This window comes from Gorilla gorilla, chromosome 1 (assembly GCF_029281585.2).
Source record: "Gorilla gorilla gorilla isolate KB3781 chromosome 1, NHGRI_mGorGor1-v2.1_pri, whole genome shotgun sequence".
Lineage (NCBI taxonomy): Eukaryota > Metazoa > Chordata > Mammalia > Primates > Hominidae > Gorilla > Gorilla gorilla.
In genome coordinates this window covers 234,118,533-234,362,325 of record NC_073224.2, presented here as the reverse complement: position 1 = coordinate 234,362,325, position 243,793 = coordinate 234,118,533, and the positions used below count along the sequence as shown (strand labels likewise).

The 243,793-nt window shown below is 55.9% G+C and overlaps 5 protein-coding genes and 1 long non-coding RNA gene across 30 annotated transcripts; 2 read left to right on the top strand and 4 right to left on the bottom strand.

The window, feature by feature from the left end:
- Window positions 1–371: 371 nt before the first annotated feature.
- ACOT7 (acyl-CoA thioesterase 7) lies at window positions 372–134,648 on the bottom strand. 3 transcript variants are annotated; one of them, XM_031016091.3, is made up of 9 exons: window positions 133,514–134,648; window positions 90,023–90,140; window positions 75,196–75,352; window positions 69,253–69,344; window positions 63,083–63,197; window positions 54,297–54,383; window positions 31,140–31,256; window positions 17,137–17,321; window positions 372–795 (listed from the first exon to the last, which is right to left on the bottom strand). In XM_031016091.3, the coding sequence occupies exons 1-9, from the start codon at window positions 133,654–133,656 to the stop codon at window positions 697–699; spliced, it is 1,113 nt and encodes a 370-aa protein (XP_030871951.1). In that variant the 5' UTR covers window positions 133,657–134,648; the 3' UTR covers window positions 372–696. The 3 variants fall into 3 exon arrangements, with proteins under 3 accessions (XP_030871951.1, XP_030871954.1, XP_055239275.1); XM_031016094.3 differs by lacking the exon at window positions 133,514–134,648 and adding an exon at window positions 100,862–101,007; XM_055383300.2 differs by lacking the exon at window positions 133,514–134,648 and adding an exon at window positions 99,098–99,665.
- On the top strand, window positions 125,581–132,718 carry LOC129532689 (uncharacterized). Its single transcript, XR_008678535.2, has 3 exons — window positions 125,581–125,939; window positions 131,915–132,044; window positions 132,245–132,718. It is a non-coding gene; the product is annotated as an uncharacterized lncRNA (long non-coding RNA).
- Window positions 134,649–156,636: 21,988 nt separating the features above from the next.
- HES2 (hes family bHLH transcription factor 2) lies at window positions 156,637–161,367 on the bottom strand. The gene is made up of 4 exons (XM_019010410.4): window positions 161,177–161,367; window positions 161,008–161,103; window positions 160,642–160,741; window positions 156,637–160,554 (listed from the first exon to the last, which is right to left on the bottom strand). Exons 1-4 carry the CDS (start codon window positions 161,219–161,221, stop codon window positions 160,274–160,276), a joined length of 522 nt encoding a protein of 173 aa, XP_018865955.3. The 5' UTR covers window positions 161,222–161,367; the 3' UTR covers window positions 156,637–160,273.
- A 4,827-nt stretch (window positions 161,368–166,194) lies between these two features.
- Window positions 166,195–201,682, top strand: ESPN (espin). 9 transcript variants are annotated; one of them, XM_031011724.3, is made up of 15 exons: window positions 166,195–166,668; window positions 169,637–169,830; window positions 181,570–181,756; window positions 181,943–182,125; window positions 182,251–182,382; window positions 185,792–185,993; window positions 186,981–187,252; window positions 189,980–190,141; window positions 190,232–190,430; window positions 191,728–191,754; window positions 192,873–193,018; window positions 193,103–193,366; window positions 198,448–198,527; window positions 198,625–198,636; window positions 201,269–201,682. In XM_031011724.3, exons 1-15 carry the CDS (start codon window positions 166,375–166,377, stop codon window positions 201,414–201,416), a joined length of 2,502 nt encoding a protein of 833 aa, XP_030867584.2. In that variant the 5' UTR covers window positions 166,195–166,374; the 3' UTR covers window positions 201,417–201,682. The 9 variants fall into 9 exon arrangements, with proteins under 9 accessions (XP_030867584.2, XP_030867587.2, XP_030867580.2 ...); XM_031011727.3 differs by lacking the exon at window positions 191,728–191,754; XM_055383082.2 differs by having other exon boundaries at window positions 166,209–166,668; window positions 189,980–190,430.
- A 739-nt stretch (window positions 201,683–202,421) lies between these two features.
- Window positions 202,422–208,268, bottom strand: TNFRSF25 (TNF receptor superfamily member 25). 4 transcript variants are annotated; one of them, XM_019010429.4, is made up of 10 exons: window positions 207,345–208,268; window positions 206,716–206,836; window positions 206,364–206,498; window positions 205,828–205,995; window positions 205,651–205,729; window positions 204,337–204,419; window positions 204,137–204,244; window positions 203,903–203,940; window positions 203,268–203,448; window positions 202,422–203,036 (listed from the first exon to the last, which is right to left on the bottom strand). In XM_019010429.4, exons 1-10 carry the CDS (start codon window positions 207,381–207,383, stop codon window positions 202,708–202,710), a joined length of 1,281 nt encoding a protein of 426 aa, XP_018865974.1. In that variant the 5' UTR covers window positions 207,384–208,268; the 3' UTR covers window positions 202,422–202,707. The 4 variants fall into 4 exon arrangements, with proteins under 4 accessions (XP_018865974.1, XP_018865971.1, XP_018865964.1 ...); XM_019010426.4 differs by having other exon boundaries at window positions 204,344–204,399; XM_019010419.4 differs by having other exon boundaries at window positions 204,137–204,399.
- Window positions 208,269–208,414: 146 nt separating this feature from the next.
- Window positions 208,415–238,840, bottom strand: PLEKHG5 (pleckstrin homology and RhoGEF domain containing G5). 12 transcript variants are annotated; one of them, XM_031011733.3, is made up of 22 exons: window positions 238,651–238,840; window positions 237,824–237,900; window positions 218,825–218,954; window positions 217,224–217,332; window positions 216,755–216,815; window positions 216,339–216,430; window positions 215,745–215,881; window positions 215,307–215,497; window positions 214,545–214,748; window positions 214,280–214,468; window positions 213,819–213,914; window positions 213,050–213,100; window positions 212,780–212,929; window positions 212,282–212,392; window positions 212,026–212,175; window positions 211,797–211,934; window positions 211,527–211,646; window positions 210,834–210,966; window positions 210,625–210,740; window positions 210,335–210,531; window positions 209,118–209,879; window positions 208,415–208,865 (listed from the first exon to the last, which is right to left on the bottom strand). In XM_031011733.3, exons 1-22 carry the CDS (start codon window positions 238,652–238,654, stop codon window positions 208,856–208,858), a joined length of 3,228 nt encoding a protein of 1,075 aa, XP_030867593.3. In that variant the 5' UTR covers window positions 238,655–238,840; the 3' UTR covers window positions 208,415–208,855. The 12 variants fall into 12 exon arrangements, with proteins under 12 accessions (XP_030867593.3, XP_055239114.2, XP_055239134.2 ...); XM_055383139.2 differs by having other exon boundaries at window positions 215,307–215,452; window positions 238,651–238,835; XM_055383159.2 differs by lacking the exon at window positions 238,651–238,840 and adding an exon at window positions 238,285–238,395.
- Window positions 238,841–243,793: the final 4,953 nt, after the last annotated feature.

Genomic DNA, 243,793 nt, shown 5'->3' with positions numbered 1-243,793 from the left:
TTCATAGGAAAGCCACACAGGCTTAGAGCCGGCATCCTCTGCAAGCCAGACAGGGGGGTTGTGGGGTGCTGGCACTCCCACCAGGCAGCGTGGCCCTGAGCCCACATCCTCCCAGCGTCTGGGCTGCCTATGAGGTCCAGGGAGCCAGGGTGTCTGGGGCCAGGACACCAAACCAGAGACCCACGGGAAATGGGCATTCATAGCCAGCAAGTCACCAGCCGGACACGAATCGGTGTGGCTGTGCCTGAGGTTCTAGGGTACACGCAGGTGCTGGTGCTGGGAGGGCTGAGACTGTCCACGGGAGCCCCAACGTCCCACACCCCCTGGGAAAGCAGCCCCCCCAAGACAAATGACCACCCAGGACACGTGGGTCCAGCCAAGCAGCAGCTTTATTAGTGGTGCTGGGTTCTTCCCATACCCTACAGCGTGCTTGGAAGCATTCCCGAGGGTTTCTGCCCAACGCCTCCCGGTGCTCGGGACAACACTGTGTAGCATTGATACTGGAATGATATAAATAAAGCTTTGGTGTGTAGGTTTGCAGGAGAGAGTACAGGTTAACACTGTGATACGAAAACTTCAGACAACACCAGCTCTCAATGTGAATTGGGTTTTTGGCCAAGGGGGGAACTTCTAAGTGACTGGACACTGGGCCCGTTGCCGTGGCTACTCGAGGCACCAGTGGCAGGAGGAGGGAGTCTAGGGCTGAGGCTCCGCGTGGCCCTGTCGCTTCGCCTTCATCTGCAGGTACCGCCCTTTGCCTTCCTCAAAGCGCTTCTTCTCGTCCTCGGTCTCGGGCTGTGGACCACACACAGAGACAGGCAGGTTAGGGTCACTGCAGAACCACTGCTGTGGCCTTGTGACCTGGCCTGGGGCCCTGCCCCCCACCCGTGGGATCTGCCCCACCCCTGGTGCATGCTGAGTACCACGCCTCGGCCCTGCTGGCCTCCCACGACTGCCGGGTAGCAGGCATGGGGCTCATGTCCCACCTCGCTGATGGGCCCATTGACTGGGCTGAGTATGTTCAGCCAAGATGCTTTGAGGGGCCGCAGGAGCCACAGGTGGCAGAGCTCCATAGAGGGGACACTAAGGGCGTGGTGGGTCAGAAGCAGTGAAGTGCTGAGCCCTGTGACACCCTCTCACCACCTTTCACAGCAGGTGACCTCCAAGCCCAGGGCCTGTTTGCTACTGGACTTCGGTGGAAAATGCACTTGATAATGAAACATGGGAGCTGAACGGAAGTGGAAAGGAAGAGGGACCCTGCATTCGCTGCACTCCCAGGAAAGCTGCACACAGTCACCGCCCCGCAGAGAAGTGGGGAAAGCCAGCTGCACACGGCCACCGCCCCGGAGAGAAGTGAGGAAAGCCAGCTGCACACGGCCACTGCCCCAGCGAGAAGTGGGCAGATGCTGTGCTGCCTGTGGCCTTGAGAAGGCCCCGCCCCGTACTGGGAGCAATAGGCCTGCTTTGTTGGGAGGGAGCCCTGTCACCACGCTCTGGACCGTACACTCAGGAGGCGGCACCTTGGACCCCAGGGACCCCATCTCATTGGTCTGGGGGCAGAGCCAACTGAACAGGTGGGATTTGACCAAAGACGGGGTTCTGCCCAGGATGGTCCTGGTTCATGCCTGTTGACGGGCTGCGATTATGAACGGCACCCCCTTTCACTCTAAGTCTTGTGGCCCCTGGGCAGGTGCCACCCCTGGAGTATTAGATGGTCACTTCTGAGGTCCCATCTGTCCCAACGCCATGTTCTGACTGGCCCCACCCTGGCTGGGAATTCAGGTTTAATGAGCTGTGCTAATTCCTCTGGGACATTTCATCGCAACATTTTGAGGGTGTCTGAAAGCCAAAGAGATGGGGCAGTTGCCCTTCATTTCATCCACAATGACACCAAACTGTACAGCTATTTTTGGGCCTAAGTGTTTTATAGACAACTGGTATATTGGCAAGAGGGAGCGCAGTCAGCCAGAGGATGTAATGTCAAGTTATACCAAATGCCTCCTCCCCTCAGCTCTCTCCAAAATCGGTCTCTAAATGTCACCAGGTGTAAACTGTCAAAACTTCGCCGGCCTGGAGCCAATGGAATCTTCGGGTATTTAAAGAAATAGGTGGCGCTCCTTGCAGCGGTCCGGGTCCCCCTTTGAAGAGTCTTCGGTGTACACAGGAAAACTGCTTTTCCAAGACACTTTATTGAAGAAGTCCCTCCCGCTGCTACGGTTTGATCTCTGGCTGACTTTTAAAAATAAAATTTGAGGCTATGCAATTTGACCTGAAACAGTCCAGGGAAAATGAAATGTTCTTTCTCAGTTCCAGCAGCACTTCTCAGTGGGCAAGACCCCTGAGCTTCCTGGGCTTGGAGGGCACAGAGCCCAGCCCCTGCAGATGACAAGCTCCCCTGAAGACATACATGGCTACATCCTGCTGGGCACAGCTGAAGACCTTTGTGCACACTGAGGCAGAATGTGCTAGATCAGGGCTTCTCGAACTTTTAAGTGCATCTGAGTCATCTGCCAGTCTTGTAAATGCAGATTCTGATCCAGTGGGTCTGGGAGCTGAGACTCACTTCTAACAGGATCCCAGGTGACACAACGCTGTGGCCCGCAGACCACACCTGTGTAGCAGGGCCCTGCCCCCTTTCCATCTGCCGCTGCCCCAAATGGGGCACATCTGAAGTGGCCAAGAATGCAAGGTCAAAGCCACCAGGATGGGATATAGGGGCCTTGTCCTCCCCTTCCCCTGTGGAATTGCTTGGTGATGTGGAGGGAAGCTGCAGCTTCTTGTCCGCCTGCAGCGGCAAGGCCGAGGCTCAGCAGAGGAGCGGCCGCCCACAGCCTGGCTTCCTGCATACCTTGAAGACCCTGTAGCAGGCAGAGCAAGAGCTGTAGGGTGGGCGTGGGGTCCCAGAGCTGGGCGACGAGGCAACAGGGCCTGGTGGGGTTGGTACTGGGTTCTGCTGGCTTTGGAGTGGCTGTGGCGGCCCTGGGAGACATCGGGGTTGGGAGCAGGAGAGCTGGGGACGGGCAGGCTGGATCGCACTCAGGCGCCTCCCAGTCTGAAAGCCTGGCCCCTCGGCTCAGGTCCTCCCTCTAGCTGGTGGAGTATCTGCCCTCCACAGAGAGGAAAGACGGCAAGGAGCTTGGAAAGAAAAAGAATCCTTGAAAGCAGGAGAGAGTGAGCCTGGCCCAGGAAAGGCAGCTGGAGTGAGAAGGGACACAGCTGAAGCCCCCGCCCAGCCCACAGGAGCCAGGTCTGGCCTGAGGAGAGGGAACTTCCTGGGAACGTGCGGATGTGGGAGACTGGCGAGAAACTTGGTCCCCAAGTGCCTGAGTCCCCAGTCACATGCTCTCAGGTACCAGAGGACCAAGAGGGGCCAAGAGAGGTGGCAAATGGCTCTGCAGAGCCAATGCCACCAGCTTAGGAGCTGTTACCATGGGTGTCCTGGGGGGCTGGTGGGAATGGCCCGTCCAAGGCCAGGGCCCTGGAGAGGGGCTGAGGAAGGGCTGCCAGGTCAGGAGATGCCAGGCTGCCAGGTCAGGAGATGCCTGCCTGCCTGCCTGTCTGTGTCTGCAGATCCTCTGGGCTCCCTCCCCAACTCCACTGGGAGATGAAGCCTCTCTGATGGTCTGTGCCAGGGAGGTTTGGGGATCTATGCACTAAATGGCCTCTTACAATAAACAATGCACACTGGGATGAAGGTTCTGAAACGTCTCAAATCTGTTTAACTTTCGCCTTTCTCAAACTGAGCTGGCCAGGGATCCCTTTCATAAGGAACCAAGCTCTGCCCCGCCTCTGGGATGGGCTGCTTCGGGCAGAGGCTTGCCCACCTTGGGACCCGACCATGCTGGATGGTCTCTTCATTCCGCCTGGAAACCAGCCCAGCATCTTCAACCCTGGAGCCGGGTGTGAATCCTGATTCACCACTGACTCACATCGACTCCTCTTTTGTAAAATGGGCCAATGTCCACCTCACAGCAGGGTTGTGGGGACCAAATTTCTCCCTGCAGCCCATGTTCAACCAGGCATTAAAAACAACACAGTGAAAGAAGCCGGTCACAGGATCTGCCTATCACCCATTTACATGAGATGTCCAGGAGAGATATATATACACAGAGGCAGAAAGTGGATTTGCGGTTGCCTGGGGCTGGGGGACCAGTGGTGGCTAAGGGGTGGTGCTTCTTTTTGGTGAGATAATAGGTTTTGAAATAGACTGTGGCGGGGGATGTCCACCTCTGTGAATAGAAGAAAACCTGCTGAATCGTATCCTGGAAGTGGGTGAACAGAACGGCATGTAATTACATCTCAGTAAAGCTGTTAAAAGAGAAAACCTCCACAGGTGAGAGCTCTCTGTGGTGGGGGAGTAGTCAGGGCTGTCAACGCATAAGACTGGCCCTAAGCTAATAACTACACAGGAATTCTTTCTTCTCTTTACTTTTGCATATATTTGACCTTTTCTATAATTAAAAAGCTAGAAAAGCAAAAAACTAACTAGACCTAGCTAGATCTAGGAAAACCAGCCCCTCCTTTCTTCCCTAGGCACCAATGATCTCCAGGCCCCAAAGAGACGGGGACTTGGCTTTACAAGCGGTGGGCTGCGGGCAGAGCTGAGGGAGCCGTCTGGGCTGTGCACAGGCGCGATTTTCCCCACTCCCCGCCAAGAGGCGCTAAGAGCTAACTCAGGACCATGCTCCTTCTGGTCCAGTTCATAGGTGTGTGATGGGCCCCAGGCCCCACGCATGCGGCACGGCCCAAACGGCAGGGAGATCTCCGCCCAAGAGCGAGAAAACCTCCAGGGCTTCATACAGCCCGGTCCTCACCTCTGCCAGCCACACGCAGCAGTGGAGCGGAGCCCTTGAGTCCCCTAACGATCTGGCCTCCATGACCTCCTGGGAGTGGAATAGGAGTAACTTCCCACAGCTCTCGGCATCTTTACCAGAGATGTGACCACAGCCCTCCAGCCGCCGAGGGCGTAGGAGGACCACCCAACTCTGGGTCTGCAGAAGGCATTGCAGACGAGAGCCCTCCCACCCCTTTGCCCCCACATGGGCTGTGCACGTGGGGCAGGGACTACAGCGATAAGGGGATATTCCCTGCACAACCCATGCTTAGGGCGCGGCAGGCTGTGCACATCAGGGTCTTCCCAGCAACCCCACCAAGCAGCACAGAAATGATTGTCCACTTTTACCAATGAGGAAGTAAAGCACAGAGAGGCTGAGTAACTTGCCCAAAGCAACACAGCGGGTAAGGGGAGAGCCTCCATTTAAACCTGGGCATGGGGGCTGCCCTCCAGGTCGTCCTATGCTGAGGGGCTTTTAGGGGTGGGACTCGTCCATGGGAAGTAAGGAAGGCGATGGACCTGCAGCGTGTCCACGATGAACCAGGGTCAGGGGCTTCCCTGCCTCCCCTCACCTCACCCCGGCCCTCAGCACAGCCTAGGAGCACTTGCTGAGCTTGGCCTCCCCCAGGCGGGGGCCCTGCCCTGCCCTCAGCCATATTATCCCAAACCACTGCAGCTGCTCCCACCCCAGCGGCCATCGAGCATTCCCAATGCCACAGGCCGAGGGCTGTGACTGCTTCTCTCGAGGTCAGTTAATACGCAGCCTGAGGCGGGCACGAGCCCAGGTGCAGGTCATTCTCAGGGTCGGCTCCAGGCTGAGGGAGAATCCGGTGCCCAGCAACGGGACCCAAGGCGGCTCTGATGTGGCCCTGCTCTTTAATATTTGCAGCAAACTCATCAGCCAGGCTCTGCCCTCAGACAAAGCAAATGCTGTCTGATGATGGATGGATGTGTGGGAGCCTGAGAGCCTGTGAGGGCCCCACTGCTCTTCCCGTCTCCCGGGATGGTGGTATCTGCTGGATGTTCCAGGCTCTGAGACAGAGTCCAGACCAGCCCAGGAGCCTCAACGTCACTGCGTGGAGTGCCCGCCTATAAGCGCTGCCCTCCCAAGGTGTGGGCGGCCTTCCTCCCTGAGTGCCCAGGGGCGTCCTTCCAGGGTGAAAGTTTATGAAGATGGCAGTCAAGGGCAGGGATGTCCCAGGTGCCTGAGGACCCAGGCTCACCACCCAGGGGGAGATGGAACAAAGGGCCGCAGGGCGGTGTCTGTCCCATGGTAGGTTACTGGCTCACTGCTGGTGGGCAGCCAGCCTCCCCAGGCCATGACTCTGCTAAATAGTTCTCCTACCCAAGTGACAAAGGGGCCACCTTGTCCCGCTGGGTGAGAAGCTGACAGAGCAAGACAGATGTCTCCAGCACAAGGCCCCACCCACGGCCCGGCTGCTGCCTCCTCGCAGCCATCTCCCTCCACCCAGCAAAGTAAATAAATGCATACGCTGTTGGCTGTTGCTGTTTTTAATGGAGGGTTGGGGGTGGGTGGAGGACGAAAGAACGCTCTGCTGGAAGGCAGATGTCTCTCTCAAGTCCCCGAGGCTGCTGGTGGGGGAAGGACTGGAGCCTCTGGGGCACTGGCCAGTGGTGCCAGCTGCCGGGCACCCACTTGTGGCCTCAGGCAGGCTCCTCTGAGCCTCTGGGGCTCCCCAAGAATATGCCAGAGAGAAAAGAGGAGGTGGCAAAGGGCAGCTCAGGGCACATGACCCCCATGTATCCCGGGCACCTGCCTGATGGAAGGGATGGGGCAGCATGGCCAGGAGCAGGACTCTGAGTCCCATGGGCCCAGCTGTGTGGCCCAGGGCCAGGTTTGTTCACCTGGAAACAGGAACTCAACAAAGTGACATGGCAAAGTGCTTCCTGTGGTGCCGGTGCACGTGAGCTCCTACGTGTGTGTGCACATGTGTCTGCGGTCCCTGGTGCATGTGTGTGTGTCTGTGTGGTGGTCCTGCTGTCCTCAGAAATACCTGAGGCCAAGTGCAGCCTGGGAACTGCTCCAAGGACTGTCCTGCTGGTGTGTAGCTGCCCCAAAGGAGGGCCAGATGGCCCGGGGTCACCTTAACGCAGCGGGCCCTTTAGGGTGTCACGCCCACCCACGGGGACGCAGGGGTGGGGAGGGTCCCAGGGTAGCAGGTTGACAGTACGCCCCCTCCCTGGTGCTCAGGGAGCACCGCCTGGCACTCAGCACCAAGCCCCTGGCTCCCCTGCAGCCTGGTGGCTGCCTGGGCCTGGGGTCTGCATCTTTTTCCTCCCTCCACTTAGTGCTTCCTGCCGACTGCTGTCTTCTGGGCTCTCTTCCACTGGAGGGGAAGCCTGTGGCTTTCAGAGCCGAGTGCTGCAAACCAAATGTTTTCCACTTTGCATTTTCTGTGCTTGGAGAACACACATTTGGAACATGGTATGGAGGACGAGTGACTAAGTTCCACCCTCGGTAAAATCAATAGCTTGTCCTTTTTGTAATTAATGAATGGTGTAAAAAGGGTTTCCAGTGGTGATATAACAACTTCCTGTAAGCCTGAGGGACACAGACCTTCTTAATTAGGAAGCCACGTAGCATGCCCTCTCCCTGTTATAACAGGAGACAAGAGGGGTCTTGGGATAATCACAAAAGCAATGAAAACATCTCATTATTGAGGACACTCAGCACGGCCGGGCGAGGGGCCTTGTGCATGGAGAAGCCAGCAATGATGAGCTTAGCACCAGGACCACCAGCCTCACAAGCACCTGTGCCCCCAGGGTCTTGCTCCACCTGAGGACCTTGCCTTAGTGGAGCCTGTCCGCCATCCACTATGGCCTCTCCGCCATCCGCTGTGGCCTCTCCCAGCAGCTGCAGGCCTGGGTTAATTACCTCCTCCTCCACACCCACCCAGGACTGCACCAGCCTCCAGCAGAAAGCAGCCGGAAGTCTCAAATAATGAGATCATTGTGGAGAGTCATAAACACCCTCACCAGGGGCTCCCCTCACCCAGCAGCACTGGCTCAGATTCGGAAAGAACTGCCCCCAAGTGGGGCCAAGAAAGGAGGCGTAAAGGCCAACGGGAGGCTGCTGGCAGAGGCAGGGAGATCGTCACCACAAAGGGGAGAAGAGGCATTGGGACTTGGGCCTGGGTGGTGGCCTCTCAGGAGCCCCTCCTGCAGGCATGGAGTGCCGTGGTCCCGGCACGCTCGGCTCACAGCTCCTGCGCCGGGAGTGTGGACATGGCGGTCCCCACCCTACAACACCAATAATGATCATAGCTGCCACCTGCTGAGTGCCCACTGTGGGCTAGGCCTGGGCCAGAAGCCGCGTGCTCATGGCACACCTCTGCTCTGCATGTGCCCACTCTATGCTATGCCCTGTGGAGCCCTTCCTGTCCTGCTGGAGGCCAGCACCGTGCCTGGACATAGCAGGGGCACAGGAGGTGTTAGCTGGATGGATGGATGGATGGATGGATGGATGAATGAATGAATGAATGAATGATCAAACAAATGAAGATCAAAAAGCCTTAATTCTAAATAGGGATGGTCTTTATGTTAACAATTCAAAACCAGTACTTCTGCTCAATGAACACTGGCATCATCTGTCCCCAGTCAATTCCAGGGGGCTCAGACCATGGAGGGTCTGAACAGGAGCCTGCAACAGTGACAAAGATGAGATGAGAGTGTCCAGCACACCTAGGCTTGGCCATCCCCCTGGAGATGGGCCAGCTCTGTGGCCATGCTGGGGACTTGCTTCTGATCCTGCACACACAGGTGGGGAGGCCTCTGCATCCTTTCTACTACCGTGTGGGGCACAGGGCCTGTTTCTTCCTGCAGCTTTGCTCACAGGGCTCAAGACGTGTGTCTGGCCGCAAAGGGCCTTTGCCAGGACACTCCACACCCCTTGCTGAGAGCGCCAAGCCAAGTGGGCGGCCTCCAGCCCCAGGATACTCCAGGCATGAACTCGCCCTGCTGAAAAACTCCAAGTCCCATGGCCAGGACCTCACGTGGGCCCAACAACCTTTCCAGGCCTCCCTGACAGGCCTCTCGCTCACCTTCCGCAGCGCCCTGGGTCTAGCCGGGATGCTCCCTCGATTCACTGAACCCTCTGGAAATCCCACCCACGGGCCTCTCCTGGTACAGCCCCCCTCCTGGCAGTGCTCACTCTGTCCATGTCACAAATCTGACAGCAGTGGGGACAGAGAGGCCCCAAGGCTCCATCCCACACTCTGTTGTATGCCCCCCAGGCCTGGCTCTGAGCAGAGCCTTCTGTAAACCTCCAGGGGGAGAACATGAGCAGCTCACTGTGCCCAGGTGGGTTTTTAAGCCCCTGCAGCCGGTTAGGCCACAGTGGCATCAGAAGAGCCACCTACCAGTGCCGCTCAGAAGGGCCAGTGTGTGGCTGTCTGGACACAGTGGATCTTTCAGAGATATGTGCAGAGCGGAAACATGAAAGGTGGCTGGAGAAAGAGTCTGGGCTCAGGCAGAGGGAAGGCGAGAGCCAGGCTGGAGGGGAGGGCTACATGCTCTCATCTGCGCCAACCTCCTTCTCAGCACCCATGCTCGGGTTCTAGGCACATGGGACTCACTGGCCACCGGATGTTCCTAAGCGCTAACCAATGAGGTGACAGGGGCAGCTTCAGGATGCAGGTATTTTCCCATCACAAGACTGACTCCCGCTAAATGCAGGCAAAAGGAACAGAGAGCACGACACTGGATTCTGAGCCTCATGAATATTCCAGTCCATGACTCACGCCTGTGGGCTGGCAGCAAGGTGGGGGTGGGAGGGGGGCAGGGCTTCCCTCACTAATGGCCAAACGCGGCAGGCGGCTCACCAAGCCCTTCCAGGAACACACCGTCAACCTTCTGCACTCCAGTAACAGCTGAATTTCCTAAATTAGTCAACAATTAAAAAATTATTCCAAAAGTCCAATCTTGGCCAAACAAACAAAGGAAGCCAGTGTAAGAGCCCGCACACTGGCGCAGCGGTGCCCATCCCAGGGTGAGTGCAGAGGCTGCGCGCGGCCACCACACAGTGCTTCCGCCCACTCTTTTGCTAGTGAAATTCTCTGGGAGTAGGTGCGGCCCCTCCCTGCCGGCAGGAGCCTGTGGCAACGGGGTGTCTAGGATGTTGAGGCAGCAGAGACCCTAGGGCCCTGCCCCATGACAAAGGCCCCACGTGGGGACCTCTCTCTCTGTCCTACATCCTGGGACCGGACCTCTCTTCTTGTCCTGGCCCGGCCTGGACACGGTCAGGAATGGCCACCTCTGCTCCTGAGGCTTCTTCGAGAGGAACGGGGCCCATACGAGGACCCCAGGCCCCTCTGCACACCATGCCTGGGGGTCAGGCAGGTCCTGGGGGTGGGGAGCAGCGGCCACCATCATGGAAAGCCTTGCCCCATGCTTCCTCCTAAGTGCAAAGGGGCGAGGGACCTTCCAGTTACAGCATCACTGAGAAGGCACGGAGAGGGAACTTGGGGCAACAGCCTGGCGACGGCTCAAGACAGCCACAGCCAAGAGGCATATCCAGCCTGCTCTGTCTGCAGCCCCCACATCAGTGCGTCACAAAGCTGTGGCCCTCAGCACTGCATGGCAGACAACTTCCAGAAGGCTGCAGAGGGCCTTTCAGCTGACTTCAGCCCTGGGGCCCATCCCGCCCCTCCAGCTGAACAGCAGGTCAAACAGTGCCCTCCTTCCGGACGCTCCGGCCCATGCCATGCTGTCCTCTCGGCTGGCGCGGGGCTTACCCGGCCCCTGCACTCATGCAGGTGAATCAGCTGAGGCCAGGAGAAGGAGGTCATAGGGCAGCAGCAGAAGCGAGGTGGGCACCATGTTCCAGAGCCTTCTGAAAGTTGTGTGGGTCTGTGCTGAGGCCACGCCTCACATAAGGCCCCAGCAGAGGCAAAAGAATCAAACTGGAGCGGAAAACTTTCCACTAAAATGTGCCCCAACCCCCACACTCCACAGTGGCCTGCGGAGGTTCAGTCACCTGCCCAGCACTGGTCCTGAGATCATCTGGGGCTGAAGCAAAGGCCCTGGGCTGAGTGCGGTGTGGGTGGGCGGCGCAGTGCAGCTGGGCAGCGCGTTGGGACTCCCAGGGTTTAGGTGCTCGCACAGAAGGATTCTCAGGCAGGGCTCCTCCCAGGACCCCACAGTAGGGCCTGGCTGGGAGAAAGCACAGTGGCATCGATGACAGCAGTGAGCGGCCCCCTTTCCCAGTCAGTGAAGTCACAGATGGGCCTGCTGGCCGTGCGACCCCTGGCGAGTGACTCCCTGCCTGGTGCCCGCCTCCTGTCTGGGGATGGGAAGCATCTGTGAGCAGACACACCAGCTTGCAGAGGGGTTGGCGTTCCCTGAAGGCTCCGGCTTCAATGACCTGTACCCAGGCACCACCCAAGAGGAAGCCTCCCCTGCCCCTCCAGTCCCTTGCCCACCCAGGAGACAGGCAGCAGCCTCCGCATCCAGCTGCCCTGGCTTCCTAACCGGAAAACAACCCTGCTGAGAATGCCCCCGGCCTGGTAGGGCTCCCTCAACCTGAAGGAGCCCAAGGGTCTCAGGGCCTCTTCTAGGTCGGGGCACGTCAGAGTGGACAAAGCTCAACAGGGTGCATTTTCCCTGAGTTCTTGGAACTCCCCTGGCTATGCATGAGGCAGCTCTAAAAGGCAAGGTAAAGATGGCCACAGCTAGGCCAGGCGCGGTAGCTCACGCCTGTAATCCCAGCACTTTGGGAGGCCGAGGCAGGTGGATCACGAGACCAGCCTGGCCAACATGGTGAAACCCCATTTCTACTAAAAATACAAAAATTAATAAGGAATGGTGGCATGCGCCTGTAATCCCAGCTACTCGGAAGGCTGAGGCAGGAGAATTGTTTGAACCCGGGAGGCAGCGGTTGCAGTGAGCCGAGATCGAGCCACTGCACTCCAGGTTGGGCGACAGAGTGAGGCTCCGTCTCAAAAAAAAAAAAAAAAAAAAAAAAAAAGATGGCCGCACCTGCCTTCGTTACTGCCTCCCACTTCCATCCAGAAAACATTTCGGTGGCTAAAGACTGAAGCTCGGACTCCTGGGCTGGCCACCTCGGGAGATGTGTGTTCATGAGCACCAGAGAGACCCTCTGGGATGGGCTCCCTCCAGTTTGGAAGCCTGCTTTGCAAAGACCCTGCCCTGCATAATGTGGCTGCACAGTTGGAGCCTCGGCTAATCTGGGGACACATCCCCTCCCCAGTGTGCCCAGGAAGCAGTGGGGTCACGGCGCTCACTCAGCCCTGACAGCCATGGAGCGGGCTACAGGCTTCTCCCTGGTCAGGGGCCTGGGCGAGCCCCTCACCCCGCCCTGTCTACACCTCCTCCTCAGGCCCAGGCTGGGACCCACAAGTTCTCAGCCCCAACTCCCTGGGCCTGTAGAGGCTACAATGCCCACGCCTGCAAGAATCAGAGGCAAGTACAGCCCCCACCTGAGGTGCCAGGGGCGTCCTCCGCTTCAGCAGACATACGGCTCTGACCCTCCTGCAGGCTGAAAAGCCTTCCCACATCTGTCTGCTGCCGCCTGCCTCCTGCTGTCCCTCCCCACAAGCCACTTCTCCAGCCCCCTTCGGCCCAAGGTCAGAGGGCACTGCCACGGGGAGGCCTGCCTCTACGCGCTGAGTTGGCCTCTTCTAATACGACACCGGGAAGTGCTGGCAGCTGCCCGGAGCGGGTGCGGCAGCCCCCAGCATAAAATATTCATGGAGATGCAACTCCAAGCAGAGAGGCTACATCGGTGTCAGCCAGGCCCTGGGGAAGGGAGCTAAAAATAGACAGGAGGCTGAAGAAAACTGACGTGGGGATGAGGGAGGCGACTGGGAGTAGGAGGAGGGGCCGCCAGGGCACATCTGGAGGGACAGAACGCACATGCAGGTTCACCGCACGGAGCACACACGTGCTCCCAGCCCAGAACTCGTGCTTATGTGGGCAGTCCCCAAGTGAGAGCTGAAAATCCCTCTCCGGGCAGCCTGCCCCGCCAGCGGCTATTTCTATCAACATCAACATTGACATCCATGGGCCCCAGGATACCTCAGTGAAGAATCAAAGACCATCTTTAATGAGTGAGAAATAACAGCGTGGATCAACATGACGCGGCCACACCCAGGGGATGGGCTGCCATTCCCTCCATTCGAGCTGGCGCCCTTCCCTGCCCCTCTGCAGCCCCTTCCCCCAGGGCTGGCCCTCCTCCAGCACTCTGACCCCCACCAGGGTATGGAGTTCTGGAAGGGGCGGCCCCAGGACTGCTCCCCAGCTGGCTCTGGGAAGGTCACAGGCCCGGCCCCAAAAGCCTCCGTGACCGCAGGCTGTTATCCACACGAGGGTGGACCCCCTCGGGTTGGACTCTATAGGGGAGTGGGGAACATGAGGCACAGAGGTCCCCTCCCTGAGAGCCCACGGATCGCTGGCCCCTCGTGGTCACTGCACTGGTCTCCCTGAACCAGCTGAGTGCTGGGGTAGGTGCCGTGGTCCTGACCCCACAACCAGTGTGCACAGCCCAGCTGGGGGCAGCCGGGAGAGGGAACCATCATTGGTGGGCAAACACCAACCACGCCTGCAGCCGCTGCCAACCTGGGAGGATGCCCCCCACTATCAGCTTTGAGGGGCTGCTATTGGGAGACGCCCCAGGGCACCCCATCAACCTGTACTGAAGCCTGTTCAAAGCACAGGTCACCCAGATCCTCCTCTACTTTACGCCCATATGCGTGAGCCCCATAGACTCCCACCAGCCTTCTCTCCCCAGCCCTGCCCCGTCCTAGCCGGGTGGCCTCGGGTGTGTCACTGTCCCCAAGCTCCCCCGTTACAGACAGTGGCTCTGCGCCTTTGGCCCTCGCCGTTCCCTTCACCTGAACGGTCCCCACAAGACAGCTCCTGCCCTTCCTCCCTGACTCCAGGCCTCCGCTGAGGCTTTCCTTGGGAAGGAACATATTTAAAATTGTACCTGTCCCCCTGGCACACTCCGATCCCCTCATTCCCTGCTGTCTTCTTCGTGACCCTGGACACCATTCAACTTCCTCTATCTTCACTGTTTGTTTACTCCTCCCTCTGAGAGGGTGCGAGGCCCCAGGGAGAGCAGGTGAACAGCAGCAGACGACGAAGGTCCCCCATCTTCACCCACCCCACGTTGGTGGGCACCGTGTCCATCACCACCGTACAGATGAGGAAACCGAGGCACATAGAAAGTGCGTACCTAAGGCCACACAGCTAGTAAGTTTAGAGCTCTGGCTGACCCGGGCAGCCAGGCGCCTGCTCCTGGATATGTGAGCCTGACAGTCCACGCAGCGTCTGCAGTGGGGGGTGTTGGGAGGGGGTCTGGGGTGGCGGAGGCGACGCTTCTCTAGAGCGGTTGTGGGTGCCCTTCTAAGGAAAAAACGTCTGAGAAGTGCTGTAGCTCCAGGAGGCTCTGGGGAGGGTGGTCCAGATGGGAGCAGCAGGTGCACAGGCGCCGGGCGGGAGTGAGCTTGCTGCACCCACACCCAGGGCACGGAGGAGCCACCGTGCATTTCGGTGGGAGAGGGAGCAACTCGGATTTTGATGACCAGTTTCCTGGGCTGCAGGGAAGGGTCACATTGAGAGCACCAGGAACAGAGGAAGGAGCAGCTGAGGACTGAGCAGGGGTCCCATGGGGACAGGGCAGTAAGAGCTGTTCGGGAGAGAAGTGGAGCGGCACTGGGTGGGCGTGGGCATGGGGGGAGTAGGGAGGAGCCAGCTGGGTTCCCAGACTTCCAGAGCAGCACAGAGGCGAAGAGGGATTTTTTTGCGGGGGGTATAATGAGTTCCATTCAAGACAAACTGTATTTGAGATGCTTTTGGGAACCCTGTTGAGGGGCAGCACTGGCCAAGTCAATTTGGGAGTCAATACGACACACAGGCGATGCTCGAGGCACAGACCATAGATCTGACCACCCCAGGAGAGAAGGGCCACAGGTTAGGACGTGTCAAAGCCAAGGGTTAGGGGACCATGTGGTGGCCGGGGAGGCTGGAGTATCCCTACAGACACTACAGGGTCCCCCGTCCAGGGAGCGCAGGCTTCACTGAGGGCCTGGTCAGCTGTGCTACAGACAGGGAGCGGACAGCAGACAGGGCGTGTCCTTGCGTCTGTCCATGCTGCCCGCAGAGGGAAGACAGAACTGGGAAAGTCTGTCCAGGAGGCAGGAAGAGGTAGGGGGCGGGGAAGGAGAGAGCTTCGGAAATGTGCCTGGGTCAGGTGGGGGATTCAGCATCAGGACAGATAGCAGCCACGCTGAAAAGTGTCATGGGAGGGGCGTCGGGTCCATGGGGAGAGACCAGAGCGGGCCCAGGTGGGAGTGGAGCCCATACTTCATGGCCGAGAAAAGCAGGCAAGTTTGGAGAAGGCGTGTCCAAGGTGAAAGGAGAACCAGACACAGGGCTGAAGGTCAAGGACAGAGGAGGCTGGAGCCTCATAGCAGGGTCAGGGGCTGAGGAACGACTGCGGACCAGCCCAGGCGACGTGGAGGGAGGACACCATCCTGCCAAGGGCTGATGGGTGGCACGGTGGGCCAGGGCAAGGCAGGTAGGCTTACAAGTAAATGGGGAGGGGTGGGGGCAGATGAGGGAGGAAGGAGCAGGCAGCAGAGCCAGCCCTGATGGGGCAGGAGGGTGGCAGCCTAGGGTACTTTGCCACAGAAGAGGCTGTGGGGCTGGAGGCATGGAGCAGTCCTCCCACCAGAAGGGGAGCATGCCTCGTAAGCCCCAAGTCAAAGACGGGCCTGGTCATGAGAGTCATGCAAGGGTGGGTCACAGGCACTGTGTTAGTGCCGTGCTGGGGGCACCCACCACTCCTCATCCATCAAGTCCAGGTTCACCATCAGCTCCTCTACTCAGCCCACCCGACCTGGGAGAGGCCGGCACCCAACTCCAGCAAAGAGCTGGCCTGGAGTTGGCAGCGGAGGGTACTCGCTGGGCCTGACAGCTCACACACCGCACCTGGCGCTGCCACCACGGGCCCTGGTGAGGCATGAGCTCCTCCACTCCAGGAAGGGGCAGGGCTGGGAGAGGGGCTTGGAGGGGCCTCAGCCTCGATTGGGAAACAAAGCAGCTGGGGCGACTGGGCGGCCCTCCTCAGTCATGTGGGGAAGCGACAGGCCATGCTCCAGGCTCTGAGAGGAATGGGTTTTCAATGCGTGTTCGCCCCAGAGATTTCAGTGCACGCTCCTCTCCGGGAGGCTGAGCAGCAAATGCTTGCGGATCTGCGTGGGGAGCAGACGCCGCGGGGGCAGGGGCCTCGAGAACCTCTGGAATCAGGGGTCAGCCTCGCAGGGCCGTGGTGCCTGCCTGGCCACTTCCATGAGAGCGCCAGCTCCCAAGAGGCCTGCAGGCACCCGCCTGCTCCCAGCTGCTCTGTTCCCGCATCCTCGCTCCCCGGAGGGGCAGGAAGCTCCTACAGCTCTGCTTTCCTCTTGCTCCCCTCAGTGACAGACACAAGAGCTGGTTCAAAGAGAAATCAGGACCAGCCCAAAGGCTGCAGAGCCCCTGGGTTCAGCCAGGATGGGGAACCTCTGTTCTTATGACAGAGACAGGGAAGCTGCCTCTTTGGGCCGCGCGAACCCTGTCGATGTCTGTGACCCTACAGAGTCCATGCCAGGCGGAGAACTACCAGCTCTCAAACGTGGCAGAGCTCAGGGGATGTGGACACCTGCGGGCAGCAGCCCCCGTGAACGAGTGCGTGTGGCCTGCACACGCCCACCCCACTTGCCCCGCATGAGGAGGAGAAAGGCCAAGGGGCTGGGACCCTTAGCCCAGAGCCCACCAGCCTGGCTTGGTCTCATCAGGCAGGACCTGCAGGCCAGGGCCACCTGGAGGGAGCCCACCCCTCTGGCTTCCCAGCAGGCCCTTCAGCAGGGGATGGGGGACCCAGGGCGCGGTCCTCATCCCCCTCCAGCATTCTTACACAATGCCAGGGAACACCAAGGCGCCACACTCAGAGGCGACCTAGACACCCAGGCAGCAGCCATGCTAAGGCGCTCTTAAAGGGGTCTGTCTCTCTTGTCCTGTCTGCCCAGCCCCACCCCACGGGCCCTGGGAGTACAGCCCAAAGGCCTACCCGCTGGTTATGAAGCGTTCCTTCTCAAGGCCTCACCGGATCAGCCCCGCAGCCCGAGGTCACCAGTCAAGGCAGTGGCCAGGCCCAGCCCTACTCTGACCCCTACTGACAGGACAGGACTCATGCAGGCACAGATTCCCCCTGGAGGCCCAAGCACAGGGACCCTAGGGCTGCCTGGCAGGGAGGGGCCGCCGTTCCAAGGATGCGCACTCACCACCAGCTGGGGCACAGGCAGCGACCTGCCTTCCTGGCTCAGCGACACGTAGGTGAAGAAGGCACTGGCGGCCCGGTAGCGCTTCTGAGAGCTGTCCACAACAGGGTCGGCGTCCACCAACACCTCGATCTCCATGGACTTATTGCTCGTGAAGGTCATGCGTCCCGAGATGGTGATGACGCAGCCTGTGGAGAAGGGAGGGCGGGGGTCAGGGCGGCCTCCACCCCACGGCTGGGCGGGGGACACTGGCGTTTCTGTGGTCAGCAGGCAGACACTTGGTTAGGGGAAGCAGTGGCTTGGCTGACTACCAGATGTTCAAATAACAGAATATTAGAATGTGTCGTTAGTTGCCCATGAATGTTTATCTTTCTAGTGAGCAGGTTTGTCTACGCTAAAATTCGGCACTGAAGGATTTTGGTGGCCATGAGTTCGAGCCCCCGCCCAGGTGGGCTCTCTCCTGGCCGGGAGTGGCAGCACCTGCTGAAAGGCTTCAGAGCCACTGTGCCCCCACGGGGGAGGCCGCAGACTGCCTTCCAGGAGCTGTGGGTGTCGGCTGGCTCTGCCCTTCCTTAGGTCAGGGCCAAATCTGCAAACTGCACTGTCCATTCATTGGCCTTGCTGGTGCCCACCGGAGCCACAGCTGCCCCACTACACTGCTCCAAGCACCAAGACAGAACCTTGTATCACCTTCCACAGCCACTCCCACTCTCGGGCTCCAGTGACACAGGGCAGCTGCCCGTGCCCCTTGGTGGGATTGAATCATATGTGACTGCATGCCAAGCCTCCCTTCTGGCCCCACTGGTCTCGCCCACGGGACCAAAGCTTCCTCCTCTGGGCTGCTGGATGCCACACCCCTTGGCCAGAGTCCTCCATGCTCAAAGCGCCAGCCCCATTTCTCTGTGAATCATGACAAAGTCCAAAGTCACCAGTTCCCATATATTGTTCCTATGTCCCTCTCTCCCCCTCAACCCTAACCAACCTCTCTGTACGCCCCACGCTCCCCAGGGCACAACAGTCCATCCTGGCAGAAGCTTCCTGACCCAGAGCTGCTCTTCTGCCCCCGCCACCCTCCCCGGCATGGGCTCCGTCCTCCCACCTGGCCTCAACATAATCCCTTAATCTCAGGGAGCTCAGCTCTTCCCTATAGGCAGGCATGAGACACCCTGCCTGGGGGATAGCTACGGGATGGAAGGACTCAAGCCAAGAGCTGACCTGGGGCCCCGGGAAGCTGTCACCATTGATGTCACTGGCCACCGGGCTGCAGAAACCCCCGGGGACTTCCGGGGCAAGTGCTGCCCTGCGGTCAGAATGCCCTCCCAGGCGGACCAGCATGGCCTCTATTCTGGGCCAGGCTCAAGGAAATCCCTGCCCGACTCTGGCTGCTGGGACTTGCTCCCCAGGAAATATATCTGGCTTCGGGGACCTTTTAACGTGGCCTCTGGAACCCCCAGTGTCCTAGCTGCACCGAGACCAGCTCACAAGGCAGGTTTAGAGACCCAGAGTGAGAAAGCGGCCAGGTGGTGGCTGTTGGAGGGTGGTTAGCAGGCCAGAGGCAAGAGCGGTTATTCCATGTTAAAAAGTATCAGAACGATCCATGCTACATTCAACTTCATACTTACAGGGAGCGCTTCGTGCCAGTGCTGGGAGAGGAGGAAGGAGCTGTGTGGTCAGCGCCAGCAGGCATTACGTGAGCTGTAAGGTATAGAGTCCCATGCAAAGCGCCCGCAGTCACAAGACGCACCCCAGGAGGAGGGCAGGCCATGGGTCAGGCCCTAGCTAAGGAGCTAGAAGTTTCAACGGGTCAGACCTGAGGGTCTCCCAGCATCTCTGCCTCCTTCCTCACATGCCCAGCCCACATCCCTCACCAACAATTGTGTATAACACTTGGGAGTCACAGGCCAAAAAGCAGGAACAAGCCCTTTCCATGAGCAGAAACCAACAAGAACTTCCCTGTGGCCATGGTGTCACACACGGGGGCCACCCATGAGCGTGGTGCCTGGAGGAGGGCAGGTTCCAGGGGTCTTTGAACACTGGCTCTTAGTTTTGAGCAGCAACAGAAAACGTGTTTTTGTTTTTGAGATGGAGTCTCACTCTATTGCCCAGGCTGGAGGGCAGTGGTGCCATCATGGCTCACTGCAACCTCTGTCTCCCAGGTTTAAGCGACTGTCACACCTGTCACTTAAATAGCTGGGATTACAGGCGTGCACCACCATGCATGGCTGATTTTTGTATCTTTTGTAGAGATGAGCTTTTGTCTTGTTGACCAGGCTGGTCTAGAACTCCTGGCCTCAAGTGATCCAACTGCCTCGGCCTCCCAAATTGCTGGGATTATAATTAGGTGTGAGCCACTCTGCCCAGGCTCCAAAAACATGCTCTTGGTGTTGCCCATGAAGGCCCCCCTTGGCCACCGCTGCCACGGCCAGATCCTGGCTGCTCATGGCTTAATTGCTGTGTTAGAAATCTGAAGAAACTCCTAACAGCAATCAACAATGACTTTAAACAACTAAGTAGGTTGATTATAAAAGCATTAGATGTAACAACAAAAAGAAGAGAATGCTGTCTGGGAGAGCCTCTTGTGGTCCATAATACAATTAACACTTCATAAATGTCAGGAAAATTTTCAATTACAACCAAAATCTGAGACTTTTCACCCTTCAGAGAGCAACATCATTATTCTAAACAAGACACAGGCTATAAGATTGGCTATCAGGACAAAGTAAGATACTTTAAAACTGGAAACCTAACTGGATATAGTGGCACACGCCTGTGGTCCCAGCTACTCGGGAGGCTCAGGTGGGAGCATCGTTTGAGCCCAGGAGGTTGAGGTTGCAGTCAGCTGAGATCGCACCACTGCACTCTAGCCTGGGTGACACAGCAAGACCCTGTCTCAGAAAAAAAGAAAAAAACTGGAAACCTGATGTGGTCACTGGCTGGGACTTAATTTGAAACCTAGGGTTGACAGATGAATCACAAGTCCCAGTCACCAAGAGAGAGCCCAGTTTCCAGGGGCCCTGGCTTAGGGTATCCCATCTCCTAGACCCTGGGCTCAGAAGGCTCATCCCACACATGACACCAAGGTCTCACAGGCAGCCTCTGGGAAGGGACTGTCCCAGGGGACCTCGGGGGGACCAGCTCCCACCCCCAGGGCTCTGTTCCTGCTCTAGCCCTTCCTGAAGAATTCCAGCTACAGACCAGGCGCAGTGGCTCATACCTGTAATCCCAGCACTCTGGGAGGCCGAGGCGGGCTCATCACTTGAGGTCAGGAATTTGAGACCAGCCTGACCAACATGGTGAAACCCTGTCTCTATTAAAAATACAAAATTAGCCGGGCATGGTGGCACATGCCTGTAATCCCAGCTACTTGGGAGGCTGAGGCAACAGAATCGCCTGAACCCGGGAGGCGCAGGTTGCAGTGAGCTGAGATCATGCCATTGCACTCCAGCCTGGGCGACAAGAGCGAAACTCCATCTCAAAAAAAAAAAAAAGAATTCCAGCATTCCAGCTACAGGCACTTTGTCAACCCCAGGATGGCGGCTGAGGCGCACACCAAATCCTCTCCGCCTCCTCCAGGTCACATAGAGGCCCCCCTGCAGCATCGAGGCCTCCCTGGGGACGGAGGTCCATCCAGGTGGGGTTGGGGTGATGAGCAACTGGCCTCAGCCTCTACAAGGGCCCCTAGCCTGCCCCCTGCTTTCCACACCCCACCAGAGTGGCCTTCTGTGAGCTCCCTGAAGCTCCTGGCCCCCGTGGTCTCTCCCTAGAAAAGCCCTCCTCCTACCCCCATCTGGTTCATCCTCTGAACCTCGGCTCAAGCATCCCTTCTCCAGAGAGCTGCCCAGGGCGGCTCACCCCCTCCACCACACCCCCTCTAGAACTGTCCTCCGCTCCTGCAGAGCCAACGACCCCATTTGCATTGGCACACTTGTTGGCTTGTCTATTTCACTGTTGTCTGTCTGTCTCCATCTAGCCTGGAAGTCCCACGAGGGCAGGGCTGGGCCCAGGGGGCCCAAAGCAGGTATCCAGTTGACAGGCTGGACCCCTCTGGGGACCGACGAGGGCTGGGGTGTGGGTCACATGTGGACACCAGGTCACCACAGACTCAAGCTGGCCAGAGCCCCATTAGAGCCCCAGGTTTGCATCCTCCTGAAGTGGATGCTGAGCAGCCCAGGATCAGGAGCGCCCAGGAGCATGGCCAGCAGCCCCTTCCAAGCCCTGCTGGCCGGTACTTCCTTCCAGTCTCAACTTCAGTGCCACTCCTGGAAGCAGCCTGCCCTGGAGCCCCACACTTGTCCACCTCCCTTCCTCCCTGCAAAAGGGTGGAGAGCCTGGGGGCAGTCACGTGCTGGCCGTCACCTGCCCACGGGGCAGCCCAGACTGATTCCGCCCTTCCTGCTAATTCCTCCATGGCGCAGCCATGTGCTGTCATTCCTCCCACTGGGTCAGAGCCTGGACCATCCAGGCTGCCGGCCAAATCATGACCATGCTCACAGGTCCCTCCACCAAACGTGGAGGCGGGTGAGGCTGGACATGCATCAGAGAGCTGAAGACAGCGTGTCCAGGTGGCTCTTGGGAGCACTGAACCTGACAGGAAAGGCAGAGGCAGGGCCCGACAAGCACTGCCTGCAGACCTGGCATGTCACACGGAGGTCAGGACGCTTCAGGATCTCCCAGCAATGAGGGCAGCTCAGGCCTCCTTCCCACAAAGATTGCCTTGATTCAGCCCTCCCGCCAGGCATGAGAAGGGCAGGAAGGGGGGTCCACACCTGCCTTGTATACCAGTAGTGTCTGTCTGTATCCTGTGGTGAACCTGGCACTAGGCAAAGTTGGGACATTGCGGGGCCCATCCGAGGAAGGGGAGAGAACCTCAAATCCACTTCCACGCACCTGTCTCAGAAACCAGCAAAGCAAACACAACCCCAAGCAGTGCCAGTCCCTGCCATAACAAGGCAGCCAAGACTCGGAGGGCTCTGTGGGGGCAAAAAGACCTCTTGGTCCTGACAATCAGCCCACAAGCGGAGGCGCTGCCTTGGGATGGCTCCACCACACCACCCGTCCAAATGTACCTGCAGTCAAGGTGGCTGGGGTTTATTTAAAAGATGGGTGGGACCAGCTTGAGGTGAAAAATGGATTAACCAAGAACAGCATCTCCCACTGAGCGGGGGGATCAGTGCCCACCTAGGACAGGTGTGGATGCTTGTTTAGTTCTGGGGAAGGCGGCCAGAAGGGGAGCGCCTGGTCCTCTCTGAGCCTCTGTAGCAGGAACAGCAGCCAGGGCCCTGATGAAGCCAGACATTCATGACAAAGTGTCTCATCAGGAAAGGCAGGGCTCTTCGAGGCCCTGGAGCAAATACCTGTCAAGGCCAGTCTTCGGAGGCTACGAAGCCATGCGGGAGGAGCCCTGAGTTCCATGGCTTTGGAGTCAGATGGGCCTGGATTTAAATCCAGGCTTGGCCACTGAGCAGGGACAAGCCAGGAGACTGCACTGTGCCTCAGTTTCCTCATCTGCAAATGCTTTCCCCATGCACCCAGCTTCAGAGAATGCAGGGGAGCAGCAGACCCAGCCACAACCCACGCACAGTGGCTCTCCTTCATCAGGGGCTCCACAGGCCACCTGGGCATTTTGGGGGTAACTTCCTCCACATTTTTAAAGGAGACACATCAACCCATGTGGTTCTATCCTTGCTCTGAGGCTATACTGATGTCAACTGCCCGCATTCATTATGTCACATGACAGGCCCAGGACAGTAATTTGGGGTGGGGCCTGAGTGTGCCCCAGGGGCACCGCTGGAGAGGCTTGCAGGGGGTAAAAGCAATCATACCACAAAGTAACAAGAAGCTAATTTTTTGTATTTTTAGTAGAGACGGGGTTTCAGCATGTTAGCCAGGATGGTCTCGATCTCCTGACCTCATGATCTGCCTGCCTCGGCCTCCCAAAGTGCTGGGATTACAGGCGTGAGCCACCGCGCCCAGCTTAACGATGCATTTTCAAGCTGCCTGAGAGCCAGGAGTTCTGGCACAAGTGCACGGGGACCAGCTGCAGTCACTCCGCAGTCCAGGGCAGGCCTCAAAGGTGGCTGTAGCCGCGTGTGATCAATGAGGGTCGAGCTTCATCACTCACACTCGATGCCCTGACGGGGCAGATGCCAGGTGGTGTTTAGGCCAGGTTGTTGGGGACACCAAAGCATGGGCTCAGAGCTCTGGTCCCAGAGATCAGCTGCTGGGCCTGCCCTCCCAGCCCCACCTGGAACCAGCTCCATGGCTGTGAACAGCTTCCTTAACCCCTCGGAATTGCAGCTTCCAAATGGGAAAAACAAACAGAGATAGCGACAGTCCCTGTCTCACTGGGCTGTGTGAGAAGTAAATGGTATGAAGCAGGTGGCACAATGCCTGGCATCAAGTGTGTCATATTAGGTACAGTTAAACGTATTGGTGCCTGTAGTGGGCTGAATTGTGAATTACAGCCGCTTTCTGTTTTGAAGTAGTTGTTGAGCCTGCCTGGAGTGGCACAGCCCGTGAGCGCTGGCAGGTACCCCAGCCTGACTCCCCCAGCAGACGGGCGTCTCTCCAGGGGCGGCAGCAGCCAGATTTCAGCAGTATGCCAGGGATTTGGAAAATAAAACAAAATAAAAAAAAAATAGCTGTTAGCAAGACTGAGAGGTTGCCAAGTGTTTCAGAGTTTAGGAAAAGCTCAGCGTTTATGCTCCAAAAAGAGCTGTGGCTGTTAACTTTCATAAGAAAAGCCTGGAAACAGTGAACTGACTTCGTATTTCTTACATAACACACCCCAAGGCCTTTTCTAGAAGACTCCTTATTTTTCACCCTAATAGTGGAGATCGTTTCTCCCCAAGAAAACGTCAACTTTAGGTTTTCTCACCAAGTGCTTCCAAAACTATTACACTGAAGGCAACGATATAACTTTTTCACACCAGCTACCTCTGGACATTTTAATGTCTCAACTGAAAAAACAAAAATCCACACAGCAAGTGACCCCACAGCTCCCATTAGGGGCTCCACTGCTTGCCTGGGGGGCAGAGGCTCTCCCACTCTGTGGGTGCTAGCGGGCTCCACGTGCCTTCCCCTATGCTGGTCCCCTGGGTGCAGGCTCTGGCCTGTTGTGGCCCTCGCGTCCACAGCGCCAACTCTGTTGCTGGCCTGGGAACTCCACGCGCCTTTGGTGGGTGGGCACTTCCCATTTCCCGTGAGATCCAGTCGTACAGATGAAGCGGTCCTTCCTTCACCCCAACTGCCTGGTGAGAGTTTAACTTGCCACACACCTGCTAAGGACCCCGTAGGTGCTTGGCCGGGCTAGTTGGCGCAAAGGTGTCAGGGGACAGCTATGACAAGTGGCAGCCTGTCCTAGCAGACCTGAAGTGCCAGCTGGAGGGGCTCGAGCTGAATGTGGCATGTCACGGGCAGCCATGGAGGCTGTGAGCAGAGGAACAGCAGGTCCCTGGCGTCAAAAGGCTGTGACAATGGAGGTGGTACTGGGTTGGGCTGGTGAGGGGTGAGGGTAACAGAGGTGGCCCTCTGCGGTCTAGGCAAGTGTGGGGCATCCTGGAAGAGTCTGGTTCGTAAATGCCAAATTTGCAGCCAACAGAGCTGGGCCCACGGCAGGGTGGCAGTGGCCTCCGTGGCCGCAGGTGAGGCCTCTCCCAGCCACGACAAGTGCCCCAAGTTCGTAAGTTCCTCCTAGACACACACCCTTCATGGCTGAAACTCAAAGTTATCTTCTGAACCCCTGGGCCAATGTCTGGATGAAGCAAAGCTGTCTGTGTAACTTCCTGACAGACACCCCACCCAAGCGAGGGCAAGCCACAGCCACGGGGCCTGGCACTTGGCCAATATCGCATAAAAGATCACTCTCCCAAGGAGGCAGTTTTACGGGAGGCTGAAGGAGAGAAAGCAAAGCACTTCCTGCCTTAAATCTGGAGAAGCCACCCCACAGGTCCGGCGTCTCCATTCCGCATTCCCACTGTTTTCTGGTTATTTTATTTTATTTTTTTTGAGACGGAGTCTCGCTCTGTCGCCCAGGCTGGAGTGCAGTGACACGATCTCGGCTCACTGCAACATCTGCCTCTCAGGTTCAAGCGATTCTCCTACCTCAGCCCCCCGAGTAGCTGGGATTACAGTTGCCTGCCCCCACGCCTGGCTAATTTTTGTATTTTTAGTAGAGACAGGGTTTCACCATGTTGGCCAGGCTGGTCTCGAACTCCTGACCTCAGGTGATCAGACTGCCTCGGCCTCCCAAAGTGCTGGGATTACAGGCGTGAGCCACCACGCCCAGCCTGTTTTTGTTTTTTAAATTGAGACAAGGTCTCACTCTGTCACCCAGGCTGAGTGCGGCGGCACAATCACGGCTCACACTGCAGCCTCTGCCTCCTGTGCTCATGTGATCCTCCTCCCTTAGCTTCCTGAGTAGCCCAGATAATTTTTAAATTTTTGTAGAGATGGGGTCTCACCATGTTGCCCAGGCTGGTCTCAAACTCCAGGGCTCAAGTGATCTTCCTGCCTCAGCCTCACAAAGTGTTGGAATTACAAGCATGAGCCACTGTGACCAGCCTGCTTCTTTTTTTGTTTTTTGTTTTGTTTGGTTTTGTTTTTAAAGAAACAGGGGTCTCACTGTGTTGCCTAGGCTGGTCGCAAACTCCTGGCTTAAGCAATCCTCCTACTTTAGCATCCTAAGTAGCCAAAACTACAGGCTTGAGCCATCGTGCCCAGGCCCAGCTATTTTTCTAATAAAATATGCTGAAATGGGCACATCAGAAAACCCCCTTCCACCTGCTAAGACAGAATAATGTGCTCCCAAAAGATGCCCACACCCGAATCCACTGAACCTGTGACCTCACGTGGCAAAGGGGACTCTGCAGACATTGACTAAGTGACAGCCCTGGAGATGGGAAGATTGTTCTGGGGTACCCGGGTGGGCCTGATAGAATCACAGGGGTCCTATGAGAGGGAGGCAGGAGTGTCAGCACGAGGGGGGGAATGGGATGATGTTAGGAGAGGCTGGAGCATGGCCGGGACCATGAGCCGAGGAATGTGGGTGGCCTCAGAAGCTGGGAAAGGCGAGACATGGATTCTTCCCTCCAGCCTCCTGGTAGGATGCAGCCTGTAGACCTGCCTTAGACTTCTGACCTCCAAAATTACAGGAGAGTGAGTGCAGGCTATTTTAAGCTACTGTGTATGGAAATGTTACAGCAGCCCCAGGAAACTCACGGAGGCCACATGACTGGCAACGGGTCTCAACTCCTGGGCTTTTCCCCACTGTGGCAGATCTGCCTGTGGGAGGTAGGGGGTTTCCTCCCAGGAGGACCAGTGGCCTCTCAGGGCTGCTCACATGAGGGGCACGGGCTGTGACCGGCTGCCATGGCCCTGCCATGCCCTCAGGCTCCAACCGCCTGGATGTGCCCAGTCTACCTGCAGGCACCTTTTCCATAAACATATGATTTTAAAAGTAATCCTTATGTGGATTAAATTTATACTTGACTTAAGGTTAATACTAATACAATGCCCCAACACAAAGAACTGCAACACTCGGTCTATGCGACTATTTCTTGTTATTACAAAACCACTGCCTTCTGGGGCTTATGGAGGAGACGTCACATCCGTTCTCACTTCTGACACGGACCCCGACTCCCTGCCATTTAGAGGAAAGGCCCCAGTCCTTCATCAGTAGCCCCTAGGCCTGCTAACTGTAGAGACTCTCATTTGGCTCTAGTGGGGCTGCTCTCTGGAGTCAGGGTCTGGAGCCAGCCCCCTGCCCAGCTGTATGACTGCTCTTCTCAAAAGTGGGGGGCCCCTGGGGTCACTCTCCCTGCATTCCTTAGAGTGGCCCCTTCTCCAGGCTGACGTCAATTTCACTGCTGGCTCTCACAAGGGCAGGTCCCACATCCACAGAGACAGAGGCAGCTTGGGGCTGGTGAATCCCAGAGGGGATTTTATCAAGTTCATGATTTTATAAAAGTGGAAGTGAGCTAGTATCTACATGAGTTGAGCTTTAAGGAGACGAAGCATTTCTAGTGGGTTCCCAAATGATACATCTACTCACAACTTCAGAGTGGGGCCTTATTGGAATAAAGGTCTTAGCAGGTATAATTAAGCAAAAGATCTTGAGATGAGATCACCCCGGATTCTCCAGGTGTGTCCTAAATCCTATGACAAGTGTCCTTATAAGAGACAGAAGAGGAGAGACACACAGAGGAGGAGGCCTTGTGACCACAGAGACAGACCAGAGTGACGCAGCCACAAGCCAAGAAACATCAAGGAACAGCTGCTGCTCCCAGAAGCTGGAAGGGGCGGGGACGGATCCTCCCCTGACTTCAGAGGGACCTTGGCCCTGCTGACGCCTTGATTTCAGAATTCTGGCCTCTAGAACTGGGGGCGAACAGACGTCTGTTGTTCTGAGCCCACCAGAAAGCAACACCCATTCTCTACAGTACAAAGCTCTGCCAGGTGCCACGTGCAACCCGAGGTGAGGTTTCTGTGCCTGCCAGCTCTTGACACCGACTGGGATAGTCCACAATAATGTGTGCCCCCGCCCGGCAGGGCAGCAGGGTCTGGCCCTCGAGACCTCCTTCATGGTATGGTCGAAGTGAGAGGCAGGTGTGGGGCTCGAGGGTGTACAGCGGCCCCAGCAGAGTCCATGAGAAAGTCACGCCGGAACCGTGAGGCCAGCCCCCCGCGGTTTCTCACACACCCACCCAGTGTCACCCAGAACCCACAGCCAGCAGGGGCCGTGCCTCCCCGCACGGCCTCGCTCTGTTTCCCTACCAAGGGGCAAGCGTGGGAGGCAGCGAGCTGATCTAAGGTGCAGTATCCTAGGGGCAAGCATAATGACCCTGCTCTGACAACCCTGGCCCCACTTGGCCAGCACAGCCCTCACCTCCCTGCAAAGCACCTAGCAGGTGTGACAGTCCTCTGGAAAACAACACACGAGTGTGACAGCATTCAATGGCCCCCGGATGTGACAGCATCCAGCGGGCCCTGGAGGATGCTGGCATAGAAACAGGCCAGACTCCATGGCTGCTATTTCAGTTTGGTCCAAATTCCTCTATACACAAAACAAGATGTCATCTAAGAAAACAACATTCTGTTTCTGGTAAGGGGCCCAGTGTTTTACCCAGGAGGCCCCGGCCACAGCCGAGACGAGGTGGGGGCCTGGGTGGCCCACTCTCAGGCCCCGGGTGTGGCTCAGGACAGCGGGAATCAGGCGAGCCCACCCAGCCTGCCCTCACTGCGTGAAGGAAACCAATCCAAGTGAATGTCTTGCCAGAAATTGTGGCTTCTGAAAATTAAGTCCCCCCGTTAGCCTTGTGGGAAGCCTTTGGCAAAGCAGCTCCTCGTCCGAGTTGCCCCAGATGTCTTCTAGGTTGCTAAGTTAATTCCTGGAAAAAGCATTTGACCCAGACTGCAGTTCCTGGTTTTCCCTCAAAATTAATGATTCCTATTGACCAAGAACCACAACACACCTCCTAGCACTCTCCCTTAAAAATTAATTCTGGTTGTACAAGGAGTTAAGGGTAGGGACTTGGTTTTGTTTTTTGTTTCTTTGGTTTTTTTTTTTTTTTTTTGCGACAGAGTCTTGCTCTGTTGCCCAGGCTGGAGTGTGGTGGTATAATCTCGGCTCGCTGCAACCTCCACCTCCTGGCTTCAAGCGATTCTCATGCCTCATCCTCCCAAGTAGCTGGGTTTACAGGTGCCTGCCACCAGCCTGGCTAATTTTTGTGTTTTTAGTAGAGACAGAGTTTCACCATGTTGGCCAGGCTGGTCTCAAACCCCTGAGCTCAAATGATCCACCCACTTTGGCCTCTGAAAGTGCTAAGATTACAGGTGTGAGACACTGTGCCTGGCCGAGCTGGGGACTTTGGAGGGGAGGATCCCCCTTGAACGGTGTCCTCATTTCTAACAAAGCTTGCCTTTTCATTCTTTGGATGCTTCGCTGGGCTTTGTGCATAGAACATCTGATGACTAGGCTGACATTTAGGAAACAGAGTGACCATCTTGGAAAGTCTATTTCTTTTTCTTTTTTTTTTTTTTGAGACGGAGTCTCGCTCTGTCGCCCAGCCTGGAGTGCAGTGGCGCGATCTCGGCTCACTGCAAGCTCCACCTCCCAGGTTCACGCCATTCTCCTACCTCAGCCTCCCGAGTAGCTGGGACTACAGGCACCCGCCACCATGCCTGGCTAATTTTTTGTATTTTTAGTAGAGACGGGTTTTCACCATGTTAACCAGGATGATCTCGATCTCCTGACCTCATGATCCGCCCGCCTCGGCCTCCCAAAGTGCTGGGATTACAGGTGTGAGCCACCGCGCCCAGCCAGAAAGTCTATTTCTTTCCTGATGGTTCTCCAAGGACACTCAGGGACAACTGAGCACGGCAAGTCCTATGGAATGCGCGTTTCCCACTATGGGCTGTGCATCCGTCTTTCACAAGGTCACCCTAATCGTGATTTACCCAGGCAGGAGTCCTAGAAAAAATAGCATGGAATACGATGCCACAGATTCTCCTGCAGAGTCACGCACCACCACGCACTGCGCAGGCCTGTGGGGGACGAGCTAAAACACACAGGACCCATTTGTTTTGGGCAGATTCTAAAACGACATTGTGGTCTATGTTTGTGGCAAACATCTATTGGTCAAGAAAAGATTCTGAGTGAGCCGCTGTCTCTACAAAAAATACAAAATACAAAAATTAGCTGGTTGTGGTGGTGCATGTCTGTAGTCCCGGCTACCTGGGAGGCTGAGGTGAGAGGATCGCTTGAGCACGGAAGTGCAAGGCTACAGTGAGCAGGGATTGCACCACTGTACTCCGGCCTGGGTGACAGAATAAGATCGTGTTGTGGAAAAAAGAAAAGGATTCTGCAAAGTGGAAGAAAGCAACGCCAGAGACCTTCCTTCTCACCACAAAGCATCCAAAATCCAGCATGTGCGAGCCTAGCCTTCTCTCAGTAATTCCAGGGAGGGAGGCAGCCCTCCACCATTCCAATCTTAGGTGCTTCTGCCCCAGACCAGGGTCTCCCATTGCCAGGTGTGTTCTGCAGTAGCAGCTGCCGGAGACAGCACCAAGGCTGGGCTACCCGGGGCCTGGGAGTCTGCCCCTGCTCAGGCTCTGGTGGGCAGGAGCTGTGGCAAGGAGAGCCAAGCTTGCACTTCTTCCACTCTCGCTTCCCACGACAAGGGGCTGGTCTCAGCCAACAGCTCCTCCAACGAGCCGCTTTAATGAGGTGGTGTCCTCAGAATCAGCACCAGGCCCTGACGATGCTGACACCACCCTCCCTCCGCCTGTGAGGCAGTGCTGCTGCAGGGGGTGCACGGCCTCATCTCAGCAGACGTCACACTGACAAAAATCACCACGTGTTGGGTGCACTTCACTGTACTTCTGCAGAGAGCAGTCACGTAAGACAAGCATGGTGACCTCTGCTCATACAAACTGCAGAGGCCTGGCCTGTCAAGCTGGCACACATACCCCAGGGACAGCTGACACCATTTCCAGGCAGGGGCCAGGTGGCTGGGGTTGGATTTTTGTGGTGGAGAAAAACCACCCAATGCCAGTGCTGCCCTGGGTGGCGTGGGCAGGGCTGGCCGAGGAGGGGCTCCTGCGGGCTTTTCTGTACTGACCCTGCCACTGCCTAAATCATGAATCATTAATTCCGCTCCCAAAATGAAATGTGCTGCCATGAGGTTTGGTGTCCAGGGTCGTGGCAGCTGCAGGCACAGGACCTTCCCAGAGCTCTGTCTGTGGAGCGTTTTCAGAGGGTGAGTTTAGGCAGGTCTTTAGGAGGATAATGGCTCTGTCATATCTGAGTCAAGGATTTTACCAGATTGAAACATCAAGTCAATAAACAGCAAGGACAAAGAAAGAAACCTCAGCTTCCTGTTGCCTGCGGCAGATGGGCACACACCAAGGCCCACATGACCCTGGGTGTGAACAGAAAACAAACTGGTGCAGGGACCCAAGCAGCCGAGGGCCACGGCCTCCCTCGTCTTTGCCAGAAGAGTGGTTACCTTTTCTGATCTTGTCATGAAAATTAATGGCGTCCACGGAAGCTGTGACGATGTTGGTCTTGCAGTGGCGTGCAGCCACGATCCCGGCGACCTCATCCATGAGCTTCATGGTCACACCTGCGGAGAAAGGGACATGTGGCAGATGAGACACAGAGGCAGAGGAGATTATTTCACATCCTGGAAACAAGTTACAACTCAAGCCCTCCCCTCCCACTAGCCACCAGCAAGGGCCGCAGCCAGCAGGGGTGCAGGGTGCTCGGCCGCATGTGCTGTGGCTCACGCGCTACATGGGGCTTCCTCAGATTTTAAAAAAACGACCATGGCTGATATGCCAGGCCACTAACAAAACAGCCCTTTTCCTGTCCTCTACAGATATCTCACCCTGCTGGGCAAGTTTTGTTACAATATCAACTGGGATGGCTGCAATCCTAAAGTCACAGAACAGCACGTGCTGGCGAGGATGTGGGGGAAACTGGAACCCTCCTCCACTGCCAGTGGGAGCCAAAGGTGCAGGTACTTTGGAAACAGTTTGAAGTTTCGCAAGAGGATAAACACAGAGGGACCGTATAACCTAGCAATTCCACTCCTAGGCAGATACCCAGGAGAAATACATGTTCAACAGAAACTTGTACAGAGCTTTCACAGCAGCATGTACACATAGCAGCCAAAAAGCGGAAACAACTCAAAGATCCACACAGGATGAATGGAGAAACAAAATGTGGCCTGTCCGTACAACAGAACAATAGACGCTGACTAGGAATGAAGCTTGAAAACGCTGTGCAAGCAAAACGAGCCAGACACCAAAGACCACACACTGTATGCTGCCATTGACAGGAAAAACCCAGAATAGGCAAGTCCATGGGGACAGAGGGTAGATTAGGGGCTCCCTAGGGATAAGGGATTAGGGGGATATGGGAATGACCACTAATGGGTACAGGGTCTCTTTGTAGGAGTAATGATAATGGTCTCAAATTGACGGCAATAGTAGTTGCACAACTCTGTGAAAATACAAAAAAAAAAAAAATCAACAACTTGTACACTTTATTTTTGTTTTTGAGACAGGGTCTCACTTTGTCACCCAGGCTGGAGTACAGTGATGTGATCTTAGCTCATCGCAGCCTCAACCTCCCCCGGCTCAGGTGATCCTCCTACTTCAGCCTCCAAAGTAGCTGGGATGACAGGCACATGTTACCACACCTGGCTAATATTGTTGTAGATGGGGTCTCGCTTGTTGTTTTTTTTGCAGATGGGGTCTCGCTATGTTGCCCAGGCTGGCCTCGAACTCCTGGACTGAAACGATCTGCCCACCTCACCTCCCAAAGTGCTGGGATTACAGTCGTGCTACTGAGCCAGGCCAGTACACTTTAAATAGGTGAAATGTGTGGTATGTGGATCATCTTCAGTACAGCTGTTATATCAAACAAACAAAGACTCACTGAAAGAATACTGGAGAATACTCGGGCTGCAGATGTCCGCTTTTACTCAGTCTCTCTTATTTGATGGGCCACCACTGTGCACGTGCTGGTCCCCCACCCCCAGTTCTCATCCCCGGCACAACACATATATTACAATTATTTCAATTTTTAAATTTTTTTTCTTTTTTTTGAGACGGAGTCTCGCACTGTCGCCCAGGCTGGAGTGCACTGGCGCGATCTCCGCTCACCGCAACCTCCGCCTCCCAGGTTCAAGCAATTCTCCTGCCTCAGCCTCCCGAGTAGCTGGAACTACAGGCACATGCCACTATGCCCAGCTAATTTTTTGTATTTTTAGTAGAGACGGGGTTTCACTATGTTGTCCAGACTGGTCTTGAACTCCTGACCTCATGATCCGCCCACTTCAGCCTCCCAAAATGCTGGGATTACAGGCATGAGCCACCGCACCTGGCCATAACTTTTAAATTTATTTTTTATTTTCTTGCAGAGATGGGGTCTTGCTATATTGCCCAGGCTGTTATCAAACTCTTGAGCTCAAGTGATCCTCCTGCTTCAGCCTCCCAAAGTGCGGGGATTACAAGAGTAAAGTAGGCCACCGCTCCTGGCTCTTATTTCACTTAAAAATTTAAAATGTACCTTTACTTAGGTTGAACTACATGAAATTGCCAATAGTCAACAATATTTGACTTACAAAAGCAGCAAAGTGATATTAACCAACTTAACACCTATTAGAAATTTTAGAAAGTTATGTACATTCACCCTACGACACAGAATGATTTTTTTTTTTTTGACACGGAGTCTCGCTCTGTCACCAAGATTGGAGTGCAGTGGCGCAATCTCAGCTCCCTGCAACCTCCGCCTCCCAGGTTCAAGCTATTCTCCTGCCTCCGCCTCCTACTAGCTGGGATTACAGATGCGTACCACCACACCCAACTAATTTTTGTATTTTTAGTAGAGACGGGGTTTTGCCATGTTGTCCAGGCTGGTCCCAAACTCCTGACCTCAGGTTATCTGCCTACCTCGGCCTCCCAAAGTGCTGGGATTACAGGTGTGAGCCACTGCACCCGGCCAAGGACACAGAATGATTCCTAATAAACCCAGAGAGAGGCAGAAAACCAGACTCCATCCCACAAGCGAAAACCAGACTTGTACAGTCACGTTTAGGGTGGGAATCAAATGCCCATAGCATCCAGCAGGTGAAGCTGGAAAGAGCAGAATTAGTGGGGGCCCCGAGCAGAGGCCAGCCAGGGCCCCCTGCTGCTCAGCTCCTACCTAGTGCCCCCCATGGGGACCCCATTCTTCAAGAAACACATCCACCTAATGAGAGGCATGTATCTTGTGGGCATCCGGACTCTACCAACTGGAGAAAAAGATGAGCACCTGGGGAGATGTGAACACTGATTGGGTATTTGACGATACAAAGGACTTATAAGTGTGTTTGGGAGGACGTGATAGCGCTATTGTGGGTGTTCAAGGTAGGAAGTTATCTTTTAGATACAATATCTGGGATCTGCTTCAAAATACCGCAGTGGGAAAGAGGTGAGGCAGGAACGGGCAGGTGTTGCCCATTGCTGGTTCTGGGAGACGAATACCCAGGGGCTTGGGATGCTCTACACTCTGCTTTTGTGTATATCTGAGCATTCCCAAAATAAAAAGCTAAAACAGAGACATGGGTGTTATTGATTAAAGCATTATGTTTTTATTACCATGACTTTTCCCACAGGAGCTAAAAGAAGATGCTGCTAAATGAGGTAGGACAGGTGAGGGGAGGAGGGACCAGGTTCACGTTCACTGCACTTTCGCCTGTCCTTTCAAACACCTGGTGCATCTGTTCGGCTCAACCTGTGCTGGGGGCATCAGCATCCCCGTCTTTCTTTTTCTTTTTGAGAAAGAGTCTCTCTCTGTCACCCAGGCTGGAGTGCAGTGGTGCAACCTCGGCTCACTGCAACCTCTGCCTCCCGGGTTCAAGCGATTCTCCTGTGTCAGCCTCCTAAGTAGCTGGGATTACAGGAGCCCGTCACCATGCCCAGCTAATTTTTGTATTGTTAGTGGAGTCGGGGTTTCGCCATGTTGACCAGGCTGGTCTCAAACTCCTGACTTCAAGTGATCCACCTGCCTTGGTCTCCCAAAGTGCTGGGATTACAGGTGTGAGCTACTGCACCCAGCTGCATCTCCATTTTTCAATCAGCATCCCCATTTTCAAATGAACAACGGAGGCCCTAAGTCACATGGAGGTCCGATTCTGAAGAAAGAGTGCAGGTGAAATACTGGGAAAACAGCTGTTTGGCAAGGGAAAGAATCCTAGGCACCGGATTTTCTCCCCCAAGCAAATAAGATGCCACTCCGGGTGCCAGGCAGGGCAGGGCACCTCTGGGCTTCAGGCGGCTTGGCTCTCACAGTTCTGCAAGGTGGTTTTATGTTGTTATTGGAAATAGAAGGTGCAGCTTGGCCAAGCCACCACCAGGCTCTCCTGGTCTCTCTCCCATGAAAAGGGGCCTCCATGAAGGCCCAGCAAGCCCAGCCCTCACAGGGTAGAGGACAGTTGGGCCAGGTCCCTAGACCAGGACGGCAAGGAAGTGAAAACACAAAACAGAATAGGATCATCCATGTGTCAATATCGAGGGCTTCCTTGGAGGGGGCAGCCTCAGCTTCTGAATTAACCACACCCACCTGTGAGTGTGCCCCTACCACAGTGTGGTTCAGGAGCAGAGTCTGGAATGAGGCCTGGTGCGAATCCCCCGGCCCCATCGCCCATGCCTGGAGGGGCTTGAGTCCCTCTGTCCCCGTCTAGAGTGTGAGAGTCACTGCCACAGCCTGGCTGGGAGTGAGTCCCCATCACCTCCGCCACTGCCAGCTGGGTGACCTTGGGCAGGCAGGTTGCCCTCCCTGAGCCGTGGGCTCAGTGTCTGTCAGGCAGAGGAGGTGACGGCGCCCACAGGCAAGGTGACTGAGGAGCAAATGGGATGGCCATGTGGCTGCCAGCAATGGCAGCTGCTATCATGGGATGTGGGGATTTGGTGGACATCTGTTGAGCTGAACACTAATTTAATTTAGGGCTTTGGAGACAGATCTGAGGTTTGGAGGCTAAACAGAAAAGGAAAGAAAAATGAAATAACTCAGAACACCAGGTAACATGCTGGCTGAGAACCCCACACACTTGGCTCAGGTGGGCAAAGGAGGGATCCAGAGGACAGTCGGCCTCCCCTTACCAGGCACCACACACAGAGGGCACAGAGGACAGTCGGCCTCCCCTTACCAGGCACCACACACAGAGGGCACAGAGGACAGTCGGCCTCCCCTTACCAGGCACCACACACAGAGGGCACAGAGGACAGTCGGCCTCCCCTTACCAGGCGCCACACACAGAGGGCACAGAGGACAGTCGGCCTCCCCTTACCAGGCGCCACACACAGAGGGCACAGAGGACAGTCGGCCTCCCCTTACCAGGCGCCACACACAGAGGGCACAGAGGACAGTCGGCCTCCCCTTACCAGGCGCCACACACAGAGGGCACAGAGGACAGTCGGCCTCCCCTTACCAGGCGCCACACACAGAGGGCACAGAGGACAGTCGGCCTCCCCTTACCAGGCGCCACACACAGAGGGCACAGAGGACAGTCGGCCTCCCCTTACCAGGCGCCACACACAGAGGGCACAGAGGACAGTCGGCCTCCCCTTACCAGGCGCCACACACAGAGGGCACAGAGGACAGTCGGCCTCCCCTTACCAGGCGCCACACACAGAGGGCACAGAGGACAGTCGGCCTCCCCTTACCAGGCGCCACACACAGAGGGCACAGAGGACAGTCGGCCTCCCCTTACCAGGCGCCACACACAGAGGGCACAGAGGACAGTTGGCCTCCCCTTACCAGGCGCTACACACAGAGGGCACAGAGGACAGTCGGCCTCCCCTTACCAGGCGCCACACACAGAGGGCACAGAGGACAGTCGGCCTCCCCTTACCGGATGCCACACACAGAGGGCAGAGAGGCCCACGCGGCCACCTCCTGACTAGGTACTAGATCATGGCTTCAGAGAGAGAGAGAGAGAGAGAGAGCAAGTGTGTGTGTGTGTGTGTGGCATGTGTGTGCGTGTGTTTAAGGGGCTTAGTAGCGGCAGAGCTGGAGCCCACAGACTGAGTTCTTCTAGGTTGATATGCCTCATAAAGAAACTGACTTGTGACCACAACAGCTGGACTAGTGGCCCCACTCACACACACAGCCAGCACAGGTGTGCCACGGAATTCCATGGCATTTCCCACAGACCAACTCTAAATACTGCCCTGGGCAGCCAACAGAAGCTCTGTCAGCCTCCAATGGGGGCCAGGACCAGCTGCATTTGCCATGAAACGCTGACCATTTATATTCAGAAAATGGCAACCTGGTGATGAAGTGACAACAGCTGAGCACAGGAATGATGATGAGCCAGCAGGATTCCAGCAGGACCGTGTGTGCTGGGGAGACACATTGTTAACTGGAGTATGTGAGAAGTTTATCACCAAATGCGCACTATATGTGGCCTTCCTCAGGGGGAGATATGTCACCATCCAGCAGCTAGTCAGGGTCCTCCTAGGAACAAATGAGCCAGGGACAAGCAGGAGTTTTAAGGAAGGGACACCAAAGCCTAGCATCAGGAGCCAGGACAGCACATGGACACAGGGTCCTGATGCTGCTGGGGGCCGTGAGCTGGATGCCAAGGGCAGCTGCTGGCATTGCCGGGGAAGCTGGTGCCAGGCATGGCCCAGCATGTCACATAGAGGAACTCGGCTGCAAGGTCAGTGCCATGAGCCGTGAACTTTGTCTGTTCACTGAGGCAGCCTGAGTCCATGACTCACAGCTGGCCCGTCCCCTCTCCACAAACACGGAATCTCACCGGACCCCACCCGATCCTGACACGTGGCCGGCCCCTCTCCACAAACACGGAATCTCACCGGACTCCACCCGATCCTGACGCGTGGCCGGCCCCTCTCCACAAACACGGAATCTCACCGGACGCCACCCGATCCTGACGCATGGCGGGCTCCTCTCCACAAACACGGAATCTCACCGGACCCCACCCGATCCTGACGCGTGGCCGGCCCCTCTCCACAAACACGGAATCTCACCGGACCCCACCCGATCCTGATGCGCAGCCAGCCCCTCCCCTCTCCACAAACACGGAATCTCACCGGACAGCACCCTATCCTGATGCGTGGCCGGCCCCTCCCCTCTCCACAAACACGGAATCTCACCGGACAGCATCCTATCCTGATGCGCGGCTGGCCCCTCTCCACAAACACAGAATGACCAACACCGGGTCTCACCGGACAACACCCGATGAGGCAGCAGCCTCCCTGTCTCCATTCTACAAGTCAGGAACCAGACACATGGAGAGTCACGCTTCCAAAGTCACACCACTAGGGGTAGGATGGGACCTGACCTGACCTTGGGCCACCAGAGGCAATGCCATGTTGCCTCCCCATCCTGTCCTGTGACATCGAGTCCAGAGTGGAATTCTTCCCAAGATGATTGCAGGAAGGAGCGTTCAAAGTCACAGACCCAGAGTGCCCAGTGCTGGCCACCAGCTGGTGTCATCAACTCAGGGTGGTTTAGCTGTGGGGGAAGGAGGAGGGAAAGGAAGGGTTCGTGTTGGATTTAATGTTCGGAACTTAGGAGGTGCCTACAATTAACCCCTTGTTCGTCCATCCTGAAAAGCAGAATGAGAGAATAAATGGAAGGAGTTGTAATCAGCTCCTTCAAACCGGGGTTTGCCCCATTTATCCAAAAGGCTACCTTGTTGGTATGAGACTCCACAAGGGACCTCATGTTACTGAAAACCTCGCAGGATCCAAAGCACATGACAGTCAACCCCGAGGGGAAGATGTGAGCGGCTGCTGAGTGCCTGGTGTGCGAATACCCTCTTCACCACCCCCATGCTCCTGCAGGCTCCACACGGCACCCCCAGACCACACTGCATGATGTGACAAGGACACCTGCACTGGGTGAGGACCTGCCTCGTTGTCCCTGTGTCCCTGACCCAACACGGAGCTGGCATCTGGTGCTCAGGAAATGGTTGCTGAATGAATGAATAAATCAATGAATGAATGCAGGTTGACTAACAGGTCACAACCAGCCCAAGCAAGCTGCCCCAGCCACAAAGTATGTGGCTCCTTCAGGCAACAATTTGCGTCAAGAATTAGTCACAGATGAGGGCAGGAAAAGCTCATCCAGTCCCAGAAACCCCAAAGCCAGCTGAGCTTGATGACCGGCCAAAAAACCAAGCCCACACTCAAAATGATCTTGCTGTGTGAGCTGGACGGTGACATTTACAGGGACAGCCTCCTCCAGCCCCAGCAGCCAGCACACACGCACCGGCCTGGGAAACCATGCAGAGTTTAGATCAGCGGCAGACCTGCTATGAAACAACAACCTTATACCAACGATGCAAAAGGCCAAGACTGGTGGATGGAGTCAGTGCTATTCTGGGGCCCAGGCCAGGGGGGCTGTCATAATCCCACCACGTGTGTCTATTATCAGATTATACCCCACACCTGGAGTTTTATTCTAAGGACCCGGAACAGTGACTCACGAGCAGTGGGAAATCAGGACGGTGTAGCATCCTGACTCTGGCAGACAAGGAGGTCTTTCAAGACCTGGGCTGGCCTCATGGACACTGGCCAGGGCAGCAGGCAGGAGGGCTCTGAGCTCCCAAAGGATCTCATCTGGAAGGATCTTTGTCCACTTCAGGTCATCTGCACCTCCCAGAGAAGTCATAGTAGGATCCTGGGCCAACTCAAGGCCAACTTTACGACTCAGGAGATAACCTTTCTCGGGGAAACACTTAGAACGGTCCAAAAACCAAGCGTTTGGCCTTGCGACAGCGAAGGCTCCCAGTCCCTGCAGGTGTTGAGGCAGCAGGATCAGAGGCGGGAGCAGAAACCCACCCGAGAAGATGGACCTGGCGAAAAACCAGTGCCTCAGCCTCCACCCACCCCAGTCTGTGTTTTCACAAACGCACTTTTTAGTGTCGATCCAGTGGGCTTGAGAAAAACATAGAAAAACCATGGTCTGTGTGTCAGCTGAACTCTGCCGGCTACTTAGAGGGAAGGAAAGTGATCTCATAAAAACTGAGATTTTAATCAACCACTGTTGATCACAAGCCCTCTCCTACTGGCGAGACACAACCCTGGGCATCCTGTTGTAGGGCCTGGTGCCAAGCCTGCTGGTTACCTGCCACCGAGAGAGAGCAATGAGGTCAGATGGTCCCTGCAGAAGTGAGATCATTAGAAAGCCACGTGCCCATCGTGGCCTGCGTGTAAAGACCGCTACCACACAATGCCTGTGTCTATGACGGCACACACAAGACACTATAATCAATGTGTTAACTGAGAAAACTAAATTTTAAGAAAACAACCCAGAAAAACATAGTGCCTTCCTCACAACTGCCTTTCTTGCCACCACTGCCCACCTGGGCCCCTGCCTTGCCAGAGGGAGCTGCCCCCCCTCTGACGCTGGAAGTCACTGTCTCCCTTTCACTTTCTTCCACTGTATTTAAAATATCGAGTGCCTAAGTTTTTTCCAAGATGCTTCTTTCCAGCTTCCTACTGAAAAGCCTCATCAATTTCCCCCACCGCAGGCGCAACGGGTGCTGCCAACGTTGGAAAATAACTTTGGCACATTACAGTCCACCGCAGGCAGTCCTCATCTCCCAAGATCTGTAATTTAAAAGATGACAACAAAATTGTAGGACGCGCCGTCCTTGGAGCTGCATTTATTTCAAGAATTACGGGGGAAAAAAAAGACTTTCTTGGCCACTAATGCATACACGTTAGGTACCAAAGGTATTTTTAATTGTAACATTTAACTGCTTACAGGTTTTTGTTTTGTGTTTTTTTGTTTTTAAGTATTGATCTGTCAACTGGCTTAAAAATAAGGCTTCATTTTCTTCTCCCAAGGCCTGGCTCGTGACTGGGTCAGGCTTGCCTGCAAACCCAAGGCGGCAGTTCACAGCTCGGAGCCCGTGTGCCGCTGTCTGTTCTGTGGGCGGCAATCTGAGATGCCCCCATTTCTATATTTAATCCCAACTGATGGAGCGTGGGCGCCAGCCTCCTATATTAAGAAAATGATAGTAACTTCATCTTGTTTTAAACACCCCACCCGTTAGTAATTACAAGAGTTCTGAAAAGATCCGGTTGAGTGAGAGCCTGCGAGACAGCCCCGGCCTCTCCCTCCCGGGCTCTGCGGCTGGGAGTTGAGTGAGAGCCTGCGAGACAGCCCCCGCCTCTCCCTCCAGGGCTCTGTGGCTGGGACCATGGACAGACAAATGTTCACTAAGTGGTTCCCGGACGTCTGGGAGCATCATAGACCTGGGGAGAAGGGCCAAGAGCTGCCCACGCCCATTGATTCCTCACCTTCTATAGAGTCTGAAGCAGGGAAGGGGGGAGGTCTTGACTGCTTCCTGATGTTTGAGTATCCATGCTTCACTTTCAAAATAAGGAAGCAGAGAAAGGGTAGATGGATTTTGCATCCCAACTGCCATGGAGGCCCAAGCAAGAGGAGGCTGCAGCTACACACGAGCCCCCAGGCCCACCCCTAAGAAGGACAGGCCAGTGAGAGGCTGCGGCCTCAGCCTGAAGGCTACCAAAGCAAGGTCGCTTCCTGGAAGGCCCAGAAATTTTGGTGGGGTGTCAGTTTCCTTCCAAGAGTCCAGGGGACGCTCCTTTTGAAGAGTTTGTGTTCATCACTTGGAACAGGGAAATGTTGTCAGTGGGTATCTGCCACGCATGCCCCTGGCGACCACAGCTAAAGAGAGAAGCACAGGCTGGACAATGTGGCACCAAAGAAAAAAAAGAAAAGAAAAACACCCCCACCCGACCCGTACACAGGTAGAAAAGGACGTTCTTACGGTTCATGGCAAGACCTCAACCAAATACTCCATATTTCTGGAAAGGGGTCAGTGCCCCATGATTTGAGAGGGATGACGTGCTGGCCACCAGGGACCCGGCTGAGAGGAGGACCCAGTGTGGGCAGGACAAAGTGAGTTCCTGGGACAGGTGCCTGTAGGATGCCTGGACTGGAGCGATATGAACCCCACGCCCAGGCTTTCAGGGTTGACACCATCTCGGGGTTCAAGGTTCAAGTTCACCAGTCCCCATGTCCCGCTCCCCCGCTGAAGCATCAGGATGGACGTGAAGCTGTTCTTCAGAACAGAAGAACGTGGAGAACGATGTTTTCAAACACCAAGATCCTAGAAGGCGAGTACTAGAAGGAATTTAACTGCAGCCTGTGCCACTCAGCTTCACGAGGAAGAAAGCGGCGTCCCAAAGCGTTTGTTTGTTCACCTCTTGACCCCCCTAGACCAGAAGTTCCTCAAGAGTAGGGAACAGCTCTTCGTCCACCTTTTTCCTTCCTTGCCCCAACGCTGAGGGTCTGGTGTGTTGTGTCCCACGCAGCAGTGGGGGCTCCAGCCAAACAAGGTCACGGAATTGGAAAAGAGCAACTGTGCCCTCTTTTGCATTTTTCAGTGAAAGTCAACTCCTCCTGCAGGTGCAAAAGGTTGTTTTTTCACAACTGCCCCAAGAAGACCAAGTGAACAAGAGCGTCTTGGTGGAGGCCTCACTTGCGTCCCCTCCCATGTTTTCTCTGCCTTCCCTTTCCTCTGCCTCCTCCTATAGTCTCAGGCTAAGCTGTGCTGTCCCCTGGCCTCAAGACCCCCAGCAGCGTTGTTTGGCTCCCCAGCAGCTAGACACCTGCATGGATGTTTGTCACAGAAGGTTTGACTCCCAACCGACCAGCAGGGCTGTGTCTTGTTCACAGTGTCCCTGGTGGAGCACGGAGGGGCTCGGCACACAGGAGGTGCCTGGTCACTGGTTCTCGAGTTAGAGAGTGGTCATTACGTATTTCTCACGTGCAGCGCACGTGCAGCCTGGCACAATCCTCTGGGTGGGGCTGACTGCGCGGCGCCAGCACAGTCCGCAGTCCTTCCCACGCAGGACCTTCATTTTTCCCAGTCCAGTCATTCAGCTACTGAGTGCTGACTCCATGCCAGGCCCTGCGCTAAGTGGGAACGCAGCAGTGAACAGACAGACAGAGGTCATAGCAAAGTGTGTCAGGAGTGATGGTGCCTTGGAATAAAAAGTAAGCGGAGGCAGTCTAATTTATACAGAGTGCTCATGAGAGGTCTCTTTCCTTTTCTTCAGAGACCTGGAGAAAAACACAAGCAGCCTTGCAGTTGTCTGGGTAACCCAGGTAGAGAGAAAGAACCAAGACCCTGGCAGAAGGAACAGCAACAGGCGGAGGGAACAGCAACCAGGCAGAGGGAACAGTAACAGGAGGAGGGAACCACAACAGGCGGAGGGAACCACAACAGGAGGAGGGAACCACGACCAGGCGGAGGAAACTGCAACCAGGCGGAGGGAACTACAACCAGGCAGAGGGAACCGCAACAGGCAGAAGGAACAGCCACAGGTGGAGGGAACTGTGACCGGGCAGAGGGAACTACAACAGGGCAGAGGGAACAGCAACAGGCAGAGGGACCCACAACCAGACAGGGAACTACAACTGGGCAGAGGGAACCACAACAGGCAGAAGGAACAGCAACAGGCGGAGGAAACTGCAACCAGGCAGAGGGAACCACAACCAGGCAGAGGGAACTACAACCAGGCAGAGGGAACCGCAACAGGCAGAAGGAACAGCCACAGGCAGGGGGAACAGTGACCAGAGGGAACTACAACCGGGCAGAGGGAACCACAACAGGCAGAAGGAACAGCCACAGGCGGAGGGAACAGCGACCAGAGGGAACTACAACCGGGCAGAGGGAACTACAACAGGCAGAAGGAACAGCAACAGGCAGAGGGAACCACGACCAGGCAGAGAGAACTACGACCAGGTGGAGAGAACTGCAACCAGGTGAAGGGAACAGCGACTGGATGGAAAGAAAAGCGACCGGGCGGAGGGGAAAGCGACCGGGCGGAGGGAAAAGCGACCGGACAGAGGGCTCCCAGCACAGCCAGTACATCTCCCCAGACCCTCCTAGACTGTCATAGCTGGCGCAGTCAGTGGCTCTTTACTGATAAACTTATTTGTAGACTGAAGATAGCACAGAATAGAAAACCACTACGTCCTGGCCACTATTTTCTGCCATGACAGCACTCCCTGCCAAGGCCAATCAAGTCATGTTCGCCCTGTCGGCTTTCATTTACTCCCTTGACCCAGGTGTGCACACTGTGACTTGGGGCTGGCAGAGCACGCAAAACAGACGTGGTCTCCAGCCTCGGCAGCAGAGGCCGAGTCATCCCAGTTAAGGGGCTCAGTCATGACCTCACACCCACATTCTGCAAACCAGGTGCCAGGGCAGTGCCCAGTAGGCTGCAACTAGAGGGTGCTTGGACTTGGATGGGACAGCGGAACAAGCTCTGATGGCCCAAACTTTACAGGTTCTGTGTTGGTAAAGACTTGGATTTGGGGGATTGCAGTAGGGGGCTGGGAGGACAGCTCCAAGATATGGGGAGAAGAGGGACCCAGAGTCCCACATAGAGACATAAAGTCGGCCTGCTCCTGCCCTGAGTCTTTCCGCCTCCTTCCTGTGGGTGGATTTTGTTATTTTTTTTTTTCCAGTTCCAACACTTAGGTATTTTTTATTTTTCCTTTTAAGTAATAAGCTCAAAGTTTGTCACTTTTACTCCGAAAACATCTTTAGCTATCTCCCCCTGATTTTGATAGGAAGTATTCAGTTTTCATTATCTTCTACATAATCATAAGTCCAGATGTTACTTTTTCTTTGGCCGGCAGTTATTTGCAGGAGTGTTCCATTTCCAGGGGCTATGTTCTCGTTAAGGAGGCTTAGGCTTAATGGGTCTCACTTTAGGGAACTTATAATTAAAACGCTCTTTGTGGTCAAGTGCGTGATCCTATTTTGTAAACGCTCCCCTGGATATGAGAAAAAAGCTTGAGTTCTCCATGGAGCAGAACATTCTCTATGTCTGTAATAATAAAACTAATAAAGTAAATGTAATAAAAGTTATGAAAGTAACTGATCTTTCTTAAATGCCTCCCATGTGCCGCCTTCCCTGTGTTATCTCGTTTATTTGTAATCCCTGCATTATCTCACTGGTGGGGCGGAGAGAAAGGCCCAGAGAGTTTAGGTTAGGTGAGGGCTGCCACAGGCCGCAGCCTCAGGGCACCGTTCACACGTCACCTTCAGAAGTTAGGAGGAGGACAGCAAGTGGGGAATCCAGAGGAAGAGCAGCTCCAAGGTGAAGCTGCCACAGGCTGCCAGAGCTTGGTAGTAACGACCGAGCTGGATATTAGAAAATCTGTCAGTTGCCACTTGGAGGCGGGAGCTGAGGCCATGGGGTCAGGTGAGCTCACGGGAGAAAAGGTGGGAAGAGGGTGAGGGCAGACCTCAGGGGCACACCCACACTCAGGGGCAGGTGAAAGAGGAGGAGGCAGAGCCTCCAAAGAGCCCCAGGGTCCTCACCCTGATGTGGGCAGAACCACTCGGGGTACAATCAACATTCAGACACCCAGGCCCATTCCCCAGCCACCCTGGTGCCCACCAGTGTGGGAGGATGAAGGCCTTGGAAAGCATAATGTCCTGAAATCCTGTGAGGGGACCTCAGGGTGGCCAGGTCAGTGGTGTCCAGTGCTCTGGAGAGGTCCAGGGACATGGGTGGGAGATTGCTGGACATGGGGACACGGTTGCTGGATTCATTGAGACAAACCTACAGTCTAGCTGTGGGTTTCTGAGGCCCCTGAATCATCAGAGCCACCCAGGGCACTTGTTGCTAAAAATACAGGTTTCTGGGCCCCAGCCCAGCCCTGCTGCAGCAAAACCTCCATGAGAAGGGCTGGGGAATCTGTTTGTTTGTTTTGTTGTTGTTGTTGTTGCTTTTTGAGACAGAGTCTTGTTCTGTCGCCCAGGCTGGATGGAGTGCAGTGGTGTGATCTTGGCTCACTGTAACCTCCACCTCCCAGGTTCAAGTGATTATCCTGCCTCAGCCTCCCAAGTAGCTGGGATTACAGGTACCTGCCACTACACCTGGCTAATTTTTGTATTTTTAGTAGAGACGAGATTTCCTCATGATGGCCAGGCTGGTCTTGAACTCCTGACCTCAAGTTATCCACCTGCCTTGGCCTCCCAAAGTGCTGGGATTACAGGTGTGAGCCACCACGTCCAGCCGGAATCTGCATTTTTAACGAGCACAAAGATGGTTTCTAAGGCTCAGATGAGTTTAGGAAACTCTATTGTGGCCCCTCTTCCCTGCCACATGCTCCATCCTGTGCTTCCCAGTACCATGGGAGCTGAGCAAGCCCTCCCGCTGAGGATACCCACCTTGACTTCTGTTTCAGAGCAGAGTTAGTTTTTACTCAGAGCCAATGTGATCAATAAACGTTGAGGTTCTTTTCTAAGCCAGAGAACAACCCATGCCCTCCCTCCATTCCCCTCACACTCTAAAGACCCTGATACAGGAACCGGAGAAGCAACCAGAACAACCCGGATCATCCCATGTACGAGGGCCCCATGAGGGCCCCATCTAGGCTGAAATGAGAGAGACAGGCTGATGTACCACAAAGGTGCGGTGTTGGGGGTGCCAGCCGGGCCAGTTCCCCCAACAAAACCGGTCCAGGGCAGGGCTGGAGCTGCTGCTGTCCGCAAGGCTCAATCTGCCCCTCAAGGTATCTCAACTCCCTCCGTCCCCAGCTGTTGGGGTCTCTTGTGGTATAATTCAGGGAGGATCACAGTAACTAACTGTAGGAATGAGGTTCTGCTTCCGGCTTCTCAAAATAGCTCAAAATGGGTACTAGGCTGCTCACTTAAGGGTACCCAGGAAGATGACAAGACGGATTTCAGAACTGGGAAACTTGCTGAGAAGAAGGGAAACACACTCGTGGACACACGAGTCCAGGAGCGCCCCTTTCTCACAGCCGTTTCTCTTTCCCAGGGTAGGACGTTTGCCGCGGCAGTGCTGCCCCAGCCTGTCCCCGAGAATTCCCTGGGGAGCTTGGGACACTACAGCTCCTGGACACCCCTCGCCCCCACTCCCAGGGTCTGGGTCACCTGTCGGGTGGGGTCTGCGTGTGTGGTTTTAAGAGTTCCCCAAGTGACCTGAATAGGCAGCAGAGACGAGGCCACAGATCCAACCTCTCAGGGGAGGGGCCAACATCATCACCTCAAGTGGAGGAGACATACAGACCGGATCTGACGGAGAAGCGAGAAGAGGGCAGGATGGAGAGGAAGGGCTGGCTCTAAGCAAAAGGAGGCTGCGTCTCCCTCGGTAGAGCTGGTGGCCTAGGAAGGAGCCTGAGACAGAGGGGAAGGCTCCAAAGCTAACCACAGGTTGGGCAGTTAGCAGGGGCCAGGGGAGATGGTTAAGGGGTATTACAAAATTGAAAGAATGAATAAGCCCTACTATTCAACAGCATAGCAGGGTGACCACAGTCAATAATAACTTAACTGTACATTTCAAAATAACTAAAAGAGTGTAAGTGGATTGTTTGTAACACAAAAGATAAATGCTTGAGGAAATGGATACCCCATTCCCCATGATGTGCTTTCTTTCTTTCCCTCCCTCCCTCCCTCCCCCTCTCTCTATCTCTCCCTTTCTTTCTTTATTTCTTTATTTCCAGGCAGAGTCTCGCTCTGTCACCCAGGCTGGCTGGATTGGAGTGGCGTGATCTTGGCTCACTGTAACCCCTCCCTCCTGGGAACAAGTGATTCTCCTGCCTCTGCCTCCCAAGCAGCTGGGATTACAGGCACCCGCCATCACACCCAACTAATTTTTGTATTTTTATTAGAGACAGGGTTTTACCATGTTGGCCAGGCTGGTCTCAAACTCCTGACCTCAAGTGATCCGCCCACCTTGGCTTCCCAAAGTGCTGGGATTACAGGCGTGAGCCACCCCACCTGGCCGATATACTAATTTCATATTGTGTGCCTGTATCAAACCATCTCATGTACCCCATAAATATATATACCTACTATGTACCCAAAAAAATTTTTAAAAAGCTGTCCACAGATGAAATTAAAACTTTTTAATTATATGAGGTGAGCCCACCTGCCAAAACTGCCTGGGAAGGGTGGCCTAGAGTGCAGAGATTGAGAGAGATGTGACACGGCCCGGTGGGGACTCCAGACCAGTAGCCTCAGCATTGCAAGGAGCAAGGGGGTAGTGCAAGTTCTTGGGCCCCTTCCTACTTACCAAACACCTGGGGTGACCCCAGTGAGCCAGAACCATGGCTCTCAACGTGAGTGCACAGCACAATCGCCTGCGGCTGCTAAGCTGGTGGTGTCTGGGGGACAGGAGTGGAGAAGGATGTCACTTCACTTGGAAGAAACACCCAGAAACTGCAAACCACGTGATTTGCTATCCAGATAAATGGGTTAGTAATAAAAAGTCCCTGGAAGATCAAGGATAGGCCAACGGCTGAAGGCTGGAATGGGGAGGGAAGATCAGGCCAGCAGACAGGCAGAGGTTGCGGCCAGAAAGTGGAGGGAAAATCTACAGTCCCTGAATTTCCCAGCAAAAACCTCAGAAGCCAGAAGACATGGAACAAACGCTTCCAAGCCCTGTAAGGAACACTTCTTCCAGAACACCCTGCTCAGCCAGAAGTCGTTTCAGATGCGCAAAGCTCAGGAAGATGACCCTCTAGGCCCCATGACAGAGACTATCTCTTCCTTCATCAGTCACTCCAATGTCTAACAGACGTGTCTGACCAGCGGCACTCACCCACCCACAGATGTGGCCACATGAGGACATTGTGGCCAAAAGGGGAGGGTGCAGTTTCCAACATGCCCTCCACCCCTTTGGGGCTGGACGCTGATGAAGAGACAGGCAACATGTGGCTTACCAAGAGGGCACCCCCGGGCTGGTGGAGCCACAGGGCAGCAGAAGCCTGGGTCCCCAGCACCACGGGGCTGCCTATCGGCTGTGGATCGCTCACAGCTGCATTGTTAGTTCAAAAAAAGAAAAGAAAAAGTCCTCTCTCTTGTTGAAGCCAAGCTGTCTGGGTGGCAGCTGAGCCTTCAGTCCAGTTAATATATTGCCTTTCTTGGGGAGCCACTGGAAGACATGTTCCACCAAAACCAGCAAAGAGAAAAATTGAAGATCCATGAATCCTGGCATCCAACCCAGGAGAGTGCAAAGGCCGTCCCAGGAGAGCAGTTTAGAGCAGGCACAGAATGAGCAACGTGGAGGAAGACTGAAGGCGGACCCCTCTAGGGAACATGGCAGGGAACAGTTCCGTGGCAGGCAGACTGTACTGAGCATCTTACAGAGCTGCTGGAGGGCACAGAGCAACCGTTGGCTTTCGTAGTAACACCGTTTCGAGGGAAAGTAATCACAGTACCCCAGTGATGAACAGTGATGGGGCTCATGCATCTGAAACTTACGCATCAAGGGACAGCAACAGAGCCTCATACTTAGGAAGCAGAGTCCTGAATCAGAAACAGCAGCCACCCCTGCAGGAGCGATGGGAGGAAGACAGACCCACAAGCCCTCTGGATCGTTTCCACATAATACTTAAGTATAAAATAATTAATTTAAAAATAAAAAATAAAGTACAAGGAAAAAGCTAAGATGGCCAAAAGTTGAGAAGTGAAGAAGGCATGCTCAAGACTCCTCTAAGGTCTGCCTTGAACAGGGCTACCGGCTGACCCCCAAGAACTTCTCTCTCCCAAGGTCTGGACCCCCACAGGTATCTGCTAGGTCACCCCTTCAGTCTGTACAAGCAAACGTGGGGGTAGTGGAGGGGAGAACAGGGGGTAACTGGTCTTTTCTGGGCCGACCCTGAGCACTCTATGCAGGAGGGTGGGGGACCATGAAGTGACTCACTCAGGACTCAAGGGAAGACAGAAACCAAAAGCCCAGTTTGCCCTCTTCACATGCCCTTCCACCCAGAACTGCACACACACCACCAACCCTCCTCCCGCACGGGACGATGACGGTCCTCCACACCCTCCACGAGCCCTTCAACCAAGAACAGCAGAGACCCCGCCAACCCTCCTCCCGCACGGGACGATGACGGTCCTCCACACCCTCCACGAGCCCTTCAACCCACAACTGCACACGTACCACCAACCCTCCTCCCGCATAGGACGATGACGGTCCTCCACACCCTCCACGAGCCCTTCAACCCACAACTGCACACGCACCACCAACCCTCCTCCCGCACGGGACGATGGCGGTCCTCCACACCCTCCACGAGCCCTTCAACCCACAACCGCACACACACCACCAACCCTCCTCCCGCACGGGACGATGATGGTCCTCCACACCCTCCACGAGCCCTTCAACCAAGAACAGCAGAGACCCCACCAACCCTCCTCCCGCACAGGACGATGACGGTCCTCCACACCCTCCACGAGCCCTTCAACCCACAACTGCACACGCACCACCAACCCTCCTCCCGCACGGGACGATGGCGGTCCTCCACACCCTCCACGAGCCCTTCAACCAAGAACAGCAGAGACCCCGCCAACCCTCCTCCCGCACGGGACGATGACGGTCCTCCACACCCTCCACGAGCCCTTCAACCCACAACTGCACACGCACCACCAACCCTCCTCCCGCACGGGACGATGACGGTCCTCCACACCCTCCACGAGCCCTTCAACCCACAACTGCACACGCACCACCAACCCTCCTCCCGCACGGGACGATGACGGTCCTCCACACCCTCCACGAGCCCTTCAACCCACAACCGCACACACACCACCAACCCTCCTCCCGCACGGGACGATGATGGTCCTCCACACCCTCCACGAGCCCTTCAACCCACAACTGCACACGCACCACCAACCCTCCTCCCGCACGGGACGATGACGGTCCTCCACACCCTCCACGAGCCCTTCAACCCACAACCGCACACGCACCACCAACCCTCCTCCCGCACGGGACGATGATGGTCCTCCACACCCTCCACGAGCCCTTCAACCCAGAACAGCAGAGACCCCACCAACCCTCCTCCCGCACGGGACGATGACGGTCCTCCACACCCTCCACGAGCCCTTCAACCCAGAACAGCAGAGACCCCGCCAACCCTCCTCCCGCATGGGACGATGACGGTCCTCCACACCCTCCACGAGCCCTTCAACCCACAACTGCACACGCACCACCAACCCTCCTCCCGCACGGGACGATGACGGTCCTCCACACCCTCCACGAGCCCTTCAACCCACAACCGCACACGCACCACCAACCCTCCTCCCGCACGGGACGATGACCCTCCACACCCTCGGGCTCACTCCCCAGATCTTTTCTATTCCCCTAACTAAAGACAGGAGGTTCTGTCCGTGCAACCAGGAAAGCAGCAGTGAGCTAGTGCCTGGTGGGAGCACTACGTTCTCCCTGTGATTCCAGGCAGAAGAGCTCCTCCCTTTCCAAGACACCCTTCATGAGTTTATCACCACCCAGACCTGTGTGGAAAGTCCTCAAGACCAAGCCTAGCCAGCGTGTGGAACTCACAGAAAATGGGACTCGGGCGCAGCTTTGCGCAGTCTAGAATTACAGAATAAAGGCTAAATTGGCATCCATTTCACCATTTTCTTCTGCAACTGGCATCTAGTGAATTACAGTTTAGTGAAGATTTTGATTCAAATGATTTTAGATGCCATTCTTGCCAACAGTACTTTACAGGAAAATACGATAAAATCACAGTTCGCGTTTTCAATGCGGTGTTTATTTTATTCATTCACTCGTGGTGAGTTACCAGGCCCTATAAGAGAAGGTTAAGGCTGGGCACGGTGGCTCATGCCTGTAATCCCAGCACTTTGGGAGGCTGAGGCGGGCAGATCACAGGGTCAGGAGATCGAGACCATCCTGGCTAACATGCTGAAAACCCGTCTCTACTAAAAATACAAAAAATTATCTGGGCATGGTGGCGGGCACCTGTAGTCCCAGTTACTTGGGAGGCTGAGGCAGGAGAATGGTGTGAACCCGGGAGGCAGAGCTTGCAGTGAGCCGAGATCGCGCCACTACACTCCAGCCTGGGTGGGCGACAGAGTGAGACTCTGTCTCAAAAAAAAAAGAAAAAAAAAGAGAGAAGGTTAAGCTTGGTAAAATTATTAGACAGATTTTTTACAAATTGTGGGCAGAAAATCCCTACTAAAATAGGCATTATTGTAAAGCCATTGTTCCTAATACACATCTTAACATGTGCCTGTATCAGTGAAGCAGCTTAGACACCGTAAATGAACATGACATGCTGCAGACTTCCAAGGGGCTTCTCCAGTGACTTCTCCCACTCCTGGCATCTCACTGATGCCTCTCAGCACATAAAGAAAGACTGGGCTTAAGGGTGTGGACTTTTCAGCAAGTAGACAGCGACGACGGAAATGCCCCATTTAGTGAAGAACGTCTAATATGTCGACAAAGTAAGCAGAACTCATAGCCCAGAGTTTCACAAATTCCAGGCAGAATGGAGCTGTATGAGTCTCAAACACAATACTCGGAAGAGGCAGAAGCCTGGGCTTGGGATGGCCAGGCTCGGAAGAGGGAGCTGAGCCCACCCTGGAATTCGAGGGAGGACAGAGACATGGGGGCAGTAAGGAAGGGGAAACAGGGAATGCCTCTGAGGCAACAGCTGTTCTGCGGGCAGCAAGATACTCAGATTGTCATAGTGCTCGTGGGCCTGGAAGTGCTGTTATAAAGCACAGCTTCCCTTGGCAAGACCATAGTTAATCAGATTTACGAGCAGTGCAGCCACCACTGAGTGGGAAGACGAAAACAATCATGAAGTAGGAAAAAGAAAAAGAAACAAACTTTGGAAACATATCTCACATCAGGGCCGGGCGCGGTGGCTCGTGCCCGTGATCCCAGCACTTTGGGAGGCCAAGGTGGGCAGATCTCTTGAGGTCAGGAGTTTGAGACCAGCCTGGCCAACATAGTAAAACCCCGTCTCTACTTAAAATGCAAAAATTAGCCGAGTGTGGTGGCACGTGCCTGTAATCCCAGCTACTTGGGAAGCTGAAGCGGGAGAATCTCTTGAACCCAGGAGGCGGAGGATACAGTGAGACAAGATCAGATCATGCCACTGCACTCTAGCCTGGGCAACAGAGCGAGACTCCATCTCATAGGCCCAGAGCCAATGTCCCAAACCTGAAAGTGATTGGTGCCTCTCACTCATGGAGTAAGTATCTGCAAGGTGCCCCTTTGACTCTCTGTGGGTGCTGGAGCCAACACAAAGAATATGATCCAGTCCCTGCTCCTGAGGTGTCCCTGGTAGAAATATAAATGTAAGCCAGCACAGAGTGGTGTCGTTTGAGCTGGGTTTTGAAGGATAAATAGGAGTTTTCTGAGTGGAGAAGAAAACAGAACTTGGTGTTCCAGGCAGTTAGAAATGACAGCATTGTGCAAAAGTGCCTGTTATGCCTGGGACAGATGAATAGCTCAGTACACCAAGAACAGCTGCGCCCAGCCTTCATTAACCACACAGCACCTTCACAACTTCTGCTCTCACTGATACCACTTCACTATGATCTTATCTCCTTGATGCTTTTCTTCAACCAACTTGTTTTTAAAAGCTTACTTTGGTCTTCTTCAAAATTACAGTAGCCATGAAATTACAGGTTTGATATGCTATCTACATTTTCTTTAAATCATGAAAAATAATTACACATTATTAAAGTAAAAAGTGTCCATCTGTGAACCTAGAGCTAAATCTTCTTGTGTTCCAGCTATGTTTCCCAAACTCTGGGAAGCCAAGCTACGAACTTTAAGGCCTGTGTTGTTTGAGAAGAGATCTGTACTTACTGGGAAAAAATAAATGCAAACATTAAAGGAAAAACATTATTAACGAGTCACTGCCGGTGAGTCACGATGCTAGTCTTTGGGGCCATCGGTGCCCTGCAAGGCCCTGCCCTGACCCTTGGCAGGCATTAAAGATCTCACAGCTATCAGATCCCGGGGCTGCATGTGAGCCTCCCCAGGGATGCAGTCATCTGTTTAATTTTTATCACCAATTTGAAAAATGGGTGACAGAGTCTTTCTTTTTTTTTTTTTTTTTCTTGAGACGGAGTCTCACTCTGTCGCCCAGGCTGGAGTGCAGTGACACGATCTCAGCTCACTGCAACCTCCGCCTCCCAGGTTCAAGTGATTCTCTTGCCTCAGCCTCCCGAGTAGCTGGGACTACAGGCGCCCGCCACCACACCTGGCTAATTTTTGTATTTCTAGTAAAGATGGGGTTTTGCCATGTTGGCCAGGCCGGTCTTGAACTCCTGACCTCAGGTGATCCACCCACCTCAGCCTCCCAAAGTGCTGGGATTACAGGCGTGACCTATGGCGCCCAGCCCGCCAGCATATTTCTGTGATTTATTGTTCAACCTTTTTTTTTGAGATAGGGTCTCGTTCTGTTGCCCAGGCTGAAGTGTAGTGGCACGATCATGGCTCACTGCAACTTCGACCTTCTGGGCTCAAGCGATCCTCCCACCTCAGCCTCCCAGTAGCTGGGATCACAGGCGCAGGCCACCATGCCCAGCTTATTATTTATTTTTTTGTAGAGACAGGGGTCTCCCTATGTCGCCCAGGCTGGTCTTGAACTCCTAAGCTCAGGCAATCCTCCCGCCTCCATCTCCCAAAGTGCTGGGATTACAGGCATGTGCCACTGCGCCTGGCCTATTGTACAACTTCTTGGAAGTTTATACTTCACCAAACACAAGAGCCTCAAGTGTGTCAGACAGCAGCACGGCTCCCAGAGAAGCAACAATGAGCCAAGGGACAGGAATGGAGTGGCCAGGGCGCTTCCTTCTTACCTCCATGCACAAAGCCGTGCAGGGTGCAGTCTGAAGGCCCCACCAGGTGGATCAAGCTGGACTGACTGTAGCTGACAGTGTTCGGCTCTGGAATTGCAAAGGAGAGAGATTAGTTATGGGGTAGACTGATTCCCACAGCTGAATGGTCTGGCAATGCCGAAACCACCCTGAGGTCTGCACAGTCAACGAAGGCGTCCAAAGCCGGGTTCAGCTATGATTTCTCTAAGGAAAACTATGGTTTCCAAACAGGTTACAGTTGGTGAAGGAGAGGTTTTCAAGGATTCATGACCCATTCTGTTAGTGGGCCATGACGAGACTCTCTGGGGCCATCAGTGCCCTGCAAGGCCCTGCCCAGGGGTAGCCATGAAACACCTCAAAGCTGTGAGTCCCGGGGCTGCGTGTGACCCTCCACCAGGCTCTAGTTAACCATCTGACTTGCATTTCCAATTTTACAAGAAGTGCCACAGTGTTTCTGTAATTTACTCCACAGCCTGAGAACGTACAGCTCCACAGGGAGCAAGCTGTTCCCTCTGGCCAGCCCCTGACCCCATTCACTGCTCTATCACCTCACTCTTGCAAGAGCCCCAAATATCTTGGAGGAGCTTCAGTCACCCAACACTGCACTGCTCCTGAAATATCTTTAAGAGGCTGCACTTAAGAAAAAAAGCCGATGACATATAACGTCCAGTCTCTAGAAGGTAGACCTTTCTTTTTTTCTTGAGACAAAGCCTCACTCTATTACCCAGGCTGAAGTGCAGTGGCACAATCTCAGCTCACTGCAGCCTCCGCCTCCTGGGTCCAAGCAATTCTTGTGCCTCAGCCTCCCGAGTAGCTGGGATTACAGGCATCTGCCACCACACCTGGCTAATTTTTGTGTTTTTAGTAGAGACAGGGTTTCACCATATTGGCCAGGCCGGTCTTGAACTCCTGACCTCAAGTGATCCACCCGCCTCAGCCTCCCAAAGTGTTAGGATTACAGGCGTGAACCACCTTGCCCAGCCCAATATATAATTTTTGAAAAGGCAGTTATCCTTATTGTTTTCTCTGTCTGACAAGAGAAAATGGAATTACCGTGAGCTCTTCGGATTCATAGCTGTCAGCCGTCCAGCTTTGACCATGTAGGGACTATGTGGCCATATGGCTGTCCATTTTTAGGGTTTATGACAAAATTAGCCCTGCCTCAGACAAGTTCGAGCGCCTGCCTCATCCCTGGCCCTTGGGTTGAAAACAGTGTTCACTTTCAAGCCTGGTCCAGCCCTTCCAGTGCAGATGGGGTCCTGGCAGGTCACCTAGCCCCGGCTCCTGGGTTGGGATCTGCCTTTCTGGGGTCAGGCAGTGCTCTGGCCAAGCCCCAGGAAGATCCACCCTGAGCCATCCACGAGGGTGTGAGGGCTGGTGAACATGGCCAGGCCAGGGGCTTGGCCCTGGGTCTGAAGCGCCTCCCACTCAATGTCTCTGGCCCTCTGGCCAGGCCCATAGTCCTGCTCCCGTAAGCAGTAGTTTGGGGGCTGAGGGCATGGGGGAAGCAAGAGAGGATAGGGGAGGAAGGGAGGTTCTGGAGTTGGACTGCCTGGGTTTGAATCCCAGCTCTGCTGCCTTCATGGGAACTTAACCTCCCTTTGCCTCAGTTTCCTCAGCTGGAACCAGAGATGGTGAAAGCAAAACTATCGGGTTATGAAGATGACGTAAACACCTAGCACACACGAAGCCCTGTAAATAGCTTGTCACATAGGATGGGATCCGAAAAGGAGAGTTTTGTGTTTATGGCTGTGTAAACCTCGCCCACTGCTATCCTGGGGGCCTGGTTCAGGCTCCTCACATCATTTTGAAACTGCAGGTTCACAGATTAGGCACTGTGTCAGTCAAGATCGTAGTCACTGCTGCAGCAGATAAACCCTGAAACCCTAGTGGGTCACACAGTGAGGCTGATTTCCTGCTTAGGTAAAGTCCAAATCAGGCTTTCCTAGTGGGGTAGATTTCCTCCAAATGGTGGAGATGTGGGGATTCAGGCCCCTTTGGTCCCGTAGCTCCATTACTTTTAATGGGTAGCTTTGAAGGTTACCTTGGAAAGGGACAGAGTGGGGGGAGGCTCACACACCTGAGGTTTTGATGGGTCAGGCCTGGAAGCAGCATTTCACTCTGCTCACACTCTAGACATGGTATTTTCACACCCGCTGCAGGGGAGGCAGGGCAGCATGGCCCTGCTATGTGTGGAGACAGGCTTGGTCATCTCTGTCTGGTTCTACCCCTCCAGTCACGAGATCCCTGTTGTATTCTTTGCACACGTGGAGCACCTCACCCTCAAGGACGACCACCTGAAACCCTATCCGGCCTCTGCGCTGACCTCAGAGCGTGGCAGCTGGTCACATGCATGCAGTCTTCTCCATCGTGTTTACACGCAATTCTTCATGTTCCTGCAGCCAATGAACTAAGATGAGTTACCTACACTTGCACCCTTTATACAGCAGCGCAAGAGGGAACAGAAGAGCACACTCATTCAGGAAAGAACACAGGAGCTACCCAGGAGCCCCTGGCCCAAGCAGAGATGACTCCCGCCAGGGTCTGAGCTATGGCCATGGGGAAGGGTCTTTGGTTAGACTCTGATTCCACTCTTGGGGAGGAACTACATGGTCCTTGGCTCAGCCTCCTGGAAGGTTCTTCCCTGTTGGTTATCCACCATGGCCTCATCCAAGCGGGCACTGGGAAATAGGGGCCCACGGCCCACCTCCTGCTTGTCTAGGTTTGGGGAGGTTACTTTAAAGTTTGAACAGTCAAAAGCTTTTTTTCAGTCCAGGCAAATTCAGTTTCCTCGTAAACTTAGTAGGCATCTGATCTGTCTGCCTCCAGTCAGTTCCATGTGACAGGAACCACACCCAACGTTCTTTCCAAGTGTCACGCTCAAGCCTGGTGTATTTTTTTTGCTCTTCCATCCCACTCCACTCCACTCCCTTTCTCACTCTCTCAAGACACATGTGGGTGTGTAAACCACACTTTAATCTGATTTTTGACACAAGGCTGAGTCTTTTTCTTTTTTGAGACGGAGTCTCGCTCTGTCACCCAGGATGGAGTGCAGTGATGTGATCTCGGCTCACTGCAAGCTCTGCCTCCCGGGTTCACGCCATTCTCCTGCCTCAGCCTCCTGAGTAGCTGCGACTACAGGCGCCCGCCACTGCGCCCAGCTAATTTTTTGTATTTTTAGTAGAGACGGGGTTTCACCGTGGTCTGAATCTCCTGACCTCGTGATCCACCCACCTCAGCCTCCCAAAGTGCTGGGATGACAGGCGTAAGCCACCGGGCCCAGCCAAGGCTGAGTCTTAATGGGCTTTTGATTTCAGTCTCCTTCCGTTCCCAGGTCAATAAACAATAGGCTTTTCCAATCTTTTCATGCCGCCAATTTCTGGCCTTCTCTCAGAGCCCCACTCCTCGTGGTACTGTGGGTTTCAGGGTGGACTAAATTCCCCTGAGGCCCAAGGTGCCCTCGGCAATTGCAGGCTGATTCTGGACACCCCCAGACCCTGGCAGGCCTACGCTGAAGCAGCAGGTGGGAGAGCAGGCATCCCCTCCCTTGGGCCAAGCCACAGGTCGTGCGAACTGGCTGCGATGCAGGATGTCGGGGCCCCCAGGGGCTCCTTCCCAAAAGCCTTGGCGCTTGGAGGGGTCTGTTGGTTGGCTTTGAGATCGCGACCCTGCACGCCAGCTCCCAGAGGGGCCCAGATGCAAGGACCTCTTGACGCATATTCAGGAAGGTAGGCTGGGTGGGGAGGCCCCCAGAATGTGGCTTTTTGGGAGGAGCTCCTCTACTCTGCTTCTGACTCCATGACATGATACTTCTCCCACACACCCTGGCATGAGGGCAAGCCCAGGGCAGGAATGAGGAAACTCACATGGCAGCTAACAGTGACCAGGAGAGAAGGGAGGGGAGGCGGTTTGAAATTCTGTGTGTGGAGTGTACCCGTGTGCTGGGGCCGCTGTAACAAGAGTGCCCACCAAAGGCTGGCGCCTTAAGCGGCAGAAATTCGTCTCACAGCCCTGGAGGCTGGAAGTCCCAGGTCAAGGTATCAGCAGCTGGCTCTTCCTGAGGCCTCTCTGCTGGGCTTGTAGATGCCGCCTTCCCCTGTGTCCTCACAGGGTTGTTCCTCTGTGTGTGTCTGTCCTAACCTCCTCTTCTTGTAAAGACACCAGCCCACCCTAATGACCTCATTTTAACTTAATTACCTCTTTAAAGACTCTTTCTTTACATTCAGTGACATTCTGAGGGACTCAGGGTCAGGACCTCAACATATGATTTGTGGTGACACAATTTAGCAACCATGACCCAGAGGCACATCAAAGCCTCAGAAATGACACTGGGGCCGGGCGCAGTGGCTCATGCCTGTAATCCTAGCACTTTGGGAGGCTGAGGCAGGTGGATCACCTGAGGTCAGGAGTTCGAGACCAACCTGGCCAACATGGTGAAACCCCTCTCTACTAAAAATACAAAAATTAGCCAGGCGTGGTGGCGGGTGCCTGTAATCTCAGCTACTTGGGAGGCTAAGGCAGGAGAATCACTTGAACCAGGGAGACGAAGTTTGCAGTGAGCTGAGATCATGCTGTTGCACTCCAACCTGGGCAACAAGAGCAAAACGCCATCTCAAAAAAAAAAGAAAAACAAAGCAATGAAATCGGACACTTAGGAGACCCCAGGTATCAACTTCTGGGTCAGGACCACCCTTCATCCCACCAGCTTTTTCGGCTACTGAGAAACATTACTTGCCTAAGGCCAGACCTAGAAAGGACCTGTCTTCACCTGAAATGAGTCCCAGTCATTTCGTGGCCCAGTGGGCTGGCATGTTCAACAGCTTGGGGCTTGTCAGTTAGGAATGAGCTACCCTTTCTGAGTGCCAGCTGTCCTGGGCAGGGAACAGATGAGGTCTAGTCCCTGACCAGGTCTGCCTTCTGGCCAGGTATGGTGGCTTACGCCTGTAATCCCAACACTTTGGGAGGCTGAGGCGGGCAGATCGCCTGAGGTCAGGAGTTCGAGACCAGCTTGGCCAACATGGCGAAACCCTGTCTCTACAAAAAATACAAAAATTAGCTGGGTGTGGTGGCACATGCCTGTAATCCCAGCTACTCAGGAGGCTGAGGCACCAGAATCGCTTGAACCCGGGAGGTGGAGGTTGCAGTGAGCCGAGATCGCACCATTGCACTCCAGCCTGGTCAACAGAGTGAGACTTGTCGCAAAAAAAAAAAAAAAATATATATATATATATAGACAAGTTATAGCTGTATATATTGGACAAAGGGCTTTTAAGGAACTCTCAGACTCTGAGGTACCTGAAAGACGAGGCCACCCCTGTGGAGGTTGCTAGGCAACAGTCTGAACTCTTGCTCTAGGATGAGGTCTGGGATGTGGGATGGACAGGGGCTGGGAGCAGGCAAGTCAAAGGCCAAGATGGCCTCTCCAGGGCAGAGACGGAGGGTCCTCCCATGGGATGGGATAGCATGTGTCACACCTGTTAGAAAGACCCCAGTGCCAAGCACATACGCACACTCTTCTCCCAGAGCTGCTGTTCCCCATTGACCCAGACGCCCCTGCCAAACCCAACTCAGGCTAAGCCACCATACAGGAGACCAGGCTGGTCTCAGATGAGCCCACCCCTGGGCTCCTGAGGGCACCGGGAAGCCCTGCCACTGAGATACCAGCTCTACCAGGAAACTGGAGTCAAAGATGCAGACGTTCAGAAATGCTCAAGAAAGAATGGACACGGGACTTCCTAAGAAATATTTAAAAGCCGAGTCTCTAATCCAATCATCTGAGGAAGATACATTTTTATAAAACAAAAAAGTAAAAATAAAAGCACATACAATCAGGAAATCGAGATTTAGGAGGCCAACTCTGACTGACAGTGAATAACACATTCTGAAAAATATCGCGTGTAGATTTAGTCAGTCGGAGGCTGGCAAACAGAAGAGAATCCCACGAGTAAAGGAATTTAAACTGATTGAAAACCTTGAGTAATTTTAGTGTCCCTGAGGATCAGTTAAAGGCAGAAGCTAGGATCTAATCCATGCTTCTCAAAGCCAGAGTCAGCCCAGCAGTGCTGCCCACTCCCCCCGGGGTCTGGCACCTACCCCAAGCTCTCTCCAGAAACTGCTCATGAAAAGGTAGGTCCAGGCAGCCCCCATGTTCCATCCAACCCTCTCCTCCAGGACCCCTTTGTGTTAGGCTAGACATAGCCTCTTCTTGTCTCTTGCAAGGGCACTGATCACTGGATTTGGGGCCCACCTGCATAACCCAGAAGATCTCAAGATCCTTAATTTAACCACATCTGCAAAGACCCATTTTCCATATAAGGTCCCATTCACAGGCTCTAGGGATTTGAATGTGGACATATTGTCTGGCCCTGAGCGCTGTGTTGGTGCCTTTCCTAAGACACCTCCCCTTGCTCCCATCCCATCCCATTCCTTAGGGCCTGTGTCTGACCTGACTGCTGGGCTGCCCTCCCAAAAGCACAGCCTGGGCACTGCCTGCCCCAGCATGTGCCTCCAGGCCTGTCTGGTGTATTGCTGTGTTGATAAACTGGCTGTTTAAATTTTATTTTTAAAAGATATCTCAGCCGGGCGCGGTGGCTCACGTCTGTAATCCCAGCTCTTTGGGAGGCCAAGGTGGGCAGATCACGAGGTCAGGAGATCCAGACCATCCTGGCTAATATGGTGAAACCCCATCTCTACTAAAAATACAAAAAATAAGTGGGGCATGGTGGCGGGCGCCTGTAGTCCCAGCTACTGGGGAGGCTGAGGCAGGAGAATGGCGTGAACCCGGGAGGCAGAGCTTGCAGTGAGCCGAGATCGCGCCACTGCACTCCAGCCAGGAGGATAGAGCGAGACTCTGCCTCAAATTAAAAAAAAAAAAAAAAGATATCTCTTTACTGGGGTTTCATCAAAGCAGCACCATTCTTTCTATTAATACTGACACATTCATTTTCTTTCTTTCTTTTTTTGGTATTTGTTAAAAAGCAGACATGAAAAGAGAGGAAACCTACAGTGGTTTCCCCAACAGTAAAGAAACCGACCTACCCAGTCCCACTGGCCTAAGGTGACAACCAGTCCGCTTTTGGCAAGTTGAGGCTGGAGCACAGACTGAGTCAGAGACACACATGTGAGACCAAATACACACAAACTCCTGTTCAAGCCTCAAGTTGACCTGCCCAGAAAACAAGCACACTCCTGCTGCACGCCAGCAGCCAAGCCCAGAAAGCCATGCTCTCATCTGTGCGCCCACTGGGTTTTCACCAGTCCCCTTTGGTGCTTATGTGGACTAAGCAAGGGAGGTGAGCGGCCATAACAATGCCCCGAGTCCAGGTTAGCAGGGGCCAGGGCGCCTCTCGGCAGGGCTAGGAGCAGGTGGACCCCAGAGTGGAGCCCACATCACAGGCACATCCAAGGGGGAAAGGGATTACTTGAGGCAGGTCCTCCACCACTGCTGAGGGTGGAGGCAAAACAGAGAAAGCTGAGTAAGAAACTCAAACAGCCACCATGGCCAGGGTCTCCCAAGGCATGGTGGGGGGCAGCAAATCCTTCTCAGGCTGCTGTCCCGCATGAGGTACCCTATGGAACCCAGCACAGAGCACGAATGTGCCACGAGCCCAGGCCATCGCAGGGAGGCAGAGAAGCACACAGTGCGTCCTGGAGGGAGTTCTCCTGCCACTATGACAACATGACCACCATGTGTGCAGTAGGGAGAGGGGTAATGCTCGTTGCCTGCCCCCGAGGGCTCACCCTTTTCCTAGGGGGACAGATGCTCCCCAGGGCCCCCTGCCCTGAATTGTTTCTAGGAACGCGGGGAGTTCTCTGGGTAGAAAGTCCTTGCTTGAGGCAAAACATCTCATCGTGCCTTCGTTTAGATTTTGAGTGAACATTTTGTTAAAGCCAGAGCACCCTGACATGAGAGCAAGAGGACGGACGGCAGAAGGGACCAACACCACAGGGAAACTGGGCATGCTACAGAGCCCAGTGCCTACTGGCAGAGCCCCTCCTCCAATCAATGTCTGAACAGTGGGGCCGGGAAGAAGTGGCGCTTGAACAGGGGCTGCCGTTTTTTTCTTTTTTGGATGAGTTGGAAATCCCATCAAGAACAAGCCACTTGGCCAGGTGTGGTGGTTCACACCTGTAATCTCAGCACTTTGGGAGGCCAAGGCAGGCTCATCACTTGAGGTCAGGAGTTAGAGACCAGCCTGGCCAATATGGTGAAACCCCATCTCTACTAAAAATACAAAAATTAGCCGGGCATGGTGGCACATGCCTGTAATTGTAATACCAGCTACTCGGGAGGCTGAGTCAGGAGAATCACTTGAACCCAGGAGGCAGAGGCTGCAGTGAGCCAAGATTGTGCCAGTGCACTCCAGCTTGTGTGACATAGCAAGACTCCAACTCAAAAAAAAAAAAAAAAAGAAAAGAAAAGAACAAGCCACTGAGCGAACACAAGGAAAAGATACAACAAAAACAAATTCCTTGTGAACAAGTGCACACCACCTGCCTGGCAATGGAGGCCCCACGCACAGTGCCCTCCTGGGACTCGCTGAGTCACGCAGGTCGCCTTCCAGGTGTGTGACTGGAGGGGTCTACACGGCTCAGGGCGGGGCTGGGGGACAGCCCTCCCTGGGGACCCCAGGGAAACTGGTTTCCGGAGAGCATGCTCAGCACCTGGGGAACCTTAAGCATGAGGCTCACGTAGGCCCGGCCTGCTCCTGCCTCCTATGCGTCCCCGGTGAGGAGCAGCACCTGCTGCTGGTGTCCGCAGCTCTTACCTGGGTTGAGGACTGGCTGGACGATGTCCCCGTTCCTCCACTTGGTCTCCATGCGCTCCAGCTTCTGGGCTTCATACCGCTTCCGGCCCTCCTCCTCCTGCTCCTGCCGGGAATACTGCAGGAAACCAAAGACAGGTCAGGCCCAGGCAGGACACGGCCTCCTCCCCTCGCTGGGCGGCCACGACCCCAGGCCCTTATAGCCTTGTGTAACTGGGACTATTTTTTCTTCTGTTCATGTGTGTTTAATATAAGTAATAAGAATACAGAAACAGTGAAATCCCATGTGGCTCCACTCCCCAGAGAGATAACCTGGGTCAAGTGTTTGGTTTAGATCCTTCCTGGAATTGCTTTAATGCCTACAAATATATAAAAAGCTCTATGGTGCTGTATGTGGAGCTTAAAAGCAACCGTGTATCTATTTAACGTAATTTTTGTAACTATGTGGGCACTTAGCTTGTTCCCAATTTTTCTTTACTTTTCTTTTCTTTTTTTTTTGAGATGGAGTCTCGCTCTGTCCCAGGCTGAAGTGCAGTGGCGTGATCTCGGCTCACAGCAACCTCTGCCTCCCGGGTTCAAGTGATTTTCCTGCCTCAGCCTCCCCGGTAGCTGGGACGACAGGTGCCCGCCACCATGCCCGGCTAATTTTTGTATTTTTAGTAGAGACGGGGTTTCACGATGTTGGCCAGGCTCATCTTGATCTCTTGACCTTGGGATCTGCCCGCCTCAGCCTCCCAAAGTGCTGGGATTACAGGCGTGAGCCACCGTGCCCGGCCCCCGCTTTTTCACTATTAAAACCATACTAATCCTAGGTTACTTAAAATCATTTTGCACTGTCCCATTCCTTCCTAGGATTCATTACAGAATAAAGGGATCCTCAAAAAGGCCCCACCCACTCTCCCAAGTCCATGACAGAGCAGGAACCCTGTGTGTCCCTGCTGACCCTTGGCCAATCAAACAGGTTATATATTGGTAGAGAATGGGCAGTCAAAGATGGAACCGTCCTCCCGCAGCTCTCCAAATGAATCACAGGGGTTTTGACTCCAGAAGTTAAAAATAAATGTGACTATAAGACTTAGCACAGGCCGGGCATGGTGGCTCGCGCCTGTAATCCCAGCAATTTGGGAGGCTGAGACGGGTGGATCACTTGAGGTCAGGAGTTCGAGACTAGCCTGGCCAACATGGTGAAACCCCTGGCCAACATGGTGAAACCCCGCCTCTACTAAAAATACCAAAATTAGCCAGGGGTGGTGGTGGGCACCTGTAGTCTTAGCCACTTGGGACGCTGAGGCAAGGGAATCGCTTGAATCCGGGAGATGGAGGTTGCAGTGAGCCAAGATTGCGCCACTGCACTCCAGCCTGGGCGACAGAGCGAGACTCCATCTAAAAAAATAAATAAATAAATAAAAAACACCAACAACTCAGCACAAAACCAAAGCTCCTGAGTCCCGGGACACAGCAGGGGGATACTGCATTTCTTGGACGTAACAGACGGTTCACTCACTGCCCTGCTGTGCACACTGGAGGGGATGCACCACACTCGGATGGGACCCTCGGAGGGGCCCTCGGGGCCTGTGTGCTGGCCGCAGGCTGGTTCCAGACCCTCTGCCTGCTCCATCCCCCACGACCTTCTCCCTCCCCCTTGGCCTGGCCAGGGGCCGACTACCACCTGGCTGTTCTGATTAGCCTCCACTTCTGCTCTCACATTCACTCAACCAACCATTCCAGCTGAGCTTGTGGGGAAGCCACGGAACTCAGGGCCCCTCTGGGCCCCTCGGCCGCCTGTTGAAGCCCCTCTGACCTAAGCAAGTTCACTTCAGACGGCTGTGTTAGGCCTTCTTTCAAAAGCCAGTTTTAAACATCTCGATAATTCCTGCTCATGGCTCAGCTCCAAAATTGTGCAGGGTCTCAGCACCATTCACCGTTCCTCGGCGTAACTACCCATCATCTTCAGTTGAGAACCCATCTTCAAAAGAGGCTGAGAAGGGAGCTAAAGCATTTGTTCAAAAGAAGCAAACTGTGGGGAGTGTTTTAAGTTGCAGTGGATAATTCAACCTTTTCCTCCATAAATAAACCACGTCCTAATGTTCCACCGGCCAAGTAACGACTGTGAGAAGAGAGTCTGTGCTGTGTATCTACCTAGGAACATTGGTGGGTGAACTTCAGCATCCTCAAGAGATGCCTTTTAAAGGGATTTTTTTTTTTAAAGGAGCCAGCCCCCGGTCTAATAAATCCTTGTGGTATCCAGTACATTTGTCTGGGCTTGGCGGGCGCACAGGGAAATGATGGCGCCCGGTCCTGGACACAAGCCATGAGGAGAAGCCCAGCCTCCTCCCCGATGCTGCCTTTCCATCTGGGAACAAAACCGCTGGAACATTTTAATGATGGCTGGCACTTAACTCTCACCCCCGAGAGCTCATCAAACCCAACTGATCTGAAGCAGCAGACAGCGTGGCCCAAATATCTGAGAGACAGGCTGTGAACCTCTTCGCTTGAGCACACATTCAGACATTTGAAAAAAACCAAAGCATCCACCCCCGACGACCACTCAGCCTGTCCAGGGCTGCGGCTGCCCCTCTGGTCATCCTGGGGCCCCTCGGGCCCATCACAGGCCCACTGAGGTTCCCTGCTCACTGGGAAAGCTGCAGGCAGGCTGGGGAGGAAGGTGGAGCAAAGAAAAGACGTCCTGCGCTAGACGACTGTGCACATGGCCGGCAGCTGGGTTCCTCCAGGGAGATGCACACATCCAGGAAACCAGTGTGTGTGTGTGGTGTGTGTGTGTGTGTGTGCATGCGTGTTCAAGATATCTACATGCATACGTATGTGACATCTCTATTTGTATGTGTATATATATCTGTATATCTATACATACAGGGATGTACATTTTCCTAAATCGGGGATGGCTGTCTGTAGAAAGGTCAGCGGGAGCATGCTCATGGAATATAAGACAGCCCTGTGGCCAGGCCACCAGCAGATGGGCACAAATGCCCACCGGAGCCAGGGAAGGAAGCTGTACTTTCTGGGATTCCTAAGCAGGCCTCTGGCCGGGCCCACCAGTGAAAAAACCAGAGACCTAGATTCCAAATCAGCGGGAGGTTTATACTACGTGGGCCTAGCGTGTGTTGGGGGGAAGATGGTGCAAAGAGCTCTGAACAACAGCTGCAGCTGAGAACCGTGCAGCCTCTCCCATCTGCGGCTCCGGCTGCCTCGGCGCCATGGAATGGTTTCAACAACTCCTCGACAAGGCCAAGTTGGTATTTATGTCTCATCAAACCCACTCTACAAAGGAAATGAAAAAGCAACTGGGAGCTACTCCAGGATGTGGGAGGGAGGGAGCTAATTACTGGGCAAGGAGAGGCGAGGCTAAGAGGGGCCACGCTGAAAGCACCCTGTCCCTGCAGCGAGGGGATGGGAGCCAGGGGAGTCAGAAGCTACCCGTCCCCTCCACTGGCCAAAAACCCAACAGCTCTTGGCGCATCGATCCTAAGCGACAAGGCGGCAAAAGTGACTGTGTTCAGGTCCAGACCCGCCCCTCGGTATCATCCGCCTGAGATGTACCATCAGATGCTGAAGCCAGGCATGGGGCCTGGGAAAGATTTCAGAACTGGGTAGCATCTGAAAATTAAATCCGTTAAATGCTCTGTCTCAATATTTACATGTGATGTGGCTCACTGAACGCCAAGGGCTTAGAGAAAAGAATAAACGTGGGGTGGGTGCGCTTGCAATTCTGCGGAGAACAGCCAGGAGCCCCCACCTGACCCCTGCTCCTTAGGTCTTCAATCACCCCCAAGTTAGCACTGCTGAAAATGACCACAACTTCCATCTCAGCCAAGAAGCAGGGAGAGAACATTCCCACGAAGAACAAGAGACGGGAGAGGGTGTTGAACCGAGGGCTGGTGCAGTGGGTTGAACAGCATCCCTCAAAATGTATATCCACCTGAAACCTCAAAATGCAAATGCTTCCAAAAACCAGGTCTTTGTAGTTGTAAATAGTTAGAATGAGGTCACAGCAGAATGGGACGGGCCCTGAGCCCAGTGACCCGTGCTCCCGTAAGCAGGCCGTGCGAAGATGGAGGCAGAAGCTTCAGTGACGCAGCCTCAGCCAAGGGACTCCTGGAGCCACCCGGCGCTGGAGACGCCAGGAGGGATCCTAGCCTGGGGCCAGTGGAGGGCGCGGGGCCTTGCCCATACCTTTGCACTTCTGGCCTCCAGAACTGTGACAGAATCAACTTCTATTGTTTGAGAGCTACCCAGTCAGTGGCACTTTGTCACAGCAGCCCCGGGAGACTGTCAGGTGGGAGTGTGAGACCTCGGACTCCACACCCCGACCCTGAGCCCCCGCCCACTGGCCAGATTCTGGCATGCTGCCATCCTGCTCTCATAAAACCAAAGCTGCAGCCACCAGCCTGCCCTTCCCATTAAATATGGACAGGGCTCCCCTGTCACCAAGATTAAAAAAAAACAAAATCTAGGCCAAACAGCAGCTGGACCCGGCAGCCAGCCACACCCACCTGGGGAGACACCCCACCCAGACCTTCACTGCCCTCTGAGGAGACCCTGGCAGGGTGCCTGGTCAGACACGGAGCTGGGGACAGAAGAGACGGCAGGAAGCAGGTCTCAAGGAGCACCTCCCCAGTCTCACATGGGCAGTGGCAGCAGGGACTGAGGCCCCATCAGCCCTGGTGACCGGGGGGCCACGGGAAGACGGAGAGCCAGGCCTCCTACAGGCGGGAAGTGGCCTGCACCCGGCAAACGCTGGGGAGGGAACCAGGGCTTCCGGCAGCGGCAAGAGCACCCAGCGTCTCTATTGGGTCTGGAAGCAAAAAGAGCAGGCACCAATTCCTGACAATCTGGTTCTCAGTTTTATTATTTCTAAAAATGTATTCTATATATATATCTCAGCCGGAGGAAAAGCTCCCTGCCGGGGCCCACACTGCAGAGACTCAGAATCCTGGTTCCTTCCCTCTAAGAAGAGCTCTTCCTGGGGGCTGAGGCCTGTGGACCGCAGGGTCAGGCTGCGGGAGGAGCTGGTCACATCTGTCCTTGGACTTGCCAATGAACTTGGGGCATAGGAGAAGGAGGCGAGGGAGTACTTTTAGGGAATGAATTAAATTTCTTTATTCCCAATGTCTCCCCTCCAGGAGTCTGTATGTGTGGCTTCCACAGGCTTCGCCCACAGGCCCGCCCATGGCAGGACCCCTCTGACAACATAATGAACTGGTATTATGAAAGGTGCTTCCGCCGGGCGCAGTGGTTCACACCTGTAACCCCAGCACTTTGGGAGGCCGAGGTGGGTGGATCATGAGGTCAGGAGATCAAGACCATCCTGGCTAACATGGAGAAATCCCATCTCTACTAAAAAATATATATAAAATAATTAGCTGGGCGTGGTGGCGGGCGCCTGTAGTCCCAGCTACTCAGGAGGCTGAGGCAGGAGAATGGCGTGAACGTGGGAGGCGGAGCTTGCAGTGAGCCGAGATCGCGCCACTACACTCCAGCCTGGGCAACAGAGCAAGATTCCTTCTCAAAAAAACAAAAAAAAACAAAAAGAAAGAAAGAAAGAAAGATGCTTCCAACCACAGCGAAGCCAGAAATGAGAGAAACCCAGAGAAGGAGACAGACCCCAGCAGGGGACAAGAAGGGAGAAAGACAAAAGCTCATATGACAGCTGTCTCCACAGCCACTGCGTCAGAAGCAGAGATCAGAACCAGCTTGCAGGGGCCACGGGGAAGCAGCCGGCCCGGCCCGGGCAGCCTGGTGGTCCTGGCTCCCGAAAGGACATGTCACTATCACGATCCTGTCACCGTCTTTTCTCTGGTTAGGGAGTGTGACAAAAAGGTCCCTAGGTTGGAGGGATGTTTGCGTCCGCGGGTTCTGGGCCAGCTTGCGCTCACATTCCCAGCGTGAATTAAACATACGTTAGAAGATCCCACACAGACATGTCTCCTCCCCACCCGTGTTTCCTCGGAGGCGGGACAGAAACTCCTGTGGAGCCAGGGATGCCCTGCCCAGCCCAGAGGGGACACTGCCTGCTGGCGGACCTGGCCCCCTGTGCCCTAGCTCTGGCCTGTTGCTCCCTTGGGACCCTTAGCTGAACGAGCCTCCCGACATCAGGTGAGGTGACCTGATCTCTGCCATCTGCCCCCAAGAGAGAAGTAGAAAGGGCACCTTACCACAACAGGAGGCACCTCGAGGACCTTGTCCACGTTCTTCAGCGACAGGGGCACATACCACAGGGTGGCCTTATTGGTCAGCTTTTTGGCACCTTAAGAGAAGAAAATCACATTAAGTGACGCCCGGGAGACGGGGTGGGAATGTGAGCGGCCAGGCACGTGGCAGGTGCTGCTCCAGCGCCCGGTCCCAGTACCTGAAACACACCGCACCGTGCACCACCTCTCTGGCCCCCAACCCCCAAGCCCCCAAGGCCTTTTCAGCATCCTGGCCGGGGAGTGCTGCCATCATGTGAGTGTGGACAAACAGAACAAGAGACCCCAGAGCCCATGGAGAGAGGCTGCGTGGGGCCCACCCCCATCACAAGGCATGCCCCCCCAAAACTGGCTTGGGCTCAGGACCCCATCCCCTCCCAATGCACCCACTCTGGGGCAGTTCTCCCTTTCCAGGGGCTGCTGAAAAGACTTCAGACCACGTGGTTTAAGCCTGGATGGTCGGGAGCTGGTCAGCCACAACACCCAACAGGGATCACCCTGGAGGGCACCAACTGCAGGCAACCTCCTCTTCCTGGTGTTTTGACAGAAAGGGAGCTTGATTATGAAAACACATCAGAGGCTCCCAACGAGCCTCCCAGACAGAGGGGAAGGACTGACTGGCTGCAGGCAGACGCCCTTCGTTCTGCCCAGGGACACGAGGCTGAGCCCGCTTCACCTGCTGGCTCAAGTCTCCACCAACTGATCTCTGCTGACATCGAACGTCAAAATCAAAAGTGCCTTGCTGGGGAGCTTGACGTCCTGATGCTCAGACAAGCAACGTCTTCTGCAGATCCCATCCACCTGTCTAAGCACTGCCAAGAACTCCCGCCAAACGGGGAAGCCCAGAAAGACACTTGGCCCATACAGACGTGCAGGCTGCAGAGGCTCAGGAGGATGTGGAGGCTGTGCCCAGGCAGAGCAGCCCAGGGGAGGGGCAGGGGGGACGGCCAGGGCCCCCAAGTCCAAAGCACAGAGCAGCAGAGCCAGCTCATCACGCCCCATTTTTGCCACCCCAGGAACTTCCTTTCCTTCACACCAGACACTTGGGTGTGCTGCCAGCCCATCCAAAGCTCCACCAGAAGCTTCCAGGTGCCAAGAGATGGGCTATAGGCTGCTGACTCCTTGGGGCACTGAGCCCACCCACAGAGCAAAGTGGGGCTGCAGGACAGGGAGGCCTGTCCGTGCTGAGAAACAGAGGCTTGTGGCCTGCTGGGGCTAAAGGAGCCTAGAGATCCCTGGTGTACACCCCTCACTTGTACAGAAGGAGCCTGAGGCCCAGAGACGTCTAGGGGTTTACCCAGGGTCACACAGCAACTTGGTGCCATACTCCCATGTCCCAGTCATTTCAGAGAAGTATCTGCAAGGATGCCTTTAAAAACTGGCTTCGTCAGGCATGGTGGCTCACACCTGTAATCCCAGCACTCTGGGAGGCTGAGGTGGGTGGATCACTTGAGCTCAGGAGTTCCAGACCAGCCTGGGCAACATGGCGAAACCCCGTCTCTACCAAAAATACAAAAAATTAGCTGGGTTGGCTGGGCACGGTGGCTCACGCCTGTAATCCCAGCACTTTGGGAGGCCAAGGCAGGTGGATCACCTGAGGTCGGGAGTTTGAGACCAGCCTAACCAACATGGAGAAACCCTGTCTCTACTAAAAATACAAAAATTAGCCGGGCGTGGTGGTGCCTGTAATCCCAGCTACTCGAGAGGCTGAGGCAGGAGAACAGCTTGAACCCAGGAGGCAGAGGTTGCGGTGAGCCGAGATGGCGCCATTGCACTCTAGGCTGGGCAACAAGAGCAAAACTCTGTCTCAAAAAAAAAAAAAAAAAAAAATTAGCTGGGCATGGCGGTGCACACCTGTGGTCCCAAAGGCTGAGAAAGGAGGATCGCTTGAGCCCAGAAGGCAGAGATTACAGTGAGCCTAGATTGCACCACTGCACTCCAGCCTGGGCGACAGAGCGAGGCCCTGTTTTAAAAAAATAAATAAAAGTGGCTTCTTCAATGTGGAAGATCCTCACTATAAAGCAGAAGAGTGAACTGCAGGAAGTAACGGAGGAAAGGGAGACAGGAGCAGCCCCAGGGCCCTGCCCAAAACCCCCAGAGGAGCTCACTTCCCACCAGTTACCTGAACCTGCCTTCCCAAGGCAAAGCGCTTTTCCTCCTCAATAAACACAGCCCCAGGCTCCAAATCAAGCCCCAGGGGGCCCATTAAGAAAAGGCCTGTGCCTGCCCCTCCTCCCCACACGGAACACACCTTGAGAACGTGGGGCTCCCAGTGCTTGGGAACCACAGGCAAATAATATGAGAAAATATTTCCACCGCACTTTGACTGAGAGTGAATCTGACAACCTGCTTTTGGGAATAAAGATTTCCTGTTGGATTCAGCTAGAGCCAGCCTGACAAGCCGGTTTCCATGACAACTCGAGTGGCCCTCTGGACCTAAATGAACACCATGGAGCAAATGAGGCAAACATGCTAATTGTATTTTCTCCATCATTTAACGAAACCATCAAAAGACAACGGCAGTATTAGAAAATTATCTCTCGGCCAGCTGCGGTGGCTTACGCCTGTAATCCCAGCACTTTGGCAGGCTGAGGCAGGCGGATCACGAGCTCAGAATCGAGACCATCCTGGCTAACAGGTCTCTACTAAAAATACAAAAAAATTAGCCAGGCATGGTGACACGTGCCTGTAATCCCAGCCACTCGGGAGGCTGAGGCAGGAGAATCACTTGAACCTGAGAGGCGGAGTTGTAGTGAGCCGAGATCGCGCCACTGCACTCTAGCCTGCACGACAGAGCAAGACTCGGTCTCAAAAAAAAAAAAAAAAAAAAAATCTCTTACAATCTTAAGAGCTCCCAGCTATTTTTCTGGAGCAATTCACAGCAATCACATCCCAGTTAGCTTAATATTTTGACAGTTGCTGGAGATAAATGAGCTGCCTCAAAGGCAAGGTTTGCGGGTCGTCTGCCTGGGCCTGTGCTCGCTCAGTGGCCTCGTGACAGGCAGCACAGCCCAGGTAAAGGCGATACACAGAACAGGGGACCCCTGTCTCCTGGGGTGGAGACAGCACACAGATGTCACGCACACAGCTTATGACTCAGCCTGCTCCGGGCCAGGGTCCCCGCGCGCGTCCTCTGCCCCCACCTGCAATACCCCTATCTTTCAGAGGTCACCACCCATTCAGCCAGTGCTCCCCGTGTGCCCACAGTGTGCCAGGCACTGTTCTTGGTGTTGGGGCCTTCATGAGTTCAATTTCCAGGGGACACATGGGCAGAGACAGAGAAGGGCCTCAAGAGAACAATAGAGACTGCAGAGAGAGATGGCAGAGAAGCAGAAGCACAGACGAGGAGATGAGCAAGACAGAGGGGGAGATGAGACTCGCAGTCACAGAGTGAGACAACAGTGGGCTCTGGGGCCTGACCAAGATATGGAGAAAAGCCACAGCCCTGGGGCTCCAACGCCTCCCTGCCCAGCCCCTGCTACAGGGAAAAGGCTGAAGCTGGGAGGAAGAACCTGGGGCACCGCCCAGCCCCACTGGGAAAAGCCTTCATGTGCTGGCAAGCGTATCCTGCCTTCTCCAAGCCTCACGCGCACGACAGGGCAATGCCAGCCCTGATGTCCCCAGGGAGGAGGGGTGGGCATCTCTGTCCCTCTCTGAGCCCATCCTTCGGAGGAGGAGGAGAAGGCCGAGGGCTGTGGTGGCCAGAACACAGCTGGGAGGCCGAGAAGCTCCCAGCACCTTCTGGGTGAGCTGGTGGGGGCTGCTCTCTCATGCTCGCGCCTGCCTTGGCTCTGCACAGGAGCCTCTCCCCCTCTCAGCCCCTAAAGAGCAAGGGATCCTCACGAATATGTCAGATCGTGTCGTCCTCATCAAAACCCCATCAGCCAGCATGTCTCAGCACTGATGCCAGTTCTTCCTGGTCGCCTCTGCTCATTCACTTATTCATTCATTCATTTGCTCATCCACTATCAGTTCCATATCTATTATGGGCCAGCAGAAGCGTCCAGGAAAGGGAAGTTCATGATCTAGGGAGTTCCTCAAGCTCAGTACCCCTGACCTTTGGCCTGCATCACTCTCTGCTGTGGGGACAGCAGGTCCCAGCCATGCTGAAAGCCTGAGAACGCCTTTCTGTCTCCCTGCCTCTCTCCCCATCATCCCAAACTGCTCGGCTGGGCTCGGTGGCTCATGCCTGTAATCCCAGCACTTTGGGAGGCCGAGGCAGCTGGATCACCTGAGGTCAGGAGTTTCAGACCACCCTGGCCATCATGGTGAAACCCTGTCTCTACTAAAAATACAAAAATTAGCCAGGTATGGTGGCTCATGCCTGTAATCCCAGCTACTCAGGAGGCTGAAGCAGGAGAATAGCTTGAACCTGGGAGGCAGGAGAATAGCTCGAACCTGGGAGGCAGAGGTTGCGGTGAGCCAAGATCGCACCACTGCACTCCAGACTGGGCAACAGAGTGAGACACCATCTCAAAAAAAAAAAAAAAGAAAAAAAAAGAAACCTGCTCTTCAGGGCTTCCTCTGAGGCTGTGGCCTCTGATGGACCACAAAGGGGGCTTTCATGGCAGAAAATCTGCAAAGCAGATCCCTTCCTGGCATTTTTGAAGCCACCAACTCCTGCAATGACAAAGGGCACTGCTGACTGGGCCCTCACAAGCAGGAAGGTCCTAGGACGCAGGAGAGCGTGGCAGGCCATCCCTCCTCTCCAGGAAGGGGCCAAGGCTCTACCCCCAGCACAGTCGGAGAAGAGCTGCGACCTCACAGGAGATGGCAGGGAACCCCCAAGGCCCCTAAAGTGGGGAACCCACCCAGCCCTGAGCCTCTCCCGAGTCGTGGGCGCTGCTCCTGTTGTGGGAGGTGCCCATACACCCCTTCCTGGGCCACATCCTGAGACCAGCATCCAGGGTCCCTCTGATGTCAGAGGTGCCTGCTGAGGGAGCAGCAGGCAATGGGAACGCAGACCACCTTCCACCCCAGGCCCTTGCTCAGCTCCATCTGCCCACCTGCCAGAGCTGGGCTGACACAGCCATTCTAATCAACCCTGCTGAGGTCCTCAGAATGTTCTAGATGCATAACTGTGCTTGCTACCGGCCCGTCATGAGGAAGAGGACTCAAGCCTCTTAAATGGCTGTGAGCTGGCACTCCACGGGGCAGCCACTGCTGAGGAACAGGCATGGGGAAGAGGAGGAAACCGGCCCAGCCTCTCTGCATGGGAGGACTGGTGACCTGGGAGGTGGCAGGGAGAGGACCAGGGGCAGGGGAAGAGGCCCGCCTTCCCCCTCACCTCCCGTCCCCAGCCTGGGTATAAAAAGAAGTGTGAGCTGGTGAACACTGGAGCCGCCCCCTCCTGCAGCGCCCAGTGGGAAGGGGAAGGGGGTTTCCATGGTTACCATGGCCAAGGAGGAGAATATTCAGATGAAAGCAGAGGCAAAGGTTCACCCAGTGAGCTTCTATCTGAGCCTGGTTTCTGGGGCTCCCAGGAGTGGGCAGTGTCCTCTCTGGAGCCAACACCTCCCTATGCTTGAGGAGGGCAAGCAGGGCAGGGAGACCTGCAGAGGGGTGGATGGTGCGTACCGGCCTCACAGCCCGCGCCCAGCCCCTGCCATGGATGAGCTGGCCACAGGCAGCAGGACAGGCAGCGGTGATGTGCTCAGGCCGGACCCACACAGCAGGGTTGAGTCCTGCTCTGGGTAACTGAACTCGTTTCTTAACCCCTCTGTGCCCCTTTCCTGTCTGCAAAATCAGGGCAATGGACATAGCTGCTCCCAGGGCCATGGTGGGAGGTGAGAGAGGTCTCATTGGTGGAAAAGGGGCCAGGCCCTGGAGCGTCCTCTGCCCTTAGGAGGGAAGCAGCTGTGTAGCCACGGCCCTTACTGCTCCAGTCAACACTGTCGCTCCCAGAAGTACCTGTGAGGATGTTTTCGGACATCACGTTGACCTGCACCTCCACAGAGTGCTTGGAGGTATAGGTGATCTCCGCGCTGACATGCGCCACCTCACCGATGCACATGGGAGACAGGAAGTCGGTGCGCTCGACACGAGCCAGGGCGGCCACACAGCGCTCCTGTGGAGACAGAGGCAGTGGTCAGCCCAGGTCAGCCAGCCCAGCCCCGAGAGCCCCACCCAGGACATGCCCCCTGGAAACTGTCTTTGCCTTTGCTTTCATTCCCCACTGTGAAAGCAACCAATGTATCGCCATTTATTGGCACCGTGTTTTTGTTGTTGTTTTTTTTGAGATGGAGTCTCGCTCTGTCACCCAGGCTGCAGTGCACTGGCAAGATCTCGGCTCACTGCAAGCTCAGCCTCCCGGGTTCACGCCATTCTCCTGCCTCAGCCTCCCGAGTAGCTGGGACTACAGGCGCCCGCTGGGACTACAGCAGGCCTCCCGAGTAGCTGGGACTACAGCCACCACACCCGGCTAATTTTTTGTTTTTTTGTTTTGTTTTGTTTTTTGTTTTTGAGATGGAGTCTCGCTCTGTCACCCAGGCTGGAGTGCAGTGGTGCGATCTCCCCTCACTGCAAGCGCCGCCTCCCAGATTCACGCCATTCTCCTGCCTCAGCCTCCCGAGTAGCTGGGACTACAGGCGCCCGCCACCATGCCCGGCTAATTTTTTTGTATTTTTAGTAGAGACGGGGTTTCTCCATGTTAGCCAGAATGGTCTCAATCTCCTGACCTCGTGATCCGCCCGCCTCGGCCTCCCAAAGTGCTGGGATTACAGGCATGAGCCACCGCGCCCGGCCTAGCACCGCGCATTCCTAAACACAAAAGCACAGGGATGTAGAGGAGCCCTGCAGAGTCCAGCCCAAAGCAACTGCTGCAGGCGATTCCCCAAGTGGTGGGATCACCAGCTGCTTCTTCCTTTCTTCTGATTTTCTCACAATAGGCATGCATTATTTGCATAATATAAAGTGAACAAATGCATACATACTCATTATGGAAAATTTGGGAAATATAGAAAAGTAGAAAGAAGGGGAACGTCACTCCTCCCATTCAAAGATAACCATGGTTACTATTTTGGGATCTGTCTTTCCAGGCTTTTTTCCCAAGAATCGGGGTGGGTTTTGTTGTCTCACTTGTTCGTCTGCCTGGCTCGTTTCACAGTTTTAGTCTAATATAGCTGTGCAAAAACTAAATATACACCCTCACCTTCTGATTCTTTTTCATTCAACGTAGGAAAAATAATCTGCCTGTGTTGTGACACATTCTTTGCAATCACTATTCTTCTTTAGGCCGGGCGCGGTGGCTCATGACTATAATTCCAGAACTTTGGGAGGCCAAGGTGGGCGGATCACATGAGGCCAGGAGTTTGAGACCAGCCTGGCCAACATGGTGAAACTCCATCTCTACTAAAGATACAAAAGGTACCCGGGCGTGGCGGTGCACATCTGTAATCCCAGCTACTCAGGAGGCTGAGGTATGAGAATCGGTTGAACTCGGGACGGGGAGGTTGCAGCGAGCTGAGATTGCGCCACTGCACTCCAGCCTGGGTGACAGAGCAAGACTCCATCTCAAAAACAACAACAACAACAAAACACTAAATACACTCTCACCTTGATTCTTTTTCATTCAGTATGGGAAAAATAATCTGCCCGTGTTGTGACATGGCTCTTTGCAATCACTATTCTTTTTTTTTTGAGATGGAGTCTCGCTCTGTTGCCCAGACTGGAATGCAGTGGTGCAATCTCGGTTCACTGCAACCTCCGCCTCCAGGATTCAGGCAATTCTCCTGCCTCAGCCTCCTGAGTAGCTGGGATTACAGATGTGCACCACCACGCCTGGCTAATTTCTGTATTTTTAGTAAAGATGGGGTTTTACCATGTTGGCCTCAAACTCTTGACTTCAGATGATCCGCCTGCCTCATCCTCCCAAAGGGCTGGGATTACAGGCGTGAGCCACCGTGCCCAGCCCAACTCTTCTTTTTTTTTTTTTTTTTTAAATTAATTATTTATTTTTTTATTTTTTATTGATCATTCTTGGGTGTTTCTCGGAGAGGGGGATTTGGCAGGGTTACAGGACAATAGTGGAGGGAAGGTCAGCAGATAAACAAGTGAACAAAGTTCTCTGGTTTTACTAGGCAGAGGACCCTGCGGCCTTCCGCAGTGTTTGTGTCCCTGGGTACTTGAGATTAGGAAGTGGTGATGACTCTTAACGAGCATGCTGCCTTCAAGCATCTGTTTAACAAAGCACATCTTGCACCGCCCTTAATCCATTCAACCCTGAGTGAATACAGCACATGTTTCAGAGAGCACAGGGTTGGGGGTAGGGTCACAGATCAACAGGATCCCAAGGCAGAAGAATTTTTTCTTAGTACAGAGAAAAGTCTCCCATGTCTACCTCCCTCCACACAGACGCGGCAACCATCCGACCTCTCAATCCTTTCCCCACCTTTCCCCCCCTTCCACTCCACAAAACCGCCATTGTCATCATGGCCCGCTCTCAATGAGCTGCTGGGCACACCTCCCAGACGGGGCGGTGGCCGGGCAGAGGGGCTCCCCACCTCCCAGCAGGGGCGGCCGGGCAGAGGCGCCCCCCACCTCCCGGACGGGGCGGCTGGCCGGGCAGGGGGCTGACCCCCCCCACCTCCCTCCTGGACGGGGCGGCTGGCCGGGCAGAGGGGCTCCTCACTTCCCAGTAGGGGCGGCCGGGCAGAGGCGCCCCTCACCTCCCGGATGGGGCGGCTGGCCAGGCGAGGGGCTGACCCCCCCACCTCCCTCCCGGACGGGGCGGCTGGCCGGGCGGGGGGCTGACCCCCCCCACCTCCCTCCCGGACGGGGCGGCTGGCCGGGCGGGGGGCTGACCCCCCACCTCCCTCCCGGACGGGGCGGCTGGGCGGGCAGAGGGGCTCCTCACTTCCCAGTAGGGGCGGCCGGGCAGAGGCGCCCCTCACCTCCCGGACCTGGCGGCCGGCCAGGCGGGGGGCAAACCCCCCACCTCCCTCCCGGACGGGGCGGCTGGCCGGGCTGGGGGCTGACCCCCCCCACCTCCCTCCCGGACGGAGCGGCTGGCCGGGCAGAGGGGCTCCTCACTTCCCAGTAGGGGCGGCCGGGCAGAGGCGCCCCTCACCTCCCGGACAGGGCGGCCGGCCGGGCGGGGGGCTGACCCTCCCACCTCCCTCCCGGACGAGGTGGCTGCCGGGCGGAGACGCTCCTCACTTCCCAGATGGGGTGGCTGCTGGGCGGAGGGGCTCCTCACTTCTCAGACGGGGCGGTTGCCAGGCATAGGGTCTCCTCACTTCTCAGACGGGGCGGCCGGGCAGAGACGCTCCTCACATCCCGGACGGGGCGGCAGGGCAGAGGTGCTCCCCACATCTCAGACGATGGGCGGCCGGGCAGAGACGCTCCTCACTTCCCAGATGTGATGGCGGCCGGGAAGAGGCCCTCCTCGCTTCCTAGATGGGATGGCGGCTGGGCAGAGACGCTCCTCACTTTCCAGACTGGGCAGCCAGGCAGAGGGGCTCCTCACATCCCAGACGATGGGCGGCCAGGCGGAGACGCTCCTCACTTCCCAGACGGGGCGGCGACCGGGCAGAGGCTGCAATCTCGGCACTTTGGGAGGCCAAGGCAGGCGGCTGGGAGGTGGAGGCTGTAGCAAGCCGAGATCACGCCACTGCACTCCAGCCTGGGCACCATTGAGCACTGAGTGAACGAGACTCCGTCTGCAATCCCGGCAGCTCGGGAGGCCGAGGCTGGCCGATCACTCGCAGTTAGGAGCTGGAGACCAGCCCGGCCAACACAGCGAAACCCCGTCTCCACCAAAAAAATATGAAAACCAGTCAGGCGTGGCGGCGCGCGCCTGCAATCGCAGGCACTCGGCAGGCTGAGGCAGGAGAATCAGGCAGGGAGGTTGCAGTGAGCTGAGATGGCAGCAGCAGCTTCGGCTCGGCATCACAGGGAGACCGTGGAAAGAGCGGGAGAGGGAGACCGTGGGGAGGGGGAGGGGGAGAGGGAGGGGGAGAGGGAGAGGGAGAGGGAGAGGGAGAGGGAGAGGGCTCTTCTTTTTAAAAATTTAAAAGTGGCCGGGCGCAGTGGCTCACGCCTGTAATCCCAGCACTTCGGGAGGCCAAGGCGGGTGGATCACGAGGTCAGGAGATCAAGACCATCCTGGCTAACATGGTGAAACCCCGTGTCTACTAAAAATATAAAAAATTAGCCGGGTGTGGTGGTGGGCGCCTGTAGTCCCAGTTACTCGGGAGGCTGAGGAAGGAGAATGGCGTAAACCCGAGAGGCAGAGCTTGCAGTGAGCCGAGATTGCACCACTGTGCTCCAGCCTGGGCGACTGAGCGAGACTCCGTCTCAAAAAAAAAAAAAAAAAATTTTCAATGTTATTTATCCTTCAAATAGGCGACCCATTCTCATGATTCAAAATGTAAAAGGAACAAAAAAGCCTATGGTGCTGGGTTTACCTCTGGCCACCTCGTCTCCTGTCACACAGGACCCCTTGGCAGCTGGGTCCCATGTGTCAGATCGGACTCCGCATCTACAACCACATGGTGGGGCTCCCAGATGGTGGACATGGACAGGTGGCGCTGCACCTTGCTTTTCTCTCTTCATCTACCCTGGGGATCATCCTCTGTAGGTTTGGGTCTTAGTTCGTTGGGCTGCCATAACAAAATGCCATAGCCTGGGCAGCTTAGACACAACAGAAATTTATTTCTCACAGTCCCGGAGCAGGGAAGTCTCCAGGGACTTGGGTCATTCCAAGATCAGGGACGGGCAGATTCCATGCCTGGTAAGGGCCGGCTTCCTGGTTCACAGACAGTGCTTCTCGTGTGTCCTCACGTGGTGGCTGGGGCAAATGAGCTCCCTCGGGCCCCTTTCATGAAGACATTGATCCCATTCATGAAGCTCCACCCCCATGCCCTCGTCACCTCCCAAAGGCCCCACCCCCTAATACCATCACCCTGGGGGTGAGAATTTCAACACATGAGAGACACGAACACTCAGATGGTGGCTGTATGTGAAAGACTTCCTTATCCTTTCCAGTGACTTCCTTTTCATAGCACTCCAATGTAAAATTATTATCATTTATAGAGACAGGACCTTGCTGTGTTGCCCAGGCAGGAATGCAATGGCTATTCACAGGCACAATCATGCTCACTGCAGCCTCAAACGCCTCCTGGGCTCAAGCGATCCTCCAGCCTCAGCCTCCTGAGTAGCTGTGACTACAGGCACATGCAACCACACCTAACTTTTTTTTAGAAAATTACTTTCAATTGCTAGCCAGGTGGAATTGAACATTCTCCTTCTGTTAGAGATGTGGGGCACCCCCAATTGATTCTCATTATAAACAATGCTGTAATGGGCACCCTTTCACTTAAACCGTTTTCTGCATTTGGGATTATTTTCTGGGCCCAAGGACAAATACTTTTATATATGGTCCTAAGTGTTTCTCGGGACAGTAGTGACTGGCCTGGCCTTTGCCACCTCACGGCATCCTGACCAACACTCAGAATTGACTTATTTCTCATCTTTGCTGAGTAAATGACACAAAAGATGACCTTGTGTTTGAGCCGTGGGGAATGTGAGTCTCCATTTCCCAGAGGACTGCCATGACTTTCTACTGCAACAATCACTTCCTTAGGACATTGACAACATGACACTGAGGAGCCCTCAGGCTTCCCAGGGCAGGCAGGGAGCAGGTGAGGGAGGGGCCTGGGCCAGCTCCGACATCACTGGCCCAGGTGATCTTCACAGCACCCCGACAAGGGGTGCCACATTAGGCAAGCGTCCCAGGGCACACAGAGTATGTGGCAGTCACTTCAAGCCCTGGTGTGTGTGTCTGTGCTCTCCCACCTACCGCCTGCCGCCCCCAAAGCACCGACATGCAGCTCACCCACCTACACGAGGACTCACCGAGGTGGGGTAAACATGCAAGCTCCGGGGCCCACCCCAAACCCAGCACCTGCTTCTTTGGAGGTACGGCTGGGAGCCTCTGTCTGAGCCCTTTCCCAGGTAACTCTCCTGCACACAGGCGCAGGGACTCTGTGACTGCATCTGGGGCTGGGCAAGAAAAGTTCTAGAGCTGGCGAGGGTGGCCCAATGTTTCCCCATTCTGGTTTGCACGGGCTTGTCCCCCAGCAAACCCTGCCCTACTCACAACAGGTCACAGTAAAGCGATGCCTGGAACTGTCTTTCACCCCCAAGTCAATGTATGTGGCTACGGCGCCACCCATTGGCCAAAGGCTGTTAGGGCAGGGTTGCACAGAGCCAGGCAAGAATTAGGCACAGCCTCTGGGCAGGGCAATGCCCATCTTGGAAGGAGCCAAGCACTGTCTGCAAGACCTAAAAGTGGAATGAAGCCAAGTGTGTGTTGTTTGAGGGTGATTAAGTACATTACGGTATGCTATGCTGACACAGATCACACAGACCTATGGGCACGTGCTTTTCCGGGGCAGAGGCCTTCCACCTCCCTGCTCTGCAGCTGGTTTCTGGCAGCATCTGTGGGGCCTCTCAGTGCTGGGTGTACAGAGGGGTGTGGGTCAGAGAAGCCTGGGTTCTGGCTGGGGGGACGGACGAGAAGTAAATGAGGCCACGCCACATGGCATCAGGTGCTCTCAAGACAGCCCAACGATGTTAAGGCGGGGTGTGACTTCAGATGAGAGGCATCTGAGCTGAGGCCTAAAAGACCAGGTGTTAGGCAGGAGGAGGTAGGGGGAGCGTTGGTACCACAGGGAGAGGAAAGAGTAGCGGAGAGGAAAGAGCAGCAGGGAAGGGGGAGGTGGTGGGGAGCCACCAGAACACAGGGACGCAGTGGGAGACATGGACAAAGGTCCAAAGAGGCAGGCTGCCAGGCCTTGCAGGCCAGGATGTGAGGGCCAGGTCCAAGGGTCTCTCAGAGGAGGCACAAAAGCAGGTTCACTCAAAGAGTGACTTGAGGCAGGAGGAAGGCAGAGCGCACCTCTCTGTGCTGTTCGGGACACCCCTCACACAGAACCATCCAGTAGCCTTCCCCACAGTGCCACGGGGACACCTGGTGATGGCTTCAAGCCTGTCCTTCATAGGGCAGAAGGCCACTGATGACCCTTGAGCTTGGTTCTCTCCCAGCTTAACATACTAAAGAAAAAAGTAGGGCTGGGCGCAGTGGCTCACGCCTGTAATCCTAGCACTTTAGGAGGCCGAGGCAGGTGGATCACAAGGTCAGGAGTTCGAGGCCAGCGTGGCCAACATAATGAAACCCTGCCTCTACTAAAAATACAAAAATTAGCCAGGTGTGGTGGCACATGCCTGTAGTCACAGCTACTCGGGAGGCTGAGGCAGGAGAATCACTTGAACCCGGGAGGCAGAGGTTGCAGTGAGCTGAGACCACACCATTGCACTCCAGCCTGGGCGACAGAGCAAGACTCTGTCTCAAAAAAAAAAAAAAAAAAGAAAAGAAGAAGAAAAGTAATGTCTCCCAGGCATCCACACAGGAGTCTTGCCACGGTCCCATTTCACTATCAGGAGACCCTGTGGGAGGATTTCGTTTTACTACCTGGCAGCCTGGGAGGCTGCAGAGGTGGCTCTGTGTGTCTGATGGGTACAGATGGCAGGAGCCGGGACCCAGGACGGTTCTGATTTGCTGGTGGGCGGCTGCTTCCCAGGAGCTGGCAGGGCTCTGGACCAGGCCCAGGGAGTCCCTGAAGGCCAGTGTGATCCAAAACTTCAATACATGGACTGACAAGTATTTGCGTTCCATGGGAAGATCTCCCAGCAGCCAGTGCCTCGGATGAGCCCCACACCTCCTGCTTCCAGGACTACAGGAGCAGGAAAAGCCCCACCCTGCCCTGGGACAGAGCCATGAGCTCCTGATCAGCACCTGCCCAGAAGTGCCCTCTGCCATGCTCTCAAAAGCAATCGGCATCACACGGCCCATGAGGCACAGGTGTCCCAGCAAACCACAGGCACTGGGTTCTTCATGGCCACAGGGCTTCCAGCCAGGACAGCAGCTGCAGAGGCAGAGCCTAAAAGAACAGCTCTGGGCCCTGGGTTCAAATCCTAGCTCTACTGCTTACTAGCTCTGTGACCTTGCGCAGCGACACAACCTCTCCATGTCTCAGTCTCTGTAAACACAGTTAATAAATGGTCCCAACAGGCTGCTGCAGAGATTCGAGGGGATAATGAATGGGAAGAACTCGGTGCTTAGCAAACGACCAGGAGAGGCAGGGATAGCTGTCTCTCTCTGACATGCGGGGATAAGGCAACTGACAAACGTCAAGTGCGTGGACCATACCCAGCATCCAGTGAGGGCCCAGAGAGGGTGCAGTCTCATCCCCATGCCCAGCCCCGGCCATCTCCTGGCTGACGGCAGCTCTGAGGATGCAGCTGTCTGGAAAGCCACCTAACTGTTCTAGGCCTCAGTTTCCCCACTTGTAAAACAGGGTTAAGAACAGTGCCTGGTCCCTCTCCCTCTCCCTCTCCCTCTCCCTCTCCCTCTCCCCACGGTCTCCCTCTCCCTCTCTTTCCACGGTCTCCCTCTGATGCCGAGCCGAAGCTGGACGGTACTGCTGCCATCTCAGCTCACTGCAACCTCCCTGCCTGATTCTCCTGCCTCAGCCTGCCGAGTGCCTGCGATTGCAGGCGCGCCGCCCCACCTGACTGGTTTTCGTATGTTTTTGGTGGAGACGGGGTTTCGCTGTGTTGGCCGGGCTGGTCCCCAGCTCCTAACCGGGAGTGATCGGCCAGCCTCGGCCTCCCGAGGTGCCGGGATTGCAGACGGAGTCTCGTTCACTCGGTGCCCAATGGTGCCCAGGCTGGAGTGCAGTGGCGTGATCTCGGCCCGCTACAACCACCTCCCAGCCGCCTGCCTTGGCCTCCCAAAGTGCCGAGATTGCAGCCTCTGCCCGGCTGCCGCCCCGTCTGGGAAGTGAGGAGCATCTCCGCCTGGCCGCCCATCGTCCGGGATGTGAGGAGCCCCTCTGCCTGGCTGCCCAGTCTGGAAAGTGAGGAGCGTCTCTGCCCGGCCGCCATCCCATCTAGGAAACAAGGAGCGCCTCTTCCCGGCCACCATCACATCTGGGAAGTGAGGAGCGTCTCTGCCCGGCCGCCCATCGTCTGAGATGTGGGGAGCACCTCTGCCCTGCCGCCCCGTCTGAGAAGTGAGGAGCCCCTCCGCCCAGCAGCCACCCCGTCTGGGAAGTGAGGAGCATCTCCGCCCGGCAGCCACCTCGTCCGGGAGGGAGGTGGGGGGGCCAGCCCCCCGCCCGGCCAGCCGCCCTGTCCGGAAGGGAGGTGGGGGGGGCCAGCCCCCCGCCCGGCCAGCCGCCCCGTCCGGAAGGGAGGTGGGGGGGGTCAGCCCCCCGCCCGGCCAGCCGCCCCGTCCGGGAGGGAGGTGGGGGGGTTAGCCCACCGCCCAGCCTGCCGCCCTGTCCGGGAGGGAGGTGGGGGTTCAGCCCCCCGCCTGGCCGGCCACCCGGTCCGAGAGGTGAGGGGCGCCTCTGCCCGGCCGCCCCTACTGGGAAGTGAGGAGCCCCTCTGCCCGGCCAGCCGCTCCGTCCGGGAGGGAGGTGGGGGGGCCAGCCCCCCGCCCGGCCAGCCGCCCCGTCCGGGAGGGAGGTGGGGGGGTCAGCCCCCCGCCCGGCCAGCCGCCCCATCCGGGAGGGAGGTGGGGGGGTTAGCCCCCCGCCTGGCCAGCCGCCCCGTCCGGGAGGTGAGGGGCGCCTCTGCCCGGCCGCCCCTACTGGGAAGTGAGGAGCCCCTCTGCCCGGCCAGCCACTCCGTCCGGGAGGGAGGTGGGGGGGTCAGCCCCCGCCCGGCCAGCCGCCCCGTCCGGGAGGTGAGGGGCGCCTCTGCCCGGCCGCCCCTACTGGGAAGTGAGGAGCCCCTCAGCCCGGCCAGCCGCCCCGTCCGGGAGGGAGGTGGGGGGGTCAGCCCACCGCCCAGCCTGCCGCCCTGTCCGGGAGGGAGGTGGGGGGTCAGCCCCCCGCCTGGCCAGCCGCCCCGTCTGGGAGGGAGGTGGGGGGGTCAGCCCACCGCCCAGCCTGCCGCCCTGTCCGGGAGGGAGGTGGGGGTTCGGCCCCCCGCCTGGCCAGCCGCCCCATCCGGGAGGTGAGGGGCGCCTCTGCCCGGCCACCCCTACTGGGAAGTGAGGAGCCCCTCTGCCCGGCCAGCCGCCCCGTCCAGGAGGGAGGTGGGGGGGGTCAGCCCCCTGCCCGGCCAGCCGCCCCGTCCGGGAGGTGAGGGGCACCTCTGCCCGGCCGCCCCTACGGGGAAGTGAGGAGCCCCTCTGCCCGGCCACCACCCCGTCTTGGAGGTGTACCCAACAGCTCATTGAGAACGGGCCATGATGACAATGGCGGTTTTGTGGAATGGAAAGGGGGGAAAGGTGGGGAAAAGATTGAGAAATCGGATGGTTGCCGTGTCTGTGTAGAAAGAGGTAGACATGGGAGACTTTTCATTTTGTTCTGTACTAAGAAAAAATTCTTCTGCCTTGGGATCCTGTTGATCTGTGACCCTACCCCCAACCCTGTGCTCTCTGAAACATGTGCTGTATCCACTCAGGGTTGAATGGATTAAGGGCGGTGCAAGATGTGCTTTGTTAAACAGATGCTTGAAGGCAGCATGCTCGTTAAGAGCCATAAGAGCCATCACCACTCCCTAATCTCAAGTACCCAGGGACACAAACACTGCGGAAGGCCGCAGGGTCCTCTGCCTAGGAAAACCAGAGAACTTTGTTCACTTGCTTATCTGCTGACCTTCCCTCCACTATTGTCCTGTAACCCTGCCAAATCCCCCTCTGCGAGAAACACCCAAGAATGATCAATAAAAAAAAAAAAAAAAAAAAAAAAGAACAGTGCCTGTCTGGGCAGGTGGCTGGGAAGACTACACAGGGAGAGGAAGGGTGAGCCCCAGCGTGGCCGCGGGCTCATCGTAAGCGCTTACTCGGTGGACGCTCTCCATGACGGTTGACGGTGCCCGGCCCGAGTTCCCAGCATTCATCAGATGATGCCTAAGCACACTCTATGCCTCAGTCTGGAGAAACCAAGGGCACAAGTCCTGCCTGCCCTCGTGGGGCTACCACTCTGTACAAGCACAGCAGGTCAGGAGTGGAGCAGCAGCTGGAAGCAGAGAGGGAGCCAGGCCATCAGGGGCATGGCTGGACACTGTGTTTTGTTTTTGTAGAAACAGGGTCTCACTCTGTCATCCAGGCTGGAGAGCACTGATGTGATCTCAACTCACTGCAGCCTCAACCTTCCTGGGCTCAGGTGATCCTGCTGCCTCAGCCTCCCAAGGAGCTGAGACTATAGGCACATGCCACCACACCCGGCTAATTTTTGTAGTTTTTGTAGAGACAAAGTTTCATCATGTTGCCCAGTCTGGCCTCAAACTCCTGAGCTCAAGTGATCTGTCCATCTTAGCTTCCCAAAGTGCTGGGATTAGAACATTTTTATGTAGAGCCTAGAAGAGGAGAGGGCAGCGCCCTGTGGATATCTGGGGAAAGCCAGTGCAAAGGCCCAAGGCAGGAATGCACCCAGCAAGTCCGAGAAGCAGCAGAAAAGCCAATGTGGCCAGAGGGAGAGTTGAGAAAGAGACGTAGGTGAGGTCCCCGAGGCGCGCTAGGCAGAGACAGGGACTCGTGCGGACGTGCCTTTGGCTCTGGGCGAAACAGGAGATCTGGAGGGCTCTGAGCAGGCAGCACTGTGCCCTGACTCCACATCTCCCTGGCTACTGCTGGAGAACAAACCAGGCAGCAGGGACCAGCAGGGTGACCTGCCAGGAGGCTGCTGCAGTGATCAGGTGATCGGGTGATCGGGAGAGCAGCACCATTGGACCCAAAGTGGGGGTGGGCCTGGGGGGTTGTGCTCAGATCTGGACTTCCTGGAAGGTAGAGCAGTGGGATCTGCTCCCAGAGCCTCATGAGTGTGGGAGGGAGAGAGGCCGACAGAGGCTCCAGGCTTTGAGCCTGAGCACCGGGGGGCTGCAGAGACCATTTACTGAGGGGAGGGAGGCTGGGAGAAGCAAGCCTGGGGCAAGGACAGGAGTGTCGTTTTTTTGCACATCAAGGCCAAGCAGGCCAAGTAGGCATCCAGATGGGCTGGCCAAGAGGCCCCAGCCAGAGACAGAACCTTGGGACTTCCAGCCACAGACTGGAAGGCACCACCAGGGGAGTGTGGATGCGGGGGTCCCCTGCCCCACCCAGAGCCCCAGCAAAGCCCTTCTAGGCACTGGGACTGTTCTCACCCCCACGCCCTAGGGCTGCCTGGAACTCAGAGACCCCCTCCTAAGCCTAGAATTTCTGGATTACCATCCTGGGGACCAGCCTCCCAGAGGCTTCTCCAAGCCAACGTGTCAAAACTGTCCCTCCAGCAGCCCCGGATCCGGAGAAGGAGCAAGGAGGGGCAAGTGTTCAAAGCACAGGTTCGAGGCATAGTCACAGCTCAGACCTACCATCTGCCTCCCCAGGTGGCCTCAAGCAAGTGTTCAATCTCTCTGTACCTCAGTTTCCTTATCTATGCAACTGGGATAATAAAAATAACAACAGCAGCTGGGCGCAGTGGCTCACGCCTGTAATCCCAGCACTTTGTGAGGCCAACGTGGGCAGATCACTTGAAGTCAGGAGTTTGAGATCAGCCTGGCCAACACGGTGAAACCCCATCTCTACTAAAAATACAAAAAAATTAGCCAGGTGTGGTTGTACACGCCTGTAATCCCAGCTGCTCGGGATGCTGAGGCAGGAGAATCGCTTGAACCTGGGAGGCAGACGTTGCAGTGAGCCGGGATCGCACCATTGTACTCCAGCCTGGGTGACAGAGTGAGACTCTGTCTCAGAAAAACAAAACAAAACAAAACAAGAACAGCCACCTCTCCGGGGTGTTGTGAGGATTCCATGAGCTAAACTTTAGCTCCTGAAGCATTCTGGAGCTTTGCAGAATGCCAAGTGCTGACCAAATGGCAGCAAAATAATTCCACGATTCTGAGTGACAGCATCACCCTCTGGCCTCCCAAGCCCCTCCTTCATCTTTCCTCCCCATCTTGGGGACTTTTCCTTCCCTGTGTCCATGCTCTCCTGCCAGGGACCCTCACTGTCTCTCTCTGGAAGGGTGCAACAGCAACTTGGGACTTGGCCCTCACCGCTGCCCCAGGCTCTCAGGCTCAGGCCCACCCTCCCCACAGCCACCAGAGGGTGCTCTCTGAACGTGACTGAGCTGCACCGGAGCCTCGGGTCCAAAGAATCAATCTACCCCCAGCCCAGCCAGCGAGCCCCTCCTAAACCAGGCGCTGCCAGCAAACCCACTCCTGAACCTGTACCACACGACATCCCCCACATCCACGTCCAACCATCCGCACTTACTGTGGCTTGGTTCATTCTACATATGCACACACACACATGCATACACAGAGACACACACACACACACACACACACACACACACACAGCTTCCACTCCTCCACTGAAACACACCCTGCCCACTGTTCCAGGCTGAATGCATGTGCCATGCTCTGCATGGCTGTCCCCCCCGCAAAATCCCTGTGTTGAAATCCTAACCCCCAAGGGAATGGTAGTAGAAGGCAGGGTCTTTGGGAGGTGATGAGAGAATGGGGACAGAGCCCTCACAAATGGGATTAGTGTCCTTATAAAAGGGCCTGAGAGAGCCACCCCTACCAAGCGAGGACACACAGGAAGTGATGTGACATCTATGAACCAGGAAACAAACGGGCCCTCAACAGACACGAAATCTGCCGGCACCCTGATCCTGGACTTCCAGCCTCCAGGGCTGTGAGAAATGCATTTCCATTGTTCACAAGCCAGCAGGCTGTGGTCTTAGTTCCGGCAGCCCAGGCTGACAGAGCCAGCAGCCACTTCCTGCATCTCAACAGTGCGGCTCAGAGCTCACAGTGCCTCCGCTGGTCCCTGGTCTCTGACGCGGCTTCCGCTTGGCCTCTTGATAGAGTGGCATCATGCCCATGCCCATGGTGGGGACCTGCACCTCACACTCCCACTCTCCAAGCTGGGGCTGAGTCTTCCTCCTCTCTGCCTCCCTGGAGGCCACAGAAGGTGTGCTGACCGAGCCCCATAGTGCAGAGGCTGCAGCTGCGGCACCAAGGCAGACGCCCTGTCCTCAGCACCCAAGGGCTGGCTTCCCCCCAACAGCCGACCTTCAGAGAAAATGTCCCCTCCCCAGGGCTGGGGATGGCTGAATGTCCTACAGCAGCCCTGAGGTTGACACTAGACACCGTGCCCCTTGTCCCCAGCTTTAGGGTCACAGGGCCCTCCCGAGCTGCACAATTTTGGGGCAGGTGGAGAGCTGCTCCCATTGTGGGCACAGTGGTACCAGGCCTGTGAGCTTCAAAGCCAGGAAGTGGCCAAGTCACAGAGAGCCATGGCACTTGCCATGGTGCCATGGCCACCAGGGTTGGTCAGGGCAGAGGTGGGACCTCCCCTACATCTGCTGTCTGGCCTCTTATGTCTCAGCTGTTGGTCATCACAATAAACTCCACCCCACGGAGGCGGGGCATGCTTCTGATCAGGGCCAGGTTGGCGGGGGACTCGGCATGGCGGGGAGTGGTGGAGGGAGGGCCTGTCAGCTTGCTTGACGCTTCATCTCTGGTGGGTTCCTACACCTCCTGGCTGAGGCCAAAACCAAGCATAGCTCTGAGGGTCCGGTGCAGAACTGCTTGGGCCACTTCTCCCACAGTTCCCAAGGCCCAGTGCACAAGGGGAGGGAAGGCTGCAGGCCTGGCTCCCTGGGGAACTCCTGTCCTGAACTCACACTGGTGCGGCCTCCAGGACCCAGAGGTATGGGGCCCAGACCCTTACCCCGTTCTGGCTGTTGCAATGCCGGGTGCTGATGATGGCACCTGCCTCCTCGATCATCTTCAGGATGGTTCCCCCGTGGACATTGCCGGCCACGTTGGCATCATCTGGCCGCATGATCCTAGGGCAGAGGAGAAGCAGGATGAGGCCTCTGGAGAGGATGCCGTTTGTGCAACAGTGACAATCCAAAGAGGGGAGAAGGTCCCCAAAGGGCTCAATGGCTCCCGGAGGAAAGAGAACCTTCCCCATGTTTGGGCTCTTCCTAGGTGGTGTGTTCGTCAGGGTGGGGCGCCACCTGCCAGGCCACGGAAGGGGCCCTGAGATGCTGTTTCCATGAGAGAGAAGGAGGGCAGAGGGGCACTTTCTCCCCCTGAAGCCACATGTCCCTGGACTGCCCTGGCAGGGAACGGCTGATGGTGAAGACCTTTAAGCAAAGCCACAGGGCAGGGAGGTGGTGACTCAGCCCTTGGGGTTCCCAGTGACCAACACACAGACTGTGACCCTAGGAGCAAATTCCCGGGACCACCACCACCCCCGTCAGGAGTCCCAGAGAAGCCAGGTAGCCACGGCTGTTCTGAGAACTAAACATGAGTCGCAGCTTCAAGACCCCAGGCCCTGTCAGCAGGTGAGCGCCTGCCCACTGCGCGCTAAGCTCCTCTGTGGGTCCCGGGGGCAGTGTGGAATCAGGCCCTGGATTGAGGGCAGGGAGCTCTCCCAGGTCAGAAGGAATGGAAATGCCACCTCACTTCCCCAAAGAGGAACAACTTCATCCTTGCCGCGAGCAGCCGGCAGTGTGGGAGCTCCACGAAATCTCTGGAATCCCAACAAACCAGCTTGGCAGTCCTGCCAGGGCAAGTTGCCTGGCACCTTCCCAGACAGCACCCAGCTGATGAAAGCCGCCTTCACAGGCCAAGGCCTGGAGACGAGTGACAGGCAGCGGGCACAGGTCCAGGGTCCAGCATCCACCTGCAGCTTGTGTAGCCTGCCCAGCCTTGCTGGCCAGTGTGGGGGCCCCAGAAGCAGCGTCTCCCCAGGTCTGCATCTCCTCTCTGCTTCTCTAGCAGCTCCAAAGCTGAGCAAGTCACTCTCCGAGAGCGTTCCTGGCTCTGGCTCTTACTTGCTAGGTAACCTGGGCAAGCTGTCAGAACCCTCACTCCTCCATGTGCTCATCTGTACAATGGGTAGAATGACAGCACTGCCTCGCCTAACTGTGGGAGATCACGCAGATCGCACACTCACTCCACAACAGCGCTGGCAGACACATGGTACACAGTAGATAGTCCACACGTTAACTAGGAGAATTTTTCCCTCTTCGGTAAGTATTTAGCTAACTTGGTTGGAAGCTCCAAGAAACCTAACATCTGGCCACAGGATGCCACTTCTGGAGCAAATGACCACGGATGTCCCCCAGCGACCCATAGCTGCCCATCCCCAGTGTCACCCCTCCACCCTGGGTGAGAGTCTATTATGCAAACCAGGGCCCACTTAGGCCAACTGGCTTCTGGCTCTGAGGTCAGGCAGGGCCCAAGGTTCCGCAGGAGGCTCATGGACAGTTGCCTGTGGAGCGGCCGGCACGGTGTGACACAGTGGCCGGGGCATCCCCAGAGCACACAAGAAACCTCATTTGGCTTCTCAAGTGTTCATTTTAAAACGCCTTTGTTTTTAAAAATTGAACTTACTCTATGAAAGGTTTTTGGGCTTTTTTTGTCTGAGTTATGAGATAGCCAATTATAAGTCACAAAATGATTCTATCAGCCTCTTCCCTTTGTTTTCCACTTAGTAGGAAGGGCCTTCCCCGCACCAGCTGCAGTGGGCAGAGGGTCACTTTCCACACAGGCCTGTCCTGGGGGCACTAGCCAAGGCTGTGGGTGGGTGCGGAGAGCAGGGCCCAGCTCCTGGTTCTAGAGCAGTGAGGAAACATCAGCCCAGCATTTCCCAGGAGCAGCAGAGCCAGCCTCCAGAGCAGCCTGAATGACTGCTGCAGGCCTCACTTTGCCTGTCTGTGAAGTGGAGCCACACACAGCAGGCTGGCCCCCAGGAATGACACAAGGCCAGGGAGAGAAGATGCGGGCCAAGGGCTGCAGAGCAGCGGAGGAAGTGCTTTCATGCGGTGGGCACTGGAGACAGGACAGATAAGCGGGTAGCCTTTAAGACAGAAGACCAGGAACAGTGCCTGAGGCCCCGAGGAAGAGCCTGGAGCCACCTGGCAACAAAGTGAGGACTTGGCACTTGGCGCTGTGCCATCAGGAGTACATGCCAGGAACTGCAGACCGCACACCAGCTGGCTACCACGGGCCTGGCTGCCTTTCTTCGGCACCTTGGGTCCTGCACCAAGGACCATCCTAACTGCCCAACTGACCACCCAGGAAGCCAGCCCCTGCCCTCAAGGTCAGACACAACCCTCTCCCCTACAGGACCTTACCCCTGCCTCGGGACTGTGCTGTCACCTCCAATGCACAAGGCTCAAAGCCCAACTCACTTACCCCTTCTCCCTTGCCCCAAATCAGACACCTTCCCTCCAAGCCGGGGCAACCAGTGAGTCCCAGCCTCAGCTGGGATTCCTTCCCATCCTGCATATCACCACCAGCTGCTCCACACCTGGCCCCTCCCTCTTCCCCTCCCCACCTCCCTCATTCCTTCCAAACAGCTCAGGAACCGCTGGACCCAGCCAGCCTCCAGGACCCATAAACAGCTCTGTCACTCTCTCAGGCCCCGCCCCATGGCCTGGCCAAGGCCAACCGTGTCCATCCCAGGACAGGGTCATGACTGCCTCCGTCTAAAGGCAGGCAGGGGTGAGAGCCAGGGAGCCAGGGGAGCCAGGGAAGCTGCTGCCTCTCACTGGAGACTTCGTTTTCCCATTTTTTTTTTTTTTTGAGACGGAGTCTCGCTCTGTCTCCCAGGCTGGAGTGCAGTGGCACAATCTTGGCTCACTGCAAGCTCCGCCTCCTGGGTTCACGCCTCCTGGGTTCTCCTGCCTCAGCCTCCCGAGTAGCTGGGACTACAGGCGCCCGCCACCACGCCCGGCTAATTTTTTGTATTTTTTAGTAAAGAAGGGGTTTCACTGTGTTAGCCAGGATGGTCTTGATCTCCTGACCTCGTGATCCCATTTCTAATAAAGACACGGGTACCGAAAGCACTTCATGTTCCTCTTTACTATTTTTTTGTTTGTTTTTTGAGACAGGGTCTCATTCTGTCACCCAGGCTGGAGTGCAGTGGCACAATCTTGGCTCACTGCAACCTCCATCTCCTGGGTTCAAGCGATTCCCCTGCCTCAGCCTTCCGAGTAAGTGGGATTACAAGCATGCACCACCATGCCTGGCTAAATTTTGTATTTTTACTAGAGACAGGGTTTTGCCATGTTGGCCAGGCTGTCTCAAATTCCTGACCTCAGGTGATCCTAAAGTGCTGGGATTACAGGTGTGAGCCACCGCACCCAGCCCCTCTTTACTATTAAAAAACTGAAATACAGGCTGGGCGCAGTGGCTACTAGGAGGCTGAGGTAGGAGGATCACTTGAGCCTGGGAAGAGTACATTGCAGTGAGCCACAACTGCACCACTGCACTCAAGCCTGGGCAACAGAGTGAGATGCTGTCTCCAAAGAAAAAAGAAAAATTGAAATATATTTGGCTGCCGGGCGCGGTGGCTCACACCTGTAATCCCAGCACTTACAGAGGCCGAGGCAGGGGCGGATCACTTGAGGTCAGGAGTTCAGGACTTGCCTGGCCAAAATGGCAAAACCCCATCTCTACTAAAAATACAAAAAATAGCAGGGCGTGGTGGTACACACCTGTAATCCTAGCTAGTCAGGAGGCTGAGGCAGGAGAATTGTTTGAACCTGAAAGGCAGAGGTTGCAGTGGGCTGAGATCATGCCACTGCACTCCAGCCTGGGTGACAGAGTGAGACTTTGTCTCAAAAGAAAAAAGAAAATACATTTGTCTATCTCTAGGATTCCTGGGGTTAAAAATTATCTAAAAATAAAGAAAGACACAGACCAGCTCGGGCAACGGCACAGGCCTGGCCCAGTTCTGGAGGACTGTTTACTGCTGAGTCTGACATGTTATTCCTCCCCCAGCCCCCAACACGCTAATCCTGCACTTCTTCTCCCTCCTCTGACCCCAGAAACTTCAAGGAAAGAAAGAAAGCTGCCCAAGGTGGGACCTTTCCTACGTGGCTGACTTCTTTCTCTGGGCCTGGCCCCAAACATCCCCCGCTCTATCTTCCGCCTGCCGGGTCCTGGCAGCCAGTGGCCCGGGCTGACTGCAGGTCTGGAATGTCACCCGGGCCCACAGCCCCGCCCTTTTTCTGTTCCAGCTGCTCCTGTCCCAGATCAGAACCATGTCTGTCCAGTCCTTGTAGCATGAGTGGCGGGTGCCGGGGCCCAAGGCTAATGGACGCAGATGCTGCCAACCCACTCTCAGCCACCCCACTCCCGGCCGGTGTCCCCTCTGGAGGTGGCACCCAGCTGATGACAAGGGCTCTGAGGAAGCTGAGCACACATGGGTCAAGGAGCCACTCCCAGAAGGGCGCCACCCCACCTAATCTCTGGGAAAGCTTCCCAGAGGAAGTGACACCTTGGCCAAGTCCTGAAGGGTGAGCCAGGAGCAGAGGTCTGAGAAGGCTACAAGGAGAGGGAATGTTCAGGGCCCAAGGCCAGGAGTGCCCAGTGAGCTCCAGAAACAGAAAGCAACCCCACAAAGCTGGCGCATGGCCCAAAAGGGGGTGAAGAAGAGATGGCCTGAGACAGGGACGCAGCTGTCATGCAGGGCCTCAGGGCTGAGACAAAGTCTGGATCCATCCTGAAAGGAGGGGAGGCTGGGGAGGCTGAAGTCCAGGAACCACACAATCAGACACTGTTTGGGGAGGTCACCTCCCATGGCCTCTGCACTGGCCTCACCCCCCGTGGCTGCTGCACTGGCCTCTAGCCCCCCCATGGCCTCTACACTGGCCTCTAGCCCCCCCATGGCCTCAGCACTGGCCTCTCACCCCCTATGGCCTCTGCACTGGCCTCTTGTTCCCCCCATGGCCTCTGCACTACCCCTCACCCCCCATGGCCTCTGCACTTGCCTCTTGCCTTGGCTGAGATCCTAACTGGCCCTGACTGCACAGCCCCAGGAGTGACTCTTCCTAAGCAGGAGTCTAGCCAAGTCACTCCCTTATCCATACCTTCCAGGGCCTTTCCAATCTACAGAATAAAGACTCAATCTCCTAGTAAGGCATCTGGAGCTCTCGGGGATTGGGAACTTTTCCGCCTCAACTCTCACTGCCCTGCGGGGCTCCGAGCTGCACCTGCCAGAGCACTGCTGCTTAGCAGGCACGCCTGGCCCTTCCCACCGTTCTACCTGTCCCAGCAACGCCTGACCCACCCTTTGTGAAGGACAGGGAACCATTCACAAATAGGGGAGTGTAAGCGAATACCCACTCACAGAGGGCACCCGGCACCACCCACCCAAACCCCAGATGCACAGGGACACCATGACCCAGGATTCCACTCCCAGAAATTTACCCCACAGCTGTTTCCACACACGGTTAAACGAAGCATGTGCAAGGGTACTCACTGCACAGCCGTGTATAACGCAGGACATGGGCCAGCGCCGAGATGTCCACATAAGGACATAAAAGCAACAGCCACACATTGGAATATTGCTCAGCCTTGCCCGAGGAGTAGGAACCTTCTCAGAGACCAGCTGTCAGGTGAAAAACAGCAAGGCACAGAGCCATGGGAGCAAGGTGACCACCTGGGGCGCAGGGACAACCATTCCAGGAAGGAGGTGTGAGAAACCAGAGGCCTCCATGGCTCCCAGAGGAAGAAACTAGCTACTGAGCAGGGACCTCGGTGAGATGCCTGTGTCTTTTGGATGCCTTTAAACCATCTCAACCCTTTCAAATTAATAAGCGTTCTTTGCAAATGCTTCAAGGCACAGCCCAAAACTCAGATCTCATCACACCAGAGGCCGGCCAGCACTCATCCCAAGAGCACCTACAGCAGCGGCCCTGGGGTCCAGCCCACGTCCTCGCAGCACAGCCCGAGCCTGTTCCGCAGCGGGAGTGAGGCGCCTGGAACAATTGAGGGGAGCCTGGCAGGGAGGGGAGCCGCTCCTGTCCCCTGGCCTCACCTTGAGGGCTGGCCATGCCTCCTGTGCCCTGAGGTCCTCTCGAGGTGGAGTCCCACCTAAGCCACACGGAGCCTGAGTACCGGGTTGAATTGTGTCCCCCAAAAGATGTGTTTGAGAACGAACCCCCAGAAACTATGAATGTCACCTTACTTGGAAAGAGTTCTTTGCATCCAAATACAATCAAGATGAGGTCGCCGTGCCTTAGGGAGGGCCCTAACCCAATGACTGGTGTCCTTATAGGAACAGGGAAGTCTCGACATGAGACACAGGAGGGCCAGGTGAAGATGAAGGCAGAGACGGGAGCAGCCTCCCGTCAAACCTTCGGGAGCGTGGCCCTGCCCACCACTGGTCTCCAGCCTGAGGAAACTGCTTCCGGTTGTCACCTGCCACCTGGTTTGTGGCCATGCCCGGAGGTCTCTGATGCTCCCAAAGAAAGCAGCACTGAGTGGCACAGGGGAGCCCCGAGGCAGCAGCGGCAGCACCCTCAGCACCCTCAGCCCTTCCCAGCACCTTCAGCCCAGCTCAGCACCCTCAGCCCCGCTCAGCACCCTCAGCCCCACTCAGCACCCTCAGCCCAGCTCAGCACCCTCAGCCCTGCTCAGCACCTGCCACCCACACCTGGCCAGCCCTGGACAGGCCCCTGTGCGGTGACCTTGGCAGCAGCCCTGCAGGGCACTGAACCCTGCCTGCCCCTTCCACAGCCCAGCACATGACCAGCTGGGAGTGTCACCAGTGTCTCTGACTCTGACACAAAAATGTCAGTGCTGGCCGAGCGCAGTGGCTCACACCTGTAATCCCAGCACTTCGGGAGGCCGAGGCGGGCGGATCATGAGGTCAGGAGTTTGAGACCAGGCTGGCCAACATGGTAAAACCCCGTCTCTACTAAAAATACAAAAAAAAAATAGCTGGGCATGGTGGCAGGCTCCTATAATCCCAGCTACTTGGGAGGCTGAGGCAGGAGAATTGTTTGAACCCAGGAGGCGGAGGTTGCAGTGAGCCGAGATCATGCCATTGCACTCCAGCCTGGGCCACAGGGTGAGACTCTGTCTCAAAAAAAAAAAAAAAGGACGACGACGACTACACTTTTGTGGCTGGACGCAGTGGCTCACGCCTGTAATCCCACACTTTGGGAGCTGAGGCAGGTGGATCACCTGAGGTCAGGAGTTTGAGACCAACCTGACCAACATGGAGAAACCCCGTCTCTACTAAAAATACAAAATTAGCCAACCATGGTGGCACATGCCTGTAATCCCAGCTACCTGGGAGGTTGAGGCAGGAGAATCGCTTAAACCCAAGAAGCGAAGGTTGTGGTGAGCCAAGATCGCACCATTGCACTCCAGCCTGGGCAACAAGAGCGAAACTCCGCCTCAAAAAAAAAAAAAAAAAAAAAAGTCAGTGCTAAAATGAAAACATTACTACATGAAACCCAGGGTAACCAGGGGTAGGTGAGCCTTGCTTCCTTTACTCCACGGTGGAAGCTAAAGTGCCCACCTGAAGGTGCACAGCCAGGTAAGGGTCTGGGGTATAGGCGGGTCAGGCCCACACGGGGCCTGCAGGGCAGGCGGCTCATTACCGCCCCCTTCTGACAAAGGCCTCAAACCAGAGGTCAAGCACCAGGTGCGTGTGCTCCACCCTCACCTCAGCTGGAAAGCTGGGTGGGACAAAGGTGTCTGGGCAGACTGTCCCCAGTCATAGGGCTGCAGCTGCCACTCATGGCTGGGGGCCACCACCTGGGGCCTGCAGACACTCGGAGCTTCCTTCAGGAGCTCAGCAGAGGCTGCCTTGGCCAGGAGTAGACAAGGGACAGGGGTTGCCCTTCCTGGAAGGAAAGGAGAAGCGGGTCTCCTTATGGCATGGGGGGCGGGGGCCTCACACCAGGCAGCCCTGAGGGACAAAACAGGCATGTGGATGAGCGTGGGGCCTCAAAGTCCAGGCACAGGCACACGTAAATGCCTCCTCTTTCCATGGGGGGACTCTGCCAAACGGAAGCTCAAGCAGCCCTGCTTCTCCTCTTTTTTTGAGAGGGAGTCTCGCTCTGTCACCCAGGCTGGAATGCAGTGGCGTGATCTTGGCTCTCTGCAACCTCCACCTCCCGGGTTCAAGTGATTCTCCTACCTCAGCCTCCCAAGTAGCTGGGATTACAGGTGTGCGCCACCATGCCCGGCTAATTTTTGTATTTTTTAGTAGAGACAGGGGGTTTCACCATGTTGGCCAGGCTGGTCTTAAACTCCTGACCTGAGTTGATCCACCTGCCTCGGCCTCCCAAAGTGCTGAGATTACAGGCGTGAGTCACCGAGTCTGGCCCCTGCTTCTCCTCTTTGACTTGCTGCCTAAGGCAGTTCCGGTGAAGTCCCTTCAACCCACAGACACGCCACTGCATCTCCAGAAGAGGGAAGGGTGGGAGGAAGGGCTGTGCCAAGGAAAGTTCCAGCGGCACTTGCAGGCCCCCAAGCAGGACGGGGGAAGAGGCCAACAATGGCCCTGAGCTCCCAGCCTCCATTTTGGCCAGAGGCAGGGGACTGACCCAGGAGGCTCCTTGTGCAGCCCACAGACGTCCCCCCTCCACCACAGGTAGGAAGCTCAGCAGCGCTGGGAAACCGCAGCAAACCCAGCCCAGCTGGAGGGAGAAGAGGGAAGCCACAGGAGCAAGGCTGGAAAGAAAACCAGGTGCTTTCCTCCCTGGGGACTAGAGCAGGAAAGGGAGTGCCCTGGTCCGTCAGGGGACCCCAGCTCACCCAGGCCTGCACTTCCTGTCCCAGCTTCAGCTGACCACCTAATCTTGGGGGTCAGTAAGAGCCAGGCCGGGTGGGCGCCCTACTGCCCTTCCTGGCTGCATGACACCAGCCAAGCCTGCTGGGCACAGGGGCCGAGTCCCCTCTACCCACCCTTCCCTTCCAAATGTCCCTAAACAATCCACCCACAGTGGCCCCTGCACGGCCTAGACACGCCCATGACTGGCAGTACCTGCTCAGCTGGAAAGCCATGGTGGCTAGGACATCCCAGGATCAGATGCAGAGAAAGGCGAGGGAGCAGGGAAGCATCACAGAGTCCTTGCCTGACCCAGGACTGTCCCAGCTCCCTGCCACACCGGGCTTGGTGGGGAGCACCCCCCACCCCCAGCTTCCTGAGCTGCCCAATCTGGCCAGGAAGAGGCTGCCTCGCCAATCCAGAGCGTCTACCAGAAACCAGTCGTCATAGAAACCTTGCTTTATAAATAATTACAGAAGAAGTAATTCTGTGAGCTCTTCCGGCTGCCATGCCAGGAGATCAGGAAGGCAGAGGGGCCGCTGCTCAGCGGCCTCAGGGAGGCGGCCGTGAGGCTCTGCCTTCTCTGACAGGGCACAAGGCCCCCTAGTCTTTCTCCAGGGTCTCAGCCAAAGCCAGGTCCTGCCCCACTGCCGCCTTCTAGAGCTCCCTGAAATGTAGACAGGGGAGGAAGGTCACAGGCCAGCAAGGACTCCAGCAGGTCCAAGCCTGCATCCTGCTGATGGAGTTGGCATCTAAAGCCTGTCCCAAGGGCCAGCTCCCTGGCTGAAGCAAAGTGGACAGGCGGTCCAGCCTCCCCTCTCCTCAGGCCACACCCCTGTCCTTCCCCACTCCCCCTCTTCCTTCCCTCAACCCCCACTTCAGAGGATGCCATGCCTGTCTTGGGGCTCAGCAACTCCACCACCCTTCCTCCACTCCCGCGGGCTCTTAGGCTGCCAGCTGCCACCTGTGGGCCCTGTGCCCCCCAGCCCGTACTCTCTTCACTCTGCCTCCCCTTCTACTGGGTGTCAGGAAGAAAGAAAGAGGCCAAACAATCACAGCGGCCAGGGTGCAGGCTACAGGAGGCCCAGTGCAGGAGGCGGGATGTGTTATCACCACAACCTCCTCCAATGCTGCCCCTACCAGGGCTGCTTTCCCAGGAATCCTGTGACCAGCAAGGGAAATGGAAAGTCCCCAGCCAGAGCGCAGGCCACACAGCCTCAACCAGGCTGCACCCGCCGGCCTCTCAGGCTGGCCCCCAGCCTCTGGGCAAGTTTTGCATGTTTAGTTGTGAAAGAGAAAGTTAGGGCAGAGAGGGCTGATTAGCCCACTCCCACTGGAACAGCCAACCCTTATCAAGGCCCTTATCAAACTGCCAGAGCCTGGGCTTATTCTGTCTAACCAGCTGGCAGGCACTGAGCCTGGGAAGTCACTCTGGTAAAAGTTAAATAGGTAAATTATTACTAAAAGGATGTCCCTTCACCTATGTGCAAAAATAACAAGTCCTAAAAGGACAAGTCCTCTCGCCTACGTGCAAAAAGAAAGAAAAAGACATTTTCAGCTTACAAACCCCACACGCACTGGGTCCCACAGGGAGGCTGGTGCTGCCCCCGCCCAGGGATGCTTAATGTCTAGAAGCCAGCAAAGGAGAGGATTCTAAAGGGATCCCACCGACCCAAAATGTCTGCCCGGAGGGGAGGTCAGAGGGCTGAGTCTGGCCCAAGCCTGGCAGCTAACCCTGGCTGAAAATGACCCCTGAGCCCTCCCCACCCAGGCAGCCTGCCGGGGCCCAGGCCCGGGCCGTCAGCCTCCTCAGCCCCCTGGCTGCCCATCTCGGCCCATTATCCTGAGTAGCCGGCATCCCAGGGCCAGGGTCTTGAAGCCACAGCGCCTCCCACCCTGGCACACAGGACAGGTCCTCCTAAACACACTTCCCTCCCCTGACCCCAAATAGCCCACAGTTCCTCTCAGCTCCCAACTCACTGCTTGGCCTTTTCCCCAAAACAGGCCCTGTCGACTTCCTTTCTGAGGACGTTTAGTGACAAGCTTCTCCGAAGCAGGAGCATCGTCTCCCCACGTCTCCTGTCGGCTCCCTCCAGAAGCTGCAGCCAAATGGAACTCAAGGAATGAGCCTGGGCCCCAATACTGTGCCCTTTGGACTTGGCCTCATCCCTCCAGGCGGGCATTGCTGCCTCCCTAAGCAACCCTTCCAGCTGGTCCGAGTCCAGGTGTGCTAGGCCCACCGCCCACCCCAGATCAGTGAGGACCTACCAGGCTTCCACAGCAACACCGGTTCAAGCCACAACCAGATGGTCCCGCAAAGAGGAAGTACTTCTCAGATAGCTTAGCCTTATGAGTAAATAATCTCAAAGTTAAACAACTACAAGGTGCTATTTCCCATCTAGTAAACTAAAAATCATTTTAATTGACAAAACGAGATGTCTAGAAATGTTCATAGCAGCATTATTCACAACCACCCAGGGGTGGAAACAACCCGGTGTCCACCACGAATGGGTAGGTAAACAAAATACGATAAAACCATACAATGAGATATTATCTGACCATAAAAAATGAAGACCTACAGATCCACAGTGATGCACGGACCAGCGTTGCAACCACGCTGGCTGAAAGAAGTCAATCGCAAAAGGTCACACGCCATCTGATTCCATGTATATTAAATGTCCACAACAGGCAGATCTACAGAAACAGAAAGTCAGCTGGTGGGGGGCAGGGGCTGGAGGAGGGGAAATGGGAGTGACTGCTAACGTGTGCAGGTTAATTCCGGGGGTGATGAAAATGTTCTGGAATTAAATCGTGCTGGTGGCTGCACAGCCTTGTGAATCCATTAAGGTTCACGCAGAATTGTACAATCAAAAAGGGTAGACTCAATAGAGTTATAGCTCAGGAAAGCTGTTATAAACTACAAACAAGGCAGGGTGGAGTAGTTCACGCCTGTAATCCCAGCTCTTTGGGAGGCCAAGGCAGGCGGATCACCTGAGGTGAGGAGTTTTGACACCAGCCTGGCCAACACGGTGGAACCCCACCACTACTGAAAAGAAAGTTAACCAGGCATGGTGGTGTGCTCCTGCAATCCCAGCTACCAGGGAAGGTGAGGCAGGAGAATCACCTGAACCCAGGAGGCGGAGGTTGCAGTGAGCCAAGATCACGTCACTGCGTTACTGCATTCCAGCCTGGGCAACGGAGCGGGACTCCGTAAAAAAAATAAATAAATAAACTACAAACAACTGGATGCCAGAAGCTGTGGACCCTCCCTACATAAGCACTGGCCATGTGGGTGACACATGGCAGAAGCCCTCGAAACGCCCTTACCTTTGCCACAGAAAGGCACTCCCAAAATCTAAAGAAAAACACACACAGCTTGGCAGAGATCTGCAGATGTGGCATCCACCTCTCACCCAAAACAAAGTAGAACTGGCTCAGTAGGCTGTGAGCATCCCTAAAAACATGCTCGAGGTTGTGTCTGGTTTCTACTTTTCTGGGGAAAAGACCCAGTTTTCTGCAGCTTTCAAAGGCATCTGGAAGCTAAAAAGTCAAGAGGTGGGCTGGGCATGGTGGCTCACGCCTGTAATGCCAGCACTTTGGGAGGCCAAGGCAGGCGGATCACCTGAGGTCAGGAGTTTGAGACCAGCCTGGCCAACATGGCAAAACTCTGTCTCTACTAAAACTACAAAAATTAGCCGGGCGTGGTGGTGGGCGCCTGTAATGCCAGCTACTTGGGAGGCTAAGGCAAGAGAATCGCTTGAACCCAGGAGGCAGAGGTTGCAGTGGGCCGAGATTGTGCCATTGCACTCCAGCCTATGTGACAGAGTGAAACTCCGTCTCAAAAAAAAAAAAAGAAAAAAAAAAAGTCAAGAGATGGCAGCACCTCTTCCCCCACCCCTCCCATACCTGCCCAGGCAACCAAGCATATAGAAAGAAGGTAGGAAATGAGACAGGCACCTAGAACTCAAAAGCACACTGAGCCCAGCTCATCAGAGGGCACTCGGAAGAGAGAATTCAAGGAGAACTCTGCATCGACATGCCCTAGAATGGGAGGCCACAACCCTCTCCCCAACCGAAACTCACTGCCTCATGTTAGAGGAAGCTGGTAGGGTCAGAAACTTACATCCAGGCTCCAGAAAGATCACTCAGAGCTCAATGTGAAAAAAAAAATGACCTTTGGCTAGGCGCGGTCGTGCACGCCTGTAATCCCAGCACTTTGGGAGGCTGAGGTGGGCAGATGGCTAGAGCTCAGGAGCTGGCGACTCTTCTATACAACATGGTGAGACCCCATCTCTACCAAAAATCCAAAAAAATTAGCCGAGCATGGTGGTGTGCCCTGCGGGTGGCAAGCCATCCAGGTGCCGAGGCAAGAGACCAAGGGCACGAGCTGTTCCAGTATAATAAAATAAATAAAACAATAAGAATTATACTAGATCTAGATCGTAGACATGATTATATATGAATATCATTAATCATTAATTTGTAGCAATTACTCTTTATTCCAATATTATAATAATCCTTGCTCTATAATCATAACCTAGGAAAAACCAGGCTGTACAGAGATGGGAGCTGAGGGGACATGGTGAGAAGTGACCAGAAGACAAGTGCGAGCCTTCTGTTATGCCCGGACAGGGCCACCAGAGGGCTCCTTGGTCTAGCGGTAACGCAAGCGTCTGGGAAGACGCCCGTTGCCAGGCAGACCGTGGTTCCAGCAGTAGCATCAGTGTCAAGGAAAAACACCCGCCACTTAGCAGACCAGGAAAGGGAGTCTCCCTTTCCCCCGGGGAGTTTAGAGAAGACTACTCCTCCACCTCTTGTGGAGGGCCTGACATCAGGCCTGCCCGCAGTTATCCGGAGGCCTGTCTCCCTGTGATGCTGTGCTTCAGTGGTCACGCTCCTAGTCCGCCTTCATGTTCCATCCTGTACACCTGGCTCTGCCTTTTAGATAACAGTAGCAAATCAGTGAAAGTACTAAAAGTCTCTGATATGCAGAAATAATGGCGTAAGCTGTCTCTCTCTCTCTCTCCCTCTCTCTGCCTTGGCTGCCAGGCAGGGAAGGGCCCCCTGTCCAGTGCACATGTGACCCACGTGACCTTACCTATCATTGGAGATGATTCACACTCTTTACCCCTCCCCTTTTGCCTTGTATCCAATAAATAACAGCACAGCCAGGCATTTGGGGACACTACCGGTCTCTGCATCTTGGTGGTAGTTGTCCCCCGGGCCCAGCTGTCTTTTATCTCTTTGTCTTGTGTCTTTATTTCTACAATCTCTCGTCTCCCCACATGGGGAGAAAAGCCACCGACCCTGTGGGTTTTCTGTGGTCCCAGCTACTCAGGGGGTCCCAGCTGCACCTGTGGTCCCAGCTACTCAGGGGGCTGAGGTGGTAGGATAGCTTGAGCCGGGAGGTCAAGGCTGCAGTGGGCCAAGATTGAATTCCAGCCTGTATGACAGAGCAAGACCTTGTCTCAAAAAAGGCCAGATGCAGTGACTCACACCTATAATCCCACCACTTTGGGAGGCTGAGGCAGGAGGATCACTTGAGCCCAGGAGTTCCAGGCCAGCCTGGGCAACAAGACGAGACTCCACCTCTAGAAAAAAAGAAAAGATGTTCAACATCATTAGACATTAGGAAAATACAAAAGTAACATCTAAAAGCAATTATCAGCCAGGTGTGGTGGCTCACACCTGTAATCCCAGCACTTTGGGAGGCCGAGGCAGGTGGATCACCTGAGGTCGGGCATTCAAGACCAGCCTGACCAACATGGAAAAACCCCATCTCTACTAAAAATACAAAATTAGCTGGGCGTGATGGTGCACACGCGTAATCCCAGCTACTCGGGAGGCTGAGGCAGGAGAATCCCTTGAAGCCGGGAGGCAGAAGTTGCAGTGAGCCAAGATCGTGCCATTGCACTCCAGCCAGGGTGACAGAGCAAGAGACTCTGTCTCAAAAAAAAAAAGAAGCCCAGCATTTGGCCTGGCGCAGTGGCTCACGCCTGTAATCCCAGCACTTTGGGAGGCCGAGGTGGGCAGATCAGGAGGTCAAGAAATCGAGACTATCCTGGCCAACATGGTGAAACCTCATCCCTACTAAAAATACAAAAATTAGCTGGGCGTGGTTGTGCTCGCCTGTAGTCCCAGCTACTCAGGAGGCTGAGGCAGGAGAATCACTTGAACCCGGGAGGCGGAGGTTGCAGTGAGCCAAGATCACGCCATTGTACTCCGGCCTGGGGACAGAGCAAGACTCCATCTCAAAAAAAAAAAAAAAAAAAAAATTAGCCAGGCATGGTGGTGGGAGCCTGTAATCCCAGCTTCTCAGGAGGCTGAGGAAGCAGAATCGCTTAAACCCGGGAGGCAGAGGTTGCAGTGAGCTGAGATCGCCCCACTGCACTCCAGCCTGAGCAACAAGAGTGAGACTCTGTCTCAAAAAAAAAAAAAGGAAAGGAATGAATGACTGATACATGCAACCATGTGGATGAATCTCCAAGTAATCGTGCTGAGCAAGGAAGGCTGGACAAAAAGAGAACTGTGCAAGTCCATGTTTATAAACTTGGAGGAAACACAAACTATAGTGACAGAAAGCAGATCAGAGGTTGCCTGGGGGCAGGGAGGGACCAGAGAAGCAGAGGGCCTCAGCAGGGTGACAGGTCTGTTCACAGTCTTGGTCTTGATTGTGGTGAAGGCTTCACAGGCTCACACAGGCATACCTCAGAGATATTACGGGTTTGGTTCCAGATCACCGCAACAAAGCACACATTGCACTTTATAATAAGTCACGTGATTTTTTTGGTTTCCCAGTGCACGTAAAAGTTACACTGTAGTCTATTAAGTGTATAATAGCATTATGCCTTAAAAAAAAAGTATATACCTTCATTTAAAAACACTTTATTGCAATCGGGCACGGTGGCTCACACCTGTAATCCCAGCACTTTGGGAGGCCAAGGTGGGTAGATCACAAGGTCAGGAGATCGAGACCATCCTGGCTAACACGGTGAAACCCCATCTCTACTAAAAAACAAAAAATTAGCCCGGCATGGTAGTGGGCACCTGCAGTCCCAGCTACTTGGGAGGCTGAGGCAGAAGAATGGCGTAAACCCGGGAGGCGGAGCTTGCAGTGAGCCGAGATTGCGCCACTGCACTCCAGCCTGGGTGACAGAGCAAGACCCCGTCTCAAAAAAAAAAAAAAAAATGTATTGCTAAAAAATGCTAACAATCATCTGAGCCTTCAGTGAATGGTATTCTTTTTGCTGGCAGAGAGTCTTGCCTCGATGTTGATGGCTGCAGACTGATTCATATTGTTTTGGGGTTTATTTTTTTTTTTGAGACAGAGTCTCATTCTATAGCCCAGGCTGGAATGCAGTGGCATGATCTTGGCTCACTGCAACCTCTGCCTCCCGGGTTCAAGTGGTTCTCCTACCTCAGCCTCCCAAGTAGCTAGGATTACAGGCACGCATCACCACGCCCAGCTAATTTTTTGTATTTTTAGTAGAGACGGGGTCTCACTATGTTGGCCATGCTGGTCTTGAACTCCTGACCTCAGGGGATCCGCCCACCTCAGCTTCCCAAAGTCCTGGGATTACCGCCCGGCCTGCAGACTGATTAGGATGGCGACTGCTGAAGGCTGGGATGGCTGTGGCAGTTCCTTAAAATAAGACAACAATGACATTGACCACATCAATTGACCCTTCTTTCCACAAAATATTTCTCTGGGCCAGGCACGGTGGCTCATGTCTGTAATCCCCGCACTTTGGGACCCCGAGGTGGGAGAATTGCTTGTGCCCATGAGTTCCAGACCAGCCTGGGCAATATAAGGAGATGCTGTCTCTACAAAAAATAAAAATTAAAAAATTAGCTACTCATGGTGGCACTTGCCTGTGGTCCCAGTTACTTGAGAGGCTAAGGGTAGGAGGATCCCTTCAGCTCAAGAGGTCAAAGCTGCAGTGAGCTGTGATTGCACCACTGCACTCCAGCCCAGGTGACAGAGTGGGAGCCTGTCTCAAATAAAAAAAAAAAAAAAGATTTCTCTGTAGCATGCAATGTTTGATAGCATTTTACCCATAGTAGAACTTACTTTTTTTTTTTTTGAGACAGAGTCTCACTCTGTCAGCCAGGTTGGAGTGCAGTGGCATGATCTCGGCTCACTGCAACCTCCGTCTCCCGAGTTCAAGTGATTCCCCTGGCTCAGCCTCCTGAGTAGCTGGGACTACAGGTGTGCACCACCACACCAGGCTAATTTTTTGTATTTTAGTAGAGATGGGGAGAACATGTCAGCCAAGATGGTCTCGATCTCCTAGACCAGCCCAGTCGAACTTTCAAAAGTGGAGTCAGGCCGGGCGCGGTGGCTCACGCCTGTAATCCCAGCACTTTGGGAGGCCAAGGCAGGTGGATCACGAGGTCAGGAGATGGAGACCATGATGGCTAACATGGTGAAACCCCTTCTCTACTAAAAATATAAAAATATTAGCTGGGCGTGGTAGCAGGCACCTGTAGTCCCAGCTACTCAGGAGGCTGAGGCAGGAGAATCGCGTGAACCCAGGAGGCAGAGCTTGCAGGGAGCTGAGATCGCACCACTGCACTCCAGCCTGGGCGACACAGCGAGACTCCATTTCAAAAAAAAAAAAAAAAAGTGAAGTCAGTCCTCTTAAAACCTATGTTGTTTTATCAACTAAGTTTATGGAATATTCTAAATCCTTTTGTTACAGGATCTTTGGGGTGTCCCTTTTCTGGCCAGAAACCTCTGTGTCTTGTGGCACCTTTGCCCAAGTTTTGCTGGGGCCCACTGGGCTTGTTCCACCCACTCAGCCTGGCAGGCTGCGCTTGGCTCATGCTACCAGCCTGGAGCTCCCATGCCTGCCAAGGACAAGCCTGGTGTGGAGCAGCAAGCAGTGTGTGAGTGAGCATGGGGTACGGCCACTGCATAGTCAGACATGCCAGCTGCTGCTGCAGGGCAGGCAGCTCCAGATGCTGGCACAGGTGCTGGTTCTCTGCAAGGCTGCACCTGGACCAAGCGCACCTCAAGCAGCTTGCCTGGTTGGCACACGGGAATGCAGTGGTGCCTGGAAGCTTGGTGATGCCAGGAACTGCAGGGCCCCAAAGAGGGAGTCACAACCCTGACTCAGGGAGCTCCCAGGTCTGGACTCCCCAGAGGGCCACAGCTCTTCTTTCCTTCCCTTCACTGGCAACATGGCAAGAAGGGGCATGTTTCAGCACTGTTTGTGTTACAGTTCTTTCAGCCTTGCCATTTGGCAGGTCCCGAGTTCTTGCCCTGTGACCAGGAAGAATGAGGTACGCAGAAAAATGGAGAGTGAGCAAGACAAAGAGGAGCTTTATTGAGTCACAGCCAGGTCATCCCAGTGAGTGTTCAGCTCTCAGCAGAGAAGGTAGCTCCTCTTTGCAGTTGGTCATCCTGTCATCTTTCTGTCCTCTGCTCTAGTCTGGCTGAGTCCGGGGTTTTTATGGGCCTCAGAGTGGAGGAAGTGTGTGTTGACTGGTCCATGGGTGGGCCAGCAAAAAGCACCACAAGCTTCCCCTCTGGTCCTCGGGACTGGCTGGCCGGCCCCCAGGCTTCAGGCCCTCCCCAATTTGAAGGTGAGGCTTCACCGGGGACCAGACCCCTTCTACCCAGGAGCCTGTCTGTCTCCCGCCACTGTTCATGGCATCCAGGCTGTTTGTGCCAGCCTATCCTCAGCCCCAGCTTGGCCTCCCTCCCATGCCTGTTGGTGCCCAAAGTCTGAAGGGTGCCATCAGCAGGGTGGGTGCGGTGGCTGCACCACAGTCCAGGTCCCCGAAGTGAATGCCGCTCCCACTTCCTGCCCCAGAGCCCTGAAGCATAACCCAAGCTCTGCATCCCAGGCCCAGCCCCCACACTCCATATGCAGGTGCAGCATCACCCCAGGCCCAGCTCCACCTTGGGGCCCCTCCCTGCCCGTACCTCCATGCCCAATCATGCTGCTTCCCCACCAGCAGGCAACTCAGCCTGGCCCCGTTGTGGTGGCTCCCAGGGCAGTGGGCTCTGGGAGACTCCCAGGGATAGGCTCCAGGGACTGACTATCTCCTCTGCACACCCCTCCCCACAGTGAGAGCGGGTGAGAGCTCTGACACTGAGCCAGGGTCTGGAGCGGCAAGGTTCCAGGCCTGGGAGCGGGTCCTGCTTGGCTGCGCAAGGATGGGGGCGGTGCAGTCAGCTGCCCGGGGAATGCAGGGCACAGGGGACCCACTGCTGCCACTGCTGCTCCCACAGCTGCTCCTGCCACCACCGCTTGCGCCACCCCACTGCACCTGGCGTGAGGGCAGGGGTTGCTCCAGATGGCCCACCACTGCCACTACTTTCTTGTCATTTCAGCAATGTTCACGGCATCTTCCCCAAGACTAGACTCCATCTTAAGAAACCACTTTCTTTTTTTTTCTTTTTTGCTCTGTTGCCCAGGCTGGAGTGCAATGGCACAATCTTGGCTCACTGCAACCTCTCCACTTCCTAGGTTAAAGCGATTCTTGTGACTCAGCCTCCTGAGTAGCTGGGATTACACACACATGCCACCACACCTAGCTACATTTTGTATTAGTAGAGACGAGGTTTCACCATGTTGGCCAGGCTGGTCTCGAACACCTGACCTCAGGTGATCTACCCACCTTGACCTCCCAAAGTGTTGGGATTACAGGCGTGAGCCACCTCGCCTGGTCTATAAATATTCTTAATGGCATCTAGAATAGTGAATGCTTTCCAATGTAAATTTTTCAATTTACATTACCCAGATCAGAAGAATCACTATCTATGGCAGCCAGAGCCCCACAAAATGCATTTCTTTTCTCTTTTTTTTTTTTTTTTTTTTTTTTTTGTAGAGAAGGAGTCTCACTCTGTCACCCAGGCTGGAGTGCAATGGCACAATCTCAGCTCACTGCAACCTCCACCTCCTGGGTTCAAGCAATTCTCCTGCCTCAGCCTCCTGAGTAGCTGGGACTACATGCACATGTTGCCATGTCCAGCTAATTTCTCTTTTTTTTGGAGATGGAGTCTCGCTGTATCGCCCAGGCTGGAGTGCAGTGGCACGATCTCAGCTCACTGCAAGCTCCGCCTTCCAGGTTCATGCCATTCTCCTGCCTCAGCCTCCCAAGTATCTTGGACAACAGGCGCCTGCCACCACGCCCGGCTAATTTTTTGTAGAGACAGGATTTCAACATGTTGCCCAGGCTAGTCTCAAACTCCTGAACAAAGGCAATCCACCTGCCTCAGCCTCCCAAAGTGTTAGGATTACAGGCCCAAAATGCATTTCTTAAACAATAAGACTTGAAAGTCAAGATTACTCCTTGATCCATAGGTTGCAGAATGGATGTTGAGTTAATAGGTGCTATTATCCACTATGGTTTGGATATGAGGATCCCTAACCTCATGTTGAAATTCAATCCCAATGTTGGGGGCAGGACCTAATAGGAAGTGTTTGGGTCACAGGATGTATCCTTCTGGAAGGGCCTGGTGCCATCCTCGTGATCATGAGTGAGTTCTCACTTTATTAGCCTCTGGGAGAACTAATAGTTAAAAGGAGCCTGGCACCTCCCTTCTCTCTCACTTCTCTGGCCATGTGACCTGCACACACCAGCTTCCCTTCCCCTTCTGCCGTAAGTAGAAGCGGCCTGAGTCCCTCACCAGAAGAAGATGCTGGTGCCATGCTTCCTGTACGGCTTGCAGAACCATGAGCCAAACAAAGCTCTTTCCTTCATAAATTACCCAGCTTCGGGCATTCCTTTACAGCCACACAAATGGACTAAAGACAGCAGGCACGAAAACAAAATTAATCTCCCTGTGCATCTCCATCAGAGCTCTTGGTTTCTCAGGTCTATTGTCAATGAGCAGTGTTATTATTATTATTATTATTTGAAATGGAGTCTTGTTCTGTCACCTGGCCTGGAGTGCAGTGGTGTGATCTCAGCTCACTGCAGCCTCCGCCTCCCTGGTTCAAGTGATTCTCCTGCCTCAGCCTCCCAAGTAGCTGGGATTACAGGCATGCACCACCATGCCCGACTAATTTTTGTATATTTTTTAGTAGAGATGGGGTTTCACCATGTTGGCCAGGCTGGTCTCGAGCTCCTGACCTCAGGTACCACCTTGGCCTCCCACAGTGCTGGGATTACAGGCATGAGTCACCACACACAGCCAATGATTAGTATTATTTTGATTTTTTTTTTTTTTGAGACAGAGTCTCACTCTATTGCCCAGGCTGGAGTGCAGTGGTGCGATCTCAGATCACTGCAACCTCTGCCACCTGAGTTCAAGTGATTCTCCTACCTCAGCCTCCTGAGTAGCTGGGATTATAGGTGCCTGCCACCACGCCTGGCTAATTTTTATATTTTTAGTAGAGACGGGGTTTCACCATCTTGGCCAGGCTGGTCTTGAACTCCTGACCTCGTGATCCACTTGCCTCAGCCTCCCAAAGTGCTGGGATTACAGGCGTGAGCCACCGCACCCAGCCTGATCAGTATTATTTTGAAAGAAATCTTTTTTTCTGAGCAGCAGGTCTCAACGGTAGGCTTAAAAATATTCAGAAAACTATGCTATGAACAGATGTGCTGACATCCAGGATTTGTTGTTCCATTTATAGAACACAGGCAGAGTAAATTTAGCATAATTCATAAGGGCCCTAGGATTTTCAGAATAGTAAATGAGCATTGGCTTCAACTTAAAGTCACCAGCTGTATAAGCCCCTAACAAGAGAGTCAGCCTGTCCTTTTTTTTTGAGACAGAATCTCACTCTGTCACCCAGGCTGGAGTGCTGTGGCAGGTGCAATCTTGGCTCACTGCAACCTCTACTTCCTGGGCTCAAGCGATTCTCCTGCCTCAGCCTCCTGAGTAGCTGGGACTACAGGCAAGTGCCACCACACTCAGCTAATTTTTGTATTTTTAGTAGAGGCAGGGTTTTGCCATGTTGGCCAGGCTGGTCTCAAACTCCTGACCTCAAGTGATCCACCCGCCTCGGCCTCCCAAAGTGCTGGGATTACAGCGTGAGTCACCAGACTTAGCCTGTCCTTGGAAGCCAGGCATTGACTTTTCCTCCCTAGCTATGAAAGTCCTAGATGTTATCTTCTTTCAACAGAAAGCTGTTTCACCCACACTGAAAACCTAGGCAGGGCACAGTGGCTCACGCCTGTAATCTCAGCATTTTGGGAGGCTGAGACAGGTAGATCATTTGAGGTCAGGAGTTCAAGACCAGCCTGGCCAACATAGTGAAATCCTGTCTCTACTAAAAATAAAAAAATTAGCCAGGTGTGGTAATGTGCACCTGTAGACCCAGCTACTCGGGAGGCTGTGGCAGAAGAATCTCTTGAACCTGAGAGGTGGAGGTTGCAGTGAGCCAAGATTGCACCACTGCACTCCACCCGGGGCAACAGAGCAAGACTCTGTGTCAAAAAAAAAAAAAAAAAGAAAAACCTATTGTGTAGCCACCCTCACCGGTGATCTCAGCCAGATTCGGATAACCTGCTGCAGCTTCTCCAGCAGCACCTGCTGCTCTACCTTGTACTTTCATGTTATGGAGGTGGCTTCTTTCCTTCAACCTCATGAACCAACCTCTGTTAGCTTCACGCTTTTCCTCTGCAGCTTCCTCACCTCTCTCAGGCTTCATAGAATTGAAGAGAGTTATGGCCTTGCTCTGGATTAGGCTTTGGTTTAAGGGAATGTTGTGGCTGATTTGATCTTCTCTCCAAATCACTAAAATTCTTCTTCTCCATTATCAGCAAGAAGGCTGTTTTGCTTTCTTATCATTCATGTGTTCACTGGAGCAGCACTTGTAATTTCCTTCGAAGGACTTTTCCTTTGCATTCACAACTTGGCTAACTGTTTGGCACACGAGGCCTAGCTTTCAGCCTATCTCAGCTTTCAACATGCCTTCCTAAGTTTAATCATGTCTAACTTTTGGCTTTTTTTTTTTTTTTTTTTTTGAGAGTCTCGCTCTGTCACCCAGGTTGGAGTTCAGTGGCGCGATCTTGACTCACTGCAACCTCCACCTCTGGGTTCAAGAGGTTCTTCTGCCTCATCCTCTGAGTAGCTGAGACTACAGGCGTATGTCAACACACCTGGCTAGTTTTTTGTATTTTTAGTAGAGATGGGGTTTCACTATGTTGGCCAGGCTGGTCTCGAACTCCTGGCCTCAAGTGATCCAACTGCCTCAGCCTCCCAAAGTGCTGGAATTATAGGCATGAGCCACTGTGCCTGGCCTCCGGCTTTTGGCTTAAAGTGAGAGATGTGTGACTCTCTCCTTCACTGGAACACTAGAGGTAGGGTATTAATTGGCCTAATTTCAAAATTGTTGTGTCTCAGGGAATGAGGGAGCTCACGAAAAGGGAGAGAGATGGGGAAATAGCCGGTCAGTGGGGCAGTCAGAACACACACAACATTTATCAATTTCATTTGCTGTCTTACATGGACGTGGTTCACGATGTCTCAAAACAATTACATTAGTAACACCAAAAATTACTGGTCATAGATCACCATAACAAAAATGATAATGAAAAAGTTTGAAATATTGCAAGAATTACCAAAATATGATATAGACACACTACATGAGCACAGGCTGGCCGAAAAATGGTGCCAATAGAATTGCTCAGTGCAGGGTTGCCACAAACTTTTTTTTTTTTGAGATGGAGTCTCGCTCTGTTGCCCAGGCTAGAGTGTAGTGGCGTGATCCCAGCTCACTGCAACCTCTGCCTCCCAGGTTCAAGTGATTCTCCTGCCTCAGCCTCCCATGTAGCTGTGACTACAGGCACATGCCAACACGCCCAGCTAATTTTTTATATTTTTAGTAGAGATGGGGTTTCGCCATGTTGGCCAGGCTGGTCTCGAACTCCTGACCTCAGGTGATCCGCCTGCCTCGGCCTCCCAAAGTGCTGAGATTACAGGCCTGAGCCACCACGCCTGCCCCAAACTTTCAATTTGTAAACAAGGCAGGACCTGGCTGGGAGCAGTGGCTCATGCCTATAATCCCAGCACTTTGAGAGGCCGAGGTGGGTGGATCACCTGAGGCCAGGAGTTTGAGACCAGCCTGACCAACATGGTGAAACCCCGTCTCTACTAAAAATACAAAAATTAGCTGGGCACAGTGGCAGGCGCCTGTAATCCCAGCCCTTCAGGAGGCTGAGGCAGGAGAATCGCTTGAATCCAGGAGGGAGAGGTTGCAGTGAGCTGAGATCGTGCCATTGCACTCCAGCCTGGGCAACAAAAGCGAAACTCCATCTTAAAAAAAAAAAAAAAAAAATGCAGGACCTGCAAAGTGCAATGAAAGGAAGTCTGTCTGTGCCTAGGTCAAAACTGATCAAACTGAATACTTTCCATATGTGCAGTTATAGAAATTATTCCTGTATAACTCTGTTTAAGTAAGTATCTCTTTCACCTCCCACCTCTGCCTTTTAGAGAATTAAATATCCACGGCAAATGCATTGGGCTTGTTTCTACTTGAGACACTTACTCTGGGCAAGTTTCCTGGAATTCTGCCAATTTCTGCAAGGGAAGGTGGCAGCAACTGCAATGAAGTCACCTGAGGACAGAGGCCTGGTCCCCATGCTGGCAGCTGCGCCCACGTCCCTCAGCCCGAACAGAGGCGGGAGGGAGGTGGCCAAATGGCCCTGGGAGCTCCAGTTAGGGAGTCACTAAGACTAAGAGCCCTGCCCAACCAGGCACTGGTTAAAGCCCTCCCACAGGCCCATGGGGACTGAAGGCATGTCCCTCAGTGGGCAGACCAGCAGGCCCTAAGTACTTCCAGAGCATGGGGCCAGTGGGTCAGTACGGCCACCCTGAGTCTCACTCTCCAAATGTCAAGGAGGATGCCCTGAACACACAGGCGTGGGGCCTGTGGGGAGAAGCTGAGCTCCACAGTGCGGGGGCCAAGGACTCTGCCTTGCCCAACATCCTGGAGATCAAGCACCACAACCTGCCACGCACCACCTGCAGGCCACATGGTGGATGAGGGGCAGGTGGAAATGGCCAAGGAGGTGAGGTCTGCACTCTACTGGGGTCCCTGCCCCACCTGCCACACACCCCTAGGTCACTGCGCCTAGAGGGCCTCAGTGTCTTCACCTGTAAATGGAGGGTAAACTGCCAAGCTGAGAGTTCTCCGTGGCTGGGACACCCTACACTATTCCACAGACTCCCCGTCTAACCTAGGACAAGCCCCGGCATCAGTGAGCCCCTAGGTCTCAGCCAGTTGAAGGGAACAACCACGTCAAGAGTCAGAGGAGAAAAACCAAGTTTGGCATCTGCTGAAAATGATGGCTTCCCTTGTTCATCCTGATCAGTTACATGGCTGAAGTTCCCACTTTATTGATTTAAAGATTTCAGCTCTGAGAAAGACACTGTTAAGATAATGGAGACAGGCTAGGCACGGTGGCTCACACCTGTAATCCCAGCACTTTGGGAGGCCGAGGCGGGCGGATCACAAGATCAGGAGATAGAGACCATCCTGGCTAACACTGTGAAGCCCGGTCTCTACTAAAAATACAAAAAATTAGCCAGGCGTGGTGGCGGGCGCCTGTAGTCCCAGCTACTCCAGAGGCTGAGGCAGGAGAATGGCAGGAACCTGGGAGATGGAGCTTGCAGTGAGCCAAGATCGCGCCACTGCACTCCAGCCTGGGCGACAGAGCGAGACTCCTCTCAAAAAAAAAAAAAAAAGATAATGGAGACAAGCCACAGACTGAGGAAAATGTTTACAAAACATATATCCGATAAACAACTTGTATCTAAAATATACAAAGAAATCTTAAAACTCAACAATAAGAGGCCAGGCGCGGTGACTCATGCCTATAATCCCAGCACTTTGGGAGGTGGACGCGGACGGATCACTTGAGGCCAGGAGTTCGAGACCAGTCTGGCCAACGTGGAGAAACCCCAAAAATTAGCTGGGTGTGGTGGCACATGCCTGCAATCCCTGCTTGGAGATTAATTCCAGCACTTTGGGAGGCTAAGCCAGAAGGATCGCTTGAACCCAGGAGTTCAAGATCAGCCTGGGCAACATAGGGAGGAGACCCTGTCTCTACAAAAAAACTTTTTAGGCCGGGCGCAGTGGCTCACGCCTGTAATCCCAGCACTTTGGGAGGCCAAGGCATGTGGATCACGAGGTCAGGAGATCAAGACCATCCTGGTTAACACAGTGAAACCCCGTCTCTACTAAAAATACAAAAAAAATTAGCCGGGTGTGGTGGCGGGCGCCTGTAGTCCCAGCTACTCGGGAGGCCGAGACAGAAGAATGGCATGAACCTGGGAGGTGGAGCTTGCAGTGAGCCGAGATCATGCCACTGCACTCCAGCATGGGCAACAGAGCAAGACTCCACCTCAAAAAAAAAAAATTTTTTTTTTAAATTAGCCAGGCGCTGGGCGCAGTGGCTCACGCCTGTAATCCCAGCATTTTGGGAGGCCAAGGCAGGCGGATCACTTGAGGTCAGGAGTTCGAGACCAGCCTGGCCAACATGGTGAAACCCTGTCTCTATTAAAAGTACAAAAATTAGCCAGGCGTGGTGGCAGGCGCCTTTAATCCCAGGTACTCAGGAGGCTGAGGCAGGAGAATCACTTGAACTTAGGAGTCAGGAGGTTGCAGTGAGCTGAGATGGCACCAGTGCACTCCAGCCTGAGGAACAACAGCAAGAAACTTGGTCTAAAAAAAAAAAAAAAACCAACAAAAAAATTAGCCAGGCACAGTAGGGTGCACCTGTAGTCATGGCTTCTTGGGAGGCTGAGGTAGGAAGATCACCTGAACCCTGGAGGTTGAAGCTACAGTGAGCCGTGATTGTACCACTGCTTTCCAGCCTCGGTGACAGAGCAAGACTCTTTAAAAATAAGGTGGGAGGGGCCAGGCGCGGTGGCTCATGCATGTAATCCCAGCACTTTGGGAGGCTGAGGCGGGTGGATCACGAGGTCAGGAGATCGAGACCAGCCTAGCCAATATGGCGAAACCCCATCTCTACAAAAAGTACAAAAATTAGCAGGGCGTGGTGCCATGTGCCTATAATCCCAGCTACTTGGGAGGCTGAGGCAGGAGAATAGCTTGAACCTGGGAGGCGGAGGTTTCAGTGAGCCAAGATGGCACTATTGCACTCCAGCCTGGGCAACAAGAACAAAACTCCATCCCAAAAAAAAAAAAAAAAAAAAAAAAAAAAAAAATTAGCTGGGCGTGGTGGTGGGCACCTGTAGTCCCAGCTACTCGGGAGGCTGAGGCGGGAGAATGGCGTGAACCCGGGAGGCAGAGCAAACATGGCAACAGATTGAGACTCTGTCTAAAAAATAAAAATAAATAATTATAATAATAAGGTGGGAGGGTGGCGGCAGAGGGCCAAAGACCCGAACAGATGCCTGATATAAGAGGATATACAGACAGCAAATACGCACATGAAAAGATGCTCAACACCTTATGTCATTTGGAAACTGCAAATTAAAACAACACTGAGACACCACTACATACCTGTCAGAATGGCCTAAACCCAAAGTACTGACAACATCAAATGCTGGTGAGGATGTGGAGCACAGAAGCCCTCATTCACTGCTGGTGAGAATGCAAAATGGCACAGCCCCTTTGGAAGACAGTTTGGCAGTTTTCTACAAAGCTAAATGTACTCTTCAATTAAATCAATCCTATATTCCATTAAAGACATTTAAAAAATACATGTAAAGGCCAAGTGTGGTAGCTCACGCTTATAATCCTAGCACTTTGGGAGGCTGAGGCGGGAAGATCACTTGAGCCCAAGAGTTCGAGACCAGCCTGGACAACATAGCGAGACTCCATCTCTATTTAAATAATAAAAAAATACATTATGTAAAAACTTAGTAGGTACATGGAAGCAATTAAATGCAAAATCAAGTAAAAATTCAAGCTGGATATGGGTGAATTAAGAATCTTACCAGCATCTTAATAGGTGTCAGATAACATGGGTCAATTCAGCAACTTCAGGCTGGTTTATGAGTGTCACCACTTCTAAGAGCCTGGCTTTTATAAGGTACAAGACAAGGTGAGATTTGCCTGTCATTAAAGGAAGCACAGAGTATCAATCATGCAGGATGTAGTTTCCTGAGACACCGAAGAGTAGTATCAAAAGCAATTCCATTGTAAAAGCTGAGTTCTAAATACAAGCGACACCTGAGTGAACACAGCAACAAAACAGCAAAGAAACACACAAACATCAAAGTTTGGCACTTACTGTAAACAATGGCCAGGCGCGGTGGCTCACGCCTGTAATCCCAGCACTTTGGTAAGCCTAGGCGGACGGATCACAAGGTCAGGAGATCAAGACAATCCTGGCTAAAATGGTGAAACCCCGTCTCTACTAAAAATACAAAAAATTAGCCAGGTGTGGTGGCGGGCGCCTGTAGTCCCAGCTACTCGGGAGGCTGAGGCAGGTGAATGGCGTGAACCTGGGAGGTGGAGCTTGCAGTGAGCCAAGATCGCACCACTGCACTCCAGCCTGGGCGACAGAGCAAGACTCGTCAAAACAAACAAACAAACAAACAAACAACGGCACCAGTTACAAGGCCAAAGCATCCACTTGCTACAATGCCACCACTGTTCAAATTAATTCCACCAGAGCAGCCCTGGGTGCCCGAGAGGTAGTGGCTCAAGGTAAGACTGGAACTGGTGGCCTGGAGATTGTCGGGAGGGGAGGGAGGGGCAGTGTCTATGATCAGCATGCCCTCTGCTGGTGGCCGGGGTGCTCCCCGACAGCGCCAGAGTGGGGCAGACGGTCCAGTCCCCCAGTGATACATTTTACAGCAAAGCACACGCACCACGGGCCTTCCCAGGTCCCAGCCAACAAGTCCCATGCAGCCAGGTACCGTTGGGCCTTCTCCCAGTCCCGGGCTCATGGGCACACAGCCAGCAAGAGGAATGCTCTGGCCCTCCTGAATCAGGGACTTGGTTTCCTTTACTCTCCCAAGGCTCAGAGAAGCTCCCAGCCTCACACAGCTCAGCTGCCAGCCCCTGACCTGCCATAGCTGAACCTCCAGCCCTGAGGCCAAAGGATTCAAGGCAGGGCACAGAGACATCTGAGCTGTCTGGCATGGCCCTGGTAAGGTCTCCTGTGGGGACCTACCCCCAGGGAGGCCCAGACAGCGAGAGCCTATCATGTGCCATGGGACAGGCTAAAGCCACAGAACATTTAGGGGGAGGAGGAGGGAAGGAGGACAGAAAGGCTGGCGAGGGCAGGGGCTGGTGTTCAGCAAGGGGAGGGGAAACAGATGTGGACAGGTGCACGGCGTGGCCTGCCCCTGAGAAGTAATGTCCCTAGAGTCCTAGTTTTATTATTGCTCAAGGGCTTCTTTTTTTCTTTGAGACGCAGTCTTGCTCTGTTGGCCAGGCTGGAGTGCAGTGGCGCGATCTCGGCTCACTGCAAGCTCCGCCTCCCGGGTTCACACCATTCTCCTGCCTCAGCCTCCCAAGTAGCTGGGACTACAGGCGGCCGCCATCACGCCTGGCTAATATTTTGTATTTTTAGTAGAGACGGGGTTTCACCGTGTTAGCCAGGATGGTCCCGATCTCCTGACTTCATGATCCGCCCACCTCGGTCTCCCAAAGAGTTGGGATTACAGGCGTGAGCCACTGCGCTCAGCCTGCTCAAGGGCTTTCTGTTTCTGTCCTCCAGGTCAGAGATAAACGACCCTCAGGTATAAGAGTTCAAAGAAAGGATGCAGCGGCTGTCTTTGGCCTCCACTTGCCAGCTGTGACCGCAAGCAAGTAGCTCCACCTCTAATGCCTGCTCCCCAGCCTATAAAGAGGTGTGTCCACACGTGCAAATGGAGCTGGACCCCTACCGCACATCACACATAACAATTAACTCAAGATAGGTCAAACACCTAAATGGTAAGAGCTAAAGCTATGTAACTTTTTTTTTTTTTGAGACAGGGTCTCACTCTGTTGCCCAGGCCCCAGTGCAGTGCTGTGGTCTCTAACTCACTTCACTGCAGCCTTGACTTCCCAGGCTCAAGCAATCCTCTCAACTCAGCCTCCCAAGTAGCTGGTACTACAGGCATGCACCACCACACCTGGCTAACTTTTTTAATTTGTAGAGATGCGGTCTTCCTATGTTGCTCAGGCTGGTCTTGAACTCCTGAGCTCAAGCAGTCTTCCCACTTCGACCTCCCAAAGTGCTGGGATTATAGATGTGAGCCACAGCATCTATCTTATAAAACTCTTTAAAGAAAATAGGCCAGGCGTGGTGGCCTATAATCCCAGCAATTTGAGAGACTGAGGTGGGCATATCACTTGAGGTCAGGAGTTCAAGACCAGCCTGGCCAACGTGGTGAAACTCTGTCTCTGGTGGAAAAAAATACAAAAATTAGCCAGGTGTGGTGGTGCACACTTGTAGTCCTAGCTCCTTGGGAAGTTGAGGAAGGGGAATCACTTGAACACAGGAGGCGGAGGTTGCAGTGAACTGAGATCATGCCACTGCACTCTAGCCTGGCATCACAGCAAAGAAAAACTAAAAAGACAACCCAGTGAGTGGGAAAAAAAATTTGCAAATCACATCTGAAATAGCCAAACAATCATGAAAAAGAACAAAGCTGGAAGATTCACACTTTCTGATTTCAAAACTTACCACAAAGCTACAATAATCAAAACAGTATGGCATTAGCATAAAGACAGATATAAGAATCAATAGAACAGAGAGCCCAGAAATAAACTCAAATGATATATATGGTCAAATGATCTATGTGACAAGGGTATAAACACCTTTCGGCCGGGTGTGGTGGCTCGCCCCTGTAATCCCAGCATGTTGGGAGGCCGAGGTGGGAGGATCACGAGGTCAGGAGTTCAAGACCAGCCTGACCAACATGGTGAAACCCCGTCTCTACTAAAAATACAAAAATTAGCCAGGCATGGTGGCATGTGCCTATAATCCCAGCTACTCAGGAGGCTGAGGCTTGAACCCAGGAGGCAAAGGTTGCAATGAGCTAAGATCACACCACTGCACTCCAGCCTGGGCAACAGAGCAAGACCGTCTCAAAAAAAAAAAAAAAAAAAGATGACCTTTCAATGGGGAAAGAAAATCTTTTTAATAAATGATGCTAAGGAACTGGATATTTACACACAAAAGAATGAGTTGCACCTTTACCTAATAGCATATACAAAAAAAAAAAAAAAACTCAAAATGGATCATAAGCCGAAAAGTAAAACCTAAAACTATAAAACTCTTAGAAGAAAACATAAGGCTAAAGCTTTACAACATTGGATTTGGTGATGATTTCTTGGCTATGACATCAAAGGCACAAGGAACAAAAGAAAACAGACAAATTGTATGTCATAAGAACTTTAAAATGTGTGCATCAACAGACAATATCAACAGAGTATAAACACATCCCACAGAATGGGAGAAATTATTTGCAAATCATATATCTGATAAGGGATTAATGTCCAGAATATATAGAGAACTCCTAAAACGCAACAATAAAAAAGCCAACCATACACATTGCATTCATGTATCAAAATACCACACTATACCCATAAATATGTACAATTATTATGTGTCAAAAACAATAAAAGCAAAAATGGACACAGGGACTTTCTCAAACACCAAAAGCTATAGTCTTCAGTTTCAGAATACTGATGAAAATTTGAAAAATATATACATGGATACTTATATAGATACACAAGGATATGTATATAACATGCACATAATATATACTACACCTATACATGTCTATGTTCAAGTATATGAATAAATATACAGTTTAGCAATACATTTAATTTTCAGTTTTAAAAAAACCTGATTCAAAAATGAGCAAACAACTTTAGACATTTCTACAAAGAAAAAATACAGTTGACAAATAAACACATGAAAAGACATTCAACATCACTAAACATTAGGGAAATGCAAAGCAAAACCACCATGAAACACCACTTCACACCCATTAGGATGGCAACTATCAAAAAAAACAGAAAATAACAAGTATTGACAAGGATGCCCAGAAACCAGAACCCATGTACACTGTCGGTGGAAATGTAAAATGGCATAGCCACTGTGGAAAACAGTATGGTCGTTTCTTTAAAGATTTAAAATAGAATTGCCATATGATCCAGCAATTCCACTTCTGGGAATATATCCTAAAGAACTAAAAACGGGGTCTCTGCTGTGTTCATAGCAGCATTATTCACAAGCTAAAATGTGGGATTAACCCAAGTGTCCATCCACAGATGATGGGATAAGCAAAATGTGGTCCATCCATGAAATGGAACATGATTCAGCCTTTAAAAGGAAGGGAATGAGCCGGGCGCGGTGGCTCACGCCTGTAATCCCAGCACTTTGGGAGGCCAAGGCGGGTGGATCATGAGGTCAGGAGATCGAGACCATCCTGGCTAACACGGTGAAACCCCATCTCTACTAAAAATACCAAAAAAAAATTTAGCTGGGCGTGATGGTGGGCGCCTGTAGTCCCAGCTACTCAGGAGGCTGAGGCATGAGAATGGCATGAACCCGGGAGGCGGAGCTTGCAGTGAGCCAAGATTGCGCACTGCACTCCAGCCTGGGCGAAAGTGCAAGACTTGGCCGGGCGCGGTGGCTCATGCCTGTAATCCCAACACTTTGGGAGGCCGAGGCAGGCGGATCACGAGGTCAAGACCATTCTAGCCAACATGGTGAAACACCGTCTCTACTAAAAATACAAAAATTAGCTGGGCGTGGTGGCGGGCACCTGTAGTCCCAGCTACGCGGGGGGCTGAGGCAGGAGAATCGCTTGAATCCGGGAGGCGGAGCTTGCAGTGAGCCGAGATTGTGCCACCGCACTCCAGCCTGGGCGACAGAGCGAGACTCTGTCTCAAAAACAAAAAACAAAACAAAAAAACTGAGCTGGACATTTAAAAATGATTAAAATGAGCCTGGGAAACATAGTGAGACGTAGTGGGTGACAGAGCAAGAAAATATGGCTACAAATACGTATATGGTAGCCAGGCGCTATGACTCACACCTGTAATCCCAGCACTTTAGGAGACAGACCGAGATGGTCAGATCCCTTGAGCTCAGGAGTTTGGGACCAGCCTGGCCAACATGGCGAAATCCTGTCTCTACAAAAACTACAAAAATTACCCCGGTGTGGTAGCACATGCCTGTAGTCCCAGCTACTCGGGTGGCTGAGGCAGGAGGATCACTTGAGGCAGAGGCTCAGTGACCGAGATTGCACCACCACATGCGCCCCAGAAGACAGAGTAACACCCTGTCTCAATTTAAAAAACAAAACAAAAACTGCCATCTTAACCATATACATATATACATATCATTAAGATGGCAGGGTTTTTTTTTTTTTTTTTTTGGACAGAGTTTTGCTCTTGTCACCCAGGTTGGAGTGCAATGTCACGATCTTGGATCACTGCAACCTCCGCCTCCCAGGTTCAAGTGATTCTCCTGCCTCAGCTTCCCAAGTAGCTGGGACTACAGGCGTGGGCTACCACGCCCAGCTATTTTTCGTATTTTTAGTAGAGATGGGGTTTCACCACGTTGGCCAGGCTGGTCTCCAACTCCTGACCTCAGGTGATCCACCCAGCTTGGCCTCCCAAAGTGGTGGGAATACAGGTGTGAGCCACCATGCCCGGCTAAGATGGCAGATTTTTTTTTTTTTTTTTTTTTTTTGAGACGGAGTCTCGCTCTGTTGCCCAGGCTGGAGTGTAGTGGCGCGATCTCGGCTAACTGCAAGCTCCGCCTCCCGGGTTCATGCCATTCTCCTGCCTCAGCCTCCCAAGTAGCTGAGACTACAGGCGCCTGCCACGACGCCTGGCTAATTTTTTGTATTTTTAGTAGAGACGGGGTTTCACCTTGTTAGCCAGGATGGTCTCCATCTCCTGACCTCGTGATCCATCCGCCTCGGCCTCCCAAAGTTCTGGGATTACAGGCGTGAGTCACCGCGCCCGGCCTGATGGCAGATTTTTTTAACGGTAAATTATATATTATGTGTATTTTAACACAGTTTTTTTTTTTTTTTTTTTTTTGAGAGACAGAGTCTTGATCTGTTGCCCAGGCTGGATTGCAGTGGTGCAATCAGCTCACTGCAGCCTCAACTTCCTGGGTTCAAGCAATCTTCCTGCCTCAATCTCCTGAGTGGCTGAGACTACAGGCACACCCCACCTACCCCGATCTGGCTAATTTTTTTTTTTTTTTTTTGAGACGTAGTCTTGCTGTGGCCCAGGCTGGAGTGCAGTGGTGCGATCTTGGCTCACTGTAAGCTCCGCCTCCCGGGTTCAAGCCATTCTCCTGCCTCAGCATCCCAAGTAGCTGGGACTACAGGAGCCCGCCACCGCACCCGGCTAATTTTTTGTATTTTTAGTAAAGACGGTGTTTCCCTGTGTTAGCTAGGATGGTCTCGATCCCCTGACCTCGTGATCCACCCGCCTCGGCCTCCCAAAGGGCTGGGATTACAGGTGTGAGCCACCACGCCCAGCTAACATCTGGCTAATTTTTTAATCTTTAATAGAGATCAGATCTTGCTATGTTGCCCAGGCTGACAACTTTTTTGAACTGGAAAATTTTCTTAATTAAAAAATTTTATCTGAGAAGAGACTTGCATCTAGAATATATAAAGAGCTCTCATCACTCAACAACAAAAAGACAATTAAACCAATTGGAAAATACAGGAAAGACCTGACTAGACAGCTCTCTAAAAATACACAGTGGTCAATAAGCACATGAGAAGATGCTCAGTATCATCTTCTCTCATTAGGGAAATGTACATCAAAGCCACAGTGAGATACCACTGCACATCTACTAGCATGGCTAGAATTCAAAAGATGGATAATAACAAGTGTTGACAAGGATATGGGGAAATTGAATCCTTTTTACACTGCTGGTGGGAATGTGAAATGGTGCAGCCACTTTGGAAACAGTCTGGTAATTCCTCAAGAGAATAACCACAAAATTACCATATGACCCAAAAATCATATTCCTAGGCGAGCTGTTTTTACTCATGCTTTTAATAACAAACATGGGTGTCTCTTTCAACCCCACTTCTCCAACTCTCCGACACTAGGTGGGTGTCCTACAATTCAAGTAAAGTCTGGCACTACCTTCTGCAGTGTAGGAAGGTAAGGTTGAAAGCGCTAACCCGCTAATCCTCCCTTGGTCTTTCTGGAGACCAGCTCCCATCCTGAAGCTATATCTAGGGCCCCCAGCCACCAGTTCTCTCATTAGCATACTAGACACTCTCAGGACTACAAAGGTCCCAAGGGCTTGGGGAGCTCCATGTCAGGAGAACAAAAAATCCTCCTACCACCCCTTTCAAAATTGATGGAGGTCATGATCCCACAGCTCTGTGAACATAAAACTGAAATCTACTAGCTTGTACACGTTAGTGAATGAATTGTATGGCATGCGAACTATAACCCAATAAAGCTGGCACGAAGGGGGAGGTATGTATGCCCACTCAACAGAGTTTCTGTAAAGTTTAGGAGAAATAAAGTATGCAAAAGCCATCTGTAAGCAGCTCAACGCTGCACTGTTAGGATCAGCCAATCGTGCAGGAACAGCTTCCTCTGGCCCCGCACCAACCTTGTGGTCTAAAATCACAGCTCAACATCCAGCCTAGGGACAAAGCAGGGCACGGATGCCAGCTGCCAGCTGTGAGCCAGCACAGCTGCTGGCTCGCAGGAGCCTTGATCTGCAGAGGCCCAGATTCCCACAGCCCAGGGTTGCCAGGTCACCTCCTCCAACAAAGCCCGGGTGTTCCGCTGGTCCCTAGGGGAAGAACATGCCAGGTCTCCACTGAGGATGGCCACTTAAGTGGGCACTTTCAATCCAGCAAAACGCACAGCTCATCCAACACCCGGCCCTACTACCCTCCCCAAAACTCCTCCAAGTTATGTGGCCCAAGGCCCTGGCTGCCCAGTCGGCGTCGCAAGTGGGACACCATGGGCACAAAATATTCCCAGTCATCCTACCTTCCAGTAATGCAGGCTCCACAGGGTGGGAGATCAGCCCTGGGTCCAACCACCTGGACGGGAGCGCAGCACCCTCACCGGGGCCCCACACATCCCTGGCCAGCCACCAGCCTCCTGGAAGATGCCTGCCTCCCAAACTCACAGAGCCGGAGAGCCCTGGCAAGCAGCTTCATCCTGCGGTAAGTGGGCAAACTGTTTACCCAGTGACAAGCACGATGCCCAGCAGAGTCCAAGCCTGTGTCTGCCTGGCCGGCTCAGCAGTGAGCCGGTGTGATCCCTCCCTGATAGAAAGCACCAGGCTCCTGCTCCTCCTAGGACCGCCCCTCCCCCACCAGCCCCCAGCAAGCCGCCTCCTCGGCTTCCAGAACTGGATCACAGGATGTTCTCTACAAAAGACCAGTGATGCAAGGAATCCATGACTCGGCCTGAACTCACAGACAGGGAAACAGGACAGGGCCACCACCCCTCTGCGGGAGAGGATGAACTGGGTGGGGCCGCAAGCAACACTCATAAGGGTTCCCACCTCCAGGACCTTAAACCTCGCACCACACAGGCTGGCCCTCAGGCAAGTAAAAGAATGAGTTCCACCTGGGCGGAGTTTCACCTGGGCAGAGAGGTCTTGGCTCACAGGCACCGGGAGAGCTGGAAGGCTGCGGGGAAGCCGAGGAAGGCCAACACACCGCACAACACGGCAGGTGCCTGGCCCTCCTCTGACAGTGGCCCTCAAGCTCCAGGAGGGCCGAGGAAAATGCAGATTCCTGGGCCTACCCCTCCCTGACCTTCCCCGCCCCTGGAGTTAGAGGCAGTAGCTCTGGGGTGGAGGCTCAGGAGCCTGGTTTTCTTTTTATTCTTCATTGTGGTAAACATCAAATGCTTACAAGAGTAGAGGGAGGAGGGAGCGAACCCCTATGTCCCCATCAAGCAGCCCCAAAACAATCAGCTCAGGGCCCCTCTGGTCTCTGCTCCCACCTGCTCCCCATGCCAGGTTATTCTGCAGCAAATCCCAGACTTCCCAGTATGACATCGTAAATATGTCTGCATTTCCTCTCAAAGATAAAAGCTCCTTGTGAAAAACCTAAAGGAGGGGTATGGTGACTCATGCCCACAATTCCAGCACTTTGGGAGGCCGAGGTGGGAAGATCACTTGAGCCCAGGAGTTCAAGACCCACCTGGGCAACAAAATGAGATCATGTCTCTACAAAAAATCTTTTTAACATTAGCCAGGCACGGAGGCGTGCACTCGTAGTCCCAGCTACTCAAGAGGCTGAGGTGGGAGAATCCCTTGAGCCCAGAAGGTTGGGGCTGCAGAGAACCATGATTGCACCACTGCAGCACTTAGTTGCCTGGGCAACTAAGCGAGACCCTGTCTCAAATAAAAATAAAAACCACAAAACAAAGATCTCATCTAAAATATCATCCAAATTCCTAATATCATTAAATAGCAAGTGACTTCACGTTTCTGTCCTAAATGAATTGAAATCTGCATTTGTGAACTTCATTCACGAGATCCCAAGTCTTTGTGGCCTGGTGAAGAGAAACTGCAGTGTGCAGGGAACAGGGTAATACAGGGCTACGGGGACACAGGAGCGAGGCCCAGCACTGAGCTCGATCCGGTTCCATCGACACGAAATTCTAGAAGAGGCACAGCGAGTGAGTGAAAGCAGATCTTTTTGCCAGGGGCCAACAGTAGGGGAATTTGGGGAGTTTGGAAATATTCGACATCACAACTGGGCCGGCCACTACTCAGTGTGCACACTCATCAAAACTCAGCAAACTGTATGTTTCAAATACTTGTGTATGCATTCTAAATATATCTCAATAAAGCTGGTTTAAAAAAGCAAACTACAAAACAATTATCCTACCTTAAAAAAAAAGTAGTGACTCCTTAAAATCATTATCAAGGGACTATTCAAGTTTCCCCATTATCTCCTCAATCTTCATCTTGTTGACTCTCTGCTGAAGTACTGTTCACATGCAGAAAACCCGTATTTGTAACAGACTTCCCCAGTTATTCCCACGCAGCGGTCCAAGGATGGGGAGGCACATCCTTGATCTCCCTCCCCAGGAGGGCTCTGAGAGTGAGAGGCCAAGGGGTGGGATGGCAAGACAGCCTATGGGGTCACCCCCTGGTGCAGGCTACACAGGCCAGGTGGGTCATACAGGAGAAAGCCACTTCTGGTCTGACCAGAACTGGGGAGCCAGCTAGCTGCAGGTGCCAATTCCAGGGCAATGCCAGGCTAAGTGGCCCACTTACAGCGTGAGGTTGGAGAGTGGGTAGACAAAGTCCTCCCCACGCACAGGCTCTCTGGGTTACAAAGACTGCATCTTCACCCAGGGTCCCCACATCCCAGCAGCAAGAGAGCCAGCACTATAAATCATTTTGCGGAATGCTCCAGAATACAAGCTCTGAGTGTGGCTTCTGTAAATCAGGTTCTTTCTTTGTTTTTTTTTCTTTTTTTTGAGACGGAGTTTTGCTCTTGTTGCTCAGGCTGGAGTGCAATGGCACAATCTCGGCTCACTGCAACCTCCGCCTCCCAGGTTCAAGCGATTCTCCTGCCTCAGCTTCCCAAGTAACTGGGATTACAGGCACCCGCCACCACGCCCAGCTAACTTTTTTTTCTTTCTTTTTTTTTTTGAGACCAAGTCTTGCTCTGTCGCCCAGGCTGGAGTGCAGTGGCGGGATCTCAGCTCACTGCAAGCTCCGCCTCCCGGGTTCATGCCACTCTCCTGCCTGCAGCCTCCCCAGCAGCTGGGACTACAGGCACACACTGCCACACCCGCCTAATTTTTTGTATTTTTAGTAGAGATGGGGTTTCACCGTGTTAGCCAGAATGTTCTCCATCTCCTGACCTCGTGATCCGCCCACCTGGGCCTCCCAAAGTGCTGGGATTACAGGCGTGAGCCACAGTGCCTGGCCAGGTTCTTTCTTTTCATTAATTTCATTATAAAACCAAAGACAGAGCCCGGCCTGGTGCAGTGGCTCACACCTGTAATTCCAGCACTTTGGGAGGCCGAGGCGGGCAGATCACTTAAGGTCAGGAGTTCGAGACCAGCCTGGCCAACACAGTGAAACCCCGTCTCTACTAAAAATACAAAAATTAGCCGAGTGTGGTGGTGGGTGCCTGTAGTCCCAGCTACTCGGGAAGCTGAGGAGAGGAGAATTGCTTGAACTGGGGAGGCAGAGGTTGCAGTGAGCCAAGATCCTGTCATTGCACTCCAGCCTGGGTGACAGAGTGAGACTCTCTTAAAAAAAAAAAAAAAAAAAAAAAAAAAAAAGGCCGGGCACGGTGGCTCACGCCTGTAATCCCAGCACTTTGGGAGGCCAAGGTGGGAGGACCACAAGGTCAGGAGATCGAGACCATCCTGGCTAACACAGTGAAACCCCGTCTCTAATAAAAATACAAAAAAAATTAGCCGGGTGTGGTGGCGGACGCCTGTAGTCCCAGCTGCTCGGGAGGCTGAGGCAGGAGAATGGCGTGAACCCGGGAGGCGGAGCTTGCAGTGAGCCGAGATCGCGCCACTGCACTCCAGCCTGGGCAACAGAGTGAGACTCTGTCTCAAGAAAAAAAAAAAAAAAAGACAAAGGTAGAGCCCCTCTTTGTCTTTTCCCTTGGGGGAAATAATTCTAACCCCATAACATACTGAAACTCATAGCCACTCAATTGCTGTTTATTGACCTGTCAACCAGACCTCAGACACTATTCTAGGTATTCATGGTAGCACATGGTACAACACAATTCCTGATCTCAGGAAACTTCCTGGTAGATCTGCATCTAAGCGCATGGCAAGCAAAGAAAACACAAAAAAACCTTGTAGATTTCACACATCTACCTATAAATAAAGCATGCCAAGTTATCTGCCTGCTGGGTTGTGTCCATGCCAAGGTCCCCCTCCATCAGCATGGTTATTCCAGAGCTGGCTACAGTCCCCAGAAAGCCTTGGAGCTTCCTTTAGGAACACCCTGCCCCCCACAGACCTACTAGTAAATTGATGTTTAAATTTCTCTACATATCGCACTCCCCAAAAGATAGCCACCAGCCACAGGTGGCTACCCACCTGAATTTAAATTGATGCAATTAAAAATTCTGTTCCCTTCATGACCAGCCTGACCAACATGGTGAAACTCCATCTCTACTAAAAAAATACAAAAAAATTAGCTGGGCGTGGTGGCAGGCGTGTGTAATCCCAACTACTCAGGAGGCTGAGGCAGGAGAATCAGTAGAACCTCGAAGGCAGAGGTTGCAGTGAGCCGAGATGGCGTCTAGCCTGGGGGACAGGGCAAGACTCCATCTCAAAAAAAAAAAAAAAAGAAAAGAAAGCCCCTATCCCTTTAACAGTGTCTGAACTGAGAACACGTGACCATTGTGTCTAAGATGGTGGGAATTTGGACGTTCTCACCCCTGCTAGACTGTGACCCCTTAAGGCAGGGGCCAAATTTTCCACACGTTTCCCTCCTGGTGCTATGCTTCTTGGCAGTGTCCAGTAAAGCGTTGTTAAATTCATGGGCTTGGCTGTGCTAGGCCAGGAAGCTCCTCTTTCAACTTGGGGTGTCAGCTCAGATGTCCTTAAAGGGCTCCCCATCCTAGTACAGTCACTCTCCAGTGTCCTGCGGTTTCTCTGAGTCAAGCCGATGGGACCACAGCCTTCTCTTCACAGGCCTACCCCTACCACCACTCCCGCCTACTCCTTTGGCAGTCACGCTCTGCACCTGAGGCTCACCTGCTCACTTATGAGCAGGGGCAGCCAGGCATCCTGCTCACCAGTCGTCTGGCCAAGGCAGCCACTTAGAAACTGTATGCAATTGGCCAGGCACGGTAGCTCATGCCTGTAATTCTCAGCACTTTGGGAGGCCGAGGCGGGCAGATCATTTAAGGTCAGGAGTTCGAGACTAGCCTGGCCAACATGGTGAAACCCCATCTCTACTAAAAATACAAAAATTAGCTGGGCACGGTGGTGCACGCCTGTAGTCCCAGCTACTCGGGAGGCTGAGGCAGGAGGATCACTTGAACTAAGGATGCAGAGGTTGCATTTAGCCGACAGTGTGTCACCGCACTCCAGCCTGGGTGACAGAGTGAGACTCCATCTCCAAAAAAAAAAGAAACAATATGCAATTGTGAAGCTGAGATACCAGACTTGGTTTACAGTGGGTAAGAAAAAGCACACACGGGCCAGGCACAGTGGCTCACGCCTGTAATCCCAGCACTTTGGGAGGCCGAGGCGGGCAGATCACCTGAGGTCAGGAGTTCAAGACCAGCCTGGCCAACATGGTGAAACCCCGTCTCTACTAAAAATACAAAAATTAGCCAGACATGATGGCGGGTGCCTATAATCTCAGCAACTCAGGAGGCTGAGGTGGAAGAATCGCTTGAACCCAGGAGGCAGAGGTTGCAGTGAGCTGAGATCGTGCCATTGCATTCCAGTCTGGGTGACAGAGCGAGACTGTCTCAAAAACAAACAAACAAACAAAAAGCACACACTTACTGTATGGAAGTGTCTAAAGCTATACAAAAATCTAGTAACTAGGCTAGGAGCAGTGGCTCACGCCTGTAATCCCAGCACTTTGAGAGGCTGAGGTGGGAGGATCACCTGAGGTCAGGAGTTCAAGACCAGCCTGGCCAACATGATGAAACCCCATCTCTACTAAAAATACAAAAATTAGCTGGGCGTGGTGGCGCATGCCTGTAGTCCCAGCTACTCAGGAGGCTGAGGCACAAGAACTTTTTCCAGCTGGGTGCGGTGGTTCACACCTGTAATCCCAGCACTTTGGGAGGCCAAGGCGGGCAGATCACAGATCACCTGAGGTCAGGAGTTCGAGACCAGCCTGGCCAACATGGAGAAACCCCATCTCTACTAAAAACACAAAAATTAGCCAGGCGTGGTGGCGCACTCTTGTAGTCCCAGCTGCTCAGGAGGCTGAGGCCCAACAATCACTTGAGCCCAGGAAGCAGGGGTTGCAGTGAGCTGAGATCGGGCCACTGCACTCCAGCCCAGGTGACAGAGTGAGAATCTGTCTCAAAAAACAAAAAATCTAGTAACTGTTAGAAGCTGGGTGAAAAAAGACAACATGTATAAATTGGCTATTCACCATCCTGAAGAAGTAAATAAAAGGCCAGCCTTCCACGGGAAGATTTAAATCAAGGTTTCCTTTATTCAGGATAGGGATGGGAAGAACACTGGATCTGGAGTCAGAAGACTTGGGCAGGGGCTGTCCCTGGAGCTCCTGGAGCAGGATGACCTTACACAGTTACTCAACTCCCAAAACTGCCATTTCCTCCTCCACACAGGTAAGGGTGGCACTACCGACCATCAACCTCCCAGGGAAGTTGGGCAAACCAAGTGGGATGAGACAGGTATAAGCTCTTTGCAAACCATGGACCCACGTTTCCCAGCCAATACTCAGCAGAGCTGATTCAGGAACCTGATGCAGGCTGTCTGTCTCCAGTTATTTCCATTTTTTTTTTTGCCCCCCTTTCCCCACCTCCAGAGTCGATGGGAGCAGAACAGCCATACAGCTAAAGTCAAAGGGGCAGGGCTCCCCCAAAGACGTTCCCCCTCTGGAAAAGTCAAAACCGACCTTGAGGTAAGGAGAGGCCCTCGACCAGGCCAGAAGATGAGACTGAGAGTCAAGGAGCGCCGTAGACCCAGGACTTGCTATATGCCCAGCCTTCCTGGAGATGTCAACATCTACAGGAAAGTAACTTGCTTCTATTGGACTTGGCTTGAGCCCAAGGTCAGTCTGTGATGCCCAACCCCCAAATGTGAGGAACCCACTACCAAAACAGAAAGCAGCTCTCACTCCTGGTAGTTCATCAAGCAGGATAGGACCGGTCGCAGGCCACAGAGCCTGTGTGCAGGGACTGAAAACCTAGACTCCTTGTCCTCACTTAGCTCATGCACAAATGCCAGCCTGCTGCTTCCGATTCTGCCGAAGAGAACTGCAGAGTAACCTTGAGGCTGCCCTCCCCACCTCCTATGGGAAATGAGCTTGTTCATGATCTCCAGCCTCCAGCTTCCTCTGGGGGCCTGCATCTATCTACTCATTACCTGGTGGAAGAAGAGGGGGTGCTCTAGAAGGACAACCCTTTGCCTCTACTGGGTAAGATGCTTTCAGGCTCAACAGACCACTGATTCCCTTTTCTTGATAGTAAACTGTTAGAGGTAGACAGTATTATCTGTTCTTCCTTTCAACACCTGCCCTCCCCCAAACCGAAGCAGTGCACTGAAGACGGTAGCTCTGCAACCTCCTCCCACGGGAGCATCCACCGAGGGGCTCGCGCGGCTCTGGGCACCTCCCCTCCACTTCTGGGGGCTTTGGTTAGCGCAGCACAACCACCGAGGTAACGATCCCGAATCCTCAAGGAGGCTAAGCAGGACCACGGGGCTGAGGCTCCGCGATGCTCGGGCGAGGCCCGAGGTGGGGCGGCCCACGGGCGCCGGTCGCCGGGCTCTGGAGCTGTGCATTGACCTCCGCCCGCCCCGTCCCTGCCTGGCTTTCTCGCCCAAACGGCCCGTGGCGCGGCCGCCGCCCTGGAGATGCGGCCAGGAGGAGCCGGCGGGAGGCAGGCGGGGGCCGCCCGGCTTGTGCGGCATCACGAGTCGCATCCCGGCCGCAGGCGGCGGCGGGGAAGGCCGTGCGGGGAATCGGCGGGCGGGGGCGGCCTCGGCGGGTGGGGACCACAGGGCCAAGCGGGGCGGCCGGGGGCGGTCACCGGCGCGCCTGGCCGCTGCAGGCTGCGCGCGGGCCCTCTCTTACCGGCAGATCTGGATGGCGGACGGCGTCTCGACGTCTGGGCCCGACATGCTGGGGGCTGCGGTGGCGGATGCGGCGGGCGGCTGCAGAAGGGCGCAGGTGTCTGGCAGGCCCGGCGCGGAATGAATGAGCCTGGGCCGCGCCATAAAGGGGGAGGGCAGAGGTGGAGCGATGGGGCTGGTGAGGCGGGGCCTGTGCGCCGGGGGCGAATCGCACGCGGCCTCCCCGCGCCGACCCCGCCCCCGCGCCGGCCCCACCCCGGGCCCCGCCTCCCAGGCCGCCAAGGCTGCAGAGAGCTCGCGCGGGCGTACGATTCTGGCGGCGTGAGGGCCCAGGCAGGCGCCGCTTCCAGAAGGTTCGGTGGCGGTTGGGCCGCGCCGGTGCGGGGAAGGCCCGCGAGCCGTGGCAGCCGCGCCCGACCCGGTGGCAGCCCCGAGGGAAGCGTCTGGGGCGGCCCAAGTGGCGGAGCAGGGCGGACTTGGGCCCTCACTGTCCGCGCGGCGGTAAATATTTGTGCTGGGCGTTCCCGGCTGCCCGCGCCGCCGATTCGCTGCCGCGCCCAGTGCCTGGGCGGCCGGATGAGGTCAGAGCGGAAGGCGCGGCCCGGGCGCCTGGCAGTGGGGCCTGATTCCCACTCCCGCCCCCAACCCACCCCGGCACCAGTCGCCCGCGTCGCGGCTCTCGCTAAGATCGGCCCTAAGAGAGAATGGAAGGCTGTTTCCTAGAAAGGAGCATTGGTGGCGGCTGCTGGGAAGACACGGGGAATGGAACGGGGCTTTCCTTCAGCAGCACAAAGCGTCACGAGGTGGGGAGGAGGAAAGGCCCGCGACTATCTACACCGCCGACTGCAGCTTTTACTGGGAGCGCTGAGCGCCAGCCTGGAGGTGCACATGTTGCAGTGAGGAGCCCTGAAACATGCGTGTTTTACTGCACAAGATGCGCTTTTGAATGGAGTCCAGGCCAGTCGGGGTCACCAAAAAAAATCCACCAAAAAACACCCAAGAAGGGAGAAGCGGTCACCCCCCACATGCTGGAATGACAGCTTTTTACTTGCTAGGCAGTTGGACCTTTTCCGAATTTTCTACAGTGCACATAGATTTGTACTTACATCTTTAAATTAAAACTCACGCAACTCCGGCTCCCCAGTGCAATTTGAACAACCCATTTACACTCAGCTAGGTAGCTCTGAAGGAACTGTGCCTCACCCCGGTCACCCTTGAGTTACCAGACCGTGGAGGCAGCCCACAGCATGATCTGTAGCTCCCAGAAGCAGGGGCAGTCCAAGTCAGAACTCTGTGATTTCAAGACTTTTATACTAAGAATTTTGTTTTTCTGTTTTCTTTTTTTTTATTTTTTATTTTTTATTGATCATTCTTGGGTGTTTCTTGCAGAGGGGGATTTGGCAGGGTCACAGGACAATAGTGGAGGGAAGGTCAGCAGATAAACAAGTGAACAAAGTTCTCTGGTTTTCCTAGGCAGAGGACCTTGCGGCCCTCCGCAGTGTTTGTGTCCCTGGGTACTTGAGATTAGGGAGTGGTGATGACTCTTAAGGAGCATGCTGCCTTCAAGCATCTGGTTAACAAAGCACATCTTGCACCGCCCTCAATCCATTCAACCCTGAGTGGATACAGCATATGTTTCAGAGAGCACAGGGTTGGGGGTAAGGTCACAGATCAACAGGATCCCAAGGCAGAAGAATTTTTCTTAGTACAGAACAAAATGAAGTCTCCCATGTCTACCTCTTTCTACACAGACACGGCAACCATCCGATTTCCCAATCTTTTCCCCACCTTTCTCCCCTTTCTATTCCACAAAACCGCCATTGTCTTCATGGCCCGTTCTCAATGAGCTGTTGGGTACACCTCCCAGACGGGGTGGTGGCCGGGCAGAGGGGCTCCTCACTTCCCAGTAGGGGCGGCCGGGCAGAGGCGCCCCTCACCTCCCGGACGGGGTGGCTGGCCGGGCGGGGGGCTGACCCACCCCCCCACCTCCCTCCCGGACGGGGCGGCTGGCTGGACGGGGCGGCTGGCCGGGCGGGGGGCTGACCCCCCCCCACCTCCCTCCCGGACGAGGTGGCTGCCGGGCAGAGACGCTCCTCACTTCCCAGACGGGGTGGCTGCTGGGTGGAGGGGCTCCTCACTTCTCAGACGGGGTGGCTGCCGGGCGGAGGGGCTGCTCACTTCTCAGATGGGGCGGTTGCCAGGCAGAGGGTCTCCTCACTTCTCAGACGGGGCGGCCGGGCAGAGACGCTCCTCACATCCCGGACAGGGCGGCAGGGCAGAGGTGCTCCCCACATCTCAGACGATGGGCGGCCGGGCAGAGACGCTCCTCACTTCCCAGATGTGATGGCGGCCGGGAAGAGGCGCTCCTCACTTCCTAGATGGGATGGCGGCCGGGCAGAGACGCTCCTCACTTTCCAGACTGGGCAGCCAGGCAGAGGGGCTCCTCACATCCCAGACGATGGGCGGCCAGGCGGAGACGCTCCTTGCTTCCCAGACGGGGGGGCGGCCGGGCAGAGGCTGCAATCTCGGCTCTTTGGGAGGCCAAGGCAGGCGGCTGGGAGGTGGTTGTAGCGAGCCGAGATCACGCCACTGCACTCCAGCCTGGGCGCCATTGAGCACTGAGTTAACGAGACTCCGTCTGCAATCCCGGCACCTTGGGAGGCCGAGGCTGGCAGATCACTCGCGGTTAGGAGCTGGAAACCAGCCCGGCCGACACAGCAAAACCCCGTCTCCACCAAAAAAATACGAAAACCAGTCAGGCGTGGCGGTGCGCGCCTGCAATCGCAGGCACTCGGCAGGCTGAGGCAGGAGAATCAGGCAGGGAGGTTGCAGTGAGCTGAGATGGCAGCAGTACCGTCCAGCTTCGGCTCGGCATCAGAGGGAGACCGTGGAAAGAGAGGGAGAGGGAGACCGTGGGGAGAGGGAGAGGGAGGAGAGGGAGAGGGAGAGGGAGGAGAGGGAGAGGGAGGAGAGGGAAAGGGAGAGCTCTTTTTTTTTTTTTTTTTTTGAGACGGAGTCTCGCTCTGTTGCCCAGGCTGGAGTGCAGTGGTGCAATCTCAGCTCACTGCGAGCTCCGCCTCCCGGGTTCACGCCATTCTCCTGCCTCAGCCTCCCAAGTAGCTGGGACTACAGGCGCCTGCCACCACGCCCGGCTAATTTTTTGTATTTTTAGTAGAGACGGGGTTTCACTGTGTTAGCCAGGATGGTCTTGATCTCCTGACCTCGTGATCTGCCCGCCTCTGCCTCCCAAAGTGCTGGGATTACAGGAGTGAGCCACCACGCCCAGCCTTCTGTTTTCTTTTTTTGATATAGAGTCTCGGTCTTTCGCCCAGGCTGGAATGCAGTGGTGTGATAGCTCACTGTAACCTCTGCCATCCAGTTTCAAGCGATTCTCCTGCCTCAACCACACTGAGTAGCTGGGACCATAGGCATGCACCACCACGTTTGGCTTATTTTTGTATTTTTAGTACAGATGTGTCCAGAATTGGTGGGTTCTTGGTCTCACCGACTTCAAGAATGAAGCCGCGGACCCTCGTGGTGAGTGTTACAGCTCTTAAGGTGGCGCATCTGGAGTTTCTTCCTTCTGGTGGGTTCGTGGTCTCGCTGGCTCAGGAGTGAAGCTGCAGACCTTCACGGTGAATGTTAATGGCTCATAAAGGCAGTGTGGACCCAAATAGCAAAAGAACAACACTCCTACAGTGTGGAAGGGGACCAGAGTGGGTTGCCACTGTTGGCTCGGGCAGCCTGCTTTTATTCTCTCATCTAGCCCTACCCACATCCTGCTGATTGGTAGAGCAGAGTGGTCTGTTTTGACAGGGCGCTGATTGGTGCGTTTACAATCCCTGAGCTAGACACAAAGGTTCTCCAAGTCCCCACCAGCGTAGTTAGATACAGAGTGTCGATTGGTGCATTCACAAACCCTGAGCTAGACACAGGGTGCTGATTGGTGTGTTTACAAACCTTGAGCTAGATACAGAGTGCCAATTGGTGTATTTACAATCCCTTAGCTAGACATAAAGGTTCTCCATGTCCCCACCAGACTCAGGAGCCCAGCTGGCTTCACCCCGTGGGTCCCGCACTGGGGCTGCAGGTGGAGCTGCCTGCTAATCCCGCACTGTGCGCCCGCACTCCTCAGCCCTTGGGTGGTCGATGGCACTGGGTGCTGTGGAGCAGGGCAGGGGGCGGTGCTCATTGGGGAGGCTTGGGCTGCACAGGAGCCCATGGAGCAGGGGGAGGCTCAGGCATGGCGGGCTGCAGGTCCCAAGCCCTGCCCCACGGGAAGGCAGCTAAGGTCCTGCGAGAAATTGAGCACAGCAGCTGCTGACCCAGGTGCTAAGCCCCTCACTGCCTGGGGCCGGCGGGCCAGCAGCGGCTCCAAGTGCGAGGCCCGCCGAGCCCACGCCCACCTGGAACTCCTCCTGGCCCACAAGCACCGCTTGCAACTCCGGTTCCCGCCCACAACTCTCTCTCCACACCTCACCGCAAGCTGAGGGAGCCAGGTCTGGCCTTGGCCAGCCCAGAAAGGGGCTCCCACAGTGCAGTGGCAGGCTGAAGGGCTCCTCAAGTGCCGCCAAAGTGGGAGCTCAGGCAGAGGAGGCGCTGAGAGCGAGTGAGAGCTATGAGGACTGCCAGCACGCTGTCACCTCTCACAGATAGGGTTTCACCATGTTGGCCAAGCTGGTCTTGAACTCCTGACCTCAGGTGATCCACCCACCCCAGCCTCCCAAAGTGCTGGGATTCCAGGCCTGAGCCACCTCATCCAGACGCAGAATTTTGTTTTCTAGTGAGAATTAAGTTGATGCAAGCATCAAGGGCCCCCAAGCCTGTTCAAACACCACCTCTTCCCAATTGAATCGTGAAATGGTTGGAAGCAGTAACTAGATTTAGAGCCTCAGGCAAGGTAGTTTCCTTTTTTTTTTTTTTTTTAATCTTTTGAGACAGAGTCTTGGCTCTGTCACCCAGGCTGGAGTACAGTGGCACAATCCCTGCTCACTGCAGCCTCTGCCTCCAGAGCTCAAGCAGCCCTCCCACCTCAGCCTCCTGAGTAGCCGGAACCACAGGCATGTGCCACCGTGCTCAGCTAATTTTTGTACTTTTCTATATAGAAGGAGCCTCACCACATTGCCCAAGCTGGTCTTGAACTCCTGGGCTCAAGTGATCCACCTGCCTTAGCCTCTCAAAGTGCTATGATTACAGGTGTGCATCACTGTTCCCAGCCTGGCAGTTTCTTTACCTGTGATATGGGGGTGATAAATACTTTCCTGACTGTTGTGAGGACTACTTGGCAGGCTGAGTCAGGGCCTTTCTTCCTCTTCCCTCCTCAAACCTTCTGTTTCTCTATACTACTCTTCCCCCAGCTGTGAGTGCAGCAAGAATTTACTAAGACCCCATGCTCCCTGTATAGGTGTGCTTGCTCCTCTGAGCATTACAGACATTCCATTGTTCAAAATCTTCTAAATCTGCCTGGCATGGGGGCTTGCACCCATAATCCCAGGAGGCTGAGGCAAGAGGATCCCCTGAACCTAGGAATTTGAGGCTGCAGTGCCCTCTGATGGCTCCTGTAAACAGCCACTGCACTCCAGCCTGGGCAACATAGACTCTGTCTCTTAAAAAAAAAAAAAAAAAAAAAAAAAGTTCAAATGCTGCTTGGGACACAAATCAGGGACACAAAAAGCCGGATTCCGGCCACACACTGAACCAGAGGGAATCTTAGACAAGGATGGGCCAAGTGGTTTAGAATGAAATAGCCTGGGCCCTCCAGAGTGAGGCCAAAAAGTGATCTGGAACAGTTCCTATACTTTTGGGAAAGGGTGTGGCTACCCTTCCGCCTGAGACAGCATCTGTCCCTCCTGCTCACATCACAACCCCGAAGGTGGTAGAGGGACCCAGAAAAGATAACAGCTCAGCCCAGAGATTATCATGTACCCATTCTGCACTGTAGAAAGAAAATAGTGCTCCAGATTACTACTTATGATGTTGCCCTGTTTTTAAGGATGGCAATGGGGGGGCCCAATTCCTCCGCAAAAACCTTGTGAATGATTTTGACCATAGTGCTAATGGATTTACACTGATTTTGCACCTTCCACAGTCTCACCTTCTCGTGTTAGGCTATTTTCTACTTGCTCCTCAAGCTATGGGCCATTTCTATCCCTGCTTTCAGCAAAACATCTCAAAAGAGCTGCTTACACACACACCCTCTCCCCTCACCTCCCATCCTCCTTTGAACCTGTTCCAGTTTGGTTTTTGATTCTACCAGTCAATCTATCAAGGTCACTAATTCCTTCCAAGTTGCTAAATCCGATAATCTGTTGTCAGAAATCATTTTCCTTGACCTCTCAACGGCATTGAGCAGATGTGACCTCCCTATCCTGGAAGCGCTCCTCCCTCACGTCCGTCTTCCTCCCTCGCTGGCCACTGCTCAGCCTGCTCTGCTGGCACTGCCTCCCTGCCTCCTGCCAGAACTTTAGACAAGCCCCCAGCAGTGCTTGAACTCTTGAGGTCTCATTCTGTCTCATCACTTTTTTTTTTTTTCCTTCAGACAGGGTTTCATTCTGTCACCCAGGCTGGAGCACAGTGGTGCAATCACAACTCACTGCAGCCTCCACCTCCTGGGCTCACATGATCCTCCCACGTCAGCCTCCTGAGTAGCTGAGACCACAGGCACACACCACCATGCCCGGCTATTTTTTGTATTTCTTTATAGAGTCTGGTCAGGCTGGTCTCGAACTCCTGGGCTCAAGCGATCCACCCATCCTGGCCTCCCAAACCAAAGTGCTGGGATTACAGGCATGAGCCACCATGCCTGGCTGTCTCATCACTCTAAATTTATTGTTATTTTTATTTTTTTTAGACAACGTCTCGCTCTGCTGCCCAGGCTGGAGTGCAGTGGCGCGATCTCGGCTCACTGCAACCTCTGCCACCCAGGTTCAAGAGATGTCGTGCTCCAGCCTCCAGAGTAGCTGGAATTACAGGCGCCCACCACCACACTCAGCTAATTTTTGTATTTTTAGTAGAGACAGGGTTTCACCATGTTGGCCAGGCTGGTCTTGAACTCGCGATCTCAGGTGATCTGTCCGCCTTGGCCTCCCAAAGTGCTGGGATTACAGACGTGAGCCACCGCACCCAGCCTGTCTCATCACTTTAAGTCCCATCTGTATAATACATATCTCTGGCCAGCTCAGAGCTCTCCCCTAAATTCCAGATCCATGTATCCCTTGTCTGCACCAAATCTCACTTTGGTTGCATGGCAGGCACCCGACACTCACCTTGTCCTGATGCCCCTCAGAAATGGCCATCCCAGGAAATTGCAGTCCCTTCCCTCCAGTTGGTCAAGCCAAGACCCAAGGACTCACCCGTGACTCTCTCTCTCCCTCACACCCCTCATCCAAACCATCAGCACATCCTGCAAGCTCTGCCTTCAAAATGAATCTGGGATCTGACCAGTCCTCACTGTGGCATTCAGGGGTCTGCCCCACAGCCACATCCACGCTTCTGACCTCATGAGCTCTCTCCCCTGGCTCACTTAGCTCCAGCCACCCTGAGCTCCCGGACAGTCTTCGAATGTGCCGAACATATCTCAGAGGCTTCACGCTTGCTCCTTCCTCTGCCTGGGCCACCCTTTACTCAGGCAAACATCACCTTCTAAATAAGGCCTTCCCCAGCCATTCTCTATTAGGCCCATTGCCGTCCCCCCCACTCTTCTCCAGTACTCCCAGTTTTCCTCCCTGGTTTATTTTTGTCGTTAGCACCTAACACCATTTAATACGTATTGCACCCATATGTTTATTGCCTCTCCCCCAACTAGAAGGTATAGAGCAGGAATTTTTTACTGTTTTATTCACTGCTGTATCCCAAGCTCCAAGAAGAGTGCCTAGCACATAGTAGGTACTCAATAAATATTTTATGAATGACTTCATAGAGATAATTATTATATCAACAGCAGATATTAATTCATTATATTTAGCTTATACTCTTTAAAAATATTGACAAACTGTCACTTTAAACAATCTTTAAATATTTTAAACTATCTTTAAATATATGGTTTAGGCCGGGCGCAGTGGCTCATGCCTGTAATCCCAGCACTTTGGGAGGCCGAGGTGGGCAGATCACGAGGTCAGGAGATCAAGACCATACTGGCTAACACGGTGAAACCCCATCTCTACTAAAAATACAAAAAATTAGCTGGGCGTGTTGGCAGGCGCCTGTAGTCCCAGCTACTCAGGAGGCTGAGGCAGGAGAATGGCTTGAACCTGGGAGGCGGAGCTTACAGTAAGCCGAGATCCCACCACTGCACTCCAGCCTGGGCCGCAGAGCAAGACTTTGTCTCAAAAAAAAAAAAAAGAAAAAATATGTATATATCTATATATGGTTTAAATAGGGCTGGGCGCGGTGGTTCACGCCTGTAATCCCAGTTCTTTAAGAGGCCGAGGCAGGCAGATCACAAGGTCAGGAGTTCAAGATCATCCTGGCCAAGATGGTGAAACCCCATCTCTACTAAAAATACAAAAATTAGCTGGGCACGGCAGCGCGCACCTGTAGTCCCAGCTACTCGGGAGGCTGAGGCAGGAGAATCACTTGAACCCAGGGGACAGAGGCTGCAGTGAGTCAAGGTCGCGCCACTGCACTCCAGCCTGGGCAATGAAGTGAGACCCCATCTCAAAAAAAAGACTCACTGCAGCCTCTACCTCACTGGCTCAAGCGGTCCTCCCACCTCGGCATCTCAAGTAGCTGAAACCCCAGGCACACACCACTGGCTGTTTTTCTATTTTTTGTAGAAATGGGGTTCTCACCATGTTGCCCAGGCTGGTCTTGAACTCCTGGGCTCAAGCAGTCTCCCCACTTTGGCCTCCCAGAATGCTGGGATTTCAGGTGTAAGCCACCATGCCTGGCAAGGAATCATAATATTGAGGAAAAGGAGGAAGATATAAAAGAATCCCTGGCCGGGCACGGTGGCTCACGCCTGTAATCCCAGCACTTTGGCGGGCCAAGGTGGGCAGATCACGAGGTCAGGAATTCAAGACCAGTCTGGCTAACACGGTGAAATCCCGTCTCTACTAAAAATACAAAAAATTAGCTGGGCGTGGTGGTGGGCACCTGTAGTCCCAGCTACTCGGGAGGCTGAGGCAGGAGAATGGCATGAACCTGGGAGGCGGAGCTTGCACTGAGCCGAGATCCCGCCATTGCACTCCAGCCTGGGCGACAGAGCGAGACTCCGTCTCAGAAAAAAAAAAAAAAAAAAAAAGACCGGTCTGGCCAACAAGCTGAAACTGCTTCTCAGCCGGGCGCGGTGGTTCATGCCTGTGAGCTTGCAGTGAGCCAAGATCGTGCAACTGTACTCCAGCCTGGGCGACTGAGTGAGACTCCGTCTCAAAAAAAAAAAAAAACCCTTCTCTACTCGGGAGACTGAGGCAGGAGAATCGCTTGAACCCAGGAGGCAGAGGTTGCAGTGAGCCAAGATCATGCCTTTGCACTCCAGCCCAGTTGACAATGCAAGACTCCGTCTCAAAAACAACAACAACAAAAAAAAAAAACAAAAGAAAAAAACCAACGAATACCTATAGTATCATGCCACACACGCAATGATCTACAACTCTGTTAGGAGAACATAAGTAGGTGGTAAAGCTATAAAGAAAACAAGGAAATTATTATCACAAAACTCAGGATAGCGGGTACCTCTCAACGTGAGCGAGAGGATTGTGCTGGGGGATCACCTGGGGGTCGGGAGTGTTCATGTTTTCTTGACCTGGGGAATAGTGTACATGCTTACAATAAATGTTTTACATTGTGCATATGTTTTATGCATTTTTATGTTTATGTTCCAATTTTTTTAAATTAATGGGAATATCTGGGATGTGAGGTTGTGGGCAATTTTCTTTAATTTTTTTTTTTTTTTTTGAAACAGAGTCTCACTCTGTTGCCCAGGCTATCGCTGGCACGATCTCAGCTCACTGCAAACCTCCGCCTCCTGGGTTCAAGGGATTCTCCTGCCTCAGCCTCCCGAGTAGCTGGAACTACAGGCACGTGCCACCACACCCGGCTAATTTTTTGTCTTTTTAGTAAAGACAGCATTTCACCGTGTGAGCCAGGATGGTCTCCATCTCCTGACCTCGTGTTCCGCCTGCCTTGACCTCCCAAAGTGCTGGGATTACATGCGTGAGCCACCGAGGCCGGCCTCTTTCTTTATATTTTTAAGGAAGTAGTGAACCTGCCTCGTGGTTAAGGGTGTGGACCATCCAGTCAAAATTCTGTATCATAGCTTTACTTCCTACCCAGGCAGGTCACCTACCCACTCACTGGGCAGGTTGCTTCATCAGTAATGTGATTATAGTGCTGTGAGAACTGAACAAGTAAGGGAAGACATGCAATTAAGCATTCTAAAATATTAACTATTAGTGTATTTGACTCCATTAAACATAATAAATGTCAGTTTTTGAACTGAAGATTTGCTTCTTGTGTAACCTTGAGTCTATATAACTCAGAGCTCTAAAATAGAAGAGGACCAGGCTCAGTGGCTGACTCCTGGAATCCCAGCACTTTGGGAGGCCAAGGCAGGAGGATCACTTGAGGCCAGGGGTTCAAGACCAGCCTGGGCAACATACAGAGACCCCATCTCCACAAAAAATTAAAAAATTAGCCGGGTGTGCAGTGACTCATGCCTGTAATCCCAGTACTTTGGGAGGCTGAGGCAGGCGGATCACGAGGTCAGGAGATTGAGACCATCCTGGCTAACACAGTGAAACCCCGTCTCTACTAAAAATACAAACAAAAAAATTAGCCGGGCGTGGTGGCGGGCACCTGTAGTCCTAGCTACTCGGGAGGCTGAGGCTAGAGAATGGCACGAACCAGGGAGGCAGAGCTTGCAGTGAGCCGAGATCACACCACTGCACTCCAGCCTGGGCGACAGAACAAGACTCCGTCTCAAAAAAAAAAAAAAAAAAAAAAATTAGCTGGTTGTGGTGGCACACACCTGTAGTCCCAGCTACTCTGGAGGCTGAGGTGGGAGGATTGATTGAACCCAGGAGGCAGAAATTGCAGTGAGCCAAGATCACACCAATGCACTCCAGCCTGGGTAACCGAGCGAGACTCCGTCTCAAAAAAAGAAAAAAGAAAGGTGTGTGGAACAGGGCCTGGCATAGAGGAAGGGCTGTGTACAGCTTTGTGAACCAGCTTGAGAAGCCAAGCAGCCCTGGGGTCCTGGGGGCTGCAGGAAGGGATGCGTTTGACCAGATGGGATTCAGATCACCTTGGCCCAAGGAGAAGACCCTAACTGGTTCAAGCTGGGATTCACACAAGAGGAGGACACTGCAGGATTCTCCAGGGTCTGCCATCACAGCCTCCCAGGAATCATATAGGATGCAGCCGGAGAGCCGCTCTGTTCACACAGCCGCTGTGTTTCTTTCATGTTAATGTATTTAGCTCTTGTGTTTATCCTCTGCAGAGATGATAGACACTTCATGATTATTCCTCTTGTCCATGGAATTGAATAGACAAGACCCTAAGTCTGTTGCCAGCAGGAAATGTGAGTAAATGCTGAAGCATACACATAGTCTTCCGTTCCCAAAGGGCCGACACATCTAAAAGACAAACAGAAGAGGCTACTTAGAGGGGCATGATGGCTCTCCTCTGTAATCCCAGCACTTGGGGAGGCTGAGGCAGGTGGATCACTTGAGCCTAGGAGTTCCAGACCAGCCTGGACAACATGGCAAAACCCCGTCTCAAAAAAAAAAAAAAAAATTAGCCAGGAATGGTGGTGTGCACCTGTGGTACCAGCTACATGGGAGGCTGAGGCGGGAGGATCTCCTGAGCCTGAGGAGATCATCTGGACATCAGAGTAAGACCATCTCAAAAAAAAAAAAAAAAGGAACAGCCTCTCCTCCTAACAACCTTTTTTTTTTTTTTTTTTTGAGACGGAATTTTGCTCTTGTGGCCTAGGCTGGAGTGCAATGGTGCCATCTCAGCTCACCACAGACTCTGCCTCTCGGGTTCAAGAGATTCTCCTGCCTCAGCCTCCCAAGCAGCTGGGATTACAGGCATGCCATGTGCCACCATGCCTGGCTAATTTTGTATTTTTAGTAGAGACAGGGTTTCTCCATGTTGGTCAGGCTGGTCTCGAACTCCTGACCTCAGGTGATCCACCCGCCTCGGCCTCCCAAAGTGCTGGGATTACAGGGGTGAGCCACCGCGCCCGGCCTTTTTTTTTTTTTTCTTTGAGACAATGTCTTGCTCTGTCCCCCAGGCTGGAGTACAGTGGCATGATCACAGCTCACTGCTGCCTCAACCTCCTGGACTAAAGAGGTTCTCCCACCTGAGCCTCCTGAGTAGCTGGGACTACAGGTGCGCACCACCAACCATGGCCAGCTAATTCTTTTGATTTTTATAGAGACAGGGTCTCAGTATGTTTCCCAGGCTGGTCTAGAAGTCCTGGACTCAAGTGATCCTCCCGCCTTGGCCTCCCGAAGTGCTGGGATTACAGGCGTGAGTCACTGTGCCTGGCCTAACCTGATCTTTAAAGTCAAGTGCTCTGACCCCAGAATGAACCACTCCAAAGAAACCTAAAACTCATAAACGACCCATTTGAAAGCGGGACCCATAATCCAAGAGGGAAAGTCAAAAATAAATGGGTCATTTCCCGGAGAAGAAAAACACCTCTATGTTTGGAGTAGACATACATTCATTTCCCAAAAGCAGCATTTGGAGATCATCTCTTTAAGTAGGTCAAACTTTATAACTAGAATTATAGCCATGCCCCGATGCCTGCAAATTGGCGGGGTTAGTGGGAGGAGATCTAAGTGACATGACCTGGCCGGGCGTGGTGGCTCACGCCTGTAATCCCAGCACTTTGGGAGGCCGAGGCGGGTGGATCACGAGGTCAGGAGATCGAGACCATCTTGGCTAACACGGTGAAACCCCGTCTCTACTAATAATACAAAAAAACTAGCCGGGCGTGGTGGCGGGCGCCTGTAGTCCCAGCTACTGGGGAGGCTGAGGCAGGAGAATGGCGTGGACCCGGGAGGCGGAGCTTGCAGTGAGCCGAGATCGCGCCACTGCACTCCAGCCTGGGCGACAGGGCGAGACTCCGTCTCAAATAAATAAATAGATAGATAGATAGATAGATAGATAGATAGATAGATAGATAGATAGATAGATAGATAGATAAATAATAAAAAGTGACATGACCTGTGAAATTCTCCGCGTTGCTTCCCGTAAGCCGCAAGGCGCTCCGTCTCTCGGTCTGTGGCCCTCTGGCTCCACCTAGGGGCCGAGCAAATTCCCAAGCGCTGGGTCCCGCGCCCCACCCGGGATCCCACCTGGGCGTCATCTCTTGGGGCGGTCTTGCTACAAATCACAATAAACGTTCCCCCACTCAAATTTTTAACAAGAACTCCGTGCTTATGACAAAAAACACACAGTCAAGGGTAATTCTATTTTTCCTTATGATAATAAAAAGCTGAGGTATAATTGTATGTTTCTCAAGGGCCTTAAAGAAAAATGATGTTGGTTTTATGCATCAAGTAATTGCTGTGTGAAGAGCTAAAGGGCCCTCACGTGCAGGAGATAATCAGCGTGAGCTGTGCACCAGTGTGACTGTGGCCAACACACTGGAGGCGACTGCTCCCAGCCCGCAGCCCCACCCAGCAGAGGCCGGAGCCCAAGACGGTGCCCGAGTCGCTTCCTCACCGTTGGTGAGCAGGCTCCCAGAGAAAGAACTGCCTTCCAACCAAACGCCCACCAGATGAGGGAGATTTGGGCGAAACGGCCACACATTCATCTTGACACCTACGATCACTCAGAGCGCAGAACTACCTTCTGTCCTCAGCAGGACAATAACTCAAGTTAGATTCAGCATCAGCGGGAATGACCTGGAGGGGCTTCCTAACTGGTGATGAGGTGGCTAACTAGTTGAGTAAAAATGTTATAAACCAAAGGGTCCGGAGTCCTACAGTCCAAACCCACCTCCATGCACCTCCTAGCTGTGTGGCCTTAGGTAAGTTCCTTGGCCCCTCTGCACTTCAGTTTTCTCATCTGAAAATGGGGCAATAATAGTATCCACCTTGTCAAGTTTGTATAAAGATTAGGTGAGTTACCAGGTACACATCAGAGCAGGGCCTGGCGCAGAGGGAGAGCCTGGTAGATAGTAGCACCATTATACCTAATTCATAATGAGCATTCTCAAGGGCCAAACAGGCATTTATTGAGCATCTTATATATGCCAGGCCCTGTGCTGGGCGCTAGTATCTTACCTATGATACCACATGGTACAGAAACCATCTGGGTATTCATAAAGGGCACTTGCAGGAAAAATGCACAAATCGTAATTGTACGGCTTAATGCATGATCATAAAGGAATGCACCCATTAACCCGTCCCCAGATCAAGGAAGACATCACCAGCACCCCAGAAGTGCTTCTCTTGCTTTCTGCCAAATATGGGGACCTCTTTTCCCTAAAGGGAATAACCATCCACAACATCAGTGCTGTAGCGGGTAGCAGGAATTTGTGCATGCTTGTTGCTGTATAATGTTGCATTGCATGAATAATGAATATAAGGATCTTTGCATTTCTTTTTTTTTTTTTTTTTTTTGAAATGGAGTCTCGCTATGTCGCCCAGGCTGGAATGCAGTGGCGCAATCTCAGCTCACTGCAAGCTCCGCCTCCCGAGTTCACGTCATTCTTCTGCCTTAGCCTCCTGAGGAGCTGGGACTACAGGCACCCGCCATCATGCCCAGCTAATTTTTTGTACTTTTTGTAGAGATGGGGTTTCACCATGTTAGCTAGGATGGTCTCGATCTCCTGACCTCGTGATCCACGCTCCTCAGCCTCCCAAAGTGCTGGGCTTACAGGCATGAGCCACTGCACCTGGCCTGCACTTCTTTCTTTTCTTTTTTGGAGACAGAGTCTCACTCAGTGGCCCAGGCTGGAGTGCAGTGGCACAATCTTGGCTCACTGCAACCTCCACCTCCCAGGTTCAAATGATTCTCCTGCCTCAGCCTCCCGAGTAGCTGGGATTACAGGCACCTGCAATCATGCCTGGCTAATTTTTGTATTTTTTGTATTTTTTTGTTGAACATGCGGTTTCACCATGTTGGCCAGGGTGATCTCGAACCCCTGACCTCAAGTGATCTGCTTGCCTCAACCTCCCAAAGTGCTGGGATTACAGGCATGAGCCACCATACCCTGCCAAATTATGATTCATTTAATGTCTGTGGCATCTATAGTGACTCCCCTCTTTCATCCCCAATATTAATAACTTGCAACATTTCTTTTTTCTTTAGTAGTCAAGCTTAGTTTATCAATTTTATTGATGATTTAAATAAATCAGCTTTTGGTTTCAAGTATTTCATCTATTTTCTGTTTTCTAGATTTCTGTTCTTTTTATTTCCTTCCTTTGACACATTTTGGATTTAATTGGCTCATCTTTTTCTAGCTTCTTAAGCTGGAAGTTTAGATAATTGCTTTTTTTATTTTTATTTTTTTGAGACAGAGTCTCACTCTGTCACCCAGGCTGGAGTGCAGTGGGGCAATCTCAGCTCACCGCAACCTCTGCTTCCTGGGTTCAAGTGATTCTCCTGCCTCAGCCTCCTGAGTAACTTGGATTACAGGGGTTTCGTCATGTTGTCCAAGTTGGTCTCGAACTCCTGACCTCAAGTGATCTGCCCACCTTGCCCTCCCAAAGTGCTGGGATTACAGACATGAGCCACCATGCCTGGCCAGATAATTGCTTTTCTTTTCTTTTGTTTTATTTGTTTGTTTGTTTGTTTTGAGACAGTCTCGCTCTGTCACCCAGGCTGGAGTGCATTGGTGCAATCACCTGGCCAATAATCGCTTTTAGATGTTACTTTTCTCTTTTCTTTTTTCTGTTCTTTTTTTTTGAGACGGAGTTTCGCTCTTGTTGCCCAGGCTGGAGTGCAATGGCACGATCTTGGCTCACCACAACCTCTGCCTACTGGGTTCAAGTAAGTCAGCCTCCCAAGTAGCTGGGATTAGAGGCATGTGCCACCACGCCTGGCTAATTTTGTATTTTTAGTAGAGATGGGTTTCTCCATGTTGGTCAGGCTGGTCTGGAATTCCCAACCTCAGGTGATCCGCCCGCCTTGGCCTCCCAAAGTGCTGGGATTACAGGCGTGAGCCAATGCACCCTAGGTGTTACTTTTCTAGCATAATCCTTTAAAACTCTGAATGTACCCGCAGGCCGGCATGGTGGCTCACGCCTGTAATCCTAGCATTTTGGGAGGCGGAGACGGGCGGATTGCCTGAGCTCAGGAGTTCGAGACCAGCCTGGGCAACATGGTGAAACCCTGTCTCTACTAAAATGCAAAAAATTAGCCGGGCGTAGCGGCATTCACCTATAGTCCCAGCTACTCTGGAGGCTGAGGCAGGACAATCACTTGAACCTGGGAGGCGGAAGTTGCAGTGAGCCGAGATCGCGCCACTGCACTCCAGCCTGGGTAACAGAGTGAGACTCTATCTCCAAAAAAAAAACCTCTAAATGTACCCGCAAGCATTGCTTTAGCTATATCCCATAAATCTTGCTATGTTGTTGTATTTTCATTTCCATTTAGTTCTTAACATTCTCGAGTTTACCTTGTGATTTCATCTTTGACTCATTAGTTATTTATAAGTCATTGTTTAATTTGTTTAATTTCGGGCCAGGCAGGGTGGCTCATGCCTGTAATCCCAGCACTCTGGGAGGCCGAAGAGGGCAGATTGCTTGAGGTCATGAGTTCGAGACCAGCCAGACCAACATGGCGAAACCCCCATCTCTACTAAAAATGCAAAATTAGCCGAGTGTGGTGGTGCACACCTGTAATCCCAGATACTCTGGAGGCTGAGGCAGGAGAATCGCTTGAACCCAGGAGGCAGAAGTTGCAGTGAGCCAAGATGGTGCCATTGCACTCCAGCCTAGGCAACAAGAGCGAAACTCTGTCTCAAAAAAAAAAAAATTGTTTAATTTCCAAGAATCTGAGGAGTTTCTGGCTCTCTCTCTCTCTTTTTCTCTCTTTCTTTTCTTTTCTTTTTTTTTTTTTTGATGGAGTTTTGTTCTTGTTGCCCAGGCTGGAGTGCAGTGGTGCGATCTCGGCTCTCTGCAACCTCCACCTCCTGGGTTAAAGCAATTCTTTTGCCTCAGCCTCCCGAGTAGCTGGGATAGCAGGCATGTGCCATCACACCCAGCTAATTTTTTTTATGTATTTATTTTTAAATGTATTTATTTATTATTTTTTATTTTTTTGAGACAGAGTTTCACTCTTGTCACCCAGGCTGGAGTGCAATGGCGTGATCTTGGCTCACTGCAACCTCTGCCTCCTGGGTTCAAGCAATTCTCCTGCCTCAACCTCCCGTGTAGCTGGGATTCCAGGCACCTGCCACCATGCCCGGCTAATTTCTGTATTTTTTAGTAGAAACCCAGTTTCACCATGTTGAAATTTTTGTATTTTTAGTAGAAACCCAGTTTCGCCAGACTGGTCTCAAATTCCTGACCTCAAGTGATCCACCCGCTGAGGCTTCCCAAAGTGTTGGGATTACGGCCATGCCCCGCCAGTTTCTGACTATCTTTCTGTTGTTGATTTTTAATTTAATTCTGTGTGGTCAAAGAACATACACTGTATAATTTCAGTTCCTGTAAGTCTATTGAGACTTCTTTTATGGCCCAGCAGATGGCCTACCTTTGGTGACTGTTCTACAAGCCCTTCAGAATGTGAATAGAATAGCTGATGTTGGGTGTAAGATTCAAGAATGGTCAATTAGACTGAGTTTATTGATAAGGTTGTTCAAGTCTTCTATACCTTTACTGGCTTTCTCTATACCTGTTTTATCAATTACTCTGAGAAGAGTGTTGAAATCCCCAACTATAATTGTGAATTTGAGTATTTCTTTCAGTTACCAGTTTTTACTTCTTATATTTTGAAGCCCTGTTACTAAGTGCATACACAGTTGGATTTTTTTTTTTTTTTTTTTTGAGAAGGGACCTTGCCCAGGCTGGAGGGCAGTGGTGCGATCTCAGTTCACTGCAAGCTCTGCTTCCTGGGTCCACGCCATTCTCCTGCCTCAGCCTCCCGAGTAGCTGGGACTACAGGCGCCCGCCACCATGCCCGGCTAATTTTTTGTATTTTTAGTAGAGACGGGGTTTCACCGTGTTAGCCAGGATGGTCTCCATCTCCTGACCTCGTGATCCACCCGCCTCAGCCACCCAAAGTACTGGGATTACAGGCGTGAGCCACTGCGCCCGGCCAAAAATTTTTTTAAAAGTTTTCCCAGCATGGTGGCACGTACCTGTAGTCCTAGCTATTTGGGAGGGAGAGGCAGGAGAGTCCCTTGAGCCCCGGAGTTGGAGATTACAGTGAGCTGTGATTGCCTCACTGCACTCCAGCCTGGCTGACACAACCAGACCCTGTTTCTAAAATAAGTAAATAAATAAACACACAGACACACACACACACACACACATTTCCAAATAGCCAGAAGAGAAGAATTGTAATGTTCCCAACACAAAGAAATGGCAGGTATCAAAATATCCATAAAAATATATTTCAAAATAGAAATGTCTTTATCTTCTTGATGAAATGACCCTTCTATCATTATGCTTGTTTGCTTTTTGTTTTTGAGATGGAGTCTCACTCTGTCACTCAGGCTGGAATGTAGTGGCGCAATCTTGCCTCACTGCAACCTGTGCCTCATGGGTACAAGCAATTCTTCTGCCTCAGTGTCCCAAGTAGCTGGGATTACAGGCGCAAGTCACTATACCCAGCTAAATTTTTTTTTGTACTTTTAGTAGAGACAGGTTTCACCTTGTTGGCCAGGCTGGTCTCAAACTCCCGACCTCAAGTGATCCACCTGCCTCGGCTTCCCAAAGTTCTGGGATTACAGGCATGAGCCACCACACATGGCCCCCTGCAGCTTTGAAGTCCCAGGCTGGAGTGGCCAGCAAGGGCACTCTATGGACTGGACAATTAAAGTGGACAAAGGATGGTCAGGAGACTGTGGCAACGGCCCAAATAAAAAGTAAGGATCCTCCCATACCTGAAACAGTTTTCAGACCGGGAAGGAAGGCTGGGTTCCCAGGAGAAGGACCCAGCAAAATACACAGGAATGACTTACCTGGCTATCCCCAAAGAAGCCTACAGCATTTATCCGGTTATTGTACCATAGGGAGGGTGGAATACACACCCATTTCCAGGACCACTGGACATAGTGTTGAAGCTCACATTGATCCTGAGATCCAAGGTCATAATCTGTCCCTCTCAGAGTGGTGACATGGTGGTGGCCAGATTGAAAGGAATCCTGGCCCTGTCTGGCTTGCAGTGGGTCCACTGGGCGAGTGGCCACTGTGGCCATTTCTCTGGTCCTCGAATGTGTAATTGGAATATAGAGACTTGACACTCGGCACAGCCCCCACATTAACTCTTTGGCCTGTGGTGAGAGCTATCACAGAGGGGAAGGTCACGTATAAATTCAACACTGCTCCCTGCCCCCAAGACAGTAAATCAGAGCAAACTGGAATCCCAGAGGATGCCAAAAATGGATGTCACTCCTAAAGACGTAAAGGTTCCATCACATCTTCATTGCATTAGTTAGTCTAGATCCTACAAAAACCAGATGGACCCTAAAGGACTAGAGCAAACTCAGCCAAGTAGTAGCCCCCATTGCAGATATAGTGTCTTTTGGGGTTTGGTTTTTTATTTTGATAGTAAAATACACGTAACATAAAATTAACCATCTTGGTCGGGCATGGTACCTCAGACCTGTAATCCCAGCACTTTGGGAGGCTGAGGTGGGTGGATCACCTGAGGTCAGGAGTTTGAGACCAGCCTGGCCAATATGGTGAAACCCCAACTCTAATAAAAATACAAAAATTAGCCGGGCGTGATAGTGGGTGCCAGTAATCCCAGCTACTCAGGAGGCTGAGGCAGGAGAATCTCTTGAACCCAGGAGGTGGAGGTTGCAGTGAGTGGAGATCATGCCATTGTACTCCAGCCTGGGTGACAAGAGCGAAATTCCATCTCAAAAGACAAAAAATAAAATTAACCATCTTAACCTTTATTTTTTTGAGATAGGGTCTTGCTCTGTGGTCCAGGCTGGAGTGCAGTGGTGTCATTATGGCTCACTGCAGCCTTGATTTACCAGGCTCAAGCAATCCTCCCACCTCAGCCACCTGAGTAGCTGGGACTATAGGCACACGCCACCATGCCTGGCTAATTTTTTTGATTTTTAGTAAAGATGAGGTCTCACTGTGTTGCCCAGGCTAGTCTCAAACTCCTGGGCTCAAGCAATCCTCCCGTCTTGCCCTCCCAAAGTGCTGGGATTACAGGCGTGAGCTACCACGTCTGGCCATCTTAACCATTTTTTTTTTTTTTTTTGAGACGGAGTCTCGCTCTGCCGCCCAGCCTGGAGTGCAGTGGCGTGATCTAGGCTCACTGCAAGCTCCGCCTCCCAGGTTCATGCCATTCTCCTGCCTCAGCCTCCCGAGTAGCTGGGACCACAGGTGCCCGCCCCCACGCCCGGCTAATTTTTTCTGTTTATAGTAGAGACGGGGTTTCACCGTGTTAGCCAAGATGGTCTCGATCTCCTGACCTCGTGATCTGCCCGCCTCGGCCTCCCAAAGTGCTGGGATTACAGGCGTGAGCCACCGCGCCCGGCCCATCTTAACCATATTTAAGCATCATGCACATTCACATTGTGGTGTAGCCATCAGCACCATCCATCCCCAGAGCTCTTTTCCTCTTGCAAAACTGAATCTCTGTACCCATGAAGCACCAACTCCCCATTCTTCCCACCCCCCAGCCCCTGCCAACCACCATTCTCAGATGTGATATCTTTGTTAGAGCAGATTAACTTGCTCTCAGGTGTATGGTCTGCGGCCATTGACTCAAGCACAGGGAATGAGAACTTCTGGAAGTGGGCCTGGACATCTGAATTGCACAGGCTTCCCAGATAGGTACGAAGGAACAAGAAACAAAACAAACATTACTGCAAATGAAACACCATGTAAATATGTGGATTACATCCTGTAAGTATGAAGAGAATGGAAGGCATTTATCTTGTTATTGTCACTGGGGCAGATCCGGAGTCAGCTCTGGGCAGAGATGGATTTACCCTGGAGCTGCTGAAGCTTAAGCTGGGGGCTGCTCAGGAGCCTGGATGTAGAGTAGGAGGCAGTTCTGAGCATGGAGGGGAGGCCAGGTGTGCCAGCCAGAAGCATCCTATGAAAAGAGAAGCCAAAAGGATGAGATGTGAATCTCCAAGCATCACTAGTTAATATGACTTATTTTCATTCTGAATAAATATTCATTTTCATACTTAGAAGTCTATATTCATAATTTTAGATTAGTTCTCCTACAAAGGGCCTCAAAATTTAGTTCCTACAAAACCTGGATCTGCCTCTGATTTTTTTGTGTGTGTGAGACAGAGTCTCACTCTGTTGCCCAGGCGGGAGTGTAGTGGTGTGATCTTGGCTCACTGCAACCTCTACCTCTGGGTTCAAGCGATTCTCCTGCCTCAGCCTCCCAAATAGCTGGGACTACAGACACCCACCACCATGTCCAGCTAATTTTTGTATTTTTGGTACAGCTGGGATTTCGCCATGTTGACCAGGCTGGCCTCAAACTCCTGGCCTCAAGTGATCTGGCTGTCTCGACCTCCGGAAGTGCTGGGATTACAGGTGTGAGCCACCATGCGCCACCACCCACCCCCCACATTGCCCAGCTAATTTTTGTATTTTTAGTAGAGATGGGATTTCACCATGTTGACCAGGCTGGTCTCAAATTCCTGACCTCAAGTGATCCACCTCTCTTGGCCTCCCAAAGTTCTGGGATTACAGGCGTGAGCCACCGCGCCCAGAATGCCTCTGATTTTTGAGGTCTACAAAGGTTCGTGTTTTGTTTTGTTTTGAGACGGAGTGTTGCTCTGTCGCCCAGGCTGGAGTGCAGTGGCATAATCTCAGCTCACTGCAACCTCTGCCTCCTGGGTTCAAGCGATTCTCCTGTCTCAGCCTCCCGAGCAGCTGAGACTATAGGCGCGCACCACCACGCCCAGCTAATTTTTGTATTTTTAGTAGAGATGGGGTTTCACCATATTGGCCAGGCTGGGCTCAAACTCCTGACCTCGTGATCCACCCACCTCAGTCTCCCGAAGTGCTGGGATTACAGGCGTGAGCTGCCACGCCCAGCCTAGTTCATTCTTCTTTAAGATTGTCCTGTGCTGCCTGAGGTTCGTGAAAAATCCTAACACAACGAACACCAAGATATGAGGCTCTCTGGTTCCCCCTCCACGACAGAACCAGCAGTGGACACGTATTCAGCCTGGAATCTTCTTCTTTCAGGCCTCACCCCCAGGACAGGGAACCCCTCATTCCTGTGCCTGCTCCTGGACCAGCTGCCAGGCCCCTGCTCCCTGCTGCCCCCCAATGGACCTCGGGTAACAAGACACCACGTGTGTGGGGCGTGTTCTCTAGACCCGTTCTCACGCTCCTGAAACCATTATTGAGCCTTACTGCTGCTTTAAGCGCCCAGGGTTTCATCAGAGCCTTTGAAAACCCCAGGTGAAACTAGTTACTCACTGGGACGCCTCGGTGGGTGGCTGCCTTCTCCCTGACACTGCATGCCCGGGCAGCTCTCTGAAGGGCAGCCACAGCCACACGGTTACACAGGGACACACAAACACACGCACATGCACACCTACACACACGCAGGCACTCCCACTCAGCCCCCAGAGATCCATCCACACTCGAAGGAGGCTCAGACAAGAAGTAAACTAGCAGAAACAACATCATTGGCTGGGTTAGCTCCTCTCTATAATGGTTTTAGAAACCTGGAATTTTTTTTTAAAGTACAGGCAGGCTGGGCGAGGTGGCTCATACCTGTAATTCCAGCATTTTAGGAGGCTGAAGTGGGGGAGGATCGCTTGAGCCCAGGAGTTCAAGACCAGCATGGGCAATGTAGCAAGACCTCATCTCTACAAAAAATCAAAAAATTAGCCGGGCATGGCAGCGTGCGCCTGTAGTCCCAGCTAGTCAGGAGGCTGAGGTGGGAGGACGGCTTGAGCCCAGGAACTCAAGGCTGTAGTGAGCCATTATTGCACCACTACACTCCAGACAGAGCAAGACCCTGTCTCAAAACAAGTACAGGCACACCCCATTTTATTGCAGTTCACTTTATTGCACGTCAAGATATTGCCTTTTTTTTTTTTAAACAAATTGAAGGTTCGGGGTAACTCGAGTCAAGCAAGTCTGTTGGCAACATTTTCCCACGAGCATGTGCCCACTTTGTATCTGTGTGTCACACTTTCGCAATTCTTGCAATATTTCAAACTTCTTCCTTATTATATCTGTTGTGAAGCTGGTTCTCCCAGACGTTCCCTGCAGGCTGTTTATGCAGCGCCCATCCGAGATGAACCCGCAGGACACTCAGGATCCCAGACTGCAGGAGGAGCCTGGGATCACAGGTGGGGCAGAGCAATTTGTCAATGTTTATGAGAGGAGTCCTCCTTGGCAGCCCAGTCTTTATCCTCACTCTCGTGGAAATGAGATTCAACCTCTCCTAATCACCTGGTGCCCGAGGAGCAGGTAGGAGCCTGTCCCAAGCCTGAGTTTCCTGGGAAATCTACATTTCAGCACAGATGGGTTCCCGGCAGCTTAGTGCTCTGGCTGTCCTTAGGCCACTGAATCATTTCACCTGCTAGTTTTTTTTATTGTTTTTGAGATGGAGTCTTGCTCTGTCACCCAGGCTGGAGTGCAGTGGCGCGATCTCGGCTCACTGCAACCTCCACCTCCTGGGTTCAACTGATTATCCCTCCTCAGCCTCCCAAGTAGCTGGGGTTACAGGCACCCGCCGTCATGCCCAGCTAATTTCCGTATTTTTGTAGAGACGGGGTTTCACCATGTTGGTCAGGCTGGTCTTGAACTCCTGACCTCAGGTGATCCGCCCACCTTGGTCTCCCAAAGTGCTGGCATTACAGGCGTGAGCCACTGCGCCCGGCCTTGCCCACTGGTTTTATGAGAAAGAGACATGGGAGCCTTTTCCCCAGCTGGGACAATCATCAGACAGTCACATGGAGTCACAGAACCATCCTGCAACAGCATCCCAAGACCTGGCCATTGGGCAGGATGTGAGACTTGTGAAGGGTCATAAATGACCCTTTGAATCAGTCTCCCTCTGCACAGCAAAAGCCCACCGCCCTGCGTTCACCTTTGCCCATCAGATAGGGCTTGGGGGGCACCTGAGGAGGAGGTGCCTGCCACTGCATGTGGAGGAGGATGTTGGCGTTCCTATTTCACAAGCCCGGCTTGGAGAGCCAGCGGAGACCTTCTGGGCAGCTAGCTCTTGCACACACCCCTGTGGAGAAACTCTGCCTTCTTGCCTGGGGCCCAGAACCTTACCCACCCAGGCTTGCCCCCTCCCTTCCAGGGCCCACTGACCTCCTGACTCAGGCTCCCCCGAGCGCCTGACCCTGTGAGTCACTGGCCCATCTACAATCCTCCTCCCCCGACTGCTTGAGTTGTAGCTTGATTGGAGCCAGGTCAATGCAAGTCACAGAACTGCGAACTGAGATGGACTCTCAGAAGCAAGAGGTGGCAAGCATGGCGGAGAGGAAGCGAGAGTCCTCCTGGCTGGTTAGATCTTACAGAGTTTAAGCTGTACTGAGAGTTTTTATGGGGACAAGGGGTCAGTCCTGTGCCTGCCTGATGTGGAGTCCTAGGCGGGCTTGGGCCGCAGGTTACCTGCTCCCGGAGGCTCATGAAGGCAGTGCCAACAGGCGCTCATTCTCAGCAATGGGTGAAAGTAAGAGGAACCTGACCTTCCTCGTCTCCACACCTCCCCAGTATTTGTCCTCATGGAGTAAATATCCAACAGTGATCCCAGGGCATGGGAGTGGGAGTTAAGGCAAATGCCAGACTGTCCAAGGCTCATTACAGGGTCGTCCTCTCATCCTCTGCTCACTAGTCCACTATGTTCAGTGAGCACCCACTGTGCACCCTGTGCCTTGGGGACATGGAGGCGTGCTCAGCCCCAGCCTCGCCCTCTGGGAGCTTACAGTCTAACCCTCTGGGCCCAGGGAGGTGGGAAGATGGCACGGCCTTGCTGGGAGCCTCACCCTGTTGGCTGAACAATGATTTTTTCAATAATGCCTACAGCTTCCTTCATATCCTGCCACCCAAACCAGTGCCAAGGTCATCATGGGCTTGTGTGGCACAGTCAGATTTAGTGACCATCCCCACTCCCACATTGGTTCTGTCTTCTTGCCCCCGGTGCTCTGGTCCCTAGCACAGGCTGCTGATTTGGGGACTCGGGGGAGAATCCTCCACCTTCTGCAAATGCTTAGCCATGAAATGACAGGTGTTTGCCTGACTATGATTTCATGAATCCCCCATGAAATGATGGGTGTTTGCCTGATTATGGGCCAACAGTGCCCCCCACTCCTTGTGGGCACTCCTGGGATCAGCAGCCCCTTCCTAGCCTTCACAGGGACTCTAGGCCTCCATGGAAAAGAAAGAAAAAAAAATTTTTTTTGAGACGGAGTCTTGCTGTGTCACCCAGGCTGGAGAGCAATGGCTCAATCTTGGCTCACTGCAACTTCAGCCTCCAAGGTTCAAGTGATTCTCTTGCCTCAGCCTCCCGAGTAGCTGGCACATGCCACCACACCCAGCTAATTTTTGTATTTTTAGTAGAGACGGGGTTTCACCATATTGGCCAAGCTGGTCTCAAACTCCTGACCTCAGGTGATCCACCCGCCTTGGCCTCCCAAAGTGCTGGGATTACAGGCGTGAGCCACCGCACCCACCCAGAAAGAAAAATCTTAACAAGTTGCTTCCAGTAACCAGTCTCAATGAGTAGCAGGGAGTAGTTTGCAAGAAAAAAAAAAAAAAGTGAAGATGTCTCCCATTCTTTAACCTGCTCCATCCCTCAAATTCCTGCTGCTCCATGGCAGGGGCCTTGCTCACCCCACATTGGCACAGACTCTGCTGGAGTCAGATCCTCCAAAGCCACAAGCTTCCTTGAGGCCACAGGGCAGCCTCATTCTTGTTCTGCCCCTTCCTCACACTGAAAGACTGCATAGCCTGGGGTGCAATGCCCAGGTGTGAAATTGATGCTCGGGAAAACAAATCCTTCCCAAAGTCACTTCAGGAATCCCCCAGCCCCACCACACAGACCCCTGGATGTATACTGCCCCTATAATTCTGCTCTAGGCAGAAAAGCCTAGGAGTGGAGGTGACAGCTCCCAGCCTATGCACCCTTTTGCTCTGCTCTGCTGCCCTGTAGAGCCCTGGAAGTGACCAGAGCCCTTAGGCCACTGCTGCTGCATGCCCAGAGGGTCCCAAGCTGAGCTGGGCAGGAGGTAGGCCCAGGCAGGGCTGGGAGAGCAGTGACCAGGCAGGGTGCACGGCTGCACTTTGCCCAGGTCCTGGCTCTGGCTCTGGTCTGGTGCCAGTGCTGGGGTGGGTGTGTCGGCTGCCCACGCAGCTGCGGGGTCCAGTTCCAGAACTATCTCCACCAGCTGGGATGGGGGGCTTCTTCTTCACCCTGCTGCCTCTTGTCCTTTCTTCTCCGGCCAAGTTGGGGGTGAAGCAGGGACGCTCCTTTTATTCCCTGAGCCGAGCCCCAGCCCCAGGGCTTTCAGTCTGCCACGCCAGTCACAAACATCCGGCTTCCGGCCTGGGTGTGGGTACTGGGCTGGCCCCTAATGATGGGAACAGCAGCCGCCACCAAGAGCTTCAACCTGTCCAGTGCCCCAAGGTCCCAAGCAGTGGGCAGGGTCTGTGGATCGGCCGAGGGGCTACCACGGCCGCCAGAGGCCAGGGCCGCAGGGAGGCGAGGGCGGCGAGGGCACCGGAGCGGATGCGGGCTCTGGGGCAGACGCGGGCGCTGGGGCGGGGGCAGACGGGCCGCTGGAATCCCCAGCGCGCCCGCCGTCCAGGGTGGCGCTGGCCGCTCTCCGCCACAGGTGCTCCAGCAGGCGCGCGCTCACGGCGGGCTCCAGGACACGGCAGGCGGGCAGCACGCGGGCCAGGCGCGCCACACAGGCGCTGTAGCCCTCGCGGTAGCTGTCGCAAGGCACTGCGGGCGGAGAGCCGCGTGAGGTGCGGGGTAGGGTGCCGGGTGCGGGGTGCAGAGCGCGCGGCAGGGCAGGGCGGGCTCACTCACGGGGCGCTGCCGTGGGCCATGAGGACGCAGGCAGCTCCTGCAGGAAGCGCACGGTCATTTCCAGGACGTCTGCCTTCTCTAGCTTCGAGCAGTTGGAGTTCTGCGCCCGGCCACGAGGAAGAGCGACAGAGAACCACCAAGACAGAACTTTGGCCGGCTACCGTGCGCACCCTCGCTCTAGTCGGGAGCTGGGTGTGGGGCGCGCCGTGGCCTGCTGGGGGTCCGCTCCGATGCGCCCACCCCACCCAGGCTCCGCCTCGGGCGCCGCGCGGAACCCCCTGGTGGGTTCCTCCCGCAGGAGCACCCAGTCCCCCTGCCCCCGCTCCGCGCCCCAGGACCCTCTGCCCTCCGCCCGGGCGCGCTCACCTCCCGGCCCAGCAGCGGCAGGATGAGCCCCTTAAGCTGGCTCAGGCTCTGGTTGATGCGCGCGCGCCGGCGCTTCTCCAGCAGCGGCTTCAGGCTCTGCGGACGGGCGGCGCGGTGGTTAGACGGGTCCCCGGAGTCCCCAGCCCCGCCCCCAGTCCCCGGTTCCCACCTTGCGCAGCTCCGCCGCGTCCCCTGCCCGGCGAGGCAGCCCCATGCTCCGCGGGAAAGCGGTGGCAGCTGCGAGCCCCACGCAAACGGAAACCGAGGTCCCGAATGAGGTCCCGGGCGCGGCCCCGGCTGGTGCCAGACGAGTGCGCGCCGCGCCCGCGGCCGAGCTTTAAGGGAGCGGCTCGCCCGCCCCGCCCCGCCCCGCGGAGTCCGGCCGCCCGCTGGTCCCACCTCCTGCCTTTGTTCCTGCGCAGGGTGGAGCCGGGAGGGGAGACCGCGACGCCCCCGGGGATCCCGCTCCCAGCCTTTGCGTCCTATCTACCGCGGGGTGGCGGCCCCCAGTTCTCCACGAGCACCGCGGGAGAGTGGTAAAGGCGCCATCGGGGGCCTTCGCTGCGTGACCCCGAGGGCAGGAGGGCCAGGTGGGGCCAGGCCTTGCCTGACTGGAGCTACGGTCCCTCCTCTCCAATGCTGCCCTTCATTCATTCCCCAGGCTCGGGTTCAGCGTCTCCTCTGAGCCCCGCACTGGGCCGCAGCAGGGGACCCAGCGGTTACGGGAGCTCCCATGAGGGACAGCAGCGGGAGGGACTTGCACCCCCAACTGCTTTATCGGGTGAAGGGCTGAGCTGGACGGGAAATCCGAGTTCCGGAGAAAGGTCGTGACTTGCTCCAGCCCTCGACGCTGGGAACAGGCCGAGCCTGGACAAGGGCCCCAGTCGCTGGACGCCCGGCTCTAAGGAGCCCGTAGAACCCTTCGGCGGCTTGCCTAGTTAAGAGTCTTTTGGTTACCCCACTCCAGGCTTTGGGTGGGGAAACGGAATCCTAGAGAAGCAGAGGCAGCCCTGGAGCCCTCGGAGCTCGTTTTCATTCCCACCGGCTAGGGGTCCGGGTTCTCGCCCGCAGGACAGTCAGGGCTCATGTGACGCGCGGGCGGGACAGTTTTGGGTGCGGGCCCCAGGCTGCCCGCCTGGGCCCCAGTGGCCCGCCCAGGACCGCCTTCGCGCCGCGTGGCCGTTGCTGCGGCAAACCGGCTGGCGTCCCCCGCCCATCTGCTCCGGGCTCCCCTCCCCCGACCGGCTGGCGGGGCAACGGTCACGCCCGCGAACCACACCACGAACTGCCGGGCAGAGAGATGACTGGAGGGATCCACAGAGCCAGCCAGGAGGAGGCCCCTATGGGGCGGGGCCAAGGAAGGCTCTGTCCAGCGTGTTGGATGAACCCCCTGTCCCCCGAACCCCACTTCCGAGCTCCACCCCTGCCGCTAGCCCCACGTCTCCCTCCTTCAGGGTTCTCCCCGCAGGGTGGAAGAAGGCCAGCGAACACACTGAGGGGCCCGGAGAAGCGTGGGCCAGGGGAGCCCAGGCCACCCATACCTATCTGTGGCATGGGAAGGAATGTAGGCCACCTTTCATGGACACTTACTGTGTGCCAAGCTCAGGGCTTAACGCTTTAAGGCTTGCGAACCTGCATTAACCCTCATAAAAGACCTAACAAGTGAGAATAAATCATTCAACAGATTTGGCCCAGCAGGGCTTGGAGGAACCTGAGACCTTGTTCTCCGTGGTTGAGGCCAGTTTGACTCCATAGGCCTCCCCTAAGTCAATTAATTGTTCTTTAAGAGCTCAACAAACTCTGTGGATCTTTTCCCTCTCATCCCCAGGCCAAGCCACTTAGCTTGGCTGACTCAGTTCTGCACCCACAAGTCCGCCTGCAGCATCTGCATCTTGGGGAGGGACTGACCCTAGCTCCTGGGAGAAAAAGGCTGAAGGAGGAGGCTCCCCTTAGAACATCCCCCTCCAGGCTTGCGGACCACCATTTGAAGACTGAATGGCAGGGGAGCAAACACCATTTCCATTGCCAGTTACCCCCAGTTAAAAATATTTCTTCCTCCACTCTCCCATTGGGTAAAGGACTTTAACCAAGTAACCCACAGTTCTCTTCAACTCAAGGATTTTCAGGTTTTGCTGGTTACTTGGAAGGAGTGGTTTGGAATCAGAGGAATGTTAAAGACAGCTAGGTGGGCAAGTGTCGGGTGCAGGCTTTAGGGGAACTGGGGCCACCTAGGATACAGTAAGGATACACTCCACCCCTGCTCCCTACTCTTGGGAAGTGCCCTGGCCCTTGGGTTGAGGAGAAACCTGGGGTGGGCTTGGGTGAGCCCAGCAGAGGGGTGAGAGAAGGCCTCCTGGGGAGAGAATCCCTAAGCTGATAGCTGGAGGTTGGGAGACTCTAGGGGTGCTGTGGGCAGAAGGAACCTTGGGTGGAGAGGAAAGAAGAGCCCAGCAGGCTCAGCCAGGGAGTGAGAGCTTTGCCACTTCCCATCTGTGTCATCTCAGGCAAAATGCTTTAAAAAACAAAACAAGGCTGGGCATGGTGGCTCATGCCTGTAATCTCAGCACTTTGAGAGGCCAAGGTGGGCAGATTACTTGAGGTCAGGAGTTCGAGACCAGCCTGGCCAACATGATGAAACCCCATCTCTACTAAAAATACAAAAAATAAAAAAATTAGCTAGGCATGGTGGCGGACACCTGTAATCTCAGCTACTTGGGAGGTTGAGGCAAGAGAATCACTTGAACCTGGGAGGCAGAAGTTGCAGTGAGCCTAGATTGTGCCATTGCAATCCAACCTGGGTGACAAGAGTGAAACTCCATCTCAAAAAACAAACAGGCCGGGCACTGTGGCTCACGCCTGTAATCCTAGCACTTTGGGAGGCCGAGGTGGGCAGATCATGAGGTCAGGAGATCGAGACCATCCTGGCTAACACAATGAAACCCCATCTCTACTAAAAATACAAAAATTAGCTGGGCGTGGTGGCAGGCACCTGTAGTCCCAGCTACTCGGGAGGCTGAGGCAGAAAAATGGTGTGAGCCTGGGAGGCGGAGATTGCAGTAAGCTGAGACTGTGCCACTGCACTCCAGCCTGGGTGACAGAGCAAGACTTGTCTCAAAAAGAAAAAAGAAAAAAGAAAAAAACCCCTCCCCATCTCTCCATGCCTCATTATCCCCAACTGTGAACTGGGAACAATAGTTGTACCTCTCTCATGGCACCTCTGGATTAAATATCCATGTGAAGCATGGTGAGCACTTGGTGGGTGGTACAGATTTCATAAAAGTGCTACTGCTGCCGTGAGCTCCCTAGGGCTGCTGGGGAGGACCCAATTGGCCCGGTGGACATGGGAGAGCCCGGAGAGGACAGAAGCCTGGCAGGAAGGGCCTGGCTCACAGCCTGAGTTTGAGCCATGTCCTGAAAGGAGTCTGAGAGGTTGGTCAGCAGGGGTGGGTGCTCACGTGTGGCACTAATGGAGATGTCATTAGCAACAGTGGCAGGGGCTCAGGGGCATCTGCTCAGCCCACTGGAATAGCAATAAAGCATCACCTAGCCCTGGCCCACAAAATCACAAAACCATGTGCTAGATGAGCTTGTCCATGACCAAGGTGGCCACCTTAGTTTAGGAGTGGAGAACACAAATTGCAGGGCCTTTTGGAATGGAGGAGGCCCAGGGGAGGGGTGCCCACGACAAGCCATTTTAGCACCTCCTCCCAACAGTACCCTTGCCACTTGCTGGCCTCACGGCACACCTGCCTCTGGGCACCCAGAGGAGGGCAGCGCCAGCCGCAGTGAGCCTGTTGCTTTGGCCACCGCCAGCTCCAGCAGCGAGGCTGCCAGGAAATGACTCCTCCCTCCTTTTGTCTGCAAACCACTGGGCAAGCGACCCAGATTCCAGCGGCCACAGGTCCCATGGAGAGAGTGAGGGCGATCTGGCCGGGTGGAAGTCGTTGGAAACCCACCTGGCTAGGCACAGCCCAGCAGCTCCAGTTACCTGGGCACCTGGGAGCGCGGGAGGCCATCACGCAGGTCGCCACTAGGTGGCAGGCCCAGGGAAGGGACCGGAGGCAGCCGCCGAGTTTAGCACTATGAGTTTAGCACTATGACTCCCACTGTTCCTGGAAGGGGCTTCCTTCATTCTACAGCATTTCCAGTGCTGACTGTGCCAGGCTGGGGCTGGGGCGGAGTGAAACCTTCATCCCGGGGTGGGGCCAAGCCCCCACGGGACTCCAGAGGGGGTGGGTGTTGGGACAGGAGGGGCACAGGGTGTTTCAAGATCGCTGATAGGCCGCCTGCACTCCCACAGCCATGTAGCTCCCACCTTCTGTCAGCTTTTCCTCGCGTCCTTTGGGCACTAGCTGCTCCCACGGCTGGTGTTCAGTGGAGCCCGCAGGGTGGCTTGGCACACATTCGCTGTCCTGCCCGCGCCCTCTGGCACTTTCCTGAGCCCCTGCAGGGGTCTCAGCCCCCTCTCTCTGGATGTCGGCGCTCCCGCGTCTCCCCACAAGCCCTACCCTCCCACCCATCCCTGCCTTCTGTGTGGCTGGAAGCCCCTCCACCCCGACAGCGGCTGCGGGCGGCCTGAGGCCATGGCGTTCCCAGCGCACTAGTGGTTCCTGTCCTGCCTTCCTGCCCTCCCCGCTGGAACCTCTGGGGGCAGTTCTCGGATCTGGAGGGACCCTGGAAGGCAGGGCTCTTTGCAATCTCCGGGGATTTCGACCCAGAGCCTTTCAGGGACGTGGTAGGGCTGCTCCTGCCTCAGGGCCGTTGTCCTCGTGCTCCCCACCCCGCCTGGAATACCCTTCTCGCCGCTCAAACCCAGCCCCACGGCACCTCCTCAGAGACCTTTCCCTGTCCGCCCACGCGGTCTCGACAATCACTCCCCATCACCTCTGGAATTGCGTCGCCGGCGCCTGGAACCGCAGTTAGCGGGCACTGGGCAGATGAATGAATTTGTCTGTGCCTGGACGGCTCTCCAATTCGAACCCAGTTTTGCTGCCCTCTGGGGTCTCAACTGTTACGTGAGGCAAATTAGGAGAGAAGCCCCTGGGCACCTTGCCCCAGTCGCACGAGTGTCCCCGCGTCGCGGCGGGGGCGGGCGGGGAACTCGGGCGGAGGCTGCGGGGCGGGGCGGGGCGGGGCGGGGTGGGGGCGGGCCCGAGTCTTAAGCCGGCGTCCGCGGGCTCCGGCCCCAGAGCGCAGCGGAGCGGAGCGCCAGGCAGCGCGGAGCAGAGGCCGGGCCCACAGCTGCTCCGCCTCCCTGCCCGCAGATCCCCGACGGCCTCACCGCGGGCTCCTCTGGCCCGCAAGGACACGTGCATGGCGTCCTGGGGAAGGCGCTGAGTGCGGAGTCGCGGCGCCGCAGGCGGCACCATGGCCCTGGAGCAGGCGCTGCAGGCGGCGCGGCAGGGCGAGCTGGACGTGCTGAGGTCGCTGCACGCCGCAGGCCTCCTGGGGCCCTCGCTGCGCGACGCGCTGGACGCGCTGCCCGTGCACCACGCGGCCCGCGCTGGGAAGCTGCACTGTCTGCGGTTCCTGGTGGAGGAAGCCGCCCTCCCCGCCGCGGCCCGTGCCCGCAACGGCGCCACACCGGCTCACGACGCCTCCGCCACCGGCCACCTCGCCTGCCTGCAGTGGCTGCTGTCGCAGGGCGGCTGCAGAGTGCAGGTAGGTCCGCGCGGTTCGCCAGGGGCACTGAGGCTTCCTCCTCAGGAGAGAGTCTTGGCCCAGAGTCCCCCGGGGCTCAAGGATGGGTGGGGTTTGGCACCTCCTGGCCCAGCTGAACCCTGCACGGAGCTCCTTCCAGAGGCCCTCAGGTGAATGGGCTCCCTGGCTTGCCAGTACTGGGGCAGATGCCCTGGCGAGCCTGGGTGCTCCCTGGAAGCGCACCTGGGTGATAGGAGCCAGAAGGGAGGGGCCTCCGTGGGGCTTGTGGTTACTAGTATGTACCGGGAGAAGCAAAGCACTGATCCTGTAGTCCTGGGAGCGGTGGGACGTGAGGCCTGGGCAGCAGAGTCAGTCGCCCGTGTCCTTCAGGACCGGATCTGAAAGGAGGCTGGGCAAAGTCCCACAGCCCATCCGAGCTTAGATTCAGGTGTCCCAGCCAGGGTGTGGGGGAAGGGTGATGAGCCGTGGTAAATGGGGGTCTCCCCATAACCCAGGCTGACCCCAGGACTTCAGTGCTGTCAAGCTGTCAGCTGCTTCTCCAACCCAGGCTGATTCTTGCTGCCTCCAGACCCCACCTGGTCACTCTGAGCAGTGACCTCCAAGGGGAGTCCTGGCTGCTGAGAAGCAGGTAGCCAGGCAGCAGTGGGACAGTTCCAGGCACAGGGAACAAGAAGTGCAGAGCCCTGAGGCATGCACGCTCCTGTCCTGTCGGAGGGCCAGCCTCAGGCAGCATGTTCAGAGTGGGTGAGGAAGGGAAAAGCTGCCAGGGCCAGGCCAGAGAGTATCATAGGCCGAGGTTAGGGATTTGGATGAAATTCTGGGTGTGGGGGCAGCCATGGGAGGGAGGAACCACAACTGATTTCCACTTAGACCACTGGGTGACCTGGGGATGGAAGGGGAGGAGTCAGGGTAACTCTAAACTGGCTTACTATGCCCCAAAGATGGCCAGGCCAACCCCACCTGCCTTCAGATAGCAGCCCCACTTCCCACCCTTCCTGGGAGATGGCCCACCTGCTATCTCTCAGTGGGCCCTGTTACCAGGGCTTCCTGGCCACGTGGCCCATGCCCACTCTTTTGGGCGGTGGCATGCCTCCCTGATCCAGTGTCCAGCCCTGGCCAGAAGCCTCCCTGGCCAGTGCAGAGGAGCTGGGAGAAGCAGGTGGCCTTGGGCCCAGCTTATCAAGTCTCCTGCCCTCTGGGCTGGGCAGGCTTGGGTGTGGGGGGAGAAAGTGTAGGGGGGATGACCTGGATCCTTGGGCTTGCCCAGCCCAGAGAGATAAGCTGCTTTAGGGTGTGGTCCACCACGCATGAGGCCCCTGGGGCCTGGACAGCTGGACAGCCTGGACAGGCACAGGCCAGAGCCCAGAGGCCTGTGGTCCTCTCCTTACAGTTTCCACCACTTAGAGGCCCAGAGCCAGTGGGATCCCTGGAGCTTCAGACCCACAGTCCCCAAGGCCAATAGGAAGGGAGTACCTTTCTCAGGAGCTGGGGCTTAGGTCACATTTCACCATGGTTCTGCCTGGGTGCCCGCTAGCCAGCCCTGACCTTTGGGCTCAGAGGGGACAGACTGAACCAGTCTCTGGTCCCCACTCCCAGCTTTCTAGCACACAGGAGGGGCCTCGGTGTTGTCCTCAGCTTCCTATGGGCCATCACATTCTCTGCCCCATCTTCCTCCCTGCCTCCTTAGCAGGACAGCCAGGCAATTGCCCCCACCCTGCAGGCTGCCTGAAGACCCTACTAGTGGCCCCAGGGCCCCCAGCTCCCTCCGTGCCCTCTTTTCCTTGCATTTCTCACAGGAGCCTCAGAGGTTCTCTTCCCACCGTGATTTGACTTCCTGAGGCCTGGGGTCTCTTGCCAGCTCCTGCTGCCTCTGCCAGTCTGTAACCACAGTGCCCTCTCTCTGGGCAAGGCGGGGCAGAGAGGCTTTACTCCCTGATCCTAGTGAAGTGTGTCCACTGCCTCCTGCACCCCCAACCCTGCCCACCCCTCTGTCATCCTATGTGCTTGGTGCTGGGAGGTTGTTCTGTTCCCGAACCAGTACCCACTCTGCCAAGTGCAGCAGCCTCTGTGTCTAGATGTTCCTGGGAATTCTCCTCCCAGCACAGGTCCTGTAAGCACTCCCCTCCAGTCCCTTTCTCAGCAGACACACACAATGGGGTGTGCACTGATGACACATTCAGCAGTTCTGGGCCCAGACCTCTGGCCCCACCTGCTCTGAGGTCCCCGGGGAGAGTTTTGTCCAAGCCCTCCCAGAGACCACCACTAGCCTGCACCTAGCACCCCTGGCTGACTGCCCCGGACCCGCCCACCAGTACCCAGCAACTTCCACCTCCACAGGGGCGAGAACACAGGCTGCTCCTGTGGCTGGGCACTGGCGAGTCTGCTGGGGGAGGGGCCGGTTTTCTGCACTGAAGTTGGGTTCTTGGAGGCCCACCAAGGTGGAGGTCTCTGTTCCCACGTGACACCAAGGAAAGGTGGAGAGATCGGGGGCAAGTGTTGGATGCAGGGGGTGACCCCCAATCCTGATGCTAGCTTGGTACAGCCCCACAGCCCCCCTTCCTGGCCCTGCTCAGCCCAGTAACCCTGTGTCACTCCTTCAGGCATTCCCTGAGCCCCTGGGAGTCAGGGCTGTGGCCCTGGGCCTGGAGCCAGTCTCCTGCCGTGACAACCAGGTGCCTGTCGTGTAGGCAGCTCGCAGTCAGGACCTGCAGCCTCTGAAAACCCTGCACGATGCTGCCTATTGGCTACGGTTCAGAGAGGGCCAGTTAGTTGCCCAAGGACAGAAGCAGGACTCAAACCCAGGATCCGCTTGACCCAAAAAAAACATTGCTGAGTGAGGCCTGGCCAATCCCTCCAGGGAAGACAGAGAGCAGAGCTACCTTCCAGGCCTGTGGGAGTCTGGGAGTGGCCCAAGCCAGGGGCGGGGCAGCAACAGGCTTTAGGACTTAAACCAGCTCTCCTCCCACAGGACAAAGACAATTCTGGTGCCACAGTCTTGCATCTGGCTGCCCGCTTCGGCCACCCCGAGGTGGTGAACTGGCTCTTGCATCATGGCGGTGGGGACCCCGCCGCGGCCACAGACATGGGCGCCCTGCCTATCCACTACGCTGCCGCCAAAGGAGACTTCCCCTCCCTGAGGCTTCTCGTCGGGCACTACCCTGAGTAAGATCACCCCTCTTAAGGGGTCCTCTGGGTGGGCTGGGCCAGGGCTTTGGGGGATGCCTGGGATTTTCCACGCCTCTCTGACACTCCAGGGCAATGATCCCTCCAGTGGCCATCCTGGGGCCAGAGAGCCAGGCCAGAGAAATGGCTCCCACTCAACATGAAACTTTCCCCTCCTGGAAAACCCCTTCTGGGGCTGCCCCCGGAGCCCTGCAAGCAGGTGCTCCCAGCATCCTCAGCTGCCCGGCCGCACGCAGCTGGACCTGGGAGGCTGGGCACACAGGCCAAGGTCACCTGTTCCCCTTGGGCTGCTTCTGCCGCAGGGGCTCTCTCTGGCTCAGGCTGTGCTCATTTGCAAGACTGTTCAGGATGGAGTCGGGGGCAGCAAGGGCAGGAGCGCCTCCTAGGCCCTAATCAAACAGGCAGAAAGGGAACCCCATCAGTTACCAAGCAGTTAAGGGAGAAAGGCGCCTCCCAGACCCCCACCCCACCTCCTGGCCCCAGAGCCCCTGGCTGGAGGCCATCCAGAGAGCATCTCGTTATCTCCTGTGGCCCCTCAGCCCGTTCCTACTATCAAGGGAAGCATGGGGATCCCAAACCTCCTGGGGAGTGGGCTGGGAGCTCCCCTGGGTGGGGTGGGGGGTCGTACAGAGCAGGGGGCGTGTGTGAGTCTTGGGGAGGGAGGGAGGGAGGGACTCAGGTGTTAGGTGTACCTGGGGACGCAGGGATCCTGGGGAAAGCTGCCCAGGGCCTGTCTGAGAGGGTAGGGTGCCAGATGCCACAGGGGTCTGAGCAGGGAGTGGGGTGCTCTGATGGGTGACCCTCATTAGTCTAAGTGGGAGCCTGAGATGTAAATGTGAATGTGGACCCAGCCTCAGGACGAGAGCAGCTTTGGTGTGAATTCACTGCTTCCAAACAAACTAGGATTTGGATCATGTCAAAGTCAGTGGGATTTAGACTAGGAGGGCCCCAGGGACCCTTGGGTAGAGGGTTCCAACTGGCTTCTGTCAGCACCTCTTGGAGGCTGTCCCAGATTCCTGAGTTAGACTCTCCAGGTTGGGGCCTGGGAGCCACACCTGGGACATGTCCCCATCCTCACGGCGGTGATTCTGATGTACCTGTCCCACCCCCTCACTTCAAGCAGAGGAGAAGGACAGGTCTTGAGAGGGGCAGGTGCCCCTGATGGCGGGACCAATATGGCCCAAGTGTGAACTGGAAGACGCTGAGCCCACCTTCTGCAAGTGCCGGTGGGGACCGCCAGCCCCTGAGCCTTCCTCACTGAGAAGCCATGATCCCTCCGTGGGCTGGATCCCAGGTGTTAGGAAGACTGGCTGTGCTGTGGAACGCCTTCCAGGGCTCCGGGGCTGGGGGACCCTGACCCCCTCCCAGGCCATGCCAGGTGCTGTGTGTGATTGGGGGCTGGTGCCGACTCAGCGGCCAGATGGCCTGGACTGATGAGCTGCCAGCCCCCCAGGAGTCACCATGAATCTCAGGGAGGTGGACAGAGGGCTTGGGCTCCGTTCCCCACAGCAGCGTGTGACTTGACTGATGAGAAGGTGTCTTTGTGTGGTTGCCAGGCTGGGCTCATGCAGGAGGGGCAGCTGGGAATTGGGTTGGGGGCTGGGGTACCCACTTAACCTCCTACCTTGGGGGTAGGGATTCCTGCTTACCGAGGCTGTGGATATGAGGGCTGGGAGCTGGGGAAGGCAGAGGCTTGAGCTGCCCCAGGCCACAGGGCCCAATGAGGGGACCCAGGTGGCCCAGCTTCATGCTCTTGTGAGCCTCTGGGGCCTGCTGTGAATCGCTGTGAATTATTCACAAGGCTCAGCTCTCTTGCTGGCGCGTGGGTGAGCACTGAGGGAGGAAGGGCTCCTGGACCTGCTGGTGGGAAACTCGATCCTGCCCAGGGAGGCTGTGGGAGGCCACGGGACATGGAAGTGACACGCTGCAGAGGAGCTGAAAGGCTGGACAGCCTCGGGGAAGCTCAGCTAATTCCAGGTCTACACCTTGGGGTGTTATAACAGAAAGCGCTTGAGATTGCAGGAATGTGCTGCACGTCCCCCACACCTCCCCGTCTGTCCCGTTCATGGGGCCAAGTCTTCCCAGAAGCAGAGGACTTGTCACACTGACCTCAGGGGCTGCTGCCACGCGGGACCCTCCCTCTGAGTCCTTGTAGAAAAGAGATCTCTCATACAAAATTAGCTAGGCGTGGTGGCGCATGCCTGTAATCCCAGCTACTCAGGAGGCTGAGGCAGGAGAATCGCTTGAACCCGGCAGATGGAGGTTGCCGTGAGCCAAGATTGAGCCATTGCACTCCAGCCTGGGCAACAAGAGTGAAACTCTGTCTCAAGGGGGAAAAAAAAAGAAAAAGAAAAAGAAAAGGCATCTCTCAGTTGGGAGGCATGGGGCTGGCAGGAGCCAGGCTGGGCAAGTCCCAGGCTCTGGGTCTCAGGGAGATTGAGTTGGGAGGATTGGCCCTCCCGGCAGGAGCTCCAGTGGCTGATGGAGGGGAACAAGGGGTCCAGACCCCCAATCAGGGCAGAGTGAGGAGGGGCAAAGAGCAGGTGGCCCCAAGGCCGGTGGCCATCCTCCCAGGAGGGTCCTGGAGCCCAGGAGCTCACTCTGCCCCCCTCCCACCTGCTTCTGGCTGCCCCAGGGCCTGAGCAGCTGGGCAGGGCTGTGGGGGTCAGGGAGCTGGGGATCAGCTGGGACCCTGAGGCTTAAGCTTCCAGGCTGGGGAGTGAGGAGGCTCCAGGCTCTTCCCCTGGGCTCGTGGGTGCTGCCAGTCACAGCAAGCTGGAAAACCAGTTAGCCCAGAGATTTTATCAACTTCAGCAGGTGCCTCCTTCCCCGAAAGCCTCCCCTACCCCCGACCAGACTAGACCGGAATGGGATTGGAAAGTACCTGGGGCTGGGTACGGTGGCTCATGCCTGTAATCCCAGCACTTTGGGAGGCCGAGGCAGGTGGATCACCTGAGGTCAAGAGTTCAAGACCAGCCTGACCAACATGGTGAAACCCCGTCTCTACCAAAAATACAAAAATTAGCTGGGCATGTGGCCGGGCTATGCCTGTACAGGTGGCACATGCCTGTAATCCCAGCTACTTGGGAGGCTGAGGCAGGAGAATCACTTGAACCAGGGAGGCGGAGGTTGCAGTGAGCCCAGATCATGCTATTGCATTCCAGCCTGGGCAACAGAGCAAGATTCTGTCAAAAAAAAAAAAAAAAAAAAAAGAGGAACGAACAAAAGAAAGGAAGAGAGGAAGGAAAGAAAAGAAAAAGAACCTGGTGCTGAGTATCTTCTAGGGGTCTGGCACCACCCAGTGTCATCTGAGCCACACAACCACCCCGAGCAGTAGCTATGTAATCAGCCCATTTTACAGATGGACTCATTCAACTAATGTTTATTGAGCATCTTCTATATGCCAGGCAATATTCTAAATGCCAGTGATACGCTGGTGAACCAGACAAGCTTCCCTGACTCGTGGAGCTGACAGGTACAGAAACGGTGTTTTAGAGAGGCTGATTCACCAGCTGTGGTCACCACTGGCTTGCTGTGTGGCCTTGAGCAGGCTGCACCTCCTCTCTGGGTCTCTCTCCCACTCCTGGTCCAGGTCCTAATCACTCAGGGCCTTTCAAGTCCACTGGAGACTTCCCCTTTTCCCTTCCTTTGTGCAAAGCTTCATGGAGCCTGGCTGCTCCCACGGCCCAGGGGTTCAGGCAGCCCCCACCTGGGACAGAAAGGGAGTTTCTTGGGAAGCACCAGCAGCTCTCAGCTTAGACAGCCCCAGGGCCCAGGGCTCAACTCTCCCCCTTAGAAGGCTGGAGGCTGTGCCTGGGGTGGTCCCTTTCCCCACTAGGCCCCTGATTCTGCCACAGGCCGTGGGGGCTCATTCCTTTTTAATCACCAGCCCCAGGTCTACCCTTGGTGTCTGTCAGTTCACCTGGCAGCAGGGCGTCGGGGCAGGGCCTGTGTCCGCACTGAGGAGGTGACTGCCGTCCTTGACCCCCTGACCTACGTGGAGGCTCTGGGAAAGGAAGGGCCTGGTGGAGTCCGGAGAAGCCCCTCACAGCAGGAGACCATCTCATGTCTCCACCAGCAGCTCCTGGTCCCAGCTGTCGTCTAACCGGGGCTAGTGCCCCTGCCCTACCCTTCTAAGGGGGAGAGCTGAGCCTCGGGTCCTGGGGCTCTGTAAGCAGCACGCTGCTGGGGCATCCTAGGGCTTCTGAGAAACCCCCTTTCTGCCTCACGTGGGGGCTACCTGAACCCCTTGGGCTCAGCTGGGCCATGGGAGCAGCCAGGCTCTGTGAGCCTGTGCACTACAGAACGGAAAAGGGGAAGTCCCCAGTAAGCCTGAAAGGCCCTGGCCTTCACCCGTCCACGTCCACCCGCAGCCTTTGAAAACACAAGTCCTGCTGGGTGCGGTGGCTCACACCTGTAATCCCAGCACTTTGGGAGGCTGAGGCGGGCGGAACACGAGGTCAGGAGTTCAAGACCAGCCTGGCCAACATGAAGAAACCCCGTCTCTATTAAAAAATACAGAAATTAGCTGGGTGTGGTGGCACGTGCCTGTAGTCCCGGCTACTCGGGAGGCTGAGGCAGGAGAATTGCTGGAACCAGGGAAGCGGAGGTTGCAGTGAGCCAAGATCGCGCCACTGCACTCCAGCCTGGGCAACAGAGTGAGACTCCATCTCAAAAAAAAAAGAAAAAAGAAAAAGAAAAGAAAAGACAATGCAAGTCCTGGTCTGGTGCAGTGGCTCATGCCTGTAATCCCAGCACTTTGGGAAGCTGAGGCGGGCGGATCACGAGGTCAGGAATCTGAGGCCAGCCCGGCCGATAACGGTGAAACCCCATCTCTACTAAAAAATACAAAAATTAGCCGGGCGTGGTGGTGGGTGTCTGTAATCCCAGCTACTTAGGAGGCTGAGGCAGGAGAATTGCTTGAACCCGGAAGGCAGAGGTTGCAGTGAACTAAGATCGCGCCGCTGCACTCCAGCCTGGGCGACAGAGCAAGACTCCATCTCAGGGGGAAAAAAAGTTAGCCGGGTGTGGTGGTTCCTGCCTGTAGTCCCAGCTACTTGGGAGGCTGAGGCATGAGAATCACTTGAACCCAGGAGGCAGCGGTTGCAGTGAGCTAAGATTGTGCCACTGCATTCCAGCCTGGGCAACAGAGCGAGACTCCATTTAAAAAAAAAAAAAAAAAAAAAAGAACAAGTCCCATCACAGGCTTCTGACCACTGACAGGGAAGGCTGCTCACTTCCTTACAATGGCCCAGAGGCCATCCCTCCTCCGGGCTGTGGTCCCATCCAACAGGCCAGCGCCCTTGCCTTCACAGAGGCTGATCCCTCTGCAGGGATCAGAGATCCCCGCCTGCACCCTGCCTTCCTCCAAGTCTTTGCCCAGACCTCACCTCAGCAAGGCCAACCCTGAGCCTTGCTGAAATTGTCAACCGCACCCATGATGCCCACTCACTCTCCCACTGGCCTTGTTCCCTGCTGCCCTTTTTCTTTGAGACTTGAGTCTCGCTCTATCGCCCAGGCTGGAGTGCAGTGGCGCAGCTCACTGCAACCTCCACCTCCCAGGTTCAGGTGATTCTCCTGCCTTAGCCTACCGAGTAGCTGGGATTATAGGTGCATATGGCACCACACCCGGCTAATTTTTGTATTATTAGTAGAAATGGGGTTTCACCATGTTGGCCAGGCTGGTCTCCAACTCCTGAACTCAGGTGATCCGCCCGCCTCGGCCTCCCAAAGTGCTGGGATTACGGGCATGAGCCACTGCACCTGGCCTCCCAGCTGCCCTACGGTTGCCTGGCTTTGCGTTCTGTGTGCATCCTGCGTGACAACCAAAAGCTAATCCCTAGGAGAAACCCCTGAGACACATTCCATCTCTTCACTCCCTGCATGCCCGAATTTCCAGCCAGGCCCTTCATCACACAGGCAGATGTGTGTCTTCATCCCGTCTGTCCCTGACTAATGAGGCCAGGGGCTTTGTCTTCCCGGCTCTGTATGCCCAGAGCCTGACTCCAGTAAACGTCTGCTGAATGAGTGGGGTATGGAATCCCAGGGACTTGTCCACTCTGCCTATAGCTCATTGCATGTGACCCTAGACAAAACTCCCCTCTGAGCATTCCCGAGCCTGTCTGGCAAGCGGACCTAACCTGCCCTACCAGGCTGAGGCCATGAATGAAGAGACATCCCCTACTCCTGGCCTGGATGTCCCTTCTCATATTTATTCATTCAACAAAAAGCAACTGGGTGCACCCAACTGCCCGGCCCGTCATCACATCAGCCATACATTCTTCTATCCACGTGTGTATGGGTCTGAGGAATAGGAGAACAAGATAATTCAGGAGTGACAAGTGCTGTGTAGTGAAATGAGCAGTTTGGTAGGAAGCGATGGGGATGGTTCTTGAAGTTAAGGGGTCAGGGAAGCCAGGTGTCTTTGAGGAGAGGAGAGCTGAGACCCTAATGAAAAGAGGGTGGGCCTCGCAGCCCTGCCTTGATGGAACTGGCAGTGATGTGGGGAGGTGTAGAGGCCTCAGGTGGGGTCAAATGTGGCCTAATTAGGGGCCAGGAGGAAGACCTGGGAGGCTGGGAGAGTTGCAGGCAACTGTAGGCTTCTGGAACTATTCCATGCTAGCTGACGGGCTGGGGTGTAGAACCTTTCTCAAATCAGGGCTGCATTTCTTCCCTGGGCCAGGCCTACTCGGGAATCTTTTAACATAGGCCGGGAAGTTTGACTGGAGGACACCAAGAGCCATGGATCCACCATAGGCTCGGTGAATTTCAATTCAAAGCGGTCACAGGCCGCAGCTGGACTGATGCTCGGATGGACAGCCTCTTCCTGGCCTCCCTCTGGGGAGGCATGACTGGCAGTGGGGAGGGCCGCGGGAATCATTCTTCAGCCCGAGTCTGGCCCCATGGGCAGCTCACTCTCTGCGGCGGCACTGGCAGTCAGCTGGCACCAGTCTCCGCCGGAGATTCCCACAGCCCACACGGGCGACCCGTGTTTCTTTTGTGTAATCAGAGGTGACTTGATGAATAGTTACAGTTCATCCATAGCATCTTTGTTCCCAGGAGAAAGAAAACAAATCATGATTTATATGATCATCGCCAGGGCGCCTCTGACCTACAAAGAGGGTTTGGGTCAAAGCCGGGGCAAAGGGCAAGGGCTTGGTCTGGGAGCACTTTTCTGCAGCTGTCACTGTGTTCGGGGCTAGAGCTGGCAGGGGTCTGGGAGTCAGAGGTCTCCCCCAAGACCCATCCTCTCCCCTCTAGGTAGTGTTCCCCACAGCAGAAATGGTGCCCAGCCTGGCCCGTACTTGGCAGGACCTGGACACGCCAGGCCAGCCATAGACCCCCCTGGTGGCTGGCCCTCCCAGGCACAGGGAAGGATCCTAAAGTTCAGCAATGGCTGTGCGCCAGGCACCAGGCCTGTGCTCAGGGCTCTGCATGCACTTCTAAGGCACTCCGCACGCGGTCAGGATGACAACTGTTGCCCCTATTTCATGGATGGGTTTGGGAACACAAAGAGACAAGAAGCAAGACTGTGGCACAGCTCAAAGGCACAGGACTCGAGCCAGGTCCTCCTGCGGGGCTGTGCCCCAGCAGCTGGCAAAGAGCGTTCCTGAGTTCCCAGCAGTGAGGTCTGCAGGGGGAAGGGCAGTGGTCTGTGCGGTGGGAGGGAGGGAGGCAGAGGGACAGACCGACCAAGAGCAGAAGGGGTGTAGACGTGGCACATTTGGAGTCAGAAGCAGGCTCTGCATGAGACGCAGGCTCTGCATGAGACGCAGCCTCAAATTGGGGCTCTGCCTCTTTCTCACAGAGTGATCTTAGCTCTCTGTGCCTCAGTTTCCTCATCTGTACCAGGAGAACAATGCTAACACCTGTACTGTGGGGTTGTTACAAGGACCAGCTGAGAGAACGTGTGTGTTGTACTCATCACAGTGCTTGAGACAGAGTAATCATTCAGTAAATGGTGGCTGCTATCACTATTATTATTTACTATTATTACTTTTATTAATTCCTCTCTCCAGTGATAGGAATTTTATTTTCTTATTTATTTATTTATTTTAGAGACAGGATCTTGCTCTGACACCCGGGCTGGAGTGCAGTGGTATGATCATAGTTCCCTGCAGCCTCAACTTCCTGGACTCAAGTGATCCTCCCTCCTCAGCCTCCTGAGTGGCTGGGACTACAGGTGTGCACCAACACACCTGGCTCATTTTTGTACTGTTTGTAGAGATGGCGGTCTCTCTGTGTTGCCCAGGCTGGTCTCGAACTCCTAGGCTCAGGCAGTCCTCCTGCTTTGGCCTCCCGAGGTGCTTGGATTCCAGGTGTGTGATGGGAATTTCATTTTGGTCCTTATGCTCATCCATATCTTTGTAATACTCCCCAGTGACTGTGAGAGTGCCCATTGTTCTTCTTGTCCTCAGGCCAAGGTGGAAGGGGATGTTGAGCCAGGACCCCCTCCCCCCCAGCCCATCAGCGTATCTGCCCCATGTTCTGGGGTATTCCAAGCTGGAGGCTCTCACTCCATAATGGGGCGCATGAGTGCAGATGGTGAAATACTAACAAGAATGGTGATGAGCTCCAGCACTTACTGAGGGCTCATTCTGTGCCAGGAACTTGGGCTGGGAGTGCCAGCCAGCGGCCCTGCAGGAGGCTGTGGGTACCACTGCCCCCTGCTGCTCAGATCCTGCTTGGTGCCAGCTTCTCAGACCTTCTCCGGCTGGCTGGGCACCCCTGGGTCATGGATCTCTGCCAAGTCGGGGGTGCTGGGAGAGCAGAGCTCACCACAGGTCTGGCCCTCCACCAGCTGTGCAGACCGCCGTGGGCCTCTGCAGAAAGAACCCAGTGGGCCCCCACCAGCCCCCGATCCCCAAGACCCCGGCACTCACTGTGCCTTGGTTACGGGGTGAATAATTTAGGCCGCTGAGCGTCGGTCATGAAATATTCAACAGCCTGTTCCTGACGCGGCAGCATGTGAGTGTGCGTGGGGGGTGACGCTGGTGCTGGGGTGTGGAGGCTGGCAGCCACGAGCCAGCATGTTTCTGAAGATAGATACGTAGCTGTGTCTTCTGTCTCCCTCATCTATGCCGATGGGACCCCCTCTGGATCACCAGGCACAGTGCCTGCTCCCCGCACCATCATGAAGTGCCGGGCTCAGCATCAGCCCCAGCAAATGGCAGCCCTGTGTCTAGGGAGTGGGGAGGGAGGAGAAATCAGTGAGTGGGGGTCCATGGGGGCTGCAAACAGCCTTGGGGTCTCAGGAGTCAAGGAAGTAGACAGAGAACCAGGGCTTTAGGGACAGGGAGATGCCAGCTGGGAGGGTCTCAGGATGTGTGTGAGAGGGAGGAAGAGGGCACACGTGACAGGGGTCAGAAGAGGGGCTAAGTCATGTTGGGAACAAGAGGATGGATGGGCAAAGGGGGGTAGCCTGGTGCACGTTGATGGGCAGGGCAACAAGTGGATGGGCAGTTGGATGGGTGAGCGAGGGATGAATGCGGGGTGGAGCATGTGGTTGATCTAGGGGGTGAAACACTGGGGGAGGTAGATGGGCAGGATGTGAAGTCCTGTGAAGAATTGGCCTCCTAAGCACAAAAGGTGAATTGGAACCCAACAGGTCGCGGCCCCCACCTGGAGCTTCTCCTGGGTCTGGGGATAGGTTGTGGCTCCACCTAGTGTCCTTCGGTGGTAACTGCACCCTGGCTGTTCACCTGGACACACCAGGCCAGCCATAGACCCTCCTGGTGGCTGGGCCTCCCAGGCACAAGGAAGGATCCTAAAGTTCAGCAATGGCTGTGCGCCAGGCACCAGGCCTGTGCTCAGGGTTCTGCAAGCACTTCTCAGGCACTCTGCACAAGGTCAGGATGACAACTGTTGTCCCCATTTCATGGATGGGTTTGGGAAGACAAAGAGACAAGAAGCAAGACTGTGGCACAGCTCAAAGGCCCCCCTCTGGGCTGGGAGAGCAAGGATAAGGGACAGTGACAGCCGAAAGCTAGGCCCTAGGAGAAGCCCCTGAGACACATTCCAGCTCTTCACTCCCTGCATGCCCATATTGCCGGCCAGGCCCTGCATGCACAGACAGATGGGTGTTCAAATGCCACTTACCAGCTGTGTGACCGAGGAGAGAGCTGAGTCTGTGCCTCTGTTGTGGGACTATGGGTGATGGCACAGAGTCCCAGCCCCACCTGTGAGCCTCCCCAGCTGCAGCTGCACCATTGATTGAATTCTGATTCTGGGAGGTCCCCTGCTAGGTGCCTTACCGGTGTAATCTCAGTTGATGGTCACAGTAATAGTTGATGGCCGGGCGCGGTGGCTCACACCTGTAATCCCAGCACTTTGGGAAGCCGAAACAGGCGGATCACTTGAGCTCAGGAGTTCGAGACTAGCCTGGCCAAGATGGCAAAACTGGGTTTCTACTAAAAATACAAAAATTAGCCAGGCGTGGTGGCACATGCCTGTAGTCCCAGCTGCTTGGGAGGCTGAGGCAGGAGAATGGCTTGAACCCAGGAGGCAGAGGTTGCAGTGAGCTGAGATTGCACCATTGCATTCCAGCCTGGATGACAGAGCAAGACTCCATCTCAAAAATAAAAATAAAAAAGAAGAACCTGCTTGCTAGTGCCGTAGCCCAGAGCTAGCACAGCAGAAGCATTCAGTACATAGTGGACATCCCGAGGGCTGCCAGATTAACAAAAACAGCAACAACCAAACCCAGGACGTTTGACTAGCTTTGAATCTCAGATAAACAAGCTGTACTTTAGTATAAGTATGTCCCATGCAATATTTGGGATATAGAATACTAAAGCATTATCTGTTTATCCGAAATTCAGATTGAATTGTGTGAACTGCATTTTGTCTGGCAACCCTTACCACCCTGCCCTCTGGGAACTCAGTCTTCTGGGGGAGGCAAAGGTCAAAATCAGTTATGGTCAACCAAGCATGACAGGTCATGCTCAAGTGGCCCTGGGCAGTGTGGGGCGGAGGCCAGCAAGGGGGAAATAAATCAGGGTGGCCCTCATGGAGGAGGGATGGGTACTGAGTCTTCAAGAGGGAGGAGGATAGAAGGACATTCCAGATGGAGGGGGCACACAATGAAAGGGATAGAGGTCAGACACAGCAGGTGTGGGGATTCATGGTGACAGTGGGTGAGAGGGGAGGAGAGGCCAGCTCACCACATCTTTGTAGACCTCGGTTAAAAAGTGGGACTGAGCCTGGGTGCGGTGGCTCTGTAATCCCAGCACTTTGGGAGGCTGAGACGGGCGGATCACGAGGTCAGGAGTTCGAGACCAGCCTGGTCAACATGGTGAAACCCTGTCTCTACTAAAAATACAAAAAATTAGCGGGGCATGGTGGCACATGCCTGTAATCCCAGCTACTCAGGAGGCTGAGGCAGAAGAATCGCTTGAACCCGGGAGGCAGAGGTTGCAGTGAGCCAAGATCGAGTCACTGCACTCCAGCCTGGGCGACAGAGCTAGACTTCTTCTCAAAAAAAAAAGTAGGACTGAGGGCTGGGCAGTGCTGGGTGGGACGCCCTCAGGGAGCTCTGAGGGAGGGTGGCTCAGGACTCAGTCCAGGGGGAGCCCCCCGGGCAGCAGCGGGCCGGTGACAGGGCCCTCTCCCACCCACTCTCCCTGCCGTCCAGGGCTCCCTGGGACGGGATGGGGGCGGGTAAGAAGGCCTCGGAGGGGGTGAGGCGCTGAAAGCCCACGGTGGGCGCTGTCTCCGCAGGGGAGTGAATGCCCAAACCAAGAACGGTGCCACGCCCCTGTACCTGGCGTGCCAGGAGGGCCACCTGGAGGTGACGCAGTACCTGGTGCAGGAATGCGGCGCAGACCCGCACGCGCGCGCCCACGACGGCATGACCCCCCTGCACGCCGCGGCGCAGATGGGCCACAGCCCAGTCATCGTGTGGTTGGTGAGCTCCGGGCCCGGGCGGGGAGGAGGGGAGGCGGGGCGGAGCCGGCAGGGCGGGGAGTGGAGGGAGCGGGGCCATCAGGGGTGGGGCGGGGGACCGGGGGCGGGGCCAGGAGGTACAGGGGGCGTGGCCTACAGGGGCCTGGCGCCGAGCCCCCGCCCCTCTCTCCCCGCCCGTCCCGCCCAGGTTAGCTGCACCGACGTGAGCCTGTCCGAGCAGGACAAAGACGGCGCCACCGCCATGCACTTCGCGGCGAGCCGCGGCCACACCAAGGTGCTCAGCTGGCTGCTGCTGCACGGCGGGGAGATCTCGGCTGACCTGTGGGGCGGGACCCCGCTGCACGACGCCGCCGAGAACGGGGAGCTAGAGGTCAGCGCGGGCCCGGGGTGGGGGCGCGCGCCCTCTGCTGGCACCGCGCTCTCAGCACGGCCCTGCCCGGGCGGGGGGGTCCCAGCTCGCGGCCACGGCCGGGTCCTCACTGCGTGCCCCCGCAGTGCTGCCAGATCCTGGTAGTGAACGGCGCGGAGCTGGACGTCCGCGACCGCGACGGGTACACGGCCGCCGACCTGTCGGACTTCAACGGCCACAGCCACTGCACCCGCTACCTGCGCACGGTGGAGAACCTGGTACGATCCCTGCGCTGCTCCTGTCGCATTCTCTCTTCTCGCCCCTCCACCCCAGTGGTGGGTGTCGTCACCCCTTTTACCAAGGAGGAAGCTGAGGTTCAGGGACGTGAAGCCCGCTACCCCACACGACCTCTCAGCCCAGAACCACTGCCTACTGGGGACTGAGGGAGTAGAGGCACAAAGGTCAACGGAAAGAGGACAGGGAAGACCAGAGTCACCCCAAGGGGTAAGGCTGGAGAAATCACAAGACAGGACCCACTGGGAATAGGCAGGCTCATTCACCTACCCATAGACATTAGCTTGGGTATAACTCACAGCCACCCTCTGCAGAAAAGAGTGTAAGTGTCCCGTTCCACATATGGATAAAGTGAGTCTGCGGGGCACCAAGATGGCATCACCAGTAAGTGTTAGAGTGGAGAACCTACCTTGATGGCCTGGCCAGGAGGCACCTCTCAGCCCCTGCACCATACATTTGCTGACTTCATGGCTGGGTCATAACTGGAAACCCACGCTACTCTTTTTAAATTATGTTATTATGGTGAGACAGCCATGAAGTGACCCAATGGGACTTGAACTCAGCTGTGGATGTCTCCAAGTGCAGGGCTTTGCACCATCTGGTACAATGCCTGCTATGAGGCAATAGGCAGGGAAGAGAGTGGACTCGCAGCCAACCCCAAAAGGATGCGGACCAACTCCATGGGGCAGCCTGGCCATGGAGGGGCTGTGAAATGAAGCCTGGAGGGAAGAAGGCAGATGGTCTGTGCCCTGAGCACTGTCTGTCCATCTGCCCTCCCCCGCAGCACAGGGGGATGGTCCTGGCTCTGGGGGCTGCAGAACACAGCAAGGCCCAGAGGCCAGAGGCTGCAGGCGGGCCTGAGGATGAACTTCCCCCTGCGAAAGAGTCTCTGGAAGAGAATGAATGGCCCAGCAGGTAGTGAGCACTCTGTCACTAGGGTATATAAGCTGGGATGGACACTGGGAAGGGCATTTCTGCATCAATGGTGGGTCCCCTTCAGTTAACAGAGTCTGTGACTCTGTTGAGGGACCGTGGGGGGGTGGCACCAGAGCCCAGGGCACCTGAGGGCCTCTCTGGATGCAGCTGCTAGCGGTCATAGGACAGCAAACACTATTCATTGGATTCTGACTTAGGCAGGCACCCTGCCGAGTGCCTTAAAGGTGTAATCTCCGTTACTCTTCACAGTACGTTAAAAAAATAGTTGGCCGGGTGCAGTGGCTCATGCCTGTAATCCCAGCACTTTGGGAGGCAAAGGCAGGCAAATCACGAGGTCAGTAGATCGAGACCATCCTGGCCAACATGGTGAAATCCCATCTCTACTAAAAATACAAAAAAAAATTTAGCCAGGTATGGTAGCACATGCCTGTAGTCCCAGCTACTCGGGAGGCTGAGGCAGGAAAATCACTTGAACCCAGGAGACGGAGGTTGCAGTAAGCCAAGATCGCGCCACTGCACTCCAGCCTGGTGACAGAGCAAGACTCCGTCTAAAAAAAAAAAAAAGGCTGGGCATGGTGGCTCACGCCTGTAATCCTAGCACTTTGGGAGGCTGAGGCGGGCAGATCACAAGGTCAAGAGATCGAGACCATTCTGGCCAACATGGTGAAACCCCGTTTCTATTAAAAATATAAAAATTAGCTGGGCATGGTGGTGGGTGCCTGTAGTCCCAGCTACTCGGGAGGCTGAGGCAGGAGAATCGCTTGAACCCGGGAGGCGGAGGTTGCAGTGAGCCGAGATCACGCCACTGCACTCCAGCCTGGGTGACAGAGCAAGACGCTGTCTCAAAAAAAAAAAAAAAAAAAAGGTTGAGAGGCCATGTGGGGTGGCTCATGCCTGCACTTTGGGAAGCTGAGGCGGCGGGTGGATCACCTGAAGTCAGGGTTCGAGACCAGCCTGGTCAACATGATGAAACCCCATCTCTACTAAAAATACAAAAATTAGCTGAGTGTGGTGGCGGGCGCCTGTAATTCCAACTACTTGGGAGGCTGAGGCAGGAGAATTGCTCGAACCCGGGAGATGGAGGCTGCAGTGAGCCGAGACCGCGCCACTGCACTCCAGCCTGGGCGACAAGAATGAAACTCTGTCTAAAAAAAAAAAAAAAAGTAGACAATATGGCATTTACTGGGCGCCATGTCCTGGAGCTCAGCAGAGCAAGTAGTGCTGTTATCCCCATTTGCAGATAAAGAAAGTTAGGCACAAAAAGCATAGGTGACTCTCCGGAAATAGCTAGTAAGTCAGGGAGGGGAAGTCTGAAGCCACTGTCCCAGACTGCAGAGCTGGGTGGCTCAGGCCAGGCGCAGTACACCTGCTGTGGCCCAGCCTCTTATCTGCTGCCTACAGGGGTCAGGGCTTGGTGCCCTCAGCACCCACTGCTGTTGGCCAGGTAAAGAGCACCTTCGGGTGCTGCCCACTCCACCTCCTATGGCTCCCCTGATTCCTGCAGTAGGCAGCAGGGCCTGGTCCCCTGGAATGGGTGGTGTATGTGTGCCCTTGTCCCCTCACCCAAGCAGGCCCAGCTGCGGCAGGGACAGATCCAAGCCACAGAAGACGCTGGCCCAGAAAAGGCAAACACTCCCACAGAGCCCCTAATTACGGGGCCAATGAGCGCGGCCGCTGAGCCGTTACCTGGTGCCAGGCCTGCCTCTCTCTCCCAGGGGGCCTGTGACACTTCTTAGGCAGGGAGGGGGCATGGGGCAAGGAGGAGCAGGCCTGGGCAGGAGGCAGCGGAGCAAGCGGGCTTGCCGGCAGCAGGGGCAGCATGGCAATGTAAGCAGGGCCCCCACCACAGCCCTCTCTGCACCGGGAGGGGACAGGCCTGTGGTCAGACGCACAGACCGGGCAGGGCGGGGGGATGGCAGGCCTGGCAGCCTGAGTTATGGCTGTCCATCACTGCTCAGCTGGCCATCCAGGCCCCACCCTTACCCCGAGGGCCCCATCAGGAGACAGGCCGGGCTGGTGTTGGGAGTCTGCCCCAGGCCCCAGGTCCGACAAGGAGAGCCGGCTTGCCAGCCAGGTCACTAGGGATGGGCCTGTGCTATGCCCCTCCCCATGGAGCCTCTGCCGATCCGTGAGGGAGAAGGCCGATCTCCTGGCAGTTCTCCCCTTGGGGTGCAGCTCAAGGCCCCCCTCTTTGTCGATCTCTCCACCCTCCTAATCAGGGAGGAGCCAGGGGAGGGAGTTTCCCAGGAACCTGGGTCCTGCTGCCTGGCGCGGCTGGGCTTGAATCTTAACCTGGAGGAACCTGAGAGACCCTCTAGTGATGGGGAAGAGACCCTAGAGAGCGGCGTGGCTTGGCCAAGATCCCACAGCGAAGGCATGGCTGAGTAGGACCCTGGCCTGGAGAGCAACGCATCTTGGGGTATGGTTGTCTTCATGGCCTCCCTGCCTCCCCTTCAGAGCGTGGAGCACCGCGTGCTTTCCCGGGATCCATCCGCGGAGCTGGAGGCGAAGCAGCCGGATTCAGGCATGTCCTCACCCAATACCACGGTGTCGGTCCAGCCGCTGAACTTTGACCTCAGCTCGCCTACCAGCACCCTCTCCAACTACGACTCCTGCTCCTCCAGCCACTCCAGCATCAAAGGCCAGCACCCTCCATGTGGTGAGTGTGCCCAGGAGGAAGACGGGGAGGGAGAGCAGACTGAAGCCAGACTGCTGGGCTGTGAGGATTGGCCTTGGGCCGCCCTGCCACAGCCAATATCGGACACTACCCTCATCACTTGCTCTTAAACATGGGGAGGCGACACCGTTTCTGGTGAGAGACAGATGTCACTCATACTTGTGTGTGCTTATCACAAACATACATGTACATCCACATGTAGTCTCCCCACCCACAAAATCCACGTGTGCCGCCCACCATTCATTATTCTTAGCTACTCACATACAAAAGCACACACTTGTACATGTGTATATACAGCATACAGATATGAACACACATACAGAGCCATACGAATATCTGCACACACCCACCCTACACACAAGCAAGCACACAATGCTCTATTTCCATACTACAGATATGCACACACACACACACACACACACACACACAGTCCACAGAGCAATGCACACACATTCATCAGTACAAAGAAGCATGTGCACAAATGCGTACCCCCTCAAACATACACAAATGCACGATTGCCTCGGCAGACTGCAGGCTTGTGTGTACACACACCCTGACCATGCCCTGAGCATGGGCGTCCGTCCACTTGCAATGCCTGCTTCACGCCGCCAGATGGTGGCCTCCAGACCTGGCAGGGGTGCCCTGCAAAGATTGGATGTAGCCATCCGTACTCCCAAGGAGTAGACCCTCCCCTTCCAGGTGACCCTGCCCTCTAGACACACCAAAGCCTCCAGTGCTTCCCCTCCAAACCGGAGTGCCTGGTCTTCCCCCAATAAGTGCTGGGCTGGGGCAGGGCAGGGCCAGGGAGGGGAAGCCCAGCACCGCCAGGAGCCACAGCAGGTGTACCAAGTGGTGCCCAGAGCCCACCTTGGCCCTCGGCAAGTTGTTTCCAAGTGGTGGAGAGTCTCAGTCTTGGGGGACAGCCTGTCTGTATGCTCCCAAATCTGGCCCTTCCTTCTGCCTCCCCAGGGCTTTCCAGCGCTAGAGCTGCAGACATACAGAGCTACATGGACATGCTGAACCCGGAGCTGGGCCTGCCTCGGGGCACGATTGGGAAGCCCACACCCCCACCACCCCCACCCAGCTTCCCCCCGCCACCCCCGCCCCCAGGCACCCAACTGCCCCCACCCCCACCTGGCTACCCAGCTCCCAAGCCTCCTGTAGGACCACAGGCAGCTGACATCTACATGCAGACCAAGAACAAACTCCGCCACGTGGAGACAGAGGCCCTCAAGAAGGAGGTAGTGAGCCCTCACCCCCTGCCTGTCTCCCAGCAGGGGGACTGGGCTGATGGGGGCCAGTGAGGCCAAAGGCCTGGCCTTACTAGTGGGCATAGGGTGGGGATCCCTGGGTCCATGGCATGTTCAAGAGTCAAAGCTCCTGGCGAGTCCCACAAGGGGTCAGGGCTGGACACTGGACTGGGAGGAGAGTAAGAGCAGGTCACTGCCCTCCATGGGAGCTGGGGGGTGAAGGACGCAGGTCCAGACAGCTGTGCCTCACCAGGAACTGGGCCTGTGCCACCTCTTGCACAGAGTGGCCAGGTTGTCATGGAGTTGACAGAGAATGCATGGAGACTGCCCCTCCCCAAGCATGCCCCCCCACACCCGCAGCCCCAGGCTCAGTCGGAGAGTGTCACCCAAGGGAGGTGGCTGCCAGGTGGAAGGTGCCAGTGGCATGGCTGTGGAGGTGAGGGCTGGAAGGAGGGTGGGGGGAAGGTGAGCAGGCACTAGCAGGGCTGGGTGGAAGTGAAGCTGTGGCTGGTTCCAGTTTAGGGCTTGAGCTCCTGGGGGAAAGGGCCAGGCCTGAGCTGGGAGCCCTGGAGGGAAGTGAGCCTGTGTGGAGAGGATGAGGCCAGGGCGGGCAGGTGGAGTGTGAGGCGCCTAGGGATGTCTGGGGCCTGCAGGCCCCTGGCTGAGGCTCTGGAGCAGGGGTTGGGGCAGAGGTCTGGTCTGAGCAATTCCGGGTATCCCGGGCAGGGTGCCCTGGGGAACACTGGCGTTCTGGCCACATGAACAGAGCAAGGATGGTCTAAGAGGTGAGGGGACAGCCTGAGGTCACAGGTGGCCAGATGTGGTGTGGCAGCCCCCTGGGGTCCTGCTGGAGCCTGGGACCTTGCAGTTCTCTCTTAAGCCCAAGGCAAAGCCACCCCAGGGCCAATTCATAAAAGGTGACTCGGGTCACAAGGCCACTGGGCAAGGGAGGCATGGGAGGGACACTGAACCTGCAGGCCAGCTCCAGTAGCTGCCCTCTTCATGCCACCTTAGACCAAGCTCCCACAGTGGCTTCCCCTTTCATCTCTGGGAGGCAGAGGGGGCCCTGGAATCGCTGAGTTCCCAGCGCAGACTGTTGGCCCCGCCCAAATCCACAGGACAGGTGGCCCAGCCAGTGCCCCCTCTCCACCGCTGAGCCCAAGCGCCAGGTCTGCGTGGTCCCCTCCTGGCTGTGTGAGCCCCCTCCCGGCTGTGTGCGTCCCTCCCGGCTGTGTGCGCCCCTCCCCGCTGTGTGCGCCCCTCCCCGCTGTGTGCGCCCCTCCCCACTGTGTGCACCCCTCTCGGCTATGTGCGTCCCTCTCGGCTGTGTGCGTGCTGGGCCGCAGGCGCCGGGGCCGGGGCCCGGACGCTCCACAAAGGGCTCTTTGTGTCGCCGCGGCGCCCCCCGCGCGGGTGCCTGACCGGGGGCGGGAGCAGGGTCGTGGCGTCCGAGCCTCCGGGCTGCAGGGGGCGCGGAGCGGGCGGGCTGGCCCAGAAAACAAATCCTGCGGTGTCGCATTTCCTGCAACGTGAGCCAGGTCGGGCGGGGTGAAGGGTCTGAGGCCACCGCAGGGACGCATGGGCTGGAGAGTGGGGCAGAGGACAGCCCCCACCCGGTCACTCAGTCTTTGGCCCGGCCGCCTCACTCTCCCTCACTGAGCTGGGCCTAGTTGGGGGCAGCTGCGACGGGGTGGGAAGCCACGCTGTCACCCGACCCCGCCTTACGGCCCCTGAAATCCGAGGCTTGAGCGCGGGTGTCGGTGTCGCTTTCGTGGATGGCGATGGTTTCCAGATGCAGGAGGGGAAGGGTGGGGACGCGACCCGGAGCTGGGGGCCAAATATGAGAGGCCCCCTCTGCCCACGGTCAGCCCTCTCCCCTCTCGGGCGGGGATGAAGGTGGGGGCTCAGCTCCCAGCTTAGGGAGAGGCGCAGGGGGCGGGGTCACATCTGGCCGGGGACGGGTGCAGAGCCGCGGCCAGGTGTGGCAAAGTAGTTGGCGCCCCCTGTGGCATCCGCGACGGCTGGGGGGGTTCAGCCTGGGATTGGCGGGCCCCGGGTGATGTCAGGCCGTCGGAGCCCATAGGCTGGCTGTGCGCGGGTGGCTGTAACCTGAGAGGAAGTATCAGGTAACGCAGGTGTCGGGTCCTGCTGCCCCCACAGCCAGGTGCACAGCGGGGGCCACCAGCACCGTGGCAGGTAGGAGCAGCCCCCGGACGGGCAACCGGGGTCCGTGGCAAGCCGGAGCCTCCGAGAGCACAGGCTCTGAAGGGGGCTCCCTCCGGCCCCGGACCCCCGAAAGACAGGGCTCCGCGGAGCCCTGGGGACCCGCAGTCCTTCTGACAGCCGAGAGCGGAGTGCGGCCGAGGGCCTAGTGAGGGCTAAGCTGGGAGGTGCCCCTTCGCCAGCTCCCCCTGGCGTCGGGGCTGGGCCACCCCGCCCCTGGGCCCGCCCCTTCTGGCCTCAGTGGGGGCCCCTGTGCCCCTTGGCCGGTGCCCAGAACCCCTCCCTGTAAGGCGGGCGGAGGCTGCCCTTCCACCGAGGCCCCCATGACCCTCGCCCGCTGCCCACTGTGAGAACAGGGGGTCTAGGAAGTCAGCTGCTGCACCCCTCGACGGCCGCTGGCCGCGAGTCCCCAGGAGGTGAAGAGCTGGGTGGGGAGGCGTGGGGGGCGCCTACCGGGCAGGTGCCCGAGCCCCACCGGTCACTGTCTTCCCGCAGCTGAGCTCCTGCGACGGCCACGACGGGTTGCGGAGGCAGGACTCCAGCCGCAAGCCCCGCGCCTTCAGCAAGCAGCCCAGCACGGGGGACTACTACCGGCAGCTGGGCCGCTGCCCCGGCGAGACGCTGGCCGCACGCCCGGGCATGGCGCACAGCGAGGAGGTGCGTGCCCGCCAGCCCGCGCCCGCCTGCTGCCCGCGCCTCAGCCCTGCCGCCCGCGGCTCACTCGAAGGCCCCTCCGCTCCCCCGCAGGCGGCGCTGCTCCCTGGGAACCATGTTCCTAACGGCTGCGCCGCGGACCCCAAGGCGTCCAGGGAGCTGCCACCGCCGCCCCCACCGCCGCCGCCGCCCCTGCCGGAGGCCGCGAGTTCGCCACCGCCGGCCCCGCCTCTGCCCCTGGAGGGCGCTGGCCCTGGCTGCGGGCAGCGCCGCTCCTCCTCGTCCACCGGCAGTGAGTAGGGGCAGGTTGAGGGGCGGGGGGCGGCGCTAGCCCTGAAAGGGGAGGGAAATCTAGACACCGCCCCCTCCCCAGCTGTCACTGCCCGGGTCCTTCCTCTTCTACATGGTCTTCCGGCCACCCCTACCCCATTGAGTACTTGACCCTAAGAGAGGGCTCTGGGTTGCTTGAGGTCCTGCCAAAGCACGACCAGGCTGCACGGCCTGGGGCAAGTCCCTTCCCCAATCTGGGCCTGCCTCCCACCCCCTAGCTGTGTGGCCTAGGCAAGTCCCCTCCCCTCTCTGGGCCTCCTCCCACCAGCTAGAAAGGGCCTCCTAGCTCTGGCGCTGGTGTTTCCCATGAGCTGGTGCTGGTGTTTCTGATGAGCTGGTACTGGAGGGACACTCGAAGTAGAACCAGCTTCAGAGAGGCCCCGCAGCTGGCCACCCTTCCCCCTGCCCGTCTATCCTGAGCCTCTCTTCCTCTCTCCACGTCTTTCTCTTGTCCTTCCAAGCAGCACAGACCTGAAGCCTTCTTAGATATGCCAGGAACTCTTCCTAGCCAGTTCCTGCCAGGGGCCCTGGGCCAGCCAAGGCGTGGCTATGGGGGCAAAGCTGTGACCCACCGTGTTTCCCCCTCCCTCCCCGGTGACTTCCCTAGGCAACCTTTTTAAAGGTTGCCAGGACACCTAGAAGGCCCAGGACAGGGTGCCTAGATGTGGTGCTCCATCCCAGCCTGGCTGGGGTGTCTTCCTCACCCAGCCACTCAGGGCAGAGATCATGCTTAGTGGCACCTCTCAAAGCTTCATCTCCCTGACTAGGAGTGCAGAGCAGAGCTTGTCCCCCTACGGTTCCTATGGAGCCCCAGCCCCTGCAGACCAGAGGCCATGGAAGCATGTTCAGCACCTGCCGAGCCTCCTTCTCCTTCCCTCCACAGTCTGCAGCAGGGCTGAAGCTAAGGGCAGAGAAAAATATACTCTGGGCTTCCCCAGACACCCCCACCCAGCACAGCCAGGGCTGGGTGCCCTACCCCAACCCAGTGCCAAGGTGGAGGCCCTTGCTAGGGGCTAGAGCCAGTGGTGGCCCTGCCCAGCCCTCAGGGGCACCAGCCAAGCCAGGAACTCGATGGACCACCCTCATGGGGCCCCAGAGCAGCCTGAGCCAGGGTCAGATAGGCAGAAAAGCTCCTCCTCTCTTCTCCACTTCCCCCCTCCTGCTCTCCCTGGCCCGCTCCCTGTCCCCTGCTGTCCCAGTCTCATCCTGGCCCCCCTCCCTCCTAACTCCGCTGTCACTTCTCTTCTCTTGGTCCCTAGAAGTGAGAATCCTGAGGCACAGGAAGAGTGAGTAGCTGCGTGCGCGGCTCCTGGCTGAGGCTGAGGCGCGGGGTAGGGGGAGGAGGCAGGAAAAGCAAGGCAGAAGGGGCCCAGACTTGAGGAAAGGGCAGGGGCAGGGACTGGCAGGCGAGAGAATCTCGATGCATGGGTGGGGCCTTGCACCTCATACCTATCCTCATACCCACATATGCACCCAAGCATTCTGCACCTGGCTGATGGTTTTGCCTAAATAAATGAGCCAGCCACACCGATTTTCCCTTTCTCCTACACTTCTCCCCTCCATGACTGCATTCTGGGATCCCCAGCCTGGGAATCCAAGAGCCGTCGGCCCATTTTATTCCTCCCTCCCAGACCTGACCCCTTCTTCGGGGCTCAAGAGACCTCTCTCTCCAAATCTCCATTCGCCTCCTCCGGCTAAGCTGGAAAATGCACACTCTGCCCTGGGTGTTTGCATATTACCTGCCTGCCCTTCCTCCTGGGTGCCTCCCGTAGCCTTAGTAAGGGCTCTGCTTTCCTGGGCCCCTAGAGCTGAGCCATGCTTTGCCATAAAGGTGCTCCCGGCTTGCAACCAATGTGTCTGCTTGTGTGTCTGTCTGTGGGTGTGGTGGGGAGGGAGGGGACCAGGTGGGTACTGGCACTCTGGGGTCCGGACTTTATGTCTATGGAGGCCCCAATTGACTCAGTTCAAGGGTCACTGAGGCTTTGCTGATGTAGGGAGAGGGCCACAGGGAGGCTCCACCCCAGCCGGGCTGAGCCAGGGAACCTGGGACAAAGGTCAGGTGGCTGATTCCAGGTAGTGTTTTGGAGCTGGGCAGTCAGTGGCTGGGCGGGGACATATGCCCAAGAGCCACCATGAACTCCCAGGGGCCTCCAGGCAGGGGCCCTCCATCCTGTGAGTAGGGTGGGGAGGATGGTGGGGTTGCCACAGTCAGGGAACCAAGGGCCCGCCTCTGGGGGCCCTGAAACCTGCCTGCGGGACCTGGGATCTGGAGAGCTGCCCGCTGGCCCGGAGGATGGGCACCCATCCAATCTTGGCTTAGGAAGGGGGCTGCAGAGGGGCGGGTGAGGGGTGGCGGGGATGCAGCCCCACCCTGGCCAGTGCCTCATCTCCTGCCTCCGCATAGGCACCAAGTCTTTCAACATGATGTCCCCGACGGGCGACAACTCGGAGCTACTGGCTGAGATTAAGGCAGGCAAGAGCCTGAAGCCGACGCCGCAGAGCAAGGGGCTGACCACAGTGTTCTCAGGCAGCGGGCAGCCGGCCTTCCAGGTAGGCGGGCCCAGCAGGAGCCTGCGACCCGGCTTCCCTGGCCCTAGGCCACCGGGCGCTCAGCCCCACCGCTTCTCCCTGCAGCCCGATTCACCACTGCCGTCTGTGTCACCTGCACTGTCACCAGTCCGGAGCCCCACACCGCCAGCTGCGGGGTTTCAGCCGCTGCTCAATGGAAGCTTGGTTCCCGTGCCGCCCACTACTCCTGCGCCGGGAGTGCAGCTGGACGTGGAGGCGCTCATCCCCACGCACGATGAGCAGGGCCGGCCCATCCCTGAGTGGAAGCGCCAGGTGATGGTGCGCAAGATGCAGCTGAAGATGCAGGAGGAGGAGGAGCAGAGGCGGAAGGTGGGTGGGGCGGGGTGCCCAGGGAGCCCTGGGGTCTGCATCTGGATGCACAGCCCATCCCCCACGCCACCCCCAACCCCAACCTCAGGACCTCCCATTTTCTTTCTTTCTTTCTTTTTTTTTTTCTTTTCTTGAGACAGAGTCTTGCTCTGTCGCCCAGGCTGGAGTGCAGTGGTGCAATCTCGACTCACTGCAACCTTCGCCTCCCAGGTTCAAATGATTCTCCTGCCTCAGCCTCCCAGGTAGCTGGGATTACAGGCGCCTGCCACCATGCCCAGCTAATTTTTTTGTATTTTTATTAGAGACGGGGTTTCACCATGTTGGCCAGGGCTGGGATTACAGGCATGAACCACCGTGCCCAGCCATTTTCTTTAGGGAAAGCAGGGTGGTACAACCCCGTTTGGGGCTTGTCCCAGTCTCCACACACACCCCCACAAGCTTGTCCTTGGAAGTGAGACAGCAGCCTTTCTCAGACTCTCCTTTACCTGCCCAGCGCCTGGGATCTGGTTAAAAGGCCTGTTCGGATTTAGGAGGTCTGGGTGGGGCTGAGGCTCTGCATTTCTAGCCAGCTCCTGGGTGAGGCTGCTGATGCTGCTGGTCCAAGGACCACACTGAGTAGCCAAGAGGGCTTTGGTCTCAGTCTTAGGGACCTGGGCTCCATTGCTGTGCTGCCGCCTTCCAGCTGCCGATACTGAGCCTCATACAGCCTCAGTTTCCTTCTCTGTAAGGTGAGCTGATCAGCACCAGCTGGCAGGATGAGTTACCTTTTATTCATCCAACAACTATTCCCCAAATGCCATTTATTTTTATTTATTTTTTTGAGACAGGGTCTCACTCTGTTACTGAGGCTGGAGTACGGTGGTGCGATCTTGACTCACTGCAACCTCCACCTCCTGGGTTCAAGCGATTCTCCCGCCTCAGCCTCCCGAGTAGCTGGGACTACAGATGCCCACCAACAATGCCCGTCTAATTTTTGTATTCTTAGTAGAGATGGGGTTTCACCATGTTGGCCAGGCCGGTCTCGAACTCCTGGCCTCAAGTGATCCGCCTGCCTCGGCCTCCCCAAGTGCTGGGATTACAGGCATGAGCCACCACACCTGGCCCCCGAGTGCCATTTATGTGCCCCACACACTGTTGTAGCCTCTGGAGATTCATGGTGAACATATCAAGGCCTGCTCTAAGGTGGCTGCGGACATGTGTGCGAGTCACCAAGCACACAAAATGGGGCAGTGTGAGAGAGTGGGTGGCAGTGGAGAGAAGTACCTGGGCTGATGCAACACAGCCAGCTGCAATGGGGAACGCACGGGACTGGGGCAGCCCTAACTGGCCACCTTATATGTGGGCTGGGGGGTGTGTTAGGGAAGGAGGAGGTGATGTCTAAGGTGACACTTGGAAGATGAGTGAGGGGTGGCCAGGAGGAGAGGGGGCTGAAAGAGCCGCAGGTGGGACAGAGCAGTCTGGAAGTGAGAGTGGATGTGGCTCTGACTGTCCTGAAGGAAGGGGGTAGCTGAGCTGGAGAGACCTCAGTGGGGGCCAGGTTACCAAGACCTGGCCAGAGGCCCAGAAGAGAACGGACTTTCTCCTGGAGCACTGGGGAGCCGGGTGCAGGGAGTGTTAAGCAGGGAAGAGGCTGCTTCCTATTTGTATGTGGGGAGTGGATCGCATAGGGTCAAGATGAATCAGGGACCTCTGTGGAGGCGATGGCAGGCCCAGGGGGGAAAACTGGACATCAGAGGTGGAGAAAAGTGAGCAAATGAGAATATTACAGTGCCCAGCTGTCCAGCAGGACGAAGGGAGGGGAAGGGTGGGCAGCTCAGTGGAAGCTGCAGCTGCAGCCTCTTTAAGAGCGGAGTGTCCTCTGATTCTGCACAGAAAACATTGAGCACAGGGAGCGGGAAGGCTTGGGCCACAGGGGAGCTGGAGAAGGGGTCATGAGTCTGGGAGGAGAGGCCTCAATAGCCGCCCTCGGATGGGTTGGGGGAGGGCCACCGCGCCTCTCAGCTTCAAGGCCTTTCGCAAGTTCCTTGGGTGGTGTAATGAGCGAACAAGCCAGGCATGGAGACCCTGTCTGCTGGCCTGTTCTTGCCGCCGCAGCAGCGACCAGCGACCGGCCGTGCCCCACGCCACCGACCAAAGTGGACACTGCCCAGAGCCTGGAGCGGCGGCTCAGGCCGAAGCCTCACCCCAGCGTCACCCCCCGCCGGCCAGACGCGGTCCCTCCCTGCAGACGCAGCCCCGCGGAGCCATTACACCACCCAGGACATGCAAAAGGCTCCCGGCGCCACGGCGGGAGCTAGGCCAGAGGGAGACGCGCCTCCCTCCCCTCTCTTGTCTTCCCCGCCTTAGCTGACGGCCGCCAGCTCGTGCTGCTACCCCCGCGAGGGCTGGAGGTACTCCCGCGAGCACAACGCCATCCTCGGGCCCTTTGGCGAGCTCATGACCGAAGCCGACATCCTACGCATCGAGCAGCAAATCGAGAACCTGCAGGTGCTGCACAAGGCGCAGAAGCTGGAGGCGCGCCTCGAGCAACTGGAGCTGGAGCTGGAGCAGCTGCTGCCCATCTCGGCCGCCCTGTCGGCGCCGCGCTTCACAGTCGATCCGCGCCGAATGCATGGCCGCGCCGCCAGCCTGCCCGCCTGGTGCAGCAAGATCTCCACGCTGCTCAAGAGCATGGCCACGCTGCTGGCTGCGCTGGGCGGCCGGCCTGCGCACCTGGCGGAGCTGCTGACCGCTGACACGGGCCAGCCGCTGGCGCCGCTGCCCGACGCGCCCTGGCTGCCCGGGCCGCTCTGCCTGGGCCGCTCGCACTCGCTCAGCTGGTGCCGCGAGGCTGTGGCGCGCGAGATCCTCGAGTGCGGCGTCTCCGTGCAGCATCTCCGCGCCACCTACGAGCTGCGCGCACGGGGCGCGGCGCCCGCGCGCTGTCCGCGCCGCAAGCCCCCGCAGTCCGCTGGCGCCCCGGGCCGGGAGCCCATCTTGGAGGAGGACTACGTGGCGGCCGGCTCTGGCCAGCCCAGCGCCGCCGCCGCCCACGGCCCGCTGGTCGACTGGGAGCCCCTGGGCACCCTGGGCCCGCCCGAGGTACAGGATCGCCAGGCGGCGCTGCCTGAGCCTGAGCAGCTGGCGCGCCGGCCGCCCCTCTGCACGAAGCTGCGCGGCGTCCAGGACTACCTCGACCTGCGCAAGGAGCGCATCGTCTACCTCTTCCTGGAGCACTGGCGCCGCTGGGCCTTCCGCGGACCAGGCCGCCGCGCTCAGGCGCGCCTACGCGGACTGCTGCCCCGCGTGGCGGCTGCCGGTGCTGGCCCGGGGCTGGAGGCCACGGACGCCCCCCGGCTGCCGGCGAGCAACAGCGAGGCCCACAGCCCCGACGAACGGCTGCGGCAGCTGCTGAGGCAGCGGCAGGCGGTGGGCAAGCTGCTGGGCCACTGGCGGAGCCTGCTGCGGCGCGTGCCGGCAAGCCCGGGCCTGGCGCACGGCCTGTACTGGCCCCAGCACTTCCTGCCGCCCCTGGACGGCGGCGCACCCCCGCGCTACGACAGCCTCACGCTCGACCTCTTCATGCTCGGCTACTTCCAGCTACTCGAGATGGGCCTGAGCCGCGAGGAGCGCAAGTTCCGCCACCTACTGTGCTACGAGATGTTTGACCGACTGGGCAGCCACCCGTGGGAGCGCATCCGCCTCTTCCACCGCGTGGTGCTGGAGGAGGTGGAGGCCGGCCGGCGCGGCTGGAGCGACGGCTTCGAGGACCTCAGGCACCGGTTCTTCGGAAACGGCCCGGAGGCTGAGCTGGCCCCGGAAGAACAGGCGAAGAAAAAGGAAGAGGAGGGGAAAGAACAGGAGCTGACCGAAGAGGCCGCTCCAGTTCAGACGGGGGACCCGCCTGAGGGGCAGCCCGAGGCCCTGGCCCCTGCGCCGCAGCCGCCGCCCCCGCCCGCCGCGCCTCCCCCGACCTCAGACTCTCCTGGTTCCGAAGCCCCCGCCGAAGACCCCTTGGAACTGGTGTCTGAGATGGGCGAGTTCAGCAACGAGGACATCTGCCGCTACATCGACCGCAGCTTCTCCTTCTGGAAAGAGAAGGAGGCAGAGCTGTTTGACATCTGAGCAGCGGAATTCGGAATTCTCAGTTCGCCCTCGAGCGTCTTAACGTGGGCCTGGACGCCTGTCTGACGCCCTCCAGAGGCTGGAAGCAGCAGGAAGAGCCCAGTGGCCTTGAGCAGCCCGGAGGGCCCAGGACCAGGCTGCCTCAGCCTCTGAGGTCCCATCGTGGCAGGCTGTGGGGCGTTGGTCGGATAGGCAGGGCAGGCACAGAACAGACCGGGTGTCCGCCTCTGGCCCCGTGGCCCTGCTGAGCTCTGTGTGGAGCCAGGCAGCAGAAGAAGCCCCTCTGAGTGAGGGTCTGCGGCTCCTCCTTGCGGCAGTGTGGCCTGCTCTTTGGTTTTCCACTGGAGTTCACAGCTACCTCCTTGGCTGAGGTCAAGGGAGCCACGTGTGCAGTGTTGTGTGTGAAGTGTGCCGTGTACAGACCCGTTCTCCTCTGTAACATTCAGGAAATAAAACTCTTTGCTGTAAACTGCCTACGTTGGACACCACACCTGCCCCTGATGTCATTGTAGCCCCACGATTGTAGCGCCCGTATCCACTCTATTGGGAAGACGGCAACCACGGGGTGAAGGTCCTTCACAGGGGAGCCAGGGGCAGCCTGAGTCTCCCTGAGCCAAGAGGCTGGGTGGGGGCTGGCATCTGCGTCTGCCCAGAGGTCTTGGGCCTGTGGCCATTGGCCACCTGCCTCTGTGGGGAATCAGGCTCAGGACCTCTGGGTCCCAGCTACTTGTTCTCTGCTTCTGTCCCACTCAGCTCTGATCTCTCTGGTGCCTCCCGTAGGACACAAGGGTCTGGGTTACTAGGGGAAAGGAGGCCAGCTCTGAGGGGGTGTGACCAGGCACCTCCATCCACTTGTCCCACAGAAGTGCATCAAAAGGATCACTTCCTGTGACCCTGACTCCTTCAGGTCCCGAGGTTGAGGGTGCCCCCTATCTCCCAGCCCCTGCAGGCCCTGAAGCTTTGTGGTTGTGTTTCAGGAGGAGGAGGAGGAGGCCCGGCTGGCCAGCATGCCCGCCTGGAGGCGGGACCTCCTGCGGAAGAAGCTGGAAGAAGAGAGGTGAGCTGGGGGTCAGGCAGAGGCTGGCCTGGCAGGGTGTCTTGACTGCGCCCCTGAGGTGGAGGTACCAAGTGACACTGTCTCTTTTTCCTTCCAGGGAGCAGAAACGGTGAGTGCAGGGCTGACCCCAACCTGCCACCCTTATCCCCACCCAAGTCGCAGAGGGTCGTCCCTTCATCCAGGCCAACTTGAGTACATCCTCCTGTCTCTTGGCCCTTGTAGCACAGCCTCCTTCCTCCCTATGATATCCCAGACCGCTGTCCCCCAGAATCTCTCTCTCATGCGCTAATAACTTTGTTCCCGGTTACTCAGTCCCTGCCTCCTATTAACCTGGCCTTTTCTACCCTTTAGTTAACCTAACCCCACTATCAATCACCTTGATTGTCTGGCCCTCAGAACGTACTTTCTGCCCCTAGTCATCTCACCCAGCCCAGTGCTGGCCAATAGAAATGTAATGAGAGCCACAGATGTAATTTAAAATTTTCTAGTAGCCACAGTGAAAATGTAGAAGGATATAGGTGAGCTTAATTTTAGTACTGTTTTATTTGGCACAAAATATCAAAAATATTATTTCAACACATAATCAATTATGAAAATTATTAATGAGATGTTTTATACTCCTCTTGTAAAAGTAAGTCTTTGGCCAGGCATGGTGGCTTACACATGTAATCCCAGCACTTTGAGAGGCCAAGGCAGGGGGACCACTTGAGCCCAGAAGTCTGAGACCAGCCTGGGCAATGCAGTGAGACCCCATTCTGTGAAAAAAAAAAAAAATTTTTTTTTTTTTGAGATGGGGTTTCACTCTTGTCACCCAATCTGGAGTGCAGTGGCGAGCTGGGCTCATGGAACCTCTGCCTCCTGGGTTCAAGTGATTCTCCTGCCTCAGCCTCCCAAGTAGCTGGGATTACAAGCGTGTGCCACCACACACAGCTAATTTTGTATTTTTAGTAGAGACGGGGTTTCACCATGTTGGCCAAGCTGGTCTCAAACTCCTGACCTGAAGCGATCCACCCGCTTCGGCCTCCCAAAGTTCTGGGATTATAGGCGTGAGCCACCAAGTCTGGCTTTTTTCTTTTTTTTTGAGACAGAGTTTTGCTCTTGTTGTCCAGGCTGGAGTGCAGTGGCACAATCTTGGCTCACTGCAACCTCTACCTCCTGGGTTCAAGTGATTCTCCTGCCTCAGCCTCCCTGGTAGTTGGGATTACAGGCGCCTGCCACCACGCCCGGCTAATTTTTGTATTTTTAGTAGAGGCCGGGTTTTGCCATGTTGGTCAGGCTGGTCTCGAACTCCTGACCTCAGGTGATCCACCCGCCTCAGCCTCCCAAAGTGCTGGGATTACAGGCGTAAGCCTTCGCACCAGGCCTGCAAAAAAAATTTTTTTTTAATTAGCTGCACGGGGCTGGGCGCAATGGCTCATACCTGTAATCCCAGCACTTTGGGAAGCTGAAGCGGGTGGATCACCTGAGGTCAGGAGTTCAAGACCAGCCTGGCCAACATGGTGAAACCCTGTCTCTACTAAAAATATAAAAATTAGGTGGTCGTGATGGCGCATGCCTGTAATCCCAGCTACTCGGGAGGCTGAGGCAGGAGAATCACTTGAATCTGGAAGGCGGAGGTTGCAGTGAGCCAGGATCACGCCATTTTGTACTCTAGCCTGGGCAACAGAGTGAGACTCCATTTCAAAAAAAAAAAAATTAGCTGGGCGGGCCGGGCTCGGTGGCTCACACCTGTAATCCCAGCACTTTGGGAGGCGGAGGCAGAATGATCACCTGAGGTCAGGAGTTCGAGACCAGCCTGACCAACATGGTGAAACCCCGTCTCTACTAAAAATACAAAAGTTAGCTGGGCATGGTGGCACGCTCCTGTAATCCCAGCTACTCAGAAGGCTGAGGCAGGAAAATCAGTTGAAACTGGGAGGCGGAGGTTGCAGTGAGCCGAGATCGTGCCACTGCACTCCAGCCTGGGTGACAGAGCGAGACTCTGTCTCAATTAAAAAAAAAAAATTAGCTGGGCATAGTGGCACACACCTGTGATTCCAGCTACTTGGGAGGCTGAGGTGGGAGGATTACGTGAGCCCAGGAGGTCGAGGCTGCAGTGAGCCATGATCTCACCACTGTGCTTCACCCTGGCAACAGAGCGAGACCCTGTCTCAAATAATAATAAAACTTAGTCTTTGAAATATCATGCACATTTTACACCTGCAATCCATCACAATTTAGATCAGCCACATTTCAAATGCTCAGCAGCCACATGTGCTTAGTGACTACTCTGTCAACAGGCAGATCTGCCCTCTATGTTCTAATAACCTGTCTCTAATCCTCAGTCCCTCTCTCAATTATATGGTCTCTCTGCTCCCCAGCAGCCCCACCCCAGTCCTCAATACTTCATATTGACAGCTCCCCCACAACTCAAGTCCTGGTCCCAGTAATCTTGCTGCCGCACCCAGCAATACCACCTCCTCACATGGTGCCAGTGACCCAGCACCTCTGTTTCCAGTAAAACCCCAGCCCACAATAATCCAGCCTTAACCTCCCACTCACCCAGCTCCCCTGTGCTCCAGTAACCCCATTCTGCCCCCAATCTAGCCCCTCTGTCTTCAGCAACCCAGCCCCTGCCCTCAGTAACCCACCCCTTGCATGGGTGACCTGGCCTCTGCCTGGTGCCTGGCCCCACCCTTTCTGCCAGCCTGAGTATCTGGCCCCAGACTTCACCGGGTCTGCCCCCCTCCCCACCGCCTCAGGAAAGAGGAGGAGCGACAGAAGCAGGAGGAGCTGCGGCGGGAGAAGGAACAGTCAGAGAAGCTGCGGACGCTGGGCTACGATGAGAGCAAGCTGGCGCCCTGGCAGCGACAGGTCATCCTGAAGAAGGGGGACATCGCTAAGTACTAGAGGCCGCAGACTCCTGCCCGCAGCCTCGCAGCTCCGTGGGGCCCTCCGCCCCAGCCCCAGCCAGCCAGGCCCTGGTGGAAGGGCTGGGAGCCGCACAGCCCTCCCCTCCTGCGCTGGAAACCCTCCCTGACCCCCCACCCTGGCACCCCGTATCCCCAGCCCTTGGCAACACTGGAGTGCACACGCCGCCACGGTTGCCCAGAAAAAGTGCCCAAGCTGCTGATGCAAACAACAACAAATGCTGCTTATTTGCATGCCGACTTACATATATTTGCATGTTCGTTGACTATCAAAGAGTGCAGAGCTCTCCCCAGCCCCGTGGGTGGTGACTTTGTTTTCCTGCGGGGCTCAGCCCCCTCCAGGATGCAGCCCCCTCCCCCGCACCCCGGAACCGGCGTCGCTGGCGCATCCTGGGTGGAGGCAGGCCCCGAGCTCGGGGAAGGGGTTTTCCCTTCCTCTCTGACCCAGATCTGCGCGCGGCCTAGCCCGGGCCTCATTTCTTATCCCCGCCAAGGGTTTCCTCTCAGTCATTTGTTTACCAGAAACATGAAAACTGCCTGTCTGGCCGGGCCGCACTTGTGGCCCCCGGGACCCCACCTCTGGCCCCACCTCCCTCAAGTCTGCGCCCCGTCCCCAGCCAGACCCACTCGCTGCCGGGACCCTTTCACTGCCCCGGTGGAGTGAATAGAGGATGAGGGGCCCTGACCCTGTGTCTCCAACTGCTGCACCCCATCCCGACCCTGTCCCCGCCACCTCGCAGCCCCATTAAAGCGCTCTCATCTGGGCTCCGGTTCACTCACTCGCTGTGGCCGCGACCTGCTCTCTCCTTCTCGGGGTAATTGAGCCTGAGTGGACTCGGGAGGGGCGGGCTTGGGAGCTAAGGCCACACTGGACTCCGCCATGGGTGCCGGATCCCGAGGTGACAAGATTCCCGTCCCCTTCGACGCCCTCGAGAAAAGTCCAGTCCACTTAACACCCCAGCCCCGCAGAAACGCCAAGAAGCCGTTTTTGTTTTGTTTTGTGTTTTTCTTTCACAGATATAATACCGCGATCTCAGCCAAACTCCGGCCGAGAAATTGAGACATGTCTTCACCCCCTCTCGACATTCGTTCGTGCTTCTTCGCCTTGGCTGGAGCGATAGGGGCGAGCAGGGGTGGGGCCGGCTGGTGCTGCTACGCAGGGCCGTGCCAGCGGCTTAATAAGTGACATAAAATGTCTACACGCATAAGTAACCGTACTTAGGGCTTCTGCAAGGGCCACCAGAGCGCCTAGGTGGCAAGTGGGCGCCATGTCACGGGCCGCGCTGCAGGCGGCTGCGCAAGTCTTCTACGCAGCCGTCCAGCCCCATGCGCTCCAGGGCCGCGTAAACGGCTCCCAGGCCCGCGGGCTGCTGCTGGCGCCAGCGCTTGAGCATCTCGTACTGCTGGTCTCGGAAGCGGCCGATCTCCACCTCCACGGCTTCGATCTCTGCCTCGCGCAGCCCCAGCGTGCGCACGAACTCCTTCCAGCGCCGCGCTGGGACCGCGTCCATCACGTCGTAGAGCTGCGGGCCCGGCTGCAGCATCATGGCTGGCGAGCCGGCTGGGGACTCTGGCGAGAGTGTGGGCGCAGCAGCGGGGCCTGGGGCAGGGCCAGAGAGAGCCAATTGGGGTACGTGGGCCGCGGTCGGGAGGCAGAGTCAGGGGCGTTCGTGCGGGTACCCCAGGGCTGAAGCCCGCTGGATCCGGTGGGTCAGGGCACAGGGCAGACCCGGTCAGTTAGGGGGCAGAAAGGGAACACGTTGTGAAACCACAACTTCCCACCGCAGACAGGAGAATGGGGTCAAGGCCTCAGGCCACTGATGTCCCTTACCAAGAGCTCTGCTGGGCAACTGGTCCCAGGACCATGTCACCTGCGGGCAGAGCGCCTCCTGGGTCTCGGGGTAGCCAGGGGTCCAGCTGTTACCCACCAACTGGACGGTGCAGATCTTCTCACTGCTGTCAGGAGGTGCTAGAAGGGTGTGGGCGCTGTCCAAGGGTGACAGATGGGTGGCCTGGAAGCCAAGAGGGGCCCCAGGTCAGCCCTGCTTGCCAAGTAAGGCCCCTTACCCGCAGTGCCTCTCCAGGAGGGGACAGTCCCTGGTTCAGTCAGCAGACACCCCCGCAATGACACCTCCCACAGTTGGCCCTGCTCTCACTGTAGCCCAGCAGAACTCTTGCTTCTGCCTTGAGTCCCCTGCCCCCGCCTCCTTCCTCTTGTCCCCCAGCACCATGGGGCTCTCCTTCCATTGAACTGTTAGCTCCTGTGTACGAATCTGAACTCCAGCTGACTGAGCACCCCTTGAGGGCAGGCACTGTGCTGGTCTCATCCACTGATGACTCTGCTCCCAACACCTCTGTCCACTAGGGCTACCCGGTGCTGGCCGCGTGCCAAGCTCCAGGGATCATAGTAAGGCTTGATCTTCCAGCTCCAGAAGGCAGCCCAGAATCACACAGTGAGGTTCTTACCGGTGGTGGGGTCAGAGCCTCCATCCCAGCTTCATCTGCTGACAGACACAGAGAGATTGCGGTCAGCCACCAGGCAAGCCTCCTGGACCTGGGTGCTGGTACAGCTCCTCTAGGGTTCCTCTGCACCCCACACTCCCTGCCTCAGTTTCCCCTTCTGTATCAGGGTTGAGTAGACTCTGGGCTACCCATCCTGACCCCAGGCTTCTGGGTGCATGTGTGGGTGTGTGTACTTACCAGTAACCAGGGGCTTGTGAGGCCAGCAGTGGCGGTATGTGTAGGTCAGGGTGGCCCCAAGCAGGAGGGGGACCACAAGGCCAGCCAGGAGCACCTGGACCCAGAACACTGAAAGCAGCTGGTGGGTGTTGGGTGGTTGTCCCCCCTCACCCGCCTCCCCTCGGCCCATCCCAGTTCTCCCACTCGCATTCCCAGCACACCACCTACTCTGCCTCCAGCCACAGACAGCGGCACAGCGCTCTGGACAGCTCCCCAGGGTGCTCCTGCAAGGGACGGGGGTGGCCTGAGGGATGAGGGGGTGCATGCCAGGAGGGGCTCCCTAAGACTGCCCAGCATCTGCTCCATCCTAGAGACCCTTCCCTCCCCAGGCCTCTCACTCTACCCAAGAATGTTCCTGTCATTGTGTCCCTGGTAACAACCACAGACACTATTCACTGAGCTTCTTCTAGACTACATGAAGAGTCACTAGAATGTCAACCCCAAAAGGACAGGGATTTTGCCTATTTTGTCCCCTGTTGCATCCCCAGCACCTAGAACAGTGTGTAGAACATAGCAGATATTCAATAAAGACTTGAATGGAGGCCGGGCGCGGTGGCTCATGCCTGTAATCCCAGCACTTTGGGAGGCCAAGGCGGGTGGATCACGAGGTCAGGAGATCAAGACCATCTTGGCTAACATGGTGAAACCCTGTCTCTACTAAAAATACAAAAAATTAGCCGGGGGTGGTGGTGGGCTCCTGTAGTCCCAGCTACTTGGGAGGCTGAGGCAGGAGAATCACTTGAACCCAGGCGGCAGAGGTTGCAGTGAGCCAAGATCGTGCCACTGCACTCCAGCCTGGGTGACAGAGCAAGTCTCCATCTCAAAAAAAAAAAAAAAAAAAAAAAAAAAAGACTTGAATAGATACAGAAAGTCCCTTACCTCTGATCAAAGGTCTGTGAATAAGCTGCTAACATCCCATGTTGAGAAAGGGACACCACACATCAGAGACGCGAATTCTCTGCACTTGCCCAAGATCCCCTAGAGAACTAGCAGCACAGTCCTGACTCTCAGCCCTTTGTATTTATTTATTTAATAGATTTAATATTTATTTAATATTTAATAGATTTAATATTTATTTATTTATTTAATAGGTCTCGCTCTGTTGCCCAGGCTGAAGTGCAGTGGCACGATCATAGCTCACTGCAGCCTCAACCTCCTTCAGCCCAAGTTTTAAAGCTGTATCAATGTGACTCTCTGTATAAGTGACAAATCATCTGTAATATCTGGCTAGGATCGCTGGGGGGAATGCTGGCTGAAAGTGAAGGCACATACCCTTATTTATCTGGCTAAGGTGAATCCAGATTTCTCTTTTGCCATCTAAGTTTGCCTGAAGTGGGGCCCACCCATCACAGGGCCAAGGCTCCCTCCTCCCTATCCCCTCTTCCTATTCCTGAACCAGCAGCACCTGCCCCACCCCAGGCCCCTGCCCTGCTCCCAGCCGCCCTTCCCTCCATCCCACGACAGCTAGGAATTACGTGGGGCAGGACACGCAGCCATCGCCATGTTCATAGAAGCCAGGCAGGCAGGTCCCACAGTCAGTATCTCTGCGGGAACCTGCAATCCAGGAGAGGCATGCGTCACCATGGGACAGGAGTGGGTCAGGCAGGGAGAAGGGGGTCTCGGAGTAGAGAGCCCTGGGTGGGGGTACTCACAGAGTAGCCGTGTGTGGCGGTGCAGGGCCCCGCAGTCTAGGCATGGTTGGCAGTAGAAGGGTGAACTGCTGACACATTGGCTGACCTGGCACTCCACAAACCAGCCTGGCTTACAGCCACAGCGGGTGTCGGCCACTGCTGAACAGTTCTCCAGCGCCACCTGGGAGGCTGGTGGGGGTGCAGGGAGATGGGGAGTGGAGAGTTAGTCAGGGCCAAAGGCTCCCATGGAGAGGCAGAGGCATTATCCCAAGATAATGAAGACAGAAGTAGGTGAAAGACAGACAGGTACAGGGCTACCCTAAAAAAGAGAGAAGCTCAGAGATTAAGGCCGACCAGAGGCCAAGGCACATGGAGAGATGGGAAGGTCACCAGGAAGAGAGAAGGGGCAAGGGCACCCTGAAGGAGGATCAGGGTGGAGGGTTCTGGCAAGGGTGGGTGCAGGACCCTCACACCCCAAGTTTGGGCCCGAGCCAGCCACTTCCTTCAGAAAGGCCTGTCCTTAGGAACTCCCTGCCAAGCACTGAGAAGCCCCTCACCCTGCTCATCACAGGCCTGGCAGCGGGCACATTCAGAATTATGGTGGTTCTCCCAGGCCAAGAAGGTGTCTTGGGGACACAGAAGGCAGGTGGAGTTGCCGCAGGGCTCCGTGCAAGGGGCCTTCAGGTAGTGCCCTGTGGAACCAGGCAGGGGTCAGGCAGGCAGAGGGGCTGCCCAGCAACCCCCGACCTGCTTCCCACCCTGCCCTCCCTCCCTCTTTCTCTCCAGCTCCCTACTTCTCTGTCAGCCTACCCCTACCTCCCCTGCCAGCCTCCTCTTACCTCCTGGGCCTGCCCACCACCTCTCCAGCCCTGCCTGCCCCATGCCTCTCCCACCCCTGTGGCCACTTACCCGCTGGGCAGCCTCTGCAACAAAACAGACCAATCTTCTTGTGGAAGTCACCGGCACAGTCACACCTGGGGCTACGAGTACTGCCCTGGGCCTGGGCCCCCAGCAGCACCAGGAGGAGCGCCTGGGGGACAGGTGCTGCTGACTCTCAGCGCAGCTGCCCACGTGGGGCCTCTCCCTGCCGCCTCTCCTCCATTTCAGAGGCCCCAGCATTTGCCCACAGAGCAGCCCACTTCCCAGGCCCCGGGCAGAAGGGGTGCCCATGGGTGGAGAGGAAACTAACTTCCTTCCCCCTGCGCACACACCAGGCTTCGGAGGGGGCGCTTGCCAGCCCCTCACAAGTTTCCCCTCCACCAGAGCAGGGATCCGGCAGCGCCCCCACCCCCACCCATGCTTTCTGTTGGGGGAGGGACACTGATAATGCTCTGCCTGGGGCCCCCAGACCCTCCTGGGAGGGGTTTCCTCTCAGTGGAAGGGCTACGCCCTGGAGGAGCCTCTAACGAGATCGGAAGGGGCGGCCAACCCAGCCCCCAGTGAGGCTTGGAGTGGAGACGCGCCCGGGGCCCCTTCCTTCACCGAGGCTCTTGGGACAGGGCTCAAAGCTGCCCCTCGCCTCCTGCGTCTCAACTCACCGCCGCCACCGCCGCGCAGCCCCGCGGCCGCTGCTCCATAGCCCTCCGCGCCGCGCTGGGCCCTCCGACGGGCGCCCAGGGGCTTCCCGGCTCCGTGCCCTCTGCCCGTCGTGGTTCCGCCTTCAGCCCCGCGCCCGCAGGGCCCGCCCCGCGCCGTCGAGAAGAGCCCGCCTGGCGGGCGGGGGGAGGCGGGGCCGCCCGAGCCCAACCGAGTCCGACCGGGTGCCCCCTCTGCTCGGCCTAGACCTGAGCTCATTAGGCGGCAGCGGACAGGCCAAGTAGAACACGCGAAGCGCTGGGCTGCCTGCTGCGACCAGGGGCACAGGATAGAGCTGCATCTCGGTCCCCACCCCGAGTCTCGCCCCAACCCTGAGAACCACTTCAAGGCAGAGCCAGGGCAAGTGACTTCTCTCTCGGCCTCCGCGCCCCCAGCCATGGAGGAGGTTGGGCCAAAAGTACCGCAAGGGGCCAAGCGCAGTAGCTCAGGCCTGTAATTCTAGCACTATGGGAGGCAGAGGCGGGCGGAACACTTGGGGTCAGGAGTTCGAGACCAGCCTGACCAATATGGTGAAATGCCGTCTCTACTTAAAATACAAAAACTAGCCCGGCATGGTGGTGCACACCTGCAGTTCCAGCTACTAGAGTGGCTGGGGCAGGAGAATCGTTTGAACCCGGGAGGCAGAGGTTGCAGTGAGCCGACATCACACCACTGCACTCCAACCTAGGTGACAGAGTGAGACTCTATTAAAAAAAAAAAAAAAGCTCCTGAAGGGACCCCCATGGAGGACCCACCTTCCCAAGAGGGATGGCCTGAGTGTGGGAACTGGGCAGATTCAGCCCTGAATCACCGGGGGGCACCTGGGGAGAGGATCTGATGGTGGCTGAAGGTGGGGAAGTCTGGGGGTGTTGGTCTGGTGGCATCCCACACCCCATTACTTCCCAGTGCTTCCCATGGCAAGCTCCATCCGTGGCCCATCCGTGGCAAGTGGAGGAGCACAGGAACACAAGGAGGCCGCCCTGAACTCAAGTGCCCCGAGTCACTGGGCCCCAAAGCAAAGGACTCTTCCCAGTGGAGTCTAGACAAGTCTTTATAAAAGAACCAAAAGCTCAATAAATACGTAACTTTACAGAACCCAGCCCAAGCCAGGGGTGGCCTGTGGGACTGGGAAGGTGGGGGCAGGGCAGGAGTGAATCCCACTGGAGGCCAGTGAGGGTAGAAGTGGGATGGGCAGCCTAGGAGCCCAGCCCTGAAGACTCGAGCTGAGCTGGTAACTTCGGGGAGTAGGTGACGAGGGGCTGCCTGGGCAGGTGGGGTGGTACTGTGGCCTGGGCCTCCTCCACTCCATCCAGTCTGGCAAAGCGCAAATCGGGCCTGGGCGTAGGCAGGGATCCTGCCCAGCATCCGGCTCATGATTACAGGAGGCAGTAGCTGAAGCAGGTGCCGGCACGCCCCAGGAGGCAGGCTGTCTGCTGTCTCTTGGTCAATGGCACTCTTGGGGGCCTCCCTCTGCTCAGACCTCCCTACAGGGTGGGGAGGGGACAGAGTCCTTCTTTGGCTGACGCCATTCAGAGTGGCTCTGGTCACCCTCTCTTCCCCACGGCACTCCTCAGGCCCCTTCACTGCTGCCCACCACAGCCCCCTGCACCCAGACACTGGGCAGGGTTCAGGCTCCCTCCGCCATGACCCTCCCCAAATGCGATGCTCCCAGGCATGAGTGGGCCCCCATGCCAGTGCCCTGAGCCACCTGCCCTACCCCAGTCCAGGCCACTCACGAGGCAGTGAGCGTGGAGTTAAGCAGCAAGGTGGTCCTGATTCGGTAGAGCTGGGCCAGGGTCAGCTTCCTGTGCTGGGCAGAGACCCCTGGTGGGGGCTCAGGCTGGACCCTGGGAGAGGCCCCCGAGGGCAGGTCTCCACACCTCTTCCTGTGGGAGCCTGCAGGTTCCCCGGCCAAGCAGCTGACTAGCCCAGGACCACTGCCAGGGCTAGGGGCCCCTCGGCAATCCCAGCTGGGCCCAGCTTCCTGAGGGGAGCCCTGAGTCCTAATACCTGGGGCTGGAACAGCCAGGCAGAGCTCTGACAGGCTGCGGCTGGGGGCAGAGGGTGTCCCATGGGTGCCAGCCCCTGCCAGCAGCTGGAGGAGGCTGGCCTCCGACTTAGACTTGAGCAGGTAGGGCGGGCAGGTCAACAGCTGGACAGGGGTGCGGCGGCGGAGACGGGGCGAGGGTGGAGGGGAAGGAGCTTGTGGGGACTCTGGGGCCCGAGGCACTAGCTCTGCCATGGGGCCTGGGGCCACAAAGTCTTGTAAGGAGGTTGGGGAGAGGGTGCCGTAGGCAGAGTCCATGGAGCAGGAGCGGCCGTCCACCGGACCCAGGGGCAGCAGCTCACTGGTGGGCGTGGCAGATGAGGCAGTGGTGCTGAGAGAGGTCTCATCAGACTGGGAGCTGAAAGGACCGCCGTCGAACTCGGGGGAGGACAGCGTGTGCCCGGGCTCTACCACAACCATGGCCAGGGTCTCCGTGGAGCCATCTGAGGCACTGTGGGGCCAGGAGCAGAGTCAGCCCAGGCCATGAAACCTAGATGGCCTGAGGCAGCCCCAGGCTGGGCAATGCACAGTGGTTTATACCCTCTGCCCTCCTGGGGCTGGAGGCTCAGAGATGGCAGCATGTGGCAGGTGTGTCAGATCTTCCGGCTCCAGTGCCCACAACAGACCTCAGCAGCGAGCCCAGCACTCTTCCCTGCCAAGGCTGAATCTGCCCTAAGGATCCTCAGCACAGCACCCCAGGCAGCCACCACGAATGGATCAGGGCTGGCAGCACATGGAAAGGTGTCTGCCCTCCCCACCCGGACTCTGGGGGAGACAGAGCCCCACTCCCACAGTGTTCATGACAAGAGGCCATTGGGAGGAAGGGAGCGTGGATGGGCCTTCAGGAGTCCTGGGCTAGAGTACTTGTCCTGGTTTGACCTGCTGGGTGGTCATGAGCAGACGTACCAGTGCTGAGAGTCGGGGCTACCGCTGCTTTTCCGCATGATGGTAGGGGAGCTGGCAGCTGAAGTGCCACTGTCCTCGCCTTCCTCCTCCTCCTCCTCCTCCTCTTCCTCCTCCTGCTCATCCTCCTCCTCTTCCAGGCTCTGCAGGGGCTGCTGACTGCCTGGGGGCTCCTGTGCACGCAGCTGTTGCAGCTGGTTCTGCAGGCAAGGTTGGGGTACATGGGACAGAATGGGTTGTGACCAGCATCTCCCTAATCTGCCTTGCCCACCCACTCACTACTCTGCACTCACCTGGGCATTGTAAATGGTGTCCACCCAGCCACGGCACAAGGCCTGGCCGCTGGCCTGGAACGTGTAGGCCCCTACAGCACTGTGAAACTCATTCAGGTAGATAAGGAGGAAGGACCCTGGTTAGGGAAGGCCCAAGTCAGTGTCAACAGAGACAATGGCCCCCACCCATCACAGCCCCTGACCAGGAACAGGGAACCAGGGCTCCTTACCAGGGTCCCGTAGCTCCCGGCACACAATCTTGTCCACCAGCAGGGGTGGCCTGATGACCCTGGTCCTCTCTGCCTTCTTCACTGCCTTGGTCACCAACAGCAGATCCGTGAAGAGGAAGCAGTACACATCCATCTGCAGTGGCAGGAGGGGGGGTGGCCAGAGAGGCCAGCAGGGTCAGGGCCGGGGACTGTGGCACGAGCCTCCCCTGGGAGCACTCGGTTTTTGTCAAACACTCCTCCCACCAAGAACCTTCAAGTAAAATTAAAATGAAGAGGAAGATGATTCTCTTTCACTGAGATGTACGTTGATGACTTATCTCAATACAAGTTTACATTAAAAAGAAGACTGGTGACTTTGAAGTCACCGTGTGCAAGCTCTCAGCCTGCCCCATGCCTGAAGGGGCCATGGCATGGTAGCAAGGCTCTGGGGTTCCTGGCCCACTTGTGGAATATGGCTGCCCTCCCACCAGGAACCCATGTGGCACCAACAAATGGGCACAACTGGTGTCTTCAAGGGCTAGGACCCTACTGCTGGATTTGTGAATGGCAGGCAGAGAACTGTCATTCACTATGACAAGGTCACTGGTTCTTCAGTAACCACCCAAGGGACTGCAGAGCTGAGAACCAGTGACTGGGGCCCAGGAGGTCCCTAGGAAGGACAGGGCACAGGGGTGGGGGTGGCCCTGGAATCACCTTGCTGTCCTTCCCCTCCTTCATCCTCAGGCTCCCCTCCAGCAGCAGCTGCCGCGTCTCCTCCGGGGAGGCGCCGGGGATGGGCGCTGTCAAGTCCAGGTGCAGAAATTCCTTCAGGAGCTGGGGACGGATGGCGTGAGCGTAGGGGAGGCCACAGCCTGACTCCCATCTCAGCTAGGCATCCTCAGTGAGATGCCCAGCACAGCCCCTGCCTGCCAGCTGGGCCTTCTTCTCTCCCAGCCGGCAACCCCCGCAGACACACACGCCCACCTTGTCCACTTCGTCGCTGCTGCTTTCCACCACCTCGTAGGCGTCGATGCGGCTCACCACGGCCGCCAGCCGCTGCCGCTCCTGCCGCTGCCGCATGCACGCGTTCACGTGGTGGATGAAGCGCTCCACGGAGCCGATCTAGGGGCAGGCGAGGGAGTTTCAGGTCCAGGGTCATGACGGACCAGAGAGCCGCGCAGGGGAGACGGCTCCCGCTGGCCATCAGGGTTACCATGGCGACGACGGCCTCCTTGGCGCGCGGCTCCTCGGTCTTCCTCAGCACCGACTTGAGCAGCAGCGGGTACTTGGTGAGCCGCTGGTGGGGTTTGGCCAGCATGTCGCTCAGCTTCAGCCTCTGGCACTGTGGGTGCTTCTCCGCCCACTGCGGTGGGGGAGTGGGGGCGGGGCTCAGGGCAGGCCCCGCCCCACCCGGCCCCGTCCAGGGTCTCGTCCTCCTGCGCCCCCGCCCACGGCACGCGCGCCCTCACCGTGATGTAGGCCCGGAAGAGGTCGTTGTCGCGCAGCAGGCCGCGCATGTACTCCATGCAGCCCTCCTCCTCCATGCAGTAGCGGATGTAGGGCTTGAAGAGCGAGCCGAACTGGCCCGGGGCAGAACAACCACGGCGCCGGTTACCGCGCGCTCCCTGCGGGCCGGCCCGCGCCAGGCGCTGCGCAAGCGCTTCCTTACTGCACTTGGGCGACCACCCCAAGGGGGCAGCAAGCTTATGATCCCTGTTTCCAGATGAGGAAACTGAGCCTCAGCCAAAGTGACCACCCGTGGCCAGGGATCAGGGGTAGATGGTCAGGTGGAGGCTCAAACCCGGGCGACCGCCTCGTAATTCCTCACCCTCGGCCACAAGGGGTCAAGTGCGGTTACGGGCCTGGGGGAGGTTGGGGATGCTGGGCAGACCGGATCGGGCCGTGGAGGCTTTTCGGCGCCCCAGCCCTGCCTCAGTGCCCCCGCCTGCGCCCGGCCCCGCCCGTACCATCTTGAAGCCTTTGAGGAAGTCCCCGGGCTGCAGCAGCGCTCGCGTGCGCCGCGCCTTCTCCAGCACCGGCGCCATCACGCTAGCCCACAGCCTGCGGTGCAGCTGCGCGATCTCCGGGATGTTGCTGAACAGGCGCTCCGCCTCCACCTGGGCGCGGCGGGAGGTGCGGTTGGCCTCGCCCCTCCGCCAGGTTAGCCCCGCCCCAGGTCCAGATCCCGCCCTCCTTCCTGGTACCTCACCCGCTGCCGCCCCTGAATCCCAGCGCACCTCACACAGCAGCCCTGACTCTTGCAGGTTCAGGAGGCAACACAGGAACAGCTGTGGGATCAGGGGATGGTGTGACTGGGGTCGGGAGGCTGTCTCAGCCCTAGGGCCCCACCCAGCCTCAGGCTCCCCTGCCACTCCTTCCCCTTCCCCGTTCCAGGAGGCCCCACAGCAGCCACGGATAAGAAGGCTGTACCCTTTGGCCTTCGCACCTGGGTAGTCCAGACCCTGAGGAAAGACCCAGTCCTCATAGCCCTCCCGAGGTCACACTGCCCTGGTCCCTCCTGGAGGGAAGCTCGGGGGAGACTGGCCTTGAAGCCACGCCTGGAATTCCCTTCTCCACCTCTGCCCTGGCTTAGCCTCCAGATTTCACCTCTGAGGGTGCTTCCTCCCTCCAGGAAGCTCCAAGCCCAGGGTAGGTGCTCCCCTCCCTGAGCCGAAATCCCTACACTGCCAGCTCACTCTGTCCCGTCCAGGGCGTGGCCTGCTGGGCACCCAGCACACAGCAAGTGTTGGGAAACAGCCACTGAACGAAAGTGAAAGAATGAGGCCTCACCTGTGCTAATTCAGCTGAACCTGACAAACCTGCCCAAAGCCCCCTCCCAGGTTCCTCTAGGAGGCACCTCCTCCCTGGGCGCAGCCCTTGTCTGACTTTCCTGCCCCCACCTCATTGCCAGGCACCTGCTCCTTCTGCAAAGGCTCAGACTCAGCTGAGGGCTGTCAGAAAGAGGGGGGCAGGGTGGTCACGGGGACCAGCGCAGCCCCTACTCACGTTGATGATCACCCGCAGTTTCCTGATGTAGGAGGCCTCCGTGTGCAGCAGCTCCCACACCGCCTCCTGCTGGTGGCACTGCCGCCGGGTCAGCTTCTAGAGGGAGGGCAGGATGGGTCATTCAAGAGGCCTGGAGCACCTTAGGGTGGCCGGGGAGGATAAGCAACCTGCATGCAACTCTCTCATTTTCCCAATGGGGACATGGAGGTCCCAAGAGGAGCAGGGTCACCCTTGACACTACATGAGTAATCACAGTTAAGACACCCAAGATCTGGGCCCTCCTCTGCCATTAAAACAGCCAAGCAGCACACCATTTTCATCTAGCCTCAGTGTCTCCAAAGTGGGCTAATGGTAACGGTGGCCTCTTTGGGGCATCCCACGGAACATCTGATCACTGGGTCCTCCCGACGGCTGTCCTCCTTTCGGGACAAGGAGGGAGCGGCACTGTGGCCCGCACTCACCTCATGCCCATCAATGAGCTCCCGCCAGCTGTCCTCCAGCCTCAGGCAGGCATTGTCCTCATCCTCGTCCTCATCGTCCTCCTCCTCCCAGGAGTCATGGTCAAAGCGCAGCCCCCGGGGCAGCCTGGGCAGCCCGAAGAGGCTGTAGGTGTGCAGCTTGCCTTCCAGCTGCTCCATCTTGTCTACCTCCTGGAAAGATACCCTGGTCAGGGTCAGGGGTCACGGCCAGCCAGCTGCCTGACCCTGGGCAGATGGGGCCACATACCCGGCCAAAGGCGCTGGTGCTGGGGCCAGAGCTGAAAAAGCCGCTGAAGCGACTGGCCGCCCGGTTCTTCCAGCTGTCGCCGCTGTTGGTGCTGCCACTGCTGCCGCCGGGCAGAGAGCAGCTGGAGGGCGTGGGGGGCTCCTGCCCGGGGATGCTCGCCTCCCCCAGGAACTCCGACATGTTCTTGCGGCGGCGGCCAGGGGCCTGGCCAGGGAAGGGTGGTCAGGGCCGGGACCCCCTGCCAGCCCCCATGGCCCCACCCCAGGGCGGGTTTCCAGGGCCTCAGGCCAGCCTGGGATGAAGGAGGGTCTCTGCATCTCTACCCTGGGGTGTCCCCTCTCCTGGGACCCAGACATATCTGGAGACTGGAAGGTTCAGACACAGATACGCCCAGACTATCATCCCCCAGTCCCCCAGCTTCAAGCATGAAGCACAGAGTTACACACTCAGATGCACTCTGGAACACAGCTCTGGGTGGTCTGTAGCCCCAGGTACAAGTGCTCTCACGCACACAGGCACACACAGGTTCCCTGACCCCTGGCACTAGAAGAGTCTCAGATACAAGCCCTCACCTTGGGCTATGGCTAGATCCAGAGAGAGAGGGTCCCCTACTCTCACAGCCAACCCCATTTTCCAGAAGGGGCAATTAAAACCCCAAGAGGGGGCAGTGAGAGACCCAGGGTGACTGCCTCTGAGGAGGGGCTGTGGGCCCAGCCTGGGCCCCTTCCCACCCCCTCCCCTGACACACCCCCTCCTCCTCACCAAGATGTCCAGGCTCTCCCGGCGGCTCTGGGGGTCCACACGCTCCAGGGCGGGGGGCCCGGTCCCAGCTGCCCGCAGAATCGGCAAACTCAGGGACTTGGAGTCCTTCACGCCCTGCTCCACCTTGCCCTCATCTCCAGGCTTGGCTGGGGCCGCATGTGGGGGCCACGGGAGATCCTCAGTACCCAGGTCTGGTGGAGGAGGGGGTCCCCGGTCTTCTCTCCCCGGAGGATCCACACCAAGGCCTGCCTGCCCTCCCCCGACAGCCCCGCCCTGCCAGCACCCTCCCCTCCCCCAGCAGCACCCAGCAGAGACACCTGTATGGTAATGAGGCTGCTCAGGCCCACGACCAATGGGAACCTGAGCCTGGGAAGGGTGCCCATCTCCAGGAGGCTCCGCCAGTCCCAGCGGCCCCATTTGGCCCAGGCTGCTTCTCACCTTTGACACGAAGGTAGTGTCCCCCGAACCTGTAGGCCTCGAAGGTGAGGGACAGGGGTGTGTTGGACTGGTCCAGGTAGATGTCCACTTTGCCCAGCGCAATGCCCTTCCTTTCAAATACAGGCAGCAGCACCTCCCTGCCCCCAGGACAGGAGGCATGTGTGTTAGAACCAGGTGGCTAGTCGCTTCAGCTTGGGCCCCGCCCCCACGAGCCCCGGCCCCACCCACAGCCCCAGCTGCCCCCACCTTCCCAACGGAAAAGGGAAGCCCGCATGGGATCACACGCAGGTCCACAGACACCTGCCCGCAGAGGTGCTCACACAGGCGCATCTGCATACCACGGCAGACCTGTCACACGCCTGCCCACACGCAGGCCTGGCTCCTGCATACATGATTAAAACGCACAAGTACACAGACCCCGCCGCACTCCCTCACACTGGCGTGCACACCAGCACGGGTCTGCCCACGCAGGGATGCGCTCGCTCACGGGCCACCACAGACACACACGTCACACCTGCAGAGACCCGGAGCCTGAGACATGGGGCCACCCCTACTCCCAGTCCCACTTCCACCCTGAGCCCCATCAAGCCCTACCCCAGTGACTTCTTCTTCATGGCTGGGACGATCTCTGTCTCAATGTCCACATTCAGGTCAAATTTCAGAGTGAAGCATTCCTTGCTTGGGTCCTGAGAGGATGGTGGGGGTGGGGGCTGTGAGCTTCTTCTCACCGCCCTCCTTCCCGCCCTCCTCCCCACCCTCCTTCCCAACCCTCCTCCCCACCCTCCTTCCCAACCCTCCTCCCCACCCTCCTTCCCAACCCTCCTCCCCACCCTCCCCACCCTCCAGTCTCGGATGGGAACCCCAGCAAGAAAGGGAACCCCAGCGATCTCCCAGGCCTCTGCACCCTGGGATGCAGACCTCCCCACCCCCATCCCGGAGGAAGGCCCAGGCTCGGGGAAGGGCGCAGGCTGTCGGGAGCCCGCATCTGCCGGCTCTTGGGGGCTCCTCACATCTGTGTGTCTCCTCCTTGCTTTCTTCTTGGAGAGTTTCAGGCCTGTGCTCTTCCGGTCCCTGCAGGGAAGCGAGGAGGGCAGAGGCTGGAGGTGTGGGTGGCCCTCGCCAGCGCAGGCGGCGAGTGGGCCTGTGGCCTCCCCGCCCTTGGCTCACCCCGGGTGACAGGTAACCCGCCTGGATTCAACCCGGCCGGGCCCGCATGGGGCTGTGCGCCCTCTGGTGGCCAACACGGGAGTCACACCGAACGGTAACTGGTCTGGTGTGGGCTAGGATCCCAAGCACCCTGGAGGCTGGCCCAGGCTGGGTGGCCTCTTCCCGGAGTCAGGACAGCCACAGGGGTGGGAAGAGGTCTGCCCATCAGCCTCACTCGAGGAAGGCGCCAGAGCATCTGGTCCTGAATGTCTGATCTGAGACCCAGCCGTGGGGCCCTCCAGGTATCTCTCTGCCCACTCATCCCTCACCTACCCTTTGCCATCCACAGAGTTCTCCTCCTCCTCCTCCTCCTCCAAGTCCACTGCGGGGCTGGTGCGCGGCGGGCATGACCGGGTGGACACGTTCCGGGCCAGGACAGAGCCTTGGGAGAAAGCAGGAGAGGGTTGTGCCTCCCCCGCCCCTCCTTAGCCTGCAGCATGGCTGCCTCCAGAGGGACCACAGCCTGTTACCCTGGAACCCCCAGATTAAAGGTAGCAAGGGCCCTTCAGTTCTGTGAGGAGAGGGGCTCAGTCATTGTTTTTTGTTTTTGTTTTGAGACAGGGTCTCACTCTGTCACCCAGGCTGGAGTGCAGTGGCATGATCTCGGCTCACTGCAACCTCCACCTCCTGGGTTCAAGCAATTCTCATGCTTCAGCCTCTTGAGTAGCTGGGATTGCAGGCGTGCGCCACCACACCCGGCTCATTTTTTTGTATTTTTAGTAGTGACAGGGTTTCAACATGTTGGCCAGGCTGTTCTCAAACTCCTGACCTCAAGTGATCCACCCACCTCAGCCTCCCAAAGTGCTGGGATTACAGGTGTGAGCCACCTTGCCTGGCCTCAGTCATTGCTGTCTATCCCCACAGACCCAAAAGGACACAAGGGCCCTGGGATGACACCCATGGTGAAGCTCCACCCCAAAAACAAACTCACCTGTGGCCTCAGTTTACCCTTCTATAAAATAAGGATAAGGAAGCCCTGCCTCTGAGGTTGTTACAGGAAGGGACCAAAGTCCATGGCTCTTTCTTCCAGGCCTCCCCTCCCCCATGCTGTGACCACACCTGAATTCCCAAGGGGCCCTGGCAGTGGGAGAGAGTCTTTTGTTTGTTTATTGCTTTTTAAGACAGGGTCTTGCTCTGTCGCTCAGGCTGGAGTGCAGTGGCACGATCAGGGCTCACTGGAGCCTCCATTGTCCGGGTTCAAGCGATCCTTCCACCTCAGCCTCCGAGCAGCTGGGACCACAAGTGTGTGCCACCACACCTGGCTAATTTTTGTATTTTTTGTATTCCAGACATGAGCCACCGTGCCCAACCAGAAGAATCCTTTTGTTCCTCTGATCAGCTGGGAAAGGACTCAGGGGTTGGCATTTCTCACCAGGCCTGGGTGCCTGCGAGCCACTCCTCCATAGGCAGTTGACGGTGGGCCTGAGCTGGGTCCCTGCTCAGCAAGAGGAATTTCTTATTTCCTGCCACAAGTGCCTCCTGACCTGGCCACCCCCACTCCACACTGCCTCTGCTAGGCCCACAGCCTGGCTTGCAGGACTTGTCCAGAAGTCCCCTGCCCTGAGGATAGGCAGAACTAGAAAGAAAGAGGCCTTCTCTGTGTGGGCCACAGGCCAGGGGCAAGAGCAGCTGGGGGAGGTGAGAACCAGTGAGAGCACAGCACCAGATAGAGAAAGGCCTGCCTCTGGAAGAGGCACGCTCATGGACTTTCTCTCTTGCTAAAAAACATTTGGAACAAAAGGAACCGTAACATACTTGGGTTTCATTATTTACAGTCGACTTGTCCTTATGACGCCCTAGCACATTTCCGACAGTTACTGAAACACTGACACAGGAGCTCTGGGGGCCGAGCTGCGGCTCCCGCCTGTGCTCACCTTGTGGGGGAAGGTCGAAGCGGACATGCCCATCATAATGCATGGCGCTGTGGAACTTGCTGTCACAGGCCTCGCAGAGGTTGAGGGGCCCCCGGCGGTGCAGCTGCTGGCAGTCGGCGTGGTGACATACCTGGGGTGGGGACAGAAGCCTTCAGGAGGTCCACGAGATCCACCACATCCCTCGACCCTGGCCCAGCGCTGCAGGGACTTAGAATGAACTGCCCTGCTCCAACCTGGGCCAGCTCTCCCTAATGGATCCATCCCTCGATCCAGGGTGAGGAGACGCCCCCCAGCAGTCCCCCCTCTCCCACATCATCAAGTTTCCCCTCTGCTGGATCATTTCCCCCGTTGGCACACCAACACGTGGTTATTTCTCCATCTTTTTCTTTTTTTTCTTTTTTTGAGACAGAGTCTCGTTCTGTCACCCAGACTGGAGTGCAATGGCTTGATCTCGGCTCACTGCAACCTCCGCCTCCTGGTTTCACGCAATTCTCCTGCCTCAGCCTCCCCAGTAGCTGGGATTACAGGCGTACACCACCATGCCCAGCTAATTTTTTTTTTGTATTTTTAGTAGAGACAGGGTTTCACTATGTTGGCCAGACTGGTCTCGAATTCCTGACCTCGTGAACAGCCCGCCTTGGCCTCCCAAAGTGCTGGGATTACAGGCGTGAGCCACCGCGCCCGGCTTCTCCATCTTTTTTTTTTTTTTTTTCTTTCTTTGAGACAGGGAGTGCAGTGGCACAATCATGGCTCACTGCAGCCTTGACCTCCCAGACTCACGTGATCCTCGAGCCTCAGCCTCCCGAGTAGCTTGGACTAGAAGCACACACTACCATAGGCGAGTTTTTGTATTTTTTGTAGAGACGGGGTTTCACCATGTTGCCCAGGCTGGTCTCAAACTCCTGGCCTCAAGTGATCCGCCCACCTTGGTCTCCCAAAATGCTGGCATTACAGGCATGAGCTGCCATGCCCAGCCTTATTTCTCCATTTTACAGAGGCCTCACCTCACCCTCCAGCTATGGCTGACTTTCTTTCTTCCCCTTCACAGCTAAACTCTGTAAACAGGTATCAGTATTCATGACTTCCTAGTTCTCTCCTCCCACTCTCTTTATTTTTCCCAAGTTTTGTTTTAAAATATTTCTTTTCTTTTTATTTTTTTAAATTTTTCTGAGAAGGGGTCTCGCTCTGTTGCCCAGGCTGGAGTGCAATGGCACGATCTCAGCTCACTGCAACGGCACAATCTCAGCTCACTGCAACCTCCGCCTCCCGGGTTCAAGTGATTCTCCTGCCTCAGCCTCCCAAGTAGCTGAGATTACAGGCATAATCCACCACGCCCGACTAATTTTTGTATTTTTAGTAGAGACGGAGTTTCACCATGTTGGCCAGGTTGGTACTGAACTGGTCTCAGGTGATCCGCCTGCCTCGGCCTCCCAGAGTGCTGGGATTACAGGCGTGAGCCACCACGCCCAGACTTGTTTTAAAATATTTCAAACCTACCAAAAATTATAAGAATAGCACATGACATCCACATGCCCTCTGGACTCCCCAAGTTGATATCTACCACATCTGCTTTCTCTCCCATTCTCTTCTCAGCACCCCCCTCCCCTGGGGCAGAAATCATGGTGCTGCCTAAGAACAAAGACAGTTTTCCTACAAAACCCCATAGAATTGTCGCACTTGGGAAACTGAACCTTGATATATAGTCTATATTGACATTTTCCCAAGTGTCTAAATAACGTTCTTACAGATATACTTCCTCATATAGGAACTAATCAAGGTTCACACGTGGCATTTGGTTATGTCTGTTTATCCTTTTTTTTTTTTTTTTTTTTTGAGACTGAGTCTCGCTCTGTCGCCCAGGCTGGAGTGCAGTGGTGCAATCTCGACTCACTGCAAGCTCCACCTCCTCGGTTCACACCATTCTCCTGCCTCAGCCTCCTGAGTAGCTGGGACTACAGGCGCCCGCCACCACGCCCGGCTAATTTTTTGTATTTTTCGTAGAGACGGGGTTTCACCGTGTTAGCCAGGATGGTCTCGATCTCCTGACCTCGTGATCCTCCCGCCTCGGCCTCCCAAAGTGCTGGGATTACATGCGTGAGCCACCGTGCCCAGCCTTGTTTTTTGTAGTCTTTTATTACATTGACTTTTTTCTTTTCTTCAAGACAGGGTCTCGCTCTGTAGCCCAGGCTGGAGTAGTATGGCATGATCAGCTCACTGCAACCTCAACCTCCCGGACTCAAGTAATCCTCCTGCCTTAGCCTCCTTAGTAGCTGGGAATACTAGGTGCATGCCACTACGCCCAACTGACTTTTTTATTTTTAGTAGTGACAGGTCTCACTATGTTGCCCAGGCTAGTCTTGAACTCCTGGGCTCAAGCAATCTGCCCACCTTGACCTCCCAAAGAGCTGGGATTATAGGCATGAGCCACTGTGCCTGGCCGACCTTGACATTTTGGAAGTCTTCGAGCCAGCAGCCTCGCACAGAGCTCCTCAATGTGGATCTCCCTGGTGGTCCTCAGAAAGTTTCAAACTGAGCGTTCAGGCAGGGACACCACAGAGCTGTGTGTTCTTGCTATTTGCCTGTAATGCTGGATCCTCTGGGGACCTCTGTACCTTGTAGAGTCCCTTTTTCCCCTATAATTAATAAGTAATCTGTGGCATGGCACTTTGAGATGTCTTGTTCCCCAGTAATCTCACTCAATCAGTTGAGGTCAGGAGTTCAAGACCAGCCTGGCCAACATGACAAAACCCCATCTCTACTAAAAATATAAAAAATTGCCAGGCACGGTGGCTCATGCCTGTAATCCTAGCACTTTGGGAGGCCGAGGCGGGTGGATTGCCTGAGCTCAGGAGTTCGATAGCAGCCTGGGCAACACGGTGGAACCCCGTCTCTACTAAAATACAAAAAATTAGCCAGCCGTGGCAGCGTGCGCCTGTAGTCCCAGCTACTCAGGAGGCTGAGGCAGGAGAATTGCTTGAACCGGGGGCAGAGGTTGCAGTGAGCTGAGATCACACCACTGTACTCCAGCCTGAGTGACAGAGCGAGACTTTGTCTCCAAAAAAAAAAAATTAGCCAGGCGTGGTGATGTGAGCTTGTGGTCCTAAGAGCTTTAGCATACATAGACAATTTTTACCTAAATCAATTATTTGATTCTTCTGATGGCTGCAAGGTGGGGGATTTCCTTTTTTTTTGAGACAGGGTCTCACTCTGTCACCCAGTCTGGAGTGCAGTGCCGCAATCTCGGCTCACTGCAACCTCTACCTCCTGGGTTCAAGTGATTCTCCTGCCTCACCATCCCAAGTAGCTGGGCCTACAGGCATGTACCACCATACCCAGCTAATTTTTAGTAGAGATAGGATTTCGCCATGTTGCGCAGCCTGGTCTCGAACTCCTGGGCTCGACTGATCCGCCCTCCTCAGCCTCCCAAAGTGCTGGAATTAGTGCTGGGATTACAGGTGTGAGCCACTGTATCGGCTTGGGGTCACTCTTGACATTCTCTGTTACACCTCCATCTGGTCAGCCCGAAAATCCCGCTGGCTCCACCGTTAGTATCTGTGGCCTCAACCCAGCCACAGCTCATAAGCGTGCCACTGCCCAGCCACCTTTTAGCTAGATGACAACAATGGCTCAAAACTGGCCTCACTGCTACCCCCATCCCCCACAATATGTTGTCCATGGGCAGCTAGAGTGGACCCTGTTCAAAGAGGAGTCCCACTGTATCCACTCAAAACCCTCCAAGGGTTCCCATCTCACTCTGAATAAAAGCCAAAAGGGGCCAGGAGCAGTGGCTATGCCTGTAATCCCAGCACTTTGGGAGGCCGAGGCGGGCGGATCACCTGAGGTTGGGAGTTCGAGACCAGCCTGACCAACATGGAAGAAACCCTGTCTCTACTAAAAATACAAAATTAGCTGGGCATGGTGGCGCATGCCTGTAATCCCAGCTACTCGGGAGGCGGAAGCAGGAGAATCGCTTGAATACGGGAGGCAGAGGTTGCAGTGAGCCGAGATTGTGCCATCGCACTCCAGCCTGGGGCAAAACTCCGTCTCAAAATAAATAAATAAATAAATAAAAAGGCCAGTCGCGGTGGCTCATGCCTGTAATCCCCAGCACTTTGGGAGGCCGAGGCAGGCGGATCACAAGGTCAGGAGATCAAGACCATCCTGGCTAACATGGTGAAACCCCGTCTTTACTAAAAACACAAAAACTTAGCCAGGCATGGTGGCACACGCCTGTAGTCCCAGCTACTCAGGAGGCTGAGGCAGGAGAATTGCTTGAACTCAGGAGGCAGAGGTTGCAGTGAGCTGAGATTGCGCCACTGCACTCCAGCCTGGGCCACAGGGAAGACACTATCTTAAAAAAAAAAAAAAAAAAAAAAAAGCCAAAAGGGTTAAGGTTAGGGTTTTCAGTCTTTTATGACATTGACTTTTTTTTTTTTTTAGGGTTAAGGCCACCCCGTTCAGGGACCTCCTGTCCTGCTCTTCCATCCTGGCTCACTCCCCTCACCCACTGGCCTCCTGGTCGTTCCGGGACACACTCCCTCAGGGCAGCTCCCACCTCTGAGCTGTGACATCTGCCAGTCCCTGGACTGAGATGCTTTTCCCCAGATATTGAAATGCATGGCTCCCTGCCTTCCCTCCCCTCCTGCTAGCTTCCCCCCAAGTCACCTTCTCATCCTCCTCATTCGCCCTCCACGCTCCTTTCCTGTCCTCAGCACTTTCCAGCACCTGACAGGTCACATATTCCACCCTGCTGCCTCCACACCTGGTCACATCCGCAAGGACAAAAACGTTACTCTGTCTGATTCAGTGCCTGACCTCCGGTCCCAGCTGCTCCATAAATCCTTGTTTAATTTATGAATTAAGGCAGGAGAGAGGCGCTGAAGAGTTTCTGGCTAGTGAAAGCCCGATGAGAGATTTCCGAGATAGGCGTGGTGAGGATGGCAGAGAAAGTGACAGACAGGAGGGAGGAGGAGGCCGGGAAGAATCTGAGTGTGTTTTTAATGTGGTCGTCATGTGTCTGGAGCCACACTGGGGGCATTACATGTGTATCTCATCCCATAAGATAAGGGCTGTTATTGTCCCTATTTCACACAAGAGGAAAGTAAAACTCAGAGAGGTGAAATGACTTGTCTAAGGTCACACAGCCAGTGGATCTAGGACTTGAAGCCACTGTGTGTGGGGCTCTGGATCCCAGATTATTATTTATTTATTTATTTATTTATTTATTTATTTATGTTTTTTTGCGATAGAGTCTCGCTCTGTTGCCCAGGCTGGAGAGCAGTAGCATGATCTTGGCTCACTGCAACCTCCGCCTCCTGGGTTCAAGCAATTCTCCTGTTTCAGCCTCCCAAGTAACTGGGACTACAAGCACACGCCACCACACCCAGCTAATTTTTGGATTTTGAGTAGAGACGGGGTTTAACCTTGTTGGTCAGGCTGGTCTTGAACTCCTGCCCTCAGGTGATCCACCCACATCGGCCTCACCAAGTGTTGGGATTACAGGCGTGAGCCACGGCACCCAGACTGGATCCCAGATTTTAACCCACATTCACGCCCCCTCATGGGTGTCTTAGGAGGGAGAGGCTGGCCTCAGGTCAGCCGAGATTACAGGGACAGGAGGAAATCTATCTCAGTTTGATGCAAGCCCTGTTGGTTCTTGTGTCCCTCCGTGTCTCCATCTGACAGGAAAGGGAACAGGGCACAGGACTGGCAGTCGGCAGGTGGCACTCCAAGCAGGCCCACGTGCTCAGGGAGGGGCTGATCTGCATGGAGCTGGGCCCCAGGCAGGTGGCTGGGGACAGGATGACCCAGATTCCTGAAGGCAGCCTTGAGCACCAGGTGCCCCCACTTCTACACCCTTCAGGAGTGATCTTCAACTGTGCTTGTGGGGCTTGAAGTGAGGGTGATGGGATTGATCCCTCAACCCCTGCAACTCTTTCTGGTTTCTGTCTTAATCTATTGTAAAAGAAAGTGCAAAAACTCCAGCCCCGGCCACACAGTGAGATCCTGCCTCTACAAAAAAAAACAAAATTAGCTGGGTGTGGTGGCGCTCTCTTGTAGTCCCAGCTACTTGGGAGGCTGAGGTGGGAAGATTGCTGGAGCCCAGGAAGTTGAGGCTGCAGTGAGCCATGATCACATTGCTGCACTCCAGCTTGGGCGACACAGTGAGACCCTGTCTCAGAAAAAAATTTAAAAACTACAGAGACCACTAAGCTGTCCTCAGCCAGGGCTCTACCCACACCCTCACCCTGAATCCACAGCGCACTGCTGAGAGAAACATCAGGCTTTGCAGCTTCTGGGAGCCCAAGCTTCAGGTGTCTCCTCATGAGAATGATCTGGGGAAGGGCCCTGCCCCACCTTGTCCCCTCTTCCTGGGAGCCCCCCGTCTGCGGGCTCCGCAGCCCTCTGGCCCTCTGTGCCCCCAGCCAGCCTGGCAGAGGCTCCCAGCTCCAATCCCTTCCGGGCCTCCTGAGATTTCCTAGTGCCAGCTGGGGCGGCAGACCTGCCCATGACCCAAGCCCTGGCCTCACCGCAGGTAGGGGGTGACAAGGAAGGAGCCGTGCTAGGTCGGAGGAGTTCTGGGAGGGTCTCTGGGACCCTTCCAGTCCAAGTCTGATTCTGTGCCACAATCTTGTTTTTAAATCAATCCAATATACAGACAGCAGATGTTATACCCTGATTCGCTCCTTACAGAAGAGTCAGTATTCAACAAATATGGACTGAGCCCTGTGACACACCCCACCCTGGATCCCTTGAAAGCCTCGAGATCAGTTTCCCTGCTGTGATGGTCTGGGTGGCCACTACCATCACCGAGGCTGCTCGACTCCTCCGGCTGCTGCCAGGGGCTGGTGCCCAGGCCCAGCTGACCTCATCTGTTTCCCTCCTCTCAGCAGTCCCCAGGCTCAGGGGCACTGGGGGCACAGTGAGGCTCAGCCCCAGGATCTGAACCAGGTGGTTTCCGACTTCGTCGAGCAGATCTGGTTGACGATGAAGTTCTGGAAGCCCCCCGGGAGAACCATGAGCCCAACTGAGAAGCTGGGGTGGGCAGAGCCCCCTGGTGCAGTTTCTGCTCCCCGTCCTGCCTCACGCCCCGCCTCACGCCCCACCCCCAAACCCCAGAGTCTCCCCAGCTCCCTCCAGGGGCAGGACTCCCCCAGCACTAGGGCGGAATGGCCCCTTCTTGAAGCCAGACTCCAGCCCCTTCTCTCAGACCCAACTGCCCCTCCCTCATCTGCCTGCCTGCCCACCATGTCCTGCCTCTGTCCTGCAGGAGGGACATCAGGGTCCAGGGGGGAATGTTCCCAGGTCTCAACCCAAGGGAGGAGACAGCCCACCCATGGGAACAGCCAGCTCCCACCCCCTCTAACGCCAGGCAGCCAAAATAACAGAGGGGGGCCCTTCGGGGAACACACGCATGTGAGGATGGGGACAGAGAACCAGGCGTCCACCCTCACACAAGGGCTGGGGCCAGAGGCAGAAGGAGAAACAGAGGCCTCTGGGGTAGGAGGAGGCTGTGGGCAGGGCCAGGGCAGAGGAAGGAAAGGAGAGGGGCGGCCCAGCATAGGGCCCGGGACCCACAGGTGTGTCCGGAGCTGGCCCCAGACACAAAGCGCCAAGAATTGGCGGGGACATCTCAGCCGGCGGGGACACACCCCGGAGTCCGAGGTCCCCGTCACCAGGGTGCAGCTGCCCAGGTAGGGGGCTCGGCCGCCATGGGCCGCATCCTTCCCCTGGGGGCCGCGGGGCTCATAGTCACGGGCACCCCCTCCCTGGCCTCCCGCACAGGACTGGGCGGCTGCAGGCGAGAACTGGGCACCCAGCCCCGTTCCCGCCCCGTCCCGGCCCCGTACCTGGCTTTCACCGTCGCGGGCACGACCCCCGGCCCAGGAGGGCTCCGAGTCCCGGAGGGGCAGCCCCGGGCCCAGCCTGGAGGCTGCTAGGCGTCCGGAGACACCGGGTCCTGTCCCCATGGCGGCCGGAGGAAGCCGCGGTCTGCGCCGCCCGCCGGACAAAGCGCGGAGCCCCGCTTCCTGCCATTGTGCGGCCGCGCCCGCCCCCGCCGAGCGCGGGGACCCCGGGGAGGGCCGGGCCCGGAACAGCCCCCAGCCCCCCAGGAAGGCGGACACCTCCCTCCCGCCCGGGCCCTCGCCACCCAGCCCCGGGGATCCCCGCCTCCGCCCGCCCGGGCGACCCACACACCCCCGCCTCCGCCCGGCCTGGGGTACCCCCGCCTCCCCGCCTCTGCCCGGACCCGGGGACTCCACACCCCTACCTCTGCCCGGCCCGGGGACCCCCACACCCCCGCCTCTGCCCAGTCCCCGGGACCCCCACCTTCCCACCTCTGCCTGGCCCGGGGTACCCCCACCTCTGCGCCTCTGCGCGGCCCCGGGCCCCTCTCTTCTCTGACTCCCTCCTCAACACCAATGCCGGGCTCAGAGGGCTCCTCAGAACTTGCTCTTTCTCCTGGGGAGCTCCTTGAATGCTGGAGGCAGGGGGCGCTGGTGACACCCCCCCCCCAACCGTGGAGACTGTGGAGCCCCTCCCCTGGGTGACTCGATCCCCGCCCAGCCCTGGGGGTGCCCACTCTGCTGTGGTCCCCACCTCATCCTCAGCGCCAACACGCACGGTCCCTCCCAGTCAGGAGGGTACCTTCCCTCCTCCCTTCCTCCTGGAGACCCCCACCCCCGCCTCGGAGCCTCAGCCCAGGGGACCCCTTCTTACTCCCAGCAAGGGAGCTCTTAGAATACAGGCACCAGAAGGGAGAGGCCAGGATGGGGCACACTCCCCTCAGGGTCCTTGGTCCGGCTCTCCATCTAGCCCCAGGGACACCCCTCTCTGCTCCAACACCAGCCCCAGTCACACACCCACCCCAACCTCACAACCAGCTCTCATCTCAGCCCCTCCCATCAACCTGGAGACCCCTGCCTGAGAGCCTGAGCCCCAGGGACACCCCCTCACACCGACTGTTCACTGCCCAGGTACGGCAGAGGCCGAGAGCCAAAGGCCGGTGGCCTCTGGAAAGGGCCGTGGGCAGAAGGCGGGCTGCTCTGAGAGGCTATCCTTGGCAGCCCCCAGGAGCTGGGTGAGGTGGAGGCATCAGGAAACCCTGGCGACCCACATGGCACAGCAGCCCAGGTCCCTGCAGCTCTAAGCCAGGTCCCCACCGCCAGGGGGCACTCAGCAAAGCCTGAGAGGACGCAAACCCCCAGACTCTGGTGCTGGAGTCACCACTACACGGCTGTCAAAGCGCTTTTACACTGATTCCCAGGAAGGCAGGGCAGGCACCATTAGCCCCATTCACGGGGTGGGGGATAAAGTGACATAAAGAGACAAAAGCCTATACGCAAGACTGAAACTCAGACTGTGGCTCTGGGATTCTGGAATGGCCTCCTTGGGACACTCCTCAGAACCCATGGGGGTGAGGTGGCCATGCTGTCTGTCATCAGCCCACCCACCCCTAATTGCTCCTCCTCCACCTGGTTCCATGGGGAAAGAGGGTGGGAAGGGGGCCAGGGTCCGTGAGATGGCTTTAGGAGGGCAGCAGCGGTTTATTAGAGGCTGGGAGACTTCCAGGGCTGTCTCCACTCCCAAAGCCCAGGTCATCCACTGTCTACACCACAGGCAGAGTTGTGCTTTTGTTTTTTGTTTGTTTTTGAGACGGAATCTTGCTCTGTCACTCACGCTGGAGTGCAGTGGCATGATCCCAGCTCACTACGACCTCTACCTCTCAGGTTCAAGTGATTATTCTGCCTCAGCCTCCCCAGTAGCTGGGATTACAGGCGCCCGCCACTACACCCAGCTAATTTTTGTATTTTAGTAGAGATGGGGTTTCGCCATGTTGACCAGGCTGGTCACTAACTCCTGATCTCAAGTGATCCATCCCCACCTTGGCCTCCCAAAGTGCTGAGATTACAGGCATGAGCCACCACGCCCGGCCAACAGGCAGAGTTTTGAAAACTAAAACTTCTCATCTTGCTTATAGTGAAATCCCACCATGGCCGGGCTCCCGCCTCCCTCCCAGCTGGTCCGCACAGGGTCCACCTGCCAGTCTTCCTTCTGTCCCTACAGCTCGCCAAGCTCAGGGCCATCTCCTCTGTATTTTCTGTCTGGAATTCCACGCACCCTATCTTCAAACAGCTGGCACCAGGCCCCAACTTAAATGTTACCTCCAAGACGTCCTTTTCCCTCCTCTTAAAATAACCCACCCTTACCCTCCCACTCTCAATTCCTTTAAGTTAAATTATTTCCTTCTTAGCGTTTATTACTACCTGTAATTCATTTCTTTGTTCACTTTTTTATCATCATTCTTCCCTACCAGACTGTCCTCTCCAGAAGCCAGCGCCTTGGCCATCTGCATCTCACTGTGTCCTCGGCACTTAGAACAGTCCTGGTGCACAGTAGGTGCGCTTGGTGGGGATGAGATCAGTGAACAGATGAAAGCAGAAGGGCCTCCATGCCACAGAAGGACATGGGGACAGGAAAGGGCTCGGCCAGGATATCCCTTCCTGTGGCCGACGGTCAACAGAGCCTTCCCCACTGCCAGACCGAAGGTCTCTTCCTCCTCCTAGTATCCATGACCTTGGGCCTGCTGGCCCTGGGCAGGTGAGTTCCTACTTCATATCGGGTGGTCTTGCCCCAGACCTCCACCCCCATACTGTCCCGTAGGCAGATAACTGCATTTCACTGAGCATTCCACGTGCCACCCCATCGAGGGAGTTCCAGGCAGTGAATCCCATTCACTCTTCTCAAAGACTCTTAGGAAGGAGATACTGTTACAATCCCCATTTAACAGATAGAGAAACTAAGGCCTGTGTCAACTGACTTGCCCCAAAGTCACCAGCTGCTGCTACGTAGGGAAATGGGTGCCTCAGGCACTGGGCAGGCGTGGGGCCTGAAGACAGCTGAATGTTGATTTGGGCAACAGGGCCCTGGAGATTACCTTCCTGAAGACACGGCAGATCCCAAAGCCAGCTTGCGGGGAGCCCACCGGTGTGGGGTAACCAGGTTGCATCAAGTGGAGACCACCAGGGCTGGGTCACGGCGGATCACCAGAGGTCACCTGAGTGCCTGGGCCCTGGCCATCCCTGAGTGAGGCTGCTGCCTGGGTACTCAGCAAGGGTGGGGGACTGCTCCTTAGGGGCAAGAGTGCAGAGCAGAAAGGAGCCCCAAGCCCCTGTACCAGGGCAGTGGGGTGGGCCTGGGCAGGCTCCTGCATTCCCACCTCCTCTCCACAGCGGGGAGCTGAAACAGCTCAGGGGCAGGCCCAAGAAGTCCTGGCCCCCAACTCCCTGGGGAGGGAGCCCCTCCCCAGCCCAGCCCCAGCTCCAGGCTTGTGAGTCAGGGCCAGCTTGTTGAAACTGATACCCAGAAACCAGATGCGGAGGCTGATGAATAATGGAGTCTCCAAGGCAGGACCCCCACACCCGGCTGTTCTCCCTCAGTATCACCTCCCCCAGCCCCAGAAAAGCAGATGGGAAACCAGGGATCCCCCAGGCATCCCTGCCCCACAACGAGCTGGGGCCCCAGACTGGTCTGGGTGGGAGAGGGACTTCCCTGTCCAGGAAAGGACGCAGGTCTGGGGCCAGCTCCAGGCTCTGCCGACAGCAGACGGGCCTGGAACCAGGAGTCCGAGCTCTCTGGCTGGAGGGATGTCCTTGCCAGGAGTTCCCACCAAGGCTAAGCTCCCCTGGGAGCCTGCTAGTCCCAAGGCCCCACCCAACACCTTGGAAATCCAGGGGTGGAGACTACATGCATGGGCAGGCCAGCCAGGGCGGGGTGGCTTTGCCAGGCGGCTCTCTACGCTCCACCCAGCCTACCCACCCTCCTTTCCCCTAGGCCCAGGCCTCACCCATCACCCCTTGGGTTCTGAGGCTCACCTGGAGTCAGAGCCTGACCTAAGGCCCTGCCCTGTGCCGGGCAGATGGCAGGGACACAGAAAACCTCTCCCCCGGCTAGGCCCGCCGCACGGGCCCTGGAAGCCAGGAAGGCCCCTTCCTCCCCAGGGAGCAGTCCTGGCTGGGATGCCCAAGGCTGGGACCCAGTGCTAGAGAAAGAGGGAGGGGCTGCAGTCTGTGAACATCCCCTCCTGCCCAGCCTCTGCAGTTCCCAGCCCCAGACCCCAGCGTGTGTCTTTGGAACACCCGGACTAGGCAACCCCTTCCCCGGTGCAACTTAGAAGCCTCCTTGGTAGGGAGCGGGGGAAAGAGGGCACCTGCCTGGGCTTCAGAAGACCTGGTCTGGAGCCTACGTTCCCCTGCCCTTCCCCTACTGGGCCTCAATTTGCCCACCTGTGCCAAGAGGGCATAGAATTCAGTATCTGGGGATGGCTGCCAGGTCCTAGCGTGTGCCCGGACCCTGGCTAAAGGGCAGGAGAATGGTAAAATACCCCCGAGCTCCCTCAACTTGAGGAGTTACTAAGGAATCTGTAGGGGACCTCTTGGCCTCCATTTCCCAGACTTCCACCAAGGCAGGCCAGGGCCTCCCCGGATTCACCGGTCTCCCGCATCCCCCACCCCTAAGTGGGTGCCTGGGTCTGCTCAGGCTGCCCGAGGCGCAGCCTCTGGCGCCCCCTGCCGGCCTCGAGAGGGCTTTTCCGCCTGGGACCGACTCCCGGACTGGCCAAATGGGGAGGATCGGCCGGGCCTCCCAGCCACGCCGCGCGCCCAGGCCCCTCCAGGATCCCCCTGCCCCGCCAATACTCCCCATACCGGGGCCGGGGTCCCATAGACTCCTCACGGCCCTATCTCCGAGCCGACCCACCCTAGAGACACTGTGATGGGGGCGGGAGCTTGAACCCATTCCACCCTCACGTAAATGGAGATACAGCTGGTGAGGACCCCGTACCCACCCACAGGCCTGGCACTACGTAGGACTCTCGAATCCGGGTTCTGTCCATCGGTTTAGGGGGGTCCTGGCGCCTAGTCCCACCCCCCGTCCGGAGCGCAGTTCCCACTTCCCCGCGACTCACCTAGGAACAGGACCAGGGTCTCCTCCTCGGTGTCTAAGGCTCGGGCCGAGACTGCCGAAGCCTCATGGGGCGCGCGGGGAGAGGGGGACGGGAGCCGCGGGACGGGCTCAGTCGACTCAGCGCAAACTGGGGCGCGGGACGTAGGGGAATTACGGTAGCCGCGCGGGCGCTACCACCTGGACTGGCCGGGATGTACCAACGGCGCCGCCCGGCTGGGACCGGGGAGAGGAGGGGTCCCAGGAAGGGCCCCGCGCCGGAGCCAGGGAGGTGGCTGGAGGCCGGGCGGTGGCTTGGGGTAATCCAGGATCCGGGCTCAGGGGAGGGGGTGGGGGGCGTCACTGTCCCCGAGGGGCCAGCCCTTTGCAGATCTCCAAAAAGTTCAAAGTCCCTGGTCATTAACTTGGGCTTGAAGACGGGAGCTCGCCCATCCCGGAAGGGGGCTAGGGGGGACCAGGGCCCGCGACAGGAAGCCTCCCTGCGACAGAAAAGCCCCGGGGGACCAGGCAGAGAGACCCGCAGGCCTAGCCCGCCCCGGAATCGCCCTGAGCCAGGCTCGCTTCCGCTCCATTGTAAAAAGCTGGATTCTGATCTGCGGCCTCCGCGGTGCCCCAGAAACAGCCCGCTCTTCTCTGGGCCCCCTCTTTTTTTTTTCTGGCCCAGGTGATATGGCCGGAAAAGGGTGCTGTTCTGCCATTTAGTGGTTCCCAGTTCCCCTCTCCCAGCAGCGGGAGTTTAGAATAACTCTGGGCTCAGGACTGGGAAGGGTGTGGATACAGGGGGCCCACTCGAGGAGGTGGAGTTCAGGTCCACCAACCTGTTCCGCACTTTCAAGCTTTTTATACAGCCTTCCCCCGACCCCTTCCCAGGCCAAAACCTCCAGACTGCCCCACACAACCCTTGGGGCTGGGCCTATACTAGGGCAGCTCCTGGCTGGGCCAGGGATCCCCACGTCTTCACCTGCTCCCCCAAAACTACTTAGCCAAAACCCAGGAGTCCCCTTGCATTGTTTCTCTGGCCCTGCCCCTTTCTTCAGCTGCAGATAGCCCCACCACCTGTCTCCGGGGACCAGTCACTTCCAGAGATGGCCCAAACCTGGCCATTCCCTGGGGCATCCTGGTCTGCCGCTGCTCACCCCCAAAGCATTGCCCAGGAGAACAGGTGATTGCCTCTCCCATTATTCACATCCTGCCCGTCCTTTCTCCATGGGGGCCTCAGGTCCACCCTTTCCTCTCCCTGGTCTTCATCTCACCACCCCTCCCTCCACACATGCACACCCTGACTCATCCCTGCCACCTCACAGGCCATTGTTAAGCTGCAAGGGAACTCTGAAGTCCTCCCATCCAACCCCCACTCCACACTGCAATCCCCTCTATGCTTCCCTTTCTGTCTCTTCTTGCATATGTCTAGTGATGGGGTGCTCACTACCTCTACTTCGGGGATAGCTCCAGCTGCTGGAAACTCTTTCCTGTAGTGTGCCAAACCCCACCTCCCTGTCAAGGCCTTTGGGAGCTGTGCAGAAAAATTCACCTCCCTTTCCTCCTGAGAGTTCTGAGGAAATGGGAGGCTCTGACAGGTAGGCCTGGTTTGAGTCCTGATCTTGCCTTGCTTGGCAAGTCATTTTACCTCGCCACTCTGCAGGGCCCTCTCTAGGAAATGGAGATGGGGTAGGCCCCACCGCAGCGGGGGAGGCGGCCAGATGAGGTTTCTGTGCCAGGCGCTAAGGCAGGGCCTGGCGCACAGTAAGTGCTGGATCAATGGTGGCTGCTGGAATCACTACCTCCTCCATGATAAACACCCTCACATGTGGTGCCCAATGTCCCCTGTGGCCCAGGGCCACAAGTGTCCTCCTCCATGCCCCCTTGTGACCTGGGACGCCCTGACTAGACCTCGAACACTGCCCAGTGGAGCCCAGCAAGGAGCTGGGGAGTCCACACACTGTCCCGTGGCCACCTCACAGGAGGGCAGGGGGAACCCACAATATCATCAGTCTGCCTTGATCTCCCGGCCTTTCTCCATCTCCCCAAACTCACAGCTCCACCTGTGTGCAAGAAGCTGGGATGGAGCCTGGGGAGGTCTCAGATCCCAGGGCAGGTACGGAGGGCACACCCAAAGTCTAGAGGTGACTTTGTTACCCCCACTCCCAGGATACCTTGCACACCTACGCTGTGCTAGGCTCTATGCTAAGCATGTTATATATGGGCCTCTTTTAATCCTCGCTGCCAGGTTATTTTCCAGATGAGGAACCTGGGGTTCAGAGAAGTGTAGTGACTTCCCCAGGTTCGCACAGCTGGAAAAAAGTAGGTTTGATCCTGGAGCTCAGAGGTGTGGACTGCTCTACATATCTTCATCCTGGGGAGGGGCCATTTCTCTCCTGGGGTCTCCATGACACACAGTCCAGACCCCTCACCTGGACATGCAGGTGCTCCTAGTGCAGCCTGCCTCCCCCTCCTCCCGTCCCCTTCTCCCTGTGCCCCCTGGCCTCGCTTGCCCCTTATAGCCCCCAATGTCCCTCCCCTGCTCACTCAGCTGTCCTCCATCTCAGTACCTCTTTAATCCTCAGGACTCCAGTTGCCTCCTCCAGGAAGCCCATCCTGGTTAGCCCTCCTCCCAGTGGGAACTCCAGGGGCAGGAGGTAGGGGACAGATGGCAAATTCATCTCAGAAGCTCCAGCACCCAGGAGAGCCTCAAATAAAACATCAAGGGTGGGCCCAGAAGCCGAAGGGTCCAGCCCTGCCTGAAATTGGTCCTTTGCCAGGGCAGCCTGGGGGGAAGTTTGGCCAGCCAGGGTCACTTCCCTTCCTTCCTCCCAGCACAGCTAGAATGTCACCTCCAGGAGGGCATCCCCTTTGTTCTCTGGAGATCTCCTGGGCCTAGAACTGGGCCTGGCACCGACAGATGCTCAGAGCTGGTCTGGTAAATGAATAAATGAAGTCATCTCCTTCAAAACGCTAGTCACATCCTGGAGAGTAAGAATAGGGCTCTTGATCAGACAAGCCTCACGCAGGCCAGGCTCTGACGATCATGCTGTGTGATGTGGGCAAGTTCCTCTACCTCTCTGGGCCTCGGTTTCCTTACAAGTCATGTGGTCATAAGAATAACGCTGTTCTCCTGAGGGTCTCAAGAAGCTTCACTGAGACAAGCAGGAGGGCCTAACGCCCCGCCTGGCATGTAAACATGTTCGGTCAGCAATAATTGTTATTATTATTATTATTGGGTGTTTTTTGAGACAGAGTCTCGCTCTGTTGCCCAGGCTGGAGTGCAATTGCGTGATCTCAGCTCACTGCAACCTCCGTCTCCGGGGTCCAAGCGATTCTCCTGCCTCAGCCTCCTGAGTAGCTGGGATTACAGGTGTGTGCCACCATGTCCGGCTAATTATTTTTTATATTTTTGGTAGAGATGGGGTTTCACCATGTTGCCCAGACTAGTCTCGAACTCCTGACCTCAAGTGATCTGCCCACCTTGGCCTCCCAAAGTGCTGGGATTACAGGCATGAGCCCCTGCACCTGGCCTGTTATTTTTGAGACAGGGTCTTGCTCTGTTGCCCAGGCTGGAATGCAGTGGCACAATCACGGCTCACTGCAGCCTCAATGTCCCAGGCTCAAATGATCCTCCCACCTCACCCTCCCCAGTAGCTGGAACTACAGGTACCCACCACCACACCTGGCTAATTTTTTTTTTTTTTTTAGACGGAGTCTTGCTCTTGTTGCCCAGGCTGGAGTGCAATGGCATGATCTCAGTTCACTGCAACCTCTGCCTCCCAGGTTCAGGCAATTCTCCTGCCTCAGCCTCCCGAGTAGCTGGAATTACAGGCACCCACCACCACGCCCAGCTAATTTTTATATTTATAGTAGAGATGGGGTTTCGCCATGTTGGCCAGGCTGGTCTCGAACTCCTGAGCTCAGGCAATCTGCCCGCCTTGGCCTCCCAAAGTGCTGGGGTTACAGGTGTGAGCCACCACGCCAGGCCTTTTTTTTAATTTTAGTAGAGCGAGGTCTCCCTATATTGCCCAGGTTGGCCTCAAACTCCTGGGCTAAAGCAGTCCTCCTGCCTCAGCCTCTCACAGTGCCAGGATCGCAGGTATGAGCAACCACACCCAGCCAGTAGTGGTTATTATTATCATCATCAACAATGTTATTCTTTGTTTCTCTTACCAAATCTGAGTGCCCCTCACTTCCTCTCCACCACTGCCTCTCCCTTCCTGGACTGCCCTTGCCTCTGTTCTGTCTATCCATGTTTTCACATCCATTAAAGGCCCCCTCCTCCAGGATGCCCTCCCTGACTGGCTCTCTCTGCCTCTGATAATTCAGGCATTTCTGCCCCTACAGTGAGTCTGTGCCATTTGTCCCAAAGGGCGTCCCAGTAGTGACAGGGCCCAGACTCTCCCAATGCACGCTGGGTGACCCTCATCAGCTGATGCCAATGTCAGCTGTGCCAAGTTCCAGGCAGGCCAGGGCTGGAGGTGAGGTCTGGAGGCTGCAGAGGGACCACACCCACTCTGAGACCAGCTCTCTTCTCCCAGGCCTCACCTCTATGAAGGCTGGGCCATCCCACCCCTGCCCCTGCCTGAGCAGCTTGAGGACCCCCCCCTGAGAGCAGCTGCCCAGAGGAGGGGCTGGGACAGTGTGCCTTATTGCCCCAGCTGCCCCTTCAGGTCAGGCAAAAGCCTCGGGGCTCCGCAGGCCTCTGGCAGGATGTATATTGGGGGGAGCTGAGGCCAATTTGTTGCCAGGAGCCCCCATCTGGGACAGAGGCAACCAGCCAACACCAGAGCCCAATGCCAGGCACCATCCGTGCCAGCAGATTGTATCTGACATCACACCGCCCCCCTGCCTGGTGACCACGGCAACTGGAGGCCGCCCCCTCCCCGCCCCGCCCCATAGCAGTTCTCCCTGTTCCCTCACCACGGTCGTCCTGTGCAGAATGAGTGTGTGTGCGTCTGGGTGGAGGTGCGGGAGGGGAGCGGGGGGTGGGGGGTGGCATTTTACATTTCCTGCAGCTGGCAGTGCTGAGACACATGATGGAAGACAACACGGGCCCTGGTATGACACAGACCTGGGTACTGGGTTCAAATCCCAGCTCTCCCACTTCCTAGCAGTCTGTCCCTGAGTGAGCCTCAGTTTCCCCATCTGTAAATGAGAATAAGGACAGGACCATCTCAGAAGGCCGGAGGAGGAGTCAGTGAGTCTTGGTGCCTGGGCCAGATGCTAAGTTGCGCAGTTATTACTATTGTCATGTAAATGCCTGCTGGGAGGGGCAAAACCTGGCTCCAAACCCCGGCTCCATCTCTCATGAGCTGTGGGCCTTGGCCAAGTCACTGGACCTCTCTGAACCTTGGTGTCTTCATCTGGAAAACAGGGTGACGATGCCTTCCCTGCAGAGCTGCCGCAATCAGTGCATATGGCACAGAAAGCGGGTGGCACTAAGCCCAGCACATCACAGGCAGAAGCGCCCAGCCAGTACTATTATCCTTCTTCCTGCCCCCTTTATCCCTGATTTATACTTCGCCCCACTCCCAGCTCCCGAGCCCTGGCACTCCAGGATCAACTGGCCCCTTCCTCCTTTTGTCATCCCCAGGGCCATGGTCACACTCGCCAAGTCCCAAAGCATCTCAGACCCATGCCCAGGCCTGAAGAGTGGCTGAGTTCAACAGGAAGGGTACTGGACCCTGGGCACTGGACCAGCACCATGGGAGACCACTTCCCCTGGCTAAGCCTCAGTTTCCTCATCCGTGACATAAGGCTACAGCTCCTGTCACCTCAGAATGGCTGCTAGGACCACAATGCAGCAAAGGGCTTTGGGGTACTCCACCCCCCTGTTCTTATAGAAGTCCCCCGGCTCCACTGTTCCTGAGCTGGGGGCAGGCCCTCTGCCTCCTAAACCAGACACACTGTGGCCCCACCTACACTTGAACCCAGCCCAGCCAGCCGCGCCCGTGCCAGGGCTCTGTGGATAGCTGGAGCTGGGATAGAAAGGGCAGTTAGAGCCCTGGCTCCTCTGCCCCCAAGTGTCCCCAGGCTCTCCAGCCTCCCTACCTTGGCCGCCCGCCCCTTGTCCATGCAGGCGGGGTTCTGACAGCGCAGTCCCTTCTTTTCCGCGGGGCTCTCGTCGTCTGCAGGGGAGGAGCAGAGGGCATCAGTCAGCGGGGCTCCCAGGCTCCCCTGGGCCCCACTGGCCTCCCGACTGGAGGAGGGGTGGGGCGATCTCCTCAGTCCTCCCTTCAAAAGAGGTCAGCGTCCCTTTCTCTTTTAAATGCCAACTTATCTGCACGGGAATCTGTTTGCAGAGCCCTTTTCTCCTGCAGTCCTCAGGGAAATTATCCAGATTCCACGGGGAGAAAACATCTTTGGAAATACGCTGCTCTCTCCCTCTGTCCCTCTAGTCTGGGGGACAAGTGGGGGAGCGCTCAGTGACCTTTTGGGGCCCCAGACTTCCCAGGGGGTCCCGGCAGGGCTGCTGGGGGGAAGGGGCTCCAAGATCCCAGATCCCTGCGAACCTTAGGCCCTGCATCGCTCCCTTTAGAGACAGAGGAGCCCCCGAAGGTCTGGGGCGACCCCCGTTCCCCGAGACTCATCTTCGACCCTGAATTTGGCCCCCTCCAAGCTGCCTCTCTTCCTGGGGGCTGGAGTGCACCGCGGTGGGGGCAGAGCGGCGCAACCAGCGAGAGGCGGGGGGAGGGAGGAGAAGCGGGGTGCTGCCGAGGCAGGCCCCGACTTGGGGGCCGAGTTTGGGTCCGAGCGGCCCGAAACCCGGTCGGCGCCCACCCCCTTGCCTGGAGCGGGCCCTCCCCGGAGGAGGTTAGGAGCCGGCCCGGCCCCCCAGGACCCCGCCCCGCGCCCGCCGGGTCCCCGCCTGCACTCACCCATGGAGCAGGCCCCGGGCCGCGCGGGGGGCGGGCGGCGGGCGGGGGCGCCGGGGACGCCGGGGACTGGGAGGCCGCAGAGCCGCCGCCACCGGACCCTCGCACGGGAGGCGGGCGGGGCAGGTGGGCGGGGAGGAGCCGCGGCGGCCCCGCCTCGGGGGCGGGGGGCGGGGGACAGGAGCGCGGCCGGGCCTCGGCGCCGACGGTGTCACCCCTCCCTCCCCGGCTCCCCAGCCCCTGCGCGCTGCGGTCCGGAGGCTGCCTCCACCTCCCGCAGGGCGGGCACCGGGGCGGCTCAGGAAGCGCGCACGGCTCTGTCCTGGAGGGTGCCATCCACGCGGATTGTGCCTGTCCGCAGGAATGCAGGCCGGGACCCACGCAGAGCCCCCACCCCAGCCCGGAATCGCTGTCTCCGAGGTCAGTTTCCATGGCAACACGGAGGCTGCCCCGCGCAGGGTAGGGGCTGTCACCGGGAGAGACTCGCCTGCCACGGCTCTTGCTGCATGTCCTCTGCTGGTTCACAGTTTTAAACTTTATTGAAGTGCAAAGGCGGACAGAGAAGTGCACCTGTCCTGCGAGCACGGCTCAACACATTTTCAGGAAACTTTCACAAAATAACCTGTGCCCAGACCGAGCTGCAGAGCGTCCCCACCCAGTCCCCAGCCCCCGTCACCTCCCTCGTGCCAACCGGTCCCCCCAAGGGCACCGCCGCCCTGACTTCCAACACATCGATTCGTCTGCCCGGTCCTGTAGTTTATGTAAATGGCATCAGGAGATAGCAAACCCTTTGCCCTACAGAAACAGCCTCGCAGAGGTGCCCAAGAGTCTGCGGGGGCTCAGTGCTCCTGAGCCTGCCTCTGGACCCCCAGCCCACCCTGCACACTGGCACCAGGAGGCATTGGGCCAACAAGACCTAGGTATAGAAGATGCAGCTTCCAGCAGGGCCGGGTCCCTCTCCCAAAGGCTAAGGGTGGACTTCCCTGACCCCTTCACTGGAAGGCCTCTCAGCTGGAGCCTCCCTGCATGGACTCCTTACATGGGCTGGGCCCGGCCCTGGGACTCACAGGTGACCAGAAACTGGTGCCTGCCCCAGGGACTCCTGGCACAGCGAAGTAGCACGGATCCCGGGTCTCCTGAGCTCTCTGGATTCATTCAGCAAACACACTAAAGATCCTCTGAGGGTCCCCATGAGTCAAGCTCTAAGCTGGGTGCTGGGGACTCATTGGTGACCCTGACAAGACTTGGGGAGCTCACAGGGGGCCTGGTAGGCAGGGTAGCCCTTTGGGGGGCAGCACATCTGCATGACCCTGGGGAGGGGGCTCTCGAGGAGGGGCTGCCACAGGCATCCTGGGGGCCTCCAGGCTGAGAGGGAAGCAGCTGCCCGGGGCCCTGGGCCTCCTCAGTGCACAGCCTGCGGGAACTCTCAGGATCCTCAGGCCCAGCCCAGCCTCACCCCCACACTGTGCTCATTTCCCTCTCCGAGTCTCTGCTCTCAGCCATCCAAGGGGCCAGCGATGCCTGTCCTGCCCCTAGGCTGGAGGTGGAGGCAGCCGAGGCAAGAGACGGCCCTGTGAGGACTGTGGCGAGGTCCCTGCCTGCTGGGAGGAAGCTGACTTGAGGGTGGAGTGGGGTTCGGGGCTTTTGTCTGCCATGACTCCAGCAGTCCCTCCTCTGCCATCTGCGTTTCCACGGGGACCTGGAGCCCTCAGCCAGCTTTGTGGGAGTTTCCCATGCGTCCAGCCTGGGACTTCTCCAGCTGAGCAGGACAACATCTGCTGTCCGCCCAGAAAGTTTCCAGGCCCCTGCGTTCTCAAAACTCTGAGCCTGGGGTTGGATTCTCACACCCTTTGCCCCAGGGCCTCTGGATTGTAGCCCCGTATTCTGAAGGCTCCGGGCCATGTCTTCTGCCACTGGGTCTGCCTCACCAGCTCCCTAGATCCCCCCATGACTGCTCAGGTCACAGCCACCATCGGGCCTGACTATCCTGTGGCCTCTATGCCACTTGGGTTCTGGAATTCCTTGTCCTTTGCCTGGTACTTCCTGGCACTGGGGTCTACCTGCCTGAACTCTCCGGCCTCTGACCCCTGGTCTCAGCAGGCTCCAGGTGCTCACCCTGCCTTCTAGACCCTACACTCCTGATCCCCTGGTCCTGGCTCCCCTGGGAGGTAGCTCCCTCTGGGCTCTGCTCTAAAGCTGCAACTTCCTGCATTGCATAGGCGAGCTCCTCTCTCCTGGAGACTGCAGACACGAAGAAAAATCCATCAGGACTCTGGTAGCTCTCAGGGCCCAGAGTGGGGCCTGTGGGGCTTGGGGGTGGGGTCAGGACAAGCAGTCCCCACCATAGGCCTGTCATGAGCTCTCCTGCAGGTGACCTATCCCCATCTACAGCCTTCGAGGAAAGGGTGGGCCTGGTAAGGGGGACATATTGTATCAGGTGATAGCGTACCCTGGACATAGCTGGGTTTTTCTTAATTTAATTTAATTTAAAAGTTATTTTTTGAGACAGGGTCTTGCTCTGTTACCCAGGCTGGAGTGCAGTGTTGTGATCAGGGCTCAGTGCAGCCTCGACCTCCTGGGCACAAGTGATCTTCCCACGTCAGCCTATCGAGTAGCTGGGACCACCGGTGCACACCACCATACCTGGCTGACTTTTTAATTTTTTTATAGCAAGGGAGGTCTCACTATGTTTCCCAGGCTGGTCTCGAACTCCTGGCTTCACGGGATCCTCCTGCCTTGGCCTCCTAAAGTGCTGAGATTATAGTTGTTGAGCCATCCACATAGCCTGGCTCAGCCAGTCAGATTTGCTCTCCTGAGACTATGAATTGAGGCAGGCCTGGGAAGGAAACATGATTCCGATCCCCTTCCTGATAGGAGCCCACAGGCAGGACTCCTACTGGGCCCTGGAGCCTTGAGTCCACTGAGAGTCAGTCCAAATAGGTACGATGCCCCAAGATTGTTGGGGAGCAGGAAAAAGGGGAGCAGCCACTCAGTGGAAATCACCCCAGAGCAGACAGGGCAGGAGAAGGCAGCTTTGTGAGTGTGGGCAGCTCTCGGGGTGGCGGGGGGGCGGCCTCCTCTGCCTGCCCTGGGCTTCCCTTGGGAGCCCTGCCTCTTTGTAGCAACCCCTCTTATGTGGACCAGCCTAAGCGGTGTCTGCTCCTCGACCTCAGCCCGACCCTAAGCAGACCTGGAACCCTGAACGCCCCCCTCCGCTAAGCAAACCTGGAACCCTGAACCTCCCCTCCAGGCAGACCTGGAATCTTGAACTCCCCCCTCCCCTAAGCAGACCTAGAACCCTGAACTCTCCCCTCCGCTAAGCAAACCTGGAACCCTGAACTCCCCCCACCCCTAGCCAGACCTGGAACCATGAAATACCCCCCTTGAGGCAGACCTGGAACCCTGAACTCCACTCGTCCCTAGGCGGACCTGGAACCCTGAACTCCCGCCACTGCATGCCAGACACTGCCTCCCCACGTCCCCAACAGCCCAGCTGCCCTCCTGGCTCCCCCACCTCCCGTCCCAGGGAGACCAGGGCCCTTGGCCAGGCAGAGGAGCCTACTCGCCAGTTCTCCCCCAACCCTGTCTCAGTCGCAGGAGGCCACTTTGGCTTTGTCCTGAACATGATCTCTACCAGAACTGGGCCTCGGGGCGCGGGCAGAACAGCCGGCAGACATGTTTTGTTTGGCTGAGAACAGGGTTTCGAAAGAATTTAAATTGGTTGCCAACTTTGAAAAGTCAGGAGATTTCACATAAAAATCCATATTTCTGGCTTCTCTTGACAAACCAGAGGAGCCTGGCAGCTCTGGACCCATGTTCTGGACGGCTCCAGCTCCTGAGCTGTGTCTGCCTCGGATCAGCACAAATGCTTCCAGCCCCCACAGTCCGCGCCACTCCCTGTCGCCCCACCCCAGGCCCCTCACTTCGCTACTTGCTGGACACAACTGAGCTTCTGACCCCAGCCCAGCCCTTCTTGGTGCTATTCCTCTGCCCTCCCCCAGCATCCTCCCATCGCTGTCTGCTGCCATCCTGCCCACTCTTCAAGGCCCAAATTGAAGGCTGCTGCCTTCAGGAAGGCCTCCCTATTGTCATATATCCCAGTTCCCGGTGAACGTGTCCTTGCTGGACTCCCACTGTCTTGAACCTTTGAACCAACACCGACCTGTCTTCCCCATCAGACGGCTTCAGGAACGACACACAATGACCACAGCTCTCACTTGCCAACCACCTGCTGGGAATTCTGCTGTCCATAGATGGTGTCGTTTCACCATCCAACTCTGTGTAGAGGAATGAGCATTGTCCCCATTTTACAGATGAGGAAACTGAGGCGTGGAGGGTAGAGAGATTTGCCCAAGGTCACACAAGTAATGAGAGTAACGAGGCTGTGAGTGTGTAAGCCTCCAAGCCTGCGCTCCTAACCGCCAGGCTACAGTGCTCCCATGGGGCCTGACACAATTAGCTGTCTGGAAAACGTGAATTGGTCCCCCCATCATGACATGAGTGTCCCCTTTCCCCACTGGCCCCAGGCTGACACAAGTGCATGGAAAACCACCTCGTTCTCATTTTCTCCAGGGTAGCCCCTCACCTGTGAACCCTCCACTCCGATGAACCCTTCTGTCTCAAGAAAACAGGCCCTCCCTGCCCACCACCTCCCAACCACAGGCCTGGCCATGCAAAGGCTGCCCCTCTCAGGAAGCAGCTGTGGCCTTGAATGTCCCCTCCCGCGTGAGCCCCACCCTCCTGGGCGCCGGTCCATGCCTGGGCAGCTGCTGCAGGCCATGCTGGGGCTGGACCTCTTAGCCGCAGCAGCCTGGGGAAGGGCAAGATTTGTCCCAAACCTGGCCAAACGCCAGAGGGGCATGTCCTGGGTAAATGGCTGCTGGTCCCAGGACATCCGCCACTCCCTATGCAGGACACTGGTTGGAGCGTCACTGGAGGCCTGGGAAGGAAATGTGTTTCTGATCCCCTTCCCAAAGCGCCATGGGGCACCTCGGGGCAGGTCAGTGAAGTAGGGACCCAGCTGCAGGGAGGGGCATGGACCTTGGCCAGGACACTGCTTCTGCCTACAGCCCAGAACCACTGCTGGTGTAGTCCCCGGGGACCGGAGAGCTGAACACCGCCCTACCCACCCACACTGCTCAAGCTC

What these genes read in the sequence shown, in the direction of transcription:
- ESPN (XM_055383062.2), top strand. Translation starts at nt 166,375, where the DNA reads ATGGCCCTGGAGCAGGCGCTGCAGGCGGCGCGGCAGGGCGAGCTGGAC. An exon ending in AGGGCGGCTGCAGAGTGCAG is followed by an intron (nt 166,669 to 169,636) that starts GTAGGTCCGCGC and finishes CTCCTCCCACAG; the next exon opens with GACAAAGACAATTCTGGTGC. An exon ending in TGCGCACGGTGGAGAACCTG is followed by an intron (nt 182,383 to 185,791) that starts GTACGATCCCTG and finishes CCTCCCCTTCAG; the next exon opens with AGCGTGGAGCACCGCGTGCT.
- PLEKHG5 (XM_031011730.3), bottom strand. Translation starts at nt 226,794, where the DNA reads ATGGGGACAGGACCCGGTGTCTCCGGACGCCTAGCAGCCTCCAGGCTG. An exon ending in CTTCGACCTTCCCCCACAAG is followed by an intron (nt 217,333 to 218,824) that starts GTGAGCACAGGC and finishes CTTTCTCCCAAG; the next exon opens with GCTCTGTCCTGGCCCGGAAC. An exon ending in CCGGGAGCTACGGGACCCTG is followed by an intron (nt 210,741 to 210,833) that starts GTAAGGAGCCCT and finishes TTCCCTAACCAG; the next exon opens with GGTCCTTCCTCCTTATCTAC.
- TNFRSF25 (XM_019010419.4), bottom strand. Translation starts at nt 207,383, where the DNA reads ATGGAGCAGCGGCCGCGGGGCTGCGCGGCGGTGGCGGCG. An exon ending in CCGCCACACACGGCTACTCT is followed by an intron (nt 205,730 to 205,827) that starts GTGAGTACCCCC and finishes CCTGGATTGCAG; the next exon opens with GTTCCCGCAGAGATACTGAC. An exon ending in GTTGCCCAGCAGAGCTCTTG is followed by an intron (nt 203,037 to 203,267) that starts GTAAGGGACATC and finishes GCCCTGCCCCAG; the next exon opens with GCCCCGCTGCTGCGCCCACA.
- HES2 (XM_019010410.4), bottom strand. Translation starts at nt 161,221, where the DNA reads ATGGGGCTGCCTCGCCGGGCAGGGGACGCGGCGGAGCTGCGCAAG. An exon ending in TGCCGCTGCTGGGCCGGGAG is followed by an intron (nt 160,742 to 161,007) that starts GTGAGCGCGCCC and finishes GGCCGGGCGCAG; the next exon opens with AACTCCAACTGCTCGAAGCT. An exon ending in ATGGCCCACGGCAGCGCCCC is followed by an intron (nt 160,555 to 160,641) that starts GTGAGTGAGCCC and finishes CTCCGCCCGCAG; the next exon opens with TGCCTTGCGACAGCTACCGC.
- ACOT7 (XM_031016091.3), bottom strand. Translation starts at nt 133,656, where the DNA reads ATGGCGCGGCCCAGGCTCATTCATTCCGCGCCGGGCCTGCCAGACACC. An exon ending in CCAGCCAGTCCTCAACCCAG is followed by an intron (nt 54,384 to 63,082) that starts GTAAGAGCTGCG and finishes TTGCAATTCCAG; the next exon opens with AGCCGAACACTGTCAGCTAC. An exon ending in TGCCTGTGCCCCAGCTGGTG is followed by an intron (nt 796 to 17,136) that starts GTGAGTGCGCAT and finishes TGTGGTCCACAG; the next exon opens with CCCGAGACCGAGGACGAGAA.